A 288,358-nucleotide genomic window follows, 5' to 3' on the forward strand; every position below is an offset into this window, starting at 1 on the left:
CCAGCCCCACGGCACGCGCCAGCGCTGGTGTGCGGCACGGCTCGGTGGGCGGCTCTGTACGGGCACAGGGGAAGGCTAAGGAGAGAGCCAAATTTCAAGGTTATGGAAGGCTCCCAGGATCAGCGTGAAGGAATGAATTTCAAGCATGTCCTTTTGTATTTTGAAAAGCTGAAATCTTGAAATAAAGCGCCTCTTACCATGGCTCTGTGCCTATCGCTGCACCCATGGGCAGCCCCTCCGGGCAGCAGGGACACAGGGCACCAGTGCCTGCCAACAGCAAGCACCAGCTCCCTCCGCAGAGCCTCCAGTCCCACAATGCTAATACATGTTCAGTTTAGGAATACACACCCCACCCGATACAATCCCCTGCTTACGTTTCAGCTCCCTCACAAACTAGAGAGCACCCCAAATTAAGGGGTGGGGGCTGCTTACTCTCTGGAGAGATGCAAATTCAAAGAAATGCAGCCTCAAACCCAACATGTTGAGCTAGCAGGTCCCTGAACTAATCAAGCCACCAAACACCCAGGCCATGGTTTAGGCACGGAGCCACAGCCTTTCTCAGCTGCCCTCCTGGGCGCGGGGAAAGCCCAGCACCTACTGCAGCAGCGAGCATCAATGGCACATCTGCGTACAAGCCATTTCTGGTCCCAGCCATGGGCAACTTGCAAGGTCACTGATGGCATCTAAAGCAGATCCAGCATGAAAGACCAAAAATTGCTGCGACCTTGTGTGCAGGACACCCACTGCCTAAGACCCCAGAAAGCCATGGGCAAGAGCAGATCCAGTCCTGCCATGTGCTTATATTTGTGTTGTGTGTCTCACACATCAGTTCCCACACTGGGCTTTTGCCTTGGTAATTTCCTTTGGCCAAATCATTGCAAGAGTCCCTGGAAATGCCACATTCAGGCCTAAATGTTAAAATAATCTATTCCTTTGGTCCATTACGTTTGAGTTACCACCATGCAACACTCACTGAGCTGGCCTGTGATGAGAGCTAATTAATCCTGCTCACACCCAGAGTCTGTCTACCTCAGAGCAGGTCTTCCACCATGTGTCGTACGTATGGACTGGCTTTCCTTGCTGCCTGCTTGGCCCTGGCAAACCGTGAGCCACATATGGTGGCATAAACTATGATGACACCCCTCCCCCGCACCTTAGGAAATACGGTGTGCTTCGTCACCGCTATGGAAGACGCAAAAAATCAGCTCGTGGTGTAATGCACAGACTCCTGACATCAAGACAGCCGAAAAACCAGTGAGGTTGCACAGCCCAGTTCCACAGTGTCCACCTGCACCAGCTCCTGACTGGGAGCTGCTTGGCTCTGGGTGGCCCAGCTCCCTCCAGATGCTTGGGATAGCCCAGGGAGACCCACAGCTGGCAGGGACCATGCAGGGCTTCATGGTTTGTTGCTTTTTTATTTTGTTGTTGTTGGTGGTGGTTTTTTGTTTGGTTTTTTTTGTTTGTTTTTTTTTTTGTTTTTTACTCTTTCGTTTCTTTCTTTAGCCACACATGCCACAAATATTTAGGGAGCTTTGTGACTCAGTTTACCATTACAGTGACTACAACCCTTGTCTAACGTACATGTGATACTAGCAGGACAAATTCCTTTCATCTAGCACAGAAAATGGCCAAGAAAAGTAACCAATAAAAAAGAAGGATGTTTTCATCTCACCCAGCCCACGGTAACTGTTACCCTGCTAAGTCTGCAGCAAACCTTTGCTCTCCGAATAACAGATGCTGCTACGGAAGGACGTTAGAAGTCCAGCAGCAGAAAACACTTCACAGCACAGAAATATGGGTCCATTTAAAGCTCCCCCCCTCCCCCAGTTTGGTTTTTAACTGTGCGGTTGGCACTGTTCTGGCAGTACATGCTCCTCTCACCTATGCATCAAGGGCAAAACCTGATAACATGGCTCCAGTTTGGACCATCAGGAATTTACTGGGGGGGGGGGGGGGGGGGGGGGGGGGGAATTGCAGAAAAAGACAGCAGCATGACAAGCATGCCATACCGTGCCAGCAAGTTATGCCACAAGTGTCAGCACTGGCATGTGACAACGTGCTGTAAAGTGGAGTTGACGCTCAACAAAGCAATTTATGAAAGCTGTCTGTCAACAACAGTGTTGGTTTTTTTTTTTTTTGGTTTGTTTGCGCTCAGATAGGGTCTGGCTGATAGAGCCCCACACAATCCTTCAAGCTGTCGCAGGCCACACTTTACACCTTAAACTGTACTGATTGTGCACTGTGTTACTGCCCCAGAAAGACATCATTGCTGTACTCTCTGAGCAAAGCTGAAGCAAGTGTTGGTATAAGCGCCCCAGGCTGATCAGCGCTGGTAGAAAAAGAAGTGTGCCATCCTTCCTGGTTTCGTGCCGGCAAAGCTGTGGCATATATTATGGTAGACACACCAAAAAAAAAAAAAAAAAAAAAAAAAGTGTTTTTGAGGACTACAGTTCCTAAAAAAAAAGGAGAGTCAGAATTATCATTAGTTACAGAAAACAAAACCAACCTTTGCTAATGGGCATACACTAAAACCACCACTTTTAACATGGGGGGAACATTGCCCCCAAAACATGTCCGACAGTAGACCTCTGTTAACTGTGGCGTAGCTTAGCCCTGGTCCTAGATGGCAGGGCTCAGTTTGTATGTCATTTTGCATCAGGGGGTCGGGGGAGGGGGGGGTCGGGGAGGAGACAAGAAAAGACAAAAGTGAGTCTCTTCAGGGCCAGATTTCTCCAAAACTGGAACAAAAGCTTTAGTTGCTGCTATGGGATGACCCACTGCAAGCACATATGCATAAAAGCAAAAAAAAAAAAGAAAAAAAAAACAAACCACTGCACTTCCTCAGCCAAGCAGAGAGGTTTCCATGGCATTCACATCTTTCCTCTCCCACCACCAATGCTTCAGCCTTCAGGGTGATCGAAAGCTGTTTCCACAGAGGAAAAGGCAGCAAGGCCTCCTCACCAGCATGGAGTAAAGCTTCACTGCTCTGCTTTGACTGCTGAGCAACAGCCAGGGCATCAACCAATTTCCCCATGTTCTTCTTAGACACCTTGGTTAAGGATCAAAAAAAAAAAATCCCATAGCCAGGCTGAATCATTTTTAGCATCACATTTAAGCATATCAACATCCTAACCCTACCCAAATCTCTGTACCCACAAAGTTAAAGCTAAGTACCATTTGAGGACAGAGCATTTCTTTTCATGATACCTGCATAACTGCCGGCTGCATGCACAGAAAGTCGGACATCTTCCCAGCCTGCCTACCTCTTGGACTTCAGGCACCTTCTCTTTAGCAAAGGAGGTCTAGGTCAGCATGGCTCCAAGGCTCATTTCACCAGTGCAAACACTATGGATCAGTGTTATGGTGCAAGGAGCCCACGCAGGCTCCAGAGCATTCCCACCTGAGGCAACTGGAGGATCAGTGCAGAAAGATTTGACCTTTTCGGACTTCCGGAAAGGACAAGAACTCTGGTCAAACAGCTGCTTGGAAAGACAAAAGGGGCATTGTTTTATTCAAACCACACTCTGGTGCAGGCATGGGGATAATTAATCTTTGGGAAATGCCATTAATATTTACTGAGCAATACAAATGGATCAGGGCTCTCAAAAGAAAAAAAGGCATTACCAATTATGAAAAAAAAAGTGTCTGGGTATGGGATCTGAGGAGAAGCAGAGGATAACCCTCCCAAGAGTCTATTAAGAATGGGTTATATATTGTTCCATTTTCCATGCTCATTACAATCACTGCCCCAATAATAGCTGCATGCTGTGCCTTTTTCTATTCCAGTACAATTTTCCCCATGGGAACTAAATATCTCAGTTTAAATACTGAGCAGAGCCAATAGAAGAGGGCAGTGTGCTTCTGCTGTGCTAACCCTGTGTGTAATCTGCATCTTAGGTAGGTGGTTACTACCCTTCTTTCTCATTGCTTGATACAAAAATGAAGGGGCAGCACAGGGGAGGATGAAAATATTGGCCAGACAGTCAAGCTAAATGACATTGTGAAGGTCAAAGCACGTCAGACTTAATGTCTTTCAGAAATTAAGGTTTTGGTGAATTTTAATTCCTTGAGCTCTAAGAAAAATTGCAGGGAGAAAAGGAATCAGTGGCTCCATCTTAGTGCCAGTCCCAAAACTAGGATTTTGGTGACATTTAAGTCTCTGTACCCAGCTCCTGGCTTGGCTCCTGCAGGCAGTGACGTTTTCCTCTCTCAGGGGTCAGCATTTCCCTGGGACCTTGTCCTCACTGAGTCCTCAGGGCATCCCAGGCCAAAGAAGGCAGCGCAGTTTCTGCTTGGGCAGCAGTGGGATCCGGAGCCAAGTACTCTGCTCAAGTTTTCAGCAGATGGCCCAACCCAGAGGGGCTCCTCACAGAGTCCTCCCCACAGCCCTACATGCCTCCTCCAGACGTGCCAGGAAAGCCAAGAAAAAAAGGCTCAATGTCCTGGACAATTCTGCTTCCAAGGACCCTGATTTGTGCCGACCCCATAGCGGGAACCCCAAAATCTAGACACAGAGATGTCAGCTCTCTTGTTACGCTGTTCCTAGTCTGCACCCATGGTGCCTGAAGGCTCAAACCGCCAGCAACCAGCCCTGCCGCAGGGGTGTCGTGAGGATCACAACGTTTTGCCTTATGAAGCGGTCTGACCATATGATAACGGGCGCCTGCAAAGGCAAAGAGCTTCCGATCTCACTGTGCCTCGGAGGGGTCACTTACACGCTGTGACTCTGACACTGCCTCTTACTAATTTTATTTTCCAACTTACTGCACAACCTGGCAAGTGAAAGTCCCACTCAATTCGCCGTTAAACAAAGAGGCAAGCCAGTGCATAGAGCACAAGCTTTGCTTGACATATTAACTCAATTTGAAGATCAAAAAGAGGTGTGTTTAACTTTGCATTATCTTCATTTTTAATTTCCACTCTTTTCTATGCTTCCTGCTATCAGACAGAACAGAAAGCAGAACTAATAGGGAGCAACACACTGGGAAAACATTGACTTCTGGTGCAGAAGCAGGAAACTTTATCTCACTAATAGATGGATACTCTGGTGATTCCCAGCTCAGTAATACATCTACAAAAGTTCCTCTGGGCTTCAGATGGGTATTTTTCACGTAAGTATGCAATGAACTTTCACAAGCTCACATTTAGGGCACTGCAAGACTTGCCCTTGACCAACAAGTTAAAAGTGATTGTCCTAGCAGGGTCAATGGGCTACAATGTAGGACCTAAATCTGAATTCAAACTGTGCAGTCAGTGTGTGTAACGACAGCTTGCCAGGGAAAGCTCCCCACGGGGACTCAGAGACCTAAATTTGCCATGGAAGAAGGTCTAGTTCAAATTCACCATCTTTGGATTCCTCTTCCATATTTTTCCCTATTAAACCAAAACCAACTTCTAATTCCTATGCTCTCATCTCTTTTCTTGAATTTTTTCAAATGCAAAACCTGGACTATTTCAGAATTTTGTTCTGTCTGTAGGATTGATTGGGACTTTTATAAAGTGGTAGCATTTAAAACAAGAAAAAAGATAAGTATTGGATATATCTGATTACCATGGAGCACAGTAACGTAGCTCTAGACATGTCCAAACCTTGCAGTCCACATCCATGTAGAAATTTAACTTCAACTGTTCCAGCTTGAGCCCCTCTATTATTAATTCAGTAAAACCATTTTACTGTCCAGAAATCCATTCCCTGGGAGAAGCTTCTGCAAACACATCAGCAGGTGATGGCTTCAGAGAGAGAGCAAATGGATGCACTTCTGAAAGTCAAAGCTGGGGGTACTTTGAATAGAAAGAGAAGCTCATCAGTGAAATGAAATCTTTCCAAAGGCAGCATGAGCTGGTTCCAGGTGAAGGCTTTGCCTTGTTTTTGTAAAACAGTTGTGTGCTCCTGCAGATCTGCAGGAATAAGTTTTAAGTCATGGTAGCTTTTACTAAAAAAAAACTGGCAAACAAAACAAACAAAAAAGCCCCATCAGTTCCATATTGCTGCCTACCTGGATTTTGCTTTGTTTTGAAAACTTTAAGAAGAATCAAACTCACCCTCAGGGCAATTCCAATGAAATCAATGTGCAACCCTGGGAATTAATCTGGCCCAAGCCTCATTTTCTCTTTAACTGCAGGAGCCAAGGTCATTTTCCCATCTGGATTTTGCAGATGCTTCTGCACATACTGATGAGTTACACCTTTTATAAATCTTGACCATCATTTTCAGGGCTAGAAAATGATTGCACAGTGTCAGAGGATCACAGGAAATAGCATGACGACTCTTGGTGCTAAAATCCAGACCTTGTATTTGCTATGCACCACTTTTCCTGTGTTCCTCAAAGCCATATACAGTATCTTTCCACAGGGAAGTGCAGGACTTTGTCCTCCTTTGTCTCCAAAATCTCTCCCTTAATGCTGGATGACACTACTCATCTTCTATCTTTAGGGAAGCTCCTTTTTTCCACATCTGTAGGATTTATCTATGTGACCAACATTTTTCTGCTGGTTGAAGGACTGAGAAGGACAAACTGTAAGCCTAAGTTTTTCTTTTTGGAGGGACAGTGTGTCTGTCTATCTACCCATCTATCTGTGCCTATAGCCTTGTTCCCCTCTTACCTCCTCAGTAATACACCTTGTACTAGTACATGTGCTATCTGGATGTATCTGACCCTACAGGAACCTCTGATGACAACAGAGCACCTTGCAGTCAGGCTGCCTTAGACCTTGACTTGGCTTGAGACCTTGACTGAACTTAGCTTGAGAGTGAAATAGTGGTGAAGGGACAAGAGGTGGATTCTGTGTGTATTGTTCACTCTTGTTTGGTGTTGTGATAGTGTTGCTTTGATTCTGGTGGGGGGATTCTTTTTTCTTTTTCCTTGTTGATGTGATTAGTGTGTGTGTAGTTTTTGTGTTGAATGTATATTTTAATAATTCTTAGACCTTGACTTAGCCAGCACCTTAAAAACTGCTTTTGAGTAGTTGAGAGCAAAGACCTAATGTGAGCATGCAATTAGGGCAATTATTCCATGGTCAAAAAAAGTAGATGGGTCAAAAAATGTGGCAAGAATTGGCTGCAGACACCCTCTCTGTCACAAGGTCGTCTGTGTCAGACATTCTGGCCAAGGCTCTAGTTGATACATCCAGCAGTACCTAGCCCCATTACAGTGAAGAAGACGTGCCAAACATGGCAGTAACTATAAGTGAATATATATTGGAGAGAATGTGTCTGCAAAAGCAATTCCTGCCTGGAAGCAGACTGCACAAGGCTATCTTGTGCACCCCCTTTTACCCTAGGCTTAGTATGAGCATGTCACCTCCTCAGTCTATAGACCAGGGTGCTAAAACACACAGATGCCAGCTACAAAGTCATAACACTGGGAAATTTGTGGTTTGTGATATTTTAATATCCTGAGCAGAGGATTATTTGCCGTTCAGTGTGCTTTAAAATGTTCTCCTTCTGCGCAATTGATAGCTTTACTGCTCCTGGACAGAATAACAAACAGCTGGGCTGTTAAAATAAAAGAGATCCTTCGGATCATCTCAGGGCAGCATCTCGGCAGCCCTGGAGCCACGCTGACTTGTGGAAAAGGTGAGTGGCTGTGGGGCGGTTTTGCCAGCTGGTGCAGGCACTTGCAGCTGCTTGGAGTTCATGTAAAAAAGATCTCATCATGCATTATTAAGGGCAGAAAGGACAGTTATAAATCATAGAGTCTTACTTTTTGTATAACAGAGACTAGTAACTTCGGACCAGAAGTCATAGATGAGCTTGACCAGAGGTGCCCAGCTGGGTAATGGAAATGCTGCTGTAGGTTGCTGAAATTTCACATGCCAATGTTGTATTTACATGATGCAGCAGAGAGTTCATCCAGGGGCTGGAGACCAGGTAATCAGATTCTATACGTGTTTACTTCTTAATTGTTTATTCAATAAGGATCACATCAAAACCCCACTGGAGGCAGTGAGAGACCCCTGTTGACTTTGCAGCAGTCTGAATGAGACCTGAAGCATTCAGCGTTTTAATTTGCACAACTGGAATTTGGTACTGATGCTTCCGAAGGTCTGTATCAAATTATGTGCTCCCTTTGGAGTAATGTGTTCATCACACATCTATACTTGCCTGAGGGTAACCTCTTATAACCTGTTCCAAAAAGCTGTCCTGCCTGGATTGACGCTTCCTCGGAAGAACTATGAACCGGGATCACCTACTAACCTCCTTCCATGCAAAAACAGTTTCTTGGCCCAAGCGGAGGAAAGCACGGCTGGCAAGGCTGGCAGAAAAGATGGAGCTGCAGCTCAAGAGAGTTGGGAGCATTTGGGGCAGAGCTGTAGAGAGGCCTCCAAAAGGCTTTGTGTGAAGTTTCAGCTAATGTTGCCTGGTCCCTCTCTTCTGTCTCCCCTTCAAGACAGGACACCACAGCACTCCTTCCTCCTGCACCCCCCTGCCCTGGCAATACCTGAACACTGCCTTTTGCTGCAGCTGCTGGGGTCCCTGCAGTGCACAGCAGAGCAGAGGAACAGCTCATATTGGTGAATCCTGGGGTAAAACCTTTCTGCGTCCAGCTCCACACGAGCCAAATACAGTGAGCCCTGTAGCTGGCAACCCTTGCTACGTGTAAAGGCATCAAAGGGAATGATCTGTCAAGGTTTGGACATATCAGATGTGAAGCCAGAACTGGTTATATTATCTGTTGACTGCACGATAATGAAGATCTTTTTCCCAGTCTATATGAGATTGAAAAATCTAGATACAATTTTTTGGTGTAACTGTATTCCTCCAGTGAGAAAAAAAAAAACAGTCTCTGATTTGTATTCCACTGACTTGAAATCATTCATTTTAAATGACTGTTTGTTCTGCTAATTTAGAATCTGGGCAGGCATGGAAACAATTTATTTTGGTTTGTGAAAGGAGCTGAGCTTGAGTTTGTTAAGCGCATATATACTTTATTGCTATGGGATGCAATGCAATTCCTTGCTAGAATAAGATTTCTTAAGTGGTAGGAGCTCCATAGCGAGGTCTGTGATGATACCCTCAGCAAAGGACCTGTCCTTCAGCTTCCCTGGGCTTGGACAGACCCAGGGATAGCTGGTTTGGTATGGCTTGCCTTCAAGGAACAGCTCCACACACCCTCTGTGGAAGGTGTGAGGGTGGGACTGGGCCCTACAGCACCTCAGGGCACCTGAGGGGTGACAGGCTGTTTAAAAGCAAATGGTCGTGGTCCCCTGACTGCCACAGCGGTGGAGCAGCGCGGTATCACATGCCCTACAGGCGTTGGCCAGATGCAGTGGCAAAGGAGTGGAGGTGGCTTTGTCCTCTCCCTCCCTGACAGTTGCACGGCAAATGGCCCCACCACCTGCTGAGGCATCACATTTTGCTCTCGCCCCTCCTCAGACCAAAGCATCGGCTGGTGTCCAGTCAGAGGCTGCTTGCTGCAGGCTCTTCCCTGCAGGCTCAAGGCCTCTGATGAAGCCAGAGGCTCTTTGCAGCATTTCTCCCACCTTCCACCTTCCTGATTAACCTGCCCGAGGAAAACAGATTGAACGTCAGATCTGTCGCATCTCACTTTGTCTCCTCTACAAGAGTTAGTGTCCAACAGCCACTTAAACCTTTTTCAGATGGCCAAAGTGACTTTCACACCCATTCCCTACATGATGCAACTCAGCTGATGTTCACACAGGAGTCCGGTCCGGCTTGGACCTTCTGGCTGAACTCCTCAAATGGGGACTACTCATCTCCAAATCCCAGCGTGAGCTCTCCTCTCCACTGCAATGGAGAAGTCCTTGTGCTTCTCACAGCCTCATTGGGAACTTAGAGTCTCACTGCTGGAAACATGGAAACTCTTTCAAAAAGCCTACTTGTGCAGATGCAGATAAAACAGGATTTTGACATCTCTAACAATGCTACTATCCCAGTAAATAAATTATCAGCATTCACTTTCGTTATACTTGTGTCTGCCTCACAGCGAATTTCCCAAGACAGAGAGTTCTGCTGTCTGTTAACTCTATTTTCTCTAATGTCTAAGTAAAAACCTTTTTTTTTTTTTTTTTTGAAAAATGCTCCTTATTATTTGAAGCAGAAAAGTAATTGGTATTGAACAAAAGCTGGATAATATTGTCTTTCGTGATATGCTGAGCAATGACTTGGACTACAGCAATGTTACATGAAGCGAGGATTTGTTTAAATAGCTTTCATTCTGGTTTGCCACTAAACCTCAGTAATAGTACATTAAATACATGTATTTCAGTAGCCCAGCACAGACATTTTGTTCTGTAACTCAGAATGTTTCATCTTACCGCTCTGAGGATTCTTGCCAGTTGGCAGCTTTGCACGCGTGCTAAATTGCTAAATTTTTAGCATTTACCCACTTATCTAGTTTGACACAGCATGCTTGCATGAGGCAGAGGGACTTGGGCCTGGGAATATGGGCACTGCACTTTCAGGGTTATAGACACTTAAATTGGCACTCTGTAGTCAGATAGCACGCCAATGAGCCCCTTGCAATTAAACCGATAAACAGCAAAATATGTTAGAAGCTGGATGAATTGAAACCATAGCCACCTAACAGCAGAACGATTTGCAAGAGAGACGGCACTGTCAGGAAGAGTCATAAGCAAAACCTGCCTGATTTACTGCAGACAGCTCATCCCCTTTGAAACCAAAGAGCAAATTCACGCCGTATCTTCACACCAGCCACCCAAGGGTTTGCAGTCGGGTTTGGTCCAAAACCAGCAAAGAGTTTGTCTCCGTATCTCGGATTCTGCTAAACTGGTGCTTACTGGCAATTAGCTGCTGCCAAACTGGGGCTGGGGCTGTCCCTCATGCTCACACCACCTCTCATCTGGCCCCTGTTCAGAGCTAGTCCAAAGCACTGAACCAAAAGAAAATTATTTGCTGGTGTAGCCCCTGAATGGACTCACCCCAGGGGCAGCCAAGCACCAGCGCTGGCACAAGGGACAGGGTGGGAGCATGCGGCCAACGTGAGGACAACGGCTGGCAGAAGGTCTGCTGCTGTGGGGAGCAGGATAGCCCCTCCATCATCTTATCCCCAGTGTCAGGCCACGTCCTCAGCACCTGCTGTCCTCACCGCAGACAGGACAGCCAGATCAGGAGACTGTGGAAGATTTCTAGCCACCGTCAGATTAACGACTCACAGTCCTAGGTTGGCTTTTGCTCTGAACCAGACACTTTCCTTTCTCTGCTAACTGGTATCAGAAATGAAAATTAACAACAACCCATGAACACAAGCACATTAAAGCTATGCAGCTACTATGAATACACAGGGACAGAGTCATCTCACCACAGATGGCTGCTCTGAGTATTTCTAGCCCTGTTTCCAACTAACCCTACCAGAGGCAGCCAGGACCACAGCAGACCCCTAGATGCCCCAGCCATGTGTCCGCAGGTAGTCTGCAGAGAGAAACGCATGACGGCAGCCTGCTGACAGCCTGCCTGGTCTTCATGACAGCAAATAAACTGCCTAAACTTCGTAGCAGTGTTGTGCCAAGCTGCCAGCTGTGCTCAGCTCTGTTCTGGGTGCACCAGGAACCCTGTTCCAACCGTGCCTGTCCTGCCAGCTTGGCGTCAGAGCAGGGAGCAAGTCTGGTTTGGAGAGTGGCCCTGAGTATCCAGTGCAGGAAGCACAGACTCAGCTGTATTTCCAGGGAGGAAAAATTGGCTTCTAGGGCCCCTTGCAAAAATAAATAAATAAATGCATCTCTTTATTCAAAAGTGAGAGGGGCTTATGGCCAAAATTTCACATTTTGCAGTATTTCAGGGAGCTCTCATCTTTGTTCCGGACTGAAACTCCAGCCCAGTTGGCACAAGTCCCGCTGGTTTCAGGGCAGCTATGATTTCATTCTCTAACTTACACTGCCGAAAGCAGTGGCTTATGAAAGGTGAACAGCTTCTAAGAAATGGGTTGGAGCCAGACCTGGCCTTCCTTATCACTGTTTCCCAGGGCTTTTAGTGCTAGTGGCAGGTGACTAGCTAGCAGTGAAAAGCATCCACAGTAACCGCAGAGTGGCAAGGACTGCTGGAGGCAAAAGCTCCAGCCCATCTCCCGGGATAGCTCTGTCAGGGGCGCACAGTAACATGACAGTGAGACTGCCCATAAGATGCTTTATAGGGACAGACCTCTTCTGCTGAGCTCTTCACCTTTGTGATAATGCAGGATACTGAATTTCAAAGGATTATTTATCCTCCGCGCAAAACAGCATTGCCGTTTCTCCCCATGGTAGATAACAGCATATTAATAACGTCAAATGAAATAGCAGTTCCTCTGTTGTTTCAGGCACCTGAGCTGTACAAGGAAAAAAGATGTTGCTAACAAATCTGTTGTTCTGAATCTCCCCAACCTGCAAGGGTTTGAATACCGGAATAAATGCCCCTGGCTCTGGGAGTCTGCTTGCCGCAGCAGCGCCAGGTCTGCCTGCCCTCCCCCCCGCTCCCCACGCACCCCTGGGAGAGCGGTTGGGTCTAGTGCCCGCCGTGCTGGCTCCAGACCGAGGCAAGCTGGGCTCCATTCCCAGACCTCCCTCTGCTTCCCGATGCCACGCAGCCCAGATCCCTTCTCTGCGCCTCGAGCTCCCCGTCTGTAACAAAAGAGTGAGCCATTGGTTTCTTTTTGAAAGCTCCAGGTAAGCAATGCGACGGCAGCGGAAGGGAAGGATTGGGACTATCCAAACTGCTGCTCTGTATGCAATGGCCTGAGCTCAAGAGGCGATGAGAACCGAGCTCCGGCTACCTCCAGCTCTGGTTTTGGAAGCAAATGGCCTCATTGCTGAAGATGCGCAAATATAAATCTTCTTTCTGCCCTCCTGCCTGTTTTTCTATGGTGCCCACGAAAATTACAATTTTGTCATTTGAAAACAAAAGTGCTTAGCTGGCAAGAAAGACTCCATAAAGAAGGCAATGGAAGCTGTCACATCTGTACTGTCTGAACACCATCTGTCTCCCAAGTTTACTCTGAAAGAAAGCAAATCGCATCCAGTTCTCTTGCTATATATCAGTAAAATGCTTAGCAGTGGCACTTGGAGAAGGAATGAACACATTTCAATTAGACAATGGCATCATAAAACACCAACTCACTAAATAAAAACCTGGAGGTTAACATTTGTAGAGATTAAGCAGTCTGTTAAGTAAAGTTTACCATGGCACGTTAGGGTTTTTGTAATACATAGTTATATACATGTAGCATCCAAAACAGGCTCCTTAGCTTATTTTTCAGACTGTTATTTTTGGTTTAAGCATATGTGACTGCCTCTCAAGAGTTACCTGAGATCCAGAGATGGCTTTAGAGCTGTAGACAGCTGCAGAAACAGGAGTATCACATTTGGTAGAGAAAGGGAGGACAGCAGAGTGATGGAGAGTGACAGCCGAATCACGGAATGGTTTGGGTTGGAAGGGACCTTTAAAGATCAAACAGGCAAATCTTATCTTTGCTTAAGGTGCTGGTGCCAAATGCTGGAAACAGAAGGTAACTGCTGCAAGTAGGCTAGTTATTACGCAGAAAAACATAATTGCCAGGTTAGATGGAACGGAATGCTGGGATAACACCTTGCTGAGAGCCCTGAAGTATATACATCACCACTAATTTCCAAAACTCTGCAACCACTATGGTTACAAGGATATAACTTGCTGCTTTCCCTTCTGTAAATCTCAAAATAGCCTCACAGATGTTTGGTCCTGGAAGAATGGAGTGACAACTGTATCCACTGCAAGCCTAAGCTAAGAGGAGGATCCACTGTTTCTTGGCTGGTTTCGCAGACAGCCTTTGCATCCAAAGCAGAGTAAACCTGGGCAGGCTTCAACTTCTTCCAAACTCAGATAAACGTTTTTGTTTACGATAAAGCAGTACAAATACTTAAGAAAGGCTGCTCCTGCAGAGTGCTCCTGGGGTAGCAGGTTCCTGTGAGCACGGGCAGGTCTCACAGTGCTTTTCAGAGGAGTTGCGTCCTCTGCCTGCTTCAAGAAGTGGCTGCTCAGAGCTGCCGGCACTGTGACCCTCCGTTGACTTTATGAACAAGACTCGGAACAGAATTTGTTCAAAGCACCCTGTCAATCTTCAGTGTGAAAGTCGCCAGCACATTCACACTGCAGTGAACTGGGCCTCACCAGCAGCCAAAAACATTGGTTCCGTCATATATATGGGAAACGAGTCTCAGACATACACAGTCAGTGACGATGCATCTTCCGCTGCACTCCAGTAACCACCAGACCGGACCCACCTGGTGCAAGTACTCCAAAGAGCTGCTGAAACCTGCCCACTGCCGAAACGCCGCTGCGCTACAGCACTCGTGCTCCTGTGCTGCCAACTCTCCTTCCTCGTTGCTTTTTCCTCCTGCTTCAGCATCATTCCCTCCCCCCCTCCCCATGAGCCGAGAGATTATCTCAATTATTCCAGCTGTTGTGCTACACCACACTGAACAGAATCAAAGCTAACAAAGCATGCTTTGCTGGCTCCATTGTCATCTGGCACTGAAAGCTGAAGATCCTAAATGAACAGTGCTTAAGCTGATGTCATACTCGAGGGAGTTCGGCAGGGGAGAGGGGGAAGAAAAAAGAAATAAAGCTGTGGATTTTCCACAGCTGGGATTTTTATTATTGTTAGAAAACTTCAGAGAGGTATTGACAGGATGGGATGGGACAAAGCTGTGATTCTGGGTGTCTATCAGTCTTGATATCTTTTTGAAATGCAGCCTTCTTAGACAAATATCCCTAGGAATACCTCGGATTATGAATGCAGATTTGCCTGGGACTGTGCTCATACAAGGTCTTGGATAGCCCTGCCATTTCATTCACTTATGCTGATACAGGCGAGACCCACTTCAAACACCGTGATCAACACAGCGGCATCTTCAAGGCATCCATCTGAAACAAAACAAAAAGAAAAAGGAAGAAAGAACTGTTAAATAGAGCCCACATTATACATACTGCCAGCTCGTTTCCCTAAACAGACTCACCAGCACCAGGGTGGATGATAAATAAGGGTTATAGCCTTAGGCAAAAAGAAGTCCATCTGCTCGCCCTGCTCCACCCAAGCTTGCAGCAGTCAGTGCACAAAGGTGCTCCGAGTGGGAAAGAGGAATGGGAATAATTTGCCCAACAGTTGGTAGAGAGGGGACTGCCTCTGCCAGTGGGTTACAGGTATGTAGTCCCAGTCCACCTCTACCTTTTTGGCTGCTAAGTCTCGTCGCAAAAAAATAAGAATACACCACGTGCCCGTGAAATGGCACTCCCCTTCCGTGGCTGTTTTTTCAGGTGCTGTTGGGATCCATATCACAGCAGCTGGGAGCAGCTAAGTGAGGCACTCCGAAAGGCTGGCATCTTGGCAACCCTAAGGAGTAAGAGCGCAACAATTTCCAAAACACAAATGATCAAAACTCTTAACATCATGGCCCCACTTTTACAGAGTTCTAAGACATTTAGTCTTTTTTTAAAAAATAATGTTGACATTCCCAGATCCTCTGCCAGATGCTGGAAGGGCCAGAAACTTCGCAAGTTTTCATGTGATGCCATTTCAGCAGGCTGACAAGCATTTCTTGGCTTCTCACGATGTGAACCACAGCAAACTATTCTCTATTATCATCCTCTAGTATTGCACCCAGGGATGTACATTCCAGGGGCATTCAGAGCTTCATGGCAAGCACAGAATAATCTCCCAAAAATCTATGCTCATATTGCCCAGAACAAAAGAAGAGCCCCCCTGTGTGTTGTAGAGCTATAGCATACAACTGAAGAGGCCGATCGCCGTCTCATACAGAGCAGCATTAAACATATACAGAGCAAGTTTTGCACGAAATTCATATACCCCTCTGTAGGACATCGGGCAAAGGTGACACCCACATGCACACGCAGAGCCCTCTAACACCCAGTACCTGAAGTGTTAATACAGCACAGCAGAAACAAGGTAATCTCTGAAACGAGGACAGGGCTCCAAGAACGGATCGATCCAGGGTTGCCCTTCAGTTCCCAGTTGCTGACAGACAGCAAATTGATCACAGTGTGGTTTGAATTTCTCTCCCGACAATTCAGGCCGGCGAGGGCCAGGAGCTCTGTAAATGCATAATCTGCGCCTGGCACTCGCTTGCTACGAACGAAACAACGATAAAACCTTTGGAGCAAGCTGTTTCTCCTCCAGTCGTTTAACATTTGTATCCAGCTGAACTCCTGGGGTGATAAGTACAGCAGATCTCCTCCTCTGAGGCAGATAACTAAAACATACTGTAAAGAAAAGTACAGGGTATTGGCACGTCTCTCCCAAAGGGGCTGTCAGGAGCTGAGCGCCGCAGTCTCCACGAATGTGAGGAACAAGAAGGGTATTTTTTCCAGGGAGCCTCTGCTCTCTCTCTCTGCCTTCCTCACTGCTAACTGATCCATTTTTTCTGTTCCTCCGTCCCCCTGGCTTGGCGTTCATAGAGCCATGCCCTGACACAGGCCACAGCAGCGTCTTTGCTAATTCTCGAAGTGCCACCTACAGTCTGTGCGAGTGCATGTGTGTGAGTGCACACATCCATAGGCAGAGATAGAGACGTGCTGTGAAAGTGTGTGTGTGTGTGTGTGTATATATGAGTACTGAGACGTGATCAAACCAGCCTGTAGCTCACGCATGAAAGGATAGAAATAAGCCTGGAAATGCTTCCGTTCTGCGGAGCAGGTCCTGTGCCTGCAGGGGAAATCGGGCATTGAGCACACAAACTCTGCAGGAGCACAAGCCTTGCAGGGAATGAAACAGGGTCGTTCTGACTGCACCTCATATACTTTGTGAGTGGTCCTCAGTCCCTAGCTCAGAAGAAGTGCCACAAGCACAGAAAAGGGATCTGGTACCTATTTTCCTTCCTGATCAAATATGCCAGTGGATCTGGCAGTACCAGCTCCACAGAAGCGCCACGAAAATGACGGTAAGTGGGAGCAAGTGCTAGAGTGGAGCAGTGCAGCAACTTCAATAGTCGCAGCGATTTAGCAATCACCACCACCTCCATCCCACCCCCCCAGCAAAAGGGCCCTGCACAGTGGAGAAGCTTTTTTAGACAGTAGGGAAGGTAAACAGGGCAAAGAAAATGAATGCAACAGCTGAGAGGCTTGGGATTTAATCAGAGCTGGCTTTCTACTGCTTGCTTGCCCTCTTTTTTCACTTATTTTCAAGGGAAAATGTCCATGTCTATAGAAAAATATAGGTTTTAAAAAACCCCAAACTATTCCCTGTTCCCTCTGTATAATTGAAAAAAAAAAAGTGTTAAAAAAAATCATTTGCTTGCAGAGATATTTCAAAAGAAATAAAAGCGGACTTCAGTGGTCATATGTTGTCCTATAGCAGTCAGGTTAGCTAAGGAGCTCACAAAAAACATCCCTAGATCCACAGGAAAAACAATGGCCAAACACTGTCAGGTAGAGGCTTTTCTTGGAGAGTTGCTTCCCTCACCTGGGTATTTCTACGGCTCAGTGCAATGGCTTTGCCTTTTCCTTGGGGTTTCATCCAACCCAGAGAAGGCTGTGGTGAACTGACATCATCAGGGGATTGCACTGACCCGATTTCAGTCAGTGTATGTGCAGACCTCAAGCCCCCCCGTGTTTGAAGAGCCTGATCCTGGCAGGAAAAAACCACCCTCAGGCTTGAGCAGATGTTTGCAGGCTTGAGTGTAGTGCTCTGGAGCTACTCATCCGTCCTGCCCCTGCTCCGACCAGCCCCGGAGAACCCAACAACACACTCTGTTTGGACATGGGCACACTTGAAAATGGTTATTTACAACGATTTCACTCGGACTGACAAGAAAACAGGAGCACAGAATGGTTTTTCAATGCACCCTGTGGCTAAAAGCCCGAAAGCGGCTGGCCTCTGGCCAGGCTGGGAGAATGAACAATGATATTCTGGGGCAGAGGCAGCAGCAAGCCCAGCTTCTTCCTGCTATTATTTAACTTTTTTAAAATGTACACAAATTGAGAGGTTGTTAACTAATTGGATGTCTTTCAGTTTGACTCTTAGCTTTGGCTCATGATATAGTAGATATACAAACAACACATTCCCAATACCCCCTTCAGTCATCAGGCATTCCTCTCGCATGTCAGTTTGTTTCCTTTTTTTTTTTTATGTTTCTTTGCTGTAAATTTAAGCCTTTTGTGGGAAAGAGAAGATGGAAGAAACTTTTCTTCCTTTCTGTTCATGAGAAACACTTTTATTCTGCATGTTAACTGATTTCTTGGCTTCTGTAATAGTAAACAAAATATTAAAAAGTCAAAATCAGAGATAAAATATTGAGATTGTCCTGACTTCTTGTTTCTTTTACAAATCTGCCATCAACCATTCGAGATTTTCATTTCTGTTCCAAAACAGCAAGCAAGAAAATAATTTACAAATTCTTCAAAACTCCCACAGAAATGGGAAAAACATTCCCACTTAACCATCTGGACAACTCTTCTGTCTGCTCCAGCTCCTGATTGTTGGGATCAGACCCCAGTCTCCTCGCCGGTGAGGGCAGGAGCCAGCTCCGTCCCACAGGAGATGGGACCTCACTGCCTCCTCCAGCGGGAGGTCCCGTTCCCACGGGGCAGGTGGCTGCGGTGCCACGCGACTGGTCCTGCACCGACCTGTGCCAACAAAGGACACGATGTCACTGAACCAGGAATGGCATGGAAAGATCCTCCAGGGTGGGCCTGGCAGGATTTGGGGTTGGGTGAACATTTAAACGGCTGCTTCTGGGATAGGCTCTCAGCGCTTCTGAGCAATACAAGAATAATTAACAGGTCTTTGATTATTTTATTTTCTTTTAATCTGCAGGGGGTCAGTTCTCTGGCAGATCTTTGCCAGGCAAACTACTCTCCTGGTCTTTTTCTGCTAGAGAGAAACATTTGGTGGGGGTGGAGAAAAGGAAATTGAAAATGCAAAAGGAAAACTTGACCAGACTACTCCCACTTTTCGAAAACCCAAAATGCATGCATGCATGCATGAGCGAGCTGGCTAGATGGGAGCTTAAATCCACGCTGTAGGCAGAGTCACCCAGCAATATCCTTATTTGTACACCCTTTCCTTCTTCCTTCCACCTACTGCTGTTAATTCACAGCCTCCCAGCCACCACTGGGCCAACAGGACCCCAGAGAAAAGGGGGAACCCTTGGTCGGGGAATTGGCTGGGGATGGCCCTGCGGACCCACAGCCACACGCTTCTCTGAAGGAACCTGCTGTCGTCAGGTTTCAGAAGCTAAGCCAGCCTGTCCTGGGCCGTGCCGCAGATGAAGACAGCCACGTGTAGCTGACGGTCCCTGTATTTAACCATGAATGGGAGGGGAGAGTTTGCTCAGCCAGCTTGTTGCTGCGGCGCTGAAAGGCAGAAAGACAAAAGAACTATCTTGTGGCAAGCCTAGCTGCTCTCTTCCTGAGGAAATCGTGGCTTTGGCAATCATGCTGCAATCCTGAACCCCTCTGCTGAAGCTTGTGCCTCTTTTCAACCGAGTCTGTTGGCGTGGTAGAGGACAGAAGGGTAACTGAGTTCCTATCGATTTTCTGAAAACAGGTATCTGAGTACAAGAGACCGCAAAAGCCGTTCAAACAGGGGACAGACTGCAGAGGTGTCAGAAATGGGACACTGAGAGCCACATGAAGCTCCAACAAGACAAAAAGCCAGAGTTGGATCTTTTTTTCTTAGAGATCACAGTCAGCCAGCCATGGGAAACAAACCTGTAGGAAATTAGACTTCATTAGTTCCAACTCTCGAGCATGGACTCCTGAAGTGTTACTCTTTAGGATTCCTCTACTCAGACAGGACTGAGACACCCTAGCAAAAGAGCAAATTCAGTGGGCGAGAAGGTAGGCTGAAGCTCAGGAATAAGGTATGGGACCATCACGACAGCTTGATCGAAAGGAAAACAGTGGTCCATAGGCTTTCTTTAGCAGAGATGAGTCTCTCAATCTGCCCTTCCTGTGGAAATGGCTCTCTGTGTGCCCACATCCGAGCAGCTGGCAGGATTGGGACCTTCTCCCCTGCCTTGTAAGACACTCACCGAACATGCCCTGGGGAGCTGTGCAGATAAACAATACATTAAATGTATGTGAAGAGAAGTGTGCAAGACTGAATACGCAGGGGGAGAAGAAAGGAGAACATGAGAAACCAGACATCTAACAAAGAAGGAGGAAAAATGATCAGGCAAAGCAGTGAGATGAGAGAGCGCTGTTATTAGAGGCAAGAAGTGAAAAGAGGCAAATTAAACACCAGTTCAAACCGGAGTAAAAATAGCACAGCAGGAAAAGGAAAAAGAAAACACCTGCAAAGGAACAAAACTGATGTGTCTCAGGAGGTGCTATCACACTCACACATCTGCTCAGCCAGCTCTGCAGGGGAGCGCACCCTAAAATTAACTGCAGGGGAGGAGGGTGTCCCAGGGAATGGCCCTGGCTGCAGCCCACCCTGCCCAGCATCCACGCTGTCCTGGTGGACCAAGTGAGATAACAAACTTGGGGACTGCTGCTGGGTCATTGTACTTGGTTATTTGCATCATTATCGAACAGTCACTGCAAAAAGACTGAGCTGCTTTTTGAGACACCTGCATCTCCCCCTCATCCAAAGAAGAGGATGGGGTCTGGGTCACTGGAGCTAAATCCAGCTAAAAGCAAAAGTTAAATCCAGATACACAACTAATTGGTGCAGAATTCTTCACATAGCAGTATCAAGCAGGAGCATTTCTGTTAAGATATCTCAGAAAGTTAAGACAGACTCAAGGTCCGTGTATTTACATGTGATTTGCATCCTGGTCACAAAATTAAGGCTAGGAACGAGAACAAGATCAAAACTTCATCTTGGGACTTGACCTCCCAGCTCTGCCTCATGTCTAGCTGCATTTACAACAACAAGCTGCATTAATCCTTGGGGACAGCAAAGAAAACCGAAAGCAAAGCAAAGCAGGAATTTATGTGTAAGTAAGTACTGTATGACACAGGGTGCAAAGCAATGATAATGCACGGCTGCAGAAATCACAGCTGATTAGACGCATCTTGAGGTTGTCTCCCTAGTCCCTTCCCACAGAGGCATGCTGAAATCAGCCAGGCTGCTAATGAAAGACAGCGGTGATGGCTGTCAGTACTGCCCAAAATGTGTTGGCATTCTCTGATGCGTCCTGAGTGAAGAGGTGTCATTGCTCCAGACCAGCCAGCATCTGCCACCGGGGTTGAGATGGGTGGGAGGAGAGCAGCCTCAGGGCAGGAAACGCAAGGCAGCAGCCAGGGAGTGAGCTGGGAATAGGACCCAACGTGAGTCTTTTGTTTGACTCCAGAGATGAAGAAAAGCGGGTCTCATTTCTGCTCCCCAGCACATACCAGCATAAATGCAAAGCAAGTTCAGTGCCAAAGAGGCGGAGAATTTTCACCCCTGAGCTGTCAGTGCCACCACCGCAGCACTGGGAGCCTCTCCAACTAGCACCGAGTGAGGCTGGATGCCTCTTTCCAAAACCTTGTGCTTTCCTTCAAGAATGCCCTCTTCATCCCACCTCCCTCCTGCCCTCTCTGCTATCAATTCTCACCGTGATCCCTTTGGATCCCTCAGAAACAGCTTTGAAACGAAACCTGAGGGGATGCGTTGGCTTTGCCCTTATCCTGGGTGCGTAAACTCAAAAGCAAGTGTCACCTGTGCACGTCCCAGGAATGCAGCTGGTACCGCTGCTCCCTCTGGCTGACACGGAGACATCCTTTAGCGTTCGACAGGGTCAAAGTGAGTTACAGCTCCGTGCCTGTGTGCCGGCCCTGCTCAATCCTCATCCCCCACAGGATTACTCTGATGGGCAGGAATGTCTCTAAGGGTTTAAGAAAGTTGTTGTGCTCCCTTTTCTGCCTCCAGCTTTCCTGCCTGACCTCTGCCAGGTGACTCTGCAGTTCGGGTCCCTCTCTGCAAAATCAGGATTATAGAACCACTCTGCCCCAAGACAGCGTTGCAAGAATAAATGCATCAACAATTGTGTTAGGCGCAAGAGTAATGACAGATGGGATGAATATGAAAGATTACTGAACATTTGATTTCTAACTTTACCTCCTAGACCAGACTGAGTAACCTGACTTCACCAAAGTGCTGCTCACGCTGACAGCCTCTGGAGCGCAGACAAGTCAGCCTCCTCCGAATACTCTTCCCGGGACCCGTGTGGAAAGACCATCCCTGGCCACTCTCTGGTTCTGCTGTCACTTCACTTACAGCACTTCCCCGCATTTCCACATGTGCACACACATCTGGAGATCTGAGCAGAATGAAATATCAAGAGAAAACAAAACCCTAGAACACATAATTAGATGCAGTCATAAAAATACAGTTCTTGCTTTGATGGTATATTATTCTGACAATTTCTGGGTGTAAATACATGCTACTCCAGCTAACCTTAGGTGAATCCAAATGCTAGTGCACCAGCTATTTGCTGTAACATGACCACAGGTCTTTGGGAAAAAGACAATCTGTGTTTGCGTACCTGCGTGATAGACAAGTGAATTGGATATTTACATGGGAGATGGGAACATCTACTAAACATTTTTGTGTCATGGTTTTATAGCTATGGGCTCCTTAAAGAATACTAGTTTTACTCCAAACCTGTTTTCCTTCCCTCCCTCCACGGCAGGCTGCGTTGCTGCTCTGCTCTGCTTTGCGATCTCCGTAACGCCGTATTTCCTGATTCAGCTAACAGTTGAGGAAGGTCGAGCTGACCTTGTCGTGCACACGCTGTCTGGGTAGGGAGCCTACTGGGGACCATATATGTCTGGCTAATACGGCCTCCCCGTGTGGTAAGCCTGCTACTTCCCGGAGTTAATATTCACACCCACTCTGTGCAGGGGTTGCAAATACCCAAGGAACAATTAACTTGCCACAAATACTTGTTTCATCATTTTTAATCCAACGTGTTGACAGGCAAAATTACGTTTTTTCCTACTTGGCTTAGAATAAGAAGCAGTGAAGTCTACAGATTTACTGATGAAATGCTTCCTAAAAGAAATTCTCAAACAATGAGCCCTCCAAACAGCCTCTTTTCACCCTCTGGTTTTCACGCAGCAAGGAATTTAAATTTCCCATGACTTATACCTGCTTTTGTGAGGGAAATGCCAGTGCCTACTGGCTGATGCAGCTGCCTCGCACTTAGAAAGGAACAGTTAAAAAAAATACATTAAATCTCATGACAGAGCCAGACCTGCTGTCTCAATTCCTTTGAGTCAATCAGCACATTGTTGCTGCCGTAAATCAAAGGCAATTCTGCAGTACAACACCGTTTTATTAAGCAGGTACTACCCTGCAAAGGTAAATGCATATGCATATTAACTGTAAGAATTTATTCAGAGTTTATAACCTCCCAATGTTTGGTTTATAGTCTAAATATTCAAACATGTTATTTTAACTGACATATATAAGTGAAGTGCCAAAGACGTACATCTATAGGCGTATACTATCGATGTATAGATACATCACACATACGTATTTATTTCACTACACAAGATGATGGGATCAGTGTTATATCTCATGTAAGATTGGATGCTGTTTTCTGTAGATCATGATGACAACTTTTGTTGCAAAACTACAGGATATTAGCCTTGGATACTCTGAATAAATTCTCAGCTTTTTGAGGAGCTGCGAGAAAGTTAAAACTGCTCCTCAAGAAATATGCACATTCTGAATAATGTGTTTTTTCAGGCCAGTGTAACTAAAGATTGTGAAGCAGAGGAAATAAACGTGCAAAAGAAAAGACTGGAAAGCACCGTAAGAATATTTATATTGCTAATTACCAGATAGGAACAAAATATTAGTGTGTTTTATTATCACTGTATGCTTTGATGTCATATCGAAAATGAAACAAAGCTTACGACTGCAGAAGGCTTCTCCTTCTTCAAACCAGTAGCTTACTGTGAATTTGTCCACTGTGGTTCTTGCTCTTTAACTAGTAAAAGGAATGCTCAGCAGCAGACACGTGGCTTTAGTGCAAAGCCAGAGCATGGCTGAGGCACCTTTTCCAATTTAGGATTCCCAGTGTTTTTGAAAACTAGGTCCAGCCCAGCTGCACCTCTCACTTTTCTGCAGTACGGGCAAGTGAACACATTACTTGAAGCTCCAGTATGAGCATCAGAAACCACAGAAATGCCTTGCAAAACCCAGCAGTGAGCACAGGATGCCTTACCCACGGGGCACGTGTGTTCAACTGCTTCTTTCTTGATGCAACAGCACAATCCACACTCCATGTCAACTGGTAACTTTATCATCTACTGGATCCTTTAGGTATTGACAAACAAAAATAAGCACAGCTATAGAAATGCTGTGACCAAGAGATGGCTTTCAGAGCACCTTTCACTGGATAAAGCCGTGGAGTTCAACTATACAAGCCAAAGGCTTATGGCCTGAAGAATAAAGCAAAGGTCTTTGCCAACTTTACCTTCGATCAGTGCCTCAGGTGCTGCACTGATTCCTTATACCTATCACGGGAAGCACCTTGAATGCTGAAAACAGTGGGAGCCGAGCTAACGATAAATCTTTGTTAGAGAGGCTGTCTGAGGCACTTGGCGAGTTTGTAAGTACTGACACTTGTACGGGCTGGCTTGTACACGGTCTGTGCAACTGCACCGGGTAGGCACATAAGCAGTGAATTCCATGCTAGAGGTTTACACAGACACGTATACGTTATATATACACACGGACCCCAAAGATGTATTTTACAGTATAACCCACGGCCATCCCATGCGATCTAGATAATTCAAGGGCAGGAAAGCTACATAACATAGTATCTTTGCTGATAACAAAGCAATAATCCCCTTTCTGTGAGGAAATGACAGGTTTGAAATTGCCTTGTGTTCCCAGGCTTTAAACTTGGCAGCATGTCGGTTCTTGTAAATGTTTCACTTCAGAAGAGTCTGAAGTGAAATCCGTTATTAGCAGCTAATTCACTGTCAAGCACATGGGCAGCAACGCTTGGGCACGAGTGATGAAGCACCAGCTGCTGGCCTGCTGCAACTCCCCGTGCGTTAAAGATCAGGGGATTTTCTGACATAGGAATTTATTTCATGTATCATGGGTCACTTCTGGTGAGAACAGCAATTCAGACAAAGTCTGGACTTTGCAGGGAATCTCTTTTCCCTAAGGCAAAGTCCCGCTGTCCTCTGTCCCACAGACAGAAGCAGAGGTGGTTATTTTACAGTAAAATGACATGGTGAGAGGGGAAATGTGAGTGGTCAAAATTCACATCAACCAGAAAAATCACTGTTGCATTGGTTAAAACTACATGTCTGCTACCTAGGCAATCTTCCCTGCTAGCCAACTTGAAGGGGGCATTTTGGTTGATGTTAATTTCTGATAAACATATTGTTTTTCCATAATGCTGTCTCTTTTTTTAAACCAAGTAATTATCAGGAATAAATAATTAAAAATAGCTTTATAAATATCACCATGCTCTTAAACAGGAAATTACTAAATTCATTGTACAGCTGATCTGCCACAAAAAGATTCAGTCGGCTCTTCTATTTATAATAGCATCTCCTTAACTAATTAACAGCATTAGCATTCACAAGCTGTTCACCAGGAGGATCCAAAGACCCTCGTCTCTTGGCCTGGCCCTGGATATTTTGCACCATGTTCCCATTAGCTCACGAGGACTTTCTACCACCTGTGTCCTCAGTAAGTCAAGATTCTCTCATCTCTTGACTACTTACTTTTGTCACAGCCAACGTGTTATTCTGCCATGAAGTCACATCTCTGGACGTACGTGTGACAAAATGGCACATAGCACCAAAATTCTGGCCAAACTCGCCACCATCACAAATCTTCAGTCCTATTGGTTGTATTATCTCCAATTCCTTTGCGGAGCCGTCATAGAAGTCAAGAGCTGTTCATCAGGCATAATATTAGATCTTTGTCTACGCCTGAGTGACAGACGGAAAAGAAAAATCTTTCCAGAGTAGAGGGAGAAAGTCAAATTATTCTGAATATTTGCCAAGAGCACGAGGGATGCTTTGAAAAGAGGTTTTGATACCAGATTGAAGCAAAGGAAGGGAACCAGGAGGAATAAGTCCTAAAATATTTCCCTTTGCTGGGTTGTCTGCCCTCTAGGAAATAACAGACTGAGGCTGCCCTGGGAACCCAGCTCAGACTGTGAGGGAAAGCGTTATGGAGCGAGCAAGGTTGGCTTAGGGAGAGATCAGAAGCCATGTGGAGCTGGCAGTGATGAAGTAAAGGAGGGGTGGAAATCCCATCCCAGATTTGACACTCAGGGAACTGCAAATCTGTGCGTGGAATAGAAGTCAGGCAGCTCTTCAAAAACAGGTTGGGAAATCCAGCAAAGATACAAGCTGTGCTGGTGGTTGCTTATAAAGATAGGACCACTGAGAAGAGGGCTGCTAGCATTTGCATTGCCAGGAAGTATGCAGAAAGCATTGCACAGCGCTCAGACTATTTACATGGTGATTTTCCTGGCTTCAGGAAGCGTTCAGGCTGTCCCTCTGAGAAGCCCATTTTGTATTTATAAGGCTTTATGAACTTGCAAAATCTTTCAGAAATTCTGATCTGTGCATAATTTCCCGTGCTTTTCTTCAAGTGCTTTTCCTCTCCATAAAAATGTGTTATTAACTTTCAAAATCTGACTGCATGACTGTTAAATTCAGGGGAGGCTTCAGAGCACTGAAACTAAATGTTGGAAACTAGGCCATTGGAACTGAAGGAAGAAAATGTTCTGGGAAACAAGAGAGGGCAGTAGGACCATAACCATTCTGCATATGAGGCACAGAAAGTTGCAATTGTTTAACAAAGCAAGCACACAGCCTTGTGTTCTTCACTCACAGGAGGAAGGTACAGTGAAGCCAAAGATCAAAAAAGGGAGAAGAAATGAATTTTTGGCCTCCTCTGAATCGTTCTTCATACTGCAGACTGGCTATTGCAAAACCCATTCACGCATGTTCGCAGGACGTGTTGTTTCATGGCCAACGTTTAATCTGCAGCCAAACAAATGCACACAAGCACCCAGGCTTTCCCCAGTAGGTTGCTAGGTTCCCGGCAAGTAGATTTGTCACACATGACAAAATGCAGCCCACAAACCCATCTCCCAGCCATCCCAGGTTTCGAAGATTTGCGGATGCCAAAGGCAGAACAAAGCATTCACATTCCCTGCATAATACAGACCAGAGGATACCAATTAGCACATCTTATATCACTAAAATAATTCTGATTAGTACCAGTTTATCCTAAGCAAAGTCATCCAGTTGTAAGAAAAAAAATCATAAGCAATGGAAAAAAAAATCATAAGCAAAACATAATCTACTCTGTCTCTTGTCTGTCTGTTCCAGTACAAATTCCCTTCTTGCTGAACATTTGAACTCTGCCTTTAGATTCAACTTTTCTAGCTTTGGAAACGGTACAAGTGCCCGGGTGAGATTCTCCAACCTTTATGACAGGAAGAAATTGAGACTAGCTGATTATAACAGCATTTCTAGCTTGAACATCTCTGCATCTCTGAAAATACTATGAATTTTGACAGGTTTTCAATACATTTGTCCACCCACAGAGCTGATGTCATCTCACTTGCTGAAGGAAACTGTAAAGGAGAGATTTCCTTTGGCTCAAGAGAGATGTCTGAGCAGTGGCAGTGTCTGTCCTTCTGCAGGCATTTCAGCCAGCCGGGAATTGCCTCAGAATCCACGGGCCGTTGTATTCAGTCAGTGGCCAGAAACAATTAGAGCTCGGCTGGGTGTTTCTTCAGCCTGCCTTGCTCAGACAGCCCAGCTATTGCTGGCACTAAGAGCCAGAACTGCCTCTCTCCGAGACACGTTTTTAAAAAGCATCCTCTGTTCCCCCGACACAAGGTTATCACTGGATGTGAGCGGGATGACATACCAGACCGAGTGATATAGAGGGGACGGGAGCGCTAATAAAGTCCAGATCAGTCAAATAAGCTGGTCTCCAGCCGCTCCACCACTGTCCATAACATACCGCCGGCCAGCTCAGACGCCTTCTCCTCTCCTCGCATCTTCTCCTGTGCAATATGTTCCCCATGGAGGGGCACCCCCTGAGCAAAGCGGCTACGATGCCACGTGTGTCTGTCTGCACCACTCGGTCTCTTGCCCGTCACTTGTCACACTAGGTTTTTTGCATACTTTACATCTCGAGACAGACCCCTGCCTCCATCCCCACACTGGATCCCATCGTGCTCCCCTGCAATTAGACTTTGTCACGTACATTAAAAATGGCGATATTGGGGCATCTCACTCTGCATGACATTAGTTATGGAACAGGAGAGAAACCCCAGCACTGACCTGCGCCTTGGGCATGCCACCGGAGCTGGCCCATGCTCTAGGAGCCCCACTGATAGGTACGTTCACCGGGTCCCTCTGGTGCCACGCAGCTCGCTCTTCCAGCCCTGTTTGGGAGGGAAGGGAAGAAAGTGGGGAGGTCTGATTTTGACTCTTCCTACCTGCAGCTTGGAAATATAAGGGCTGTAAAATTAATCAATGTTTTAAATCGGTGAAATTTTCCTCTTTACAAGTCACAGCCAGTCAGATAAATGTAGAATAGGCATTAGAAAAAGATGGATGTGGCAGGTCTGATTAATCCAGGTGCTTTTCCTGAATAACGATAATTGGGGTTTAGCATGGCTATACGTATAAAATCAAATTTAATCTGTAAATGGACTGCCTCCAAACTTACTGCCAACCCACCCTCACATTTATCTAAGGCTACTGATATAATTTCATTGAAATTGGAGTTTTCACCCTGAAAATTTCTTCTTTTACCTTTGATGACATTTTAATCCTTTCCTTCGCAGAATGCAGATTTGGACTTTCACTCTAAGAAGCGGAGCTGCATGCTCATGTGCCTGGTCCTGTCAAGGGACATGAAAGATCAATGAACTTCACCTCACCTGGGGCTGCAAGACTCTGCTAATCCACAGCTTAGAAAGGGAAAACAACAGGGTAATGCCCCAACTGTCAAGTGGGACTGCTGGCAGGAAAATTTACCTGAATATTCAAACTAGAGGAATAGACTTCACCAACTCGAGGAGCAGCCCTGTGAGCTACGAACTGTAGTTGACATTGGTCTCCAGTAGCTTTCTCTGTTACAGTAGATCCAATATGACTCATTAGTGCTGCAGCACATAAGTATAATTGCAGTAATTACTTATCTCAACTATCCCAATCATGAGCACCTGGGTACCATCTCCTTGGATAGTCAGAGGACCTGAAGAGGACACCTGAAACATGTCCTGCTCTTGTGATGACATGGAAGATCATCAGAGATTCTGCAAGTGGTTGTGAGGCAACTTCGAGGCACTCAATATTACCTTGTTATTTGTTTACCTGATGTATTTACCTGTAACCTTGTGTGGGTTAATAAGCAGTCTGGTGCCCCACAAAGTCAATGCAACACAAACTGTGCTCCAAGAGAAGGATAAATCCAGCAAACCAGAGCTCAAACCTCCCTGGCCAACGGTTGGTAGCTGTGACTTGACTCCAGCCCCGATCTGCTGGAAGATCCCTGGCATCCCAGCGTGCCTGGTTTGTCTCTGGCCTTTGACTTGCTGGCAGACCCCAGATGTAGTTTCTGATCTCCAGACAGGCACTGGTTAATGGCCTGGATTGCCTGTCTGGGATCAAGGGGCTTGATCCAAGACCGACAGAAAAAGGAGCTACATAAACAGCTCCCCTCAACTGAGGAGTTTTAAATCAAGCTGCTGGTCCCACATATTGCTATGAGCATGTTCCTTGCTTTTGGATCAAGCAAATGAAGTGAGGAGGCCTGGAAGGAGATAAAACAATCATATAGGAGGTTGTGAAAAATATACATACCTTATATTCATAGATCTGTAATTCTGAATAAAATTATGGGAAAAAATAGGTCAATGTACTTATATACATTCCTCTTTACATAATGGTCATGCAATGTTTATTGCAGAATTCTCTGCTCTTGCTGTCCATACTGAAGTACATTGAGGTTTGCACACTGCATATTTTACTGAATCTATTTCACAGCAACACTTCTGTAGATTTTGATGGGTTTTTTGCGGACTTTTGAGGTTTGTCTGAGAGCAGGCTGCTGTGGTGTGACCCTGAGTACTGGGATCTGTTAGCGTTCTGGAAGGAAGCCAGTCCTACCATCTTCTGTCTAGGTATTTCCTCTGGGTTTGCATCTCTGTTCTTTTTGGGTGTTTTGTAATTAATTTGTAATTTATTATTTTATGAGAAGGTTTGTAAGTACTCTTTTTATAACAAGATGGGCAAAAGCCAGCTCTGGGGTAATAGCTCAGGAATCTCCTTGTGTTTGTATTGGGGAGAAATTTGCTGCTGGTGTTTCTTGGATGATTAAGCTCTTAATTTACAGGCAATTCTTGTTCATAAATATTAAATGACCATCCAAATAACAAACTTCCCAGTGATGATTTGATTTTTAGTTTAAATAAGCCACTAACTCTTATACCAATAAATCGCATCTAGTGTCGTAAGAAAACAAACAAAAACCCCTTACCTCACAAAAAGTGGACTCAAAGGATTTATCTGGGTCTCTTTTACTGTCTCCTGATGTTTAGTTGCTCTCTTCTGCGGGAGCTATTGAACTTGGCTCCATTCAGACCGGCATCTGGGTCAGCTGTTTCCTAGCTCAAGACACAGTTGGTCTCCTCTACCACCAGGTAACCTGGCTGGTATCATCAGTAATGATGTTTTAGACTCTCCATGAGACTCTTCTAATTGTTGCCTGCCAAGGGAAACGCTTATACATCTACATGTATATGCTTAAATACGTACATGCTGCTCCTCTCAGCTTGAATGAAGCACTAACTGGGGCCCCATGGCTAAACGACAGGCAGGGAGGTGGATGTAGTGGGAAAAATTAACGACAAGGATGGCTGGGGCAGTTTGCCTAGTCGTTTCCATCAGAAAACAGGACAAGTGCCTGCACAGTCCTGGCAAGTGGGAACCAGGCTCCTGGCTCGTAAATCAGCAGCTGCGTTACAAGGGAATTAATGGAGTTTGGTCATTGTGCATTCCTACACACGTGGTGTTACTGGGGGAGTGGAAAACAAGCTGTGTATATGTTATACACAGGCACTGGATTTTGGTGTAGCCCAGCTGTTTAAACTCAGCCTCCTTTATTCTATGACAAGGCTTGAAGTGGCCTCGCAGGTTCCATCCCTCCTCTGTGGGCTCTGCGGCTGTGAGGGCTTGGCACAAATATTTAACAAGCCAAGAGTTCGGCACCAAATGGATGAAATGTTTCCGAAAACAGGGAAAGAGGCACTGCCTCAGGGGGATAAGCTGCATGTGATGAGGATCATCAGTCCTGGTGGTGCAGGGCACACGTGCTCATCAGCCAGGATCCAAGCCAGATGCCTCTTTTCCTCTCCTCTTTCTTGCTGCCTTTTCAGGTAGGCTCTTCTTGACTGCCTGCAGGGTGAGCAAGGCCGTAGGAGAAAAAAAAAAAAAGAATCCATGGCCTGACAGCTTCTGAACATTCGCCAGTGATGTTCAGCTTCTGAGATTTGCTGATCTCTAGCCATTCCCCAGTGGAGGTGGGGAATATGATGGGAAATACAAGACTGACAGCAGGAAAATCCCTGTCCTTAGTCCCCTTTGCACATCCCTAGGACTAATCAGTCCCTTGCGGGAACCTTAGGACCTGTGGACCAAAGTTTAATGACCACCTCCCTAGAGTCACATCTCCTCTCACAGGTCTCTGCAAAACCTTTTTAGGCTCCTCTGCTTTTTACATACTTTCCAGCTTTGTGCAATGTCAGACTTTGCATTTATTTGATTGTTAGCCATAGGGAAGGGATGATTCTCTACTCTCTTGGTCCCTTTCACTGGAGTAAGTTGCTGATTTAAGGTCATGTTCGTTGACCAGCCATACAAGAGGTTTTTCTGTGTTTCACTAATTACTCTTAATTAATTTCTGTCAGTATTTGTCAAAATAGATTTAGGAAAAAAGAAAAATTACCAATGGTACTTCCACAATAGCAACTGTTCAAGTGGTATTTTTATTATTTTGCAGAATCACTTTCAAATCTCACCAAAGGTGAAATAAAAATAATCTGATTTAGTCCCTTTACTTTCAACTAGCGAAGAGCCCGAGAGCTGCTGTTGCTACATCGCTTTTTTGGGGCACACCCCAGCAGTCCTGGGGTCTGCTCCTCCCCTCTGACACTGCACTTTTATGCTTGTGCACTTGCCGGACCCACAGCAGCTGGCGCACGGGACGACGGAGCACGTCCTGCCTGGCAAGGGAGATACACTCTGTCTCGTTTTGAAAAGCTGCCTATAAAAAGCATGTGGATAGGGCTGCAGGAAACACGTTACACGTGGCAGGCAATGGGTGGTACTCCTAAATGTTTGCATATCAGAAAAGTTAATGCAAACAGATTTTTCCACAGATAAAAACTTTTTTTGCCATGCAACATGGGAGCAGTTCTGCAGCAGGTACAGTGTCACTACCATGGTAACACACATCGATGTAGCACAGCTCTACCGCTGCAGTGACACAGGAGGAACTTGGTCCAAGCTAGCATTTCTATCCTTAATCAGAAATAATATCTCTTCTATGAACTTCCCCCACCCACTCGGCCAAGATATAAAAATCCAACCTAGATAGGAAAAAAAAAAAAGCAAGCAAGGTGTTTCTCACGCTCACTGGATACTAATTGTTTGAATCAAGCACAGACTGAACACTTTTTTCCCAGGGCTTACAATATTCACAGAACCATTCCCTTGTTTTATTACGAATTGCCCTGTATAATAATGCTAAGGATGAAACCACAAAATTTACATTTCCCCTTAAGCAGATTGCATCACAATTCAGGGGCTGGAAAGCAGAGGAGAGCTGGCAGCACTAGATGGCTGTATCATTCCTGGGGCTTCTGCTGGGGGCTGCACAGCGTTCAGTGCTGTTTGTGTTGAAAGAGGTTAACTTGTGCTGACAACACCCTGCCCGGAGTGAAAAGCTGGAAGTCTGTGCTCTCCAGAGTGCTTTAACGCTACAGGTATCCTTTATCATCTGCGCTCAGGGAAAACTCCTTTATCAGGTGCTTTAGAGTCTGGGTATGTGAGAGTAGAGGTGGTGGCAGTGCCCGAGTCTGGGGTCAGATCCCACGCCAGAGAAACCACGTTGTACGAAAGACGCCCTTAGTGGAAATATTATGGCCAGTCTGATGGAAAATGTTACTTTGGGCTGGTTACCTCATCTTCTTTGCAAAGAGTGTCCTGAGCTAACCCCTGCCCATCGCCTGCCCTCGCCGCTATCGGGCAGAGACAGCCGGTCCTGGGCAGCCGGGGGACCTGTGCCCCCCCTGAGCCCTGGGGTACCAGCTCTGAGTTACGCTGTCCACCTGGTGTGGTTAAAAATTAAACTACCCCTGCTAATAGTTGATCCGCAGCTTGACAACAGACGAGGCTGCACTCTGAGAGCTGATTTCGACAACGCGCTTAACATGGCACCTCTTTGAACGAGGTCTGGCTTTTATCCCCTGCCAGAGGATTGCGCTGGACGCAGCTGGTGCCAGCGATGAAATCTCACCTCCGCGCACCGGGCACATGCCCGTGCTTCAACACGAACGGGAGACGCTCAACTCAGTCCGTTGCATCTGGCGTTTAGAATGAAGCCCTTAAGATTCAATTTATGAATTTAAATATAATAGAAACAAAAGCATCTGGTGACGGCACAAGCAGATCCTGCCAAACAGCTGAGAGAAACCTGGGTAAACTGTTACTGCTTTGGTTATTGGGACAAACTGGTCCTGCCTGAGAGGCAGCTCAGCCACGGCAGATGATACACCAGTGCCACTTGATACTACCGATAACTTTTTGAACCTCAACTATAGCTGGAAAAATAATAACCAAAGGAAGGAAGCACAGGCTTGAATGACGTATGTTCAGATGATAAAGTGCATCACAGAAGGTAACGGGCATTTCTCTCTATCACAATGCTTGTCCATTTAGATGGAAGAAATTCCTACAACTACACATAATAGCATTGCTGAAAGACTCCCCAAAAGCCATTAAATGCAGCTGAAATTTGACATGATACTTGGAGCTCAGACCACCGCTTCTTCAGAAACACTTTACAGAGCCTCCTTTTTATTAATGGCTGGAGATGCTACGCACCTCTTCCTTTTTTCTTGTAATTTTATTTTTTTTTTATATTAACAAAATCCCTGCCTTCCTAGATGAATGATGGGATGCCTGTGATTACAGCAAGAAACATGCACCCTGGTAAAGACATACATGTAACACGGAGGTCTAGAGGTACCCATCACACATTGCAGAGCCACATAAACCTGCTCAGTATCAAAAAGGGCTGCCAGTGGAGAGCTGAGAGCTTCTGGTATGGCCCCTTCTCTCCTAGGAGGAGAGACTGAGAGAAAAATCTCATACAGGCTCTGAAATTAATCTCTGAAGTTCACTTAAAATAACTAATTACCTGTGTTAAATTAGAACACTTGAAAGAGTCTAGCATTATAACCCTCCCTCAACTTGAGAATAAATATTCATTTTTCCAAGATCTACAGATCGCTTCTCCAAGGGTCCTATCCCTGTCATTCATCTTAAACTGCTGCAAAACACAGAACATTTATTTTCTATTAAAATATATATTTTTAAAAAGGGAGACCCACAGGATAAATACTTTCTTTTCTTCAACTCTGAAACAAAATTCTCCTGGGCTCAAGACAACTTCCCCAGGATTCATTTAATTCTAAACCTGGACTTGTACAAACCTTATTAATTCCACAGTGGTAAAGGATATGCGATTATACCATCTTTATTTGATTATATTAGTTTGCTCTTCAGTGCCACAACGCTTAGCCATTATACAAATAGACAGAGATAAGTTATAATTAGCGACTTCAGGAATGTTCTGAAGATCACTTGTAATTGGCAACAACAACAAAAAGAACCCTAATTCATTTAATTAGGCATGTGATGGATATTATGACTTGTAAAATGTATCTAAGCTTATTGATAAGGAATAATTATTCTGTTTACTAAAGAAGCAGTGGCAGATACACTATAAACACACAGTGTTATATCTGTAAGTCTCTGATTAGGATGGGTATTGTCATTTTTTGCTCTCTTCTGCTCTGCTGTAGTGCTTTGAAGGGTCTACAGCATGGTATTAAGGGTAACACAGTGTTTCTACAAAGAGTATGGGCTGCTTATACAAGCACTGATGACAAATTAGCTTAAGATCATGTCCAAAAGTGCTATTTTCAGACTTCTGCCACAATAATGCCTACATCCTGGAAAGATAAATTAATGTTTGTAGGCCCTCAGAAGAGAGTTACTCCAAAATGCCAGGTATGATGACCTGAGCATTTCCATTTCAGGTTACTGAAGGATATTAGCATTTGCACAAGGTCTCGAAATTGGTCTCACACTGTGCTTTTAATGACGAGGGAATATCATGATTTGGAAATCTAAGCAACTCATCAGGAGGCTGGGCTCTTAAATGACGTTTAAATTGAATGGTGGGTAAGATGTTCTCCAGAGCATCCTCTATCAGCTTTATGTTTTGAGTTTTGCCAATCTCAGGGTAAAAACTATAATTAATTTCTCCTTTTCGAACCTTTAAATTATAATTAAAGACAACATACATAATAAGAAAGCTTTCTCTTGATATTACATGCAATGTCGAGTTAATTATTGTAATTTTAGCTCGGGGTTTTTATCACTTAGAATGTTAATCTCCCTGTTACTCTGAGAGATTGAGGAAAACTGGAAAAAAAATCTGTAATTGGTTTTTCCCCCAAAAAATGCTTCTGTGCCCCACTGGAACGTAGTGTGCATCTAATTTTTACCAAAATATTTAATTTGCAATGACTGCAAAATAAACTTTGTTCTTGTTCTCAAGAGGTTTTCTCCCTGCAAGAACTACTTTTGGTAATTAAACAAAGGTGAAAGGATATCATACACAAAATTGCATGCGCTCATTAACCAGTATGCTGTAGAGATTCAGCTGGATACAGCTTTTCTGGATTTTATCCTTAACGGCTCATCTCCACAGGCATTAATGCTCCCTCCGCAGCTTTGTACAAAGGAATGGTCTTACTAAAGTTGAGGAGACTATTTGGGAGGCTCAAGTTAAATGAGTTTTCACGTTTTGCAGGATGAGAGCCACGGTTTCCCTCTGGGAGGCACTAAATCAGTGCAGTGCTGCACTGCACTCTTCTTACCTGCGCTGTTTTCTATTGCCTTCAAAACTGTTTGCTGGAGTGTTGCTAGCGTCCTGGCAGAGGCTGCCTTACCAATGAAATGATTATGTTTATTGTTACACTATCAGGGAGCTCAGGAGGGTTTGTAGTGCCACTGCTTACTGTGGGACTGGATCCAAGGGCTTGGATTCAAATCTTGACTCTGTCGTCAAGGCAATACGTGTCCACAAACAAGCTCCTGAAAGTAAACTGCCCAGCCTGCTGCTCTCTCTTCTCCTCCCACTCACACCAGACAACCTGTATTTTGGTCCAGCACTGAAGGATGCGTTACAGCATCTGCAGCAGCTCAGTCTGGCCAACGCGGGTAACAGCAGCAACTCAAGAGGAGCAGCCCAGGTTTTGCCCTGTTGGCAACCTGAGCATGGACTCCAAGTCTCTGGGGATACTTAGTGCCTGCATTTTGTTCTGTATTTCCAGAGAGGTGACGGACACAGCTGCGATGCTGATGGGGCTGGAGGGGAGATGAAACAGCCTTCTCCTGCTCTGCACTGGGAACACAAACCCCACACTGGGTGGGTGTGCAACAGCCTTTTTCTCCCCTGTAAGCCCACACACCTTGCTGATTGACCCGAATTGGCTCTGCCTGCACCAGAGGAGCCTTGAGCATGCACTGACTCTGAGTTCGCACTGGGGTAACACATCCCCACAGCTCTGGTCAGCTGCGGGCTGGCGCAGTGAACTCCTGTGTGCCAGCAAAGAGCAGGCAGAGGTATTTAGAACGGCCAGCTGTGCTCCTGTGCTTTTGTCAAATCCAGTGCTGTTCACAGAGAAAATTATAAAAGCACAGGACAGTCACAGCCCATCCTCAGAGGAACTGCTTCTTTCTCCGTTGTCTTATACACATTGCTATTCACAACCCAGGAAACCTATTGTCAAACCAGAAACAAATCCCCTGTGTGTGTGTTTTATTTTAGCATACAATATTTTTCAGTATAGCTTTTTTCCTTTTCAACATGAATATATCTTTCCCAGGAAAAAACATTGTTGCAGTATCTATGGTTGAAATGTTCACACTAATGTGGGTTGCACTGCCGCACAGTTTAAATTCACAACTTACAGATCTTTTTTTTAAGTCCTTCACATGCAGAAAAGGTAAAAGCTTCTCCAGGCAGAGGCAGAAACTTACTACCATCACGCTGGCCACATCACAAGCAGCAAGGACTTAAATCTTCACACATACTCAGGTTTGGCAAAGTCTCCTAGGACGTGAACCTGAACCAAAAGAATGGGTATCAAGCTCTGATGTGAAAACATGAGAGATAACACTCAGGAAAGAGAAAAATGACTTGAAAAGAGAACACTGAAATATTGTCTTGAACACAAGAGAACAACAACTTGCAAATCAAACCAGCCTTGATTACTTTTTCCGGCACTGAAGGTGAAATTGGCTTTGCAGACCACAGTGCTAAGAAGTTGACTGACATGGCCTAGCATTTCACTGACATAACCTGGCTCAGGATTCTCTTTTTTTTACAGCAGGTACCTATAAATCTACACAAATACACATACGTACACATAGCTCTATTTCATCCTATGAAAAAATCCTTTGACTAGAGAAGGAAAGAAGGAGCACAGAAGTTCACAGCTGCCATATATTTACTCCCTTGTTCCAGAAAAAATCCTGTCTGAACTGTATTGGGGTTTGTGCAGAAAAAAGAGGTTCTCTTACATTTTTGGGCTGAGCATGTGCTTAGCGGAAAACTTATTTGTGGGCCCTGGTCACCTGCTGAACCACTGTCTAAACTACCTGTTAACCCACCATTGCGACATCAAAACTGAGGCTGTGACACAACAAACTGCAGCACACTTGCTGATGTTGGTCAACTGCTTCAGCATTGGAGTCCCATGCTGGCTGAATTATTTCAGCTGCAACAGACTGCAAGAGTTAACCAAGACGGCAAAAATTAGCTGTGCCCCACAGCTATTTCCCACCCAAACTTTCTCCACAAATGGAGGAGTTCTCAGTTCAGATTTTGCAGCATGGCCGTACGTGATGCAGCTTGGTTCCTGGCCATCACCCTTGAAAAGCTCAGAAATACCAAGATACAGGATTTGAGCCTTTCTCTACTTTAAATCTCACAGGAATACTTCCCACCTGACCTTCCTCTGCTTACACCACAAACAGTTAGAGAGCGGCCCATCATTCGGCACAGCCGTGCACCCCATGGCAACGAATGGTCCACCAGAGGAGGGAAAGCCAGCACAGGTTTAGCAGACTGTGCCCACCACGTGGGAGCACAGAACAGCCACCTCCCAGCCCCAGGCCAGCAAAGACTGTTCCCCCCTCAAACTTTGAATATCCAAGTTTCCCTAAAACAAAAACCGCAGCCTTCCCTTCCAACCTGCTGAAGTAAACAAGCAGCTTTGGGGTCCTCCCCACCTCCTTCAGCTCCCGGGGCTGCATAACCCACTCTTGACTTAGACTTTATTTAGCGCATCCTCTGGCATATGTCCCTCTGAAGACAGAAGGGGCAATGTTTCAGACCACCACTCGGTCACTTTAGAGGACAGCCCCTCCCCATGGCACCCAGGAGTGCCTTGTCTTTCCCTGAGCTGAGCTTTCCACCTCCGCTTCCAAGCACAGCATTTACGAAGCATCCTGGTTTACCCGTCAGAGAAATAATGTTTGATGCAGTGCCTCCGAACTGAGTGATTTGTCAAGGTAACTGCAACGGGAGAACATAGCGTCGCTGGAAGCTAATGTATTACTGTCCTGATAGATTCATGTTGTTAAATTGATGGCTGACATTGCTGGACCTTTCAGTGGAGAAACTGCCTGGGCCATTGAAAATGCCATGTTAAAAATACTGGTATTTATCACTTACAGGGTGCTTTATAGCCTTGGAGCTATTTACAAAAATTAACCAGCAGATCTCCTCCAGTTTCCATGGTAGGTAGTCTGCATAACTAACATTACTCTTACAGAAGGGAAAATTTGAAGACCTCATGAACTCAATTTCCAGCGCTGGCTGAGTACCCACAGATTCAGCTGAACACTGCAAGAGTAACAAGAAAAGTGCACCTGAGATATAAACCTATAAACAATGAAAAATATTGGTCCAAACAAAATTAAATTCTGTTCTCTCCCAAAGGAATATGGAAATCTGTCCTTTGTTTTTAGAGATGTGATGCCATATCTCTATATTAGGAACAAAGGAGGAATTCTGAATTGTCGAGGTTTCACCCGGTGTCATATCCCAAATCCCATTTCTGATGCGCCATTGACCTCTCTGCTTATTAGTGTCAGATGTCACAGCGATTCAGCCAGCTTCCCAATACGAGAAAAATATAAGCAATGCAGTGTCTGGGTGTTATTTTAAGTTTACATTTTTTGGTAACTTTTGTGTCAGTCCCAAAGCTTTACAGCAGACCACAGACAATCCCTTCCTCCAGAAACGTCCCCATCAGCATCATGTTTGCAAGTACAAGTCTACTTTGAGAACAGATTACAAACAAACATCCTGGCAAAGCACGACCTCCCTTGACTGCCCAGTGATTCCTTCTATGCAGAAAAACACAAAATGAGTTCTCCCTTGTAGGCTATCAAAACACTGGCAGCACTGCGAGGGCGTTTGTAAGCATTCCCCTCCAACGCCTGATTGCAAAGCTGCGTTGTGCTCCGGGGAGCTCCCACACACCAACCCAAGTGCTGTTTGTATTACTTAGAAAAATAACGAGGTAATTTCTCCTTCTCCTTCCGGCTGACACTGCTGCACACTCCTGACTGCAGAGGCCATTCCCTCTTGCCTCTGTGGTGTTCCTCACTATTCACAGGTGCTACCAAAATAGCTCCCGGAGCCGACATTATCGCTGCCTGGCATTTTCCTCTGCTGTTTCGCATTTTCAGATCGCTGTATTCCTAACAAAGGTGAAGCTTTCAAAGCAAGCAAAGGGGACACTGTACTCCGGTCTAAGAGGTCTTCAAAATGGGAATTAAGCACCTAAAAATCCATCTGTGCTTTTGATAAACCTCTGTCCCCACCCATGAAGATGAGCAACACAGTATTTTTGACATCTGTGAAACAAACTACTGAACGGCCCGACCTTCCCTACCTATAATGTTAATACTGACTTCCCTTAATCCCTGCTTTTGAAAAATGCATCATGCATATGTCTGTGTTTGCAGAGGACAAAACCCAAACCAGCCAGCCCAGAATAGCTTTGATCTTATTTACTGAAGTTGTCTTTGTGAAATATGTTCCTTTTAAAAGTCAGTTATTAGAAGTTCAAAATAATGAGACCATTAAAATAACTTAGCACAGACTGGGATCAATTAAAATAAATGGGTAGGAATAAGGACTTTAAGAACAAGTTACTTCATCAGGGAATTCAATGCTCAGCGGTATCTACCTTGGCTTCAGTACATACCACATGTATATTCATAGTGCCTTGACTCAGAGTTATACACAGATGAATGCCATGGTTATTAAATAAACTAAAATGTGTATTAATTTTTAAGGCAGAAAGATTGTTTTTTAAAAACACAGTGTGTGCCGGTACACTGTCAATGAATCTTTAGTGGTCTCTTTCTTTTACAGCCAGATGTAATTGCCGTACCAGCTCTCCAGGTATATAAGCCCATGCTTAAGTTTATTTTGATCCAGTAAATCAGGTATTTAAGGCTAGACTATTCACAGGGATGAATGCCTTTCAGCAGGATTTGGGGAATTTAACCTCCCTTTATTGAAAATTGCAGCCAAAGTACTTAACTGAATAGGGATGAACAAGCTTAACTGGAATTTTTTAGCTCACCAAATCTGCTGCTTTCTTCCCAAACTAGAACTAAATCTAAAGATGGGGAGATGTTACTGAATACCTTGCATAAAGAGAAGTTTTTTGATAAGACATAAACCTAGATATGAAAGCAGGTATCGGCATGGAGAAAAGACCCAGACAAAAATTACAGCAGCAAGAGAAAAACCCCTTGTAACAGGAAATTAGGTGCACAGGGTTTCTCATGGCTTAAAAGTAAGTAGAAGTCCTTTCTTTCTTGTTTACATTAGCAATAGTAGAATAACTTCGTAGGAGTGTTTCGAGATCTGAATAATGCTTTCATGTCTAAGACCCAGCATATCTTTCCAATGTAGAAAAGCTATCTGGAAAAATCAGGTTAAAGCACCATGCAGGGACACAGGAGAGCCCCATCAGACTCCAGCTTAGCCACTGATTTTCAGTGCAAGGGGTCAAGCCCCCACTCTGGCCCCCAGGTTTTTTCTCTGTTTCATGTGATGTTTTTTGCCTGTTCTTTTGTGTAATCCTACCGTCCCATGGCTGCCTTTCCATACAGTAACGATGACGTACGTTATGGAAGAATGAAGTTTATTTCGTGGTGTAGCTGGTGAAAGCAAAGAGGCAGCAGGGGGAACAGATGTGCTGACTTTTAGACGGCAATTTTCCCCCAGGTTGCCTGCCCAGACCTGCAGGACAAAGGGCTGCTGGAGCAGGTCTGTCCGCACGTGCTGCAGCCTGGGCTGGTGCAGCCTTCCCGGGACAAGCCCTTCTGCTCAGGATACGGGTCTGTACTGGAGCTGGAGTCAGGCTCCAGCCATCCCAAAGAAAGGCAGAGAACGGAGGAATAAGAAAAGCCACAGTTAGTTTATCTTGATCGAGAAAAGACAAGTGGGAGGGCAAGAGCTGCCAGGAGTGGGGGAAAAATGACAAGATACAGCATTTTCCTGTGCATTTTTAAGAAGGAACATTTGTTTTAAGTGTACTTCAACTTAATCTTAGGCCATTGCTTTCTACTAGTCTCCAGTTGTCCACCTATACCAGGTTTAGTTGAAAGGGCTTCCAATGTCATTAGTTTTCCTTCAGGTTATCTTCAGTAACTCTGTCTATGCATGAACATCATCTGAGCCGGAACTTTGCATCATGAGAAATTGCATCTCAATAAAAAGCTTTCAGTAAGCAGCAGTTCTCCAAGGCAGGGAGTTATTAATGTATTTGAGCATGCTAGTTAAGCAAGGTAATTAATATATCTCTGAACATTAGGTATGCATGGCCAACTCCGATAGCTGTCAGCAAAAGATAATCTAGGTAATTTCCAGCATACAAATTGAATGTATTCTTGAAAAACAATTTCTAATTATGAAGACTAATTAATTTTAGGGAAAAGCCTGCTTTTGTTTAACTGGAACAATAAATTTAATTATGATAACAAACACCCAGTGGACAAACAGTTCTGAAGAACATCTTCTCTGTCCACAAATAATCAGTTTTCTTTTATTTAAAACCCGATCCTGTTACATTACCAAGAAAAAAATAAGTGCTTATTGCAAGCACAAACATGATTTCCTGTGTTATATTTAAGGATACGTCTGGCATTAAACACACTTGCAATGATGCCAACTGAATACGCATATGCAGCTAGGTATCACAACCTGCCTGATGCTCAAAAGCGTGGGTGAGACATTCAATACCACAGGCAATTGATAAAAAACCAAGTTGCTGGAACAGAAGGTATTTTTTTATTATCAGCTTCCAGCAGCCTGGGTAGCGAATAGAAAGCAGTGGAACAAAACCAGGGAAAAAAGTTTGAGCTGTGCCAGGCTTTCTCTTTTTCTCTTCAGGACAGTAGTCACACTTGAAAACTAGCAAGGTGTGAATCAGACCCTATCCTTCATTGTCCCTGTCACATTTAGTAATGCTGTGTTCAGATGCACCGTCTCACGGCTGGGGCAAAGCAGGTATTTTGGTGGTCCCAGTGCCAGCCCCTTGAGCAGAAGTTGCTGGGGAGCCCATTTTAAATAAAGCTGAGATTCTGTAATTGTCCACCTCTCAGCTCACCCAGCACTTCCCCATTTTACCTGTTTTCTCCACTGAGCAACAGGTGTGGACTGTTTGGTGTGGGAGATTCAGCCCTTCAACATCACAACACGCAGGCCTGCAAACAGCAAATATTCTGCTGACCATACGAATGTTGGGCTGTGCAGGCTAAGGAAGGAGCGAGCACTGATGGAGAAGGCTGGTGGACAACAACCTACCTCCATGGTTGGGGAACAAGCTATGTGAGGGTTGTGATGTCATCAAGCACCCCTTGGCAAAGCAGAAGAAACCCTGGCTCTGCGCAGGCACGCACGCTTGGTCCAAGGAAAGCAACGTGGCCAGCTGCCAGGGTCGCCCTCCACTCCTGCAGCTGCCCTGGAACTGGTGCTGCACAGCTGTGCCGTGCAGGACACTGCCGCTACCGCAGGGCAGGGACCAGGTTCTCCTGTGCCTCCCGTCGTCAGTCCTGGAGCACAGGAAGGTGGTAGGGATTTCACGCTGCCACCTCCATGCAGCTGGGTGTGCTGTCAGGGAAGGAAGATCCTACCACCCGGGTCTTTTTTGTTTCCCTCTCTCCTCCTGTCTGGAAGGTGCTCACCACACGGCAGAGTTGCACTGCGATGGCCATGAGGCAGTTTTCAAAATACAGTATCCTTCTTTTGCCCATAGTGGATAGCTGTTTTTATTTACTCTGAAGTGGTACGCTTCACCCTAATTCGCACGGGATTTGGGATTAAAAAGTGAAGTTCAAGCAGCGAGTTAAAATTGCTGAGATCTGGAAAGGGAGCAGCACAAGACGTGCCCCCTGAAGCAGGACAACAAGCCTTTGAAGTCTTTTTCCTTTGCTCAGCCATCTGACTTGCGGGCAGTTCACCGCCCCTGGGGTTAGCATTTGCATCCCAAAAGAAAGACTTGAAAAGTAGCTGGTTTGAGGCACTCACACTTACAATCCAGAGACTTCACAGGCTTCTTCGTGGGTAGCTGCATCGTTTCTCTGAGGCCTCTATAACCTTGGTGCAAAGGAGTTAGTCCTGTCAGAAACCCTGCACACAGCGCTGAGTCAGGGGAAACATCAGCAGGGAGGTGGCAAACTTGCTTACTCATTTTTCTTTATGATCATTGCCTTCCCTTGCTGAGTACCTGGCTTACCAGGGCAAGTTCTTCACGAAGGAGTGCTTTAGCAAGGAGACATGCACTCAGATGACATAGGAAAGGCCACAGAACTATTAAAATAAAGAGAAAGAGAACAGGGGACTTGGGCTGTCTGAATCTCTGCTAAAGGTAGCTCGGAATCACAGAGGGCCTTTAAAAGACTCGGGATGAAATGCAGCATTGACTTTGAAGTACTGTGTACATGAGCTAAGGATCATCCTGATGGAAAAACAAATACATCCTTCTTCCTCCCTCAAAAGCACTTTCTTCTCACGTTTGCTGTTTTGCCTCCTGCTGCATTAACCTCATCACAGCTGGAAGTTTCTGAGCTGTATTCCCAGGAGTCACCACCTGTGAACTTAAGGAGAATTGCCTGGTTTGCTGTCCTCATGCTCAGTTACAGGGATAAAGCAACAATGGGATTTGGGAAGTGCCTGTTACTCCTTCAGGCTCTCATTTGAGCTCAGACAAGTCACCACAGATGGTACTTTCAGAAATCTCCCAGAAACGTTAGAGCCCACTTAAAATAAGAAGTAAAACAGAGCTGAGCAAGCCAAGCAAAACTTGTTTGGTAAAAAGGAGAATGGGATTGCGCATGTTGAATCCCGCTGGGTAAGTCTGCTGCACCGCGGGGCTTCTGAAACAGTGGCAAGTGAACCTGGGAGGACAGGCTGAGCCATTTAAGGGAGACCTGAGAAAAGACATGCATCATCACAGAGTAGCCCTGTTGTCAGACAAACCAGAGTGTAGATAATTGCAGTATTAAGACATATCTAACAAAAAAAATGCATTTGGAAAGAACTGAGATTAAAAAAAGATAAAAAGAAAAATTCTGCAAAAGCTTAGCAGAAAACATCATCACCCTGATACCGCAAGCGAGCGCAACAGGAGCGAGCAAAATTTCCATCACTCTGCAGAACACAGTGCCCTGCAGCTACCAGCATTTCTTGTGGGAGAAGGGAATCCCTGCAGAGGCAGGAATAGCAGCATCTGGCTCTGGGTTGAATTCCCAAGGTCATTTTTAAGCAGAGCTAGAATTTGGCTACTGCTGAGGCTTGAAATGCTGCACAAAGCAGCACATGGAAGATACCCACGCAGGTCTCTTCTAGGGAGCAGCAATACAAGGGGGAGGCACGTGCCACAGCCGCGTAAGCCCACCTTCTCTCTCGCTCCTCACTGAAGCACCATGGCACTTCAAGTCCACGGCTCCAGCTGCACGGAACTGACCGCAAGGACCCCGTCCATCTAGGCAGGTACCCAAGTATGCACTGGGGGGTGGAAGCAGCTAAAGATTTTGTCATTAACACTGCAATTGCATTTAATTATTTCACATTATAACCAAAGTGACTGGCTCTCAGGTCATCTGCCCCGCAGAGGATCTGCTGTACAAGGAGTGCCAAGACTTGACTGCTTTTGACAAAAGGTCCCTGCAATTACAAGATTCCTGGAAAATGTCTGGTTTCAAGAAAGCAGCATTTTCTGGTTGGAAGCACAATACAGGGCAATTCCAGCCAGCTGTAAATGCGATCCCCTTTCTATAGAGCAGGGATCCAAAATACAGGAGACGATTTTCACTAGAGAGTTCACAGCAAAGCAAGTTGCAGAAGAAGAATCCTGACTGCAGTGTTTGCTTCAGGTACACAAGGGCAATTCTCATTAGCAAGAAAGTAATTATTTAACATGATCTTTGTCTTCTCCTTGAAGAAAGAATTGGTATGTGACCAAAAGTTTGTCTCCCCACCCATCAGCCTGGCCCCAAAGCCATCTTAAATTTTCTCATCAGCTTTCCTGCAGGACTCTCCCACCACAGGATTTGGATGCTTCATAAAAATTAATGAATTAATTTTGCCAGCAGGTCTATGATATCAGAAAGTATTACCCCCACTTTACATACTTCGAAGCTGCAGACAACACTACAGACTTGTTTTGGGTGCCCAATGTGAGACGTGTGGGTCTCGTGGGTTTCTAGGGCGCTCTGAGAGCTGCTCCCAGAAAATTCTGTTAAAGACATGATCATGAAACACTGGGAATACAGAAAAGGAAGATGTGATTTATCTTCATCCCATCCAACTTCAGGAACCAACAGAAGTGAAATTAAGACTTTATTTGCTCTAACCTTCCTCTGTGGTATCTGAAGAGAAGTAAAGCAACCCATGCCCACATGACTTTCCCTAGGTCTCTCTCCATCTACCTTCCTCTTGGGGGTGGCATACGGTTCCTCAAATGTAATAATGAACGTATTTCCAACAGATTTTGTGGTTCAACTTCCTCAGCACTGCTTTGTGGCCCTTGTGGAGTCAACTGTGTTTCCCAATGGCCTGGCTGCAATGCAGCAGTCCCCATTATTATTATAGTGCATTTGTATGCCTCTGCTTTTGATACTGCACAAGCCTACAATAAAATGCCAGTCTGTGCTCAAACGGATTGATTATTATGGAGGACCTACTTATCCTTCTAGTAAAAGAGTGATGAAGATAATCAAAAGGACTGGTCTGTGATCCTGATCATTTATCACAAAAATGTTAATTAAATTTTGTTAAATCTTTGATGGTCTGGCTATTTGCAAAGGAGGGCTGACACTGTTTCTGGCCATGAGTATAAGGTGCGGGTGTCTAGCAAGGAGGCAGAAGTACTTTTTTTCCTGAATATACATTTTTTTAAGCCACTAGATGTGCATATGCCGAGCCTTGGTTTGCAAAAGCACATGAGGGCAGCAAGTGCCTGTGTGACTGGAATCATTACCCAGGTTGCAGATGCAAGAAACACAGCATGCAAAATGAACGCATCTAACAGTACCCCTTCTTCCCTGGAAAGGCAGGCCCAAGGAGCCACTTGCAAAATACATCCTTTGCTCTTGAGTTGCAGCTGCAGTCTGCAGACTAAGGCTTTCAAAATGCAATAAAAGTATAATTTGAACAGGAGGAAAAGAGTGTGATATGTGCTTTACGGCTAAATAATTAACAAAATGAATTGAAAGTACTGAAATACTCATAGCTTTAAATATTTATAAATTAATTTTAAAAGTCACTATATAATATTGAATTATCTTTAAAAGTCTGCCAATCTAGGACCTCTCAGTTTCATTTCGGCTTGTTATTACAGTTATTAATGCTCCAAAAATGACAGGTGTTTGGCAAGAGAGATGAAATGCAGCTTCCAAAACAACAACAGCAGCTAATGCTTCTGCACCAGCGTAGGGTCAGCTATTCTGCACTGAGTCACTGGAGGAAACCCAGGCTCCTTTATTTCTCTCCCGAGTGGATGTGTTCAGAGCTAGCTGTGCCAATAACCCCTCCAAAGCTCTGATTCCCTGGCCCCGCCAGCGTTAGCAACAGCTCTGTTGCTGATTGTCTGATAACAGGGCAAGCTACAACATCCCTGTGCCTGGCATCCTTGCTGGACCACTTAACAGATATGGTGTGCCTCTGCAAAAAGCTGTTGGTGACAAGAAAGACCAGTGTGACAAGGAGTCCATTGGCTGAAGCTGTATCTGATTCCTCCTTGTCTGCAGAATCGTCTGCACATTTTAGCAGGAATTTTACCTGTCTTCATCTGTCCAAAGTTAAAAATATGAATAACGTGGTTAATGACATTCCACTCTGGCACCACGTTACCACGCAAGAGACCGGTATCTGCTCTCCCACCATCAATACCTGAAAACATTCACCATGAAACACAGTCATTTTGCTGGATATGTGATTAGACACAGATAAGCAGTTCCTTCCCATTCACAAATGCCACAGACACCAGAACACCTCGCATTGCTCGCGTGCTCCCCTTGCAAACACGAGGCAGCAATTGCACAAGAGCACTGATCCTTTTTCAATACCCCTGCATAATGTAGCTCCTTCACTTCCCTTTGATACTTATTTCTGATAAATACTCTGTATTCATGTAGCAGCAGGAGACCATTACCCTTTGACAAGAGTCTGTTTCCATTGACATTATCTATAATTATTCTCATTTGATGTGACTCAGATGGGTTACACTTAAAGAGGCTTACATGGCAGTGCTTAGAAGAACAACAGAAGTTGTCAGACTATGTTTTTATATCAGCTAAGGAAATCAAATCATTAGTTAAAGAAAAAAGGAATTTCCATATTGCAAGTGTGTGAATAGCTGAAGCTTAAATCTTTCCAGAACAACAAGAATTAAAGGTCAATTTATGACTTGCAGAACAACTAATCTAATTTTCTTAGAGGGTTTAATAGTTTAATCCAGAGCATCGCTTTAATCATGGTTTAGGACTATACCTTAAACAGACCTACCAAAATAGAGTGGATAACCACATATATGATCAGAGCACTTCCAAAATGGGACAGAATGAGATATAACCAGTGAATAGGATAGTTTTGTAAAGATACTTCTCAAGCCAGGAGATCATTCCTGTGAGCAGCTGTCGTATTTTTAATGGGTTCATTTTCTGTTCTGTGTTTGTGGAAGGTCTTCAGCTCTTGTTGCGTCTGCTCCTGAGCAGTTCTGGTCCATCACAGCCCACGCCAAGGCGAGATAAGCACTTAAGAGACGCAGATCACCGTCTGTCTGGTGATGTAGATTACCTGAACTTCTCTGTTTTTCACTCACACTTTCTGGCAATTTCCTGTCTTGACTTAATCTTTAGAAATGAATTCATTTAAATAATGATCCTTCTCTGACAGTCAATTGCTTTCTCCAAGTGAGCTGATGTAAATCGAGTAGGTGGCTTGTCATCATACCACAGAAACATCAGAGAGATGCGGCAAACTTCAGCAGGCTGCAATTAGTATTTTCAGAGCAATTCATGTGGTTCATTTGCTAATGTCTCTGCTGGTTGCTTCTACACAGTGAGGATTTCTCTTCATGATTACAGATGTTACTCAAAACAGTTTTAATACTTTTTCTTCCTTTAGAATCACTCCATTTATGGGATTCTTTATTGCACGTATGGGCAATTGAATAAATCAGAAATAATTTGGAAGGCAAAACGTACCCTTTTCCAGTTCAGGAAGTGTCTGCATACTGAACGCTATCCTCTCGAACATGCTACATGAAATTATTTGTTGACTTATTTCTAAGAATAATGACAGCCTTGCAGCTTGTTAGTGAGAAGTCTGTAGCAAGGATTTGGTATTTGAAGTCTGACCTTTGAATGGGAAACAACAGTTGGAGCGGTTATTCCTTGTCTTTGAATAGATTAAAGTAATCCTTAGAGCTATGACTGCGTTATGGATTCTCAAGAGCCCCAAAAGGCCTTTCTGCAAGTCTCCTCTTAAAGTTTTTACTGCAGCAAACGCTGGTCGAATAATTGCTGGTAGTTATTTTTTAACGTTCGTTGCAATTGAGTGGAATCAGAAGCAGGGCAGACGACCCGTATAACAAGCTGATACAGCAAACAGCCTCAGGAAAGCAGAGCAGAGGCACAGACACCCTCCCGCTCTCAGCCAGCTCATCACATCAGTGGCCGCACCGACAGCGGACACTCAGCTCAGACTCCCAGCGTGAAGCCCCAGCAAGCACTTTTCCCTCTCTCCTCCTCAAAGGCATCTTTGGGAGGATAATTTCTTCTCAGGTTATAACTGAGGAGGTTCTGATGCCAGAAGCAATCAAAAAAGATAGTTTAGATGTTGGGAGGATAATCCCCATTCTATCTGCTTTAAAAAGGGAAGTAAATAAAGTCGCTGTCTTTAAATCACAGAGGCACGTGGGTTTATTTGGCTAAAAAGCACGGAGGCACTTACTCCTTGATCTGAAGGCAGAGGGAAATGACGGTAGTAACCTAGGGGGATAATAGCTACAATAAGGACTGATGACATTAAAAACTGCAGTGCCAGCATCCTTCCCCTGCAAAACAAGCCCACACTTTAGATCCCTCCCTTTCCTCTACAGTGCTTCTCAACATTTCTATAGGTGGCTACATTTATGCTGAGGTTGAAAGACCACTGGTCAAGGTGTCAGCTGTGAATTTTTTTTACAGAGGAGAAGCTGCTCATCGGGACCATTTCCTAAGGAGCATCACATAAAATAATCACCCAACAGCATATATTAGCAAGGGGAATATGCGACCATGGGCTATTTCATTTTGCTGAATACCCAGGTAAACTAGATTTGGGGTGAGGCACCCAACTGCATAATTAAAAGTCAAAGAATAAGATCCAGTTGCTGTCACTGAAGAAAGAAAAATTCAGACTGAAATGAGATGCAGATGTTTAAGAGTTCAGGTAAATAATCATGGGAACAGAACACCCGGGGAGTCTGCAAGTGGGAACTGCATAGCTTTATAAAAAACACAAGCTAGTTCAAATAAAAGTTTAGTATAAAAAAAAGTTATGAGCTTAAGGAAAGTAAAAATAATTATAAGATTTCTCCTGCCTTTGTTCTGCACGTCAGAGTAGATAGTAAAATTGGTTGTTCCTTTCTTTGATATCTATGATAGGAACAACCATTTTTACCATCTAGTCTGACCTTGGATTGCTCTGATATCAGTGATATCCCTGCCTGGGATAAAATGTTAGAGAAGTTACGGGTCATTAGTGTGTTAGAGCTGTCTCGGAGGATGTGACCTCTGCCTTGCCTGTGGCTCTGCCCACCTCAGAGCTGGACTGGAGGCTGCTGGAGAAGAGAGGCTGAAGATCACACAGCAGCCCTGCTGCAAAAGCCTCGGCAATGAAGGAAGCAACCTGTCCACACTCCCCAGTGCACACCAGTGTCCTGATGGGACTTTGTACTAAATGGCTGCAGAGACACCAGCATCCAGCAAGCATGCTCCATCCACCACTGCCTCAAAGCACAGCCAGAACAGGTACTGCTGCAGATCATGTAAGGACACAAAGACCTGGATTTGCCACCACATCAAACCTCATTTGACGTTTTCACCTGTGCAAAATATTATGCATAAATTGCTCTCTTTCTGGTTACCTGATGCTGCACACGAGTGTGATGCTTTCTATAGCTGACAAGGAGATGACAAAGGAATGTCCTTCTAAACCAAGACATTGAAAGTGAGAAGTTCAAACCCTTCCACCAGTAAGTCCATTGAAGACAGGCCCTCAATCTTCCTCTCTTTTCTCTGGGGAGAAGGAAGAACCAATGAGTTTTATCTTGGTGAGTATGTTTACATATGCCTCTGGATTTCTGAAGTTTAAAGACAGCCATTTCTTACCATTTTGCAGAACATGAAGACAAAGCCTTCAAATGACCCAGGACATTCCTAACTCCCAATGTTTTACTGATGCTCTAAATAAATTAAGTCCTTATGAAAGTTTTGCATCCAATGTCCATCCTGCCCTCGTGAAAAGCAGATACAATATTTATTTACTTATGTAAGATCATCTCCTCTGGGCACTGGGCCCAAGTACAACAATCATCCTCTACTGAGGAGATGGCTTTGAACCAAGCCATCTTGATGAAGTATTTCTCATAGCCTCATTTACAGCTGCGTATCAGCCAAACAACCCAGCTACAAACAGAAACACCAGCAGGAATTGCTTAAGTACCCTGGTACTTTGGAACTGAGGTTTGGCAGAAGAATAAAACACAAAGAGATATCCTTTGTGCTGCTGTCTTTTGAGCTTTTTGATGAAAACGGAGGCTTGCAAGATAATTTCAAGCCATGTAACACACATACAAATAGCTATTGATAATGCAGGCAAGTCAAATTAAACAAGCTAACTAATATTAGGAACAAAGGCATCCATGGCTGTATTTCTTGTTACTCCAGCCATCTAGGCTGAATATCTAATTCATGCCAGAGCTGGAGAAGGAATCAGTATTATTGTATTTATTTATTTTTAACTCTTATACAAAAATTCTTACTAGAATGAGATAGAAACACATATTTTCTAGAGTTTTTTGTCAACATTAGTCATAGAATTTGAATAAGAACACCCTCATTTTCTTCAAGAACATTTTAAGTTTTTAAATGAAGCAAAAATCTCTTTAAAAACAACATTAAAAATTTTTCTTCCGAAACAGAAGTTTTCTCACATTTCTGTTTTAGTGAGCAGATACTGACAAAAGTTTAGATGTTCTTTTAGTTGGTCGAGGCTCTTTGGCTGCACTGCTTGGCAGATTCCTTGGAAACCTCATACCACACACAGCCTGCTGAGACCCAACAAGCATGCCTGCCATTTGGGACACAGGACTACTTTTCTCCTCGCTATATTCCACCTTCTGGCAAGCACACATCATTCCCTGTGTCAGATGGGAGGGCTTTTTTGGAAAGAAACCAGAGCCCACAGGCAGCGTTACACAGACCTGGCCAGGTACCCGATTTGGACTGACAGGAGACCAGAGCCTTACCCCTGCAGAACATCGCTTCAATAGCTCGGTTATAACCTAAAAGGCATCTGTAACTCACAATAGCAACACCCCCTCCAATGCCAAATATTTCCAGAGAGAAGCCTCAAAAGCAAAGAAAAGGAGCAATTCAGTGAGGATAAAGATGAAAAGGTTAAGAGCAAGATCACAGAGAAGAAACCTCGCATGGATACCGGGTCCCAGAGCTCCAGCTCCTCTGGCAGATGCCGCACTCATACTTCCCCAGCTGTCCCTTGCTCGTGCTCAGCCCACCGCTCTCCTTGTGCAGCAGGGACTGATCAGACCCTCTTCCCTGGGAGCCGAAAGCGCAATCCGAGCGGCATCAGGTGGTGCCCTTGTCCAGCCCCCTTTGCTGGAGCAGCCCTGCCTGGCCACAGCAGAGCAGGGAGGAGGGAGCTGGCTGCTGCCCACGTCCTCACTCCACCAAAAATCCCTCCGGTTTAAGCAGCACAGCAGCAGGTAGCACTAGCAGTGTCACCCATGATGAGAATAGATGTTGCTCATCAAGAGCTGGCGCCTGAGCAGGTACAAACCACGCTGGGTTTCTGTGAAGTGCAGTGGAGAGTTTTTAAATTGCCTTATACCTCAAGGACACCGGTCCACATTCAAAGGTCAGGAGCAGTGAAAAGCAACACATTCCTGATGCAACCAGCCTGAAAAGATGCAGAAAGGATTAAGCCACGGTGCCTGGCACTGACAGGCAGGGGAGGGGCAGGGTTGGGTAAATGTTTGCTGAGATGTGGCAAATGCAAAATTGATTTTCTTCTTCATTTAACACGTTTTTCACTCTCTTCCCCACTTCTCCTCCCCTTTATGATTAAATTTAAAGACAACACTGACTCCAAGATGCAAACACACTTAGAAGTTTAGAGGAGAGAGGCATGGGGAGAGGGGTTCAAGAGAGGAAAATCCTGCATATCCAGTACCGCAAGAAAAACTCCCGAATTAGGAAAGCTGCAGGGATGCAGAAATGGTACGAAAAGGGATTCCCTGGGGAAAGAAGGGGATTGTCTTGGTTTCAGCACACGCCATAGGATCTGAGCTGCTGACTCCTCTGAGAGGAGGATGACATGAACATGGCTGACAAGTCAGGAGGGACCATACTCATGGTTTTAACTTGCACAGGCCTTTCTCATGTTCGCTTTGCTTCAGATATAACAGACAGAGATGTTAGACATCTTCCAGAAAAGGAAAAATCCACCACGGATTTTAAGTTGTCTTTAACAGACTTTTCAACTGTCTTTCACCTGGCAAAAGGCTGGGAATATTGTCAAGATCTGCAACATTACCCTCCTTTGTTGCACAGCTGGAATGTCCTTGGGGGATGAAATGGATGGGAATATTTTAAATTGTAGCTACAAAAGTGTTTCTTCAAACATCACAAAGCACTTTCCAACCTAATTCAACCATTCGGAGCTGGTCAGACTTGCAAATCAGAATGAGAACAGTCAAACAAGGCGGACTTCAAGTTTTCAGCTTAATTTTTTATTCTTTAATTACTTACACCATTACTAATCAAAACATCTGGAGGAGAGGAGAGGAGAGGATGGAAAGCCTCATTCATCAGCAAGCCTACAAAGACGACAGACATTCTTCCTTTGCGTTCAACTACTGCACAACTGGGAACAGTATTTTTTTAAAGCTTTCCTTAAACTCATATTCCCACTCCCTTTGCCTCCTTTGCAGCAACTTTGCAACCTCATCTCTGCCAAAGCTTTTTGTTTGGAGTAGCTCTGGACGCCTTCTCTCTCATGGCACACGAGCCATGAGTGTTTATCAGTGCTTCTTTCCACGCTCAGCATCCCTAGAGATGCTTGGTTTAATCCAGCGCAGGTTTTTCCCAGCCATCCAAATTAGCCCATAGCAGACACGTTAGGTAGTGCTTATTAGTCATCTCAACACTGCTACTGCTAAGGTGAAAATCTCACCTATAAGGATGGCAGGAAACAACTTAGAGGCAAAGGGAGGTGACCCAGACTGTTATTCAGACTGAATGGCTTGTTGCAGGTCAGTTCTGACTAGCCAGGCATGCAGCAGTCTCTTAGACCCAGCTTAACACAGGTCTACCATTAGCATGTCCTCAGATAATGATTACTTATTTTAAATCACACTGGCTGGGGTAGAGTTCCCTGTTGGCTTTGGCTGTGCAAATTTTCTAACCAATGAACGTCACGGCAAGGTTTTTCATGGGAACAGCAAAGCAGAGGTGATCATTAGAAAAGCCCCGGTTCCCCCACAGTTAGCACAGTTCTGCCTGGTTTTCAACTCCAGCATAACAAACGAACTCTCAAAACTCTCATTTCCTTTGTTCAGCTGCAGCTCAGAAACAATATTTCCAAAGGCCCCTGCACCATATAAATCATGCACGAAAACGTACAGAAAGCAGAGTGCTACTGGATACGCCTGTGCCCCTGGGAGCCCCAGGACACAGCACCCTGGCAGCCACAGCAGTCCTGGTGGCTCAGTTCCTCCCCATGGTCCTCCCTCCCTTTTTCTTTTCACAAGTTTTTGAAGTCATCTGCAACCTGGCAATGGGAAAATGATGCAATTGGCTATTTGTGGGTACCATCATTCTATACTTAACATCTCAGAATGTCTTGTGTGAGAACCAAGGTAAGGTCACAACTTCTAAGCCTTTCTTACCCTGTGGGACCTAAAGGCAAAATTATGTCAGTGAAAATCTGGATATAACAAGATATCACTCCATACAATGTACTCCACGCAGCCTGGTGGGGATTATAAAGCTAATTGTGTGCTGCATCCAAATCCGGACAAAACTGAAGCAGCTTCCTATCAGTAGATGTACAGTCTGAACTGGAACTGTCCATCTCACAGGCCTGTAATGGACTAAGCTGCATTGGGTTTTCCGACTTCTGTTTTAAAAAAATACTGCATGTCGTAAAGCTTCCTGAGAAAAAGTTTTTTCCGCACTGCACGAATAGTGGCAGTGCAATTGCAAAGTTCAGACTACTCTGTTCTCCAGGTTGAATTTATGAACAAAGATCAGCTCAGAGCTTATCTTTATCTTTAGGCTTGGCTCTGCCTCAGGATCTTCCTTCAGGATCGCTCTGCCCGTATGCTCCCCCCCTCTTTTCTCTTGAGAGCAGGGTGTACAGAGGAGACAGCAACCTGCTCCAGCGAGCCAGCAAAACCCAAATCCAGCAAGAGGGTGGGATGTTTCTGGCAAAGAAGAGCCATGCCAAACCACCCTCCAATACATCCCTGCCATAAAAAGAATTTTGGTACCCCTCACCTTGCTCTGTGCTGATTTACTTCTGCAGCAAGGGAAGTTTTCTGTGTGCTTATTAACTATCTCCAGGATGTCTTTGGCAAATTACATTGCTGCCTTTCTCCTCGAATGCATCCCACTGAAATCTGTATTCCTGTCACCTGCCCCCACCTCTCTCGGTGGCAGCTACTCTGTTCAGCTGTTCTTCCACTTTGCATTTCTGTTAGACTAGCAATATCTGCATAATATCTTTGGGGGAAAAAAAGCTTTTGAAATACAGCTTTTGTTTTAATGACAGAACAGCATATGCTGTCACTCCTCCAAGCATTTTTTAAGTGGTGATAATGCTCTCAACTTATTTAAGTACAGTATTTTTCCACCAAGGCTCTCTGTGTAACGATGCTCCAGCCTCATTATCTTTCAGTAGCAGTGCTAGCAAACAAGGCACATGGAAGCCAAAACAATACAGGTTGCAACTCAGACAAGAACTAGTCAGGGATGGTAACAAACCCAAAAAGCTGGACCTGAAAATAAACCAGGAGAGTCTGACATTAGGACTCTTTGGAACAGTTACAAAGACAACGAGCACAGCCTGGACTCACTGTCCTTTTGCATTTTGTGCACAAGAAATGCCTTTGTTAAAGGACGCTGTTTGCGGCAAACCATTGAAGCTGCACAACCATATTCTGTGCCATGTGGTGGCTGGACATGAAAGTGCCTTCAGATAACGGGCAGGCTCCCATCGCCAGCTCGCCATATGCTTCCTGCCCAGCCCACAGTCAAACCAAGATGCGCTGAGCTGCAGACCTGCGCGTGGCACTCTGCCCAGTGGCTGCCTGCCTCTGCTGCCAGCGCGTGGAATTACTTCCAAAAGTCAAGCAGCAGAGGTGTCCATGGGTGAAGTTAAAGGCTGCGACACCTACCCTGCTGGTTGTCCATACAAGAAGACAGTCCTGCGCTTAGGTTTGTACCACTGACACGGGGAGCACCGTCACCCCTGCCAGCACGCCTGGCACACGCACACAGGCAGGGACAGGTACCTGTGACCTGGCCCTGGAACAAGACACGTGCAGGGCAGAAAGCGAAGGGCAGAGGGTTGGTCACAAGACAGAAAAGCTAAGAAGCCCTCTCCACACTGCTGCCCGAAGAGCTTCCCATGGCTCACTTGTGCACCTCTCCCTTTTGGCAGCATCTCTCTGCCTCTTCTAGCTGGGAGAGCAACTGTGATTCCAGATGGTATCTGCTCCCGTGTGAGTCCCACTCAGTGCGCTCGCACACATGTTTTGACTTGTTTTGTTTAGATTTGCAATATCATCCCTGGTTGGACAAATGCAAAGTGACTCATTGGCAAAGATTTTTGAAAATTATTGAATTATTTACTTACTTTAATACAGATAGGAACGTGCTCGTTAGCTTTGATTACATGTGACCACGGTTGATTTAAATAAAATTTGCCCTTCGAATTCAAAACACAAACAGAAATGACAGCAACAACAAACACAACAACATTTGTCAGTCCTAGGCCTGATGAAAGGGGCACAGGGCATTAGCAAGCTTTTCTTAGAGGAAGAGGGATTGCTTGGAGCACTCAGTGCTGCTTTCCCTTCCCACAGAGGCAGCAGATCTTTGTTCGTTTCCCCATCGATTGCAGGAGTGGACAAGTAGAGTGTGTACAACAGCTCTAGAAAACCCCATTATAACATACAGACAAAAATATCCAGCATCGGAGGATATTTCTGCAGTCTCTTAAAATGAAGCCAAGGAATCCCCATAACCTACCACGCACATTTACATTCTAAATGATGGTGGAGGACATCATTCCCAACAATCTACAAATATCCCAGCTCTGCTCCAGTATGCAGGTGACACCCCCTGTCAGACATGCAGCTGGCTCTAGGGCTTTCATTTATTCCAGAAAACAGTTGAAGTATGAAAGTGAAGACAGAGACTGGAGGAGTTCCAAAGGCCTCAAAATGTCACCCTTGTTATTAAAGTAAAAAGAGAGTATGTAGGGCACTGGCTGAGAAAAGGACAAAAGTTTTTTTATGACAGAATCGAATTGCTTTTGCTTTCTCCAGCTGTTGCCTAGAGCTTTGCTAACACTTCCACTAATAAAATGCAAAGTGAGGAACATGCTGGATGTGCCCTGAAGCAAACCTGCCTGTTGAGGAGATGGGGTTTCCTCCAGCTGATGTCCTGGTAAGGAGACTTTCCCAACCTAATGGTTGCTTTTGGATGTGCTACCCACCTGACAGAGGATGACTCAAGAATGAGGAAAGGAAGGTGTGGAGTGACGGGAGGTGGTGCTGGGATTGCCACCCCCAAGGCTCTCTTCTGCAGGCAGCTGTAGGCTGATGATAAAGCAACAGCCAGATCCATCCCCACAGGGGGATCAGAGAGGTAGTTCCTCAGCTTAGAGAAACACCCAGCTTGGATCTGACAGCCAGAAGTAGCGGTTTGTGACACTAGAAGCAATCCACGCTCTGGAAAGGATTTGGCTCACGCTGGTACTGGCAGAGCTGCGAGACCCAGAGGTGGAGCAGACAGGCAGTGCAGGGGAGCTGGCTGAACGCAGGAAAAGATGCTTTGAGTACGTGCTCGAATGGGATCGCTCAGCTAACTTTTCCCATTTGCTTGGCACATGCCCTTCTAGGGCTTGTCTCCCTCAGTGGGTTCCCAGACAGATGCCAGAGGAAGGTGTAAGGTTCGCAGAGAAACCTGACCTGTTGCCCAGACTGTCCTGAAAAAGAGGTTTAATTTTTTCTTATTTATTCACAGTACACCTCTCCCCAGGTGGTAAGTCTCTCCAGCTGAATAATGCTCAGAGAGGACTCAGAGGTGGTGTAGATGGGTTCCTTTCCTCTCCTACAAGCTCTCTCAGCCAACTGCAATGCTGACTCCCTGTGTGAGAGGCACAGCACCAGCAGGTCCTGAGATGCCACAGGTCTGTTTCAGCTCACTTCAGGGTTTCACAGCGTAGAATTAAACAAAATAAGTAAACCATGCTACAATGGAAACTAAAGCTTTCTAATGGCAGATGGAGTTTAGCTTTAATCAGATGTTAATGCCTTCAGGTGCAGTCCACCAGACCCACACTGAATTGCCCCTTTCAACCAGCCCTGCCAGGAGAGAGCTTTCTGCACCTTTAGCTGAATTGCTGAACATCCCTCAATTATATAAATATCAGAGACTATTTCTCCTATTCTTCCAGCAACACTCCCGGGCAAATCCACAGATCTGAGAACCCTCCCAGACAGCCAGACACCCCCAAGGCCAACTTCTGCATAGGTGGTTGGTACCTCACACAAGGCTGTCCCTGACATATGTCCACAGTCCAGGCCACCACACAACACCCTGAGGAAGATTATAAATACTTTATCTACTTAATTCATGTCTTGCTTCAGACCTGTTCCAGGTCCATGGTCACAAGCAATCTGCAAGCAGGAGAGGGGTGCCAGAACACCTGCCAGTTTCCAAGATACATTTTTAAACTCCATATAGGATTTTAAAATTTATCTGAAACAGATCTGCACATAAAATATTCTTGTTCCCTTGAATCTGCCCCAAACTAGACTCAGTGATTGAATCCTGGATATTATATGTAAATTATGACTCATTACCGTAACACTCAAATGCAGCCGTTTCAATTTAGGATTGCACAGTCTGAAGAGCTGAAACCAGCTGCAGTCCCTCCCTGCAGCACCAGATGCCTCAGTGACTCTGACCAGTTGCTCCTTTGTACGTGTAAAGATGTACTTGTCATGAGGACTGCGATCTTTGCTCGTCTGTGCACACTGATTCCTTCTTAACCAACAAGCTGAACTGCTTGCATGGGAGATGCTTTAGTGGTTGTAGCCATAAATCAGAGAAAATTTAATGCTTCTTTTTCAGATATTGGAATGCAATCCTTGTTTACCCAACACTGAGATCTATGGCTCTGGCCCTGCCTCTTGGGTCCCTGCTCCTTAAGCACATGTTGAAGTTGCAAGCAGGCTACAAACAGGTGAGCTGATGTGCTGCTCCGCTCAGGAGGGAACAGACCTGCAGGAGCAGCTCCTCACCGGCATCGGGTGGTAAGAGTCTGACGGGTCCCCGAGCTCTGTGTTAATAAGCAGCACAAACTTGTCTTGTGCTTGGGTTGATCCTCTGACAGAGGGAGAGCAAGTCACCTTTGTCTACTCAGCCCCTGGGAAATTGTCACCCGGGTGGGCAGCTCTTGTACCCAAGCAGGCAGCGGACAAGGGCCCCTTGTTAGAGCATTCCCATCCCCTCCTTCGAGTGGTCCTTGCTGGTTCGGAACAAAAGCAGCTGAACAAGCAGCCGCACATCCCTGCCCGAAAGCCAAAAAGATAAATGCCTCTCAACTCGATTTCATCTTGCTTTCGCAGTAGGTAAGAGCAGAAATTCCATGTGAAATTGCAATGTGACATTGTGAAGTGTGTCAGGGGAGCTCTTTTTGGTTTTAAAGTGAAAAAACAAATGCCAGACTTTAACAGCAGCTTATCCTGCACCGACAAACAAGAGGCAGAGCCTGGGTGGCTCAGAGGAGCTCACAGCCAGTCCCACACCACGAGCAGATCAAACTCCCCCGCCTCGCTGGGGCTCCCCTGCAGGGATGGGGTCTCCTTTCCCAGCTCCCACAGTGCAGACTGATTGTCCTCCATCACCCCCATCTCACAATGGGAAGCGGAGGCATGAAAAGACCAACTTTTTTTGTGGAATGAAGAGCTGACTTCTGCACCAGGATTTACTTTCCACACCTATCCCCTAGCCCAAAAAAATTTTCTTGAAAAACACCACCTCAGACCATCCCCATATCAATGGGGAGTCAGGAACTGGACTTTGCACTCCAAGCAATTTTCCTGAGGACATGGGTGGGATAAGAGTTTTAAAAGGTGAATTAGCCACCGTCCTGAATCACACCGATCTCCTTTTCCTATGGAAGGCATTTGAGCTGTTTTCCAGCCCTTTCTTTTTCTCCTTCTTGCAACTTCTGAAAAAACAGGACATATATTCAGACAGACAATTGGAGGAACAGCAAGTCCCTGCTAGGTTATGTGACAATTTGCCAGGGTCCTGAGGTCCCTAGGAAATGGTGCAGGGATGATGGATGAAGGTGTGAAACAGAATTGTCACTCCACAGCTGAGGCATTAATCAACTGTCAGGACGGCTGAGGAGCATGGCAGGCAAGCCTGGAAAACAGGGCACCACGCTGCCCGCGAGGTCCTGGCTTCTGGCACCTCCTGCAGAGGGAAAACGCTCTGGGAGCGACTTCAGCTATGCACAAGAAGCAGCAAACAGTCCTGGTAATTCCCTGGGCAGTTATTCCTAGAGAAAGTGCTCATTCTTGCATTTTAGAGAAATTTGTTCACAAATTCTCCTGTACTTCCTGGGGTCCACTAGAGGCAAGTGACTCCAGCTCCGTTTGTGGGAGAGCTCATGAGTAAGCCCAGCGCTCGCTCCACCTCCTTTATTTTTGTTAAATGTTTTTATTTCTGGTTTTCTTTAAATTTCGTTTTGAAGTAAATTCCTTTTAAAGCTTTTTTCTTTTTTTATTTAGGTAGTTTTTAAAATCAAAAAAACATGTTGCAGCATAAATGGTCTTTTTCCTCTTTAAAAATATGAATTCAATGTTTTGTCACTTGAAAAAGAACTCCTTTTACTTTACAGTGAAATTATTCGGCAAGAGCTAATTTCACAAAGAGTTTTGTTCCTTTGAAAACTCAACTGCTAATCGAGGTCCCTACATCTAAAAAATATTAGCACATATGGAACAAAACCTGTAGAAGGCAAGCTCAAGACAACTTCTGTGGCCAAGGAGGTGGCATCCCAGGTAAGTATTAAGCTGCTCTTTTCTGTTTCTGCCTCACTCCTCCCTACTGTTCATTTCCATCTTTCCCCCAAGCTCCCACATCTGTAGCTGTCCTCAGAGGAGCGGGTGTAGCATCCCACTAGCCTGTAGACTTAGATCTGTAGTACACTAAAATGACGTAGCCTGCAATGGATATAATATTTGAAAATTTTCCTAAGAGATTTACATACAAAATTCCCCTTTGAAGAATGGGAGGGACAAAACCTCAGTACCCATCAACATCAAGTTCCAGCTTCTGTTTGGAGGATTTAATGCAGATTGTTAACTCGGTTCATATCCACTGCTGCAGGCTTAACCCTGCTCCCTTGATGTTGACAGGACTTCAGTGTGTCATTTCAGCAGGACCATAGGTACAGATATCTCCCGTATAATTTTACAATATTAAGCAGACCTCTTTGCACGTACATTAATAACAAGAAATTGCCAGACCAAAAAGCCAGGGATCATATTGCTGAAGCTCTGGGTTTCACAGCACATCTGGCATCTCTGAGCTAGGAGAACAAGCTTGACATCCCCTCATCCAAAGATATTAAATTCTTCTGCCAGGCCTCGAAAGAGATTTGAAGCATCAGATCACCACATCTGACAGGTTTAAGTCATAAACATCTACTGAGCACGGCCCAGAAGGGATAGTGTCAAAAGAGAGACATTAGCAGCATCTCCTGCTCTCTGGCCTGGAGCAGTGGTTCTTTGGTACAGACACGCTGTGGTCTCAGTCACACTCTGAGGGCTACATTTTCTCTTTCTTGTGACTGCGTTTCGGAAGAGATCTGCAGCCCAGTAAATGAGTTTCAACAGCCTGACGGGAGCGAGGAAGGGCAGCTCCGGCAGACACAAGCGTGCAGTCTGCGCCTCATTTGTACCACGCTGGTCAGACACGCCTGAACTCCTCTGGACCATTCTGAAAGGCCTTTAGTTGCAGCTTTTGCAATGTCAGCGTCCAAACTTAAAGCCCGACCTGAGTGAAAAATGCGTGTGGGGAAGGTACAGAGGGTGGAAATCCTTCCCCAAAGGTTCAACACGGTCTCAAAAAAGTATTCCAAGACAAAAGTGACAGCTCGTCCTTGCTTCCCTGGTGAGCTAGGAAAACTGCTGCCAGATGGATTCAAAGCCTGTGAGCACTCCGGAGGTTCTGCTGCCATCACCCTCCCACTCTCCTGAGCGGGTCCTTCCAGAGCAGTGCTGTGCCAGGTTTTCATTGACCACGTGGGTCATGACAAACAGCAAAATCATGAAACCTGCAGACCACACTGGGAGAAAACTTCCAATTCAGAGCTCAACAAATTCCCCCAAGAAGAAACTTCAATTTTATTCCTTTTTCTTTTATGACTTCACCACTCCCCACCAAAATGCTGTGGTTTGCATTTTTTCCTTCATCGCATGGCCATGCAGGAGGTAGATCAGGATATACCTTTTCACATGTATAATGCAACCTACCAGGAATACCGCCACAGTCCTGGTTCAGTTGTCTGCAGCCCCGTCAGTGGAAGCTTCAGCATATAAGCTTCACAGCGTCAGGCTTATTCAGTAACTAGACGAGAGATGGAAAACTTATGTGCTAAATAAATGGATTGCATAGACTTGAGCCAGTCTGGAATGGTTGGAGGTAAAGGAAAGATAGTGGATATTGTAAAGCTGTCAGCAATGTTTCCTATGAGATGTATAAAATCAAAGATAAAAAATGTGGAGCAGAGAAAGTGTGAGGTACAGATACCAGCACACGGTGGGAGAGCTCAAAGATTTCCATGTGGGACATGCAAAATCTGATAGGTATGACCAGTTCTTTCTACCTCCATCTTCAGCAGTTACTTGCATACTACTCAGCGTAGAGGTCTGCTCCTCCTCTCTTTGCTCCCAGTCTTGCTATTAAATACAATTCTTAAGCTCCAGGGTGAGGAGCAGCGGAACAGAAGCTTCCCTTGCTAAGGCATCTTTCCACACCACACAGAGACAAAGGAAGTGTCTGTCTGAAGGAATTATCACAGCAAGGAAAAGACTAATGGGGCCATTCATTATCTTTAATTATATTCATCATCTTCTGGTGATTAGAACACAGTCATAAATTAAGATACATTTAAATCTGGTACATTTGAATGAACTGGATATCCTTTGAATATCTTATGGGAAGTGAATTTGTTAGGAGTAACGATGCTGTCACCTTGACAGGGCAGAGGGGATGCTTTAGTGTGTCAGGGAGCTCAGAGGGCCTTGCAGTACAATAACAGTAGAACTAGGAAAGGAAGGGATGGGATCAGCCTTTGCTTTGGTTTCTCATAGCTGAAGCTCCCAAGAGCTCGACTCCCAGTTTTCAGCAATTTCTCAAGTACTGGAACAAAAAGCACAGCACTTTGTACATCTGGACTATCTTAATTTTTGTTCTTCACAACACAGGGGGTGCAGGACAGGAGTCTTGTGTCCAAGAGGTGACGAACACATGCATAGATGTATACTTGCATAAGGATATACATTAAAAGACTTGGAGCCATTAATACACTAAACTCCTCATGTATGCTAGGATGTAGCTAATGAGAATCTGCATTAGTGCCCAGCCCTTCTAAATCCCTCGCGTCTTAGTAGTTGCACCATAAATTAATCCAGTGGGAAGGATTAAGGGTTCATGGCTTGAGCTGGACCTTGCGGGGGGGGATGAGTGGATACATTCTTCCTCAGCTTTTACTCTACTTTTATGCACCTCTAGGACTTCAGAGAAAACTTAAGCAAGTTACTTTCCAGAAAGAAAACCGTAGGCACAATTACTGTGCTTCTCCCACATTCTTACACTCCTCCAGTCATTAACTAGCAGAGCTCAGATAATGTGAGCAGAGACCTGTGGTGCCTCCTGCAACCCCACCCAGGGTGTCAGAGCACCCTCGATGCTTCCAGCACCAAGCCTATGCTGACCTCTTTTGTATGTGGCTCAGATTAATACACCTGCACCGTGGGATGCTCCATTTCACACTCTAGCATTTGAGTGAAGACCTGTGGGGGTTTTAAAAGATGACCCCATTTGCCATCAGAGAGAGCAGGTCTGCAACGTTATCAGCTGTGCATTACATGTAGAAGTTGGCCAAGTGTAAATATTGCTGGTTTTTAATGTGGATTAAGGCGTGCAGATAAGGTCCGTCAATTTAACACAACATCCTGCTACCAGCTGATCGCCAGCGATATCAGCCCGCCTGCTTGTAACTCACGTGCACCACATTACTTTGCCTTTGCTGTGGACAGGGAACGCTTGGCCAGCAAGTCCCGGTGGCTTGGTCAGTCTTGTTTTGTGGAAAAAGGGATCTGCTTCTGTCACACAGGCTGTCCCAACCAAGAAAAAACAGCCACGTGGGTAACCACTGCTCTACTGTTAACTTGGATACAATTTTCTTGTTGATCAGCCCCTGGAGACCCACAGTGCTTTACACCATAACAAGAGTTTACATCAACGTATCGTACTCCGTATGTCAACAACCAAACAAACCATTGCTGTTAAACAATCCACCTCTGCCAACACAAACACCTCATCGTTGGCAGGAAAGAAACACCCTCTTTCCAGATTCAGATTTAGCCACATGCCAGAATTCATCCATGACCAAATTATTCCGAGCTGCTTAAACCGTGTTTCCATTTTCATTGGAGAAAAAAAAAAAAAAAAGGACAGGAAAAGCTTAGCCAGTTTAAAAAAAGCTACATGAAAAGTGATAGCCGTTACATTACTTCAGAGAGATAAAATATTCGATCTGACTGGAACTTTTATCTGTGAATACATCTGCAGGGCCAGGATTACTTTGAAACAGGAGGATTTCAGAGCAGAAGCAGTGCTGAGTCTTAGCAGCTGCTAAGAAATTGTTGAGTGCCTTTAAAATCTCATTTATTCCCACCACTGGCAAGATAAGTCCAGTGTAGGTTGCACATGTAAAAGCTCATAATGCAATGAACAGAAGCTAAATAACAGCATTGAATCTGAATTTAAATTATTTCAGACAATTAAAAAGAAAAATAGAGAAGAATAAACAAAGTCAGCCTGAAGCAGAGATAAAAACCAAACCAATAAATAAATAAAATCAAGAGGTCATTCTCACTTGCTACCCAATAAAATAAAATGCTATAAAAGAAAAACAAAAGTAAAATACAACTAGAAGAATGTGTTCTTAATAAGAAAATGGCTCCAACATTTCCTAATAAAAGTATTTGCAATCAATAAATGCCTTCCGAGCAAATGCATACTGCGCTCTGCACTGCTTTACACGCTGCACATCTGGCTTTATCTGACACCTCACACCGAGGTCCCAGAGTTTCACTGCCAACCTAAGGTATGCAAGACAGAAAAAGACATTCCAGGCAGTTGTAGGTAATGGCAAAAACATTAAGTCAAGGTGATGCTTTACTCCTTCAAAAGCCCCAAACAAGGCTGTAGGCTAGGCACTCTGCAGTAGACTGTCCTGTGCTCAACACTGGGCAATAAAGAACACATTTGGTTTTAATTCCTCCTCATCACATCTTTTCTATATACTTTAGGTTTATTTCTTTAGACTGATGCTTTCTGAAAGGAGCACTTAGCAGCTTCTGATGAACAATAAAAGTAAATTTTAAGAGACGCTAGATTGCTTCTAGAGAAGGCTCTTTCTTTGTTAATCTATGCACTTTACCTTAAGTCACAGGCTGGTGTCCAGTCCACATACATTTTTATGTTTAGGTTACAGAAGGAAAGACAGCCGTTTACCTGAATAAGGTACCAAATCTAAATTCCTACCACCAACATTCAAATAGCAACGCTTTCATTTGTCAGAGACACTTGACTACTTGTCGCAATAGAGGTTGAGTAGCCACAGTAAAATGTCACTTTTCACAACAGCAGGTTTTAAAATCCACCCCTTCTCCCCTCCCCACAAAGATCTCCCACAGCGAGCGATTACACTGCTGTCTAGCCCATGTATGCTGGGTTGCCTTCTGTAACTGAACATGCCTAAGAAAGTTTGAGAAGCTATGATTATTGAGCAGCTCTAGGTAATGACTCTTTTCAAACCCACAACTAGAAAACACCACTTTATTTTCAATTCATGTAAGCAATCAATCCATAACTATGACCCAGCAGTATCTGAAGACGCAAGCGTGCAGCTGATCTAGGCAAAAACGTCCTCCATCTTTGTTAAGGATGAAAGCACACCTCTGTCTTTGTTGTTAGCTATTTGAATAAAGTCTGGGGCCATAGTTTGGATCTGAACTTGCAATTTGAGATTAACAATGCATTTATACTTCCTATTACACATCCCACATGCATTTAGCCTCTGAACATGATGGCATCCTTAATTTTCTCTGTTACATCTCATTGTTAGGCTGTTTAAATTCATTTGAAAAAGTCATTAGCTTTACATTAAGGATCGCTGTGGCATCTGGCAGATGATCTACAGAGGGAAATTGTGTTCTTACGGCACCCCATCATCAGTGCTCAGAGACAGAAACATTATTTAAGAAAAGGACTGAACTAATGGTATTTGACACACAAATACACGTCTGTGATCATCAATTAATCACGCAGTGCATTATCAATGTTAATGTTGATAAGACCCCCATGGTGTAGGTAAGTAGGATTACTGAGACTGCCGAGATTGGGAAATGAGGCAGAGGTACTTTAGAGAAGAAATTGGGTTACAAATAAATAGTACATCTAAACACATGAACAAAAAGGAAATTGACTCAAATCTCTGTTTCTCATCTACTGCTTGAAACATAAACCCATCTTGCTCATCCATCCGTCTGATACCTGAAGTGCCTGATCTCACACAGAGGGGGTAAAATTTTAGGATCCTTTCATCTCTGAGGCTTTAGCTTCACATAGGCACCCAACTAGCAAGGCATTTCAACAGGGGAAAAGAGTAACAGCCACCCTCACCAAGGCTGAGGCCAGCAGAGCCGATTCCCCTCCTCCCCCCGGCTGTAAGTCAGGAGCTAACTCGGAAGAAAAAGCGCTGCTGACAAGGAGACTATCAGCAGTGCTGGAGTGATGAGCCTTGTCATCTCCATCCATTACAGCTTTGATCAGGAAACAAAATCTGCATCCTCCAACCCCCAGACATACAGCGGGAAGACATAGATGAAGCCTGGCAAGAAAACATACACTTTTGCATTATGGGCTTTTTTATGTCTATTTCTCCATTTTTATGAGCACTAGGAAGATAATTCATGACTATTCCATTCATCCATACTTCTGTTTGTTACAAATATTTTATTAAGTCAGCAGAGCAAAGATTATAGGGAAAAATGAGACAGTTTAAATACTCCATATTACAGAGAACAATAAAAAATGTTTTAAATTTCCTGGTTTTATAAAACACAATGGACCACATCTGCCTCTGAGAACAACTTAAGCACACTGCACCCTATAAGATGTTTTACTTAATCATCCATATTAAAAGTTCTATTGGCATGATGAGGTTTGCAGAAACATTTTGCATTAATGCTCCATTTTACCTTCAGTTTGGGAAAGACACGAGTCTCTTAGAACTAGTAATACTTGTGTTAGTGGGTGTCACTGTCCCTTATCCCCAGCGTAGCTGAAACAAGTCCTCCTCTTTGGAAATACTGCCCATCTTATTCCCAAAAAATTTATTATCCAACCCACCTGTAAGGACGGGTCACCCAGTTCCAGCAATGAGCAATCTCTGGGTTGTCACTACCCCAGAGCTACACGGGCATCATTTCCCACTAGGACAGGATTTTCCCAGCAAAAAAGTCAGCAGGTTATAAGAACTTGGACCAAAGACCAGATCACAGGGATGCACACTCTGCCATGATGAAAGACTTCCCCCTGCCCCCCCCCCAGTAAAACTTCTCTCAATTTGTTCCACCATCCAGGTTTGAGATTCTTGGGAGTTAGCATTAACTTCCAAAAAATGTCAATTCTTTATAGAAAGCCTCTCCAGATGAACTATATTTGTTCACCAAATAAGCAGGAGATAACACCACTCCTCTGAACTTTCACAAATGGTTTCTGCAAAAGAAACAAATTCTCCTCCTTTTCATCAGTGCATAATGAGTCTTTGCCCACTAAAACTTCAGCTCATTGGGTTTGCAAATATTATCAACCTCATCTCCTGTGTCTGAAGGTAGAGGACGGCTCTGCATCTCTTTAGGGCCCAGTCACCAAGCCTCTGCTGGAAATTTTAGAGTGTTATGACTTAGTCTGGAAGCCATGAGCTCAATAGACCATTCTGGAAAGCTTGCGATGCTCTAAACCTAGCTTGACACTGGGAGAAGAGACTTGGAAAAGAAGTCAAAACCAGAGCATATAGGTGGTCAAACAGCAGTTCACCATACTTGAGAAGAGGTGGGATTGAGAGTGATTGCTTATCAGCATTTGGATCTGGCAGGCAAAGGCATGTCACACAGGTCATGCAAAATCCTGTTTGCATTCAGTTCAGCAGTGTGGGATCTTAGGTCACACCTGCATGAAACAAGAAGCCAGGGGAAGCTCACCCAGGATTAATATTCCCTCTAACTAATGAGGCCAGCATAAGAGAGACAAGACCTGATGGAACGTCATCGATGGCCTGACACCTTCTCCTTCCTAAAGGAGTCAAACACGACGACGCAAACCTTGGCATTGCATCACTGTCAAGTTAGCCAAAGCAAAATGAGGAGGGTGAGCGAGCTGTCAGGTTAGTAATGACTTTTGGAGGAGGAAAATAGGAGTTAAACAAGCAATAAGCAATAGTATAATAATGCAGACACCATCTCGTTATCAGGGTAAACAAAAATGAAGAGGAGTGGAAAGGAGCTGAGGCAATGAAGGCTTTTCCAATCAGTGACTTAGGGACACAGTTTATTAGCCTGGCAATAAACCTTATTTGCTGACTGTTGATGAGATTCAAATTCAAACACATGGAGAGTATACAGTGCATACTACTGCTGCTGCTGCGCTTAATACTGCAGCACATTGAATTAACCCCTTCTTTGCTTGTTGTATATCCTACAAACAATTTTACTAGCAATTATGAAACCTGATCAAACACTTGAATCCAAATTTTGGATGCACAAAATCCAAACTGCCCAACCAAGCAGTTATGTATAGCAATAAACTGGGGAGAAGCTACAGATTTTTGCTTTTCTTTAGACCAGTATTTTCATTGTATGCAGCGTGGAGATAAGGATGATGTGAACATGACCAAAAAGCTTTGTACAAGACTAAGAAGCACCAGTTTCATGCTGAAAATACTGTGCTAGGTGAGACTTGGGGGGGTACACGGCCTGAGGAGGGTCCTTCCTACCCCTTTAACTACTACTTTTGCAGGGATTTTGAGGTACATGCGCTGCCTGCCACATTGTGAGAGGGAAACATATTCTGCTGTTGTTCTGGGTCCAGGGAGAAGCCGAGATCAAGAAACACAACAAGAACAGATACCCACCACTGCATCCTTTTAACCTGGTAATATGGAAGAAGGTTACTCAGTTTTCATCCATTGCCCTGACTCCTCTGCTTCCTCTCAGACACAACACTAGACTTGAATCTTGCAGAGGGAAGACCTTGCAGAGCACCCCCAGTATAACAGCATAACAGATTATAGGACAGAGACAAAGGTTGGACAAGGCTGGTTTATGGGTGTAATCAAGGAGTTTCTGGCAAGGGTAATTTCTATGAAGGTTACTCATATAATTCACTACTGCAAAAATCAAGCAAAAATTCAAGTTCTTGGAAGTCTAAGAGATCTTTTATTCTGTAGCCTTTTTTATTTTCTTTATTTTTTTTTTTAATCACTAAAGGAGGGGAAAGAGGGTGTTTCAGCCCTGAACTATAAGGCTGACTTACAACTGGTGGCTCAGTAATTGGTATTTATGGCTCAGAACGCATCACTAACACACAGGTTGGAGTCTGATATTTTCATCACTTCTTACTTTGCTCTCGGCTCTGCAGCGATTTCATGCACTCTGAATTTGTCAATTACCTTCCCGAGCTGGGGTGGTGTGATTTGTTTTTAATGCACATACAGTGAGTTTTAATAGCCTGTTTTGTTTGGGGGTTTTTTTGGTTGGTTTTTTTTTTTGTTTTTGTTGCATTTGCAGTTTCATGGGGACAGATTCAGGGACAAACACACAGAGAAGACCAAGAGGGCACATAGTCTTGGTAAGCACCAGAAAGACTTCTTGGATCTTCATCTCACCCCAGCCTCTAAGGTATCCATTCCCAAACTGGCTCCTGAAGCCCCAGCTAGACCTATTCCCTTTGTGTTTCTGGTGTCTGGCAATCTATTACGCAGTTCTCAGGTGGTGAGCTTTGCCCTTCTGGAGGTTGGAAATGATGCTGAGGGGTAGTGCAAATGCATTGCAGTGCTGAAACCCAAAAACTGTAGGTTGGATGGAAGATGATATTACTGAAAGAGGATGAGCGTACAAAGTCAATCCAGAAAAAGATGTCTTGACAGAACCCTGCGAACATAGGATGACATCCAGGTATGAACTAGGTGTGTAAGGACAGCTGTCATGAGACACATGCTGCTAATTTTGTAGTCTGCAGCCCTGGATTTAGGATTTGTGAGGAAGTCAAATAGCATCTCATCTATAATTCAATCCTCTTTCGTTTTGTTCTGGATTCCTAGAGTCCCAATTTCCCCGAAAGATATAATACGTCCTGCCTGAGGGCATAGGTACCAATAATTGAAAATGTCACCCTTTTGTCATATTTGTCACTTTTGGCAACACCATACTCAGAATAGGAAGAGGAAATGAACGGATCAAGTGCACAACCAGCCAGAGCCCATAGCATGCACAGAGACTGGTTGGGATGATGCACACCTCTGGGTGAAATAACAATTCGCTGAGTCGTTGAAACTAGTCAGAGTCAGACAGCACAGATAAACTCTTAAATACCCAGTAAAACGTAAGAGAGAGGCCCTGTATGGATTAAATTAGCATGCCAGAAGTAGAGAAGAGGTACTGGAAAGCCAGATCAATCTGCATTCCCAGGGTTTCTCAGTATTAGAGATGGAAAAGGGAAGGACCCAGTATAGACAAGATAGGAAATAAAATATTTCAGAGAATACACACAAACTTTCCTGTAAACGGACTGCTGGAACAACCCAGGCAGAATAAGCTTCAGTTTCAACTGAAGCATGAAAGTCGATAATCTTCTCTGTAACCTTTCTAAACTCTTTGCTTTTCTCATATACAGAGGCTGAAGGGAGTCAATCTATTCAAGGTACGTGTGTGTCTATACTCATTATATGCACAAGTTCTCCTTCAAAGGGAACTAGTTACTCAGCAGTCTGTCTCATGCTCAGCACTAGTAATATTTAAGGAAAGCGTCAGTTATGTTATTGAGAATTTTACCAAAGCCAGGACACAGTTGCCCTTCCCAAGGAAATGAGAGGTTGAAGGGTGAAAGACGGTCCAAATTGCTTTTTACCTGTCAATTACTTGTCTCTAAGGACTCAAAAATTGATTTCTCATATATGTATTACAATTTCATAAACCATTTTATACCTATATGTACTGTACATTAAAAATGAAATTGGAAGTATTTCTTCCTGAAAGCTATTTCTATAGATGCCAAACTCACCCATGCCGCCTTTGTCCTTTAACTTTCTCTGCAAGTGGAAAAAGTGCCTGAGCAGAGCCGATCACCTTGCTCTCAGAGGGCTGCGTCTAGTTTCAAGTTGTGTAATTACTTCGGGTAAGTTGTTTTATCCCTGAGGAAGGAGTCGGTTGCAGTCCGTGGAGGGTGCCTTTCCATCTGGGCATCAATTAATAGATACTCCAGGCTAAGACTTGCTCTTTCAGGACTGCTCTAATTTTTACTTGACAGTAATGAGATTGTCAGAATAATTCTTATCACAGTAGAAGTAATCTCTCTCGATCAGTGCTACACGAAAGGTAAGACTGTCACTCACTGAGCTTCTCTTATGCAAGGGCCAAACTGTTACTGATAGGATCAAATAGAAAAAGCCATTAAGGGCAGGCAGGCTTGCCCCTATCAATGGAGGGCTCTTTCTTAATAAATGGTTTTCAGACTGTTATTCTTTTAGCCACTCATGACACAGGCACTTCTAGCTCTTCCTTAGAAAGGCTGCTTCAGACAGGAGTTTTCCAGGGAGCTAACAGGGCTGTCATATCCTCTCTCTCAGTGAATTAGTAGTACCCTGCTATAGAAGGCATGCAGGTTGATCTTACAAAGGCAGCATGATTATCTGTTTTGGAATAAATCAGAGCATAAGTGCCTAGTTTAAGGTCCATATATATAAAAAAGCAAAATGAACAAACAGTTGTCGTCGTCAGAGAGAATAATCAGAACAAAACCCAAATCTCCTGGTCTTCCAGATGAAGAAATTATGAAATTGGGCTTCCACTACAGAACAGGGATGTGTCCATCCTGTCTGGAATACTGTGCAGGTAAATCCTTTCACTTGTGGGAAAAGCTCAGATGTTGTGGTAATGGGCTCTACATAAAAACAGGCAAGCACATCTTGAACTTATCAAGTTTATTGCAAATTATTACTTTTAAATAGAGTAGATTTATGATAAGCAACGACTGAAGTAGAAGATTACTGTTGCAGTACAGCACATGCACCCACAAACAAGCTGCATCAGCAATAAAAAAGAGGAGAAAACCACATCTGACTAGGTCTCACTTGGAAAGGCATTTATTTATGGTTAGGCACTAGAGTATTTGAAACTACTAATGCAACGCATCAACAACACATATCAACAGCGTTCGCTAAGCTACCACTTCTTCTACCATAAGGACAGATGTTGCAAGTTAAAAGAGTTCAGGTATATGTCTGGTAATATACGAAATCAATTATTACAGGGCTTTGGGGCAGGAATAGGGAAGAAAGAGCGGGGATAAGTTGATTGCTATCGAAAAATGCTTTGCACAAGATGCAGTGATGGCAAAAGCCCAGTTTCAGTGAACTAAGCTGTGCTCTATAGATAAATATAGATAAAAAAATGCAACTGCACATACCATCAGATTTACAAATTAACAACACTGAACTTGTAAATGACAAAGTATCCATTTTTTCTTTGTTGACAAGCACAAAAATGCTGCACACAACCATGTTCAAGTCAGTGCTTTTCAAACATCAATACTACGTAGGAACAAAGAGAAAAGTTAGGGCTTCCCCCCACCCCCACAGAAATCTAGATTTTCCACTGATAACCCAGAAGAAAATAAACATAAATGTACACAGTGGAGAATGTCACGTGTGGCATACTGGCCTAAAGATCATTGCCATAACTACCTCATTATACATCTCTGCAGTGCACCACAGCTAAAAAAGGCAGGGGAGAAGCACGCTCCTGATATCCAAACCCAGCCAAGAAATACGCAATTGCCTCTTCTCTAATATGCAAAACCAGAGCACGTGAGCTCCGGAGCTGAAGCGCTGCTGGCCTGGATCTAGCTTCTCTTCCCTGAGCTCACCTCCGAAATTTATGCATAAAGGGTTTTTGATAGTTAGAGCCTGATCCAAGGATAGTTGAACTCAGTAGGAGCCCGTAGCAACGGCAGCCAGGTTGGGGACAGACCGCAAAGAGAAAAGCATTTCTGCATCCTGTGCCGTGCAGCCCAAACCCAGGCAGTTTCCCAGCGCTGCCGGCGTGTGTACAGCACGTGCAGAGGGAAGATCATTTGTGCAGGGTCTATGCCAAATTCTCTGCTCTATAACACCGATATAATTGCCAGTGCAATACCTATATGGCACAGCAGAGAGCCAGAGCCCTCAAAATGACAAATAAACTTAAAAGTGATAACTCTGTCACACAGCTTCAATTGCTCAACCACTTTTTTTTTTTTTTTTTAATTCTCTGCTTACCGGTAAATTGCTCATCAGGCTGTTCTTGCTGGGGTTTTGCCTGATTCAGTTTCCTCTGGTAAGGAGGCAAAATAAACCAAGCAGAAACTGAAAACAACGGAAAATGCTCCCCCGGTGTCCTATCTGATGACTTTCAACCCTGTTTTACCAAGTACATTGTAGATGATGACATATTAATTGCACCACATACAGGACAACACAAAGCAATCAACACTTCTCATGTGCTTCATGGCTGCTCTCTGTGCTGTTTCCAGGGGGAGTTATGATGTGACGTCTCATGACTACCATGAAACCAACTGTAATCATCACTGAATTTATATTTTTCCACGTCTGCCTAACACCCTGTTCAGTGCCTGCTGGGCTTTCTCTTATAGGCAATCTGGCAGCCTGAAACAGCAGATCTAATTTCTACAGACATGGCATAAGACCAAAGTTACCCAGCTTCTGGCAGAACTGGGGATATAGAGGAAACCCGAAAATGTTCGGTAACCTACCGAAACAAGGGGGAAGGAAGGAGTTCTAGTCTTGATTCCTGGCTTTGAACAACTCATTTCACCTCTCCCAAACCAGGAATAACCACGCATCTGTCTCCCATGCTGTCTCCAACCCTTCACTTCTGTGGTCTCCGTACCTTTTGATTATAGGATCTGTTTCCACATCCACCATGCATCCAGCCTGCCCTCTACCAGCGTGTTAAACTGCCCGTGTCGCTGCCGTGTCCCTGTAAAACTTGCTAGCAGCATATACAGCATCTAACACAACAGCATCCCGAGCGTCATTCAGGTGTGCAGCATTACTGGAATGCAAATAATAGAGCATTCTTAGCACAAAAGATATATTTGTGAGTTAAAGCATAAAAACCACAAGGAGGGCTGAACTTTTCTCAGATCTCCAAACCTGGAGCTCTCAGCACTACTAAGAATTTGATTTTATTAACACCAATAAATATAGGCATTAAATCACAGCCTTAGCTGTAACTTGCCATCAGCATTAAGCAGAATCCCCCACTAGAATTGCTTAAAACTGCAGAAATGACCTTGATCCCATAATTAATCCTATCATTGTTAAGGTTTTTGTTTTAGATATCACAGCTCTTCCCCCAGGTCTACTTTCAGCCTGTTCTTTGCTACCTCTTACTCCTCCCTAACAGGCTGGCACCAGGACTGCAGGGTCCAGCCACAGGCAGACGTGATGTCAATTAACCGGCTGATGGGGTTCATTTCATTCATGCACCAAGGTCCATGGTCACCATGCTCTGCTTCCAACCGTTCACAATGCCTGTGTGGTGCTAACCAAACTCCTTTCAGCTACCCTGGACTATTTGTTGCAGATGCTTGTTCTTCTGCTTTCAAGGTGGGAAAGATGAAGTAAGATGCGTATGCTAGTCTGGGGCTTTGCTTGTAATTTGGGCACTACCAAAGTCCTGGGTAATCCCAATGAAAGTAAAAGGTAACTCCATTTAAGTTTGACAAATATTTAGCAAACACGGGCACTGTTCCCAACCTCACCACGTGGCTCTTAGCAAGCCAGGGACCTGCAGGTAACCTGGGATGTTTAAAACAGTGCTTAGAGAACCACCCTAATAGCCAGCCATAAGGCTGGGTCACGAAAGGTTGCAGCCAGGATGACTGCAAGGTGGTGAACTTCCTCAGGAGGGACAGACACACAGCCAACCTGGCCTGCCGCACATGCCTAAATCAGTGAGGATTGCATCATTGCTTGTGTAGGCGTATCCTTTACTTAGCATCCTAAATCTGTAGAAAACAAGTTACCTTGGCACTGTGATTCTGATTGGTGAGACTTGTGAAATTATAAGAAGGGACCAAAATCTCAGGGTCTTTCCCTTCCAAGATGCGTTTCAGTTCTAGAAACCGCAAAGTTTTATGTGTTAAAAGCAAGACCCAGAAATGTATCTTTTTGTCTCTGGTTTTGATGCTCTGCTTCACTCTAAGTTAATTGGCAAAATCCTTTTATTTGCATATCTCACTGGGCTTTTATAATTCTCTGCAAAAAATTTGATTTAGAAAGGAAAGCCTGAGAGCCTTTTAAGCTGAGCAGTTGGCAGACACATAGGACTGTATATAATGTAAGCCTATACCATAAAGGCATACATCAGTAGTGGGTGGACTGTATATCTCCCTATGCACTTATTTCTATTTTATGGTATTTTAAAATAAGAAATACCGTTTAAAGGGGCTGATTGCCTCAGGCTGGCAAAAATTTACAAGGCTCACTTGAAATGTTTTTGCTTAACAGCAGAAAAAAAAATCATGCATTTGAAAGTGATAATTTCAATCATCCCAATCCTGGTGACCTCTTCTGGGTGTTAAGATGCTATTGGCAGACAGCTCTCTCCAAGATAAATCTTGGCTTCCCGCAGCAGCGGAATAGCATTTGTTTTCACATTAGGAGTAACAGCATTTCTGAGGGACATATTGATTTCATACAGATTTTGGAGAAAATAACAGCTGGCCACGTACATCAGTGATGCCAGAACACCCGAGTACAAGTGCCCTGAAGGGGAGTGAAGCCAGTGTGAGTCTCAGGGCTATGTCTTAGGCCTGGGGACAGAAGGCATCCTGGGTCCAAGGGCCAGAGAGCAGCGAGCTGTAGCCATACCGAGATGTTACAGGAGATATTGTGACTAGTCTTCGAGGGTCGTCCGAGTTCTGACACACGGAGAAGGGCCAGCACAAAGCCCTGACACTTAGAGCAGGGCTGCAAGGTAGAAGCTGAACATCTGCATCCCTCCCTCCACCCAGGCAGGTCCTTTGTTTTGGAATCATGGGAGAGGCAAGTTTTACCCCAGGAACCTGAAAAGAAATACTTTCTTGGAGGCTGACAACCAGTTCTAGGAATGCAAAGTCAACCGGCTAGGAGGAGAGAGACTAATATCTTCCTATCTGTTCTCTTGAGACCAGAGCTGGCTTTGAGAATCTTTAAGAATGAAGAAATATAGAAGAAAATATCATCGTATCTCCAGGCCATAGAACTAGCCACTACGAAGCTGTAGACAGAGGAAAAAAATCCATTAAATTAAGATTTGAACAGTGCCCTGAGCACCAATTCACAAATATGTCTACATTCTTTATTAGAAACAAACCTCGCTCAAACCCTAAATAATGCTATGAGCCTCCTGGGTTTGGTAGTACAGCTCAGAGCCCCAGACCACAAAGCCCCAGAAGTCCCAGAGCTGGTAAGGCCAGGTATCACCCCACCTCAGCAGGTCATCTTGGGTACGGCCTAGTAGCTGCTGTGGCAGAAGGATGAGCGAAGGCTCTGGTGGACACAGCAAGATGCTCATGGGAGAGCAGCTGGTTTCAGCTCCTGTTCTGCGGTCCTGCATTTATATACAGAGTGGTTTTGTGATATTAAAACAGATGGGCTTTCCAAGCATGACTGCTTCTTTTGGGGATAATAATGCCATTAATAGCATCCAGGAAGGAGGCACAGCTCGCCAGCACTGAGGGGCCCACTTCAGGATGAAACAGACTTCATGCAGAAACAACCCCAAACCTACTTGTAATGTCTTCTAGGGTTTTGGCATCATCCCCTTCCCAATCCAATTTTATTAACAAATATAATGACTGGGCAAATATTGAAATTAGTTTGCCAGCTGGTTTGAGTATCTGTTTCTGAAAACATCTTAATCTTCTGGAAAATCTCATAATTTTTAATGCGGTTGGCGACAATCTTTTAGAAATTGGTACAAACACAGGCTTAAGGGGTTTTTAATACTATTCTTCTCTTTCATTTCAGATCAGAGTGCTAGAATTACTGAGGTTTTTAAACATGACATGTATTTGCTTTTATAGAATGAAACTAAAACAGGACAAAAAGGCTTAAATATTAATTAATGCTTTTTTTTTTTTTCCAGATTGCAAATGGTGCAGTCATGACAAAACATCCAGGACTTCACTGCATTCCAGATGAAGTCATTAGCTGGGAGCCCTATGTCATACTTTGGAGGCATTTTGACTGATAAAATGTTTTCTTCAAGTTTACAAATCTTGGACGAGAAAATAAACGTTTGTGGCATACTTTGGTGAGAGCATGTTACCGATAACACCATTCATATCGCATTCTCAGTCACACTGTTTCACCAAACCTACAAATTCCACAGCTTCGCTACTGATGAAAGGAGCCCTTCATTTTAAGAAACAGCAGTCACAGTAGTTGTTTGGGCCCTTGACTGTAGGAGTGTTTTATTAAGCTCAGGTAGGAGCAGCCGAAGGGAGAGAGTTTCGCCATCAACCTGAAACACGCACACACACGTGGAGGCCCGAAAGCGTTCACAAAGCCATAGAAATTCCCAAGGACTTGCTCTGGGGCAAAATGAGCAAGGAGTCCCCTTTTCAGGCACTCAGTACAGAAACCACCATCTCCACATATCCCAACCACTGGTTTTAAGCTGGGACCAATCCTCTTCACTCAAGTGAATTTAACTCCTGTTGTCAGGGTCAAGAGGATACTCCAGTCTCATTTACTGATATTAATGCAGTCTCCAGTTAAGACCTCGCTAAGCCTGTTTGGCAGCTTTAGATGGGAATGCTTAGGACTGATTTAATATCTGTGCAATCTCAAAATAAACACACTGCTGGCCTTTCTGCTCCTGATCTCCTGCAGGACAGAGCTGGCATCAGGAAAGCAATTGCTATGACCCACACTTCCCTTACCACTCTTATCTCATGCACTTGAAACATATCTCCCAGTGACAGAGGAAATAGCAGAGCTGGCTCAAAATGTTGCTGTTTTTAAAGCAGGGGAGAAAAACAACAGCAAAAAAGGGAATGCCAATTTTTCTGTCATTCATTAAAATGTCCCCAAAACCTTTAATACAAGATTCTTTTTTTTTTTTTTTGAAGCAAAACTAGAAAACAGACTTCCAAAACAGTCTGTAAGAGCAAATATGATAGTTTCATTAAAAAATAATTTTCTCAGACAGCTTGCACTCTATATTCAGCCTTGGATAAATCACAGTCCAGGGCTTCTGGCATCCCAGAGAAAGCTCCCCAGCTTCATGGCAAGCCTCAGCGATACCCAAAGGGCTCCAAACCCAGAATATTTATTTCATCTTACTTTCATGGAAGCTAAACCCAAGTCAAGTCCCATTGAAATAAAGCAGGTTGTAGGGAGATCAGTGAAGACAATCCTGAGGTTTCATCCCCCTCTGCATCACGTGCAGCCTAGGAGAGACTTCAGAGTCCTGCTCCAGAGCTGGATGCTCTGCTATTACTGCCTATCAATATTGTAGCATTGCCTCTGTGTCAGAGCATAAAAAAAGGCCATGTAAAAGAACCAATTTAGGATGAGAATTAATATAATTTGACTTCAAGGTATGGAACCAAGATGTTCTTCACTCATCACCAAACAGCAAAAGTTTTTCCAGCTTCTGAAACAGCCCCGGGCTGCTGATCTACAAATTATACTGCAAGGCTCAGCTTTTTGTGTGTGGTGACTGGAAAAGGTGAGGAACTGCTTGGTTACACACAACAGAGCTTTGTCTGTAGTGGTGGGGTTAGGTTAGACTGACACTTTGCAGAGGAGGAGGACGATGCCTGGGGCAAGGAGCCACAATTCGCTTCTGCTTTTCTGAATTCCTGTTAGTAGCACTGAGATTGGGCCCAGCAGCCTGACTGTTGGTCAGGACTTCACTGTGCCCAGCAGTGTGCAAACACAAAATAAAATTGCATTCTCTCAAGAGTTGTTTTCATGCTTTTAAATAAAGTCACAGAAGTCATAGCTGGATTCCTTTGAATCTCATTTATAAATCAAAACAATTATTTTAGCAAGTGATGACAGGTAACAAGCGTCACAGTCTCTTATCTTTTTCACTGCAAGATGAACCACTTTTCCTGGATTACGGGATGATTTCCCTATTACTCCATCCCATACTCTTCCCTCTAGCTCTTAAGATGCATTGTTCCTCTTCCCCTCCTCCCACATCTAGCACTGGGGACACCAGCTGAGTACTGGACCAAAGAACTCGTCAAGGCGAGGATTATGGTATCTGCAGAGCAGTGAAGAGTCTCCTTGCTGTCTATACACTAGTGAAAAAAAAATAAAAATCATCTCATTTGCTGCAGCTCACAGCTTCAGCCTTTACAGATAGGGCCTAAGTATCTGCTTGCGCACGCTTCACGGCAAGGCATCCCACCAGCCAAATCCATAATCCTTGCGTTTTAAAACCACCCACGGAGGAAGCAACTGCACTGAATCATTTTGGGGGCTGGCGCAGGAGATCTGCGTCTTGCTGGTTTCATTACCTTGAATAATAGCACAACAGATTCGTAAGTCACATTTAAATCGATTTTAAATGAATCTAAACCCTGGATGTAAACACAACCAAAATATTGGACAGGAGTCTGTGGTTTAACCCATTTTTAGATCTCCTATGTTTCCGGAGGACTGAAAGCGCTGATCTCAAGCGAAGCTCAGATGCTAAAGCTCTCCTACCACCACTGTCTGAATTAGAGGCATGGTCCAGCCCTGAGTAAGAGAGAAGAGACAAAATCCTGGATACAAACATCCAGGCACGGGGCACAGACCCTCCTTGGCATTTAAACCCAGACTGTGTTTTAGGACTCCTTAACACAACATACGTACACAAAGCCACTAAAGCTGTGCTAATATAGGGACTGTGCCCCGGCTGGTGTTGGATTAGTGCACCTGGTCATGTCCATTGTCACAGCTATAACAATATGGAACAATTATTTCCTTGGTCCTGCTTTCTATATATCAGAGGGGCATAGAATGCAACGCATTCTTGTCACTGGCAGAGAAACAAGGTTTAGAATAATATCAATGATGTCCAACAGTGATATCAGCTGCAACAGCTCTGCAAAGGGGCTGTGGTGGGGCATGGGAAGAAAAAAGTGTCACCAGTATAGAAGAAAATAGACTGCCCTTTCTACAACTCATCAACAGGCTGGAATAGAAGCAGGTTCCCCACAGCAGACAGAATGGCTCAGGGTTAAAAGTGTCTTTCCAAGGAGGTTAGAGCTGCATTTGACCAATATTCCTAATATCAAGTACTGAGCTACAGTTATTTCTCAACTTTCTGAGCATCCTGCACACACAAAGTTTAAAAAAAACACCACAAAACCAAAAAAATCCAGACACAGTAAATAAATATTTTGTTAAAGAGATCTCTTTCAACAGTCCTCCATGACATTAATACCAGCTGATAGAAACAATGAGGAAAGTCTAAACTTCAGGCTCTTAAAAAAAAAAATCTGAATTATTAATGATTTTTTTTTTGCCAAGCAATATATTCTCCTGCCTTCCAAGATCAAACTCTTATGTGAAATGGCAGAGAAAACAGGTACAAGGCATAAGCTGGAAACAGCACTTTTCCAGGTGCAGTGAAAGCCTCATATTCCTGAGAAATCCAAGTTTCCACATCTCAAACTCGACCGATCCCACCCCTCCACCCTGACTGAGCACTGCAGACCAGCAGCAGCCATCAACAGATGGTACCCGAGGAGTTCCTGCCCTGCTGCCTGCATCCAGAAAGCGGGCATGGGAGGGGGATTTCCTCAAAACACGTTTAAAAGCCTTAGCGCTACAGATGACACAACGCTTGGAAGACACATCCTCAGCGTCACTCCGGAGCTACCTACTTCCAGTAAAGCACGGGGCTGTCTCACCACAGACGCTTGCTGTGCTGCTGGCTAGCGCCTGCACCACAAAGTAATACTCCTAAAGCTGGGGCGGGGGGGGAAGAGGGAAAAATAATCAGGTTTCAGCTGGCTCTGTGCTGGTCTGGGAGCAAAGGACTCACTAATGAGCTCCATGAGCCAGGGACCCCTCCTCCTGCCTGCCTCCCCTCTCTCAGGGGAACCCAGTTGCAATTATTTATAAGAACTAAAGGTAGGATGTTACTTCAATTTGTGGGGTTCCCCTCCCATGCAAGACAAAAGAGAAGCAAACAAGATTTAAGGAGGTGATCTCCACAGCTCAGGGGAATCATTGCAAAGATTAAATCGGTGCTCTGCCATCAGCTGAGCATAGCACATTTCAGCTGGCGCAGTCATTTAACTCCGTGGCTGCCACGGCCCGAGCGCTGGGATGACAGGCGCTTCCCAAACTGCCACCGCCCAGCCTGGCTTTCTGAACAGCACAGCCCTTCAGAGAGCACCCCCAACGCTGTCTGCAACATAAGCAAGCGCTAGGATGTCCCCTGTCACGTTTGCAGGCAATGCTGCACAAGATGCAGCGCATCGGAGAAGTGGGAGAGGCTCAGGGAGGAGCGAGGGTAACCCAGGGCCAGGCTGGACACAGGATGCAGAGCACGTAGTGCAAGTGCTGGGGGCTTTGCAGGACTGGCGATCGGGGTGCCTATGCAGGAAGAGACCGGGAGCCATCCTGCCTGCTGCTACAAACTGCAGGTAGACACTGGCATCTGCCCGCTCACACCAGGGCCAAGCAAAACACACCCAGAAAGATGGAAGCGGTTAACGGGGCTGGGGAGCTATCGCAGGTGTTGCAAAGCACAGCTGTGAGGAGAAGCCGCTGCAGTTTAACCGTGCTAGTTCACCATCGTGGCACTAAGTCACCAGTTTTGAACATTACTATGCCATGAAAGCAGAGTTCGAATCTCTACCCTTTAGTTAGATTTGGGACCGCACATCTTCATACTTTTAGCAACAAAGTCTGTGGTGTTTGGGTGTTTTTACAGGATTTTTTTTTTTGCCTCTTTGTTTGCTTTTAAATGCCTGAGTAGCTGAAGGTGTGTGCAAAACCTCTTGTAGGCTGTCCTCCCACTAATAAACTCTCAGGCTTGGATGTTTAGGCTAGAATTTTCTTGCAAGTTCAGTCAGTTCTATTGAGTTTTGGGTGTTTTCTTTTTTCCTTAATCTGAAAAAATACTGTAGTAGTCATGGTAATTTTTCATGTACATTCCTTCTCCACACACAAACAAGCCTTTATATAAGGTGTTGTACTTCTTTACGCCTCATTTCCTTTACTTCACAAGAAGAAAGGTTCTTTCCAATAAAATCTTCCGCTCATCCTCTCCAAAGGAGTTTTCAAATAAGTATGAACTCATTTATTTATTTTAATAGCAGCCACTTATTTCTTCAGGACAGGGCCATCCACTGAAATTGCACATTCTACCAAGATTGTAAATACATTTAGGTAGAGAAGCAAGGTAGCTCTCCCTGGAAAATAATAATAATATTATAATAATAAAATATATGTCCAAGCAAGAACAATAGACTGCCAACTGACTTGGAACATCACTGCTTGTAAAATCCAAAAGAGAAGCAAAGAAAGGAATAAAACTGTGTACTGGCCCAGGAGCTGAAGATTATCGCTCCATCTCTCTGTGTTAGTGTAGGGTCATTGCAACCTTGGGGAAGTCACCCATGTTGGTGGCACCTGTCTCCCTTGTGGGGGACAACAAAAGCTAAGAAAGGCTGCAACATATCCTTCATCTGGAGGATTTAATACACAGACAAATATTTGCATGGGAGAGCGTAAATATTCTTGATCTTGCCTTTATGACAGAAAAACGGGTCAGATGGAGCTGGGGTAGGGGGGGATTCCCATGAAGTATCTCCTGTTACTTTGTAGCTGAGACCTGTTAGCAGCTCTGCCCTGACTTCCAATCAGCAGATGAAAGTATTAATCTTTGTGAAGATCACGACGCACAGTTTTGGGAAGTAAAAGCAATTACAAAATGGGTAATGATATAAACCACTTAAGTAAGCCAAAAGACTACTTGCTTAGATGAACAATAAAATAATCTTTGGACCAAATCAAATTTAAACCATTCCTCATACAAATGCGCCACTAAATGCCTATACTTAAGAGGAGAATAATTTCCCTCAGATACTCATCCTGTTCCCATGCCAGCCTCAAGCCCGTGGCTCTGCACACCAGGAGGGCCAGAAGGCAGGACGAGATGGGTCACTGGCCGAAATTAGCCTGGCAGCCTGCGGTTCCTTCTCATCCTGGCACCCGCTGCAGCATTTAGCCTGGTGTGCGTGCAGGCAGGCTGCCAAGCAGCTTTCCATAGCGTCGCACAAGTTGGAGAGGGCTGAAACCTGTGAGACTTTTCCAGACTTTCTAGCTGCTAGTGCAGGGACAGGCACGTCTCCGTGCACAAGGGCTTTCACGTGCACGGGACACGTTGTGATCTGTGTCACAGCTGGGAGCACCAAGAGTCACTTGTCCCTCAACCCAACTGCTGCACTGACAAGGAGCTCCAAACCTGGCATATGATCTTCAAGGCAATTAACTTCATCTCGTCACTGGGCTATGCGGCCCCTCAATCACTCAAGCAAGCAGCTAAACTGAGCAGGAGCTTAGTATCAGCACAGAAAAAATATGGCTGTCTGGAAACAAGCACTTAGACTGATTTTATTATGTGGGTAAAGCAGAGATCTCTGGTAATAAGTCTGTTAAAATATTCTGAAGAACAACTGCATCGATCTTCGGAGAGCATTTGCTCTACTTGATTTGGCACTGGTCTGGGACTGAGGAGACTGGCCCTGCTCCTAGCTGCCACTGAGGTCCTGGACAGCCTTGGCTAGGTCAGGTCACATCTCCACAGCTTCCCTCCCCGGCCTCCATCCGCCTCCTATGTGCAGACTGCAAGAGCCTATAGAGGAAAACTCTGTAGGGAAGCATTTCTGTACTTCTTTAGGTGTTTATTCAGAGCTGAAATAAAACCTGTTGCCCTGAAGATAACAGTAACTTCTGACATACTCTGAACTAAACCAGGCCAAGCAATATCGGGTTATCAATTTCTGAATGTTTTATTGTGATGTCATACCTGGTTCTTCTCAAGACGCTTCTCATGTCAATTGAATTACTCCTGATTTACACCAGGGAAAACGTAATGAGAGTTCTTCATAGCAGCATTTCAATAACATGTGGAAAACAGCTTCCTCTCAACAAAATCAGGTTAAGACATGGGCACAACTATCCAGAAAGCCTTTCACTTCAATAGACACTTCAAGGACCGTGGGCTCAGGGCCAACGTTGCATTTTCCAGATTAGGTGTTCACTGTCTGCTCCCCCTACTTCTCAATAGAAAGATTTTATTTTAGATCAATACCTACAATACATTTACCACCACAGTCAGTTCCTATTTCAAACATGAAAATAATAAATAAATAGACCTCATATGCCTTTCCTGTAGGAGTTTAATACTGCCCAGAAGAAACACAAGTGGATGACAACTTTCCATTACCAGTTCACTGCCTGAATGCCTGCTGTACTTGCAGCACATGCTGTGTTTGTGGAGACAGCCTAATATTGTTTGGTTTGGGTTTTTTGTTTGTGGTGGGGTTTTTTTTGTTTTGTTTTTTAATATTGCTTGAGGCCTCTCTCAAAGATCAGGAGTCAGGTCCTGATAAGATGAATGAACACTCACAGCATTTCTTGAGCTCTAGCTATGGAAACAATACCTACGTGCAGGAGATAAATCACCCCACTTAACTCAAGGTAAGTTTTCTTAGCACAGAAAACAGGAAAAGCTACATGTATAAAAAGTGAAATAGCTGTCAAAGACTGATTAAAAGCAATCTCCAATCTCTCTGAAGAGTTAGTAAATAGAGTATGGTGCTACTTGGCTTATGTCATTTTTTCTTTCCTAAAATAAACAAGCACAGTTGCTTATTCCCATCCTATTATGCCTTCTCTTCGTAATGCAAATCTCGCCCTGTCCTTTGTGTTGAAGCACAAGCCCAGGAGCAGAGATCAGCCCCGAGCTCCTGCATGAGGGAGCACACAGCCATCAGCTCCCAGGTGCTGTGGCACAAGGTCCCTCACTTTTCTTATTTGAGAACAGCAATAAGGCTTTAGATAGAGATGACAAGTGTTGGAGCATCCAATAAGGTTTTAGGTAAACTATTCTAACACTTGACTCCTTAACAATATGTGTTTTATTTCAAGCTTAGATTTAACCACCAGCTTCCAGTCTTCTGACTAAAGAGCCTAGTTAGATCTACTACCATTTGAGTTCTCATCTATGCAGAAGTTTGTAAACTATGATCCACCCTTGATTTGCTCTTGAGCAAAGAAGAAATGGTTTCTTAAATAACTTTTGGAGACTCTTCGGCTTGGGAATCACCTGAACAGCACATTTCTGTGTTTTCCAGCTTCTCAGGATCTTTTGGAAACATGGACACCAGAAACAACAGCCTTACAGTGCCCTGCAGAGATAGTTTTGCTCAATATTCCCAAGACCACACACCCACAACCTCACACCAGAACAATAATCTTACTCAATACCTAACTGTAACTTTAAGAAAATTTTTTTCCAGTGTTACCATTTTCAAAGGCATTCTCCCACTTAGCAACATGACCTACATACCTTTTTTCCCCAAAAATATTTAGCCTTTCTTTTGGCATCTCTCACGTATGCTATTTAGATGACCATACTCTGCCAAGAAGGACAAATCCCTGTGTTTAATCTGTCAGGTCATTTAACCTCATTCTTCTAGAGCTGTAAGAGAGTTTTGCTGGTGATACTTGTTTTACCCCTCAGCCTTCCATACTTCACTTTCTTTACATACAGAACCTAACCCCCCCAGCAAGCAATCCTGCCAGGAGCAGCCACCACTGATGCACAGCTGGGCAGGACTGAAGCACTCGGGAGGATGACGCAGGGCAATGCTGATTAACTGCCCACAGCCACTTCCTTCTAGGGATCTGGGCCTTCTTTAACAAGATTTTCATCCATTCACAACGCATAGTAAAGGAAGTCACAAACTCCTTTATTATTTTGCTTCCTTGCTTTTTTTGCTTGGAAGGCTAGAAAGTTTTGCTTAGTTTTTACCCTGGGGAATAATAAATAATCAGGAGGCAATGCACTCATTTGACACATCCCTTGGTTCACATGCAGATTGGGTATCGGCAGGAACAGCAGGCTTCCCCAGAACATATGTGCAAATATTCAAGAATAGCAAACAACAAGGATAAACATAGTTGGACCAAACAGCTTTGCTGAATAGAAGTGAATGTTTGCGAATGCTGCTTTGCAGTATTTGACCTGCTCTAATGAGCCCTCTGTATTCAATAACCTGGTCTTTCATGCAAAGAAACCTTTCTGATGAAGGTCATGCATCTCTAGCTTCCCTCTCCCTCTTCCCTGCAGGGCTTAAAAAAGGGTTCTGAATGAGCATCTCAGACAGCACTAGGTTATTATACATATTGCGTATAATTCCCCAAAGCAACCAGCTTAAACGTGTATCCTTGATGAGAACTCGTATTTACTAATTATTGTCATTCATCAAATGAATCCACTGAGCCTTAGTGCTACGTTAGCATTAGAATTTGACATTGAACTATGTTTTTTTAACTTTCATAATTTGAACCTTGTCTGACTAATAACTGTTAATGATACATCCCTCGGATGATCAACTGGAATCTGTGTCGATTGAAGAATGCTAGTAGTTTTGAGGGGGACACTTACGTATTTTCCAAGAGTAGGCAAGAAAATTGAACATTAAGATTCTGAATTGAAAAAAAAAAAAATCCCCACAGCCAGCACCAGAAATTTACCTTCAGTGAAAGACTAATAATATTTATCTGGAGGAGCAGTGGCTCGGAACAGATGCTGCCAAGATGAATGATTAATGTGCATTAATTGTGGTAAGGAGTATTCAATTTCAAGTGTTTTCAAATGAAAAAATAGGAAACTTGATTTTTTTAAAAAAATCTACACTTTTCATTAAAGTGCCTTATAAATCTTTTTTTGCCTTCTGAAAAACAAAAGAATTTGCATCTAAGTGACATTTTTAGCAAAACACATGGTTAACTGAGCTGGAGTCAATTTCTGACTTTTCAATTGCCAATTTATTCCCATCCAAAAAAATTTAAAAAAAAAAGCGAGGAAAGGGAAATGGAAAGGATACAGTCTGGGAAGAAAGCTGTTTCCAACCAGCTCTAGCATACTAATAAACAGACGAAGCAACCCAGAAAGACTTTCCTCTTTGGTAACACTGGTTTGAGCAACATCAACAACAGTTGCCAAGGAATGAAAGCAACATCTGGTACAGGAAGTGTGGAACCGGGTTTCATTCATCTTCAGCTTTCAGAAATAAAAGACTAATGCTGGTCAGAAAAATGTTTTAGTTTGCATTTTCTTTTATCTGCATGTAGATTTGCAGTGGGGGAGAGGGGCTCTTTCAGTACAGAAAATAAGATCTAAATACCCAAGATCAGCCATTCTCCTCCTAGAGATTCACACAGAACACAAACACAAGCTCAAGTCCCCGCGTGCCCTGCCAGCTGTTGTGCACCTATAACCAACACGCGTCGCTGAGTACCGCTGCCTACCTGGAGGAACAATCTGGGACTTGTGCATCGCTGGTTTGTGTGCAGGGTACATCATTTCCAGAATTGTGCTGAGCACCATGACTAATATCATACACATGCTGCTAACCACCCAGCTCTCCCTGGAAGAAACCATTCACCTGGGCAGCATGTAAACACACAAAAAACCCCCAAAACAACAACAAAAAAACCCACACAAAAAACCCCAAACCACAACCAGGATGCATCCTCCTTTTCTGCCTTTCAAGAATCCTCTCAACACAGATGCAAAAAAAACCTACCTCGTTTATCCATGAGAGCACTGAAATTTTTATCTCAGCCTCTCCTTTTCTTTGATTTTACTTCAGCTCAAGTCTCTTTTAAGTGCTTCATCAGACAGTCACACAAAATGCTGCATAAGACCAGCCTAAATGCATCTTAGAGCTCCTTCAATTTGTCAACTTCCATTTTTGTTCTAACTGTTGTTTCTGAACACCCTGCTGAGATGCAGCTCGCTTGTTCGAGCAGGGAATTCCTCAGTTTCACCTGGCTCTGTGTTTGTGTGGCTGACACTGTTTCTTCCCTCAGGACAAGCGAATGCTTCCTGATACAGAATAAAATAGAACAAGAAATTTTTTTTTGGAATCTAGCTAGTGACATCCTTTTCCCTCTGCAAACAGAGCAAGAGACATTTCTGGTTTGATTTAGGCATCAGGTCCTTCACTGTGAAGGTGTTGGGGGGGGGGGGGGGGGGGGTTGGGGGGGGGAAGAGGGGGGAAGTGTGTTTGGTTGGGTTTTTTTGTTGTTTGGTTTTTGGGGGGTTTTTTTAAGTGATTGATGCCCAAAATATGAAGACAAGATCCTACCATTAAACCAACTAATCCAAAACCCCAGTTCAATGGAAAGCAGGGAACATTGGTGTAAACATGAAGTTACCAGCTCCACTCAAAATACGTAATAAGGACACTTCAGCAGGGTGCACACTTTGCTTCCACAGCCCAAACTTCAGTGAGGAGGAAGGGTGACTGTTGTCAGAGGAACCCAGATTTGTTTCACGCCCAACACACTGTCCATCGTTTCCTTAGTAAAGGGAATATTGCGTTCCTAAGGCTTTCACACCAGCTCTGTCTGCACGCTTTACCCACCCAGTCATTCACAAGGCAACGGATGAGAATCAAATGCCCGTAGAGAGAGCAATAATGCCTCAGACAAAGGAAGAATCACAATTACAAGTATCAATCTCTGTGAAAGATGCCAGGTGCCAGCATCAACAAGAACATCTCAACAACCTTGACAGGACCACAGGAAGGCAGTGTCCCCATTCTCAATGCTAAATTTAATCAAGATACAATGTACCACGCAAAGCCTGGCCAAAGAATATATACAGCTGAATCCACCAAGTTACCTGGCATGAATTGTGAACAATTAAATGAAGAAAACTTGAACTTACTTTGATATCAGTAGCAAGTATTCCCTCTATAAGGCACAAAAGCTCAAATCGCCCCAGATTTCATTTATTTTGTTTCCATAGAGACTCTTCATAGTTCTGCACAAGCCACAACGCTACTTGTTCAGCACAGACTGTGAAGCAAACTGTTGATCAACATAAAGGAACATAGGGCCCTGTTTAATTAGCATAAGTCAGGAGATCTCCCACTGATAATTGACCTATATGGTCCCCAGGCCTGAATTTTATATCTGGGGCAAAAAAAAATAAGAACAATAAAAATCAAGCACAGAGCATACAGCATCAGGAGTTTCCAGCACCTGAGTAACCCCTCCATAACACTGCAGGGAAAAAGCGTATCAGAAGGAGCAGAGAGGTGGTTTGAGGCTGGGAAAGTGAGGCAATGCTTACATAGAAGGTGAAGAAGCAGCAGCTGCCAGGTCAAAATGAAAGGGGATGGTTTGAAGCAGAAGGATAAGGTTAATACAAGGCTTAGCTCCAGTATGCACTATTTCCAGCTTGCCTAAATTTATCTCTTACTATTCAGTTTTTATCCAAAATTATATGGCTAGATATAAGGCCTGCTGAAAATAGAGGAGCCTGAAATTAGGGATCTGAACATCTACTAATTCAGAGCAGGGAACAGTTTATTACCCCGTTACCTGTACCAAGAAATCTTCTTCCAGAGTGAAAACAAATGGACACAGCCAAAAAACCCAAAACTAATCAAGTTGGGAAGTGAACCCTATTTCACATTTGTATCCAGGAAAATATTTGAGCAAACTATCTTTTCTGTCATTATTTTCCTTAGTTGTTTCCTTTCAATAACAGCAACCAAATAGCAAAGGGTATAAACAGATCAATTATTTATTTTTTATTAGAAAGACAGATCCAGAAGCCAGAAGGAAGCCAGAGAAAAATAAACCTAAAAGGCTTAGGAAAAAAACCCTTAAACTCCATTTTAATGATCAACTCTTAGTTTCAAAGCATTCTTGCTTTCTTCAGAAAGCAATGGTCATTCTTTGGACCCATATCCTACAGGAGCAGACCATAAACCTGTCACAGAACTTAACACACACACGACCCACCTCGGGACCATTTTCTAGTTCTAAAGAGGCCGGGGCCAATTCTCTCACCCTCCCCCGAGTTAGACCATACCCAGAGGGGAACATCTCGAGGGGTTGTACCAGTATGGCTGTGTGTTGGTTACCTCTGTCTATCCTTAGGACTGCACTCCTGGTATGTCATAAGAGTTTAAATGAAACTCCCCCCCCGCCCCATGTCTTAGCTAATATATTGGTTTACAGTCACAGCTTTACCAGCCCTAAATGGTATCACTGGGAAAGAAGAAAGGTAAAGATGAGTAAGGAGAAGAACCAATAACTCCCCTTTATACACCGCAGCTGAGTGAGCGCTACAGGTGCGGTAAATGTGGAAGATTAAACTGATAAAGAAATTCCCCTTTAGTGGAACATTACGAATAATTTGTGATATCCTTAAAGTCTTAGGACCCTGGGTTAAGCCTGGACTTTAACAGCTCTCTGAGCAAGAGGAATCAATACTCAATTTCACAAAGATTTCAGTCTCCCCAGGCTCTCCTCTTCCAAAGCCCCAGGGCATTGCACCTCACCCAAGCACATCAATAGTCCCGCACGCACTAACGTACAGATTTCAGGTCCAAGACACAACAGCACATCCCCGCCAGACCCCAGGCACAGCTGAACCCTGGAGTTACAGGAGTCACCCTGGAGGGATGACACACAGCAGGACCAGCCTGTGCCGATTTTCCACCCACCTTCGCACACCCGTGGGCACACCAGAGTGTTGAAGAAAGAGCCACTGGGTGCATTTAGGGTGCCAGCTGGCTTGCATCAGGTGAGAAACACACAGTGGTTCTGTTGTTACCAACTTGCCTTCACACAGAGAACAGATCAGATTCACAAAGCTAGGTGAAAGCAGATACATATTTTCATGCACTTCCCTCAAGCAGGAGACCTTCAATGCAGAGCAGCCAGCCATTCAGGGAAGTCTTTCTGACCTTCTGCATATGGGACTATTCAATTTCTGTTCTTATTTAAATATAAAGCCTCCTTTACAGAAAAGATTGCCAAGTCCAGAAAATTTTTCACCCTGGACAGAATAAGGCAGTTGAAGTGATGTTGATTTATCTGTGCTCAGAGCACACAGGTTAGGACCTGAAGAGATTAGAAAAAACAATCTCAGAAATACACTTTGCTTTGTATGACTCTTACCTTGATATCTTTTTTAAAAGGTGTGAATAAAAACAATTATACTGAATAAAACCTTTATTATTCAAATTATAGGTTTTTAATCAATATATTGTTGGATACCAAGGAGAAAAGAACATTGTAAAGACAGCCTGGCCATGCAGAGCACATGGGAGGGGTAATGAATGGTAGAGGGGATGCAAAAAAATTACCACAGCTAAAATGACTGTTAAAAAAAAAGAAAATCCTAATATTCTAATGTCATAGGACATCCATCCCTCCTGAAAGCAGTGGCAGAAAAAGATGCAGATCTTATAATAACTTTCAATAGTTTCTGAGTTTGCAGACGTAACCTTAGCGCTGTAGAAGAGAGTCTGTATTTAAGAAACAAAGAGGAAAGCCAGGCTAATCTATGCAGGAAGAGAACTACTAGTCTAACTTGAACAGCCTTCAAGCCTTTAGAAAAGGTTTTGAAGCAAAGTATATTATAAGTGAAAGGAGACCAGGCTGAAACACAATGTCTGTTAACTACAGGGAGTTTGAATTTGACTGACCCAACACCCTTCGCTGTCAGGAGATGCAAAGGAGATCTGGGCACTATAACCTTTACTAAAGCAGGAGGTTGCATTTGCAAGGATTCCTTCCCAACCTAACTTCACAATTCCTTCCTAACACAGAGGATAGCAATACATGGATGACATTTGCAAATGACACCAACTGTGTTGGCTGTAACAGGAGAGCAGAGGACTGGAGTATCATGCAGGTACAGATGCCACTGACAACTCAATTAACAGGAGTAGTAGTTAAATTTAAAACCAGTACAAAAATAGAGATTAATTTTGGGATAAAAATCAAATTTCCATTAAAAGCTACATGCTTGTAGTTGAAAATATTTGAAGAGGAAGAGATATGGATTCTATGATAACTGAATCACCATAATGAAGCCACAAAAAAGATGTTATTGTGATCCCAGAATGCTTCAGAGGACATCCAGGACCTGGAAGTGTGGTAATCCTAGATACCACATACAAAGCACCTGAGAGGTATTTATCCAAGATATATGTAGTTCAAGTACAATGTAGAAAAGATGAACTCATTCTAGAGGAGGGTAGGAGGAGGACTCTTAGCATGGTTTGATTAATAGAAAGACTGCTTTATGAGAACTAAACGAGCTGGGTCCATTTAGTCTGTCAAAATGAAGGCTAAGAGGGGATGCAATCCCTTTGCTTCAAGTTTAAACAGCAAGAAGAGAAGAACTATTGGAGCTAAGAGACAATGCTGTATGAAACAGCCACTGAATACACGTGGGCTGGCAGTCAGAAGGCAGGTTTTTTTCCCCCCTCTCAGAGGAACAAGCTCCTAATAGGTCAACTGCGGATGGAAAATTCAACCTGCCTGGCAAAAGGGCTTGTATCGCTTGTCTGCACTGGTGGGGAAACCTGCTCACAGACCTCAGTTCCCAAAAACCTCTTAAAGAAAATATTTGGAGAGCGCACTAAACTTTAAGAGGACTACAAGATAGCTACTGAATTCCCCAGATAGCAACTGGCATCACAGTCCTGCAGCCAGTGTGGGCAGCTTTAGAAGTAATTTTCTTTTTTTTTTTTTTGCAGCTTGCCTAAACATCCCATAAAAAGAGGAATTACTACAGTGAAAGAGAGAAATTGATTATGCAGATAGCACTGTCAAATGCAGGAGGAAAACAAACCAGAAAAAATAGAGGAGAATAAATTGTTTCTGCAATCTCACAGTGAGTTACATTTAAAAAAAAATAAAATCCCAGGAGATAAGTGAGAGAAAGGTAAGGTGCTTTTAGAAGTTTCCACTGTCCTTTTATATCAAAAGACACATTTATATGATTGTATTTTTTCTCCCTGCACAAAACATGAATGTCCTGGGAAACCATAGGCAAAATTACCCAAATAAAAAGAAAGCCGGAAAGACTGTTTAGATGAAGAACCAATCAATAAAACTTCTCAGAAGAAATACTTATCTGCATCCTGTTTGAGACTGACATGGGAGGTATTAATATTGTATGTGCTTGTCTACTGGATAAGATAATCGAGCATCATCAAAATGCAAAGCAGCTCCTGCAACTTCTCCAGCAGTTAAAAAAAAAATAAAAAAACCCTACTTTTCCCTCTGAATTCCCTTTCTCCTGCAACGCCATCTAGAGGAAACCAGACAGATGAAAGGGAGGGCAGAGACAGAGGGATGAGAAGGCAGCAGGTAACTGGTGAAGCCCAAGCTCCCCCCAGACCTAGCTAATGAAATAAATTAGGCTTTCCGATTTATGAAGCCATCAGAGGAACAGCAAGCCTTAGCTCCGACGCCCCGCTGGTACTTGCATAACAAATCTCATCTGGGCGGCGGATGACTCGGCAAGAGGATTTCCCACAACACCTTTTAAGAAAGGCGCCGTCTCCGTATTATGGGTGTCTGGCTGCTGAAGAAATCCGCGTGAATTGCATCCCTTCTCCCGCGATTTAAGTCCACAAATATATGAAAGAAAAATCCTTAAACATCCCAGATTTGACAGGGGGAATAAAGTAAAAAGAAAAATCAGGAACTAAAATTTGCAGTGAGTTGCAGGCACCTCAAGGCAAACCAGAACAGAGCCAGGAATTTGGTTAGGGAAAAGATTAGACCCCGGTTTTCTCCCTCATCCATGCAGTCTCCTTCTCGCTGGGACCTTGGCTACTCACTTAAACTCTCCGTAATTCAGCTCCCTAATAATTTCTTGTCAGAGGGGTTCTGTTTGTGAAAGACAAAGACTTTGAGACACTCTGAAAACAGGCACTTCCGCACACTCAGGGTTACGTTTTTCACCATCAGCTTTAGCCTTGTTTTGTACAGCAGCAGGGAGTGTAGTCACCGGCTCTTAATTCCACAAGGACTAACACAACATCAAGCAGCGTTAAAACTTCAGCAATAGGTTTGCCACATGCAATACAGAGTACTGTTGGAAACACATCACTTTTTACCCTACACAGAATTTAAATCATTCCTCTCAGATCACAGCTCCCAAATACCGCTAATGTAGATATTTCCATCTGAGGGCTCAAGCTTTCTCCTCAGAGTTCCTCTGGCCTTTAAAAATTAATCACAGTCAAACTGGAGGGGAGAGGAAAGAAAAAAAGAAAAGAAGAAACCTTCAAAGGTTTCAGGAATAGAACAGTTCAGAATATTTTGTTTTGACAACCACTGGCTGTTTTTTTCCTGAATATTTAGAAGCAGTTTTTAAGCCATAATCTTGATGAAACTAGCAATAAATAAGGCCATGTTAACAAATCTTGATGCTTTTATTAAAAGGCCTGAGTAAAAAAAAAATATTATGTTATTATTACATGTCTGGACACTGCCTGATTTAACAGCTTTAAAGGACCTTTTAAGCAGCACACATTTAAGTGAATTTTCTTTTCCAGCAAGAAGTTAAAGAAATATAACTTCATCCGGTAAAGGGAAAGGAAGAGAGCAAGGGCTCTGAACACACTACTCACAGATTCTTGTGACTGACAGAAATCTCAATTCTGTATGAAATCTATTGTTTGAGGCTGGCTTGCAGACAGTTAGCTTAAAAGCAGGAAAGTTTTACCTTGTGTTCAAGGGCAAACGTTACCCAGACATCAAGAACTGAGGGAATGAACGGCCTCGGTACAGCACATCCAGAGTACTGCAGGCTGCCTGGGTCTGTGGATGGCTATCAATTTTAAGATGTGTTGGATCCATTTTTACAAGGATTTTCAGCACTTTTACAAAAATAATTTATGTTTTGTACTAGTTAATATATTTTTACATTTTTTTGTGTGGAATGCATCCATTGCCTACAAAGACCATTATAAACAAGATCTTAGATAGCCTGTTGGGAAGTCCTGGTCTCTGCCAAAGGTGTGACAAACCAATTCCCAAGGCTCTACTTCGGAAAGACTGGTTTGTATTTCAGAAGGTAAATGGAAAGTCTGAGTCATTCCAAGTCTGCCCTACTTTTCAAGAACAGTGTCCTGATCAATATTTTTTACTAACAGTCACCAAAATAAAAGTCCCTTGTTTCTCTTCTTCCAGGTAAAACTGTAAACAGTTTAATTTATCAGTGTTGAGGAGGACTTCTGCTGATTAGGAGCACAAACAAATACTATTTCCAAATCTTTCTTACAACAGCCTCCAGAAATCTTTCCTTCTCCTAACATGGAATTTCTGCAGTTCTTGCAGAAATGACCATCAGGAATTTGAAAAATATAGGAAGTGAGAAAGACTAGTCAACACCCTGTAATTTCTAAACTCGCAGAACAGTCCCTGGGTCACTTCCAGTTGCCCACCAAGCACACAACAGGAGCCCTTCGGTGCCTCTCCCTCAGCATTCACCTTTCATGGACCAAGGTGCTGTCAGGAGATGCCCACATGCCAACCCCGCACCAGCCCACCAACCTCCAGCAGGACAAACCCCATTGCGCCCTGGACGCGGCGGCAGCGATGATGCTGCAGTTGCCCTGCATTGCCACAGTGCTTAAGAGCACACGTTCCCTCTTCCTGCAGGGTTAGTCATGTCATGTTTCTTTTCTCACACAGGCACCTCTATCTCCTCATTTGTTTTTAGTGGGCAAAAATCCCAAGGAATTCAAACAGACTTTCTAGGCATTGGCTACTTTGGTACTCCTTGCTAGTTTGCAGGATGGTCATTCCCTCTGCTCTCAGCTTGGCAGCACCCATGTCCCTTAACTCCCCATCAAAAAAACCAAGTCTTTTTTGAACAAGTCCTTGCAGCCTCTGCCTTGATATCAGTTTGAACGAGTGGCACAGGAACAGGCACCAGGACATCTCTAAGCGCAGTGTAAAGGCAGATACACCTTCTTTGATGAAGCAGCTACTCTGCTGCACGGGCCGGAGCTCTCCCAGCAAAGCCACCCCTACACAGAAGAAGTCATCTCCTCGGCTTGCTACCCCAGGTACAGCAAAGGCTAGTTTCTACAGCTACTCTCCGAAACCAACAGATTTTTTTTATTTTTTAAAAAGCAAAACCAGGTAATCAGTTTACAAAGGGAAATAGATGATGCCTCATTCCTAAATAGCCTGAGGTCTCCCAAGCTCACGGAGGAAAACAGCCCATTCGCTGTCCGCACACGAGTGACTGTGACCTACAGCTGCACATGGGCTAGGGGATTTTAAGTCTACTGCGGCCTGATCGTGTAGCTGCAGTTCATTCAAGTATGCACTACGAACTACTGCTGACAGCACTGTGGAGCACTAAATATTCAGTAACACCAGTACATCGTAGTGCACCATCCTCAGAATGAGCTGAGGTACTGTTTTAATTTGTTCTGTCACAAAACAAGGAAAGTGAAAACCAGAAATTATTATAATGAGAACACATCAGAGCCACTGCTTAAAGTGGGTAAAATTCCGTCTGATTTTTATCCTTTGTAGAGTGGTTCTCAGAGAATTTCAGATTTTAGACTATACATGCCACAGTTTTAAGATCTGTTCTAGAAACATGTGAATAAATATCAGAGAGTTCCAGCAAAATACAACAGTTGGGTCAATGAAAGAGTGGAACTGCTACAAAGCAGTGACTATCCCCTAAGTATTGCAGGGAGGTTAATTTGCCAAAATGCTTAGCAAAAGTAACGCCAGCCGCTAAGCCGGGGGAGGGTGGGCTCTGTGAGCACCAAGGCTCTGAGATGGATTCCAAAGAAACTGATTCTCCAGGAGGAGAAAGCAGGGTCCAGCTGCAAGGGCTGGGAGCAGGTTTGCCACCAGTTCCGAATCAGATGGGGCACTGGCACCAGGAATGAGAAGCATGGCCACACTGGTGGGCACCCACCTCCTCCTGGGTGGAACAAGGTTGGAGAGATGCCTTAACTGCAGGGATGCTGTATTTTTTTTTTTAATAATTCTTCATCTACTAGCAAAAGAGAAGGTTGTATTCCTTCACTGGGAATGAGAGAGCAAAGAAACGTGAGATAAATCATATCTGACACTACTCAATGTATTGCTCTAAAAAGATGGCTAGACCAAAAGATGTCTATGTACTAACCTTGATTGAGGGGTTATTTGTGCCAAATATACTAAAAAAAAAAATCAAGAACAGATCATCCTTAAAAAAAATATTACTTCTGTTAGGCTGCCAACGTCGGAGTGTTCTTTGCCTTTTGGCTGAGTGAGGACAGAGGCAAGAAGGTGGTTTAAGTCATTCATAGCACAACTTCCTTTAGCAAAGTTACTTTAGAAATCAAAGGTCACAGTATCATCCGAAGAAAAAGGTTTCCTTTAACTTGAGCTCCATTTTTATTCCATGAGCCTTTAGGCATGAGCCTTCTCTGATGGCTTAGACCATGTGTGGTACATCTCCAAACTTTCTAAGCAGTTCCCAAAGTAAGCTGAGGGGAAATATTAACTTTGAAGGATGCTGGCACCCAGCTTTCAGAAACTGCTGGAGAAGAGGTGATTTACAGGGCACAAGCCTCTCTGCAAATCTTTGCCTAAGTGATCCTTGATGGCAAAAAGTATCAAACAAGACTCTGAAAAGTGACTATAAAAGAGGACAGGGTATGACAAGTCATGGGTTTAGGGACTTTTTTGCCTGGTATAAGCACCCTATTGTAATGTCCCCTGGGAAAGTCTTAGCATGTTTTACAAACATTTCCATTTTGTCTTGAAAATGCTTTCCTCTCCTCACACTACATTAGGATAAAAAAAACCCCACAAAAACAACACAACAAAAACCCCCCAAACAACCAAAACATTGACACTTGCATTTTAGCACTGGAGAAAATGGAGCAAAGTGAGAAGAGCCACTTACTTAAGAGCTGCCCTAAAAATAAAAATCCTAGGCAGTTTTCTCTTGAAGGATGACGAGTCAGTAACAGTGTCCTCAGCAGATATCACTGTAAATCTTCCTCAGGGCTGCTCTTTATACCAGCCCATACGCCAGTACCAAGGAACAGCAGCTGATGTAGACGTACTATTAAATTACTGGGGTTCACAGTGATGTGACTGGGTAGCAGCAGAGGAAGTCATGGTTTGGTCACGTTGGTGCACAGGGCTTTGTGCCTATGCTTAGGGAACGGGAGTCAGTACAAGTATACCAGATCCTGGCCACCAGCTACTTCAGAGGAGCCACATAGCATACAGGTAAGGTAGGATGCTGAGGAATTTCTTAGATCATTCATCAGTATTAAAAAAAAACCCAAAACCAAACCACAAACTAACGAACACCACAAACAAAAAACCCACCACACCACAAACCACCCCCATGAGCACTGAAGAATGAGGTTTAGTGCAATGCCAGCTTCTCCAGCCCAGTATCAACCCTGGAGCAACAGATCAGATCCGGTCCTCATAAATTTTGTTATTTTTTTGAGATTATAAACACAGAAAAAACAAGACAGGGTGTTTGTATTCCATAGGTGCAAAATTCAAATGCAAGTAGCTAGAAAAATGTCATAGACTGTAATGCCTTTGCAAACAGTCCCCAAGGCTGAGTTGTTGCACATTCCTGGTCTAAAAGCAAGCTCTATTCATAAGAGCTATTCCTTAGGGATTGTAAGAAAATTTTTTAGCCATCTCTGATTCAGTGCGTTTTTAATCCCATGGGAATGGCTGTCATTTCAGGAACTGGTAATGGATGAGAGGAGTGCCTGTGCCCCATCCTTATGGGGAGGGGGGAACCCAACCAAAACCCAGGACTGTAATTCACTCAAGACAGTTTATACTCTAACATTCTACTTCACTGCACTTCATTATCATTGAGAAGAAGGTTTTGAACATTTCCCTTGAACACCTCCTTCTAATAGTGATTGTTCTGGAAACAAAATACATTTTCTTGTGGTTGTAACATAGCAAACCATTTCATCTCCAGTCCCTCAAAACTCCCAAGCCATCCTGGGCATTCGGTTACAAGGAAGGGCAGCATGTCCTTGAGCACAAAGAATAGGCAGCATGCAAATAAATAAAGCAGATGCAATATAGCTCCTATCCAGGTAAAAGGTAGCAGCTGGTCATGTACACAGGGGATTTGTTTTCATTTTGGGGCTGCCTGAAACATCTGAAGACATAATTGATGCTTCTACATTAGCGTTTTAATGCAGAGAAGGAGTGTGCTTTGGAAGCAAATCCCCCACCCATTTTTCCTTATCACACTTTGGTCTGTCATGAAGCAGCCTAAGTCCAAGAACTGGTTTCTTTCCAAATGAAACCAGACTGCACGATGCTCTTCAGGTGTGCACCAGTGTGCTTCACCTGCTTATGGGTGTTCAGTCCCTGGGACCAGGCCAGAGATAGCACAGAGCAACTGCTGTACACATGCTATGAAATGCGCGCAGTGTAGACATCAGTTCCTCAGCACCATGCTGCTCCACAGATCTGTTCCCATTGCAGTGCCTGCTAGACAGAGGGCAAAGAGTAAATGTGATCAAGTTGAGCTCCTGCGAGGTTGGATACTGCACCATGGAAACTCCCTTTAGCAAGCAGCTGAAATCCCACCTGGATGTAATCACTTGGAGATCAGTGGAGATTATTCCCCCCAAACAACCCCAACAGAGTTAAATTCTGTTCAAGATTCTTAAAGACTTAGAATAAATTAAAAATGCACTTGTATTATACATGTGCATCAGGACATCTTGTGAAACACAAATCTCGCAGGTTCAGAGCTCATGCCAGTAACTTTAAAAGCTTTCAGTCAACGTCTGTCTGGCAGCTCTATATTGGGGTTGATTTCAGTAAGAAGTAGCTTTATAAATGAAGTCATGAGAGTTAACATCTTCTAACTAGAGGCAACAGGACAAAACCCTTAAAATTACTGTTTATTCTCAGCAATCTCTACTATCAGAACAAATTGCCTATTGAAAGAGTCAGACACACAGAGTTCTATCATTTACTAACGTTGCACTCGGAGGCTGTAGTGTTTTTGCCCTTATTAATTGGATATAACAGAGCTTTAGGGCACGTCCTGCTGTTCAGACAAAAGAATTAGCAGTTTGCAATACGCTCCCATTACGAGAAGCTCTAGCCTTTCTCTGCAGGACATCTCTCAATGAGGCTATATCTAGGCTGAGCCCAAGAACTTCCCTGTGGGTAAGTGATCTTAAACCTGCTGACTGCAGGGAAAGCTGGGGACATTCAGTGTCCCCAGGTGTCTCGTCTTTGCCAGTTCCCAAGATGACTTCACTTGTCTGACGGGTGTGATTGTGCTGAAAGTCCCTGGTTGCATTCTCCATGCCAAGCCTTTCAAACCTGGCCATTTCATGCCTGATCAAAAAACAGATCAGCAACAGATTCACCAACTGAACAGGCAGGGACGTGGGGGAAGAGGACACAGCACAGCACCAGCGCTTGGCGAAGGGTGCACCGTACCTTTCACTGCAAGGGCAGAAGCAGCCTGACTCCCCAGGGCTGACAACTGCAAGAGCCACACACTATTGCCAGCTCCCAGTCGTTTCACGTGGACTTGGCACCTAAGTCAAACTACTCAAGGTGGCACCAACCTAAAGCTCAGAAGGAAGAAAACAGACTCTTGTCTTTGCCTATGCAATGATATTTTCTTGGTTTGCTTGGCTCAGGAAAGGACATTCACATTATCTCTGAAGCATTCAGAAAAAAATTAGTGGAGTACAAAAAGCTCAAGTAACCACCCTCAGCTGAGCTATGAAAGGAGCAATTTAGCTCAGCCTAAGGGTAGCATATATAATAAAAAGCAGACTTTTTCCTGTGATATAATTCAGATAGCCTTAATGTTTTTTTTTTTCCCTTTTTAAACAGCTACAGCAAAGTAACTTACAATTATCATATCTTCAATTAAACACACTGTAGGTCTTTTGGGGGATCTAGCATGAAAATGTTGTCTAGAAAAAAATTGCAAGCTGCTAAAAGTTAGCAGTAAGTTAATTAAGTGAAGATTGCCAGATTGCCACAAACTGGCATGGGATCCCTAGATCCTCTTCTCCAGATAAAATGCTCTAGCTGATGAAGAAGGTAATGCAAAGGAGAAAGAATTAAAGGCTGCTGTACGTGGAGAGCTTGTGTCACATCAGGAACTCTGTCAGGTGTGTTGGTGCTCTTGATCTCCTGTTACATTTAGTGAAGGGAGAGTTAGGTCTTGAACAAACAGCATATGATGAAAAAGAAAATAAAATGGAGGAATCCTGTGCAACTATAAATGAGTTCCTGACCAATTCCTGTCCCCACTGTGGCGAGACTGGTGTCATTGCTTAAGTAGTTTTCCAAAATTACTGTAATGATCAGTCTCTACAAGATCCTCTTTCTATACACCACTTCAGCTTGGCTAACCCAAAGAAAATGGTTGAATGCATTACAGTAGACTGCACTCAGTGATCACACCCTTTCAAGCCATAGCTGTCTTCTGAAGGCAGCAGTTTATGAATAAATAAAGCAGCAAAGTGCTCATGAAACCTACACATAAAGAAACCACCCTGCTTAAGACTGAGCTATTTCTGTGTCAGTAATAACCACTGAGAATCCAAATATGAAGAATCCCAGCTCTGCCATCTCTTAGCTTCTCAATTTTTACTTTCTTTTCCCTCCTCCCACTCAATCAAAAAGTATATTCTTCTCATTTAATTCAGTTTTAGGTTCCTTCTTACATTCCTGAGCTTGCAAGGCAGGGGTTCCCTATATGTCCTGCACAGACAAGTCCCCTCCACCCTGGGCACCCAATGGCAAAAACATTCTCCAGCACCTCCTCCTGCCCTCCTCCTCTTCCCAGAGCTACCCGCAGGGAGTCCACGCAGCAGGAAGGGCTCCTAGTTAGCACCTGATACACACAGAGGTTATGTAGCTTGCCTTCTGCCTTTGAGCACACACACACCCCCTTTAGAGGATGTGTGGGGATAGATTTTGTGCCAATGAAAGCCAGTCCCCAAGGCAGTGCCCCACCTCCCCATTCGCCTTGAAAGCTCTGGAGAGATTTCTTGAACACTGCAGTTGCTCAGCAAAAGTGTTTGGCTTTAATGAAAAACTAAGGGGGAAAAAGGTATAAACCTGTCAAACAAACAAACTAGCTATCTAAGGGATCTAGCCAAAAGGAACAAGCCTATTAAAGGAATCATTTTCTGCACCAATATGTCACTGCACTATACTCTGTGCATAATTATTACTTAAATCCAGCCATCCTATGCATTATTAATAGGATCAGCCAACCTCAAGTCCCCATGCAGCCTTACAGCAGATATATTAAATATTCCCAACAGGAAACATGCAACCATCCGTTATCAGCAATGGACTACACAGTTAAGTCAATGCCTCTTTCAAGCAGTCTTTGTTCTGGTGTGATCAGCAAGGCTGCTCTCCCCTATCCTCCAAACTGCCTTTACTGTCAAATCTGAGCATTATGTCCTCATTTTTCCATGAAGCATGCAAGTTTACCCTTTGTCAGGAGCAACAAAGTCTTGGATAGATGCTAAAATGCCCTGGGAAGGGAGAGGAACCTAAGCAAATTGACAGCAGAAAAACAAGAGGTAGTAGGGAGTCAGGGCTAAAGGATTAAAGATGGGAGAACGGGGAGGAAGAACAATGCTCTTATTGCTGCTGAGAGTAATGGAGACGTTTGTATCCTGATCATGCATCTGCCATGGCTATAAGCTTGTTATCAAATACAGACGTATACCAATTTACCTGTTTAGAATTCAGCGTTATTCAGATCTGGGCAACCATGTTTCTTGCCCCTCCTAAATCCACTCTCCACTCCTCTAGTCAGCATTTCTAACTGCTTGTGCTCGGTTGTAGAGTAGTGGTTTTGTACAAGGCCACACCACTAGCAAAATCCATAAATGAAATGCTGTTTTTCCACAAGTGGGATGGTCTTTTCTCATGCAGGGGCATGGGCCAGAGCTAACATGCTCCAATTGTGGGGAAGGGAATTTCTTCCTCAAAAGAGGATCTAGATCCAAACCCTCCCTTCAGAAAACACGCATGTTTTACATAAATACATGGCAGTAGGTAGTGCCAATTGTAGCACTTCTTGCATACTCCTGTGCCCTGTCCCCTTTACGATTTCCCTGTATTATGAAATGATTCGGTTGCATCCCACGTGAGGTGTGATTAGGGAGTGATTCAAAGTAGCAGGCCTGGAAATTTAATTGCTTCAGCAACAAGCCAAGGAAATGCCCACAAATTATATGTTAGGAGAGTATTTGCTATGAAAACGTTTGGCTAGAGATTTACAGGGGCAAGCAGTAATAGAAATGTGAATATGACTTGCTAAAAAAAGTGAGGAAAGGCAAAAAAGTCTAAATAATAATTCCATGATATTTAAAAGTGTATTTTTTTTCTCACTATAAAGAGCAGAGAGAACAAGAAACACAGAAGAGACGCCTGTGCTGGAGAGCACCAGGAAGTTTACAGCCTTGCTCGACTGCTGTCAGAGGAGCAATATGGTACATTAGATGTGCACTAGGGTTTTTGTCTAACAGATACAATGCATCTGAAAGACAAAGATATCGAGCCAGCTGGTTGTGAAGGTAGCCCCTTGGGCTCCTGCTTGTTGCTGGGAAGCCTGGAGTGTTTGACATTTCTTATCAGTATAAATGAGCCCAAAATTGTTCCTGCTCATTGGAGGAGGCATGGCAAGTAGACGAGTAGATTCTCGTAGAGATGCTCTGTAACATGTGGTTTGTTGGAGGAGTGAGATACTTAATGTAATAGTTATCAATACCTGCATGTGTACTTAAAATAAGATAAAAGTTAATTAGTTCCAGCTTCAGTCCTTCCCTTCTGTTGATAATCCTTTTTTTTTTTTTTTTTAAATCAGAATGTAAATGACTGGCAAAAATCTAGCCCTAAAGTCAGACTGTTTGAGAACCTGAAGTAAGTCCCTTAGTGGCACCATCCACAAAATAGCTGTCTTGAGCTCCTACTATCATGGTGTTAATTTACAGCATGAAATACAGTTTTCTGATTTCCTCTCCCACAGCGTGACAAATACCCCATTGCAATATTATAAGGGGAGCAGAGGAGGTGGGGGAAATGATTCAAAACAGGCTGTTTCCAGTATCAAAAATCTAAGGATACTATTAGCAGATTACCTGAACAATATATTTTTGCTGAACCAAGATGTGCTAGAAAACACTGAGTCATGCCACTGAATTAATGAAATTAGTTTGAAATTATAAATTTTCCAACTAAACTCCAGCACAGTTTGGGTTCTTTGTCAGTTGCTGTAATCTTCCATACCCATAGCCCACGTTACTCACATTTTCACCTTGTTCCTTGCATGAACAAGGGGTAAAACCTGAAAATTGGGGGTCACAAGTTTTGTAAAAGTAAAAAACCAGCAAGTATCACAGTAACATTAAAAGCTACACTTCCCTTACCCTGGATGATTCCTGTTCAAAGATTGGCTTTTTGAGCTCTTAGTTCAAATTGTCACCAATGGCAGGGACTTAACCTGCAGAGGCTTTAGAAGGTTGCTTGCTAGGACGTGTAGTAAAATGGGCAAAATCAAACATCTCAAGGCAACAGCTACTTGTACTACTGAAACGAGCCGGTTTGGAGGCATCTTGAGGTTTACTGCAGGGATCTTAAATCTTGAGAGTTAACCTTACTTTTCAAAGTGTGTTTTTAAACCCAAGAGTGTTAGACAAAAGGGAAGAAAAAAAAAAAAGAGAGGCTATTTTGGTTCTGCTTTTATTTCTGTGGTTTGTTAGACATTGTGGGAGTGTAGAGAGATAAGATAAGCTAGTCTCAAAGCCTTCTCTTTCTTATGTTTATATCCAGCCAGACCTGCTGCTTATCACTCCGCCATTTAACTCCCTCTCTATTAAGTAAGAAGAAAAGATGAGGGAAGAATTAGTCTGGCTGACCCCCAAACTCCTTCTTGAGAGGGACGTGGTGCAAACAGCAAGAAGGGTTGTTTGAGGGAGCACGGTGAGCTGAGCTACTTATCTGAGGTAGCCAAACCTGTGGAGGCTGAGGAGCTGCCTGCCTTTGTCTCTCCTTAGTTTAGCTTGCATCTGAGATCTGTCAGAGCACTTGCCAATACTCAAAGGATGGTGCACATTTTTGTTTTGATGATTATGATGATGCTGTCTCAACACGAGGAAAAGGCATTTCCATCTCTGCATCTCTCTAGGTTGTCTGGTATTTTGGTCCAAGAGCGAGGTCTTGAACTCATGGGATGCCCGTGCCCAGAAGAAACCACTCCTCTGGGAATATTTCTCTGTATTTTGCTGTCCCAACAGCCTCTTGGCTACATCTCAGAAATTTCAGGAAAGATGGAAAAGCTTTTCTGCACAAAGGCAGAGGCTGTTCTAAGAACGGCTTTGTCCTGAAATGCATCAACAACTTGTAGCACAGCTCAGTCCTTGCATAGCGAATTAACGTCCATCTCCTCACCCCCTGTCCCTACTCAAACAGAAAGGGAGATGACCTTAGTAACACAGGAGCGCGGTCTCTGACCTGGAGCTATACACTGAAATTTCAGCCATGCTGTAAAACGGGTAGCAAGCAGCAGGGAGGATGGTGGGCTAGATACAGGACATGGGAAAGACTGACCAAATACTTTGGTGAGTCCCAGTCAGGAATTCTGTTTCCAAGAGATATATTTAAGATAAAAATCCTGCTCATTTGTCATGAGCACTGCACAAATAAACAAAAATAAAACTTAGTGAATGGAACATGAGTGCAGAGGAGTGGAAATTGGACAGATACAGTAATAACTATTAACCCCGGTGCAGCTATGATTATTGCCCCCCAGACCTGCAATGCACTCTGCTCCTCTCAGCATCTGTGGATGGGCACGGATAAGGAACATGAGATTAGGGCTACCCTTTGGCTCAGTGGCAAAGAATGGATTTTTTCCAACATGGATCATAGAATGGTTTGGGTCAGAAGCAATCTTAAAGATCATCTGTTTCCAACCCTCCTGCCATGGGCAGGGACACCCTCTGCTAGATCAGGTTGCCCAAAGCCTTATCACTGAGGCTTAAGAGCATCATTGCTCTGAAAGCATTCATGACAGCCACAGAAGCAGCAGCTTGCTGCAAATGTGCTCTAGAGCTTCAGGTCTGATCCAGAGCCACACTGGGGTGCAGAAGTTATGAGTGCAGACTTGATTCCCGTTTTCTCAAATGGGCAGAATAATGAAGCCATCCTTTTTAGGCACTAACACCAACTGTCTCTCTAGTAGGCCTGCTGGATTTTGCCAGCATTTCTTCTTTCCCTGCTTTAGATTTTATTCCACCCACAGTTCTTTGGCTTCTGCACGAACCAAATCCCTGCTGGCAATGCTGTGTTAGATTGGATCCCTTTCAGGAAGAGGCATGCTAGCATGGTAGACTGCATGTCTTGAAAAAGGGAGTTCTGGTAGTCTAGGGTCATTGCAACCAATTACACCATCCAATTCTTCACTGATCCTGCCCTTGACATTGAAACAGTGGCTGGTTTCACCCTCCTACACAGTCTGTCTATTCCACTTGTTTTTTCAGAGGCAAGAATGCATACAGCATCCCTGTATTATAAAAATCTTTTTCATGTTGTGCACACTGAGCTGCTCTAAGTTATTGTTGTGGGTTTCCACCTAATCCAAATCACTGAGGCACAGTCTGGGAAATGGTAAATGAGGCTGACAAAGAATTAAGAAAAATGCGGTTCAGGGGAAACATCGGCTCCAGCTTAACACTTCTAATTTCTCTTTTCATCTTCATGGAAGCAGTGGGCAAAAAGGAGGTTCTCATTTCCCACAACCTCTCCAATTATAATGATTTTCACATAGCACCCGAGAAAGTCTCAGGCTGTACTATTAGAAAGAAATCAAGCAAGGATGAGTACAACAGTTCCTAAAGTACTTATCTCAGGTGAAGGTTGGTATTGTAGCAGCAGACAATAAAGCAACAAAGGAGAAGACATTTTAACCACCATGTCCAACACATACTTTCTCATTAAATAACTGTCCAGAAATCACAAGTGCCAACTGAAAAAAAGCTCAGGACAACTGCCCACAGGCATGAAAACACATGGTAAACCCTGACTACATCACAGCAGAAGAAAGCATTAAGTCAACGGTGCCAGGACTCGCAGGCTGGGACCAGAGGCCGTGAGGATTTCAGGCTGAAGGCGTCAATCCCTACATCTGCTTCGGGAGCACACTCCCACCCCTCTCCTGCCCTCACGCTTCTCACAGTGGTGGAGAAGGTGGCCTGTGTCAACATGCCAGGCAACTCATAGCTCTTGCACACTGCAAACAACCTCCCGTGATCAGAGAGAAAAAATATTTAACTCTGGGGCACATTAAGGTGAAGAAACGAATCAGTAGCAGGCTACACTTTCAAGAATCTGACTGAGCTTTCTGCCCTTCTCAAGGAACCTCTTTAGATTTCTATTGACCAGCAGCCAGCCCATCTGCCTCACTTACTCTGGATCAAACAGCTTGCCACAGAGTTTTACTTAGAAGGCAGCTTGAGGTAGAAGCATTTAGCATCTACTACACCTGCTGAGTAAGGCTGGTTGCGGGCTATTTCTACTACACACTTCCAAGTGCAAGGCACCGCAGAGCCACATGCCCTACCCATCCTAGCATTAAAGATTGTTCATCACTCACACAGAAACCTCCCTGCAATTCCCAGGCTAAACATATTCACAGTTTTATACTAACACTGTCCCTCAGAGCAAAACACTTTTTTTTATTCTTCCTTCCTCAGTGTTTCCCCCACCAAATGCAATCACCATCTCTTTTACCCCTTTTTTTTTTGACAGTCTCTCTACCTCCCAGCCTCCTTCATCCTTCTCTGTCCCACTCCCTTTTGAACAACTGGCAGAAGATAAAGGAGGCTGTTGGGGTTTTGTTGGTTTTTGGTTTTGGTTTTTGGTTTGTTTTTTTTTTTTTTTTGCACACAACATCCTAGAGAGCACCTCTGAGGATTGCCTCTTACCTTCAGATGTCTCAGTTCAGCTACAGAGCTCCCAGTTGTGCGGGGACACGACCAGGCTGGATCACAGAGGACAAATCCTGCCAGCGGAGTCATAGCACGTTGCAAAGATCTCAGGAAAACATCCCCACCAACCAAGTTCAAAACATAGAGGAGAAGCAGAGCAGCACAACCACCTTTTGTGCAAGGAAAACAAGCTGCTTCCGAGGGCTTTAAGACTCCCAGCACTGCAAATGTGATTGCAAGCAGCTGAGGAGGCACAGCCAGGTGTGTTAACGAGGCACAGCCAGGTGTGTTAACGAGGCACAGCCAGGTGTGTTAACAAGCCCACACTCCACTCTAAAAGGGACGTGATTCTACTTTTCTCTTCTTACAAGGGCCCCCGGCCTTTCAGTGAATGTTTTTCAATGAAATGAAGCATTTGCATAAGTTGCAGTTTGCAGATCTGCTGGATTGTATTCGAAAGGTCTGAAAGCACGGCAAGGATGGTACAGGTTGCAGGCAGTTGTTGCGATTGCATCGTGCAGGGTTAACATAGGCAGAGGGAAGAGGTTAGCATGCAGGGATGTATAGAGAAGAAAGCATGCAAACTTGTTCAGCAGCTGCATTGACTCTTGACGCTAACTTGGCTATTTACCTTCAACTTAAGGAAGTCAGCAATCCGTGCTTGCTGCCACTGCAGACAGATGAGTGGGGGGGTTCCTAATTCTTTTAGGAACAACTTTAAGTCATTCTAAGCTTGTTTTAAAAGCGGTCTAGGAAAGTCAAAGGTGAGAAATAAAGAAAGTCTGCAAGAGCTTGAAATTCAACACCTTAACCTTGGTTATTTTCAAAAAGTTTTAACTACTACACTCATGGCACTCAACCAGCCCATGCACTCTTTGACCAGAAAAGCTACATTTTAGTCCCTCTTCTGATATTTTAAACATCAAGTCATATTTCAAGGGATCAGCCCCCAGCCTCAGCTGAAATAAAGCCCAGCGTGTTAGCATTAGTACAGTGCCCCAGGCGCCTGCTATTTAACCATGTGCACCTGGAATGCTCCATCCCCTGACCAGCAGAAATTCTTCATGCTACAATGAACATTAAAATCGACCTACTGATTTTATTTTATTTTCTAAACTGAATCATATGCCAGATTTTCTAAAGACATTTTGACATTTTTATTTTAAAAAGTATTTACAGAAAGGTAGTTCTTTTCCTCTCCCACTGTTTACCAGATCAGCTCCTAACATTTACTAGTTACAGATATCTCACATAACTGTTCCACTGTACCAGGATTTTTAATTCAGTTGTCCTTCTGCCTCTCTACCTTTTTGTGTAATACAAGAAATTTTGGCTGATTTTTCCTCCACAATACAGAGGTATTGTTGCGAAGGAACTCTGCAGTGGAATTGCTCTGGATTTACACCACTGTGAAGCAGGATTAATGTTGGGAAGCAAATACCACCCATTATCATTAAAATGGGGCAGAGTAGAGTGAACCAAGTCAGGTATACTATCAGTCGATAAAGCATTTTAACAAGATCTCCTTGTCTGTAAGGCCAGAAAAAAAGAAAAAACGTGCACGTAGGCTGAATTTGCAAATAATCCTTTCCCATTGATGTACAGTTACTGGAATTTGTTTGGTTAATTGATAAATTAGCTTCATATTGGAGTTTTGTGAGTGATTTAGGTGTATGATAAATGTCTGGCAATGACTTAAGATAATGTTTTGATGATGTTCTGCTGACATGAAGAAAAAAGTCCTACCTAAAAAAGAAAAAGTGACAGTCATCATCAGAGATTACATAAAGAAATTGGAGAATAGTCTACAAATCTGGTCCAAATTAGTATCCACACCGACACAGGGTGAGGTTGTATGTATTGCACAGGCCCTTTTGCTTGCCTCAGCTGGCTGGATACTCACTGTCGTACCATTTGCATTTTATGCTCCGCTTCTCAATACAAAAGGAGAGAAGTTTTCAATTCCTGCAATAATGCTCAGGCTTTTACTACATCAGGAAGGAAAGCAGTTTCAGATCTAGTAGGAGAGAAATGAACAATGTTCTTAAACAGAAAGCAGCTGTGCTCATGATGCCGTGGCCTCAGCATTGCCCCATGTAACGCAGCGCCCTGGGAGTGCTCTGCGGTCAGGACTTCACCTGCTCCCAAATATTGTGCTGCTGACATACCTACACTCGGGTGAGGATGGGAGTGCTTTTTCATTTGGACTCAGTAGTCCTAGATGCGATACGTAATCCTATTTTTCTACAATGTTGCCCCTGTTTGGCCAACATGAACAGTCCCACAGATAAGTTATGCTGCGGATACACCCACTGTGCCTGGTTCCCCACCTGCACTGCTCGGCGCTGTCGGCACTCCCATCAGCACGGGTTTGCACGGACCTGGGCCAAGCAGAAATCTCCCAGCCCTGGACCTACAAACTAGAGGGACGGTTTTGCCCCATCGTCACTAGTGGATGTCAGAGCATCCCTCTGAGCCCATCAGGAGGCATAACAGCCTGAGGGACGCTGGTTTCCAGACCTGCTCCGGAGGTTACTTTCCAAAATGCAGCTTCTGCTGATTCATCCCCTACCACCAGCGCTGGCTTCCTGTAAATGCCTAACCCAGGAACATAAATTACCATTAAGGCTGACAAGGATATACCCTCCACAACAATAACTCACACGGCTGCAGTTTCCTAGCACAAAAGAACATCCCTTTTGCCTTGGCACAGTGAGTACATCATTTGGGATTATTAATGCGAGCATCTCTCGCTGACATTAATGAGGCTGGTGCACTCTGGACATAGGAGGACAGCCATACTCACACCACGGGGCTCAGACAGCGCAGTCCCCACCATTCTCTGGGGGAAGAGTGATTTGTGGCAAAGGACTCATTTCTTAATGTCTTCATTCTCAGCACAAACCTCTAAACCGCATTACTCATCCCTCATGATACACGAGATATCCTAGAAAACGGCCACTCCTGCTGGGCAGGATGGAAATTTTAAGGGCTATCAAATCCCAAGGCTTCAGGGCTGGAGCTGATCACCAAGTGGAAGCGGGAAGGAATCTCTCCTCAGTGATAGCGTTACTGCAAAAGGGTATGGATTGAAGTGATCTTGGAGCTGGGAAGGCAAGGAGGGAAGTTGGTTTTCAAACGTGCAGTGGGGCCATGGCTAAAAAGGAGCGATTGCCCCGAACTGTTACAGGAGCCCCTGTGAAGACAAGCAAAGTGCGGTGTCTTCACCCTTCCTAGAGTAAATTTCCACAATGCTCCACCTATCATAAAGCAATCATATAATTCAAGGTTAATGCTTCAAGACTCTCTTAAAGGTACAAATTTGTTATAATGTGGACTATGTTAATTACAGCTAAAATTGTTCCCAGCATTTTTACTTTGGCACTGAAACATCTGTTTGCATCTGCAACGAGCCTCTCTTATCCCACAGCAAATTGCATAATGTTTTCATTAGCAGCATCTAGCAAATGACGAGACAATATTCCAGTAATGTTTCTCCCACTAACAGATGTGATCTTGTTGAAATCTCTCCCTTTGGCTCCCTTTACCTTCTTGCTCCCCTGGAATAAGAGGATATAGAAGAAGAGGAGAATAAAACATTACGATAAAGGGAAAGTTAAGCAACCTCATTAAAAACAACCTAGAACAACAAATCACTTGAGGCTTGAAGAAAGGGAGCTTGTATGTTATTTGCACTTGTTCTTGTAGATGTAATGACCAACAATATGCCTCAACCCAAAAACTTTATTTTAAATGAGGTAAATGTAGCTGTCACTTTTAAGTAAGATGACTGGCTGCTTCATGAAGCTGTTCGCTGTGTAGACTCAATCACATTGCTAAGTACATTTCTTCTTTCAGTATGATTTCTGGGTTGAGGATGGGATCTCACAATTTTCTGTCTCTGAACTGTTTAAGCCTTCGGTACCTCACCAGGAGCTGCATCCAGACATGTCACTCTGTTGTTTCTGGATGCGGTGAGAGTGCTGCTCAGTGACCAGAAAGCTCTTATAAATTCAAAGTATTTCAGGGCAAAAGAGATCCAACAACGAGCATACAGGATACTAACACGCTTTGTTCACTAGATATCAAACAATTTCTCAGTAGGAGTCCTGACGCAACTGAGCTCCTCATGGTCCCTCTGAAACTTTTAAGGTCCAGTACAGCCCACATTTCCCCACACAGATAATTTCTGAACCTTTCTTGTTTTGGGAGAGTCTCCTTAAAACCTTCTTAGTTTTTTTGATCATGCTGCCCCCAGGGAGTTTTCATGCTACCTTGTGACCCAACTGTCACTTGAGCCTGAACTCCAGCAACCTCCTCTGAAGTTTCTGTAATGGCCCAGCATCCTGACTCAGGTTTGGAGCCAGATAACTAGCTTGCAAGTAGGGAAATGTGAACATGGGTGGAAGACATTGGCTCAACCTACACCTTGTCCCTAAGGGCAGCATGACTGTCCTGATCACTGTCTTGCCTGAATATGCCTCACCTACAGTATTCCTCCTCCAGGAGTATCTCAGAGAGCCTGGGGAGCTCAGCCACGCTCCCATGTCCGCTTGTCCTGTTCCCATGCTGCCCACCCCCAATGGCTTTTCATAAAACTCCTGCGTGTAGCAAAGGCACTTCGGGGGAAATGCCAGAGTGGATGAAAGGTAGGGAATGAAGGCAAATTCAAGCTTGTCTCTACTCATGCATCATGGAGATGTAACTGGAGTAAGCCCCAGATGAACTGCGAGAGTACAGAGTACTGAGGGCTGGGGTAGGCAGTCTCAGTGTAAGTACGCAGAGGTGCTGCTGTCAAAAGCAGTAGGAAAATATTTCTTCAGACCAAGGCACTGTCTTACATTGTTTATAGCCTATTATCTGTCAGTACTCAGAGTTATTGGAATAAATCTTGCAACTTGTTTTCAACAAAATTATGTTTGGTGTCTGGATCCTTCCTGTTGCTTTCTTCCCCTCTCCCTTATTAAGCAAAGGCAATTAATCTGCACAAGAAACTCTGATGATGGATGCAGTAAAGAGTAATTTTATGCTGCCCATCAAACACTTACAGTATTCTTAAAATTACTGCGCAGCCGTTCCCTAGCTGTAAGAAATCCTTTTTTATTCTTCTCACTTAGTCTGGAGTATATCAGGACTTCATTTTCCAAAATCAATAAGTGAGAGGAAAGTCAGATTTAGCGCATGAAAGCAGCAATAAAGTGCAAGTGCCTCTTACTCTGCTCTTCCTGTGTCTCGGTATTGTCCTTTAGGGATCACTCCTAGAGGATTTACCATCCCATCCTCAGGTTCTGATCAGAGTCTGAACAAGGTCTCTTGGGTGAGTTGATGGTTCTAGTGAAGCCACTAGCGATTCACAGATCGCTGGACTGAAGCCGAAATGAACTTCTGTACTACAAAGATTTACTTCAGCTCTTGCAAAGGTTGCCTACCCCAAAATATCCCAAATGTATGCTTTAGTGTACATGAAGTTTGGTTGAAAAATTATGAAACTGCCACAACAGTGAACACTTAGTTCATTTTAATTTTTTCCTGGCTTTTTAGACTTTAGAACTCTCTTTTAAAAAATTCTCTCCCCAATCTTGAAGGCTACAAAATAAACAAAAGCCTAAATTCTCCCTTAGTCAAGTGGAAAATTAAAGAAAAAGTACTCTTGCAATGGGCGGCAATACTATATTCTCACACACCATCAATAGCCATCTAGTAAACAACTCAGATCTCCAGCCAAAATTATTCTTCCTGGCTTATGTTTATTTCTGGAAATTCCTTAAGCAAATAAAAATCAGCTTGGGTTACCCACCCTGCATGTGCTGATCTGCTCTTTGGATGTGTCCTTGCTGCAGTCCTCCTTTAGAAGGTGTTGCTATGACTCCTCACTCCCTGACTGCTTGATTTGAACCTACTCAGTGTCTTCCTTTGCAGTCCAGATCCTTCCAGACTCATGGCTCATGCAATGTATTATCACTGTGTTTCTACAGGACATGCTGCTAAACTTCTAAGTGCTTTGCATCACTGCAGAATTAGCCAGAAAACAACAGATTTGTGCCAGGATTTATATAAAGTTACGTGAACCATATTTGCATTATGGTTCAAAGACACCAGCCAAATTATAAAATTCTTGAAAGAAGACTTGAAACAGATACGATATAAACACAAATTATAATTATTTCAGTTTCAAATTGGGCAACTGAGGCACAGCAGCGTTGAGAGTCATTGTTATACTGAAAACCTGCAATAGATATAAGGTTTGAATCTGGCACGTTGCTTTTCAGACATTACTTGGACTCTCTCATCCTTTTGGCTGATTATTCACTCTCAGAGTGGTCTACACTCTGCTTCTGAATCGAGACTCACTGCCCATCTTTATTTTCTTTCCCTTTTCTTATAACCTAGGCATCTGATTGATTAACCATTCTTTATTTCATGAATGTTGCCAAACTTTCTATTCGCCTATAACTGTGTTCTTGTGTTTCTGGATCATTAAGCATGTAAATTAAATTCAATTGCAAATTGAATATATAATTGTGCATATGCAGGGTCTTGAAGAATAGGGAGGACTTTAATGAGAGAAGATATTCCCACATCTGTAATTCTGACCTACTCAGTCTTTCAGAAAGGAATTGCTCAACAGATTTGAAATTGCATCATTTCAAATCATTTTGGCAGCTTTTATAGTCAATTATTTTTCTCTCATTGAAGTTTTCCTGAAAAAGAAAGGCAACCCTTTCATCCCAAGTAGACTTGGGAACAAGTCTACTGCTAGATTGACTTAAATTTAGATATTTAAACTTAGGGATCTGTACTAAATAGATAATATACCTTGTTTTTCAGCGGAAAGAAAAGCAAGCATTTGGATCCCAGAATCCAGGCAAGGATTGGGCTTTGCCACTCCTGGTCCTGGATTGAGGGGGCCCTGCCACTGGGTTACCTCAGTGTAGTGGCTTCACAGATGCCAGTTTTCCCTGAGAATCACTAGAAAAACCAGGACAGGTCAGACAATCCAGTTAACCTTTTCCTCTCTGATGTAGGATATCCCTTCCGACAGAATTGAAACCTATGTCCGTTCATGGGGGGGTGGGAAAGTCACAAAAACTCAGCTGGTTGACTTTTGTATTTTCTTTTCCTCAAACACAAAGGAAAAAACCCCATCCAGTTATGAAGATTTTTCTCTCAGAATTAATTGTCTTTAATTTTGGATCATTTGTGAGGCAACAACATAGGGCTTTGCCAGGGATATTTCCTTGTCAGACCAGATTTGCATACATTGCTCATTTCTGACACCATACTTCACGTGTCCTTCCCTAAATATCAGCTGAACTCTGTGAGTATGGAAGGAAATGGGAAAAAGCGATCATAGTCAGCTGCTTTGGGATTAGTGGTCAATAAGGGCTTACGGGCACTTTTGCAAAGGAAAGAGGTTTTATCCTTCTAACCTCCTGGATGCAATGCATCGCTCGCTTTGTACATTTTTTGCATTATCGCTATGCCATTGTAAATACCGAAGATTAAGTTTGATAAAGCAGCAGTTAATTAAGAGGACCAAGTTACTCCAGTGTCAAAGCCATAATCATCATCGCAACTCTTCTGATAAACAAATAAATCTATCATGTCTTGGCCAAATTCCAGCCACATTAATCATTCATGAGCTGAATAAATAACTTGCAATAATGAGTTTATAGCATGACTTTTGCTACTTTTCTTTCTCAAGGGTTATTTGTGATCTGATATTGATTGTTTCATATATATTTACTATTCAATTCTATTCACTGAATCCTCTAAAATATTTTCTCGATGTGCGGTTTATGGTTGACTTGCAAGCAGGTAACCGTGAGGTTTAAAATCCATGAGACTCTGATATGCTGCTTTATAGCAACTAGACAGAACTGCCTACAATATGGTTTCTGTGTCTTAGGGAAAGAGAATGACAATTATCCTCATGGAAATTTTAATTTCAGTTTAGTAGTTTGTGTGACTCTAAAATTTACTTTACTCAGAATTTTATGTCAGTAAAACTTTATTGCCAGTAAAGCAGAATATGAGCATGAAAGGTTCATAAGAATTGCTACAGTAATTGCATTTTTAAATTAAAGAATGATAATAGACATTTTTCGTTTGCAACATTTGTCCAGTAATTATGCTGTGCTTGCCTAAAATTACAGTCTGCAAGGCAGTGAGTGAAGTTATTCTTGACACCTTATCTAAACTTCATGTAATTCCTCAGTACTACAGACATCTGCTTATTTCACTGCGGCATAGTGCTTCTTCATTATCTGCCAAAAGATTTGTGAGCATGTGGTCTGCAGAGTGCTCTGGGGGTACTGGTACTTGTGAAAGGCAGCAGCAGCAGCCACTTTCTGCTCCCTCCTTTTCCTCAGAAGATTTTGAAATAAGCATCATATTTGACTCTGTTCAGATTACTTTTCAAGAAAAAATATGCAAATAGCCTAGAATTAATCTGCACAGGGGATACGTATGTCTTGTCTTTTAAAGATATCGGTTAGCTCAGCTTGCAAACACTCCGTTTCCAGCTGTCAATTCTGAAGCATTAAAATCAACAGCCTTAATTATTTATTGTTCTCTATACCTACTAAGAGCCTCCTAATTGTTTTTTGGATAGGATATTTTTAGAGGGAACCATTAAGTTTTCCTACTCTGGCATTGTCCCAGCCTAGAGGATTAATGAGAGGCTTTTAATTTAGCCATAAACATCTGACTTTATTTAAAACATTCCAGTTTCTGATATTCATTTGAATACTCTAATCTTCACGTCCTGTCCTGACATACTGCTGCTGCTGGCTGTGAGGTGTTTGCTGTATCTCCCTAGGGATGGATATCCACGGTCCTGCTGCTCCCTGGATTTCCAGAGGAGCGGTGAGGTAGCCCAGGGTGCAGTGCTGAGGATGCCAACAGTGGGATTTGAGGAATGGTGCCGTACTATTGCTGTCTGTCCTCATTGCCTCACTCTGCTTTAGTCCTTTGCTTTCCCCACCAGCTACCGCTTTCAGCTAAGCCTTGACCTCCTCCCCTAAACCTTCCTGAGTTTCTCTGCCAGTTGTTTTTTTTGTTTTTTTTGACTCTTGTATCTTATTTTAAAATGGCCAGTATCACCGTCACTAAATGTAGCTTCTAATTTTCTTCTTCTAATCCCTCCTGGTATAGACTTTTCACCCCCAAAAGAAAAAAAAAAAAAAAAACAAACAAAAACCAAACCAAACAAAACCCCCCCAAAACCCCAGAAAAACAAGTGAAGTCGCATTCTGGGGGCTGCAGAATAGCTGCTTTCCAGTCCTATGCCTTTTCCCTGGGATTTTCTTTATTTAAAAATAAACAGGATGGGTTTGAAATCAGAAGGTGCCAAATGAAGGAAATAACACATCCTCAAGGGAATTGGTACCGGCATTTCCCTGCAGAGAGCCACTGCTCCAACAAGGCTTTAAGACATTTTTAAAGAACCAGCTCTTCATGGCTCTGCTGGTTCAAGCAGTACACCTTCTCTCATCAGGAAGGGAGAAGAGTTTGGGACCAGAGGCCACATCTTGCACTTCCCTACCTTTGTTGTATTCAGTGCCTATTCCCTTCCTTCAGACCACAAAAATCACTCAGCAGATGAGAACTGAACTGAACCACATTCAGTAGAAAAGAGAAGTGGTTGGTCAAGAGTAGAAGAGACAAGTAAGGACCTCTCCAGAGATCACTAACCTATTTTTCTGCAGTAAGGAGCAGCTAGAATGAAATTCCTTGCCTTTACACCATGCATTTCTAACAACAACAACAACAAAAAGGTATTAAATTATTAATTTAGTACTAGATGTAAGGACTGGATTGAGATCTCAGGAGAAAAAGGCATTGTCCTTACCCCAAACACCAATGTGATCCAGTAAAACACGGAGAAATCCCCATTTCACTGCTGCTACAGGGTGTATCAGCCCTGTCCTGGGCTGACCTCTGTTGGAGGTTAAAGCAGCCCTCATCTTCACAGTGCTATTGATCCTAAACCTGGGCAGGAATGCCTCACCACTGATTAATTAAACCAGTTCCCCACATGACAGCTGGTGGAATCTCCCTCCTGTCAGCATACCTATGTCCATTTGGCTGACATATTTTGATATCAGATAGAGCATGTGATTTTTTTTCATGCCCTTAATTGATAGTGCTAGACTGGCAAACATGGTCACCAGGTACTAGCTGCTACTTTTCATCTACTATGTCAGGTACCATCCGTTTATTCTGGGTGTTGCACGCTTGAGGTGCTGCGATGGACTCGTACAAAGCCACTTGCCTCTCAGCCACCCAGACTCCCACACAAACAAGGAGGAAGCTGAAATGTTGTATTTGCAAGCACATGGCAGAATCAGAGCAAGAAAGAGCTTTGAAAACCATTTGATAGTGGTGAAAGAATGCGTTCAAGACTGGTTATTTCCCTCACACACACTTTTATAACTCCCTTGGTGCTTTCTAAGAATAAAGTGGTTGTGAATAGGAAAATCCTTGCTAAGACTTTGACTCCTTGTTGGATTTTCAAGTTGCGCATGGGAACTAAGACTACAAACCCAATGTTCCCAAAGAGGGAGGTGTTCATCTCACCACGTAGGCACCAGAGAGGAAGGTGACACATTGTCTATATGGAAAATTTCCATGCTGGGAAAAATGGTGTATTTGCAAGTATAATTCAGATGTTGGGAGAGAGATACAGAAAACCAGTATGGCCCTGGCTCAAGGGTCAAAGCAAGATGGAGAGGGTCCAAAGCATACATTCGGGTATGTTTTTATAGAGGAGGTAGGTGCCATGACTGATGTGAAGTCCAAGAACAAAGTAAAATCCTAAGAAAGGATGGAAGTTTTTAATGATAAGAAGTTTTCTAATGGTTGCTGTGAAACAAGCATTTTAGAAAGCATAAACCTGCTTGCCTCAGGATTTAGATCATCATTGAGATGACACCTTCTGAGGAGCACATACTATCTCATATCAGAGGGTCTTGAACCCTTCTCAGTTGTGTAGGTCAGTGCCAAACTGTCAGTTTGTTGTGACTCCTTTGACAGCCTGGAGTCTTGCTGTCCTCACATGAGCCACACCGACCCCATCTGCTTCAATGTGATTCTCACAAGGTTATCCTCCCTTGCCCAAACGTGACACCACAACCCAATCCCCTTTTAATGATATTCCGAATCAGCTGACAGCTCCCCCCCGGTCTCCCTGGAAGTCACAAATCCAATAGCTTGTCTGGCTGATTTGTGGGGTAATGCAAAGCTTCCAGCTCAGAAGCACGAAATAAGGAAATCTGTATTCCATCCTCTGCCTTTCCCCCCACCATTTTCATCAAGCTGGTTTTCACCGAGTGAAGCAGGCATTTAAGCACCGCGTTACAGGCGCTCAGAAATAGAAGAGCAAAGGTCCCAGGTCCCCTCCTGGCGTGGCTGGCTCACAGGCTTTCCCCAAGGTGAGGAGAATAGGGCAATCTGATTAACTTCAGATAATGGTGTGACACATTTGTCCTCTCTCCATCTATTCTTGCAATCTTTAAGATGAATAACAAATAAAAACCAAAGGAAGACTTTGTAGGCTTTGTTGGCAAATGTTTCCCCTTCAGCTAATGGCAATATATCTTTACATCTACTCAGTCAATTTTTAATCAAAAGTAAAAATACCCTCTTTAACTTTTTGTTCGGAATATCAAAGGCAATTTTCAAAGATCTTAATATCAGTTAAGCACCCAGACTCTGCTGAAAATTCATGTACATTACCTCTTGAATTGCTTCTATGTATGTCTTCAAAAATCTCATCGTACACCCAGATATATTGTATGATGCAGTGAATTAGCTGGATATAAGCAGGAATGTAATGTTAGTTCAGTGCTTCACCAGGGCTCATTTATCCTGTTTAGAAATATGCTTGTCTGCTTCTGGTGTTCCACCTAGTTTGAATATGATATTACTCACTGAAAATATGCCCTGCAGATAACAGGAAACACACACAAAGCAATTTCACTATAATTGATTCTTCTGTCAAAATGATATAAAAACAAAGTAACTTCATAACCATCTGTAGAGTAAATCCATACTTAGTCACTAAGATCAGAATTAGATCTCTTGAATGTGTTACTGAAGATTTATGCTAATATATATGAAAAATCAGAATCCAAAGATCAGAATATGAGTGTCTATTCACGAATGCAGGTTGATTATGCGCATACACACATTACGTCTTACATGTTAATCACTGAAGGTATCACTGTGTGCAATGTACTGTTCCACAGGACAGCAAATGTCCAAATTCCATCACAAAGATGCTCCAGATGAAAACACAGTAATTATGTTTCAGGTTTTCTGAGTTCACCCCACATCATAGATAAGCATGACAGCATACCTAGATATACTTTCTCCATCGTGCATGGACACTGGTGACATGGCCTGCCTCAGGAGCTGCTGTTCTGGGAAGTGAAAGACTCTGCAAGACTCTTTCAGCTCTGCTTTTTTTTATTATTATTTTTATTTTATTTTATTTTTAAGATCCATTCCCTTAAATATGGATCAGGAATCTCCCATCTCACTGGACTTACAGTAGCATCTTCACTATAACCAGTAGCCCAACTGAGTAAATGATTCCCAGCAACAACAAAGTGAACAAAGTGTTGCCAATTTTCTTTCTTTGAGGCCAATTGTTTGGTTCTTTAATGGAAGGTATTTAGAATTGACCACAAATTCTGGGCAATCAGGCCTTACTCTCAGAAGCTCTTTCATCCACCATTCATGTTCATCAAGAATTATTTAATTTCTTGAAAAGACTTCAGGGGAGCTTTTTTAGGAGAAAAATGTAACTGCTTCTACACTTACTTTTATTCGTTAAGCCACCAGTACACAAGAGGCATCCTGGCTCTACCAAACATGTAAACCAGAACTTTTCAGAGCTTGGGGTTTACAGGTTTTCTAGCAAGTCTCCTGCAATTCTAAACCAGCTTTTCTAAACTTCCATTTTGATCACTCTGCATGAGAAGTTTCCAAATTCTTTACATCTGTGAACTCCTAAAAATGTTCAGATGGAAATGTGGCCCCCTGGGGTCACAAATTTCAGTCTACAGATGGGATGCCTTTGTTTTTCCAAGTTATTTTCCATGGGCTTGTAAAACCTAATCCTTAGATCGACAGGGTTCCATGGACCACAGCTTGAAAACCTCCAAAGCAATTCACATAAAGATTACTCTCTCCTGGCATGCAGGAACAGGTGGTGCTCTGCAGAAGAAGTAGGCTCAGTAAATTACATTCTCACTGTAAAACTGTATAAATGATACACAGGGTCATAAAAAATTTCAGGACCACAAATCCATGGAAAAGGCAACAGAGATCAAACTTGTGCCAGTTAACAGACTTTAATGTCTCAGCCTTGCAGTTATTCCTACAGGAAACTGAAGGGTTAGGATTTCCTTGGCACCTGCGTACATCATTGTATGGAGTCCTCAGAGAGGAAAAGGTTATTTCCATGAAAGAATATCACATAGGAATATTTTTACAAATGTGACATCCATGCAGTGGAAATTTAGGAATGCCTAGAACTGGCTCAAAAGGGAACAAAATGGGAAATTCCAGAAGAAAAATGTCCCTTCTCTACTGAAAATTTCAAATTTCAACTATTTAAAAGGTGCTGATCTTGACCATCTCTACGGTTGCTTGAAAACAGAGATTTCCTTAGAGATCTAAAATTTCAGAGGCCATGACATATGGGAAAGAAAGAGAGAGAGAAAGAGAGAAAGGAAGAGAGAGAGAGAGAGAGAAAGAAAGAAAGAAAGAAAGAAAGAAAGAAAGAAAGAAAGAAAGCAAACAAGCCTGTTATCCTACCCTGCTTGTCAGTGATGAGCCATATGATCCCGACAGAAGAAAAGTAATAAACTAGTGATGCCCAAAAGGTCCAAAAAGCACACCTGAAACTAGCAGAAATTCCCATTTCTCAAAACTCAATAGTATCACCTGGTTGGATTACCTAGGTTCTAACTCGCAGCTCAGAAAACCATCAGCTGGATGACATGGAGCAAGCCACTTATCCTACCTGTGCCACAGCACCCCACCCAAGTCCCCAAGATGACACCAGCCTCTCCAGGAAGGTGCGGGAAGGATAAACACAGGATGACTTTTGAGGTCCTCAGAGCCTACAGCTAATGGGGTCATGAAAGTTAGATTCATATACTGGCCCAGTTTCTTCAAAATATCGTCGTATATATTCTGCATCCCCACATTTTCCTCTCTCCTGCGTTCCCTCACAGCCTAACCCCACACTTAACCACATCTTGCTTCCCAAGAACAGGTCCTCCCGCAAGCACTCAAGCCTGTCTTGGGGTGGTTCTCATGGCTCCTTCTCAAAGAACCCTCACAACTCTGGATTCATCGCTCAAGGTTGTCACATGTCTGAAGGAAAAGCCCAACATGTCTGGGCTACAAATGACATCTAACAGCTCTGAAAGCTTTTTCTGATTTCCTCCATCCCTGTTCATTATTTGGAACACATTGTTTGTTCCCTTTCAGAATTAACCTATGTTAATCTGTCGGTCATCTCCCATCCTGTCCTGTGTTGTATCTCCGTTCCAACATTTCCTTTAATCAATATTCCCTCCAGACACACTAAGTGCAGTTCTTATTTATAAATAAATTGGCTGCTTTCACCAGGAGATCTGACATTCAGACAAAATAAACGTCCCTTTTCATCTAAATAATTTAAGGGATCTGCATCCCTTATCAAAGACTAATACATCAGGCACTGCCAACAAGACACCTTCATTGTTCTTCAGCGCATATTTAAAGTACATTCTCTGCTTGGCAGAAGTACTCTGCCGAGAGCCATGGAGACTCAAAGATCTCTCCACAGAGCTGTTGCGCTATGAACAATACCAGCACAAGACTCCCAGGACAGAAGTAGCTGTTGTGATCATCTGCCCCAACCTGCAGCCCAACAAAAAGGCAAAATCACCCAGAATACTCATGAACAGCCAGTGTCTCATAACTGAGCTCATGTAAAACTTCCGAGAAAAACTTAAGACTCCACTCATCTTCAGAGAAATTTTGAATTATCCTCCCTGATAAGCTTACTTTTTTCATTTAACCAGGAATTTATGCCTTCAGCTTCCAAATATTACATCTTCTCAGTGAGACATGCCTTTTTTCTCAAAAATCTCTTTACCATTTCAATTCTAAGCAAGTCACCTCTGACCTCTTTTTGGGAAAAAAAAAAAAAATTAAGCTTGAGGCAGGTTTTTCTCACTTGTATTTCTGTACAAGCTGTCTTTGGAATAGTGTTTCTAAATGCTGGATATCAGAGTGAGAACAAACTCCACCTACACAGACACTCCCAACAGAGCTTTTCTGATGTCTTTGCCCCTTTCCTGCAAATGTCACCTCCAGGGCACAGCCCTTTGATCCTCCGTCCCTTTCTCCAGTTGTGGATGGACACCAGCTGTGCACGACTGCTGCGTCAGGGGAAGCTGAGATCTGCAGCAGCGTCTGAAGCCAAACTTTGAGGCTGGTGCACTGAGGATAAGAAACAAAGCCAGAACTTATGACCCAGACAGCAGACTTTAGATCCAAACTTTGCAGGCTGGATTGATGTCCATGGCCTCATCTTTAGAGTGAGGTTTCCAGGAAGGAGAACCCATTAGTGCTGATCAGAGCTGTTTTCTGTACACAGTGCTACTAGGGAAGAAAAATGAAACCATTTCTCCTTTTAGATGCTGGTATCCAGGGTAATACCTCTTACTTACACAAACAACTTACGAAGTGCTGGGAAAATCTTCCTGTCTCCTCATCGCTCCCCCTGCCTGGGTGCACCACACCTGCCATAACAGTATTGAAAAAGATAACCACAAAACAGTATCCGGTCTTCAACAACAACCAATGTAAGTGTTGAGGAAGGTAGTACCAATAAGTTCAGAAGAAACTTCAGGAGACATTAATGTAATGAGCTGCACAGAAAGAAAGCTTTTTCTTCATACCTACTACATGATTTGCTGAAGCCCTGGAGCGACAGGGTTTACTTTCTTACAGAACTACAGGACTCAAGCGAAGTACCTTCCAGAGATAGAACAGCTGAACTAGACAAGTGAGAAAATTTTGCTGCATCTTCAGTTCCCTAGTCATCCTGTCCCACTCGAGGCCTTTTACTTCGTATTTCTTTCACCAAAACTGAAGCTCTCCCAAGCAATGTCTTGGAAGCAGAGACAGGAGAACAAATCACCCCACTAGATGCAACTTGCATCCTTCTCTCTGCTAGGAACTGGGGCCAGGGAGTGGCTGATGATCCTGACATGTGGAAATGTGGCTTTTTATGAAATTGCCAGCTCTTAATTAAGACGGAGACCTTCCTTCATGACCAGGCAGTGCAAGGACTGTACAACTAATTTCAATCCATTACCGTTAGTGAAAGAGAACTGTTGCCATCTAAACTAATAAGGGAATTTTTCACTGTGTCATCTATATAGTAGAAGGAATTGTAAAATAGCTCGATGACAGATAGCTGTACTACTGGAGTTTCCTTAGTTTGTCATTGCACACAGAAGGATCTCAGCCACCATAAAATTAAATTTCTCCACATTGCAGTTGTTCAGCAATGAGACAAACCAAATTTTCTGCTAATTGAATGCGCTGAGCTACTTATATATTCAAAGCGAGCTGGTGCTTTCAGCATCATCGTGCTCTGGCTCTGTGGGAGATTTCCAAACAGCAGCATCAAAGGAGCAGAGCCGGTGTGGGGCTGGCACAGCCACCGAATCATCCACAGAGCCTTTGGCACGGGCTGGGAGCCCAAGGTGCAACCTTGGTGGTGGTAGGGGCATGGATCTCCTTCCCCTCCTTGGCAAGCACAGATGTGCTCTCCAGCCCCAGCCTGTTCTCTGGGGCATGTTTTCTGGAGACTGCTCTTACTGCTTTGCAGAAATAGGACTAGATGGCTGAAGACAACCCCTGATTCCTCCAGTTCACCAGTGGCTTAAGCTTACTTTTTCCTATGCCATTACCCTCCTGCACTTCAGAGTGTAACTCTTCAGAAACCAGTAACAGACTTGGAGGTTTCTAAATGCAATTCCCTATCACCTAGCACCAAAAAATGTCCTGTTTCAAGGTAAGACACATTTCATGAATCCCTGTGCTCTGGTTTCCTTGCTGCAGTGGGGACACTCTCTGGGTTGTTGTGAGCATCCTGCAGAGCACCGGGGTCCTCTCCCACCAGTCAGAGTCATGAGGCAAATGCCCCCTAAATGCCAAATCTGAGTCTCTCTCTGCATGCTTGATTAGCTTTTCCAATGTTTGTTAGCCTCTGATATTAATCCCAGACATCCTCGCTTTGTAATCCTATCCCTCTCCCTGAGTCCTGTGACCTACATTTGTCCAGGTTTCCTAGATCTGCATTCTCCTAAAGGGCTGCTATAACACTTGCTCTCTTCAGCCAGACCCCAGTGAGATATCAGTGCTCTGGTCCTGTTTCATTCCAGGCTATCCTGGTTTGTTTATCAGTGAATTACCCTTGCAGACGTGTCTCTCAAAAGCAGAAAACGTGACACCTTTCATCTCTTCCATTACACAAGAACTAGGAGATAATAAACAGAGTAAGACAGAGACATAAGAAATACAGCCAGCTTGTAGCTGTACAGGAATTTGTATACTGCCAGCCGACAGGTGACCAGGATCACACAACTGCATTCTGCAAATCTATTTCATATTCACCCTTGTCAGATTTGCCACGTCAGTATAAGTTCCAAAACTTCTTAATATGCCACTTACAGCCCCAGCTACTAGAATTATCCTGTTTAAAAATTTCTGAATTTCGTTTTCTTAAAGTACTTTTCTCATCTCCATGGTTGCATAGAGCAGCTTGAAGCAAACATACATTCAACTCAAAATAACATATGTTTAAAATACCCTTCTAATTTCAATCCTCTTATGATCTTTGAGTAATAGATTTGATATTTTTTAAAACTTACATTTGACCAGATTGGATTTTATATGTGCATCTGTGAATTTGATATACGTGTGTGTACATACGTGTGCACATGCCCATCTTTTAGACATAATTTATCCAAAAGGACATAGAAGAAAATGAAGAAAAAAGCTAGCAGTGATTTCAAGGATTAATTTGGGAAGACAGCCATCCCACTTCTATGTATTGCATTGTTAAGAATAGAAGCATTTTACAAATGCCTGAAAGGCCCATAAAAACAGGCTGCTAAGAAAGTATGTGCTGTCAGAAACAAGCAGAGCAATCTCCAGTCGATTTACTGTGTGAGGAATGAAAAAGCCAGGGTTAAAGGCTGTTAGAGGCCAAAGCATGAGGTTTCTATCCTCTAACTATTTTGGACAGAATGTTTGAGCTAGGTATCTACAGGTACTAAGGTATCTAAACTTGTCCTGATGTCAAATTCCCCAGAAAGATTAATATTGCTGTGGATCTACCTCTACCCTATGCATATCGAGAGAACAAGTACCGATACAATGCAGTTCCAGTTTCCCTCTTCTGTTTCTTTCTGGAAGCTACACTTAGTCAATGGGTCCCCTGTAGATGAGTTGAGTTCATCAGAATGGAAAATGTGGGTCATTTATTAATGATGGAATTGATTGTATGCACAATATTTCAGGGAAGTGCATTTGGACATTTTGCAGCCCTCCATATCAAGGTCAGTTTTATTCTTAATGTACAACGGTGAGCTCTGCTGGGATTTGCGTGGGCTGCCACAACAGCTCTGTTCACCCTGGTCATGCATTAATCCACTGATTAGTCACAACATTTTCTTTCCCCTGCATACCTTTGCTATTATCTTTTATACTTCCTGTATTTCAGGAGTATTATGGGAATCTTTTATTAACACATATACACAGGGATGAGATTTAATCATCTCTTTAATTTATTATCTATTGTATTTCTAGTAAACCTTTCTTTGTAATATCCAGGCAGCACCCTGATGGTAAATCTCCTCTGCCTAAAGACATTACAGAACTGCAAATTATTCTTTGTTAAATGTTTTATTTTAGTACCAAAACTCTTCAAATGTCCTTAATATATTTTTCAAGCAGTTTTCATTTGGCAGTGAAATGACTGATCCCTGCAAAGCTTTTGTCTTAGTGCTTAACCAAGTGAAATCTGTATTCACTCCCACGTACAGAATGTCCAATGGTTTCCAATAACAGAGATTATCCACATTTTCACTGGTTGCTGTGGAGAGGGCCACTGAAACCCATTTGATTGTCTAGGATTTGAACATGCCCAAAGGACCTCATGAAGAATGGCTGGGTCTTGCAAAAAGGGTTCAAGCTTTGGCCAAGATCTCACCTAGCACAGCTTTCCATGGAGGAAGCTGCATCTTCCAAAGGTAAGCAGCAAATGAAGCAAGGAGTTTTGCAGAAAGTCGCACATTACTTGAGCAGTGAAAGGTGAGCCACCAAAGCCAGTGGGGTCTTTTGGCTCCAAGACACCAGAGGCAGCTTTACTCACTGCAAGCCTGGCTCAGCATGAAGCTTTTCTCCAGGGCGTAAAGCAATGCACAGGAGGGCCTCCAGCTGCAGAAGTACAACTTCACTATGGCCTGACCTACCATGAGGTGTTATACTGTGCAATCCCACAGCTGTTTGTGGTGTGCAACTCCTCAAGCCCAGTTTTTACAGACCCACCTCAGAAGCCCTTTGAAAACTGGAGCCAGAGCCAAGCTGCAAGCCTGCTAATTGATGAGTTGTTCCCCAGAGAAACTGCTAAGAGAAATTATCTGTGGGGAAAGACCACACCAGATGTAAGAGTATCAGCTAGGCTCAGCATATTTCTTATCCCATCTGATGATTCCGACTGTCACTTTGCCACAGTGCAGTATATTACTGATGTGTTTCTGTAAAGGAAGCTGAAAAATACTGGCATTATTCTATGCTGTTCTTGGATAGCGGAGTGCAATTGTCTACCAAACTGCCCAGATCTTTTAGTTGTATATAGCACCATTTAGCAAACCTAAGGATTAACCACCTCACAAAGCCTCCTGTATCAATGTCTCTAGTTTTAATAAGCTTTTTGGGCCAGGATTTTTTTTTTATATTTGGCCAGTATTTATCACATGATACCTGCACTGCCAGATCAAGTCTCTCTAGCCTCTTCGACCTTCAGTTTTCTAGATGAACTGTTTATTTATTAGCCAACATCATCATTTCTCCTAGATCTTCTACCACTTTCATAAGTTACATATTTTATTTTTAAGTAGTAAAAATATATTAAATTACTCTTATGAGGCCTACATGGAGCCAGGCATTTACAGGATGTAAACCCAGGAGTTCTAGGTCTCATTCTGTGGCTTAAGCTCTGAGACCACAGCAGACAAACCCAAAGGACTCCTTGGCTGTCAGCCTCCTCATGAAGCTGGCAGCTGTTCTATGATGCCACATTTTTAGCAAGTTTTCTTGCTGGTGTGCTGTCCTTGAGGTTTCAGAAAGAGAGCTTAGGCAACACACTGAGTGAAGGGCTCATCTGCCGCCTCCCAGGGGGATCCGTACGGTCCCTGCTTCTCTGCATGTCCCTGCAAGCAGTGAGCGAGAGCAAGCTGCCAACACTGCGCCTATGAAATTCAGCAACAAGCCTCACTTCCAAGTGATGCAACCACTTCTAAAATGTCAGAACAACCCAGGAAATTAGCTTTTGGATGAAGAATAGCTGCTGAGGTTGAACCCCTGCGAGGCTGAAGTGATGGTGCTCAGGAGTAGGTCATACTCTAGAGACGTGGCTCAGAGAGTTTCTCCTTTTTTCCCTACGAAGCTCATAGCCCACACAGGTCATAGCACCAAGAAGCACTGGGGTCCAGCAGGACTCCCTGCTGAGGACAATGAGCAGAAAGCCTTGATTCCTCACTTGTGCTTTTTCACCCCCATCGTCCTCTCCTCTTAGACGAGGATCTAAGAAAACATTCATTCCCGGGAGAGGATTCACCAAGGAGCCTGGGGCATACTAAGGAGACCTTTGCTTTCCCCCATTTTTAAGCTCTGGTCTCCCATTTCTTTTCTATGCCCTGGCACCCCTGGTACTCCCCACTGCAGCACCACGGCTTCGGTCCAGCCATACCCCACCAGCAAGCAGGGAAGTGGGAGACCGGTACCCGTCATGGGAAGCATAAGGTCAAATCGCAGGTCCAGCCCTGCCATGTGTCCTGGCATAAGGAGATGCAGGCACGAATGAGTGATGGCAATTGAACACCCCTTTTCCCATCAGGGCTCTGTCTGCTGGTTGTCCCTTGCAAGCCAGGCTACTGCAGCAATCTCTTACAGGCTGTAGCTGCAGCCCAAAGCGACTGTGACACACAGGCACCAGCTGGTGAGAAGCATAGCTGTCTGCCCACCCATGAACTGGGCAGCCCGGAGCACACCAGAGCTGGGAAGAGGGCCCCTCCCCTGCCACCACTCTGAAATGGAGGTCCTTGCTTTCCAAAAAATCCATAGATCAAGCCCTGGCTATATCAGTGCCTGCTCTTCCCCCTGTGAAACACACTGTGCACTCACCAGGGCTCTGCTGCCCTAGGACGGTGCAGACCCCAAGGCCCCCAACAACCCGTGGGAGCTGGGGAGAGGGGCTTATCCAGCCACAGGGCCAGGTGGGGATTGAACCCCGAGAGAAGACCAGCTCCCCTGGATGGCTTTCCCCTGTGTGAAAAACCTCTTCCCTGAAAAGTGTCACTTACTTACAATCCAAACACGGTCTCTGTCTTTTCTCCTTTCTCCTCACCAGAAAAGCCCTGCTTTTAACAAAGCTTTGAAAAGAGAGAGGGAAAAGGGCTGGACATGTCAAAGGCTACTATTATTACCGCCTTTATGTGAGAGGCACAGGGAAAGGTGGCTGTTTAAATTTCTAAGACAGACAGACAATGATAGGTAGCAGATGGATGGACAGGCTCCCGCTGGGAACAGACAATGAATTTCATTTTCTTACAGCACTGTCTACTGCAGCACAGGGATGATACTGCAGTACGTGTGCCAAGTTCCCTTCACTGGAATGGATCCTGCACAAACCGGACTCTCGCACAAAGCATAGATCTTTATATACTAAACAGGAGAGAAAAAGGGCTGACTTACAGCTTTTGTCTTCAAAATCCATTCACAGTAAAAATCTAACAGGAAAAGGAAGACTGTCCCACTTTTTGCAGCGCCAGGAGATGCTTCGAAATAACCAGTCCCTCAAGACACTTCATGGGTTTGTACAGAAATTGCTTTTCTCATCACTGAAGCACAAGCTCTCATTGAGAGAAAGTTAGCGAGCACCGAGCAGTGCACGCAGCCGCAGCTTACGGCTGACAGTGCAGGAGGCATCACCCGAAAGGGGACACCCCCGCAGCTCCCTTCCCCAACCTCCCCTCCCAGTGCAGGGGCTGGGGTTCCCACAGCCGATCCCAGTCCTCTTAGCTGGGGAGAGCTGACGAGAAGCACCGGGGCTGCAGCTCTGCCGTTTGCCAGCGATCCCCTTGCTGTCACAGCAGCCATCCCCCGCTGTCCCCTTCCTCCCTGCGCAGCCACATCCACCCACCTGCGGTCAAGGTGAGATGTGAGAGACACAGGGAAAGGGGGGAGGGAGGAGGTTTGCTTGAGTCATCCCAGGGACTGCGAGGCCTTTTAAATGATGTTGCCAGTTTGAAAATGGGTTTAGAGCCTTTCAATGGTAAATTTTAGTCTAAGCACGCTGCTCTCGCTCTCTCTGAAATAATGCACGAACATACACGTAAATATCTCCAGGCTGCAGCCAACCCCATCCGTCCCCATCCCGGAGCTCTCTATCAGCTCCAATATCCTGGCATGCAGCCTAAGACCTTTCAAGTGATGCATTTGGGAATGATCAGTTGGTTTACTACAAGAAAAATAATTCCCTGGGCTGGGGGAGACAACTCAGCAATGAAGACTAACACAACCCACCTTTGCCTGCATTTCAGCTTCAGGTTGTTTCCTAAATGAAATACTTGCAGAGTACAGAGATGATGAGTGCTCCTGACCAGTGCCTGGTCTGGAAAGCACATCATCCTCATCATGGCCAACTAGACTGTCCTGCTGAGGCCCTGCCTTCTCACATAAAAGCCCTTAAAGCGCTAGGGTTTCTTTCCCATGTATTTTGTGGTGTTAGGATTCAAATCACCTGTCTCACCTCAAACCTGAGAATCAAATCCGTCTCCCACTGTGGTCCCTGCAATGCCACTGACTGCCCCAGCACTTGGAGGCATCCTAAGTTTCAGTACTCAGGACCAGCTAAGTATCAGCTCTGTGATTCTCAGGGTACTCCCTGCCATTTAAAAAATTAAAAAAGAAAAGAAAAAACGAGAGCGCTGTCCTCGATGTAAGCAATGTAACTCCTTCAGCTCTGGAAAGTATTTTGATAATAAGGCAACTGATTCTAATAAACCTGGAAATGCAAAAGTGTGTGAGGCTGAAGGCAAGGTGTGGGAAGGTACAGAGGTGAGGGAATGAACATGTAGCCCCACCTGAACTCTTTTGCCACCTGTTCCAAGCATGACACTTCTGATTGATCTCTTTCTTTCTCACGAGAGTTCCAGCCCTTCCCTTCAAGCCCCCAGATCCACACACACTGCAGTATTTGAAATCTGCACGCCAGCCATCTCACCTGGCCAGCCTGGCAATGGGAGCTCTTACTCATGATTCACATCGGTGAAGTTAAGAGGATGCTCTCTATAGAGAGTACTTACAGGGAGTGAGCAAATCTGAAACTGGACATGTAGTTACAACACCGTCATCCCACAGTATGAGACACTAGAGATTGAGAATTCACTTGAAAATCTCCTACCACGTCACAGTGATCTCTGAGCAGCCCAAAGCTGAACCCTTGAGCTCTGGGCTTGTCCTGTTTGCTGGGAGAATGGTGCAGGTCTCTGCTTTGTGCACTCAGCTTCCTGTAGACACATTGCAGGGTACACCTGCAGAGACAGTCTTAGCTAGGACGGATCTGGTGTCTCACCACTGTGAGATACTCCGCTCCAGTGAGAACTTACACACACCACAGTTTAATTACCAACAGACATATTGTTCCTTAGAAATTAAAGCCAGCTGCTAAGCTGCTAATGGTAGGGACTGTTTGGTTTGCAATGGAGCTGAGTAATCCATGTGTACATCCTTTGAGCACATGTCCTACTTTCCACGCCTTTGTCCACATTCCCATAGACACCTTCCAACAATCACCGAATATCAATATCCAAAACAAAATAAAGTCCATAGCTGCTCAAAAATATTTGTGCTTCTTTCCCTTCACACATCCCCTGATCATTTCCTCCCACTTTTGCTTTGCAATAAAGAGAATGAGGACAAGGTTAAAGAAATGAGATGTGAAGAGTGACCTTCCCAATAAACTCTATAGGCAGAAAATGAGGCTGAGCAGTAAATTAGAAAGTACGTGCCAGAGCTGCCCTCCCAGGTCACCTGGAACCACAAGGGAGGAATTGCAGTTATTGCCATGGTAATTCTGCAGACTCTATTTTATACTGACCTCAAGGTACTAGTGAGTGTATAGTGCTAGAAGTGAAAATGGGCATGAATGAAGTGGAACCATATGTACTGTTGCTGATTATCCTTCCTAAAGAGACTTCGAGTTTGAGTGGAAAAAAATCTGCATGCTTTGAGTGGCAGTGACCCCGAAGGGGGGGAGCCCCTGGATCCTCCCAGGAGCTCTCATTCTCACTAGAATGGCAGAGGATTTTGATGTAACCCTGCACCTAAATTCCTCTACAATACATCCACCACCAGCCTGTTCTAGGTGTCAAATTAGGACTGATACCTCACATTTTCATGCACAGCAACTATTTTCATAAAGGAATTGGAAAGCATTAACTGAAGTTGCAAATACTGTTTGACTTCTGGAGGGTTTTTTTAATTTTCTTGCTTAGTACAAAGAAGATCTATAAACTTGCAAGTTGAAGTCATTTGTCTTCATGATGCCAGCTGCTGACCACAGGGAAAAGGTCACTGCTATTACCAATGACAGCATCCCAGCAGATCATCCTCTCTTAGCATTTTTCCTCCTTCAACAGAAGGTCAAGCATCACCTCTCCTCCAGGGAGGAGAGATTACTAACATTTCCTCTTTGCATTAGGAACAGTTAATGGAAATGGCAGTAAATGACCCTTCACGTTCTCATACGGACAGTTACAGAGAGCAAAGACCACCTGCTTGTCTGGACTCCCATGAGGAGCCATAATATAAGGGAAAGAAGTTTTCTTCTTCACATAAACCTCAATTTTGAATTCACAGTACTACCAAAAGTCATGGTTCAAGGCACTTTCATTCCTAGCTTGGAGAAGACGCTGCTGGAGTCCTTCGCGTGGTGTTGTGAACAATGTCATACCAGCATTTAACTGCTCTGGACAAAACCACTGCACTAGACACTCTCACAGACCCTAACAAGAACTTATGGTCTCAATGTACAGGACAAAATACGAGCAGCAAACCCCAAGTCAAACGGTTGACTGAGATCGCATGGCAAGGCTGTGCCACAGCTGGACACAGTCCTACTGACTCACCAGCCGCATTGCTAGCTATCCCTAGGATGCACTGCCACCTCCCAGACTTGCAAAGCTTGTCACCTTTTCTGCAGTTAGACCTATAACAGGGCGGGGGTGGGACTGAGCAGTCCCTGCCTGTGCAAAGAGATGCAGAATAGGATTGTCCCGTTAGTCTACACAAGGATGGTACAGAAGTGTGGGGCCAGAAAATGGGAAGTGATTAAGATGACCTATATCCTGTCCCTTTTTCCTTTTTCAGACACATTCTGAAGTCAATAGATAGTACAGAAGACAAATTCAGGAACATTGTGAAATGAAGGGGAGGTGCAAAAGTTTTAAATTCTCTGACAAAGAGCAGTGATGGTAGTGCAGTATAGGTGCCAGCTGTGGAGCTATGAATTTCCTTCTCTCTGGCATTAATGTATGCCACAGACTGGTAATACAATGTCATGTCACTGTTCATTACATTTTTTAAGCAAAGCTGATGCTTCTTCTCATATTTGATCACCTCATTTTTGTTATTATAAGGCATTTCATTTTCAAGGTATGTGGCATGAAACAAAATCCACATGGACTTAGATGAAGGCATATTTAAATAGGTTATGTTTAAATAGCATCTAAGTAGGTGACAGGTTGTGTTTAACATGTTTAAATAGGCTATTTACTTTTTATCAAGTTTAGTACTTAATCAAATGGTTTGCTTGGCAGGTGTAGAACGAGCATCCCCAAGGCAATAGGAGTTAGACAGAAGGTAGAAAGATTGCCTCTTCTATTGCTTCTGTGGTGATAAAATTGCACACAGACTTTTCACACACATATTGGTCGTTCAGGCAAATCAGGAACCTCATCTGTCCCAACATGCTTTATTGATTTATTATTTTTTTGTGGCAAGCCATTTGGAAAGTCAGCTTCTAGCCATGTCAGCTGGCCACTGGAGATGTCCCTCAGCCCTACCGCTGATGCCTGCTCATGCCCCAAGCGCAACGCAGCCTTACTGAGTGTTACCTGTCTTCTCAGCTTCATCACTGCTCTACTACATATAGGAATGTAGAGCGAAAAGTAAGTATTGCTTCTGCTTTTCTAATTTTAATGTTTTTCTGATGGAGAAACTGTTTTGCGAGGCAGTTGCAAATTGCCTTTAGTTGGAAAGCGTAGACTCAGATATCGAAAAGTGACAAGACTATTACGATCTGTGTATGTCCCATCATACATGACTCCCCCAGATTTCAGCTCATCAGGAATTACACTGCCATTCATTAATGCAACCTACCCCTTGTTTTACCAGAAGTGTTTGCAGACTTAACTACTTTCACGTTTATCTACCAGCACACCAAACAGTGTAGGACTTAAGAAAATTAGTTTCTGAGCAACACCAGCAAGTGAACAGTGAATCTAGCCTTAAAGAGATGGCTCATTTGTAGGGTGAAAACTCTAAGTGATCACTGACAAGCAAAAAAATACACATTTCTTTCCTCTACTTTTCCTGACCCTTCTCAGAATTCTTTGAGACAGGACTGTCACATGAAGAGTAAATGAGAGTGGGGAAGACTAATATAGATCTGCCTTTCAGAAATACTAGAATTAAAGGTTATTGAACATTGGTACATGCTCAAGTCTCCTGAGAAGATGTTTATTAGCTATTCCATCACCTTCACCTGTCTAAGATTAGATGACCTTGTGAAGTTACAGTTCCTCATTCTGTTCTTTTCTAATATTTATTTCTCTCTTTAGGTAGAGGAGTAGGGTGCTGTGGGAAAATAAAAAAAACTCTCTAGGTGTTTTTCAGTATGTACCATGAAAATAAAGAGAACTTGTTGGCTGATACGGCAGAGTTTGATATTGCCTCTTCTTTTTCCTCTTTTCTTCCAGGCTCCTTATGCCATACTGAGAAGGGGCTGTTGCCTTCTCATCAGTTCCCAATCCTTTATTTCCCTGACATCACATGTTCAATGACACAGCTGTGACCTCTGGGCTGAGGAAGAGGTAGGAGGCAGGATATTTTGACTCACTAACCAGAGGTAAATTTTCTGTGAACAACCTAATTTCTTTTTCTTTGTCTCTAAGAAACCAACGAGTAGCCTGTCGCGTTTGCTTCCATCAAGCTTTGAGAGTTGACGTAGGTTTCTTCTTGCTTTCCTTGAGATTGCTTTGAGAGCTTATACTAAAATAATGAGGCATTTAAAAAAACTTTCAACCTACCTGAACTCATCCATTTCAGACACTTAGCTAACTGTGTCCCTTTGATCCCCTCTCACTGGGAGGGAAGGTGGATCTGAAAGACAATGTAACTGGTTTTAAAAAAAAAAAAGTTCTCCAAGGCCAACTCTTTGTGTTACACTTTGTGGAGAAACAGCCTCTAAAATGGCAGATGGGAGCCTGAGCTTCCTGCCTCACTCAGAGAATTCTGGTTTTATAGTTGCCTTACAAATACTTTTTCTTATTTTAAAACATGTGAAAGACACCAAAGAGACACAGCCAGTCACAGTCCTTGTGACAGAAATACAATTAGTAAACCAAATCTTTCCATGGACTAAAACAAGAGCTCCAGGGCACCTTGGTCACTCAGGGCACTAGTAGGGACCCAGACCCTGTCTCAGCACCTCCATGCCACATGGCCCTGGGCGAGCCATTCCCCTTTCCGAAACTCGGTTTTATCTGCTTAATCCAGATTACTATAACTCTCCATTTCAGGGAGCTAACTATACAGCAAACTTATAGAAAGGGTTGGCAATAACCTCTGCCATCGAGGGACCTTCACGCAGGGCAAACATCCTCTCTGCAGAATCTGGCTCTGTAACTTTTCTTTGTGTTTGGGCAGCTCCCTTGGGAAGTTGACCCCTGCTCTTGCTTGCAGGCTTTGATCCCACCATCATTCCTCCTCTCCAGGCTTTGCCTTTCCTCCTTCTCACACAGTAAGGGCTTAGAAAAAGAGACAGCACCTCTCACAAAGCTGCAATTCAGCCTGAAGATCTCTCTGAAGCAAGAGGCTGACTGAAAGCTGCTGAGGTCCCCTGGCCAAGGTCCCCATGCAAGAGGGATGTCAGATGCCATCACCTTCCTCTTGCTCCCATCTCTAGCTCACACTACCCATTACACCACGAAACATCCCTGCAGGTGGTGACACACCATTCTCCTGGCATGGGGGCAGGTGACGCTGTGCCACAAGACGAGAGCAGTGCATTGCTTTGTTTGCTTTATTGCTCAGAACTTGCAGCACCTTGGAAATAGAGTTTGTAGAGCTGCCCTTGGAAGGTGAATCAGGCAGAGCTGCTGTTTGCCAGTACCTGTTGTGAGGCATCTCCCTTAGTCTAAATCTTTAGACAGTTTAAGAGCTATTGGACATCAGGCCAGGTTTTGGCAGGATTGCTGCTGCTCAGGCCATAATCTCTCTGCCTCTCATTTGTTCTCATTTGCTCCGGCAAGCAGCGCTCCACGACAGCTCTGTGGCAGCACATCCTTCAAAGGCCAGCCGCCAGATAAACAAACTGGACTACCAGATATTTTAGCAGCAGGTCTCGGCCAAGGAAGGAAAGCGCTTGAGTCCTTAAAACTGCCTGTTTAGTCCCCAGAGAGGGGAAGGGAAGGTAAAACTAGCTCCCTCCTTGCAAAGCTTCAACCCTTGGAGGTAGTTGCTATCTCAGAGAGGAGTCAAGACGTTTGGGACTGCCTAGGGAGGAAGGAGTGGAGCAGGGTAAGCAAGGGTGAGTACTAGGGGAATGGAGACATTGCAGGAGAAGGCGGGGGGGGGGGGGAAGAAAGAGTGAAGTAACAGGGGAAATTCCCTTTTCCAGCCCAGCTGTTAGATCAGGGTGAGGCAAGGAGAGAAGCAGCAGAACCACCAGAGAATTGTGCAAAGAAGCACTGGACTCCAGGCTGCTGGGGAGGCACGTCCAAACACATCTCAGAATTTATTTTAGCTGCAAGTTCTGCAATTAAAGTGTGAGGCTTCCCCGGTGAAAACTACCGCCCCCTTCTACCGTGATTTAAACTACAGAAACCTCTTCAAGAGGGCGTGATCAGCGACTGAGGAAAGTCTTTGCAGAGTTATCTCACTGCATTCGCGCTTGCTGCTGCAGGATTCCTCTCTTCCCTAGCTGGGCTATTTGTGGTCTTAATATTATAGCGCACAAATGAGAAGATATTATGGTTTTGCAATATAACCTGTACCTGATTACCAAGCAAATCTGGCCTTTGTATTAAGGTAACCAAAGCACTATAAATTCCTAGATGAAGAATAAGTCCTTCTTACAGCAAAGCAAGGATAATCAAAGACATTTGTGCCAGTTTAATTAGATTTCAAAAGCGGGTTTAAATGAGCTTTAAGCCTCCAAACTGGTGGGAAAGCCCAATATTTTACCTCTGTGCCATGTGACAATAAATAACCTTAATACCTATTATTCCACACAGTTCCCACCTTCCCAGGGCCAAGCGAGCACTGTATTTATGTTATTGATTGAAACAACAGTTTAGCCTGCCACTTGGTTCTACAGGATCTGCCTGAGAGCGATCAATCCCGTTCAGGTCCATCTCCCAGCCCACACGTGAGTGCCACCGTCCCTGACAGCTACACCTCCCTCCCGGGAGAGACGGAGACCTTTAAGACAGCAATGCAGATTTAGGAAGTTGTCGAGACCACTCCATTACTCTCTCCAGACCACAGGGGAGCTCTACGTGATCTTCATTACACACTGGGGAGAAATGATGATAAACGAGAAGCAAAGGAGTTGTTCCTTCCCTTCAGAAGTAGCTGCCGTGCAGGCGGAGCCCAGCTCACAGGTATCTCCCGACGCCGAGGCGGAGAGCTGCAGAGCTGCACACCTGTACTTCCAGGCACGTCTCAGAAGTGGGATTTTGATGGGGTGGGGGAATACCTCTGAACAAGCCCATTATTCTCCCCATTTCATTATCTAATGGTCCCTGGCTGTGCAGCAATGGCATAAAGAGTTTGGGGGCTGACGTAATTTGCGTGAGATTTCATCTGGGTAGCAGCAAGAACAGAGCTGTGATTTCTGTTACGTGACACAGCAGCAGCTGCTCAGCCCCAGCTCTGAGATGGCTGTAGCCCAAAAGAAATACAAGGCACTCGTTTACATCAGATGCATTTTTGCTTTGGAAAGGAAAAAAAAAAAATCAACTGCTATAGCAGGACAAATCCCCCTGACATGTACATAGAAACAGCTGCCTATGAAAAAAGGGAAATTGTACAGTATTGTGAAGGAATAGGAAATATTCGCATGGATTGGCAAGATTAGTCTGCCACCCCTTAAAAGCAAGACAAATTAAGTAATTCTATTATAAAATCCTAATATTCCAGGTAACCAAAGCACCGTGGCTGTATATTACCATTCTGACCTTCAAGAGACTCCCAGAGATGTGTGTGCGCACATGTGCACCTTTGGGGTCTATTTCTGACCAAGTTACACCAGCCTAGTTTAAGTGCTGGTTCGTGCAGCACCTGCAAACAGTGAAAGACAAGCGAGTTAATTCCTTCTCTTGAACCTGAAAGGCAGCTACCTGCCAACCTCGGAGACACATGTCTGAGCACAAGTGTCATCCCAACGGTCTGAATTGGGCAATGCAGGTAAATTGTCCCTGGTCCTCAGGCTGTAACCTCCACTGAGACCAAGGGTGCCGAATCCCTGGCTCTCCTTACTGCTAGGTCACAAAACTCTTTGCAGAAGTCTTCAGGATCATGCATTTCACTTTAAAAGAGGGGGAAACTGAGGCACAGAAGTAATGTACCCACAGATATGCCACAGTAAGGAAAGGAGCACTGATCTCAGTTAATAGTCTTCAGCAAACTATGCAAGACCTGCTCAAGAAGATGAGCTCAGAGTGCCAGGCATTAATTCAACCCTGCTGACTTTTCTGTTCTTATTCCTCTGCCCTCCCTGAATCCCTCAGCCAAGCCCTTATCACTCCTCCCTCAGCTCCTTCTTAGCCTGGAGTAGGTCAGAAAGAAAAAAAGATTTATTTCTTTGGGGGGGAAAAAAGACAAGAGGTCTTACTGTGTTTGGAACTCTTCAGCCTTTCCTTATTTATTTGAAATTATTTTTTTCATCTGTTTCCAGTTTCCGGGGAAGTCAGCTCTCATGAGAATATCCTCAAGTGAATCAGCACAGGGTGAAGTGTCACCCCCAGGACTGGGGTGGATACAGGAGGGTCCAGCTCTTTGCACAGGGCAGAGCAGAGAGCTCAGGCTTCTGAGAGGGGTAAAGGAGGAGCTGTGGTGTTAGGCACCAGCCAGCTTCCACCAGACCCACTAAAAATTACAGAGCAATAGGAGATGGGTAACTCCCTACACTGCTTTGTCGAAACTGATTCACATCATACCATTCTAATTTCTTTTTAATGGAATAATAATAAGTCTTGTGGGTAAAGAAGCACAAATACCAATGAATCCTGACTTTCAGAGATGTCTGTCGCTGTCCCATTGCTGTTACTGTAGGCAAGCTATGGAAACATGAACAGGTAGAGCTGTGATGGGGCAGAAGAGGCTGGAAAAAGCAGAGTCCAGGAGTCATTTCCAATGGCTTGCTGACAAATTGAAAGGCAGTATCTGCAGATGGCAGTCCTGGTCCTCTACCGTTGGAGATTTCCAATACAGAAGGGGATAAAGAAGGGACAAACGTGCTTACTTAATCTGCAGGTACTGCTAAGCTGGGAAAAGCTGTGAGCATGTTGTGGGACAGAAACAATTCAAAAGTCATGACAAACTACTGAAAGATTTAAACAACGTAATTCAATAAGGGACAAGTAAACACTGTCTGAATTTCATTGGGAATAATTCACTGGCATCAAGGCAAACCAGAGAGCCACGGGGCAGGCAGCAGAGCTGAAGCAGGTAGGATCACAAGCTAGGGAGGTTAGACATCTGCTGTAAAGCCAAAAGGCAGACACTGTCCAGGGCTGCAGAAACCCCCATGCAGCCCAGGAGACACACTTAGAAAGTCTTCCTCTGTACCTAGTTTTGCCAGAGTCTTGCATCCAGTTCTGGAACCCCAGCTCAGAAATGCATGGATGAACTGCAGACAAAAATGGTCAGAGGTATAGAAAGTTCAGTGTGCTAGGAAAGGATGAAGCAGGAGTTGTTCAGCTTAGAAAAAAGGGAGGGGAAGCACTTAATGCTCTGCCAATAAAAGGTTACTACAGAAAAGAAGTTATCGGTTCTTCTGTGGTGATCTGGGCAGGAAGCAATGGACTTGTACTGCAGTAGAGGAAATTCAGAAACTATTCTTAATATTTAACCAATAAAAATGGACAGAGAAGAACTGGAATTGCTTGTGCATGAGAGATCTGGATTCTCCAGCCATAAAAGTCTTCCAAGAATGGTTTAGAAAAGCATCCGTCAGGGGCACAGCAAGGTGAGTCAATCCTGCCTTTAAACAGGAAGAAAGGCATAAACTCATGGCCTTTCCAACCCAATTTTCTGCAACTCCTGTGACTTCTATTGTTAGTACTTGCCTCACTAAAATGGAACAGTTTCTCATCTTCCTTGAACATACTTTGCCAAAGACAGAGCAAAGAAAAAAGGCATTTTAATTGGAATCTTCTCCATTCACCTCCTGTTCATCTCCCACAAAACAGAGAAACAGTCAAGTCATCTCTTCCTATCCACATTCTCCCGTGAGGTTTTTGCAGAGAGGAAAAAACCCAAATCCATTAAAAAAGCAATATTGCTTTTTTATTGAAATGAAAATAACTAAAAAAGTTCTTTTCCCCACTGAAAAATAAAGAGGTGAAGGGAGGAGCAGCAGACAGGCTTTATGGAGACATTTATCTCTGAATTCATCAAGATAACAGTGATGCCAACTTTGGGGAAGGACACGGTCCTGTGTACTTAACAGCCCAGAGCAATGCTGCAAATTGGTGAAGGCTTTGCAGTATAGCAGACTCCTGTAACCAGTGGAAACTCGGATGTGGATGTGAGGTGGATTTAGGTAAGTGGAAAGTAATTTCCTTCTCAGGTAAATTCAGCTCAGGTATTTCTGAAGGCTGCAAAATCGCCTTCAGAAAAATCTCATGTGTAGCAGCTTCAGATGGATTATTCAAGCAGTTTACATTTATACTACAGTTTGCAACAAGCAAGGGTTTTTAATAATGTATTTCTTTATTCCAAGAAGAGAGTTGCCAAATTCAAATTGGGGGCCAGATTTTCCTAAAGGAAGCTGAGAACTGAGGCTTTTCTTTGGGACCATACTGAATTAATTCTGAAATCTAATCATAAAAACTCTTTGCAGACATTGACTTCGTGTCTCCATTCTGCAGCTGGTCAAGAAGAATGCTCTTAAACTTTTATATACATATACACACAAAACAATTGTGCATTTGTTTCTAGCTGATTCCACATAAAATCCTTTTTGCAAATATTGATCTGAGAATTCTGGCGAGAACCAAAAGCACTAAATGAGGCAAACTGAACTATAACAGGAAAAAATATAGGAGTAGGTCTAGAACCAAAGCCACATGAAAGTTTGTCTGCCATCACTCTTTTAAACGACTCCCAACAAAATTCATGAGTCTGGAGGATACTGAAAACTCACATGCAAGCACAGTCCACAGTCATCAATCTCATTATTTTCTGGGCTAGGCAGAGGCTTGGGCTGGAACGTTTTTCTCCTCCCACTCATGTTTTGGATGACTGGTGAAGCTGTCAGACTTCACCTGGTCTTCTCCCCGCTTGGCAAAGCCCAGAAAACAGCTCCAGCTATCAGGGACGTCAATCACAAAATAGAATCTGCCTTTGTGCAGACAAATTCTGAGGATTTTGCATCACACCTCGCTCGCCAAGTCCCTCTTTCAAAAGGTTATTGGTACAAGTGATCAATAGACCTTTACACCGGTGCTTTGAAGACACACGCACACGTAGCCCTTAGTAGTACAGTCAGGATCTCGCAGCACCGAGGAGAACTCCAAGGACCAGAGCACACTAATTACTATTCTGTTTCTCCCTCATTATTTTCTAATAAAGACCACAGAAAAAAATTGCTACCACTTAAGAAATAAGCCATTAAGAGCCAAGACCCCAAGAAATCCATGTGCAGGTTCTCCTGAGGACTCTGTGCTGTTATAGCTGCCTGAGATGAATGACATCCTGCAGAAAGAGATGAGAGTCCTCAATACAGCACTAGAGTAGCTTTATTCAAGAGAATTGAATAATCTGTCTGATACAGTAAATTTTATAATGAACTGATGAATCACAAGGAAGGAGTCTGAAATATTATAGGAGAAAGGGACGGGCAGCAGCTGACTTACAGCTGGCCAACAATGTGCATCTTCTCAGGCAATGCTTATTCTGTTTGCAACTATCTCAAGAGGTTTTTAATTCAACTTTTTATCCTTTTCACCAGACACATTCCCAGCTGGAGCAAAACGAATTATCCTTAGCTATCAAAGTGAAAATTAAAAAGCACCAGTGAGACTTGCCTAACATCTTAACATGTTCCACATCTCTTCCAAACCCATATTATCATCCTGAACAGAGCAGCATAATCAATCCTCCTACATTCTTTTCAGTGCTCTAAGAAGTAGCCTTTTCATTTACTTCTCATAGCTGTGATGTTACACGCTTGCAATCTACCAGAAAGATCTTAAAACAGGAAAATGCTTTGGGCTCTTTTTCCCCATACTCATCTATCACAAAAACAGCACCAAAAAAAATAGTCCTGCAAAGTCACCATGTTCACAGGCCCTCAGACTGGTCTGAATTGTCCAAATACCTGTTACCTGAAGCTCCATTTTCTGAGAATGGCACTGATTTCAGTAAACCTGTTCCCACAAGTTAAGGACAAGCTAGTGAGTTTATTTGAATGGCAGTTCCACATACTCATATCTTCATCCTGAGGTAGCTGTCAAAGATAGTAGAAATGGTTCCAGTCTAACTAGATTAGGTTTCTTCAATCCTGAAAAGAGACAGCTAAGGGAATTATAAAAATATCCATAAAATCAGAGAGAGAAAGGGAACAGGTACAGACTGCACATGCACGCTCTCCAAACCAGAACTAAGGGCTATCAGACAAAACCGTAAAAACAGGTTCAAAACAATCTAAAGGAGGTGGTTCTTCATAAATATGTACCACAGCCAAAGAAATCCTTGTTCTAGATGTTGTGGATGACAGAAGTTGAGACAGGCTAAAAACTGGAAAATTGCACTGAAGAAAAATGTACGAAGACAGACACTGCCGTTGTTTTATGAAAGCCCTGCACTACAAACTGCTGGAAGCAAGAATATTTGGAAAACTAACACTATGCTTGCCTGTATGCTGCTGTAAATGAGACACTGGGCTAGATTCAGCATATTTATTCTTACATTCTTATAAGATTTTTTTTTTTTTTTAATAAGACAAAAGATTGTCAGGAGGAAAAACAAGGTTAGGAAATAGTGTTACTGAATGCTTTCAGTATTCTGATAAAAACGGAAGAGAAAGAAATACTGCTGTTCCAAAAACTTCAATTAAAAACAGTGTTTACAATGTCCTTCCCAAAATGTAGTCATACTTCTTGTTCCAGTAGTTACTTTGGTGTCATGCCATGTACTCCTCATTACACTTTTGAGTGAAGCTTGCTCTGAAGTGTTATTAAGCCATACAATATGTGCTTGTTCTTTATGTGTGTCCTCAAACAAATCCGCTGGCTTGAGCAACAGAACACATTTCTGCTCCTCTTAACTCCCTCTTGCCCTGAAAAATGAAAAGCTTTGCCCTCTCCAGTGTGCCACCAAGAAAACTGATTGCAAAGACTCAGTCAAGTATCTGAGGAAAGCTTTCCTGAAGGCGTCAGGGGTTGCATGAGGAGTTTGTACTCAGCTTGCAAGAATTTTCTTGATACAGCTAAGTCAAGGGAAGGAGGAGACCCAGAGAGGCTCTCAAAGCCCTGATACCTCTTTGGGATAACAAGCTAACACCTAGCTTGTAAGGAAACATATTTCTAGTTAAAAGATCAGGCATCGCTAAGAGCTTGTTTGTGCATGGAAAGCTCTTACTAATCTAAAAGCACAGCAATCAAATGAACATACATTCAGACTTGCGGTGGCAAGCACAAATCCTGTTAAAACCGAAGTGCTCCTGCTCCTGTTGTTCCTACAACAACTGGTCTCTGCGGGGTGAGCAGGAAGGACCACCTTTCCATCCCTCACCATTCAGCATTGACGAATTACTCATCACTTCTTACGTACAAGGAGTGAGCTATTCACAGGACAGTAAAACAAAGGGAAATAAAACACACCTGACTTTTGAGAACAAAACTTGGGAGAAAAAATCTCTCAATTTCATATGGAGGAAAGGACCAGTTATGTTTGGAGCTGCCTCTTGTCAACAAGTCAGAATTCTGGCCCACTGTTTCTCCAAGGTATAGGAAGATAGAAAAGGTGAAATAATCCAAAAAACTTCAAACAATAATAATTTTTTATAAATACAATGGGATTTGGAGGGCTTAACCCAAATCATGCTTTATTTCTAGCCACATTTCCACAACGTAAATGACACTCACAACCGTGTAAAAATTCTCAACTCTTCATCTTCTTACAGATTTATTCCTAGGAAAACACTTCAGTTATCACTGAGCTGTGATTGCCTCTTGGGTGGCAGGCAGCACTTGTTTAACTGCTTAGTGCTTGAGGATGCAACAAGAAGAGAATTATACCTGGGCAAACCAGCCCAAATCCTCAGGGGTACTTTGGCTCTAACTCTCACTGACACCCATGGCAGTTCAGCCCTAAATAACTGCAGGGAGCTGTGACAATGCAGTTAATCCAGACAGAGTTTGGTCAGCATATGGCAGTAAATGCCCTGTCCTCACCAAGAGTGATGGTCTGTAATGGGAAGTTGAGACACACTCAGTTTTACCCCTCCTGCCAACGACAGCCTCCGGGCAGAGCTACCGAGACAACCAGAGCACAGTCACTAGTCTCATTGCTGCTTTGCTGGGTGCATTATAATGCAGAAGGCTACCCAGTGTCCACAGCAAGTCCAAGCGTCAGCATTGACATGTCCGTATCGGCACACTCCAGATCTGAGTAATTCACAGCAAGGTGACAGCCCACAGAGCACCGAGCTTCTCCAAGTCTGAAAAATTAAACTAACAGAACAAAGTGTATAGGCAGACATTATGGAAAGTAAATTATCAGGATTACTATGGTAACAACACGGAGTGAATGATGACTTCAAGGCCATGACAACATATGCATTTTATAGGAACAGCTAATTGTCTGACTCTGCTCACTGACACCACAACATATTTTTCACTAAATACCTTGGTATTTGAATTTTGCTGCCTCCAGCTACTATTAGCATATTTTGCATTCATGCTTTGTATAAATCCCCAGTAATGTTTCTAGTTAAAACTCCCAAACATACATTCATTTTATATTTAATGACACAGTGTGAGTTAAGTAAATGAGTGCTAATTAATTAAAGCATATGTATAGTGGGCTGTGAGGATTAATTAGTTAATGTTTGCAGAGAGCTTTGAAAAATGTAAAGAACCATATAAACATGAACGGTGCTTTGGGAGAAAGAAGGAGAGTGAGGAAATGAAGAGATACAGTACATTATAGCTAACCTTTAATGAACACCTGTTTAATATCACACATGGTTTGTCATAGTGTTAACTGCAACAAGAAAGCAACTATACATTAGTTAAAATCTGGTTTATCAGCTGTTATTCTTCTGTTAAAAGTAAGTGGGCCAAATTCTCCAGATCTGTCTCTATTGGGACTCTGTCACATAACACAAGTAGCCAAAGTTATCCAGAGTTACTGGATAAGCACCAAGAGACGACAGCATGGGCCAAGGGGAGGAACAGTGTTTGAAGAGTCCCCAGCACTGACTTGCTGAGTCCCAGTGGTCTCCAGCTAGATGCAGCAACCAAACTTTTCTAATGCTCCCACCCATTTCAAGCAGCTCCATCCCCAGGTTCAGCACCCAGCGTCTCACAGCCAGAGCTGCTGAGTCCTCAGGGGCTGTGTGGAGAAGGACAAGCCCACGCTGGCACAGCCTGGCCAGGGCCAGTGGCATGCACAGCTCGACACGGGACGAGTATTCAGCAGAGTCTCCTGTGAGGTTTGTAGTCACCACAAAGGTCACTGCTGCCATAGCTGGGGGCTGCGGTACCTGAACACGGCCGAGAGGGTGACTGCATGGTTGGCCTGCCTGGGAGAGGGATGTCTGCGTGCATGGGGCCATCTAGCAAAGCAGCCACTGTGTAAAGGGCTTCAGCAGTATTGCATCTCTGCTCCTCTGTAGGGAACAGGGGCATTTCCATCTGCTCAGCTTTGTGGTGGAACTTTACCAGTTTCCTTCAAACAGAAAAGTTTCATTAATTGATGCTCTGGCTTTGTTAATATATGAGGGGGAATCAGACTGGAAGAAGCTACCTGGGTTACCAAGTCCTGCCTGCTCCACTCAGACAGCAACACAGCAGGTCTTTAACGCAGGGTACCTGCAGAGCACCTACTGCAGCCCAGGCCGCTTCCCTCCTCCTGTGGGGAACTGCAGGTTGCCATGCCACCGTTCTCGCAGGCGGCTCCAGACTACTCACGAGACCTCACCTTGTCCCCACCTGACAAGTACACCCAACTCTTACGTGCCAAATCCCAGTACTCCCAGAATAAACCAACTTTTCCTACCACTTAGGTTCTCTGTTTGCTTTGAGTAAAGATCTGAGTGGCCTGAAGAAAAAATTCACAGATGGACTTGAGGGCAAAAGCCAGCAGAGGAACAGCATAGCTTTCAGCCTCCGGACAGCAGCACTGGAGGAGGTCAGATGTCTCAGACACTTTAAGGCACAGGTAGCTTTAGGCTGGGATTTGTCTTCTGAACACATCACTGCATGAAAACAGCGAGGCAGGTAGGCTTCAAGCCCTCTCTGGGAGCTCCCATTTCCCATGGCATCCAGCAAGTCCCTGAGCTCAGCATGGGAACTGCCACCTCCTCTCTGGCCTCAGGTGGAAATCTCCAACACTCACATCTTGCTGCTGCAACCCATAAACACAGCTTCCCTCTCCTCCCTCCTTCTCTTAATTATTTCAATTCCTCTTGGGCCCTGTCTGTCTACTTGGAGACCTGCCTGGCAGCATGAAGAACAAGAGCGCTAAGAGCTTTCTAGCACAGTCTGCCACTGGCAATGAGAAGCCAGCTTGGTCGGTGTTAACTCCATTGCTCCCTGGACTGCCTGCTACAAGGGCTCACTCCCTGCAGCCTGGGAAACCACCACTCGCACAACCCCACAGCTGAGAGCACCGCTCCGTGGGCAGCATCTCACCGGGGTGCTGGACCCTTGAGCCAGACATAGCCAAAGCTACCCCACATGCTTTCGCTAGCCCGTCCCAACACTCAAGGGATAACTAGGGAGTGTTTGTGGGCAGACAGCCAGGAAGATTTCAGTGTGTTTCTTTGACTTTTGCCAAGGTAGTTTGTTTTATACAGAGCTGGAGACAAGGGGCAGAACAAAATAAGCCACCCAGGAAAGATTTCTTTAGACAGTATAATTGATGTAGGCTGCATATTAGCAGAGCTTTCCAGGACAACACACTGGTAAACCTTATGCTCCTGGAAAACAGCCCTAGAAATAAATTTGGCTATCTGCAAATGTAGAGTAAGACAGCCTGCCTGACCTTAGGGTGAGTCTTTCAGCCAAAAAGGGATAAGGAATGTGCTTTCACCTTCACCTCCTGAAAACCTATTAAAATAGGCTGAAGCAAGCGACCCTACATGTGATAGGCTGCACACCACCTCAGCTGCGCTGTGTCCTCAGCAGACCCAAGGATTGAGTGTGCGGGAGATCGAAGTTCTTCCCACCTCCACATGAGGCACTGAATAAGGGGAAAAAACCGCACAGCATCTGTGAGGGCTCCTGCCCTGGTGGGTGCTGCTGGGGCTTGGGTGGCACGCCTGGTGCCATGGGAGGTTAGGGACATTCTAGGTTGGCCCACAAGGGGTTGTATCTGTATCGTGCCGTACATCCTTAGGATACAATACCAGCTGCTAGGATGTCCCCATCCTCATTATGTTGTGGCAAGAAACATGGCCAAGGAGTAACGACATGCCTTTGTGAAATGAGATGTGAAGGGACTGTCAGTAGGCAGGAGTCCAAGCAGAGAAGTGCTGGGATTTTACTCATGACAATAGGGTCTGCTGCCCTTATCCCAGGGCTGGATGAGAGGACACAGGTGACTGAGTAGACCCTAGTCTCATCTGAGCCCCAAAACTCTTCCAAGCACCCTTCAAACAGCTCCTAAAATTGCAGCTGAACACCAGCACTTGTGGGAGGCACCACATCAGTAAAACATTTAAAGCTGTATTCAAGGAGCTTTCGTACGGGTTTCCTAGAGCCTGGTGGGTGGAGGATACCCATGCTGGTGTCCCCAGTGTCCTCACACGCTGGGTGATGTGCACTACCAGTGTTGCAGTGCCACCAGGCAGCATCCCACCAGCTGCCAGCCTCTGCTGACCCTCCATCTCCTGCCTGACGCTCAACCAGCCTGTGTCAGTCGCCAGCAGAAAGTGACTGAGAACCCACCTGGTAGCCTGTGCTCTGAGCCACCAGCGCAGTCGTCACCCACTTCATTTTCAGCCAATTTCCCCAACAGAGATGAAGGGTTACCAGCGACAGGGCCAACGCTGAGTGTGGATGGGTTTCCACAGCTGCCAGTAGCGTGGACAGATCTATCTGTCCCAGCAGTCAGTGGCTGCAGCCTGCACATGTTCCTTGCAGGGTGAGCTCCACGACCAGCACCCAAAATCCTGAACCAAAGACAAGCATGGACCTATTTACCCCCAAAGTCAGTGGGAACCTCCCAGCTCTAACCCCTACAAGAGGGGACAGCCTATTAAAACAGGCTCTGGGCTGCTGGGATCCACCTTGAAAGCCCAGATACAAAGCAACACAACCCTGAAAGGATTTGGTTAGTTATAAACTCCAACTTATGACAGCCCTGTGGCACTTGCACTTAAATCCCATTTCCATAGTTGCTACCTGACTGCTGCAGAGAAAGGCAGCTTAGTGCAGTCCTCTTAGGGAGAGGTCCTGGCTGCTGCCCCAGGCACAGCTCCCCGCACGTTAGGATGCTTCTGCAGTTTGTCTGGATAGTGTTCTGCAGCAGTGCCAAGAAAGAGGAAAGCACTTGGGTGGCAGGGGCAGAGAAAGCAGAAAGTCTAATAGCCAGATGCCAGGATGCACAGGGAGCAAACCAGCACAGGACAGCTTAGTTTCCAGAAGCGTCTGCTACTGGGCTTCATTGTTCCCCCAAAGGGGACAGTGACCTGCTTGTACGATGTTTCTGTTAGCCCATCAGCCACGGTGTTAACTTGCAGGGCTATCTGGGCAGCAATCCCTGAGAAAAACCTCAGCTACTCACATGCCTCTCAGCAGCTGCTGCCAGTGTGCCTGGTGTGCTGCTCAGAGGAGAAGCACCTTTCCTTTCAGGAAAATAATCTTCATTTGTACAATGTACTTAGCAGGGTCCTATTGGTAAGGAATGCTTGATGATTTATTCAGCAGTGCCTTTCTCCTGGAAGGACATAAGCCATTCCCTTAGGAGACCTACAAAAAAAAAAAATCACATTAACACTAACGTGTTCTTTGATGATTAGAGACTTTTCCTGGCAACGCTCCATCAGTGCAGGCTGGCAAAATATATTGCCATAATTGGAGATAGACTTTTCTCCCCTTTGCATTATAAAGTAATCCATCCAAAGGGCTCCAAGTGGATTCTTTTGCATATGGTGCCATGGTATCAATTAAAACTATCATCTCCTTTGAGACGATGGAAGGAATAAATTTTCAGGAATTTTCCCATACTGGCAATTGTGTGCTCATGTGGTTTCATTTAACACAAAGCAAGAACTGGATCCCCCATCTGTTGCTCTGTAGCTTATGCAACATTTAGCTGAGTGTTTTGTATTAATGATGATCACTTAATAAAACAGTTTGTAGATTAGGAATTTATCCCACCTTTTATGCTTAATAGGCAGCTCTTGCTAATCTCTTATGGTACTTTCTGACCTAAATTCTCAAAGCACTTTTCCTTCCTATCTAGATCTCCCTGTCAGGCCATAACCTCCCACGGACAACTGCCTCAGTTCCTAATTGGAAAATTTCCTCCTAATTGGGGAAAAATGGAGACATGGCAGAGCACCAGCTGCTTCAGCTATTGCAAGAATCACAACTATCAGACTTACTGAAAGAGACTGCAGCAACTATTAGAGTAGCCGTTGCATCGAACATCAGTCAAGCTTCTTTATTCTTCAGTAGATAAGAGCAGAAAAGACCTCTAACATTTGCTAGAAGTATTAAGTTTGCAAGTGCCAGGACCCACTTGGGGAAGCCAACCTGGCCATACTTGTCTGTGTAACTAAGTCTCAACAAACACTTCCCTGGGAAAAGAGAAGAGACCTTAGGAATTGATACCTGCCAAGACCTATTCCATATTCCCCAGTCTGACTCCTGGGGAAGTTCAAGCAGCTTCTAGCCTCAGAGATAACTCTTGAAGTAATCACTGGTGAAAAGACAAAGCCTTGATCTCTCCCCAGAAGTTAGGCTTGAAGTCTAATAAAGGATCTTGAAGAAAAATGAAGCATAAATTATTTCTGTTAAAAGTACAGAATTAAAGTTATGTTAATAGAAGTCATTTGGCCATCTGAGCAGTCTCCTAGCAATTGCATAAATTACTGACTGAACAAGGAGTTTCAACCAGAACATCATCTCATAGCCAGACCCTGACTGATTTCCAGGCAAGGAATAACAAGCATTCTGGAGGGAGCTGCTCTATCCTCAGATGAATTGAATTAATAAGTCACAGAAAACTGTTTCATAAACAAATTCCCCCTTTTTCTCTTGCGAACTGTACAGGCACAGAGTATGTGAAGACAGAAGCCTTTGCTATTTCTGTCTATCTCCCAGACCATTTCCTCAAGTCCTTGCCCCTCACTTTAAGCCCATCACTTCTGAGCCCCAAGCTGCTTTGATGTGCAGCGCAGACCCCACGGCGCTGCTGCCATTTCCTGAGAGGGCTTGTTGTCACCTCTGTAAATCCATATGCTCCACTCAAAGGCAGTTAGCTTTTCCACTGGTCTCTGCCTCCAGAGGCAGAGTGGCAGAGTTTTGGTTCAGATCTGTTATTCCCCTCTAAGACTCAGCCATTTGTAGCTCATAAATTGCAGCTTAGCAGATAGATTGAGACGTTTCAAGTTTATCTTCCCACACAAGTAACAGCAAATTGTAGCGTGAGCCTTGTGTGCAATTTTGCTCAAGTGCCCTGAGGCTGGGAAGCTGCTCAGGGAAGCTGTTTTGCTGGAGATGCACACTTCCCCAGTCACCATCTGCCCAACACAAAGCTCTCCTCCCTCTGAAGTGGCTCCGGAAAAGGTGATGGATACGCTGCAGGCAGAAGCTTTATAAAAGGTCCAAACTGAAAACCCATGCAGTGAGCTAAAACTGCTTGAGACAAACCGTAGCAGAACTTTTTATTGGGTTGGAAAAAAGGTCATTCAACTTCTTTTAATTATACCTGATTTATATATGGCTCTGTACATTCCTAGGGAACAGCAACAGTCCTGCTGAATCACCATGAGAAAAAGCCTGTATCTAGGCAGATCTGGGTTTGCAGACACAAGATTTCAAATTCTTTAGGACTAGAAGGATTGGAAAGAAAATCTAACTGTGCACATGCATAGCATTTAGCAGAGGAGAGCTGGATCCTCCAGCTACTATAGCAGTGAAGTTTAGCACCACCAGCAGAAATTACTATGGGAAACTTTTCCTGAGGCATTTCCATGTGCAACTGTGGCTGTAATCACATCCAGTTTACCTGTACTGTGCTCAAAGTAATCTCAGCCCAAATCATCTCTCCACAATCTAAGGCACAGAGATATCACAGTCTGGTTCCAGCAAAATCTAGATTTTCATCATGCATAAACCAAAGATTTGTGGTAAATGCTATCTTTAGGATTGTGATGGTGCCAGACTGGAAGGAGCATCTCTGTCCCATCTGAATCCGCAGCCTGTGTCTGAGTGTCACAGGGTGATCAGTCTCAGAGGACAGCCTGGCACACCTACAACGCCACGGGAACACCCCAGATCTCCTTACGACCCATCCCACACAGAGCTGGGTTTCATGTTTTTGGCAGCACATGGCAATTCCCCCGTGTGAGACCCCACCAGGCAATGGTGCATTTTGGTCTGATATTTGCTAAGCCTCATCTTCCCCTACACGGAGACACCACAACAGTGTGGCATCTTGGCCCCTGCCTGCCGTTGGATTTTGCCCAGTGGCGAAGCAGGCAGGGCTGTGGACTGGCCAGGACCCCTCGTCTCACACTGCTGTGGCATGTTTTATACCTGCAGCACTGATGGGTGCAGATCCTCAGCAGCTCCCTTTGGAAGCTGGTTACCCAAATCTTCCTGGCTTTCCAATTCGTTTGAAAATATGAAGCTCATTAAAAGAAACAAGCAGGGAAGGGGAATTGGCATGCTGCTATATCAAACCTCATCTCTGAGGAGCAAGACTATCACCACGGCTGCTTCCAGCCAGCTCCAGTTCCAGCTTGACCTCTATTTACCACCGCTCTCCACAACCCAGAGAGACATCAAGTGGCTAAATAGTCTAATTGCACATATACAGAGACTGCAGGTTTTGCGGAGGAAGGTTTGAGAGGACAGTGGGGCATCTCAGCTTAGGCAAAGTTGAGCCATTCACAGCTCAGCAAGTTTTCTCTCCGTGTTTTTTACTGAACGTTACTTCATTTCATTCTTCCTTTCCCTCTTTTGATTATAAGCCTAGCAAAAAACAAGACAAAAAAATTACTAACAGAAAAGGAACTAGATGACCCCTGAAGACTGAGTGGCTTGTACATATCCCCCCAAACCACTCCACACAGACACTGTCCCTGCAGAGAAGTGTGTGACTAAGCCCCCCAACACCACAGTCCGCTAAAGGAGACCCAGGCACTAGAGCCTGTGCTTGGGCAAGAGAGACCTCAAAGTAAATAAACAGGTTGTGCAACTTTTATTTCCTTGATTTTACCCTTTCTCTCCTTCTCCCTGTATAAAGTAAATAAGCATTGTTTGGGTTTCTCTCAAACCCCTGCTGTAAGGTTATCAGCAACACAAAGCAGAATGGAAGAGTGCCTGGAAAAGCTGAAAATAATTTGCTATTGTCAGTAGGTGGGGACAAGTCTTTCTCTCAGAGAGCTGAAAAAACATTTCAAAGCTAATCCTAGCCCTAAGCTCCCATCAGCTGCTCATTCTTCCCACACCTTCCCCTCTGATAATGAGGGACTGTTGCTGGGCAGCTCGGCAGCAAGCCCAGGAGCCCCAGAGGTGCTGGCAGGTACCATCCCGATGATAATGCTGCCAGGAGCCTGGCAGTACCTCACGGGAATCAACTCTCTAAATCTTGTATTAAATAAGTTGATTCAGAGGGGTTTTCTCTCACACCAAAGGCTAAGAAGGTGAGGAACTATAGGACAAGTGTTGTGTGCAGGTGTAAGAGGTGAAGGACACTTACAGCTTTTGCAAGCCAGGCTTACAGGTTAAACACTGCAGCAGGGAGCAGTCCCAAACCTCACTGCTCCCTGCAGTGCTGCTCCAGAAGAGACCTTTGCTTTCCCACTCCCAAGCACTTCCCATCACAGTCTGCACAAGAGCTGAGACAATGCCCAGAGGGTGGCAGGTAGGTGTGAAGACAAGACCCCATGCCTCCAAGTCTGCAATTTCCTCAGGTATCATCTTAATTAGACACATGATCAGCCCCTCCTACTTGGAGCAAATAACTCTCTTCAAGTTTTCCATTTCCTAGAAGGAACAAGAAGGAAGAGTTCTGGGACAGACTATGGACACCTGGATGAAGAATCCAGGCTGAAGGCATGAAGAAATCTTGCCCCAGCCACAGTGTAGAGGACGGGCTGGGCACCAGGAGCCACCGAGCACGTGGCTAACAGCTCTCAGTCACCCTGCTATAAGTTTGCCACTACAAAAGGACAGCACGTGTGATGGGATACAGACAGGGATTGTTACAGAAAGCCTGTATTAAACCTGCCAGGAGACCAATGTTTCACAGTGAGGTTCAGGCACCCACTTGAACCAGCAGCCCTTGCACTCCTGAACCATTGAATCATGCCAAATTTCCTCCTGACACCCAGCTTCTCCTCTTTTCCTTCTCCCAGCATCCCAGTGCTGCCTGTGGAGGTTCAATACCCAACTCAAATTCAGCATGCTTCATACCGCACCTTGGGAGATCACCTGCCTGGCTCCTGGGGAGAATCAAATACAAGTTGCTTCCTGAGAAGCAGAACACGCAAAGCCCATTTTCCTTCAGCAACCACCAGTGCTGATTCTCTAGAGGCTAATTAGTTGAGCACCCACTGCAATACCTAGGATGCCTGTGGCTAATTTCACAAAAATTCACCTGTAGGTTCAAAGGTTAGAGAAGCACTGTCAGAGTTTCAGCTCAAACCACATGAAGCCAGGCAAGGAAAATGGGATATCCCAAAAGAATTTCCACCTGGAAGAGTTTCTCCAGCTCAAACCAACACCTCCTCAGTAGCTAGACAATAACTATGTGTTAGAGAGAGCAAAGCTTGTTTTACTACATTTCAGAAATCCTCCCTGGGGAGAGCTGAGCTCCCCAGGGCTCTGACAAGTGCCCTTTCATACACATTTGAAAATAACATCACGATAAAGTCTTCCAGCTAGCTTTGTCTTTCCAATGCAGGTTTATAAGCTGCGCAGACTATACAGCACTGACACTGCTGCAGTCAGAACTGCATAAGGAAATTCCACTTTTCAAATCCAAAGTTTGTTTGCTGTTACTCTCGGTCCAGCACAGGAACCAGGAGTGCACCTAGCACGGATGTCACCTGTGGTCGTTCCCTTTGTCAGCAGCACCTCTCTGAAACTGCCTTCCTCATATCAGCCTGAAGGCAGGACAAAACCGCATATAGCTGCTCTAGCTCTGTGAATATCAAAGAGACAGCTCTATTAAACCCAAAGGACAATTGTCCGCTCTGTATTTCAGATTGGTCTAAAACTGTGCTACAGGGGACAATTAATCTTCAAAATCAATTTTTTGTCAGGAGGCTAAATTTCAATTGTCTCGGGAATGGTGGTGCTGGGCTGGTAATTACTGTCCGATGAGACAACCTCTGAATTCACTGCCCAAGAGAACACTTTATTAATAACTTTTGTCACAAACCCCAGGTCCTTTTTTTGACTTTGAAAATACATGTTGCCTTATTTACTGTGTTACAAACCTCGAGCTGTCAGGAGTCAGATGATTTGCTTTGGGTTTTCATTGCATAACAAGACAGGGAGTAGATATTCCCTTTTCCCCAGGAAGGCAAAGCAAAACCCCCAGTTTGTTCTTGAAGAAACACAATAAAAATGCTAATTTGCTTTCCTTTGCATTTGTGTCCCTTTCCCTTATGCCCCGCTCCACAATAATCCTGATTCCCCTACATCTCCCTCCAATTATTTTCCACACAGCTGCTTGTCTGGCTGCTGCATGTACCTTAGTTAATTGGTGGCATTTGGTAGCCATCTCAGGCTCGCTGCTTGCCATCACCCAGCAGGACACAGTGCCCAGAAGAGCCTCTGAGCACGCCCAGCAGCAAGCCTTGGAAGCCACAGAAACACCAACTCCATCCACCTACTCAAGGTGGGGCTGCCCCAGGACTGTGCACCCTGCAAGTGCCAAGCTCGGCTCCCTACAGCCAGGATATTTCAGGATCTAATCCAATGACAGTGTCAAATGCCTAAATCACTGCAGAAACAGGACTGATCCAGGGCTCCCATCTTTGAGGGACACCTAAGGCTCCCCCTCGCATTGTTCTCTTGGCCCTAGGAGCTCAGTTCATCACAGAGCAGCAGAGCTTGAGCACCAGGGACTGGAGAGCACAGTTTAATCAGACTAAACTTGTGTAGCCAGCACACTCTCCTGGCACAGCAGAGACATGGCTTTGTATCTCAGCGAGCAGATGGACTAAAACATGGGGTTTCAACTTGCTAACCATCTACATTTTGGATGCAGAAAACTGATACGCTAGTGCAGTGGATGCTGTCTGGAGGGTATCTAAGTCTCCTCACACCATGAAAGCAGATGTCAGCCTGAGCCAGGCACACCCCACACACAGCGCAATTCCTGGTGAACAGCCCAAAGTGGGTCAATATACTCATCTTCTAAATCATACTTCTAAAATACCAGCTTTCCCCAGGAGAAGTCTGGTGCTGGCAAAGCATTTCATATTCCTTGCTAGGCACCAGGCAGCTCCTGCTGCAGAGCTCAGGTCCTTTGCTGGTACCTTCAACCCTGCCAACACTTCACTGGGAGTTTGCATTGAACTGGAAGATGAGTCCAGCTCTCCTGACTCCCAGTTTTGCATTTTCTGCCACGACTGTCCCTCACACTGGAGGAATCCCCAGTGTTGTGAGAAATTGGGCTCTGCAGGAGCTACTTTTTTACTAGCAAAGGGATTCTATTGAATTGAATCTCCTTTAAGTCCCTGCATGCTCTTTATTTTCCAGCTCACCCAGCTAAAGCTAATTTGATTTTAAAGATAATCCAATAAGCATCAATTAATAAAATTAACTTTGCAAGGATTGAATTTCCCTAGTGCATGAGACAGTGAGATTAAGGGACAGGCTAAAAGGGAAACAGAGCTGACGTTTCTGTTATAAAAACACATTTCTGTCAAATCCTGGATATTTTCCTTTGTGCAAATGGAGGTTCAAAAAACTCCTGCGCTGCAGAAGGCCAGACCAGCACTGTGTGTAGGTGACTAAATCCCTCCCAGGCATTGAAACAGGCACTGCAAAGGTCTTGGAAAACAAGCCTTGTCCAGGCTGGTCCTGCACGCCATGGGAAGCAGGAATGCCGCTGCAAGGGCGTTACAAGCAACACAGATGTGCCAGGGCTCAGTTCACTATTGCAGGCTTTGCTGTCCCCAGATTCACTCTGAGCCCTGTCCAGTCTGCACAGGCTGGGGCTTCTCCATCACAGAAACACGTAGTGATTTTCCTGACGAATGAAACAAATAGAAGGAAAAGTCCAGAACAGAAAGGAATATGTGTGACACACTTGGAAATGAGGACAGTAGTGTCTAAAAGACCTATTGCAGTGTTTCTTTACATCCTGTAATGTTTGCATGATTTACATTAGCTGGTCACAGCTGGAATAATTCACTCTCTGTTACTGAAGACCAAATTAAGCTTGCTAAAAGCCCTGCAACCAAAAAGTTTGGTAAAAGCTCTCTGCTGTCTAAGTATTCTGTGGAATGGTTAGCACCAAATTAAGTTCTTTCAGACTTAACCACAGAACCATTCTCTCAGCTCAGACCTGTATGCTTGTGAGACAGCTCACATGTACATGGCTAAAGGCAAAACATCTCCTGAGCTGCAGGTGTGTTTTCTGAACAGGTTTGCTTCCTAGCACTGAAATGAGAGTGGCCCATTTCGTGACCTCAATTACATTCTCGAGCACAAAACACACTTTGACACCTCAATTCATATATCATGAAACCACCACGTATGTCAACAACAACAACAAAAAAAGAATGGTACTCTGTTACAAGGAAATGCCATTAACCAACAGCCTAGGGTTGCTGTAAGACACAGTTCAGCCCATGAAAAATTAAAGGCAACATAGACCTCTAATGCATCCATGTATCAGGAGAACCATTAAGTAATCAGTCAGCATTCAGTTTTATAGGGCATTTTGGGCATAATTCAATCTCCATTCATTTTAGATCATTTCTTTAATGAAGTAATGCACTGGACATAAATATTTCAGTGCAACTCTCTAATGCTCTTTGAGTAGCAATCAGCCTTCAGTAACATAGAGCTCAGAACATAAAAGGGAAAAAGGACAAGATACAAGAATAGTGATGTGCTTAAAGTCCATGGGATTCAGGCAAATAGATACAGCTGTGTCTTTGGAGCCAAAAAATTAAAGAGACAGGAACAGCAGCAAGAGCCAGTACTAGTGAGCTGCTACCCCTGTAGCTGGACTGCCTCTCCCTTACACATGCACCTTGAAAAATTTGGGGCAAGGGTTGTTTTTCTGTTTCAGGTTTGTACAGCACCAACATAGTGGCATGCAGGTAAATCCTGCAATGGAGGTTCCCCATATTCTTCACAGCAGTGATGCTTGTTCTGCCTTCATGTACAACGAAAGGGGGGATGGTTTAGCAGGAGGAAGGTTTCCTTAAGTGCTGTTGCTGCTCTTTCACAGCACTAAGTGATAGTTTTGCTACAGAACAACTCTCTTCCACAGGTTATGATGGCTCAAAAGGAAGTTTAAAGTAGTTACTGGCAGTTTGCTACAGCAGCTTGGCTGCAGGACCAGCGCTCTGTACCAGCCTGTAACACATCCAGACCCTCCTGTAGAAGCCACCCACACCCGTTCCCTTTGGAGGGAAGGTTGCAAGGCTAAGCTTTTAGAAAGATGATTTCACATACTGGCATCCAGTATAGATTCCTAAAAGCACTACACAAAGAGCACTGCAAGCTTCTTTGCAAAGCAGTAACCACAGGTTTCACTGGGGTTTTGTTCATATGACAGTAAGAAGAGATTTGCCAAAATACAACAAAGCACCACAAGCTAGAGAAAACAATTTGCTCTTTTTGAACCACAGACTGAAATATTTTACACCAATAGTTAAAACAAATATGGGGGGACAAGCTAGGAAATTCATTTTAGCATTAAGACTCTACTTCTACTGAAGTAATTTTTTTTTGCAGAGAAGAAAAAAAAGTAAACCAAAATACTCACAACAAAAGCAGAGAAAAATTTAAATCCCTCAGAAGGATGGGGAAAAGCCTCTTTTCAAGTGTGAAAGTGCCTGTTCCCAGGAGAGCAAGCTGGGAAAGGCTGGCTATAAAGGGAGGTGCCACTTTCTTCAGGGCGTTAAGAGCTTATAAGAGAAGGTGGTGGAGACTGGCCCTGGCTGGAGCTGTGGGTGGTTGGTTATTTGTCAACAAGCAGACCTCTCTGTTCTTTGGGGAGCTTTGGTTTTATTTAATGCTTTAAAACTTGTTTGGCTTCCCCTCCTCCCCTTTTATGTCCTAGTAGCTGGTGTGTTGTATTGTTAGTGAACAGCATTCCTGTGGCTGCTACCCAAAGTTTGGCAGTAAGGAGCACTAGTCACAGCTCATCACTCGGCCAGCTTGCCCTGGGGCTGAGGTGAGAATCCAGGGAAAAATACTGACCCTGGTCTTATCTGGCTTACACTGTGTACTGGCAAAGGGGCTAAATTAGTGTTATCTCTACTGTTTCAATTCTGCTCTTTCCTAATTTTTGAGTGTTTGGCTTTGCCACATAATTGATGTGGTTTAAATCCATGCTTTTGGCACACAATTTCTATAATGAAATTAATACAAGATGTGTAATATTGTCAATAAGAAAATTGCCCAAATATTATCCTGCAAGCAATCAATAGCTTAGGCGTCAATGGCTATTACCAACTATGCTGCCAAATGATACCAAAAAAAAAAAAAAAAAAAAAAATAGAGGCCTCCAAAGACTGACGGCCAACCCAGAGGAGGAATTCTCTCTCTGTCTTCAGTTCCCAGCTGCAGCGTGCTGAAAGGGGCAAGGCAACGGTACAGCTCTGAAACTGTGAAATCTGTCTGTAGCCAATATGATATAACTATAATGTGAATTAACCGACCCCATCTAGTTGTGTAAAGTGATGCTCAATCCATCAGGTGTTTTGACTTCTGGAGGGCTTCAAATGGCTTCCTCCAACACAGCCCACTTGCCCTTTTTCACCCTGAGGGCTTTGCAGGACTGAAGCACCATCAGTGCATCTGTCTCAGGTTTGATTCCTCCCTTGGCACACCTCGTAGGTAGGATTACAGGCTGCTCCTATGGCCTGAGCAGTCCATGCAGGAGGCACATCTGAGAGAGGGGAGCCTACAGCTTCGCTGCTCTCTGCTGTGGGGTGTCAGCACCACGAACCCCAGCTCCCTCGGTGCAGCTACACGTGTCTGTCTTGAGATACAGCTGTAGCTCTACCACCGAGCAGCTGAACAGTCTTTTTCTTTTCCGTGGTCTGGCCACTAGAGAGAGCCATGGTATAAAGTGTGCTGCTCAGAGTCCCTGGGCCCCGCACGCAACACTCAAACTGTCACTGGGGCAAAAAAATTACTTTAAAGGAAAATAAAGCAGTTTTCTGCCACCCCCCTCAACCCCCAAGATTATAGAATCACGGAATGGTTTGGGTTGGAAGGGACCTTAAGGACCATCTAGCTCCAACCCCTTGCCATGGGCAGGGACACCCTCCACTAGAGCAGGTTGCCCAAAGCCCCATCCAACCTGGCCTTGAACACTTCCAGGGATGGGGCATCCACAGCTTCTCTGGGCAATTATAATTTTATTATGTTTTTAAATATATTGTAATTTCTTCATATATTATAATTTTATTATAATTTATCTGTATTAATCCAAGTTTATTTTCAAGCCTGTGTTTTGTTTTTAATTTGCTCTTCATTTCCCAAGGGAGAGGTGGGTTAGGAGGACAAGGGGTAGGCAAACCGGTAAGTATTTCTCCCATCTCTTGTTAATGATATTGGGGCAAAAGATTTCTCACCAGAAGGGACTGGATTGCACACCATGGCTGGCACCAAAACTGAATTAAGTTCACTCATGTGAGGAACATGAAGAAAGCTGATAATACACCCAGTAAATGTGGGGTAGAGGTATTAAAACACCTCCATAAGAGCTGGGAGCCCATTTCCATAGTGCAGAGGTATCAGTGTCTGCTGTAACGGAGTTTTGCCTGAAAGTAAGAGCAGTTTAGTGCAACACAATATTTGAACGCGTTTACCTTGCTGACAGGCTGGGTTGCATCGCTCCAGCCCCGAGCCATGCTCACACAGCTGAATCACTTTGGGGACTGACCCAAAACCTGCACAGAGTTGTGCTTTGCACACATTGACATCACAGGGTGGTCAGTCTTGTGCCATGTGGTACCCAGGGAATAAGATTCAAGGAATAAGCCCCTTCCGATGCTCCCCTTCTTGCCCAGGTTTGTACTGCCTTTATGAATACCCCACTAAACCAGCTACAAAGGTGATCATTCGTATCTAGATTATTTGTTGGTTTATTTCTGCAAGGACTTCCAATCCTCTGATTTTTAGGGTTAGCAGTTCATTTTGAGTGTTTTCTGTTCAAAATTCAAGTCAGTTGGACTGGGTCACGGAGTTTGGTAGCCCACACAGTGAAATCTTCCCTTGTTCCTGGGGATTTTATCTCATTCTCTCCTAGGAAATACTTGTGCTATTTGCACACCTGTAACTCAGCAAATTGGAAGAATATTTAGAGAAGACAAAGCGTTTTCAGCTGAGCAGAAAGTGATTCCTAAATTACAGTGACTGGTCCTGAGGCCCTGGCAAGCAGTACATCCTGGTTTCAAGCAGACATCTTCCCAAGACCAGCCACCAGTATCTGTCCCACAGAGAAGAAAAGACATCCCTTCTTGGCCTACCTGCTTCTGATGGGAGCCGTTGCTGTCAGCCAGGGCCCACAAGAGCACTGGTCTCTTCCCAGCTAAAAGCACAGGAGACCAAGGACAGCAGGGCTAGGAGGGACCAGCTGTTTCAGCGTCCTTAGGGATGAGGTAAGCTGGCACGGACTTGTACTTTTGCACAGCTGAATTAAGTCCTGGCATCAGGAGAGCCAGCTTAGAAGGAGCAAGCACCAGGAGGACCTGGACTTCTGCTGTTGTTGGAGCATTACGGTTCTCCCTGGCAAACAGAGACGTGCCCATCCCGGTTAACTGTACTGCTGCCTTTGGTCCCTCTCATCCCACGGGGATGTCAACAGGACACAGCTGCTGTCAGATCTGCAGTCATGGCCAAACTCTGAGCAGCTGTGGGTGCTCTCTGCCTCAGGTGCTGGAATGATGCATCCCGTTCTCCTGTGGGATGCTCTGTACTGGCTCCTTGTGGTAACAGGGGCAGTCCTGTCTGTGCACAGGACTTGTTTCCTCCACTTGAGGACTTTTCCAGTAGGATGAGCTGGCTGGGTTTGCCAGCAGACTAGAAAATTCACTGAGAAACCCTTGTTCTTGATGCCTCCCTTTGCCTTTGGAGAGGACACTGCCAGCAAGCTCTTCCTTCAGACCTGCCTGCACACTTTACGGTGGGCGTGTTCCCGCATGTTAACATGTACCCTCAGGCTGGCCTTCAGTGGTTCATCAGTTGTGAGTAATTAACAAGTAAATAAAAGCACACAAGTGGAGTGCTCGAGTGGGGGGTGTGTGTCCCTTGACAGGCTGAGCACAACTTCCTGAGACAGTGTCCAGAGTGACAACTGACAGCCAGTACGGGGAGTAAACCTTGTGTACCAGACATCTCATCCTCTCCCCAGACACCACCTTCCCTTGGTAAACCTCCAGTTGTGTGAGTAACTGTTAAAAGTACAAATCAGCGCTTTTCCAGCCTCGCTGGGACAAAGCTCACGCTCCCCAGGTACCCTCTGGTGACATGCACGCGCATGGCCTTACACTGCCTGTACCTGGGGAGGACGAAGAGGGGAGGAAGGCCACAGCACGGAGCACACTGTGGTTAAGTGCCCGTCCCAGCTCCATGTTCAGTCCAGGGAAGGGGACACTGGTGTGCTTCTGCACCGCTCACCTGGGCATAAACCCTCTCAGCGAGACACGCATGTGTTCCTCTGGCTCATAATTAGGTGCTGCACATGTCAACCGTGTTTTAATAAAATTGAAACTGCATCCAAATCTAAAATAGCCAGAAAATAATTGTCCTGTGATGTGGCGTTACGCTGTTTATAAATAGAAATCACGTGGTGGTCCTGGAGCCCCAGCACCAGCTAGGGGGTAGTTGTGTCTGTGTTTGAAGCCTGGCCTCGAAGGGCCATGAGGTGAGTGACCACGGTGGTCAGGATGTCTGGTGTGGGGGAAAGGGCAGGACAGGGGAGACATTACTAAGGCAAAAGCAGTGCCAGGGGAAAGGAGACTTTGTGAAAAGCGAGGTGTCAGTGCTCAGAGCTGCTGCACACCACCACCGCCATGAAACAGGAGCAGGTTTTGGCACTGCCGCTTGGGTGCTCTGGGGTCAGGGAAGCACAGACATCCAACAAATACCCAGCTGCTACACTCAAGTTCTGTGCTTGTTTTAAACTTGGTTTGCAGTCTGATCCGGGGTCTCATTTACTAAATCTCTGTTTTACCATTAACCGCGTCAGGAAGTCTTGCCAGGGTGAAGCAGGATACAGCTGATGGACTCAGCGTGCTGTTCAAGGATCACTGTCTCTGAAAGCACAAATCATGGTGATGGACACATGTACCTCTGAGCTGAGACAACTGCTGGTGCCAGACGTCACTTGTTTTCTAGCAGGATTGCACGAAGGATTGGGATGTAAGGCCTGGTTTTGCTCGTTATTGAGATTGAGAGGAATAGCCTCAGGCATAACCCAAGGTCTCACAAAGCAGAGCGATGCTCTCCACCTCCAGGCAAACTGTAACCCACCAGGCGTCCGGGAAACAAACTGAGAATGGCACATACGTACCACCTGTAGCACAAGTCATTTGCATCTCAGCTACCCCAGTCTGTTTAGGCTTTGGGTTGCTCTGCAGCCATGGTTTGCCTTGTGAACAAGAGGAGCATCAGTTCCAGATAAGAGAATCACGTTTTCCCACCAGCATCTGCTCCCCATGCAAAGTGTGAGCCAACACATGACATGGCTTTGGCTGACCAGGTGGACATGAAAAGCCATTTACCTGCTGTGTGTGAGCACCCCCAGCCTGCAGTTCCTTCCACAGGCAGCCTCTAAGCAGGGCTGAGCCCTCCTAAGCCATGAGCAACACACACGAAAGTCTTTCTGGGCAAGAGTTCCCCATTACACAGCATGGACTTGGGTGGAAGATGAGCACCTGGACATGTGCACAGGTGGGAGATGGCAGCTGCCACCCACAACTCCCACCTTGCAGTGCAGGATGGAGCAGCCCAGTGGGCGGTTAGGCTGGCGGGTACTGAGCAACGCTGACTTCGAGCAGTCTCTGCTGGCTTACCTTCTCTCACGGTTGGAGGATACCTGGGAAACCTGGATCCATCACTAATGGTACAATGGATCACCACCCTTATCTGTACAGTTTGAGAGCTGCATGTGACTTGGAAACCCAGAGATCAGCAGTTCCTCTGATACATCAAAAAAAGAAGGAAAAAAGGCCCCAGGGACTCTTCAATGTCCCTTTTGTGGTTCCCACATACAGCCTTTGTGTGCACATCCCTGCAGCAGGTGAAAGATGCTACTCAGGGCTCCAGCTGGCCCCCCTCCCACCACAGCCTAATGCTGAACCAAGTGCCAAGGCTGGCATGAAAGAAGCCTTTCAAAGAAAACAGACCAACCCAGTCACTTCAGACAAGAGGCTGCAATAAATTGTAAGTTGGCAGGGCTCTTGGCTCTTCCGAGTGCCCTGTTTTTACAACCAGGCTCTTCCACTGCTGGCCTGTCCTAGCATTTTTAATTTTCTGTTTTGCTGGTCCCCACCCCCACTCCCTGCTAATACCTGAGGGACTCCGAGATGGAGTTGCCAGGAGGTACAGAAGATGTCAAGGCATTTGAAAGCACTGGGGTAGTGCTGTGACGCAGCCCCTAACCAAGCCCAAACTGCACTCGGCTGGAGTCAGAGCGCTCCTGCGCCAACCCAGCCCCTGGCCCACGCAGGACAGCCTCGTGCACCCAGCAGCGGCGTGTGAAAGGGCGCTCTGCTCCCCCGCACAATGGTTATACTGGGCAAGCAGAGGGAAATGAGTAAGCAAACATTTAAGAAAGGTTTGAAGTTTGGACTCAAGATCTGGCGTTTGTATTTAGTAACCTCCCGTTTCTTTTAGTGTGTTCTGTCACCAACTGAATTTGTGACATGGAAATGGCTTCGTGTGTGCTCACGTTTGAGCTGCATGTGGCTCCATCCTCAGCTGATGCCTTTGAAGACGTCAGTCCCAGGGCATTCACAGTGCTTCCTTTTTGCCTTCCATCCCCCCAACTGTAGGTGTGAGTTGTTCTTGGGAAGCTTCAAGCAGGCTTTTTGCAAACTAAAAAGCCATGTTAACAAAAAAGAAAAAAAAAAGTATCCTACCCTTGCAAATAATTACATTGCTTTATTTTTCAGTATCACACTCTCAGGAAATGAAACAGTCCAGATCCTTTCCAAGATATTACACAGCTTTTTTTCCATCTCTGGCCACAAACTAATCAAGTTAAATATAAATTTGTTGTTTTGCTACATCTATTACAGTGGAAGAAAACAATTATTGGTAGAAGCAGCTAAGCTCCAGCAGCCAAGGGTGGAACGAAGCGTTGTTTTCTCCTGCTCTTGTGCAACCCACTTCAGTGTTCCCAGAAAAGCACGCGGAGGGACAGAAGGATGTGGTGGATAACAAAATACAGCGTTTATTGAACAAAATGGGGCAAGGCAATGTTCCCTTTACATTCAATGAGAATTCATGAAAATGAAGCAAAACATGCTATACACACACAGACATGATACTTTGGTTAAATGTCATTCAGAAGTTATGCCAAACCTGATAAAATTATAGAGTGAACAGTCAAAAATAAGATAAAAAACTAGGCTTGCATAGACAGATTATTGTCAGTGCGCACTTTATATTTAAGGATTAGCTGTTGCAATGCAGTGTATGCTTGCGGCTCTGAAGAATTTAAGCCTTCTGACTAATCCATCTCATCACATGGCTAATATTTAGATTCAACAGGCTGACAGTTTATCCTGGAGAGCTAAATGAGACAATTGCAGTTATTTCTGAGGCAGTTAACTATATGGCAGTGCACAGATGCAGGTGGAGACACACCGTGGAGTCTACTTAGAGTGAACACTGATACAGTGGAACTTGTTTACTGTAAAGTAGAAAAATACTCATTTGCGTGTGCCACTGTCCTCTCTGGGACTCTCCTGGAAGAGCCCAAACTGCACAGCTAAGCCTTGCCCTGTGTTACTCACGGGGAAGAGGTGGCTGATGATATCTCCAGCCCAGAAGCTGAGGGCAGTGCAGCTTCTCAACACAAAACCTGCGTCCTGCAGCCTGTCCTGGGCATAGCAGTCCAAGCGGCACTTGCGGGCAGCACAGCCAGAGCAGATTTACACGGCCAGAAGTGTGCTGCGGCACGTATTTTAAAGAGTATAGTAAACTGGGATCTCTGTAGGTTTATGCCTGTCCTCCGAAACAAAAAAAAGACACAAGGTGGCCGTGCTATACTTCATGCGAGGGGCACTGGTGTGCCTCTGCGCTCTATCCCACACCCACCTGCCAAAACTAAGCACTGAGCATCTTGAGAGAGTGGGGCAAAACCAACACTGTCCGTCAGCTGGGGATGGATACAGGGCAGAGTAACCCTCAACGTCAGCCCCAGACAGTGACGCCCTCCCTGACATCGCTGCCAGGAGCAGGACAGCAGAGAGCTCGGTCGCCCATCAGTCCCTGCTATGAGCTGTGCTTCATTTCCTCTTGCATCCCTCACAGCCTTGCAGCATCAGCGCTGCCCGGAGGAACGGCAGGAGCAATCTGCTTGGGGTGACAGACACCCAGGAGATCATTCCGTGTAAGAAGCGATGAGTTTCATGGACTGGCTGCACTAGATTACAAGAGTGTAAACTAAGTAGGGGAATCCTCACACTGTCTCCAAGTACTCCCCTTTATATATAAATTAGCAATCCACAGTTAGTTTGCATACAGGTTAATATGAATTAAAATAAAATCCTTGATAATAAAAATATATAATATACACATTGATCAATAGCAATAAACTGAATGAAAACACCAGAATGTAACAGTGGCTGTAATTTGGCACAAAAAATGCACAAAGGTCTAGCACTGTAAAAATCCCTTTATTTTCGCCCCTAAGAGAATGTTATTAATCCTGATTCAAATCCTGACAGGTGGGAATGCAGAGATATAAAAATACTGTACATACAAGATCCCTTTTACAGAGTGAAGCAGACTGCAGCATTTGTAGCTTCTGTCCTTCCTCCCCAAGGGGAGAAATTCAATGATGAGACTTCATCTATCCCCTAACAGCTGCTGTTTTCCCACCCCCACTAAGTTCAAATCCATGAAGTTCTTTTAAAAAAAGATGAGATTAGCCTGTCGGGTCTATCCACGTGACCACCACCGCTTCGCACTGCAGGAAGCTGTACAGTCCACATTAAGACAGTGTTTCATAGCAAGGTGACTCAGATCAGCCTGAAGACATCGAGTATCCCTGCATGTAAGGCACGATCACTCGGGTTCGCCCAACCTCTCTTCTGCAGACCATTGTGCTTCGGACGGAGACGAGGAGGTGGCGAGAGCTCTTGCTGGTGAGGTGTGCCTACTACGGAGATTAGGAAGTGCCAGGATTTCATGGTGATGAATTTTCCACATGGTGCCTGTTGCCTTGTTTATGCACAGAGTCAGAAAGGGACGCAAGACCTGAATGACCTGGGCAAGGGTCTCAGCAAGGGCTCCGACATGCTATTAAATCCAGAGCAAAACTACAGGCAAAGCTACTGAAACTTGGCAAGAGAAGACAAGGAAAAAATAAAGTTACTTCAACATTTTTCTGTCATAGAAAGGAAATACTGCTCTGATTGTTTCTTTTTAAAAGATCAACTTCATTGTGCCTCTTTCCAGGGACACACAAGCAAGGTGCTGATTTTGCATCTCGCCTACACAGCTGCATCTTCTTGACTCTCAGCAGAACGGTGGCTGCTGAGCCCGAAGATGAATTGGTTGCTTGTTCATCCATGATCTTAACTCTTGTTGACTTCAATGGGACCATGGAATCCCTTTCCAAAAGTGGTTAGCAAACATACAAGTCCGGTTGCAACCTTTGCCTCAGGAAGTCTCTAACCTGCTGACTGCATGAGGCCCACACAGGATATTAGAAGAACAACCGCTCTGTTTATACCTCATTTATTACATGCTTTCCTCGGCTACCATTTGTAGCATTTCCCCCCTCTCTGGAGACAGCTGTCAGCCCCTTCTAACAAAATCTCAGGGCTCCCTTTTCACAAGGGCTACAGAAAAATAAAACGGGAGGAGAAACACTTGCAAGGGACAGCAAGTGAATAAAAAGGTAAGGACTAGAGCAAAGCAGCCCATAAAGCATTCAGTGCTCCCTGAAGGCATGCAAGGAAGCAGCAGATGCTCCTGGGATCCTTCCCTTGGGCTCTCATCTCTTGGTGCCATGGCTGGAGAGCTTGGCTGGCTTGAGGAGGCCATTAAGGAGATCCTGCAGCTCCACAGAATAGGTACTGAGGTGTTCACACACTTTACCCAGCTTCCAGACAAAATCAACCGGAGTTTTCTCCCATATAATTTCCACTCGCTCCCATTGAAGTCAAGAACTTGGATACTACTAAGCATGCCTCCTGAATTAACAGGTTCTTCAAATGTCAGCAGGCTCAGGGCCTTCGTGACTTTTCTGATTAAAGACAGACAGAAGCCGCATCAGCCAGCTGCAGCACAGGAAAGCCCATCGCAGCCAGCTACAGAGGCCCAGGGAGCACTGAATGCCCCGCCGGCGATCTCCCCTTGCCTTGTGCAGAGGGTGACCATTTTTCCCCATGCACAGCGAGAACAAAGCACAACCACTTTCTGATTTGGCAGGGTTTTCCCCCACCCGGTTTTCACAAGTGCACCAGATGATACAAGCAGCCGGGCCTGGACTAGGGTATTTGTAGAAAGTATTAGTTCATAAAACCCCACCAGGCATCCATTTCACAATAAATACTCTGATGGCAACAGAGGGGAAAAACCCATGGAAAAAAATGGCATTTTTAGCAGTAGAAATTTTGACTGTTACATGAAATACAAAAATAAATCTTTACAAAATAAAATAATTGCAGACGAGGTTGCCACATTGGCCCAAGTTATCAAATAAAAAAAAAAATACAGTCTATGTTGTTTTTTTCCAGATCCTTTAAAACAACATTAACACTTCTGAATGGACAGAGATGGAACTAGAAGAGGGAACAAGGCAAGGACAATAAAATCTAGCCGCTGGCTGGGATATTTCCTGAGAAGCAGCAGCAAGCAAGAGCTCGCGAGTCACTTAAGGGTTCATGCAGGTGAGCAAGCTCACGGTCTGGAAGCAAGGGTAGGCAGCTAACGGGATGCTGCCAATGCACAAAGTCCTATGTTACAGAACTTTTGGCTAGTGTTTGCCTGGAGCAGAGGTCTGTCAGGGGTTAACTGGTTCTTCACAGGTAGTGAAGGTAGGAAGAACAGCCAACAGCCAGTGGGGGTAGGAGATGGGTTTCTTGAGTTGCTGGTCAAGGCAAGGCAAGGGATTATGCTGTGATATTAAAGATGTCCTTGCAACTTAGGTGACGAAGGTGCCCTGTCTTCCTAGTGATTTGCCTCAGTAACTATCCTGACCAAGGACAACAGCCAAGGGTAAAGCCTTACAGCTGCCTTGGAGCTTGAATTGTGCATCAGCACAAGAGCAGAGAGCCAAAATCTCTTCCGATTTCCTATCGGTGCTCTATACCAGCATGTGCTCTCCACAGAGCTCTACAGAGCTGTCCGGCCACTTGCCCAGGCAGACTGGTGATGAGGGTGAGTCACAGATCTGCCTCCCTCCTCAGCAGAGCTGCAGCTGCCAGCAGAAGGCGAAGGACAGACTCGGGGTCGGGCAATAAGGAAGCTGGGCTGCAGCGGCAATGCAGCCACGCTTTGCTGCTGTGAACTAGACTGCCAAATGAATAACCAGCCTGGACTGGATGAACAAAGTCCGAGCCAGTGTCCAGATGCTTGGTTCTGCAGTTTAAAAATGCACTTGAAAAAATGGAAAAAAATATTAACAAGATAAAAGAACTGAAATGAGAGGAGGCCAAGGGAAATGGCTACTTGTTTGTGCAAGAGAAGAATGGTTTTTAAATAGCAGAGGAAAAACAAGCCATCAAATGGAAAAAAAAAAATCACTGCATGGGCAAATCTATACAGACAACTTATTCTCACAGACCCTCCTATGCTCTAGAGAGCAATAGTTTTATCCTGACTGGAGTCTGCCTGGGGTGCTGGACAGGAGCAGCGTAGAGGGGAGGCAGTCAGCACAGACACTGTGTGGACTGTTCGGCATTCTGCGTCTAGCTCAGAGTTGTCTGTAACAGTAGATGTAGGATTCAGCGCTCAATGCCCATATGGCCCTCCTTCAGTCCCACGTCTCCAAGACATATGCAGGTTCACACACAAGCTACTGTACTCAAGTGCATCAGCAACAGAGCTAGGAGTTACTGTAGTTCCTACTTGGCTTCAGTGAAATTCCTTGGCTTCTACCACACCAAAGCTCAAAGCAGGTGACCACAGAGATCCCTTCAGGCATTTAAATCTGCTTGTGTGATTCTTCCCAATCCACAACTCACAGCTTCATCAACTCCCTGGCATGTCTTAAAAGTCATGCACGCAAGGTCTAATTTCAGCTGAAATTGTATTTCCTCTTAACTGTTCTATCCTATATCTTGGAGCTGAATGCCTTCTTACACACTCTACCCAAATTGCTGGAAACCCTAGTAAGAAATACAGCGGTTAAGAAATTTTGTTCTATTAGCAATTTCTTCCTCACTATTCCCAGGTTCTGGCTTTCGCTGGTGTACATTACGAAGACAGTCTCTCCTTTCTGCAAGCTAGCTTGACTCTGTCAGGTTGGCTCAGCTGTCTTATCCAGCACAGGAAGAAACACATTTCCTCTTGTAACTCTCTTTGCTAAGTCATCCTAACAGGGAAAGGACTTGTACTTCTGATGTTCTGCTGCATTGCCATAATCCAACTCATTTCTTGGATTTTCCTCCCTGTTGTATGTGCATGCCTATTTGTCAAAGCTCCCAGCCAAAGCTTAAAAATAAGAGGAAAGACTCAAAACAATCTAAGAGGGAGCTGTTAAATCAGCTAGTGGATTCACACAGCTCAGTGGCGGCTAGATTATACTGCACTGCTGAAGTGATCACACAGGAGTAAGAAATTGAAACAAGTGTTCCTTATTAATATGATGACACTTAAAGAGGAGATCCTGGGAGTGGAGGGTGTACCTCCCATTGGGTAAAGAATCAAGAAAATTGCCTGGCAAATCCAGTAATGTTTGCTACAGAACAGTCAGTACCAAAGCAAAGGCTAGCACAGTTTACTGCTTCCTACGGGAACCTGGAAAGCAAAACAGAAAGAAAAAAAATCTGTAAGGACAGATCCTGATGAGGAAAATACTACCTGCAGTCATCTTTGATTTGTCCTGCCCTCTTGGATGTCCGTGTGACTTCCAGGGTACTGGTAAAGTCAGATGGCAAAAGGGGAACTGCCCGTCACTTTATGCAAGCAAAAGGAAGGACAGGTCCACAAGACAGGCAGGCATTTGCATTTCTTCTAGGCTGTGAACAGCACTGCAACCACATTTCACAATCTCACTGAAGAAAATGTGACAAAACTGTCCACGTTTAAGTCACAATCAGTGGAGTTGGAAGAAATCTGAGCAACTGAGTCAAACTCCGGCTGCCCCCTTCCCCCTGCAGAGACTCTATACAGATAACTCAGACAACTGGCACTTGGATTTAAAAAAATGGGGAGGGTGACCCTAACCACACTGCTCTTGTGCCTAGCGATTTCAGGAAACGAGCCAACAAAGCAGTGTGGAGATGCTACAGGAACAAAACAAGCCTGTTCTCAGGACAAGCTCTGCCTGATCATCCCATCCACCAGCCAGACAGGTGAAACTGTGAGGTTTTGTCTTGTATTGGATTGTTTGATACTAGTGAGTCACCTGAAATCCATCATGTCATTGTCTTCATGTTATTTCTCCTTCATTTGCTGCCTGGATTTACAGTCATTCATCATTAAGAAATCACAGAGGACAAGCAGGGAGCAGTTTGACAAACTCAAGGCAAACCTGTTCAGTTTTTTAATCTCTCAGCCCGCTCAGCAAATAGAACTTGAACACTGAATAGCATCACCTGCCTGCTGGGGCAATAATAGCCATTCCTCCTCTCTATTAGCACCCCTCTTTCGAACATCCTGTCCTGCAGGCTGGTTATTTGAGGAAAACAGCCCACAATAACCCAAGTGCTGGAGCAACCATGGGCTTGATCCTACCTTTAGGAGAGTGCTCAGGTCTGGGGGTCTGGCGCAAGGGGCTGGGCTGGCTTGTGTAATATCGAGCATGTTCAAAGTCATCGAGGACAGGCTGTGACCTGCTAAGCACAGTGAGAAAAAAAGTGTTGGGGAAAAAACCTCAATGGCATAACAGCGTGGCAAAAGCAACATTTCAGCTGCCTGGTCTGTCCCTGTCAGTTTGATACAAACTGTGGTTGGCCCAGACTTCCCACCTGCAGACCACCTCCTCTGCACACTGCCTGTTGCTACTTCCACGGTGAGAAATGCGCAGTATTTACTACTACTCCTTATGGACCACTTTCATTTAACAATGGTTTCACATCGTCAGGAAACAAAGAATTTCCATTATGAAGCTTGATGCAAACCCCGCTCAAAAGAGTGACATTTTGAAGTGTTTAATGCTTGCACAGTTTTAACTCCAGAATATTTTCACAGGATCTCTCTCAGTCTCCATCTGCACATCTCATTTGTTGTTTCTTTCACAAATTCAACAAGAATTTCTAGGCTTATACCTGGATTAGAAATCAAAGCCACTGGGGTTGCTTCCAGGGATCGTTCCCTCATGAGGAGCATCAGGCCAGGGTACCAAGTGACTCAAGAGCAGCACTGGGCTACAGCACGTTCCCATCAGCTCTGGAGTGAGGTACCCCAAAGCACAACATACTTGGTTGCAGAGAGGTGTCCACACACAGCAGCAGGAGCAGTGTACAGGGCTTAACTGGGGAGCAGGAACCCAAGGGAGCAGCTGTGTAAATGCATCATGATTACTCCTTCCTGCCCAGAGATGACATTTGGTTTCACATCCCCAGAAGCTCTTTAACCCTCTCAATGCTCCTCTGTCATTTAACAAATGTCACTGCACAAGCTCATCAATCTCCGTCAGCACCAAGCAGAGACACCGATAGGACAAATGCCACGAGCACAGCGAGTGACGCACGTCACTGAACACCTCACGAGCTCTATGCCCTCCATCTCTTCTCAGTGCTAACACCTCTGCTCTCTACCAAGCCCCTTGTGGGTGGGTCAGGCTGGTCACCCCCCAACTCCTCCTTAGGACTCAGCTCCCGAGTAGCTTCCTGACTGCATTTCCCCATTTTTAATAGCCAGTTCAAGCTCACCTTGAAGACCTGTCGCCTTTGTGTCGCTGAGTTTCAGGCCCTTCTTTTGACCTTGAGCGTGTGGACTCGCTTGCATCATGCTGATAGGAAGAAAGGAAAGCAGTTCATCTGCATGCCTTGCAAGACACCAGCCAGCACGTTGAGGCTGCCACAGCTCCATGCAGTCCTTTCGTGCATCAGTTTATACACACAACTAGCTACAGCCAGACACGTGCAAACGGCAGCATCCGAACTAGTTTTCAGTAAATGAAAGTCAGCCTTGCTGAGCCAAACTCAATTTTTGTTCTAAATATGAGACAGTGCTGGGGGACTCGTCCCAATGCTGGGGTCGAACGCAGTCAGTGTGTAATGACTGTGCGCATGGCTGGGCGGAGCACGAGGGACCAGCTGCATGCAGCTGTGCTCCTGCAACCGCTCAAACACAGTAAGAGGGCTGAAAACATCAGAGCTACCTCCAACTGGCCCCAAGATTAACACAACACCCCCTTTAGCGCCTTACCAGTGCAGACCCTGAAATCTGTTTCCTATCACCCTCCACATCGGCTAGGCAAGCCTCTCTAGTATTACTAATAGAAAAACCTAGGCTTGATACACTCCATACTTTCACTATAGAGCCAATTTTATCATGAAGCAGAATGACAACTCAACAGCTGCATTGTCCTTATACCTGCAGCACACAAACAGAACCAACTACTGCTTTTATTGCTACAGTCAGGATTTCAGCAGAGGGAACGTTGGGCACCAGGAGGACTGAAAGCGCCTGAGGGTGGCCACAAGGCGCTGTGACATCTAGCACCAATCTCCAAGGCTTACCTTGCTTGGCACTGAAGCCAAAGAGCATCTAACCAAGGAGGTAGCTCCAAAGGCTTGGGAAGCAGCTGAATAACAGGCAGCAAGACCCTTCAGATGCAAGGGTCCGCATCATTCCTTTTGCTCTCACCACACCCCCTCACTTCCCTCTGGAAATGGGAATAACATTATAGCACTTCATTTGTGGCACCTCCTGAAGCTTGACATACCTTCCAGTCTTGATCATGCCTCCTCTTTTCAAAGGAAGACTTTTCTCTCTCCTTCCCTTTCTTGAAAGCCTTTTTCTCCTCAGCCATCAAGAGTCGGGCAATTTCCTAGAAGGGAAAACACAGAGAGTGTGTCAGACTGTATTACTGCTCTTCTGGGTTTGAGTTTGTTTAAACACTTTCCTACAGACAGCTGCTGAATGGGAAGGGTGCAAAGCCAGGATTCCACCCATCTGCAATCAGAAATCAAGTGACAGAGCAGAATTAAGACTGACTACACGCAGCATGCCCAGTGGATCCCCGATTTGCCAGAACTGCATCTGCAGAGCCTTTCTGCCCTTTATCCCTTTTCCTTCAATGGGGAGGGAGGGTGTGTTCATCTCACAGCATCTCTGATCGTCTCCCGTGGGGCTCGGTTACAAGAGATGCTCATACACAGCCATGAACTTCCTTCCTCTGCCACGGTTGCAACAGAGCAACTCCTTGCTTGGCCAGCCCGAGCACGCACGTGAGAACCAGCTAGGTGCAAACCCCACTGGAGCCCTGCGCTTCCCCTACAAGGGGGGGAACTAACAACTACAGGGTCAGAGGAGACAAGTGGGGTTTAGCAGTTTCCACAAGTAAAGGAATACCACAAATGTCTGACTTCATGCTCACCTCGTCTTGGGCTACTTGAGCTGCCTTTTGATCTGCCTCGTTAGCCTGGAAAAAAAAAGGGGGGGGGGGGGGGCGGCACGTGGTAAAAAACAGAGACAAGAGTAACACTTCTGAATTATTCATACCTGTTAACCTACTGGGCAGGGCAAGTAGGTGCCCATACAAATACACTACCGTCCTCCCCAAATATACTTAGCTAGCTCAATACTTGCCTCACAACCCAACACCAAACTGTCGTTGCAGCTTTTCAGCTGAGCTTTGCCCTCCTGTATTTGCCATTGCCCACCCAGCTGCCCTCTCTCTCAAAGATGGGCACTGGCCTGTCTTACTTCTGGGCTGATCACACTGACTACACACCATCTTTACCTGCCTGGAAACCTTCATTTAATATCACTCTGCTTCGATCATTTAATTTTTGGGTGTTATTTCAGAAAAATAGAGCTCCACTGGCTGGATGCCAGCTATCGCTCTGTGTGCGTATGTATGGGAGACAAAGGTAATTACCAGAATGCAGTTACAAGATCTTAGGTCTTAAAGTCACTATCACATATATAAAAGCTTTGCAAATTAAAGTTGTCATTGCTGGCTACCTTGGCTCCTTCGAGTTGACTAACGCACCCTCTCTACTTACCAGGAGCTCTTCCTCCTGCAGCTTCCGAGCAATCTCTGCATCAGACAACTCCTGTTCCCTTCGGGGTGTATCATACATGGCTTGGTTCGTCCCCCTCAGCTTAGTGCCTAAAGAATTGTGGGAGAAAACAATCAACTCAACCATCTTCCAAATGCTTTTGTAAGGAAATCCTCACCATCTCCCCACTCAAGGCAAGCAGAGACCACGACTGCGTACCTGCCAGACTGCTGGTCTGAGAGCACCTTCAGCTGAGGTGCAGCACACACCTTAGATATTTCTATATGCATAGAGAAACCTCCCTGATACATCACATCTTATATGACAAATGCAACTATATGGCTGAAGAGGCCATGTCCCCTGAAGCAGTCTTTGCTGACACAGCAATGCTAACAAAGGAATTGTAATTTTTCATACTCTGCATCGATACAGCCACACTGACAAAACAGCCCAACATCTGCTACGAGCACAGCAGAGTCTGCGAACACACCGCTGGAGCGGCACAGGCTGCGAAGGTTGCCTGGGACAGGCTCACACGAGGTTTCAGACCATTGCTTCCTTGGGCTGACCCATGAACTCATGGTGAGAAAACAGCCAAGTAAACATTTTTGAAGTTCATACAAGGTTCAGTTCTTGCTTTGAGTACAGGCTCCTGTACAGTATTACCTCTATGGGGAATAAAAGTAAATTTCCAGGAATTGTTTGCTGGCCAGCCCGAGGCTGAGCTTTCTTCACACGCTGATCAGTGCCAGGCTTCATTTGCTCAGAAGACAACAAACGTTCCTTCCACGTCACTTCTGCCCAGCCTCAGGGGAGCACAGAGCCCACCATGACCACGGCCCACAGGAACAGGATGTGAGCTTCTGGCTATTTTGACTCAATATGATGGGATACTGAGTCACTTGGATCCACATTGTATCAGAACAAATCACAACCTACTGATTATATATATTATACAGAGATCTGATGAACATCTACTTCCCCAGAGAAAATTTCTGCAAGATGAAGACGAAGTATAATTCTCCCAGCATCTCCAGAGACAGACACGCATTACCACCCCCACCTCACCCACGTGAAGACCAGCTAGATGGCTTAAAGCACAAGTTCCCCATGCTGTGACAGACAGAGCCAAGGCTCTAAACTCCTCCTTTCACTAAGAGACAGGTCACTCCCACCCCCAGTGTGGTTTTAAAAGCAGAAATATGGATAAGGATCTTTAAAGTCCACCAGTCCCCAAGTACTATTGAACAAGAAGAACTACACAGGTACGCGTTTCCCAGAAAAATCCACTTGTACAGAATTTGACAAGAACCCCATCTTACAAACGGAGCCCAGTTGGACACCTAGTGCCACTACTGAACTTCGCCCAAAGTGAACTGATTATGTTGCCAGCAGGGTTTTCAATAAGAAGTGGATGGAAATTACTGGCTTGTTAGTGTTTAAGCAAGCCGTCCTCACAGCCCAGCATCCCAAATCAACAAAATACAAGTGTAATCATAACATCTGGGGTTTTGTTCATTTGTTTCTTCTGCTGTGCGAGGAGATCACAACACAAAATATATCATGAAAACAAAAGCTGGTTGTTTGGTTTTGAGGTTTTTTGTGCATGTGTGTTTGTTTTTTTAAAAAAAAATATCAAACACAGGATACCAAGGGCACCATTTGCAACAGTATCTTCTTACTCACCCTCTCTGATGCCACAGAACACAGAACACAATGGGTAAGAAGAATCTCACTAAATAAGGGAGAAACCTGGGCAGGATTCACCACGCACACATTGCAGGCTTATCGGAGATAAGCATTTTCAAAGAAAACAACACAGATTTCAGACACCAGGATGTGGCACACAAAGGTCCATCCCCACGTGTACATACACCTTCCCCATCACTTGGTTACCTGAGTCTCGCTGGCAATCTCCAACCTTCCCCTGGGTCACAGCGTGTGGGGAGGGGGAGCGTCTCCTGCGTCCTGCCCTTTTGCAGTCTCTCTCCTCACCCCTCCTATGATCACCTCTAGATTCAACATCATGGAGATTCTCGTCACGCACCATCCTGCGCGATGAGTGGCCCTGATGACGAGATTTGTGTTTTTCACGGTGCACCAGCTGACTGCCACCCCGATGCCAGGTCTCCTGCTCAGCCTCCAGTTCCATCTCAAGAAGAGGAAGGTGCTTTTCTCTGTCTTGCCTTATTGGCTTTCTGCTGTGCCGTGCCTGGTCTGCAAGTCCACGCTCTGACTCCAGATCAAGACTGAGAGGTCTCCGAGCCTTCTCCCTGCCAGCCGCTCTCCTCTCCCGCAGCTCCCAGCTATTGCTGTGGTCACAGGCGCCATGCTCAGCTTCTCTTTCCAGGTCAAGGCTGGGATGTCTCCTGGACCTTCCCTGGCTGGCTGATTTCCACTCCTGCTGATGGCCACTGCTGGCCCCACTCAGTTGAGGAGACCTCCGATGATCCCCCGAGGTGGAATGCTCGTGTTCGGAAGCACCGGACAAAGGTGAGGGTGCTTCTTGGTGCTCTCTCTGCCGGTGCGCGCGCCTGTCACCACTGCGTGCCCTGCGAGGCTCAGAAACCTGCTCTCTGGGGTCACCCCAGGGGTGCTCTGAGCAATGGGGGGACAAACAGTGAGCGGGTTAGTGGTGCGGGGGTTAACGGTGGCTCAGCAAGGCCAGACTCACAGCGTGCGGATGAGGGAGCTTGATGCAAGGAGAAGCTGGAAATGCAGGCAAAGCACGACGGGAGCAGAAAGAGGACTAAGAGGGATACAATGCCTGCAGGATGTAGCGGTGGACAGAGCGAAATGGCAGCCTGGCTAGCAGCAGGGCAGCACAGGAGGCAGCGGGGCTGGAGCCGAAAGCACAGGTCCAGCCCAAAAGTGTGTCCGAGCACCTCCTAAGACAAGGACAAGCCAATATGGAGTTGAAGGACTTTTAATGTGATGTTATTGGGGCTGAAAATCAGCCTGAGCTGCAGCTTGTCTCCTGGTGACATGTCACCGCCGCAGGATACTGCAACCATCAGAGAAGGGCTTGCAAAGAAGGGTGCAAAATGCAGGTGAGGCTGAGAGGCAACGGGGAGGGCATAAAGCCAGGAGGGGCTGAGCAGAGGGTCAGACTGCATCCTGGCTTACGAGTACCTGTGCCTTGCCCTTGCTTCAGCACAAGGTTTTTCCATCAGAAAAAACAGCCTCACCTAACAGGGGAAAGACCCACATAAAGCAGAAGAAAGAGACACAAGTGGGATGGGATTTTTTTTTTTTTTTAAAAAGCAAGAACAAGATGATGGATAGCTGCAGCATCCAAATATCTTCCACCAGACTGTCACGTATCCCTTGCAGACTCAGAAGTTTCACGGCCCGCACTTATTCATTGTCTAAATAAAAGTTTAGGCTTTGACTGCAAGAGAGGGCTACAGAAATTTAAGGACAGGATAAGACTTCACAAAACCCAGGCTCCTGACCTCAGCACTGTAGCTGGAAAAGCCGCTTACTCAGCAGCTTGGCGGGGTTGTTTCCCCCGTGCTTTCCAGAAAGCAGGTGGAAATTTTCTTTGCTTTTCGTTTCAGTAATAAACCTGCCACAGCTATGAGGATGCAGCAGTCTGCCTGCATACAATCTGCTGATCAATTTATTTGCCAATCAACCTATTTGCTAAGAAAAATCATTGCACTGACTGAACTATTATATCTCTACAGCAGATTTTCAGAATGACGGCATATTTCTGAAGAAAAAAAAAAAATTGCCTTGAAGCAGAGGCTGATTTGAAACAGAGCTACACAAAAAAAAACCCCAACCCAGCAGCATAAGACTTTCCTTCTCCACTGTTGAGAGGTTTTTTTTACGGTATCTAAAAATATTTAAAATAGATTTCACTGCACATGAACTGCATTCTGTTTTAATAAATAGCTCTGCCTTCTTTACAATCATCTAGGTTTTGGGGGGATGGGGTGGGGTGGGAGGAGGGTGTGACGATACACACACAAAAACCCCTCCACTAACACACCAAAACTGAATGTTCCCTTCAAGTCATTCTATTCAGAAAAAACTTTTTCAGAGCCAGCAAAAATACAGCCTACAGAAAATCCACCTTGTGTGACTTTTATCCAGAACAGGTATATTTTTAAAAATCCAAGAACTGTAAGAGTAACCACAGCAGTTCCTGTTAACTGGTTTTCGGTTCAGTTTTAGATCATTTACATGATTTACAGAAAACAATATCCAATAGAACAATCTAGAGTGACTTACTGAACATGGGAGACTAGAGCCTGAAAGCAAGAGTCAGTTTCTGAGCAATATTAACAAGAGTCTAAGAATTAATTGGATTTTGTCATTAAGGAATGCTCAATAAATACAGCAGCAGAGAGCAGAAGATCACGAAAGAGCAGAGCGTGGCCATGCTGGGAAAGCATCGCTGCAGGTAACACAACCATGCCAGACAGAAGATTTGCTTTTGGGGTATCTCTGGGCGATTAACTCCTCAGCAGGCGCTGGTTCCTGCGGCACCTTCTGCAGGGGCCATGTAAATACGTCCTGGCATTCCTCTCTCAAGCAGCAAGTGACTGAGCGAACACAGAAATGTTTTTCATGGCACAGACACTTCTGGGAGGAACTCTGCCTTTTTTCATGTTTATTTTTCCACTTTTTAAGAGCTCAGATTGCTTTGGAGCAATAGCCCTAATCCACATTCTTCCTGGATGTGGATAAATTTTTATTCAGTCTCACGACAGACTAAATCCCAAACAAAGCAAAGGCTTTTTTTTTTCCCCCCGTTTAAGTTCACAAGTAATGAGGAAAATACAAACTGAGGATGCTGATGCCTATTCAAATGGCGCTGAAGTATTTAAGAGACTCCAGATCAATGGACTGGATGATCCAGGCATCAAAATCCACTCCAGTCCTTTCTGGTTTTTAAGAAGTGCGGATCAAGAGCAGCACAACTATGAATGGTCAGGCAAAACACCTTCTACCTCACCTCTGAGACTACAGGTTATTGCAGGAAGAAAAGTTAGACCCACAAGACATCCTGCTTTCCAAATCCACACCACAGTCAGCTCAGAATCACAGGCTTTTGTCAGCTGACTTCTGTTACAAAGAAATCCACCCCGTCCTACCATCTCTGCATCATAATGCTATTACCTATACAGTATTTTTTCAGGGACTTGCCCTATTTAATTCTGAAATATTGAAGTGGGTTGGCCATAAGACTCCAAGATCAAAGTCTCTGCCAGCTCTGTACATGTAGCAGAACTTGGGGTCATGAAGTTTCCACTTGGTTACTGTTTTGCACTTTGTGGGTTTTTTGGCTATCTTGAACTTCTTCCCAACTGAAACTGAAATACTTTGTGTAAGTTCAAATAAAAGACATTTAAAATTGCCAATGGCATTGATGTTAAGAGAAATAAGAGGTTTGATCTTCATCTTCACAATCTGTTAATCAAAAGCATCCCATCTCTTACCCACCACATTTTTTTTTTCGAAGAAAGAACACAAGAACCACCACCAGTGCACAGCAAAGCCATCCCCAGATTGCTCCGTAATTAAACACACCCCAATTCTCTCTTCCTGATTTAAAGAAGGTCTGTATTCAATCATAAAAGCAGACCAAGAGAAAGCAATACAGCGCTGTGGGTCATATGTTTTCCACAATGTACAGTCCCAGATGATAATCACAGCAGAGACATTCTGTAGAGATGACTTTGTTATTCAGTAAGTCATTCAAAGCGGTTGTGCTAATTTTAATGCTTGGATACATACCTGCAAGGAGTTATTTTTGAAAGGCTGTTCCATGAACCAGCATTTATTCCTTTATGCACGTAGCTGTATCAGCATTGCAGATGAGCACATGGAAATGTTTCTCTTTGAATGCAAGTGTGGAATTGCATTTGCATTTCTCCCCCCACACGCTTGTGGTGTTACACAGAAGTAACCGTGGCTTATCTGTACCATCAGCTACTGTTTTTTTCCACAAGCTCTTTCAAAGCACACATGCATGGGTGTGCTTGCACATACACACACCCTACCCCTGTCCTTTAGGCCATCTTCTAGGACATCAAAAATTATAAAATTGTCTTCTCCACTTTTTTTTTAAATATTTCCTGATTCTAGAATAAAGTCTGACCCTGGAAACTGATGCAATGCTACAGTGCTGAATGCAGGACTGTAGGACAAGGGAAATCTAAACGGAGTTGCCAGATCACCAGGTTCACCTATGCTGCCGTGATCTTGATCCTGTATCTAGCAGAAACATACCTCCATTTTCTGCATAATAGCTATCTTCATAGCCTGCGTGTCCATGGGATTCTGGGTAGTGCTTCTTGCGCTTTTTTTCTTCCTGCAGTTCTTTCTGTTGTAGGAGACGGGCAATGTCCTGTAGAGGTGGAAGAAAATAAAAGTTACCTATCCCTTCTAAAAAATATCTCCAGATTAATTTTATTCAAATTCTTTATTCAATTATAAAAATCCTGATAGTTTAACTTTTCAGACGTGGCAATGACAGCGTTACTCTCAAATTCAGTCCCTGGGCTGGATGGGGCTTCTAACTTAGTGGCTGACACAAGGGACCACCTCAGCAACCAGCATCCAGTCTCACCCAGGGCCACCACTGAGCTTCCAACCCCGCAGCAGACTTGCGGGTTCCTGTTCCAACCTGCACGCAAGCCAGCAAAGCCCTAATGGCCAAAGCAATGCAGAAAGGACTGTGCGTGCAACCTTGGGCTTTCAGCAAGGATTTGAAAGTCACACAAGCACACAGCCGCTCACACGAGTGGGCTGGACCTCCCCACTGGACTCCACCAGGGAAAGAAAAACAGAGGCAAAGACTGTCTCCAGCTGAAGGCACTTCTGACTGGAAGGAGTTCCTAGAACAAGTCATGAACTCACTTCAAACTAGCTGTAATTTACAGGGACTGTAGGATGCCAGGCAGGGAAATGCATCAATCTGACAGGCAGAGGCTGAAGGACAAGAAAATCGAAAGGGACGTTAGGAAGAGAGGACTCGGCACAAGGCAGGAGCACTGCAGGGACTGCAGCCGTCCATCTTCTGTCGCAGTTTTGGTAGACAGACCAAAGGGAACGGCACTCCATTTTCCTAATTGGTTTTCCTTCGAGATGACTAATGGATCAACAAGGCCTAGAAACAGCAAACAGCTCCCTGGGCCTTGCTCATTTGGGGCTCAGAAGCGAGTCAGTGGAGCCAGTCCAAAGCTAGGAAGAGAAGCTGGAAGATACCAGCAGGGCATGCTAGCCCTGTGGATGATATTTATTTAAGCCTCAGGACCTTTACAGAGCCATGCACATAAAGTGTACACTGCAGGCAGGAAAGGCATTGCTGAAATGTGGACTAAGAGCCAGCGCTCTCCAGAGCAAAGCCAGCACTGGAGGACATTGGATGGGTGTTCAAGTACAAACTATTATTTCAGGATTCAGATCAGATCTGCTCAGTAACCAGCTTTGTGGAGGACCTGGGGATGCCACAGACTCTTAAAAGAAAAAAATTCCTTCCCCTGACAAGGTTAACCTCTTCTAGCAAGTACAGTAAATCTATAAATATATGGGCTTAAGCACATTATCTCCAGGACTGAGACAGCTTAGGACTCATAAATCCACACATACCATTTCTTACAGACTGGACTTGTAAGCAGGTAGGCTTAGCACTTCATTTAAAAACCCTGCGCACCAGACTGGATCCGCCTCAAGCGGAGCACTGGCATAGCGCTGCTAGTTATTGATACCAGAGCGCTATCACATACACTCGGCAGCTACTACACCCTCACGTGTGACAGATACAAGACTAGTCCGGCGTGTGGCCAGTACCGATGTAATACAGAATGCCCTGCAGGGTACGTGTAGAGATGCTGTGCCGAGGGCTACAGAAGGGGCTCTGCCGTTTGTCCCTCTGCCAGCTGACAAACCTCTGGGGCACCGTGCAGCAACTCACGTTGCTCAGGTTCTGCATCAGCACAGGAGCCCATCCAAAAGAAATAATGCTGGAGGGGACCCTGGAAGGGAAGCAGGATCAATTCAAGCTCTCCAGAAGTCCTGTTGCAAGGATGGGCAGTAGTGCCACACCTTGGTAACCAGCTGCAGCCTACCTCAGCCCAGTTACACTTCAGCCACTCTTGGAACTTCCCACGTACCAGCAGGAAGAGAAAGAATACTTATGACTTCTCCTCATTGCTTTGAGACATTTATTTGAAGATTGCTCCCAACAGCACAAAACGGTCAGCACGCTGGTTTGACAGGTTGCAGGGACCTGTTGTCAGACTGCTGACAGCCCAGCAGCTCGCTACAGAAAGCGGGAAGGAAAGGTGCAATTCTCACAGCCAACACGAGTAGTATTGCACCCCCTTTGCCTTCCTGATAAAAGTAAGACAGATTGCCACATTTATAGCATGAATTCTTTAGCCAGAGTGTTCCTCCCACCCCTGTTAACACAAGCTCCTTTTGGAAGCCCTTCCATATCCTGGGTAGCCTTTAAGTACTTGCTTGGAATTAATGATATAAGAAGAAAATGAGGTCTTGCAAAAGCTAACTGATGCATCTGTCAGGCAAGGACAGATTCTTATTTCAGGCTCTTCCAGGAAACACAGCCTTGTGTTCAAACTTCCTATAGAGAAAACGCCACCAGGTGTCTCTTGAGCATCTTAAGGCTACTCAGACTTCTCAGGAAATTATCTGTAATTAAAAATGGGGCCACATTCCAGGCTCACACAGGTATTCCTCCACTCAGTGGCTTTCTTGAACCCCCAATCTAACACAATCAAGTGATCAACAAGCCAAACCCTTTGAACACCATGGACAAACTGCATTGCCCACTCTCAACCAACAGCACCAGAGCAATATTCTGAAATCACAAAAGAAACCTGCCAGCAAGAAACTGCAACAGGGTGTTCAGGCTGTGAAAGACTAAATTGAAGGAAGGTAATGGAGAAGCCAGAGATGGATGGATGGTTGGTCTAAGGGTCCTGCTGAAGTCTTTGCACCAAAGACGAAGAAATCATGACTGAGGATTCTCCCAGAAGTAGTACCTGTCTTCTTGCATTTGAGAAAGCAAGCAGATCTCAGAGTGCACAGCCAATTACAACTTCCTACACCAGGGTAACAAACACCTCAACAAGACTCACTTGTTACTCGCCCTCTATCAGCAAGGCCACTGGAATCAACAACCCTCGTGACCCTTGAGTGTGAGGACTATAACTGTATCTTATTCCTGTAACAGGACTCCCCAAAAATCTCTGTGCATACCGAGATCTGTGAGGACCAGGACTGACACCATGCAAGCCAACTCCTGTGGCTAATGACCGAGAAATGCCTGCACTGAAAGGGCTGCTACAAATAGCCCTGCCATCCCCGCAGCTTTAAAGGTTACCTCGTCTTTTTCCTCTTGCCTGCGGCGCTGCTCCGCTTCAAATACCAGCTTCACTTGGATTTCCTGAGCGATCTCGCAGTCCTGTCGTTCTCTAGAAGGCAAGGAAACAGGGATTATAGGCAGCTAAAGTCACAGGCATCAGTCAGCCCGGAGAAAGGCATAAAAGAGCTAAAGAACCATCTGATTTACACAGAAGAATTATTACTTAGTATTAGTGCAGAGCCTATGAATCCTCACCAGGGACCAGGACTCCCCATACTTACTGCTGGCCAAATTTAGAAAATAGGTCCCAAAACATTCACAATCAGAGTATAAAGCAAGAGAAAACAGATTCATAGGCAGTTTGGTAAGAAAGGAGGTAGGTCCCACAGGACAGGGCAGGCCAAGGTAGCGCGTAGGAGCCTCTGCACACAGTCTAGTTCTGTTGAGGAGTTTTTTGTACGCGTGGTGCCAAAGGAGCGTTTGGGGGCCAGGTTAATGCAGGCATTTCTGGGAAGTGGTTTTCATGCGAAAGCCAAGGAGAAAGCACAGAAATGCTGACAGCAAGATGCGGTACGCAGGCCAGGCGGAGGCTGGAGATGGCAGTTCAGTAATGAACAAGAAATGCTGCTGAGGTGAGACACAAAAGCAGAACCAGTGCCAAGAGAGCGACATGCGTCAGAACGGGGGGGTGAGGGAGCCATCATCGCGGTGCCAGCGCGGATGTGGGAACAACACAAGATTGCATTAACTGGGGACAGAGAGATACCAGAGTAATTGAGACATGAAAGGGAAGGCCTATTTCAGAGACATCATACAGAAACCATCTGCGAGAGTTGTGCTCTACTCAGCCGCGGCCTCTGATGCCCTGCAAACAGGCTGGAACAATGGCCAGGGGTTCCCTAGGGCAACCCAGAAAAGTGCTGGGGGATTTAAGAAGAAAGGTTAAGAGTTCTCTCTTTGAGGACTGTTGAAATTGAGCCAAATACTAGCTCTAAGAAGGTCAGGAAAAAAAAAAAATCTCTGCAATTGAGACTACTGAAAGGCAAGGCATAGAAGGAGGTGAGAACAGAACAGCAACAGGCAGAGCTTGCTTTATCAGAATACAATCTTTTGAAGAATACACTGACAACGATCAGATAGGTAATGGAAGTATATTATGGAAGTCAAGCAAATATTTCAAGAGAAGCAGGTTCAGCTATGTCAAAGTTGTGCTGGGTGGGCTGGAGCAACTAGTTGTTGGCTTGAGCAAGGATCAGAGCATAAATGACCCAGCAAACTTGGAGGCAAAGGACTGGAAGAGAGTCTAGGACACGAGCAGAGGAAATTACAACAGTAAGTGCAGACAAGTATTTTCAGTGGCAAAACAGAAAAGTGGCATGGCTGGAGCAGGCAGTGGTACTGCAGAGCCTTCTTTTATAGAAGGGGAAGAAGAATGAAAGAAGCGGAAAGAGTGCACACGTGGTTTAGGGTGGGGAGGAAGGACACTGCAACAATAAGAGGGTTTAGAGGACAAATGCCACCAAGAAACAACTCGTCTGTCATAGGGAACGAAAAGGAACAAGCAGCAGGAGGGGAAAGAAGGTTCGTTATTTCTGTCAACTCCTCCTTGGAAGCAGACCTGCAATTGGGTACCGCATGTTATTTATATCCCCTTCCCCAAACACACACGAACCCAAGTCAACGTCGCAACACGAAATTTCCTACCCTTTCGCAGACCACCACACTCACGTATCCGTAAATTGACCCACATCTAGAGACACCCTGGAAGGCACTCATGATTTTCAGTGTTTGTAGGGCTGGAGTTATCAATAGGTCAAACACCTTCGGACATCAGTTTCTTTCATCCAGGTAATAAAATCTGGCATTCTGTGTGCACGTCTGTGTGCATTTCACTTGACTCCAGGGAGAGACCTGTTCAAAGGTACACGAGCTCACACGGCAGCAAGTCTAGCTCTTGAACCTGCCATATAAAAAAGGACCTTGGCAAACCTGGCACCAGCAGGGAACCACAGTCCCCAGCAAAACAATAGCTGAACATGCACATCCCGGGGAGCAGGCTGTCAGTGGGCCAGAGACAGTGGATCCCTTACGACCCCAGCCTCAGAGGACACGAATCCAGGTAGAAAATAAGTTTGAAAGGTCAGACATATCAAGGCATTGCACGTCTCCAGTTCCCCCGGCACCTGTGAACAGAGCTAAGGTGCCAAGTTCATCAGCACCAACTGACTTGCTAAATGCTTAATATACATCTTATTACAGACAAACAGGAGACAGAAACAGCTAATCGTCTTTCAGACCCAAGGCAACAAGGTCATTGCCTCTCCATTCGCAGCAAAGAACATTAGAAGAAATACGAAAGTAGAAGCATTTTCTTATCGCTGATGACACATACCTTGGAATACACCGTATCAATCTCGAAGAACCACTGAACAGCAACAGAGCACTAGATTTTGGGTTTTATTACTCAGTGATAATTAAATACTGAGATTTGATTAGTTAATCAACACAAGGTAGCGTTTCAACTTGACTGAGCATAAGGTTAAAGAACTTTGACAGCTCTTCTTGTTCTTCAGTTTCTTTAGCATGAGTTCAAGTGCCCATCAGTCCCCAGAAATCAGCCAGAGCAACACAAATGTCACCATCCCTGAACATCACACCTGTGTGTCCTTCATTCCTGGGCAACCAGGAGTGTCAGGGAAACTCTACATTAGTTTAGGAAAAAGAAAAAAAGTCAGTGTGATCATCAGAAAGCTCCCATTCACACTGGCTGTAGCAACTAATTGTTGCCAGATGAGGAAAAAGAAAGAAAAAAGAAAAAAGAGTTTAAGGGAACCATTCAAAGGAACTGTTCACATTAGCGTAACAGAACCATCACAGCACGGGGAGCAAAACACAGAAAAAGCATATTTTCACAGTATTTCTGACAGTTATTTTAGCAACCGTGCTACTACGCTCGGCAGCATGCAGGCTGCTCAGCTAGATGCGAGAGATGCTTTTAAAGAAGCACGAAAATAAGGTTTGATGCTTCCCTGAATTCTTAAAGAGAAAATTTTTTTTCTATTCTCTCATTTATCTTCACAAAGTCTTTCTGCAAGAATCTAGGATTTGAAAGACAGAAGCAAGCCCATAAATTTGAAAAGCTTTTTTTTTTTTTTTACATTCTATGTTTCTAAAGGCCACCCAGTTCTGCCCCTGTACTCCTCCCATCACCTGGCAGTGTCAAACTGCCCTAGACCATACAGAAAGCAACAACATCAAGGATCATTTTGTTGCCAGAACACGCTGATCTTGCACAAGGAGGAGACAGTGGGAACGTACAAAGAATTAAGGAAGAAAAAGATCCAATTACAAAAGGATGCCTCCAACTTTTTTTTAGTATTCTTGCAGAAGAGCTCACGCTTTCAGGAGCTGAACTGCTGCTGACACAACATTTTGCATCAGCAGTTCTGCCTGTAACTGAGCTCACAAAGTTTGTAAATCCCATTTTACACAGTCCCACCACAAGAAATTTGTTTGCAGTTCCCAGCAAGTAACAAAAAGGAGTCATCTCTGACATACAAAATTAATTTTATGTTGTCATTTACATGCTCACATCTCTAATCATGAAGACAAAACTACTGAAAGAAAGGAGAGACTTGAGAGATACACGTGTCTACCCAGTGCAGCCCGAGTGCGCTGGGAACATTGGAAACAGTGGCTGATGTGTCACACCCCGGCTTTAAATCTTTTACAAGCAGCTCCTTTGAAGCCAGTCCCGTATCTCGCACATCTGCGGCACAGAGCTCTTCCACTCCATCGCTGTCTCGGCCAGATGAGCCACCCAGGGTCTGTGATCCACCACCAACTGTACCTGGTGGGTGGCATCACAGAGCACGACGCAAGCCGGGAGGCAGCACAGCCGTCGGGAGATGCATCCTGCCTTGCAGACCCTGCATTTGCAGGGAGCCCCAGCCTCCGGCTCCTGTCCTTGGGATCTGACTGAGCCCTGTCACACAACCTGTTTGTTACATCTCATGCATTGCAACAGAGTAAGGATGGGGGAACAAAACAAACAAACAAAGAAAAGCACCAGTGTCAGCTCTGGATTGGAGAGTACAGTTTGTTTTGCCCCACACTGCCGTGTTTCATTTTCACACCAGCTGTGAGCCATGGCGCACAGAAAGCCAAACCACAGGCCACAGGGTTAGATCTGGCCTGCGGGACCTGAACAAACCTACAGAGCAAACCGGATCACTCATTAAACATCCTCCCACAGCTGCTGCAAAAGTCAGTGACTGCAAGAGAAGGCCTGTCCCCCAACACCCATCTCCACCGAGTGACCCCGGGGCAGCAGCTCCTCTTCCCAGGGCACTTCACGCTGCCGTATCTGCGAGCACAAGCAGCGGCTTTCAGCTGTTCAGTGCAGCAGGACAGCAAAAAGCATTGTGCCCAGCTCTTCAAAAGCACTCATCAGGCACAATGCAAACACATTAATATCTGCAATTTCCACAAGAGAGAGAATTCACTGTAACACCGTATTTCTGTGGCGTGGTTTCTCCTTTCTCAAACTTTAGCCAGGGACAAGGTCAATGCAGGTGGCCAAGTCACCCCACTTTGCCAACAGGCAGCAGAACAGAAAAGCTCCTTCCCATGGTCAAGCAACAGAATCTAAGCCAGGACGGGCCCCAGGACCACCTACTCCCTCCCTGTCCTCAATGGTCTGTGCCAGAGCCTAGCATCAATATTTTACAACAGCTAGCCAAAGGAGAAAAGACACAAAAGCAAAAGGCTGATCAACCTAAAGCCCATGTACTGTCAATCAACCTAAAGCAGCCGATTTCAGTGCTCTGACCAAATGGAACAACCGTTTCAACAGCTCCATCCCAAACTCACAAGTCTTTTCGGTGTTTCTGGATTTGAGCACGTGCTTTCAGATCCTCCTCCTCTTGCAGTTGCTTGGCCACCTGCAAGTCATGTTGTACCAGACGATTACGCTGAACATTTGTTGCCAAGTGATGCTCGACTGGAAATAAACACAGATAAGAACCCCAAATCAGCCTGCAGAACTTCACGGTGTGAACAAGACAAAGCAAGTGGGAGGGAGATTCCAGGACAGAAAGGAAGACAGTTCTTGGCAGGGAAACATCATGTAATATCTCTATAGGTGGGGAAGCCCTGAACTGAAATTACACTAGCAGCTTGAGACTGCCTCGGTTCAGCACTGAGGGGGCTGTGTTTGTGTGTGTTACCAAAACAAGATCTGCATATCTTAATTGCATCCAGGTTTATAGGGAACACTTTTTAGACTTCGAATTTCATTTTCTGGCCATGGGAAATTACCCTAGATTAATAAAGTGGGTCTGGAAGGCACCACCAAAGGCCAGTGAGGATGAGGTGAACCTAGACCACTTCTGATGGATGCTTCCCTCATTTGTTCTTAAAAACCTCTAGAGGAAACTCCTCTTGCTCTCAACATAATCAGTTCCAGAATCTCACTACCTTTATATTTAGCAACAGAGCAACCCAGTACTACAGCAAGTCCTTTACCATACATGGATATTGCCTGCAAGAAAAGATGGCTACGTGAGCTGCAGCCGAGCGCCAGCTTTAATTCAGTGGTCTCAGGTTCCAGCAGCAAGGGCACAACTTCAGCACAAGCTGCATACTTGGTGGAGTAACTAGAACAGTGTTAACACCAAGTACTGGTGGATACCAATGGTCTTGGCACCCAGCAAAGCAGATTAGAGAGGCCACCACACCTGAAACTGCAATGCAAACATACCCAAAGCAACAGATAAGCATGTTAAAAAAAAAAAAAAAGAAAACCCCCACCTGTCACTTTGAAGTTCCTGGCTGTACTTTTTTTTTTCCTTTTCTTTTCTTTCTCCTTTTTAAACTCTTGGTAGTACCCAGCTGCCCTACCTCAAAATGTCTTAGAAGGAAGCCTCCTCTCAAAAGGCAGGCACTAGCAATTCTGAAATAAGTAAACAAACAGACCTCTTCTGGTTGCAGCTCAGGTCAGCCTATAAAACTTGAAGCTTCCAAAATTGCTAGTCATTTCTAAAATCCTTGCACAGCAACAAAACCTCAAGTGCACTCCCACATATAATTTTATCATAAATGGCACAAACTCACTCAACTTTAAAGGAAAGCACAAAATTGAAACATGAAATGCAACTATCTCTAGGGTACAATGTGAGCTGGGCAGAACACAGAGTAATGTTGCAGGACAGTGAAGGCAGTAAGAATAATCGGTATTCCATTAAAAAGAATAAAAATGAAATAAAAGCAGGGAGGATTTTTCCTCAGCAAAATCAAAGCCAGATATCTGTTGGGACAAATTTGCTTCACTTTGTTCCAAAGATCGTTGGTACTTACTCTCTTGCTCCTGTAAGTTATGGGCCAAGGTATGATCTTCCAGTACAGCAAAGTCTCGACACACTGGACAGGGAAACAAAGACAAGAGAATTAGCATCAGGAGCAAAACAAAAAGCATTACAAGAGCTATGGTGGTCGGGGGAACATAACGCACACAGAGACTTCAGACATACTTTCTACCAGCCAAGGTCTGGACTTGTGGGTTTCTTCCCCCTCCTGCCCCTGTGGCTATTTTTTCCACACATTTACTACTTTGTCCCTGTTTGCATAACAAGCCGCCTCCACTCTCCCCTCCACCTCTGCTTCTTTAGTTTAAGATCAGAATTGCCCGCACTATCACTGGATCAGACCTTGTGCACAAAACCCTGTATTCCACCCAGATTTATACCAACGCCCATGCTGAGTGTGTACAACTAAAACCAAGGTGAAGTGTTTATGCTTACTATGACTTTCTTTGCCACGTTAAAGACAGAGCAGTATTTTCTCCGCAAAAAGACACACACACTCTGTCACCTCTGCAGAGCTGAGCAGACTGAGCTCCACAGCTCTTGCTGCAAGGCATTTCTACCAGCTCAGGAATCATTTTACAGCTGTCTCCAGTAAGCTTCATTGACTTTTTCCAAGTGCAGATGCTGGCTATGTACCTAGAACCCAGGCATGGGATCAACCACAGCATCACCAGCAGGGATAAGCACAGCTTCTTAAAAAGACACTGAAAATGACCCGGAGACAAGCTAAACGGGAAGAGGACGAGTTCCCTTTGGCACCAGTCTGAAAGCAGCAGATTTTTGCCAATGCCTATCACTTTCGCACTTGAACTTTCAAAAGAACACTCTACCCACACTGTAGAAAAACACCAAGGTTTATTTTTAACTTGTTATGATAGGCAGCAGGGCAACAAAACACAAGGCACGTACAGATTGGGACAGGGACGGACACACACACAGCATCAGGTTCAGGCTTTTGGTGACAGGTACGCATCAGCTTCTTGGTGAACCAAGGACAAAGTGATCTGTGCCCTCAAACCACAGGATGGGGCCCCGCTCCACACATCTGCCGTACACGGGGTTCCCGTCTGCTTCAAGGGGAGTTTAAGGCACAGGCACTGAAAAATTGGTACTAGGGAGGTCTGTAACTTGTTTTTCCTGAACGTGAGAAGCTAAGAAGCTCAACTGGACCCGAGAGGGGAATCTCTCCCATTTGAAACGCACAGCATAAAGAGAACTACAAGGTGCTTCTGAAGCTGCAGAGGGAGGTAAGAGCCACTGCCGCTGTGCTCCGTAGGAGAAACCCTGGAGAAGACCACGGTTTCTCTTTAGCAGAGCACAGCAACAGCCTAGAAGAGAAAGTGAAAATAACCCCAAAACCTCCAGAATGTACCAAAACTACAAGGGGACTTTATGAGGAACCCATTTATGAAAGTGCTCAGAGTCAGAGAAGATAAAACATTTCCATCACCACAAAGGGTGGAAAATACTACAAAGAAACAAGAAGGCAGCTATGTCTTCCCAAGCCACAGCCCCTTGCGTCTTCCCTCTTCTTGCATTAATGCATATGTTCTGATAGAGAAGCACTGAGATGTTCCTTTGCACCCACGTATCTTCACAAAATACCTAGAAGAGTTTCTAGTTTGTGTGCTAGGAGGTCAAATAAATACTTTATCCTTTATTGCATTCAACAGAATTTTTGGTTGAGTCTTGCTACATTGGAGGATGTTTTACAGATGACAAAAGCACCTAACAACTACAGCAGTGCTTCAGGAAAGGAGAGTGACAAGCAGCAGGGTGGAGATGAGGACAGAGATTACAGTTATACCATCCCATAGTGACTCACTTTAAGCATGTACAATTCTAGATGGTGCAATTAAGGTTTTGTTGTTGCTTTTTTTTATTGCAACTTCTTTTAAAAAAGGAAAGAGAATACAAAACACTAAATAGCACTAAAACGCTTCCAATGGGTATTTGTGTACGTATAAATAAAGAAACACTGCTTTCGGCCACAGAACTGGGAGAGCCACAGCTGAGCAGCAGGCAGCAGTGCTGCTCACAGGTGACATACCCAGGGTGCCCGGTGGTCACAAGCACATTTTTATGGGATGAGGCACGGGGATCTTGCCCAGAGAGACTTCATTTCTGTGGTCCCTAATTCTATTCGGGTTTACAGCATGATGACGGGAACAACTGCCTTCTACTTACAACAAGCGTCATCTGGCCTGCTGGAAGCACACCTCCAACTCAGGGGTTTGAGTCCTACTGTCAGTTCAGAGCTAAGCAAAGCCACCTCAATACAAAGCCACAAACAGCTTACGCGAATCTAGGGCTGTGCTTTTACTACCACACATTCAAGCAGCAGCACTTGGTCCTGACAGTTTTAAAAAAAAAAAAAAGAAAAAAGGGGAGGGAAGTGTTATTTTTAACTGCAATAGGTCTCAGCAAGTCCACTGCACAGCTGCCTGAACAGCTGTACTAGCAAGACAAGGCAGGCAGCACGAGAGCTAGGATGAACATTTCAGAGCTGCATATTTTTTGCTGTAAGAAATGTTTATGAAACTGCATCCCAGCCCTTCCCAACTCCTTTCTGCACAGGCTTATATGCTGCTCTGATCCCCGTGGTACTCAAGAGCTCTGCCTTGTTGGTCATGGTGCTGGCAGACCTTTGCTCCATCCTCCCCAGAGAGGTACATGTGCAGAGGAGGACTTTAGGGTTTTTTTTACTCCATTCTACCCACACAGACACACTTCTCTGGGAAGAGATATGCTTGGCCTACACGTGACAGTGGGAGGGCCGCGGTAGAACATTGCTGTACTTCTCTTGACAGTCTTGCACCAGTCCCAAAGAAATCTCATCTCCCTGGTGAGCTTCATTCCTACAATGTAGCAATGATTGTTTAATCCTTTTTGATTAATGGGCTATTAAAACATCCTAAAGAAAGCATGGACTCCTTAAATAAAAAGGCCAAGTGCATATACTGTTGTATAAGTGGGCCTGCTTCTTCTAGCTGCTCCTCCAGAGATCCTCTAGAAGTAGTTCATGGGTCTCCAAAGTCAAATAAACAGGGACAAAGCAAGTGGAGACAATGCCCTGGGACAAGCCATCAAGTTCCAGGGCTTAGACGTGAATACAGGGGCTGCGCCTTAAAACTGTGCTGATTATCCCGTCAAGATACAGTACAGAGAGAGGGAAACTGGATGGCAATTCATGATGTGCACATGGGAAGCTCCCAAATGTCTGGGCTCCTCGGTGCCCCCAGCTCACAGAGGAGGCTGGCAGGGCAGCAGCAAGCCTTGGGTTTGCTCATGTGTTTGGATTCATTCATGCACCGCTGAAGAAGCCACTTGGCTGTGCATACACTCCTTTAAACCACTCTTACAAACCCACGAACAGACAGCTCGAGCGCACAGCCCTCGCTTTGTGCTGCTGAAGTTGCTGGCAGGGCAGACGGCACAAGAAGACCTTTCGTCACTGTCAGAAACTTGGCTGGGCTGGCTGCCTCTAACTCATCAGAGCACGTTATTCCCAAGTGCCATCAGCCCGAGAACAATGTGCAAAGGAAGATGAGAACATCCCATTACAAACACAACGAAGCACTGTCAGCCAGCCAGGTGGCAAGAGATGGGGACACCTGCAACTCCCTAGCAAGTCCAGGGGTGATGGCAAGCACAGAGCACTCCCTCAATACTAGACTCAGCGCCCATGGCACGGAGTCAGCGTGACCACAGCTGCAAGCGAGGCCAAGGAAACCAATCCTCCATCCTTGAAGACACGCATCCAGCAATGAGGCAGTTACAGAATAACTGGAGATGTGGACCAGCCAGGCACGGTCTGTTCATCGGTGTGAGTCCTCGTCCCCTGCCCAGTCTCAGCATGGCCCCAGCACGCTCATTACTAGGTATTACGTCCACTGAGTTTGTGCTGAGAAATAGGATGGCCTCAATGACAATGGAGAGACTCACAATTCCTCCTCTCCAAGAGGCTTTGTATTTAAGGGAAAAGAAATCTATTTCCTTATCCCATAACTGTATAGCTAAAAAATGAAAGGTAAGATTAATGTTATGTTCACTGCTGCAAATCAACTTGATTTCCCATCTCCAGGCCCTGGCTGTGAGCCGTCAGACAGTTAAACAAGCAGCAGAGGTGCAATCACAGCAGCTACAATTGGCAAGTCCAGTGAAGCATGAAACATTAACACCAGGTTTACCATAGTCTGATTAAGCCAATCTGCCTTGGCACAGATGGGAGCAGGCCTGGGATACACGCTTCTGGCACAGCTGTGAATGAAAGCAAAGCCAGCCCAGGAATCCCAGCTGCTGCCACAGCCAGCAGAAGCACCACCAGGGGAGGATGAGGGCAGAAGCACGGCTAGAAGCATCATCCTTTGCAGCAGTGGCAGGCTGCAAAAGCCATGCAGCAGCATGAAAGAGGGAGCTCGCTTGCTTGAGGGATCCTAGAGAGCCTCTCTGCAAGCTCCAATGAAGAAGACCCATGCTTGGTAGGAGTTCACCCCAAAAATGTTCCTTTCTAAGCATCAGGGGCTCTTGCAAGCATGGTTGCAAGCCATGTCTCTAGGTACAACTTGGCAAAATTTCATTAAATACCTTTTCCTTTTTACATTCTGCCATCTGCCTCACTAGCTTTCTCCAGAATTACCTCAGCTCCATAGCTCAGCATTTCTAACACCGAACTGCTTCAAAGATAGCAAGGTAACCCCAACAGAGAAGCAAAGGCAGCATTACACGTTGCTACCAATACTTAGGTGTGTGACAAAGAGGTAGATAACATCCAGGAACGGGCAGCGTGAACGTGCCTCTGCAAGAGGTCGAACCCCACTGGCTTCTCGAGCAAGGGTTAGAGCAAAACACACCCTTCACCTGCCTGAAGTCTTAGACCACGTTTTGACATCCACTGAAGGGCCCACGGGTCCCCCTCGGTTCACGGGGCCCATTATGACATGCCCTGGGACACCAGCCAGTTCAATGACCCAGGGACCGCACACGGACGCCCCAAGCATTTCCTTTTCGGTCTTAAAAACCATCTCTTGCTCCCTACCCCCTCCACTCCCAACATTTTCCCGTCAGCATCATGTGCTGGATAATTCACAAAATAAACTAGAAGGTGTGAGTCATGCTTAGTTTCGAGCATCTGCAGTTTTTGAATCGTGAACTAAAGGACAGGAGGGAGAGGAAAGGCAGAAGTAACACAGGAAAAAACAGTTGCATCAGCTAAAAATCTCTTTTTAGGGCCTACAGAGCTGACAAATTAAGTGGCAAGCAACAAGAGCAGCCTGTTACAAAACAGCAGTCTCAGAAAGATGCTGAGGTATGAAAATCCCTGCAGATTATAAAGCAAGGTGGGATAGAGACTCTTACCAGCAGAGACTGGCCAGGCCACTCCAAGCCCTCCAAAGTCTGCAGATCATTTCCTTGAAACGAAGCCAACATGGCCAAGCAGCCACCCAACTGGAGGCGAGAGGCCACCCAGAGGGTACCTTGCAACAGAACCACGCAAGTGGGACATTTCCTTCTCACCCTCATCAAAGCTGCTCTACAAGATACATGGCCTGACCTCAGCGCTTCTCATTTCCGTCCTGCCTCTCCCATCGCACCAGGAGATTCCTGAGCTCCTGCTACCACACATGGGTGCCAACAGAGACTGGCCAGGACATGTCTCAGCTGCTACAGCTGCAGTTACACAGACGGCATTCCTAGGACCTTGTTCACCAGACACTGTCAGTGCCAAGGACATTGGAAAACTGGTGCAGGGGGAAGGTGGCTCCCAGGCAGAGGACAGAGCTAGGCAGCCTGGGGAAGGGAATGATTTCTGCTTCTCAGCCACAGCACCAGAGCATCTCACGTAGCTGGGAGCTACAAGGCAGCACAAAGAGACTGGGCAGCCTCACAGGGAATCAAACTGGGGAGTTTCAGCCTAATTCTTAAAAGCATAAACATGCAAAATAAAAAAAAATATCACCAAAGAACCATGGTTTTTTTATTCGTAGTCTTGGCCTGGAAGCTATGAACAGCTTGGGATTTGGGAAGGAGGTTATCCTCTCTGCTCTAAACTAATGCCTTGAGGTCAAGGCCATGAGAGGTTTGTGCTCTGTCTGCACTGTTCTCCAACAATAAGCTCTCACCTGCCCAACAATGCTTTAAAAAGGAAGACTATATATGTTTTGGAACCAAATCCTCAGAGCATAAGTCTATTTTTTAACCTGCCTTGAAATAGAAATGAGCAGCATTCACAAAATGCCTTCTCTGAGGCTATTGGTTTGGCATTCTCACTTCTGCAAACTGTACCATAGAGCAGTCCTCAAGCTGAGAGAGCATCTGCTGAACACCTCAAAGCAGAAGGTGCTTACACAGTATAAACAGGAAGCTGGATATACCCAAGATGGCAAAAGAATAGCACAAGTGACTTCAAATGGTCATCCTAGAGTATGCCCCAGCCACAGAGTTCGATAAAGTTATCATTCTGTCTTTATTACAGAAGGCTGCCATCTTTTTCATTATTGGATAATTACACTCTACATCACTTCATCTGCAATCTTTCTAAATAAGAGGAAGTCTTCTCATCTCCCAAGCTTAAACCACAACGCATAGGTCAAGAACGTCAAAGACCACGTCTTTGACTTCCAGATGAAAATGCTGAATTGAAGCACTTCAAGCTTAGACGTACTTGAAAATGGTGTTGAACCTTAAGGACTACTGGCAACCGGCATCCATATTTTGAAAATTCAGCCTTTTCAGCCAGGTCCTGCTGGGTCCCCAGGTATGAAGTACTCCGAGTCACAAGAACTTTCAAAAACCCCTCGGTCCTATAGCCAACATTGCTGCTACAGCTGCTGCCTGCTATTCCAGAAATGTCTGTGCATTGAGAGGCTGAATACATACAGTATTCTGTCACTTTAAAGCAGACAGCAGATATATAAGCCATGATATGTTAATGCCTGTGAGCCATTACCTGCCAGGTTCAGAACACTATGCCCACAGCTCTTTCTTGAGTGCTCCAGTGTCCATCAGCCTGTACAAAGCTGCCTAGACCCAAGAAGGTCACCAGTGAGCTCAGGTATCGCACTGGACCCATCAGTAACATCCAGGTGGACAGGTATAAAAAACACAAGGTAGATATATTGGTCAGGGATGGGTTGGCTAGTCTGACACCACAGCCAAGTAGCAGACCCCAAGCAGCCAAACACAAACTTCGCGCACAATATTTGAGACATAACTGGGTCTGCTTGTAGTGAAAGTTAATCTCAATCATTGATGAGAACAAAAATTGCTTCGGTAGTCATCCTTTCCAGCATCTGACACAGCTTCAGTTGACTCAGCTAACATCACATGTGCAAAATGAACAACCAACATAAAGACATAGAGAGGTTTTCCTAGCACTCAACTTTCACCACTGCCTCCCAACTATGGATCACAGCAAACCAAACAACACTGCCTCCAACAGCTGTGTTTTACTCTCACTTTGCCCAAGGGCAAACCACCATGCACACCCCCTCTTTGGACAGCAGGACAGGAGTTACCTGCACCAGGAGAGGTCAAAATCCCTGGCTCACACAGATGTCCCCATGAGCACTGCTGTAGCTGTAAAACTTGCCTTCGGCAGTGTCCCATGGATCATATGGCACTGCTCTTTTCTGGAGGTTTTTTTGTTTCTTTTGCAGACAGGATATCATGGCAGTTTTAGTTTTAAGCCCAACACCACTCACTAAAACTGGCGTAAGGGAGGGGGAAAAGAAAAAGAGTCTCCTTTCATGCATAACTCCAAACACCCACCCACTCAGAAAACCGCTCAAGCGTGGAGTTTGCATCTCAAGATATTTGCACTATACAAGCTCCCTTCCCCCACACCCATCTAAACGGTGATCGCTGAATTTTGCTTTGATCTGTTTATTTCAGCTTTTATTTCAGCATTTTAGGCAATTTTACACTACACAAAATACTTAGAAGGACACACTGAATTTCCCAGATAGGCAAAACTTCTGTTCTCTGCTAAATGCAAACCTAAATCCCTTGCTCAGTTCAGCAGTTTCTCTGCAGAGAGCTGGCAGGTCCACTTTGTGGTTCAGGGTGCCTTTCAGGAACCGTGGCACCCTGGACCTCAGATGCTTCACTAGCATTTCTAAGCTCTCGGTTTCAGGCTGCAGTGAATAAGCTCACACAGCAGCTCCAGAGAGGCAGGCAGGCAGGCAGCTGGGAGCGGAGATAATTCGAAGTGTCAGCTCTCCCAGGCTTCTCCTCCAGCTTAATCCTAAAAGATAATGTAGCAAAGTACAAGGGAGACAGGATTCAGAAAGGGAGCTCTCAATGCCCCTCTGGTAGAAGTTTACGCACTGACTCCGGCAACTGTTTACGCAAGGCTGACTGCTAGAAGCCTGACACCCACGCAGAAGGTGCCAAGTGCCAAAAAAAGGTTCCAGTTCCTCTCAAAACCCTACAGTGCGGTTTTACACCACAGGGACCCGCAGTCATATGGAAGAACAAGTATCTCTGGAGAGAACAAGTAGCAGAAAGACTCCCTCAGAGATGCCACTTGCTTTTCAGCCTTCGGGTGACTACAGCCAAGCCTGAGACTGCTCTGAGGTTTGTAGCTAAACCAGAGCTGCAGTAGGAAGGATGGACCACAGCATCAGCGTGCATGAGAACAAACCAGGTTTTATTCACCCAGATCAAATACCATGAGAAGCAAAGCTCCAGCAGGGTGGGCCTCAAGGCAGCCTCCCAGGCTTGCTGGAAACCTGGCCAGCCGCTGCATTCAATGCTGGAGGTGTCTGAACTGATCCTGCAATCGGCTCTGATTCTTGCACAGATTCCTATCAGCTTCCTTTTTCCTAGAAAGGCGGCTGCTATGCTGTGAGGACTTCTGTCTGCCACCCGTTCAGCTGCTGCCAGCACTGCAAATTGCGCCGGGAGAACAACCTTCCTCTACCTAACCAACCGAGGATGCTCTGCTTCGTTTCAAAACCCCTTTTCTTTGCTCTACCAGCATTTCACTGGTACTCTCTCCTCTCCCCCCTCACTTCCCCCGTTTAAGTTCTCCACGTTTATTAGTCAGCTCTGAAGAACACAAAGTACCAAAGCTGGCCCCAGATCAGTCAAACCCTCACATCCATCTACAAAAGAGTCACAAATCAGTAAAGTTACAGCACTAAAAATACATGTCCCCTTTCCTGTCACAACCTTGCGTTGGCACACTGCCCTTAGAGCAACTACGCATTTAGAACAGTGGCATAAGAGGGTAAGAGTAAGTCCCTGGCTTCTGGGGTGAGATGGGCAGGGAGGCAGAACTCCCAACATCAACCTGGAGCATATCGCTTTGTGGCATCTGTGCCCACAGCTCACGTGCATTGCAAAGCACGAGGAAGCAGCAGGCTGGCAGCTTTTTAAATGCCTCCTCTCCGAGAGCACGAAATGAGCTCCAAGTCAGCCAGAAGTAAAGTTTTTGCTTTAGGACCTAAATCACTTTTAGGTGACACTGTACAATCAGTTTAAAAAAAAAAAAAAGACAACTAAAATAAGGACCTAACAAGTTCACCTGTTACATGGCCAGTGCTGATGCTCTCAGCAATGCCAGCTGCCTGGAGTACCAGGTAACTGAGCACTGTAATCAGACCTGGAGGCAAACCTTTTCCACCTCATATCAGAGATGTGAGGAATGCAGGCAGGGTTATGCAGCCCTAGCCAGTCCCTCCAGTGCTGCAAATAAGATCAGGAGAGCCCTGCCTCTTCCCAACACCAATTTCCTTTGGAAACCTGGCACCAACTGAACGGCCCGCAGGAGAGCGCAGCCCTGCAAACAGTAGCGCTGTCTGCGTGCCACGGAAACAGCCCACACCCTTGGAAAATTCTCAGGTCTTTCCCTGCTGTCCTCCACTGCTTCACCCCAGCAGCACTACTGAAGGCTCCAAGAGGCACTTGTGAATTTAGGACAAAAGCCCCCCCATCCCACCAGCTGGCATCCCATAATAAAACTAAATTCAGAACAGAGGGAGAATCCCACCAGGATTACCCAAGTAATGTTTGCCTTATCCGTAACAGATATATACGATAAGCTCAGATGCTTTTGCAATGCAAAGGTGTTCTGCTGTGTGGACAGGGAGGAGTTTTCCATCCATGCCGGGAAAGGCTGCCCCGAGCCAGCACTTCCCCAGCCCACCTGCCAGGTCGGTGGTGACAGTCCCTCTGCGAGGAACATTTCCTGCCAGGGCACACTCCAGCCTCTTGTCCTGTCCAGTTGGGAAGGGCCAGAGCTATATGCACCATGTCTTTTGGAGAAGTTTCTGCAGAAAGGAAAAAAATACACCTCACTGCCAGGAAATATTCCTGTTTGCATAAACTTCCTTCCTCCCTTTTGTCCCATTACTTCTCAGGTCAGCCCTGTCAGTGTCTTTAAGGCATGCCTGTCTCTCAGTGCCTGCAAATATTTGCTCATTTATATCCTATTCCCCTTTGTCATCACTTACTGAACACCACGTATTGAGCCCACATAACATATCCTCTTAAGTCAATTCCTCCAGTCACTAAGTCCTGGTTCAGCAGAAGGGCTAGGAAAAGAACAAATCACACCTGTATGCGCATAGGAACCCAAAGTTTTACTGCACGCAGCTTTTTACACCTCCTTTGTAAAGAGACGTGGAGTGACTCACTTGCAAACCACTTCAACTTTCTGTCCTGAAGAGCACTCGCCACAGGCAGGGCTGTCAAGGGGCATGGACCAAACCACTGCCAACCCAGGCCCCAGTCAAAGGGATCTCACTATTTTTATTCGGCTGACAGAGCACCGTGGCAGTGGCACCATGGGTTAGCGTGCAATTAAAGTAATCATCAGTTGAGCTTCCGGAGCCTGACACAAAATCCGTGGGTAGAGGCAGAAGGGCTGCGCCAGGCTTTCATCCACACCTTTCTCCTCAGGGAAAATAACACTTCTGGCAAGCCTAATGCACAGCGTGCCCAGGGTTAGAGAGTAGATTTTATGAGCACCCAGGCCTAACTGGGCTCCTTTGCTCAATGCAAGGTTCACAACAGCCCTGCCTTGCACCTCTTACAGGTGCGGCGTGATGCCGCACTCTCCTGCTGTCTTTCCAGCCCTGCTAAAAGTCTCTCCCAGCTGCCCTACAGCGGCAAGGCCAGATAGCACTCACTCAGCACGCTGTGTGGTATCTTTTCATGTATCGAGAAAGAAAACAGTAGGAAGGCTCCAATTTCTGTTTTTAAAAAGGAAGCATAAATGGAGTGTCAAGGGACTTCCACAAGGTCCCATCATGTGTCCCGTGGAAAAGCCAGCACTGTAAGGTGAACACAGAGCATCCCTGACACACAGCAGCCTCGGGGCAGACGGCAGCCCTGCCTTACCGGTGGAAATGCCCAGCAAATGCCCTTTGCTCCCTGCAACGCAAACCACCAGCAGCAGAACGACAAATATCTTCATCACCTTTTTGGAGAAAGGCAAAAGGACCAACTGTTCCCAAAAGCGTCCCACAGCAGCGAGTGCCACGCCAGAAACTGGACCTAACCTTCTCAAGTTTTAAGGCAGTTTTACCAACAGACCAGCCTCAGTCCTTCAGCCTTCAAACCAGCACTACGCAGAGGAACGGCAGCGAGCGAGCGGGAAGCCAGCCAGCCAGGAACAAGGAAGCAGGGAGGAAACATGTCACTTTGTCCTATAAATCACCACATTCACGTGAACTCGATGTCTCTGAGCAAGAAAAAGAAAGCTTATTCCAGCAAAACAGAGAAGTTTCACACAGCCCCAAGGCACATCCCATTGCTTCTCCAAGCAGGGTTTTCCTTGTGCCCACAGCTGGCCTCTCCTGCTCCTTGCAGCAGCCATCTCCAACGCCCGCCTGGCACGCTCGCACCCTCTGACATTGCTCATGGCCACAGGAAATTAAAGATTAAACAGAGGCCCGTGGTCACAGCAAACACCACCACCTGCACCACACTGCTCAGCTGGGATCACTACTCAGAGAGCAGCGATGGGTGATGGCCAATGTCCTAGTATCACAAATGGCGGAAGCTCCCCCCACCCCCAGGAATCAGGGCAAAACAGACTGTGCCCCCTCTTATCCCAGTCCAAAAGCTTGTCAGTAACTAGGAAACATCTCCACAGAAGGCATCAACGTGACTCTGGAAGATCCTCTCTGCCAAAGATTGCTTTTTGAGCAATCTTTTTGCCTCGGTACAACCTCCATGGCAGCTCGCAGAGGACAATGCTACGGATTTAAGGGATAGGAGGAGGCAGACCTGCTTGCTCAGTTGCATTTTGGAGCCAAGAGCATGAAATATGCTAATCCTGCCCATCTCCTCTGCCAAGCGCTGCAGACCCAGAACAACTGAATGCATAATAAAACTTTCACCCAGCTTTAACCAGAAGTGAAATGAGTACCACAGCCTCAGCTACTGAATTCATGCATGGTGGAAAAACAGACCTCCTATTACTCACAAGAGCTGGACATGAACCAGTGACCTAGAAAGAAAAGCCTGTGTCTGTCCCATCACTCTCCACCTCCTTGTTGCCCTCAAGCCATCCAGCTCGCCTGAATTTTTCAGAGCCCTTCTCTGAGGAAGTCACAAAGCAGAAAACCATGACACTGCACATTATGCTGCAAGCAAAAATCTCAGCTGGAGCCAGAGGGCATGGGGCAGGTGGCTTCACAGTGACCTGGCCGACCCTCAGCTGCTCTCAAAATTGTTGCCCTGAGTATACTAATCCAGTTAAAGGCCAACCCTTCCTTCACATGAGTACAGCTGACATTTCATCCCTCAACACCAGCCCCCTGAAAAATCTCAACGCAGAATCCCTCCTCACTAGACACCATGCCAGCCATCAACACTTTCTGAACCCACTTCCACCTTTGACAGACATCAAGTTCCTCTCCTTCACCATCGTGTTGCTGAGTGCACGCAGGCACCAAAAGCCCCAATATAAGCCAGTAACATCAGTCTGTTCCATGGGAGCCTGAGACACTGCACCTCGAAGCTGACCCCCTTCCCCGGACATTTGGGGAGCCGGCAGCCAGGAGCTTTTTATTGCAGGAGTCTCAGCGAAGGTCACGTTAAGCTACAGTGGTCAGAGGGAAGGTGCTGTGGTTAGGAGGAAGACTGATGCTTACAGTAAACTTTTATTCAATTTATGTTAAGGTAAAAGAGAGCCAGCCAGGCTGCCTGTCCCAGAGAACACCTTGCCAAGATGGAAAATAAAGCCCTTCCTGCTTCCCCGAGGTCACAGTCAGAGGTGTATCTTTTACTACCACGTTTGGGAAATTGGACTCTCTGGCAGCAGACTACAATTAGCAGCAGTTGAATCTACAGCTCAGGAGCTTCGGAAAGTCAAATCCGATGCTTAATGAAGAGCAGAAACCATAGTGCGAACATTGTTGCCACGTCTCTCCGAGCATGGGTGGCACAATCAGCCTTTGTCAAGGCTGGAGCTCATGAGACAGCAGCGTGGCAGGGCCGGTTCTAATGACTGACACAGACATACTGCCCTTATACTTCTTCATAGCACTACTAAAAATAAAATTAAATAAAAAAAGCAGAAGCCATTGCCATAGACCTCAGCCCTTCGGCAAAGGCAGTAACGGCAGATGGGACGACAGGTACATCCCTCCGGAGAGGGGTAAGGTCTGCACAGCTCCAAAATACCTCCCCAGAAACATCCCCTATGCAGCTCTGCCTGCATGCAAGCAGCAATGCGTCCCAGGTCCAAGAGGCAACCCTTTTTGCCTTTGAGGCGGCACGGGGAGCTGCACTGAAGCGCTCATTTAAAACAGGCAGCCAAAGAGAGTGTAGTCCTTCCCAATTTTAGCTGCTAGTAATGCATCAGAGCACAAGAGATGAGAGACAGAGATCAAGCAGCGCCCAAGCCAGGTTCTTTTATTTGCTTTATAAGTAACTAATTAAAATAATATTTCCAGGATGCTTTTGTTCCCAAAAGGGTCACAAATGAGACCTCTAGTAAAAAAAAAAAAAAAAAAAAAATCTACACACAGAGCTGAGCAATCCCCTGGGGTGGGTCAAAAGAGCACACAGCAAAAGCTGCTTTGTGAAAAGAAAAAATGTCACAGACACTTGAGAGGCAAGCAGAAATAAAGGCAGAGAAACTCAGCCCACAGATTGCAACTAACACCAAAACCTTCAGCAAATAACTTACAAGAGCTTTACTGACCACAGTGGTCAGAACATCCACTTTACTGCCCATGGAAAAATGGCTCTGTAACACCAGGCTGCAGCACCAAGGTCTAGTTTATGCTAGAAAAAGTGTTTTGAGAGTGTATTTTATAGCAGTAAACCCCTGCCCACAAAATAAACTGGACCAGCTGAAGCAGTTTTCACCAGCAAAATGCCATCTGTATCAGGCCTTCAGCTAATATAAATGCCTTTAAAGATAAAAAAGAAAGTAAACAAGAAGCAAGGCTTACTGCAGCACCTAGCTACAGTTATCAGATTTTCACTGCTATCAACGCACAGAAGTGACCTCGCACGTAGGGGAGCTTTTGAGACCACAAGAGAAGACGAGGGTGACGCTGTCTGGCAGCAGCAGCCCCGGCTATACCTGCAGCCAGGGAGAAGCTGGGCACAGCACCCCCCCAAAGGGGAGCTGGTGAAGAACAAAGTACTCAAACCAAAACAATGTTCTTCATTTCGGGTAAAGGTCAACTTAGTCATTCATTAACAATGAAGAAAGGGAATATTTTTCCAGAAGGATCAACAGTGATTTCTGTATCAGAGACAATAAACATTTCCCTAGGTATGGAAGGCGATACATTTCTTTCCTTGGTTGGCATTAATGTGGAGCATGAAAAGGTCTAATTCAAAGCATAGCTCAGTTTCAACACTTTCCACAATAAAAACAAATGATGTCACTAAGCTAAAATCGTGAAACATGCCTGAGGCTTTGCAAAACATGGCTCAGGCCTCATCTACTTTGCACGTTGGAGCTGCTCTGGGACACCACTTTAATCCAATTGCTATCAGGTAACAACAGATCATCGCATGAGGACACTCTTGAAACATAATCCACGTTAACCATAGGTGCAAATTTACCGAGGACTGGTTGAGCTGCATTGCAACCCTGTAAACATACTTTCATTCAGCATGTAAACGACCTTAACTCAAGTCCAGTTAGCTCACTTCAAAAATGAATCAAGCTAAATCAAATCAAGGCTACTTAAATTCTGAGTAAGAGCATCTACACAGGGATTTAATTCACTTTAATCAACCCACTGGAAAGGTTAATTGGATTAATTTTCTTGAGTAACCATGCGTGGACAGACTCTAAGGATGAGATCTTGGCCACAGTAAAATGACCAATAACAATTTTGCTAATGACTTAATAGGACCAACATTAACCCCTAAAACTTCAGCACATGGATATTACTTTTCTTCCAGCAGCAACGAGAAGTGAAGTATTAAAGGATGACAAGAGGTCAAAAGGAATCTCCAGCTCCCTGCACAGACATATGCCTTCTACTCTTGACTAGCTGAATCATCCAATTCACACTTGCTATTTTGTAAGAATTAAAATTTAAAAAAGAAAAAGAAACAGCCAATGGCAAGGAAAACAAGTTTAAGGAATTTTGGTTGTATTTAGACAGGCACACAGTGCTCTCAATTACTACAGTCTAAATCTAAAATAACTTGATTTTGACAGAGCTTCTACAGATTGGTATCACTGACAGAAAGAACAGACTTCAACTCATACAAAGCTTTTTAAAACCAAAGCAGCTCCCAGGGCACCTTTAACCAAGCTTAAAGGCACACAGGCGAGGCAGAAACTCTGCTGACAGGGAAGCCGAGGCCAGTCTGGCCCAACCGAAGGTGAACCTGTGTACCGAGCACCGGCTAAACCAGCAGCCGCAAGCAGCCGGACACCCAGAAAGCGAGCGGGACCGCTCACAGCCCCCCGCTTCCCCTGCGCTCAGGATGGACAGGGGTTCTGCAGGGTGGAGGAAGCTGCTTGGTGCTCCAAAGCTCAACGCAGGGCAAAGTCTTCACACAAAAAACCCCGTAGGCTCAAGTATTTTTAACCGGGACCTCAACATCACCAGTCCCCCCCAAATCACCACATCTGTGGATAATCACAGTTCTGCTCCCATTTTCCAATGCCCCGAGCGGAGCCTCCAAACGCAGCCGAGCCGTGGCTGCAAGGAACATATTTGCATGCCAATACCCCGAAGGGTCTCCCGGCTGTTTCACAGCAAGGCTCATCTCCCGGGGGAGCGCACCCCGGCCGCGCTCGCAGCCCTGCCCCGGCGCGGCGGGGGGCGGGGGGAGCGGAGCAGAAGCGCCGGCCTCGGCCCCGGCGCAGACAAAGGGCTGGCCCCCTCCCCCAGCGCCGCTCCTCGCCTTCTCCCAGGGAGAAGCGGCAATGCCCGGCCCGGCCCCGCCGCACGCCCCGGGGAGGGGAGCCGTGAGCCGGGCACGGAGGGCGGCCGCGGTCCTCCACCAAGCTAACGCTGCTTGTTCCCCGCCGGCCCCCCGCCTTCCCTCCCTCCGACCCGCACAACCGCTGAAGACAACGCACGGAAAAGCGGGACGGCTCCCGCAGACCCCGGGGGGCCCCACGCAGCCCGCCCGCCCCGCTCGTCCGTGTCGCGGCCGGAGCACGGAGCCCCCCCCCGCTGACCCGGCTCCACGGGGAGCGCCGCGAACCGCCCCCACGGCCGGAAAATTTAAAACAATAACATATTTTTCCAAAAATTGTAGTTTCTTCCCTTCCTTCCCCCAAGTCTCCCCAAATCGCTCCGTCCCGTCCAGCTCCCGGGGCCGGGCTCCGCGCGCCCCCCCCCCCCCCAGCCGGTCTGCTCCCCCCGGGGTGACCCCTACCTTCTTTGACTCCGGGCAGCTTGGAGTGGTCGATGCCGATGCCGGCCATGGCGGGGAGGGCTCGCCGGCCCGGGACCGGAGGGGTCGGCCCTCACCCCCCGGGTGAGCGCAAAGCAGCGGCGGCGCCGCCCGCGCCCCGCGCTACAAAGTTGCCAGCGGATGGAGCCGGCGCGCCCGGCCGTACGGCGCGGGAGAGGGGACAGAAAGCGGCGGGGCGGGGCTGCTGCTCACCGCCCCTCTCCTCACCCGGGCGGTGGGCGGGGGGGACGAGGTTTTTTTCCCCCCTCCCCTTCTCCAGCGCCTAAGTCGGAGTTCAGCGGCACAGGCAGCCTCCGGGGGCGTTTATTTATAGTTAATTTTACTTTCTTTTTTTTTTTTTGGGGGGGGGCGGGACTGGAGACTCCCTACTACCGCCGGAGCGGCTTTTGAAACCGCTCGGACAGCTCGACTTCCCCGGCGCTTTCCCGTGCCAGATGGGGATGCCTCTGCCCCCGCTCCCCGTTCCCGAGCCATCCGGCCCCGGCGCTCCATGTGTCCCGGGGAACGGAAACTCGCCCAGGTGGAGCCCAAACGAGTCAGCTGCTGGGCGGCTGTCACAGGCACCGCACGGTGCGCCTTGTCCTTCGCGGGGGAGGTCAGCGGGCTGCGATGGGTTTGTCTGTTGGGACGGGCACATCTGGAGGAGGGCAGTGCTGACGGGAGGCTTCTGGCCAAGCAGCGCCTTGAGAAGCCTTTGAACCCCAGTAGCATTCTGCCACGGACAGGTTAGAGCCAGCCTTCGGCAGAGACCGGAGCACTTACAGCTGCGGTCCGCCTTTGTTTTCCAGCAGCAAAGAAACGGCACGAGATGATGTCCTCAGGGCAAAGGGGAGGAGACAAAATGAAGAGGATTTGGGATTGTTCAGCCTCGAGAAGAGAAGGCTCCCGGGAGACCTTACAGCAGCCTTCCAGTACCTGAAGGGGCTACAGGAAAGCTGGCGAGGGACTGTTTGCAAGGGCATGGAGTGACAGGACAAGGGGGAACGGCCTTAAGCTGAAGGAGGGTAGATTTACATTAGATATTAGGAAGAAATTCTTCACTGTGAGCATGGTGAGGCACTGGAACAGGTTGCCCAGAGAGGCTGTGGATGCCCCATCCCTGGAAGTGTTCAAGGCCAGGTTGGATGGGGCTTTGGGCAACCTGGTCTAGTGGAGGGTGTCCCTGCCCATGGCAGGGGGTTGGAGCTAGATGGTCCTTAAAGTCCCTTCCAGCCCAAACCATTCTGTGATTCAGGGATGTCAGAGCTCCCCCACTCTGTGCTCAGCACAGCCAGTCACTCATGTAGACCATTTAGTGTTTGGCCACAAAAAAGCACGTATCTCAGAAATATGCAAGCAGCAGATAAAATCAATACTACATTTGAAATAAGGGGCCTCCAGCTTCTATTCTAATGTCCCACAGCCCCTGTACCACTGGTGGGTACAGGGAAGTGTGGTGAGACCGGGGCTGAGCCCATCTCCTGCTCCCACTCTCCAACAGGCTCCAGGGAGCTCTGTGCCCTGCGTGCCTGGAACGGGAGCTCAGATGGAGACATAGTAGGATGTGAGATCTCAGAAATAAATGGCAAAGGGAATAATATCTCAATTTTATGAAAAAATAAAAACATTAAAAACTGTGAAAAGAGAATTGATTTCCAGAGGGTTAGCTGTGTGCTACTCCAGAGTTTTCCAGTCCTGTTTTCTGAAACTCAGGAACAGTCTGTCCTTAATTCTGCTCCTTTCAAATGATGCTTCATATGCATAGATGCAGGTATGCATAGACTTTGTCTTTAATCTGACTGCCTTTACCTCTCCTTCAACTGCTCAGCCTTCTCCACAGAAAAAGTCACTGAACTGTCTATATTTTTGATGCCTTCTCACTCAAATGTACCTAACTCTTCTCCTGTGTGCTGACATGTGCTGGGACCTGATGAGCCTTCTGCCTAGAAGGCCATTGTGCCCTTTTACCAAGAGGTGAGCGGTGCACAGGATGACCCCCACTACATAGGTACTCCATATGATCATACAGATGGGGATTAGACAGAGGGTCTTGTCCCTCCAAAGGGCAGCTGACGCAGATTATCTCCTGCCACAGCCCCAGCTCCCCCCTCTAATCCCCCTGCCATTCACACAAGCGATACAACTCAACTGCTCACAAGTAATCCTGGGGGTTACAACCAGCTCCATGCTAAGGAAGGGTCTAAAAGTCTGTTTCCAAATTCTCCTAAATTTGAGGGTTTTCTGAACTCAGTGTATTCCTCTGGACATCCTTCACCATTTACTAATCAAGCTTTTTGAATGCTGAATAAGCATTTATTATTGGACAAAAGTAAGGACAAAAGAAGAGTCCAACCAACCAGGAAAATACAGAAGTGGCACAGGATATACAGATCTGACTTTCTAAAACCAGAATATGGTTTTCTTCTGCCCTTCTCTCATTATAAGGTATTCAGTATAAAACAGCAAAAATTGAAAGCCTGAAGCATTCACATTTACACAGCAGCTTTAATGCAACAGTGCCAATTTTATGACACAACTTTTAATCGGTCCATCCCGATGATCCTGCATTTTACTCCATGCACACAGCTTTTTGCTCCAGTCTTCAGTAATGAATTTATATCATATTAAGTTGTCTGGCAAGGGCCAAAACCAACAACATGAGTCATAGTCTGCACTGCACTCAAGAGATACTGTGTTGGACCGATGTGACTTTGGGTGCTGTTAAGGGCCTGGCTGTGTGTAGCATCACTAAAGCAAGATCTGGTACCCGATGCTCAGAGTCACAGCAGGGTAGTTCCTGAGGTTCCTGTGTTGAGGTTTCTACTACATCAATTATGTGACTCCTTATGCCTCCCTGTGGCTCCCTTAATCATGCAAATGTATTTGTTCCTGCAAGATCTACTGAGTGGTAGCAGTTGGATGGTGAGCTCTGCTAGGACCCAAGGGAACTTCAGGCAGACAGTTTAAGTGACATTATTTTCTCAGTGCTGCAAACAAAGGGAACATTTCTAGGTGTCAGAGCACAGAAAGGCTGGAACAGGCTCCTGGGAGGGGGAACATGAGCAAAACTAGCGAACAGCTTTTGTCAACACTGTTCCTTAAGGCAGGGTCCTACACACCTTTTTCTTTGCATCAGACTTCCTTCTTATCTTAGCTTGATTTTTAAAGAGGTGTATTCAGATATAATCTCTGAGACTGGAAGATGGCATAAATCACTTGGAGACTATAGAAAGTTTCAAAGACAGCTACGAAAAAAACATGAGACTAGCTACAGGGGGACTGGAAATGACCTAGGAACCAAGTTACTGACGATGCTAGCGCTGCAGCAGCATCACATCTTATGCTCCCAAAGGGCTTGTTGTTGTAGTGGATCTCAAATCACCCTCCCAGCTCTCACTTGTGTATACAAGCTGCTGCTTCTAGGCAAGAAGCATGGAAGAGGTTTGTCTGTTCCTCTAGACTGACATCGGCTTTTCCTATGCAAATTGTACAGCCTGTAGTTTGACAAATAGTCAATGCTGCACTGGGTAGATTAATCCCAATAAAGCCGAGAAGACTAACCACTTTCTTTTATTTAAGATAATAAGATGACACATCAATCTTTTATAAAAGTGGGAACTTAATCTCACAAGAGCTTCTGTTGGAAGACAAGCCCGTCTTATTTCCCAGGACAAAAGCAACCGGGAAACTGATGCGGAATTTGAGCTGAAGTGCAGGGCACACACCTTTAACTCCTCTTTCATGGAGTAACTTCACTTGGAAGGGAATTTACAGGGCTCTAGTCCAACCGTCTGCTCAAAGCAGGACTAGCTTCAAAATGAGGTTGCTCAGGGCCTTGTCCAGATGAGTTTTGAACATTTCCAAGGCTGGAGATTACAGCACCTGAGCCCCTGTTCCATTGTTTGCTCATTGTGATTTTTCTCCTTATACCCAGGTGGACTTCCTCTTGCAACCTGCAACCCCATCCGCTTGTCCTTGTTGGGCTCTGTGCTTTCCAGCAGACACTTTCCATGGCAGACCCCATGTACCAGGCACACCTTGATCAGTGAGGAGTGTGCTCCAGCAGACAGCTGTGGGCAGGGCTCAGAGATGAAACTGCAGCTGGGACCATGCCACCAGATAAGCCCCAGGGAGCCCCAGGACTGGGCACTTTCCTTACCTGCACCCAGGCATCTGATCTTGTCCCCAAACACTTCACCACTGGGGTATACCCAGATTGTCACACTGGTACACCACACAGCACTTTCCCAGCTCTGCCAGCACTGAAAACATTCCTGAGAGAATGTGCAAAGCAGAGGCTGGAACTGTTAAAAACAGATAAAACCAACATGATCTGGACTGGCCCTCAGAAAAGCCACAGTGAGCTTTTAGGGCAGGACCTGCCAGGCAGAGCGTTGGGATCAGGAGCTCGGCGTGCCTTGTGCTGCTAAGCTCTTCTGCAGGCGGGGAGAGACAGTTTTGTGCTTGTGTCTTAAATAAACTAGGCACCTCTCCAAGCGTCCTGCTGTCATTTTAGGTCAACGGGATAACAACAACTGTGAAATAAATTAGGCTTCATCAAGATGTTCACTTTCAATAGCACAGTCTTTGTTAAAGTTTCCTTAATGATGGCAAGGCTAACTTCCAACTGATGAGGCTGCTGTGGGAACAGACACAGAGGATAACGATCCTACAGGCAGGAATGTGTGCATCAGTTAATGGCCAATGCAAAGGGATGGAAAAAATGGTTCTAGGTGTCTCATGATATCAGGTGCCGCAGAAACCCATATCTAAAACGTGTGGGTCAGTGGTGACTGATGCCAGGGGACTGACTTTCCTTCTCACCTGAGCTGGGGACGCACACTTTTGTTTTTCTCCTCTTTGACCCACTTCAGTCATTAACCTCCCTGCATTTCTACGCTAAGATGCACTCTAAGAGAGGTTTGAAGTCCTGTGCCAGAAGGGGCCAATGAGAGGAAACAAACATTACAGCATTGGCAAGGAGCACCAAGAAGCAGGTGTGCAATTTCCACAGGTAGCTGAATGGTGCCTGTGGGAATTCGGGCTCCCTGAAGGAGAACAGGAGCCTGCAAAGATCGACTTCTTATAAAGCGCACCAGGAGTAATGAATCGGGTGATTGTAAAGAATGAACAAGTACAAACCTAAACTTGTGCTTACGTGTAATATAATGAGGGGCACTAGGAAAATCATGAGCTGTGCATTTACAGAACAAGGGCTTTTGTTGACTTTCAAGTTGGAGAGAGAACTCATGCAATCTAAAGTCAGGTATGATGCTGCTCACAGCTCAGCTACATGCACAGATCAGATGTTTGTACAGGCTACCCTGGAAACTGCAAGGTGCAAATTAGCTCTGCATCTCTGCCCACAGTTTTATATATACATTTGCAAGGCTTGTAGTTTTGGTGATTTTTTTTTCCCCCCATGTGAAACAGTGTTAAGTTTCACATCAGCAAAAGAGACCAAAAGCCTTCCAAAAAACCTCCTTTACCACTGAAAGTGAGAAGTAATACTAAAAAGTGATACATTTGCCACTTTCCTCTTCCCTTATCTGCTGTGCATCTTTCCTTTACTCTTTCTTACGGGTCAGAACAGAAATCCCCAGAACAGATATTTGTTATTCACTTAGTGCTCTGCAGGGAGCTGCCTGCAAACCTGCACAATGGAGGGGCCTAAGAAACAAATGAGAAGCCTAATAAAAGCGGCAGGTAGTGGTGAAGCACCTTGGCCGGTTCCCAGCTATTCAGAACCACTATTGCCTGGATGAAATTTCAACACACTGATGTTGTTAGAGGCCATTTGGTAGGGGCTGAAGTCAGTGCAGTTCTCACCTAGCGGCAAGTTTGCTATATTCCACTCTGAAAAATTATTAAATCTACCTAAAAAAAATCATCTCTTTGATTTCCGCCTGCCCATCCTTTTCTGGTAAAAGATTTCCTGTGTCATCCCTTCTGCCAGCCTTGTTTACCAAGCTGCAGGGTGGCATGCAGGCCAAAAGGTAAAGGATGGATATGTCCTACAGTCTCAGTTGGATCCTTCATTTTTAGTCACAATTTTATATATGCAAGTTTACATCCACAAAGCATTGGTGTCGATGCAATGAAACACTATTTTGCATGTGCAGAAGCCAACAGGGTCTCAGCAGCCCTGAGTTCAAAGCTAGGTAAGGAAACAGGGAATGCAAGGATTATGCTTGTCTGTGCAAGTTTCCTCAAAACAAAACAGATCTGTGTACCCTCAAGCCCTCCCTTGGGTGACCTGTTGCGAGAGTTTTCAAAAAAAATGGGTAAAATTTCTTGATAAATCAAAAGGCCAGATGGTGAGAACTGAGAGGAAGAGGAGGAGAAAGGGGAACAACAGCATCAAAGTTGGCACTGCTAGTAAACAGGGTTGACCTCTACAACCCTAAAAGTGCCCCAACCAGCATTTTTAGCAGGAAATCACCCAGCCTTGTCTATATGGCCATGTTACCCAAAGTAGTACATGTACAAGCTACATTCAATTTAGACTTGGTGAGAGTGGCTGATTGAAGCAGAAGTGTACAAAATTCAGGGGAAACATTCAGAGACAGGTGGATGCACACACTCATTCCCATATGATGGTTGCTGACCACACCAAAGGATCCTTGCAGAGGTCCTTGATGCAGGTAGCATTGAGCATATTCAGCCCAACATCCGCAACAAGAAAAATCAAGAGGCAGCTTATTCCTCTGCTGTCACACTGGGAGCTGCCAAGTCCACGTCAGCCTGTACAGCAGCCAGCAAATGGTGGCTGCAGCATGGCCTGGAGGACACGGTGTCTCACCACCAGCAGCCTTGGAAGTGCTGGAGGACTAGGGCTTTCTGAAGACACAACTCCGTGCAGGCAGGCAGGGCCCCGTGATGATGTGCTACCTTGGCAATTTCACCCAAAATCCAGGCTAATTAGCCCATCCGAGTGCCACAATAACATGCACATATGGCTTTTTGGTAGCCAAGCTAGGGTCTCCACCCCGCTGGGGAGATGCATCAGCTCCCTGGGGGAAAGCTCAGGCAGCCTAGCACAGCCTGCTGCTACTCAGTAGAGACAACACATCTCCTGCTTGCTTTTCCTCACCTTCCCTCTCCATCCAGGTAGTGGCAAGCTCCATCAGAAGCCACATGCCAGACCACCACTTTGGGTCCTCCTGGCTTTGTGTGCTCCCAGGATAAGTGATAATGACCACCGATACCCATTCTCTAGAAACAATGAGCCAAGGACTGCAGCTATTGCCAGGGTGATGGGACTGTAACCACATTTGTGGAGGGCAAGTCCCAGCTCTAGAATTCACCTCTTGTTCGCCATGTACTATTTTGTTACCTCAGTTACCATTTCCACAAGTGGCTGTTCTCTAATATCCTACAAGTGGAAAGGGAAGAGCTGCTCCAGAAAACCAGGCAGGCTCCTGCTCCAAATCATTCTCAGCCTTCCTACTACCACTGCCTTTACTAGGGGACTAGCTTCTGTAGGGTGATGACACATTTGCAAAGACACCTCAGAACATCACTTACTCAGCACTCTGTCCCTGCTGAGTTCAGGGGCGCTGCTCACCCTCATCATCCAGGATGAACTCAGGGCTTGCAGAAGGAAAGTCAGAACAGAGGGGGATCAAGCTCAGGGTAAATCTGATGGTATAACCAGGTCACTCCAGATCATGCCTCTTCAGGACACTGTCCTGGCACAGGGGTCAGATTAGTCCCTACACAGCCAATATTTACCATTCAGGAGCATCACTGGAAAGTACTCTGAGACCAGCATGTCACAGCACATTTCAAAGCAGAAAAGGTTTCTGTATTGCCTTCATCTCCCCACCAGGAACCCCAGCTAAGTAACCCTGGTCAGTAGGGATGAGAGACTGAGTCTGGAGGAGGTGCTCAAGCTCAGGATTAAGAGGCAGAGGTGAGAATGATACAACTGCCTCTGCTCCCTGCTTTCTCTCCATGGGCTGCCTCATCCTACATCCCATGCTTTCACATTCCTGGATTAGTCTTTCAGCCCCTGGCTCTAGGATGATACTTTGGAGCTGGCTTGTTCTCCGAGAAGTTGAATGGTTTACTGACAGCCCCCAGAGTGGATGTGAAAGGCAGGCAGGCAGCCCATCTGCACTTCTTACCCTCCGCTACCATAATCATGAGGAACCGCTTCTCTTTAGTACAATGCCCATCTGATGGGAGCTGGTGATGCTTCTCTGTGTCCTCCCTTGGTTGCTTGCAGTGAGGTGGAGACTTGAGCTGCTTTACACTCTGCCTTGGACCTTTCCCTTTTCTTTCTCTAAGCAAGGATACAGTTAAAACATAGCACCTAATTTTATGGCAGTAACAGGCCAAGCAACAGCTGAGTCCCAAAGACAAGCACATAGAAGGGGGAACAAATTGCATGAGTCAGACTAAAAGCTTCATAAATATTGACTGGTTTTAACAATCCCCTTAGGAACAGAGAATCTCATTTTGTAACTACATCTCCCTCCCCATTATGCACTCCCTCCTCTCAGGGAGCTGTGAGGGGGGTTGCTTTCCTGGCTTATGTGCACATTATTTTAATTCCTTTCTGCAGCCAAGCTGCTCTCTCAGGGGCTTTGCACCACACATCAGCAGAGTATCTGAGCACCTTCCACTGGTACTTCAAATAACAGGACCAGTGGGTTTTGTTCTCAGGGCAGGATTGACACAAGCAGAGGAGAAATCAGATATTAAACATGTAAGGGATGAAGGCTGAAGAGGACAGGATGGTTTTCAGTACCTGCTACTTTGATTCCTACCAGATGAAGCACAGTTGGCAAGACAGGGGAGCAGATAGATGCAATAGGAATGCAGACAGAAGAGACAAATAGCATCAGGTCTACAATGGTGATATAGGCAAGAGAAACAGGCACTATGGAAGAGAGAAGAGACTTGTCTACAGAAGACGGAAACAGTTTGTCGGGCACATAAGTTCATAAAGGGGATAGAGGCGCATGGTGGGATGAGGGAGCAAGATAACTCCTGCCTTTCTGACACTATGTGTGTCCCCTTTCTTGCATGCTAAAAGCTCACCTACTCCCCACTTTGTCAGGGGGTTCAGGCCCCCACTCTGCCTTTCCCTCTACAAGGTGTGTCCCCAACTCATTTCCAAATTTGTTTGTCATGCCCTACCCTCATCTTATTCTTACAAACATTCTAGGCAAGAGAACATTGAGACATGAGTCTCCTCATATGTACCACACAATATAAAGTCTTATCTCTACCATCTGAGACTACCTGGTTGCAGCCAAGTCCCATCCTTGGTGCAGAGGTTGCAGGACAGGTCATGTGCCCTTTCTCCCAACCTTAAGTAAAGGTTCTTCCCTGACAGTTACTCCCACAGCAGGTTGTTTGCTTTGGGACCAGGCAAACTATGGTTAAGTGGAGACCATAAGACCACAGCAAAGTCTGTGGATGCTGTTGAGGCTCACCTGATGTTTTCATGTGTTCTCAGGCAGCTCTGGAAAAGAAAAAATATTCTCCCTCTCTCCAAACCCCAAATGTACAGTATACAAAGTGGTCTGGAAACCTGCCACTCCAAGCTGGCTCTGAAAAGTAGCCCTTTCATGTTCGCCTCCTTTCAGCAGCTCAACACTGCCTCCTGCATCTTACAAGTCACCCAAAACCCACAATGATTGCCCCTTGTCTGAGGCTTACTCTGAAACAGTAAGGCTTCCTCCTTTGGGGTTAAACTAAGGTTAGGTTATTTGGGGACTGTACCTCTTCTAGAAGTAGTCCTAATTTCATGAGAGTTAACAACAAAGCCCAGAGTGACTTCAGAGAAATTGAGATTTTATATAACATACCTGAAAGCCTTTACTACTCCAAGATCTAGTAGTCTACTTGGCAGAGAAGAGGGAGTCAGTGCACAGAAAGAAGCCAAACATCTTGAAGAAGATTATGTTCAAGAGCAGCAAGGGCCAGCTGCTCCCTAGGGAGCAAGGAGCCAAGTGCATCCCAAGAGGTGCAAGCAGGGCAGGTCCAGAGACAGCAGCCAGGTTCAGTCAAGAGCCCCAGTGATGAAGGAAGCCCACGATGGGCAGATCCACGGTCGAGCTGGAAATCAATCCACTAGTCAGAATCAGTCCTGATAGTAGCAACCAGGGTCAAACACAGCCCAGTGAACACCAGACAAGTCCACACTGATGAAACACATCTGAGGTCAAGCCAGGAAGTCAACCTGCAGGTCTGTGTCCAGATCAGTAGTGTGCATGGCCAAGAAAGGCAAAGACATAGCTGAGCTGCAGACTAGCATCCCTCCAACATACCTCAGGCAGAAACAGAGGTGGCCCAGGGTTCAGCTTAAATGGGTCTTCTTGGCCTATAGGCAGAGATGGTGGGTGGAGGTGCCAGCTGAGGCTGCTCAGGACTGTTAACACCCTCAGGGCCCTGGTATGCATACTCACCTCTCACATTCAGAGCTGGTGCAGCTGAGGTTAGTAGCAACTCAGCTGCCTGGGCCAAGACTTCTCCCTTCCTGCCCTCTGGACTAGTTGGCTTTGTCCACCCTTGTCAAATTTCCAGTGTGATTGTGTTTGATTACCTGAAGTCTGTATAGCTTTATGAAAAGAGAAACTTCTCCATAAAGAGGCTTAGAGTAGGACCATGGGAGGTGGAGATGGAGCTCACATCTTCGTGTTCTCACCATCTTTGAGCTCTAGGCACAAGTGCTCCGTGGATGATGTAGAAATTACCACTGAGTGAAGTAATAGGAAGAATATGGAGACTATGTTGTTTTTCTATTGAGAATAAAATACATAAGAACAATAAAATGCAATAGTATTTCCAGCACCTGGACAAATGGGCTAAAAGCAAGGGAATTTTCCAGGTGGGAGTCTTACAGAATCCCAACACTGCAAATCAACCATCTCATAACTGCAACAAAAGCAAAAAGTCCATTAGTGTCTGGCAGTGGCTGTCAGGTATCTACCCACCCACCCGCTGAGAGCGTCCACCCGCTCACAGCATCCAGTAATCTCCCTTCTAGTATGTAAACGTAGACTGGCAGTCCCTCACCTCACCAGGGCTCTCACTTGAAAGGACTAGCACCCTCTATACGTGAGTTGCTTTGGGGGCTGAACAGTTGCAGTGACCCAGAACTGAAATTTCTTCTCAGTGAAAGAGAAGTATTCCTTAATGGAAGCATCACATTAATTTTCACAGGCAATTCTTGCAAAAAATCTAAGCCTCTCCCCTCCACTTTCACTAAAAAGTAAATATTAAAAGGGATATTAAAAGGCTATTTATTCTACATCTATCTAAGGTACACAGCAAGTTGTAGGGAGAGCTGGGGACCAGAAGCCAAAAGCCCAAACATGGAAATTATATTGTCTTTTAGTTAAGATGAAGTGCAGGTACCACCAGATGAAACTATGTTGGGTAATCTGGCATGATGCGGTGTCAAAAAAGCACACAAAGTGAGTCACTAGGAGTGTATGTACAAGTCAGAGCTTGGCCAAACTGTGGTACAGATGATTCAGTTCTGCAGAAGAAGCAGAAGTGAAGAACAACATTTAGTACTGTTACTATTACAACACTTTTCTTGGTAAATTTGTAATAGAAAACTAGTAGCAGGTCCCTGATCAATAGTGATCAAATCAAATAGAAGCCAAACCAAGATGTAGTCACGACCTGAGATGACATGGAATATGTGCAATGTGCCTCAATATTTTGCCCTAAACTAATAAAATTTGACTGTGCAGCCAGAACGAGCATCTGACCTTCCACTCTGTTCTTTCCCCCAGAAAAAAACTGAAGACAGTTGCCCATCCTTGATGTATTCCATATCTGCTGCCAAATCTGCACTCCCCCACTCAGACACAATCCCAAAATAGGGTGTGATGCCTTTCCCGTTGACAAAGCCATAAGTCACGGTGAGCGAAACACACTCAACATCCTCCAATCAGTTAAATGAAAAGAGCTCTCCCCCTCTGTTTCCCACCACTTCAGCACTCATTATATCTCACATTAATTAATATAGGTACTAGGAAGTGAGATGATAAATTACAAAAACCCATTAACCTGATTCTGTCCAAACTGGTGACATATGGCAACCTATATGCTAGACAAATCTTCCTTGCTAATGTGGGAGTCCTCAGGTCTGAACTCCATTAAAGCAGCAGCCCCGAAAAAATATTTTTAATGTATGTACGTATGGAATGTATATTGGCGTGCGTGGACGGTGCATGCCTGTGGGAACATCAGAATTCATTAAATCAGTCTGATATGAGATATATTGAACAGGTTCCATCTGACGTCTGTTACTGGGTTGTTCTGTCCACTCCCAAAGGAGTGAATCATATTGACAGGTTGAATTATATCTCAAGAGATATTTTTCTCCCCTCCTCCAAAGGCCATTTGCAATCGCAGCACATCCACTGCCTCTTAAAAGTGAGCTCATCTGGCACTGGGTTGCATTGAAGTCCTCCACTGTGCCTGAAGGAAGAATGCTTTTGGGTGGTGGGAACGTGGAGAAGATGTGGTCTGTCCAGCTGTCCCTTGGAGTGCTAACCATCTTGATCTTGATGGTGTGCATCCCATCTACACATGGAGAGCCTTTTTTACTACAAGGTAAGCTGGAATAAAGACTAGATGACACAGGTAGGTGGTTATCTTTTTGCTTTGCTTTGCTGCTTGTCATGGCCATGCAACACTTGCTTATCTGGGAAAAAAAATTAAAATGAACCTTGAGCTGTACTAAACCATCAGTTAACACGGGTACTACCCAGAGACTTGTTCACATTAGCGTGAGCTAAAGCTGTCCTTCTAGTCTGCAGCTGGTCGTATGACACATTCTGCTAATCAGTAAAAATATCAAATCTGGTGAAATCAGGTAAGGGTAGCTCTTTCTTTCCTAAAAGAAAATTTCCAAGGAAAAACATTAAAATATCAGAGTAGCAATTCCAATATGCATCATATGAGATTTGGCAGCTCATAAATGTCAGTAGTAGGGTGCCGCTGAACTTTTTTTATTCGCAAAACTTCTTTTTATATGTTCTTCTCCCATAATTTAAATTAATCTTAGCTTGAACTTATTCTGCAGGGAAATGTCAATCATTAATCTTCTTTCTTAAAGAGACTTGGCAGTAGGAAAAAAAAAAGAGCAGCTAAATATAGGCTTGAAAATAACATTGTTTTTCAAATGATTTTTCCTCTTATATCACCTATTTATTTTTGTAATGACAACCAAAACATTCCTGAGGCCACTCTATCTAAATATTGCTTCGGTTTAGTTTTTACTAGAGTGTTTATAGGGGCTTTTTCCTGTAGCAAATCCCCCAAATGACTAAAAGTAGCTATTTTAAAATCATAACTGTCTTTCAGACTTAGGAAGGAGGCTTATAGCACTCCACGCTAACTGCAAGTTTTACACAGCGTGTAGCTTGCCCAGCTGCCTCGGGTTTATTTCTAGAGATCACAACCAGAACCAGCAGCTTCAGCTGCAGCATGAGGCAGGGTTGAGTCCGGCCAAATACTTGGAGCATCCCTTTGGCCAGGGCCCCTCAGCTTCTGCAGATTTATGTGACTTTAGTTAGTGGAGCTGATTCCCACATACTCTTGAGCATCCTTTAAGGCTCATCTGGTACAATGTTTTGTCTCGTGTATCAAAAATAGTTGCGTTCATCCCCCCACAGCTATGTAGGGCTAATGGCTATGTGAGACCATTTTCTCCTTTCTCGCCTCCTTGAGGGAGTGAGTGGAAGTCCTAAAGATCTTGGAAGAAGAGAAAATAAGCCTTTCTGCATAATTTCTTAGTATTTTCCATGGATTCTGTGGGCATCTTCTAGGGCTTTGTAGGGCCTGAGTTTGGGGCAGGGATGTTCAGACCAAAGATTTGGGGAATGGCCACTCTCCCTGTAAAATCTGGCTCCCGCTCTGTCATTCTCAAAACTGAATGCAACATTCAAGTTTCAGATGATTCTGGAAATCTGTTCAGCAGAACTGGGAGGGTCTCAGAGCCTTCAGAGCTCTGATTAGTCCCATCCCCTGCTTCCGTTGGTTTCTGCTGAACCCTTGTCCTTCACAACCATTCATTTGAGGGCAGAGCCACAACCACTAAAGCGAAACCACTGTGAAATCTCCCTTAAGGGGCCTCATAGAAACGTCCAAATTGCTTTAGGAGAGCAGCCTGGGGAGGTTTTTCCTGGAAAACAGAAAAATTCTGCGTGGCCTACAGCTACTGTAAGAGGCTTCCTTGGGGATAGAGAGGCTTGCTTCAAGCTCCTCCACGCTTTGGCTCTGTGCTTTAATACCACCGGCAATCAGACAGAGCAGCCCCAAGGCTGAGTGAGCGCAAGGACAGACTGCGGGGCTGCAGGGCTTCTCAGCCCCGGCACCCACACGGCAGCCTGCATGAGGAGCGAGTTCCCACATCTGTTGGCCCTGGGAAGGTGGATGGTGTGAGTGGGGGGAACAACCGCGGTTTTGAGAGGAGAGGATCTCGTGGGTTGCTGTCTGGCTTTGCAGAGGCATCCGCTACACCCGCCTTGCAGAAAAGGTCAGGACTGCCTAAATCAAGGTGATGTCTCTGGCTCTCTGCAGCCAGCCATGCTGACGAGGCTGCAGTGAGACTGGCCAGCAGCCCGGAGCTGGCAGGGAGGGGTCCCCCATCCTGCACCCTTTCGCTGCACAGCCCTCGCTGCCTGGACATTTCATACTGTGCTCACACACCTTCCTCTTCCTCTGAGCTCCTTCCACCCTGATGAAGTGCTGACAGGATACATTTTCCTCATGTATTTTCCTTAGCCGCCTTAATTTTTGTTTTAGTGTTGGGGGGGTGGGGGTCCATCTTTTTGTCATTAGAAATAGAGAAAGGTGTGTTTTATGTGCTGCAGAGAATCGAGTGCTTCCGGAGAGAGAAGACACAAATCACAAGGACACACTGCTGACTCTGCTTCTTAATAAGAAACTCGCATGGCGGAGACCAGAAAATATTGGTAAGCGAAGGGGGTGGGAGATCTCAGCATGTTGAATCTGTGTTTGCATGAATGTAAGGAACCCGCTCCTCAGGTTCCTCAGAAATACCAACTGCTCAGAAAGTGGAAGCACCCAGCATGGTGCCTACACGTGATTAATGTCAGCGGTTCTCCATCGTGGGGCTCCTGGTCCTGCTTTTGCAATGCGAGGTAAAGCTGCCCAAAACCACACACCCGAGATCCTCAGACATTCAACGCTGAGCTGGCAAGGAAAAATGTGTGTGTGCATAAGTAGTAACAAGAAGAGATGCAGCTGAGTCCCCGTGCCCTTGCTATCCCTGAGACTTGCGTACTATGCCTGGGGCATGGGCGAGGCTTGGGAGTCACCTCTCCACCAAACCCCGTACAGCCCCGTGTGCTTTTGAGATACAGCTCAGTGTCTTGCTGGTATGCTAAAACCAGCAGCATCTTGTGAGCACACGGGGCGGTGGGGTGGCATCAAGATTTTGCAGAGAGCGTACAGCTGAGATCCCTTGGGTCAGGTGTAGGTTGGGACAAGGGTAGTGGGAGCTCCTGTCTGAGCCTGAGCCCCTGCTGCTGCTGGAAGAGGTTAAGACAACAGGCTTTTCCCACACAGTGGCGAGACCAGACAGACCATGTGGAGGCTTTTCCTGTCTCTGTGCTCTGTGAACAGACAACAAACTTAAAGCCACCCGCATGTGGCTAAACTCAGACCTGCTGAAGAGACACTTGGGCTTTCCATGACACTACGCGCAGCGCTCTCCAGCGCCATAGGGGTTACAGGGGTCAGCTATTCCCAGGCCACCGCAGCCAGAGGAGGGTTTGGGCTGTATGTGGTGGTCTCAGAGCAGGAAGCTGCCCTTCCCTGTGAAAACAGCTGAGAACGGGGCCCAGCAAAAATTTTGTTATGAAAATCCATTTGTCAAAATCACTCAGTGCTCTTCCCCAGCCCCTTGTTAACGCAGTGAGGCAGTGGTTAAACAATCCTGGGACAAATAAATAAACATAAATAAATCAAGTCCTTATACTAACAAAGGCATTCTTCTTGCAAAGGGGATGCATTCAAGAAATAACATTTTTATGATTGGTTTATGGATTATTGCACTTATTACTCCTAGAGGAGGAAAGGCTGCATTTTATGCCAGACAATTGAATATAATGAATCTCTGAGCAGAGCACAGACAGAGGATTTACAGCAGGCAGTTTCTCAAGGCTTCATCCATAAATTAACTTCCTTCCCCCTGCCTGAGATAATCTGTTCCAAATTTCGACCGCTGTTCATTTTCTATTCATAGCAGTCATTGACCAAGCTTATGGTTTGTGGAAAGTTGAGCAAAAATAGGCACTTGAAACTCTGAAAGAGGTAAAAATGTGAAGAATAATAATAATAACAACAACAACAACAACATTAATAATGATGTAATCTCTTAAACGGCACTTTTGATTTGTAGCTATGCAGACCTGGCTGTCTCTACCTTATGGGTATGTAAAGACATGCTTAAGAGGAATCTGCCTGAGGTCATCGCTGGCAGTGCCAGGAACAGAGCCCCCACCTCCCAACTCCCAGCCCATCCCCGTCCCCGGACCGTCTCTCAAACTGAGCCCTGATGTAATGGATTTGCTTAGGAACTGCTGCTTTTTCTGTTGGATGAATATCTGTCAGAAAATATTCAGGATTTTTCATCTGAATTGTTTCCTTCTCCACGGAGAGAAGGAGAAGGCAGTCAGCTTTTTCTTGGCACCTTCCTGCTCAGTTTCAAATGCTTAAAAAATAGCCCAAGTCTGGCAATGTGTCTGTGTGCTGAAGTCTTATCTGACATCGGGGGGGAATTATGTCCTAAATCCCCTTGGAGATGCAGACCAACGCCTGCTGCCACGTTAGGAGCTGACAAAGGCGGCAGCTCCAGGGCTGGTTTTTGGCTGTCTCGTGGGGCCCAGCAGAGACATTCTTTAGCTCTTTCCTTGCTCTTCTGCTTATTTTAGTGCATTTTATCCCAAACTGGCACTTAAAACCAGCTGATCACTTTGCATTCCCCTCCTAGGAGAATTGCTGTAGTCCAGCCACTCATCTGTGAGCTCATTTTGTCATGGTGCTTTCCATCATTTCATCTATCTTACTAAAAAAAATTAACCGTTTTTGACATCAGTTTGAATCTGGAATAAGGTACCTCGGTCCTCAAGAGGGTTGAGAGTGAAATGGCCCATCCTGCAGCTTTTCCTATTGCCAGTCCAGGCCCTTCCCAATTCAGCTGGAGGTTTTAGATCCCATTCACAGGCACCTATCTCCCCTTGTCCTGGATGGGATATTAGCGCAGTTCATTCATCCCTCTACATAGCTTTTTGACAGTCTAGTACAGTACTGCTCAGCCTCAACATCTGTAAGTCTGATCTACGAAGTTGGTCCCCAGGTCCCTGTGCTCCCCTGACATTTAAAGCGTGGAATCTGTGCACTCACTGCTACGTTACTTTTCCTGTTGCTCCACTCTGCCAACCCTGATGTTTGCTGACTTAAAAAGCCATAAGCTATGCTAGGCTAAATCTGTGTCTTCTGACTTCTGCCTGCATGGGTGATGTGAGGATAAACAAGTCTTAAAGGAAGCAATGGGAGTTCATGTAAAAGGCCAGTGACAGAAAAGCCAGCATTAGAGATTGCTGTTAACAGGATAAAAATTAAAAAGCAGCAAAGAGGTTCACTTAAGTTGGTATCACACAGTATGTGACCTTGTTGGGCCAATTCCCCTAGAGCCTGGTGATCGATAAAGAAGCCTCCCTCATAATGGAGAATTAGGGTAAAGTCCCATAGAGTTCAGCAGAGAAATCCTGCTTTTCTGTCACTGTTTCTGCTACCACAGATTTGAAGATCACTAACAGGAATGAAATGATAACTAGGTCTTTTCTTGTCAATCCTTGAAGAGGTTAAATGAAGAAACTGCTTTTGATTTGAGCTTTGGGAAGCAATGCAGATACTGATCTTACTCTCTCCCTTCTTGCAGACTGGGAGCTGGCAAAGAAATTTGAAGAGCTTGAACAGGTGAGAGGAGCAAATGCATGGAAACATATATGCATATTGTTGTATGAATAGCTAAACAATTGTGCATGCTGTCTGTATGCCCTATTCTTCTACCTTTGCATCCTGCTACTCTTAATTCTGCTCCTATAATGTAAGCATATATCGCACAAAGAGAAAAGCAGAACCTGGGCTAAGTAGCTGCATGAGCTGGAAAAGATAAAAAGAGAGCAAGAGAGCTATAACTAGTGCAATAAAAGCTGATGCGGCTCTTGCCTCTGCTACCAGTGAAAAGCCAGCAAAGGCCAAGCCAGGAAAAAAATAAATGTGAAAGGAAATCTCCATGGAAGAAAAGGGAGGGAGAAGAGGAGGTCATGCTGTCTTCCTAGGCATTGTGTCAGCTGGCTGCATTAGATAATGGGTTGAAGTTAGAGGGATAGCCACTGCACGCCTAATTCAGAATGGTTTTTGTCTGGGCTCTTTACGAGTAAGGGAGGCAGAGCCCTGCTGTGCTGAGCAGAGTGCACACACACGCAGACAGCAAGAGGAAGCTCCATCCTACACCCAGTGCCCAGGAACAGGGAAAGGTGTGCAGCAACCTTGACGCGGCTCCCACTGTGCCCCAAACCCTGCAAGCAGTGGAAGCCCTTTTTCTTCTTTCTCAGGCCAGGTCCAGATGTTCATGTGGATCCTGGAGGTCCTGCCGGGTTCCACTTGGCTCTTTTCACTTCAGACTGAAAAATTACAGTGCAGCATGCCAGACGGGAGGCTGTCAGCTCCTACCCTAGCTCCTCGCTCCAGTGCTGAGGGACATTAAGCTCTGGCTTCCTGGGAACACGCTGCCAGAGCAGAAGTCTAGATGTTGGCCGTAGATGTTCCTAGTCTACTAGGAAAGAGTAGCTACAGATTCAGAAGAAATACCATGGACTTTCCACATTATAACCAAGGGAAGTTAGCAAGAACTGGGGGGAAGGGAGGGGAGGGACAACCCAGAGCAATGGAGAAGTGATGCTCTCTGCTGCAGTGGGTAGATGCCTGGAGACGTGATGGGCCTGGAGACATGATGGGGCATTTGTTTACTGATGTGTTTGTTTTTAAACAGCTGGAGAAGTTGAAGGATCAGCTCTCAACTGAGGAAGGCTCAGAGGTGGCCTATGCCTTGGAAAGCCTCTCAGCATCCCAGCCCAAAAAACGCGGTAGGTTTTGAGTTAGAGCCCTCAGCCATCCTGTCCAGCCCTCATCTCCAGGGCTTCCTTTGTGCAACAGAAACAGTGACAATAAACATGCCCCAAATATGCTGAAAAACAGGTTGGCAGCTTTTCTAGCAGTCCTGGCCCTCTCTTGTTAATGGCTGGCTGGTTTAGCAGCTGGTGAGAAGGACTGCGTACCCGACCCTGTCTGCTGTCGGGGCAGATACGTCGGGTCTGCATACCAAGGACCTCACTGGAGGCAGTCAGTGTTGCATCCCGCTTTTCACAGAGGAACGTGGGGTTATGTGGGCAACGAGTGCCTGTCCTGGAGGAGGTGAATTCTGTACGAACACGTCCCCGCTGCGCACCCCTCGCTTTGCTCTGGGCACAAAGCTAGTGCTGAAGGCATAATGAGGCATGTGGACTGCATGCGTTCCCCTCTGCCAAGGTCACTGCCTCCCTACAGAGAAAAAAGGAGCACTTGTTTGTGCTGCTGAAAAGCAGCTAAAAAGGATGTGGAAATCAATGAAGAACGCAGGGAGCTAAGATCTGGTAGGTCCCCCAGTTGGTCTCCAAGCTTCGTACAGTCCATATCCAGCGACTGAGGAGTATATTGCACCAGCGCTCCTGCAAGGCTGCCCCTGACAAGCACACGGACAATGCCGTTCACGCTGGCTTTCAGCGGATTCCTCTGCAAAGCAGTGGCAGCTGTAAACCAGAAGTCACTGATGACAGATCTGGCCTAAAAACAAAAAAGCTAGTTCTGCCCTTACGCCACATGCTCTGTGCATGTGCAAGTTGACAACTTGCCAAACAGCCAAGAGAAAATCCCTTTGTGCAAAGCTTGCTTAAGTGCTTAGGTGATCCTTAGACAATCTGCAATTTATAAGCAACCCTGGAGGCTGTCATTAATTTGGCTAATCTAATTCATGCCCCCACCAGTCTGGAAGGTTCAAATGTAGATAAAATTACTTCCCCTTGCCAGATTTAAATCAAATTCTGCCAGAAATCAAAGCAGAGAATCTTTGCCTTCATCTAATGCCCTTCCAGTCTGGATGGAGCCCGTGTCTCAGCATGAGCCTGCTGATTCAGTAGAAGCTTTCTCCCAAGATCCTGCTTTCAAAAACCAGGTAGAAATCTCTTCTCATATTTGACAATAGGAGACCCACACAGGATTCAAAGAACAGGGCATGCTGGTGGTACAGCTATTTTTTCCAACACCAAAATGTGCATCCTTCCCTAATCTATTTTTCTTAGAAGATCCCACAGAGATCAATTGCATTTGGAGGACAGTTAGCAACAGAGTGCTAGAGTGCCTAGATTTTAAAAAAAAATGTAATGACCAGATCCAGTCTGTCCAAGTCAGTATCTTGCTCTTCCAGTCAGCCACAGGTGAAAAACCCTGCACATACCTGTGAGGCAGCAAAACTGCTGGCTAGTAGACAGGAAAGAAAAAGCTGATTCCTGATATTGCTGAAGTAGAGCAAAAGGAAAAGCAAAGCCTTATAAATCAAGCAACATGGAAACAACTTTTAGACCTCTTAACCCTATAAGCAGCTAAAAGAAACACGTAGAACTGTTATATGAAGCCAAAGCTGGTTATTGAGATGTGCCTGGAAACCACAGTGCTGGCTTCACACCCCAAGTCTCTCAAGACATGGGTCTTTTGAAACTCGCTCCAGGGCTAGAGTAGGAAGCTGGAAAAAGTCACTTGGGTGCTAACATCTTTCTCTTGTATACCTTCCCAGCCTGCTTTTGGAAATACTGCATCTGAAGGCTTGCCAGGACTGGAGGATGAAGATGAGCCCTTCCCCAAACTGCCTTGCTGGGTATAAATGTGTTATGAGTTTGTTCTGTCCTCTCATCGTGCTAACTCGGATGCCATCCTCCACGACCACACCACAGCCAAGTATAACAGGGACCGTGACAGGAGCTGGTAGCCCACTACCACTCTCCACTGTTCCTTCCTTCCAGGTTAACCTACGGTCATCTTCTACTTGGAAGATGCTTCCCGATGTTCCTTGCTGTCCTGTGTGTGCCATTCAGTCTGCTGCCACTGTACACTCTTCCCTTTCTTACCAGGTCTCCCAAATACTGATTCAGTTCCCTTGAGCTTGGGCCTCTGCCCACATCTGCAGACGTTGCTCACGGTGGTGTCTGGGTTTCCCATCACCTCCTACGAGCAGGTCTGTGATGACCTAACACCCGCTGTTGGGACAGGAAGGCAGACTGGGTGTAATGTGAAGGGCTCAGGGCTGCCTGCCTCGGCTTGCTGAGCCAGAGCTGTTCCTCATCGTGTCTTGTCAGCATACACAGTAGGTTTGGGGGAGGACAGGCATGGAAGTCTGGATCCTTTGGATATCATTCCAATAAAGATTTTCTGTTGCACAGAAGCATGTGCTGTTTTCTTTCTCACCTCTTGCAGAGACCCAAGGGGCAGCACGTTTCCCTTGATGTAGGCCCTTGTTACCAAATGGTTCATGGGAAGTTTAGAATGGAAAAAAGGGTCCCATTAAACACCTAGCTGTCACAACACAGGCCTGTTTTAATGTGCCTGAGGAAGACGACCTTCCTTTTGACCAGAACTAGGAATGAAAGTTGGGTCTTCCTCATGGATATGTGTGGGCTGCTGTCCTCTGATTTCTACCTACTCACCCCAAAGAGAAGTTTTGAGAAGACATTTTTGGCTCATCTGGCTGCTCAGTGCAGATACTATCTGGCTTTTTCTACTGCAGAATTATGTCCAAAAGGAAGAGATCACAATCCATCAGTGGTTCCTACCTATAGTCATCTTAAGTCATGTTACCTACATTTATTTGCAAAAACAATGGACCATGTTCCCAGAGGTGTAAATTCAGAGTAAATCTTAAGGCCACTGATGTGAACTTTGAGGTTTCCAGAGGTGTGAATGAGAGCAGAATCTGGTAGCCACCCTGAACGTGTGGACTGATTTTAACTAGAATTGAACTGTCTCTCCAGCCCTGTTGAGCCATGCTATTGAACTGTAGCTTTCATATCACATGTTCTTTAAAACTTTACTCCCAAAGCTGTAATTAGCATGCTACATTCATTGCCTTGGGCTCTGGCAAGATGTGCACGCTTACCGCAGCCATACCTTGTATGTACTTCATTAACAGGAGATCTTTTCATCCTATTACAGACCAAAGCTGGCACCTATGGAATAAAACCAGCTTGATTATATCAGTGAGGTCTAATGACATGCAAAATACAGTTTGCTGTTAACATTAATTCTTTGTAATTTCCTTGGTAGTGATTCAGAACACATTTCCCATTTCCTGTTGCTTTTGTGCAAGTGAAAAGGTATGTGAGAGCACACTTTCACACACCGTCTCAACAACACCAAATCCAGGAAAAATTATAGCCTATTGCCAAGAGAAGGGTCTCTCTTTCTTTAAGATTTTGGTGCTTCAGCTGAAAGGCAGGTGTATTACAAGAGCTGCACCAAGTGCCCCAAGCTGGTGTTCAGCTCAGATGCTTTCAGCTTGCAGGAAATCCCAGTGCAATGAGAGGCTGGAGCAGTAGACTCCATCTGTTACCCACTAGCTGTAGCCATGCCTTCCCAACCTGGTGTGACAACTCAGGGAAAGGAATACCGGGTCTGTGGCTATTTAACAGCTTGCTCTGATCCTAGATATGGGAATTCCCTGGAGTGCGATGCACCGTGCAGCTTAGCAGTGATTAGCACTTAGCACACCACCACATGGTGTGCTACATCCTATCAGCAGTTATTTAAGTGCTTATGCTACCCAAACTACCTTACTATTTCCTCACAGGCACTATATGCTGTTGCGTTAGCTGCTTCTGCTGGAGTGATGAATAAGTGTTGAATACAATTCATTTATTAATTCAGAGCAAAGGAGGTGATGCTCTCCCTAGCCTCACCCTCAGCATGTCACTGTGGGGGGGTCCTGTCCTTTCTCCTAAACATGCAGAACAAAACCTCTTCTTTTCCTCAGGTGCCACCTCCCCATCATGGCTGCTCACACCTTACCCATGCTTGGGCAGTCACTCTTGCTAAAGTTAATGACCCACAGGCAATAATTAAAGGGATTTCCCTTAGACATTCTAGTAGACTGTGCTGATTTATTAGCAGAAAATCCTCACGGACAACTGAATGGATTTGCAAAGAGGCAGCACAGGGCAAATCTAGCGTGCAATGGATGCTGTAGTATATCTTCATTTCATATTTGCTGACCTCCATGGTATGCATGCTGACTGAAGCTATCCAATATTGTCTGTGAAAACAAATTGTGGTGGTCAGCCTTTCAATCATCATCATATTTTAAACAGCACCTGCCAATTTATGGATTTAAAAGAGTGCTTTTGGAGCCATAGGAGGTCTCAGTGTGCTCTGTGGTGGACAGGGCAGGGAACAGAAAAGCTGCTGCTTTCTCCCAAGTAATCCATGCAGTGAGGTGGGACTCAAGAGCAGGACTGAGGCTTCCAGCTCCCAGTTCCAAGCAACATCAGCACAGACACCTCTGTCCTGCTTTGCTTTCACATCACCCTTCAGATAGAGGGCATTTCTGCACACAACTACAGGCTTTAAAATCCATCTTCATTTGGAAGCCCAGGCTAATACCTGCCAACTGTTACAATACTTTTGTGATCAGCAGCGTCTCTGCAAAGCCGCTGAGTTAGCATTGGATTCCTCTGATCTGAGTCTCCTAAAATATGTCACGCAATGACTCTGTCCATGCTGCTTTTGACAGACAGCTGTATAGTCGGTCAGGAGTACATCACTTCCATAATCTGCCCATGCCCCATACATATGGCTGCCTTGCAAGCAGATTATCTTCAGACTGTCTGGATGAGCTCAGTGCAATAAGGTAACTGTTTGCTAAACCACAGGGCTGGCTCAGGATAGGTGGTGGCAGTGCACTGCAGAGGACAGGGTCTGGGCTTGTCTGGCTCTGCATTTGCAGATTTGCTTCTAGCATGGACAGAAAATCTTGTCTCAGATCAGCCAGTCTACATGCATCCACCAATCCAGCTCTCGAAGCCTTCACCTACGAGCTCAAAGGCAGAAAACGAGCAATGGGACCAGGGGAAAAACAGGGAGCAAAAAACCAAGATGACCGTGGACTTACAGCCCTTCTTTCTTTCTATGACTTTCAAGATCTTGGTCTGGAAAGCATCTGCAATGCTTGATCTCACATGCAAGCACTGATAACTCACCCACAGAAGTAGAAATGATCACCTAACTCAGCTAGAGAGTGCTCTACTTGATGGGAAAGATGGGGGCACCTCTTGATGTGATTGACTGGTTTGTGCAGCTGCTCTCAGCAGCGTTAGTCTATATTGGAGATGTCAGGAAAAGCAAAGTTTCTTGCAAATTTTCTGTGGCTGGGCCAGTCCTGGTCTCAGGGAAGGGCTGTAAGCAAGAAGGAAAATGGGAAAAGCCCCTGCTATGGCTGAGCACTGCCCCTCTCAGACGTTTACTGGATGCTACCTGCCCTTCTGAGTAGCACCCTCATCTCCCACCGCAGCCTGAATCAGGACAATTGTCCCAAAATCCCAATCCTCAGAGCAGCTTTAACTTCAAAGACTCATTCACTTCCCAACTCCTTTCCTGTAGCTGACTGAGAAGCTGACTGCATTTTTCCCCATTTTGCTAGCTGATGGCTGTCTTCACATAAGATCAGGAAATTAACTCTTAGTTCCTATCTCCAACCTTACTCTCTGCCTAACACAGAGTGTGTGGTAAGAATAATTTTTTTCTTAGTCCTGCTTAATCCCTTTCTCAGTGGATCTTCTTTGGCAATTCTAAAGATGATTTATACCCAAGAATAGCAATCCAAGGAATTTAGCTGACATGGACTCAAGTCCAGGAAGGAATATGTGAGATTTAGAAAACGTCAGCTAGGAATCTGAGCATTGAGATGTCAGCAAACAGCTCTTTTCAGCTATATTTTATAATCTGGAAAGAAGTGGAAAGCATGAAACAGGATTTAAGATAACCTGTTTTACTCTGAAATGGAGAGGAGATGTTTACATTTTACCAGAGTGAGAAATTCTTGTACTTTTAGAATTGGATGTCTATCTGATTATGCCCCATGCACTCATCAAGAGGCTAAAATAAGGCATATGATGCAGATGGCCTAGGAAGTAATGACTTCATCTTTGGATGCTTTCCTATGTTATGCATAGGGAGGAGTGAAATGTATTCATCAGCTTAAAGGAGGAAACTAGAAGTCTCACCACATTTCAGGATCTCCCATACAATGAAAACATGTCTAAATATGGTGCAGAGATAAGAGAAAGATTACTAAAAACATCAGGACAAATACTAAGGTATCATCATAGTTCTTATTCAGACTAACTCCTAGTGAAGTCAGTAGACATCTTCTCCCAGACAGCAGTTCAAATAAATTCTGGGCTTGTCCCATAACTGTTAAATCCTCCCTTCATCTACCAAACACACACCCTCTTGAAAGAAATGTGCAAAGCAAACTGTCTGCTTTTCATGGACTGCTGTTGGCATCTCTGGAAGTTTTATTTTCAATCCGAAAAATCTGACAGTCCTTGCTAGGATAATGAACTTCTGCGAGTCTAAGAAATAAATGCCATGCAATTAAACTATATACATATTTTCTGTTCCCTCCTATCAGTGGCACTGTGCACAACTGTGAGAGCGTTCTGACCCGATGAATTGAATTTGTTGTTATTTGTAAATGCAACATTTGTAAAATGCAACGTGAAACAGATTTTGCAGGAGATCAGTTCCTTGAGTGTTGAATCATTAGTCAATGACAGTCCTGTCATGCTGTGATGCATCTTCTGTATTTCTGTAATGTTTCCAATACAGCATCAGTCATTCAGAACAGAAGCACCTGTAGGCAGAAAAGCAGTACACATTACTTTCTCCCATGTCAGAAAGGCAAGGCTTGGATAGGCACACTGTAGGGTGATCTGCAGGAGATGGAAAACGTTAGAAATACTTGTTTTCTTGTAGGGGGGGTACTAAGTTCTAATTTAGGGCATTGAAGCTAAATTGACAGTCACAACCCACATTTTAAGAAGCCATTATTCCCCCAGCCACCCTTTCCAAGCCTGCTGGCATGACTTGAGTACCTCCATGTAACTGAGAACAGGGGGTGCAGGGTGGGGGGGTGTTCTCTGAGCCTGCCAACACCCAGAGTACTTCGGCTTACTTGCAGGAGCTGCTAACCCTTGGTGTTGCCGAGACGGCTCACTCCAATCCGGTCGAGAGGAACTCCAAACCGTCTCTTAGGCAGCTCAACCACTTTCCTGCATGGGGAAAAAAGCAAAGGAGGAAGGAAAGAATTGGGGAAAGACATCATAGGAATAATCAAAATGTTACTACATCTGTGATTCCTCCATTCATCCCACTAACAACTTTATTGTTGAGGCAGAACAACTGTGCAGGAGCAGCCAAAGATGTAAGCGTTTAAAAATAAGATGCTTTACTTGTCTTACAAAAGAATAGGCAGGAGTTGCACCTGTTTTACAGACTGGCTCACATTGATCCACTATCCCTGATTTTATTTTAGCAAACAAATAATTCTCAGGTTAACTGTTATTCATAAAAGAAAGGAGATACACTGCGTGTATAAAGAGGAATTGTTTCATGCATAGTAACATATACCTCAGATGATCCATTAGCCTGGATCTTTGAAATCTCCAGGGCCAAGTGGGGCTAAGGTAAGTAAGGAGGTAGAAAGTGTTGCACAGTAACAGGGGAGACAAGTCAGAGGAGCCCTAGAAGGATTTTCCTATGGGGTCTCCTGTAATTCATGGTTCTCAAAATTGTATAGTAGCAACCCTTTGATGAGGTTGAAAATGGGACTTTTTTGTTTTGGCCTTTTCCTCCATATGATACATTTCTTGATGACTTAATGAACGAGGGCATGAATAAAGTGTGAAAGAAGTTCTATGCGGGAATATTTTATTATGATATTTTTTAATATAAAAAAGTTTTCCCATCTTAATTCAGCATTTTTTGAGCATTTTTTCTATCAGCAGAAGTTTTATTTTAATTAATTGTGAAAATGGTGAGATTTTTTGCAGCTAAGAATCACCTCAACTTTTACCCTTGGAAATACTTGCCAGAAAAATGCAGGTCTAAAAGAAACCCTGGAAAATTAACTCTCTTCTTTACCAGTCCTTGTCAAGAAAAATAAATAAGAAATTTTGTTCTTTAAGTTTACAATTGCGAAGTAACTACCAGGAGAAAATGCTATGGTGCACTTGAGTCCAACTTTAATTGGTAGCACTCCCATGCTCCCTCAGCCTGTGGCTTTGGGGGGGTCTGCACACCCTCCCAGGACTATCTGTCTAGTCCATGGTCTCCTCTGAGCAGTCTCCTTTCCTCCACGTGCTCCTTTCCTCTGGGCTGAAGCCCTGACGCATCCTTCCAGCATCAGCAGCCCATTTCACGCTGCCTCTTTTCTAGCTACTTTTCAGATGAGGTCAAGAAACAGGAATTGACAGTGTACCACGTATGCAGGGAGCACCCCGTAGCTCACGCTGGAGCTGCTACAGAACACCGCAAATGAAGGGAAGCCGTTCGTGCAGCCCTCACTGTCCCTTCCTCAGACACCTGCGTATCCAGCACCGTTGCACTAAGCCACGGGGAAGGCAAAGGGAAAGCAAGCCAGGGGCTGATGCTCAGCCTGTCGCCTCAAGGGCAGCCCTCTTTTCCCCCAGGTGTAAGCCCAGGCTGGTGGGGGGCAGGTGGGAGACTTGGGCTGCTGGACTCATATTGAGTCTGACTTGATAAAAAGGGGAATTAATTTCCCAGATTGGATTATGGGGGCGTTTCTGCACCATCAGTTGTAACACCGTCATGCTCTGTAGTTAAACAGAGAAGGAAATCGTAACCTCATGCCAAGGGAAAGGCAGAGCAGGCAGCGCAGCTTCCCCTCTTGTGGCCATCCCCAGCCACGACAGGACAGTCACCGCTCCCCCCAGCATCCCGCGCCGTTTCCATCTTCCAAACCAGACTGTGCCTATTTCAGCACTTACTAGGGACAAAGTGATGTTTTCTATTTAAAGCAGCCTTTTCTAAGATTCCCGGAGTTTCTTTCTCTCCATCTGTCTATGGATCTTTCTACCTCTTCTAAAGCCTCATGTCTTCTTGCATGCTTTTCCCTTGCTTTCAAAGCTTTATAAATTGATGTTGATGAGTAAGATTAGGATCTGGGTCCTCCCGTACCTGGTGGGTGCCACAACAATGTGTTACATTGACTTAGATTTGAACTGCTCTTTCCCAAAAGTTTCTGTTGTGTTGCCAGGCGCTACACACACTATATTAATTCAGGGGGCTGAATCTATTTAACAGCTTTCACACTTCAAAAGTTATTATCTGGTCTCTAAAGGTAACCCTCTCAGCTGGTACAGGAATGGGCTGTTATTTACTGTGTGCACAGCAGCGACAGGGTGCTCAGTCCTTCACTTTACTCCTCTAAGCGCAGCAGCCTCTGCCCGTTTCCACCTTTCTGCTGTTTCGTAGCCCGCATCTGATCTGCGGTCCATGCTGACGGTAGCACCCGACTATCAATGCAGTGATCAAGGCAGCTCGGATGGTTCTAATAAATGAGTCAATCCCAAACTCAAAAGCTAATCAGCTCCCCCAGAGTGATAATCTCAACGCAAAACTGCAAACTGCGCTGATGATGCTGGGAAAGGAGGAATTTTGTACAATGTGTCACTCATTTGCATGAGCGCATTATTCAGAGACAAGCTGTTAGAAAACTTGGACAATTTTAACCACAATTTCTCTTTTTCATGTGTTTTTTCCCTTGTACTGCACATAGAATGAAACAACATTTCCACCCAAGAAGCATGAGACAAATTGGGAATACCGCGTATTTTTGCAAAAAAGGCACAGCAGCTTCAAAAATGATCTTGTATTTCTTCCCTTGAAAAGGGAAAACATGCTAAAGAGCAAATAAAGAATGAGTTGATTTTGATCTCTTGAAGAGATATACATAACAGTTCTACTCAAGATTTTAAGAATTTCATATTTTATCACTTTTGGCTGCAGTCAAAAAGTCCTAGTAGCAGACTGACTGGATAAATGGAAAAAGAAGAAAATATTGCAAAACTCTGAAAAAAAAATACTTGTAATGTTGACTGGCTCTTGTGAATACTTTCCATTTCCAGATTAAGCTTTAAGCATGTTACTAAATACTTTGTGGCACTGGGGAGCCCATCCAAAAGAAGACAGTTACCAGACGAAGGGAACAAGACAGTTAAGCTCTTTCAGATACAGCAAACAGCCCCTCGAGCTTTGCCCCAAACTCACTGGCTCTCCCGACTCATATCAAGCATCACTGCTTAGCCCCATTATAAACATGTTTATCTTCAAACGTGTACTGTGAAAGTATTGCTGTACTGCTGTATTGATTAAACCCTGGCTTATCATAAATTGATCAAGATCTTGAAGCCCATTCTATTAACTGTCTGCCCATTTTCACGATGTGTTCTTCATCTTGCTATTTAAGACACACACACCACCGTACCTTCTCTTCACTCCAGCCTCGGGAACACCTAGCCCTGCCCCTCTGCTTTTGAACCTCAGGCATATTTTTACTTGAAATAATCTCATGATCCAAAAGCCTGTTTTAAACCGAATGCTAGTTCACATCAGTGGGAAGACATGTACTAAAAAAAAGCATATGCTTGAATGGTGGGGATAAATGAACTAGTGCACCTATTATTCATCACAGCTGAAGGATTACACACCATGAAACCAGAATGGTTTCTGTAGAGATTCTGGTACCCTGACCAGAGGCACCTCACAGCAACAGTAAACCTGCTGGTGGCTAAAGCTAACCCATCTGTATCCAGGACACCTACCAACAGCCTTCTTCCAACTTTATCACTGGTAGGAACATCTAAGAATTTACCTCTGTTTGCCTTTAGCGTCCACAGAGGTCGAAGAAATCCTGTCAATCGGTGAGCCAAATCCTGGGAAACTTCTCTTCTTCTTGGTCTCGCTCACCTCATTCTCCAGAGACACCAGCTCATCAAGAAGGAGCAGTTTGGCTGCCAGGTCGGTGGCTGACTTCTCTTCACTGGCAATGGGATGTACTCCCATGCCCAGAGCAGGGGAAGGCTCCAAAGGCTGCAAAAGAAAGGGAGGATGTTTGCTTGCTGCTCAAGTTCCAGAAAAAACCATTTGAACCAGTGTCACAGCAGCAGTCCTGTAAATACATAATCACTCGGATACGAAACCTGGGCCAATGCTTTAAAACAAATTTCCTTTGACAAAATGTGGCCATTTTCCACGCAGATGAGTTTGCCATAAAAGGTTGGGATATTTTTTTGATAGAATTGAACTCGCCTTCATTATTATTGCAAGAATTATCAAAATTTATTACTTCGCAAAGCCTGTTTTTGTAGGCCAGCCCGCTATCCCTATCTCAGCAGCGTGATTAGTATCACTTATAGCATGAGCTGAGTAATTCTATCCTTTTTAAAAATGCAGTCACCTTTACCGGACTCCAATATCCATCCTCATATTTTTCAGAACACTGATTTTCATTTTTAAAATGAAAGTTAATAAACAGTAATGAAAACTTATACAGAACTTTCCATGCAAAGCTGACAAATTAATTAATTGTTATGCAAAAAATATCCCAAGATAGATTTGCTCAGCATTGACATTTAAAGAATTGATGCATTAACACTATGTGGGAAGGAGGAAGGGAAAGAACGGTATGTTGACTTGACACAGAATTTTGAACCTTATTTATGACGTTACGCTTAACACCTTTCCAAAACCAAACTCTACTTCGCTATCCCGAATAGCTGAGAATATTGGGGTCTCTCTAGAGAGAAATAAAACAAATCAAAGTGAAATATTTGCTTTGAAAATAATGGAAAAATATAGGGCAGCAGCTTGTCTACGAAAGCAGGTGTCAAGCTCAAATCATTCTCTCTTCAGATTAAATGTTTGCCTTCTTGCTCCACTTGATCTTCATGGAATTAGATAAAAATTTCTAACCAAAACTTTTATTATCTGCCTCGAAGCAGGTTTTCCTCTGTCTTTAGAAGCATACCACTGTCTTATTCATACACAGTGGGGTTAGTACAAATGTAAGGAAGGCATCCCACGGATGATGTAATATGCTTGTATCTACTGCGGTCCACTCCATAGTTGTGGTGATGACATTTCCCCATTACTGATGAGTGGCATAACCAGTGATGGAGTGTATAAAACTGTGACCTTTATATAAGGAGGAGCACATGACCACAATGAACACGCAAATGATGTAGCACTGTTAATACTTTTGTAAAGGATCTCATACTGTCCTCTGACTTTACTTTCTATGAGCCTCGAGTGCACTCAGCAATCCTTTCTGTTCTCTTTCAGGGTTATAAAACTTTCATAGAGGTTTGCAACAAATTTATGCCTTTAAAAAAGACTGAAGTCTCCCCCTGGTTAGTGAGGATAAATATCTACAATAACATTTGAAACTAGAAGGTAAAAAACAGCCTCTGCTCTTGAGTACTTTGTGCAGTTCTACTTATTTTATCTTAAAAAGGATATAATAGAATCATAAAAAGGAAAGAGACAGCTAAAATGATAACCAGAAGTAGACAACAGTTTTCCTATGGTGAACCACTGAACAAAGTACAACTTCACAAATAAATAGAGGTAAGTGTGGGGTACAGGGGGTACAGTGGAGGGTTTATAAACTTATGAACAGCAAAGAGGTGAATAAAGACTAGTAATTTTTTTTGTCAAGAAAAAGAGCTCCTCAGTCCACCCAGTGAAGTCACCAGATGGTAGATTTAAAATAAATATAAGGAGCTACTTTTTAAACACAGCACACAGATGAAGTAGAATGTATTGCCAAAGGATGTCATGGATACCAAGATTTTAAACTGTTGCAAAGACAAATTCAGGCCCATCAGCAGCTAAAACATGCCCTGGTCCAGTGCGAGTCTCTGGATCAGAAACTCTCTGAAGATGTTCTGTTCTTACATTCTTTTCACAAAAATCTGTCATTGATAGAGACAGAATACCAGGTCTCTGCGGCATCAGAACAGCAGCTGCTGCAGCGCTGATGTAGGGACTGGTTCCCTCAAGCCCTATTTTCTGTAACAAATATTATTTTGTATAATCAGGGCACGCTCATTTGAAGACAGAGAGCAAGGTAGAAGGATCCATCAATATTCTTCAGTATGCATCTAACTTCTAAGCTGATCTTAGAAACCTATGTAAAGATCCCACAGCCAAACAGTGCTACTTTGATTAAACTTTAAATCCTTGATTTTTTTATGCCATTAAACCATTACATAAATACCTTTCCTGCCAAATCTGTTTTATGTCAAGATGACATAAAAAAAAAAAAGAAAGAATGCAGTAGAATTATTTTCAGGTGCAAACCCTGCATATCGTACTAGATGAAATGCAAGATGGTTCTCCCATTTCGTCCACTGCTTTCCTTTGCAAGCTTCGGCAAGTTACTTTGCTCCTTCCCTCTCCTGGTCTCTCTGTCTCTAATTTGTAACTTTTGTGCAGGTGGTCTTCTCTCAGGGATCTCCTTATGGCTTCTCAAAGCTGCAGACTTCTCATGCTATTATTTGTCTTTAAGAAGAAGAAACAAACCTTCCCTTCAGTGTTAGAGGAGTTTGCTCCCCCATCACCTCCTTCCTCTCTTCAAGAAGTTCTCTCTCTGTCTAAAGTCACTGGACAGTGTTTTAACCCACAGAAATCCCACGGTGTTTCAGGAGAGGTTGTGTGAATCTGGGTGAGACCTCATTCTGTCTGTCCTTCCAGAGCCATGCCATTTGCATCACTCCTTTCACTGGGGAAGTTGTCCTGCTTTGCCCTCGCAGAGTCAATACCGACCGTTCACCTACCAACACAGTCTGGAGACCGTGGCATCTCCCACACCCTGTAGCCAAGAGCAACCCGAGGAAGATCAGGGTTATGTGACAACCACCAGAAACATTCACCTACCTCTGGAGCTGCCTCCACGAGGAGCACTGAGCTAGAGTGCCGCTGCAGCAGGGTAATCACAAGGGCCAAATGCACCACTACAAGCTGGAACTGCAGCATCTGCAAAGGAGAACAATCTGTTGATGACTTCACAGCTGCATTCCCAGGTGAACCTTGCTCCAAAGGTCTTAAAGAAGTGAAAGCAAAGGGAGATTCTGTTCCCATAGCTGTTAATAGGTTTTATCTTACAGAGTCACTGCATAAAACCCAGCGACCAAGTAGTGCCAGCTGAATGCTCTTCACCTTTGCATGCAGAATCAGCTCCCTCCTCTTTGCTCCTTTACAGGCCTGCAAATCTTTCAATTCCTTTCTGCACAACGGCCCGGTCCTTGCAGTGGCAGCAGTAATGAATGCAAACTTGTGCTAAAACCAGATGAACTAGACACTGACATGTAAGCAGGGAGACTTTGGCTCATAGCCACCCAGGTTGACCCAGACCCTCCCCACATGCTGGATAGGTGCTTAAAGCTGTTACAGAAATCACGTACCTCTCCAGCAGCGTTTTGAAAGCAAGGCTGCATTTCACCAGTTCTCAGCACGTGATAGTGGTAGCCACAACTCCCAGGATCTTCTTGGGATCCTGGAATAAAGTTATCCAACTCCCACACCTGGGAAAAGCTTACATTGGAACCCATCACTCAGACTGGTGCTGATCTGACCGTGTGCCACAGCTGCAGAACTGCAGAGCTGGCAGAACAAAGCCTTAAAGTAATGCAGGGAGGGTCAAGTTTTGGGAGGATCAGGAAGCTGCTTGCTGCAGGGGTTTCTTTGGCCATGGGTTTAGGTTACATTGTTGAAGCCCTTATTTGGATCTAGCTCTTAAAAGTTGATGCACCTCCAACTCACCCAGGTGGGAATATTTCAGCTGATGTTAATAAGAACTAGGCTGGGGTCTCTAGTGCCAAAGGTATCAACTAATTTGCTGATTACTCTGTCGGAGTAATTCAGAGTATAATTCAAGCCTGATTGTGCCATTCTTTGCTGACTCTGCTTGGCCAAAGCAGAAATAGAAGGGATGTATAAATACATTTCTATGATGTATGATAGCTGTTTTATCCTCTGCATAGAAAAATTCCCATTAGATCGGGCAGAAAACACATGGTAAAAAACCATTTGGCTTTGTACTTTTTCCTCCACGCTACAAAAGACAAAAAGCCACAAAAGTGTTTGGAGTCTAGTTTTAAGAAGTAGAGATGCATTTGTAGTGTTGTTTCTTGAAACTCTGTTTCTTGCTTGGCTTTTTCAATACATTTTACATGTGCTTCTGTTATTTTGTTACCCCATTATATATATATTATTTTATATTGTTCATGAGGGATCAGTTATGAGAAAGAAAGCTGCTGGCTGTTCTGTAGGGGTGAAGCAGACGTAGTTCACTGGAATCAAAGGACAAAGTCAAAGCAGTAAGCCAGGTGGTACCACTGTCCCTCAGTCTGATGGCAACAGCCATTAGAGTCAGACAAGGGTCTGTCTGGGTGTTTTTAAAGCTGTAACCCTCTACAATGTATATTTTTGTATGTGGGCGTGCATTGAAATTTGAAGTAGTAGTCTACTACCTTCACAGGTAACCACATCCTGATTATTTGGATACAGAGACATAAAAATAAATGGCAAGGTTAAAAACACATGTTTATTATGATTTAAGGTCTATGCTGGTATTCATTCAACCCAAAGACCAAAGAGCTAAAAATAGCAACTGGTACACTAATCAAAATAAACATTAAGGCACCTGCAACACAAAAGACATTTGATTAGCTGGTCAGAACTTGACGCCAGTGAAATTAGAAACGGAGGAAGTTGTAAGGACTTAAAACTTGGATCTAGTTCCCATGGAAATGAGTAGCTAAGAAGCCATCTCACTGGTTTAAAAGGGAGCAAAGGGTTATTCTGGTGGAGCGGTTTAGCTCTAGAAAAGCATTTGCAAAACTAAGGGTGCAATGAAGACGATGTAAACGTAAATCACACTGTCCTCTGTCCACCTTCAGCCACGTCATAGGATCTTAGGTGTTAAAAGCAGTTGTTGCTTTTTCTCCTTGAGCTCATCTGTTGCAATTGGGTAAGCAGAACCCTCCTGCCAAAAGGGGTTTTCCCAGCCATGTGCTGGTTATTGCTTCTCCCCTTGCACATTTTACCTTGACCCATTCCAAGAGAGACATAAACTGAGGCTTGACGGCATTTGTTACTGAAGGAGAATAAGCAAAGCTCTGACGACCACATGGACCTTTGCAAGACACACCCTTACCAATTGCATTGAATGTCCATCCTCCTCCTGGCAAACTCTTTACCACCAATTTCACCGAGATAGGTCAAGGGATTGGGGTATAATTCCCTGTCTTTAGTATCTCAGGGTCTGGTCTGGTGTTATCTGACATAAAATATAGTTTACCCTTCACTAAATGTAATTGCAAGTCTGAAATTCAAACATAGACATGTGTTTTAGTGATATTTTAGCCTGAAATGTGTCAAAACTAAAATTCCTCATATAATCAGGTATCTTTATTGCAGGTCCAATTAAAATAAAATCAAAGATAAAAGAGAGAACATTATTCTACCTTATCAAAGCAGGATAAACATTTAAAACTTTTTCTTAGGAATCTGTGTGGAGACATTTTCCAAGAAAAAGAGCACAAGAAAGCAAAATTCTTTACCAAACAGAAACTCTTAAGTCTCCAACATCAAACCAAAGGACTTAAAAGATGTTTTTCTTTTAAAGAAAAAAACAAAAAACAAAATGACATCCTGAAGATAAGTGGGCTGAACAAACCCCAGACAGCATGCAATTCATCACCAAGCTCCAAAACCATTGCCTGTCAAAAATAGTAACAGCTGTCATTGTTCTTACCCATTTGAACTATCATATTTCACATTACTGTAGAGATTACTCCACAAGTATAAATCACAAGAGCTTTATTTTTCTTGCTGGCCTGTTAGCAAGAGAACTGAGGCAAGACATCATGCCTTGCACTGCAATCTTTCACTTCAGCTGCCACTATACATTGATGACTGTGCTCTGCTTGTTGTTGTAACACCAACACGGGACATGCCCGAGCTCACCTGCAAACGAGGATCTTGCTCTCGCAATGAGAACGTTGTGGCTGAGCCCAGAAGCCTTGGGGTTTCGTGCTGTGTGCTCCCAAGCTGACCTGATGCAGAGCCAAGGCACGACTGCCCCATAGGCACTGGGAAGCTCTGAGCGGCGTCCATTAGGACTCCAGACCTTCTGCTATATGAGCACTGGGATGGTACTGGTGAGCCTCCGTCACCTGTTAGCCATGAGGAATTCTCATACCATGCAGATTCCAACCAGCTGGGGAAAATCACATCTGTGTCTGTGAGCCAGTTACCGATGTATTTTGTTGCTGGTCCAAAGCCAAAAAATAGAAAATTAACTGCTGCTACCTATCTTAATCAAATGTACCATTGAGTCTTAACATTGGCCTCACCAGCCTTGGATTGGACACCTGATGGGAATCTACCTTATGGCCAATAAAATTATGGTGGATGAGTGTCTTACCAAAAGAACAGCTTATAAATAGCTTGCGTGAAGCTCTAAGAATAAGTCTGCTCTTGCTGAAACAAATTTGCCCTACTTTCAAAAGTTGTAGGATGGAGCATACTCATTACCACAAAGCCAAAAATATGCCCGCAGCAGCAGTCCTAGTGATTTCAGAAACTCCTAAGAGACCGCGTATATCTCAAGTGTAATTTTCTAGTTATGTAAATATCAAAGGAAAGGGAGAAAAATCAAAACAAATCCCACCCTCAGAAAAAAAAGCAGAGTCCAAAAATAGGTTAGAGTGGTGGTTTTGCTCTCATCCCACAGATGAGATATGGAGCACTTCTTACGTACTGCTTTCTAAAAAGATACTGAAGCAAGACATTGAACCATGGGACTTTGTGGCAAAATGAAATGTAAACAGTGTCAGGCACTTTATGTTATTAATAATGTGTTTCCTGGAATAGGTGTAGATTTTTAAACAATGCCATATATTTTATTAGATATATGGTACAGACACTGTCAACTTTTGCAATGTAAATTTCCCTCTATTTTCAGTTTCCCAACTATGCAGATAAGTAGATGCAGGTTGGTTTCATGTGATGTAACCCAGAGAGAACGAGAACTTAACATTCATGAACTGATGCAATAAGCTTAAGACTAGTGGCTTTGAGAAAACACCTAGGTATTTCTGTGTCCCAAATGAAACATTTTATCTGACAGTATTTCAAGGTCAAGGTGGTTCCACTTTCTGAAAATGATGTTCCTTAAAGGTTTTTCAAGACGCCTCTTCAGATTAGTCATTGCTTTTTAAAGTCTTCATTTCAATAATTGCATTCATTGTAACAATAAAATTTCCAGTGTTTGGTCCTAACATGTTTCCCTATCATCATGACAGTCATCTCTGCCCAGATTTTACCGAGTATCTATTACAAATGCTGGCTCAGCTATTGATAGCTGCATTTTTGATAGACGCACATGTGGTCAGAGGATACTCGAGTATGCAACTGTTCCTACAATCTGTACTCAGATAAAACAGATTCAGTGATGGCTTAGTCTCTGCAGGGCTTGACTAGACTCTGCACTGACCCTGCCCATGGAAGGCGCAACGTTTGTGGGAGCAGCACAGGAATCGTACGGCTCGTGTGAAGAAAAGCTGAAAATGTCACGCTCTGGTTCCCACGAGGAGTATGGAAACTACGAATGAACGCAGCCCTGCTGGGGGACGTTCGCTTAACAGACAGAAGCATGAATCTGGAAAAAATTAACTGACACAGGTGGACAAACGCTTGTGGAAGAGTAGTCAGTCATGGTCCTCATCTCTTATTTGAATAAAGAACATGAAACCAAATGTCCACGCAGAACAAATAAGGACGCTTCCCTTTAGAATGGGCAGGAAGTAGACAAGTTGGACATCTTGCAAAACTGACTACACTGTGTAATAAAACCATTTTTATCAACAGATTTTCAGAAATTTAAAATGCCAAACTCACTTCAATACCATAAAAGTAGGAGACCATGAAGCAGGAGGCACAAACAGAAGTGAAAAAGCCCATCTAGAAGCCTATTAAATAGGCCCCTTAAATAAGGGACTATTAAATAAGAAGGATGATATGAAGTGTAAGAAAATATCTCTTAATGAGAAGAACCTATTTCTACCTTTCCTAAGTGAGATAATTGAGCAAGCTGCAGTGTTCTTGGTATGCACAATGGAAAACAAAACATTATTAGACTATTCTTCATTGCCAACAAACTCTCAACCCTATGCTATATATATATATATGTACTGACTGAACATGCCAACTTCTCTTAATGTCTCTAACAACTTTACATTTAGCTTTCTTCCTTCATCTTTAGCATAAGAACTACAAACTGTTTGTTGTTAGAGTGCCATCTTCAGCATTTGAAGTAAAAATAAGAAACCTTTCTATCAATAAAAATCAAGACATATACTGTGGTTTATTTACATTCAGAAAAATCATCTCCTTTCCTAACAGCACTGGAGTGATAAGCAGAAGTTCTACATATTTGGTATGAGGAGCAAGTTATCAGAATATGTTATCAATAAAAAGACATAGGCGATTTAAAGTCCAGTAAATACAGCCTTCAAGATAAGCTCTTAAGAAACAAGAATGGCATTGCTATTTATTAACAAGAGAATCAAACACAGATGCTGATTTACTGGATAAACACTTTTCAATGTTCTGATCAAGGATATTAACTGAAGAAGAAAAGTCAATCGCTTGGTGAAGATGCATTGCAAATGGAAATCAGAGAGTAATCTGTTTCTCTGGGTTGAATGGGAAAGCTGCAATCACTTGCAATCTTTTTCAGGGTCAATCAAGACAGTTCTTGCAACTGTTGTATGGTTCAAGTTTTTAATTTGCCAGGTAAGAAGCCCAGAGAGGTACACTTATCATTCATCCAAAGAGTGAAAATGAAGCCCTAATCTGCTGAAATAAGTGTGGCAGGTCTTTGTAAATACTGAAGAACACCTGGTCCAGCCAGATACATTTTGCAGTTTTCCCATCATTTACACCATAGATTCGCTTGGTTTGGTGTTGGGGTTTTTTGCCTCTTATTCCTCATGATATTCAAAGTGTTTTACAAGAAAAGTAGGTTGAGCTGCACTTTGAATACAGGTGAGCAGAGACAGATAAATATAATATTTTGCCCCAGGCTTCCCGAGTGAATCAGTGGGCAGGGGCACAAAATGTTCCCGCAGTTCCTCAGCTTTCAGCTCTGCACTCTCCATAAGAGGACAGTCGTTCCGAATTGGAAAGCCAAGTAAGGAAAGCTAAAGGCACTGTGTGCTTATGCTTCAAAAATTAGTGGATTCTGAACTTTACTGTAGCCTCTGGACATCTAAATCAAAGGTTATTCACATGTATTTACTTGTACCACTCCAGTCTGGGAGGCAAAAAGAAACAGTGAAATAGTTTTGAAGCCAGAATGGAGAAATTACAATGACTATCACTGAATCAGAGTCTGCCTTCATTTACAGTGGTACAAAGCTGAAGCAATCAGATCACTGGATAATGATAATTACCCTGGTACTGTAGGAATGTTTGTGTAGGGTTATTCTACTATTGCAGAAATGTGGCAGAATCTGGATCAACATTTATCTAATATAGGATATATAAAAAAAACCCCAACACTTTTGCAGATCCATAAATTAAAGAAAAGAATTTCCCCTAAATCATTTATCTTTGTATTACATGCAGCAAACTTATCTACCACATATGGTATTTAGAAATGCAAAGAAACTACTCTATCATAGCTCTTTGGCTTGTTTTAAGAAGTAATATGCATTTGACAATAACAGAGGAAAATCCATAACAACATAAACAGACAGCAGTTTACTGCAAAGTACTGCAAAAGCATGAAAGTAACGAGTCACTGTTGTAAAATGCAGACACATCTTGTTTAAATATTGGCTGATTAACTGAAAGAAATAAGTTTCCACTGAATATTACAAGTTCCATTTTGGTAGCAAAACTACTGAGTGATAAGGATCTTACTATCTTAATCTCAAACTAGAAAAAGAAGCTGTGCTTTTCCCATCAGACATGAGCATGTGTATACCTTCTGCATGCCTGTTAACACAAAAAAAGTTACCAAAAAAAAAAAAAAAAAAGGAAGAAAGCACAGAAGGGAAGAAAGCTTCTGTAAACAGAGCAGAAGACACAAAAAGTCCCCAACCCATCTCTGTCCTCGCTTATCTTACCTTGCCTTGGATACAAGCAATTCCAACCTTAATGGTCCTGCTATGTTCTTCACCCTAACTTATCCCTAATGTTCAGCTTGCTTTCAGAGTTTTTATAGTCTCTGCTGTAGGCTACAAACTCCAATCCCTGCCTCTGTTTTCTCTTACATCATTTCTAAAGATTTTCCACTGATCCTTGCCCTAAACCTTTCTCTGTCCTGCACTCTCACACACATACTTGCCTCACATTTGTTGCATTTATTGCTCTGATCAAGATGATTAGGTTATAATTAAAGGTCTAGGGTTTTGTTGTTTTTTTTCTCTTCTTCTGTCAAGATTCAGACAATCATGGGAGTGGAAAGATTTTCAGCAGCATCACTATTTCTCTAACCTCTCACTTTTGCAAACTGCAGTACAGAAACCTGAAGTCCTGAATTTTTATTTATTATTTTTACTGTATTTCTCAGGGACAACAGGAATAACTTTAGAAGGACTGCATTAACTTCAGGAAGAAATTAATTAGTGCATTTTTAGTAGACAAACACTATTGTAAGATAAGCATTAGGAAAGGGGTGTGTTTTGTAAAGCAAATTACAAGAACTGAAGTCTTTCAGACACTTCATTTGTTATTGAAATGATTGTAAAGTGTGAGATATGAAGCTGCCTATCTGCCCTAGGCAGTACCAGAGGACCTATTTCTCTCCCTGTTTGCCTCACTAGAATAAGTCTATCTTCTCTTTTGCCCCCCCTTTTTTTAAATCTCAGTTTTTAATTGATTCACAGCAATTGTAGACCTCTTTTTGGGTCTAAAATTCCAACCTGTGCAGACTCCCTAACAATTCATAGTGACTTTATTCTCTAAACAGATAGGCATAGTGTTTTCAAAATTGTTTTTACTCTGACTTGCCAAAAGCTCTTCCTACGAGCAACAGACAATAAAAGGAAATTTCAAATGCAGCTTTAAAATAGGTAGGAAAAATTTGCCAGCCAGGGAGCAAAACCTTTGATTTCATCATCTGTCTTGATCAGAATGATTAGAGAAAGACAAGAGTTTAATCATACTGCAACACAGCTCATTTCCCAGACGAAGATGGCAGCAGAATTCTGCAGAGCTGACGTAAAGTGCCAAACCAGGATAGTTCATTGCAAGGCATGTCTTTGCCACACTCCCTGGCTGAGGAATAAGGGGAAAAACAAGTAAATCGAGAACAAGAGGCTGGTTTTGGTCCCGAGCACAACGGAAATGTACAGTCCCAGAAATTAAGGAGAGGCAAAGCCAAGTATTACTATAGCATCTCTCAGTACAGGCAGATATGGGAATACGGCCCAGCACAGTGCTGCAAGAATATGCATCGGCCGCACGAGCACCCACGCCGACGTCAGGCTGGAGCAGGCAGGTTGGACTGTTTTCCGTCACAGAGCAGTGATGGCAGCTGCAGAGGTCCAGACGGGCTCTGTGGACACTAGAGCTGCAGCAGAACCAAAAGGGCAGAGCCAAACAACGCCAGACTGCTGAAACACAGCTGGAAACGCTGCCACTGGAGGAGAACTGGAACTGTGCTCCGTTTTAAAGTACTACCTGCATTTAGATGGAGGCTTCTTGCTAGAAGTGCAAGGACACAGCAGTACTTTACTGATGTGTATAAAACATGTGAGCAGGATCTCAGGAAAAAGATAACCAGGATCTAACCACAAGATATTATTATATTTAATGTTACCGTTGCTACATATGACCATGAGGTGTTGCTGACCAGCTACTGCAGTCCTAGGCACTCAGTTCCCGTCTCTTTTTTTCTGTTGGAAAGACACAAGGCGGCACCCACAGGCATTTACTCTTGCTGGGAGTTTTTACAGGTCCTATCTCAAGCTCTTTAAAGCAGGACCTCCGTAGGGCTCCATTCTGCCACCACAGTTGGTGCGGATGAGGCTGGTAGGAGGCATGGGCTGTGCCGCTGGAAGCTGACGACAGACAACTCGATGCCTGTAACGTAGGCACTGCAGTATTTCACGGCGCGGGGTGAAGCCTGGAGGATGGCCGAGACTCAGCCAGCTGAGGCTTGGCACCTCACAAGAGAGAGTGGGATGGCGGGCTGCCGAAAAAGCAGGAGCAGAAACACAGCCATACTGTCATCTCCTTTGACTCTAAAAGGATGTCTAAGACTTGGTACTAAAATTTGCTTTTAGGCCCATCACTGATTGGTGATCCCGTAACAAAGGTCCAGCCACTTTTGTACCACCTGGACCTACTGTGAGGATGTAGGTCTTCCTTCTAGATAAGTAATACGCACTTCTTTCTGTTTCAAAATAAATTTATCACTGTGCTTTTCCTACAAAAGCATACAATCTAAAAGATTTCAGAAATGGATACTGATAGACACAACTAACACAATCTCTGAATAGGTGTGAAAGACTCAAGTCTGAGTATTTAGCATCTTCATGGGCTGCTACTGACCTTAGGATAGGACATATGTTACCAGCACATAGTGGTTTTTTTCTGAGAAAAAATGATTTTAAAAAATAAAAGATAAAGTGTTAGAATATTAACATTTAATTTCCTGCTCTGAATTGACTTAGACCTAGCAACAACTTACAGGTACTTTTTTGACACCTTCTGGAGAAGGCTGATAAGGAAGCTTCCCAGACAATGAAAAAGGTATATGGTGGTTATTTAGCTGGCAGAGTGCCCAAGGAACAGACATCCCCAACACTACTGTGGTTTAATTATACTTACAATATAATTAAGTTAGGGCAACCAACAGTTTGGAAGGAATCTTTATTGTCTTAACCGTAAATGAATAAACCAACATAATGTGATTTTCTCAACTATGAAGACAAAAACAAAGAAATTGGAGGAGGTAAGGATACAAGCCATGAAGCTCTTTTTTTACCATTCAAGAGAAAGACAAGCTTGCTTCCCTGCTGTCCTCATGCTCTTACAAATATTTTCTGTAATTCTTTCAACACTAGTTTGCAAATCAATTGAGCTGGCTCAGTGTTTTCCTTAATTCCTTTAGGAGACAAGTTCTTATTCAGAGAGCAGGAGTTAGCAAGGGTTCACTTCTCTAGGTGTTGAGCAATCTTGCTCTTCATCAGCCTTGCCTGTGGAAACTGTATTGGGGTTTGTCTGACCTCGTCTTTAAAATCTTAGGAACGACACGTGAAAATGGTGACACATGCTTGCTAGTTTTACTGTATCATACTCTTAATCTTTTTCTTCTCCCACTAAAACCATGTACCAGTACTGTTAGATCGCTGTGGTCTAAGTCACAGAAGTCTCCCCCCTTCTGTCATTAGGTTGTCCCACGGGAACTCTACCTTCCAGCCTCTTCAAGTTATGTCACCCTTTCCACTGATCACCGATTGCTCACACGAGGTTGCACATTCGTCATTTGTAAATCAACACAAACAGCGCGTGGTCCCGAAGGCGTGATGGCCAAAGCAGTAGGCCTGTCCTCACAAATTTTTGCTTGAGCTGGCGTGGAGTAAAGGCATGTGACTGGATACATTCTGCCTGCTAGGATTACTCACATTTTCACTAAACAGTGTGTCATTAGAAATAGTCTAGTTCAGGGCTTAGCACGGGATATAAGGACAACATTGAAGTTAGAAAAAGTGGAAATTTTCTTTTGAGTTTTAAAGGTTTGCCCCAAAATTCTAAGAAATAATTTTCTAAGAAAATTCTAAGAAAGAACTTTTTTCGTTTCAAATAACTACTTTTTTTTTCCTAATAAAGAGCTGATCTCCACAAATCAGGTGCTCAGCTGATACTGATTCATATGGCTCTGAGATAAACAACTGAGATATTCCAAATTATGGTGCTTTCAATGTATTGTTATTTCTTGAGGCAATAAACTCTTCTGATAAAATTGGCCCAATTCTGACCATCCTGAAAGTGAATTAGATTAACCAAACATCCAGCATTTTATGGCTACATCACTGGTTTGGGACGAACATCCGAGGTTACTTTTATTGCACTTATGTTCGTATCTTGTCTAGAGAAGGGGAAACATTTTCAAAAAGCCACCACAGCTTTTTCAGTCAATACATGCGGGAATTTCAGAAACGAAGCTGATTCCCACCTATTTTCCTGTAGGTATACAGAGCCAGAGAGCAGATGACTCACTGTAAGACAAAAATATGGAAAAGAGACCTTGCATTAACAATGTGCACATATGTTTTCCAATTAAAGGTACATTCTACCTTGGAAGGAAAAACTATGTTAAGACAGCTATTTTTAAATCTGTAAGCTATCAAAGTAGCTTTTGCTGTGTCACTGCCATTTAAGATGACTCCTTGCAGCTAGTTAGATGTTGAGAAGCAAAAACCCACAACGTGAAAGTAGGGTATAAAACTGAAGACAGTAACATTCTTCAGGAATGTTAAACTTCCTCCTAGCAGTTTCTATATACGTACTTTTAAAAAGTCCTTTGTGCTAGAATTAAGTGCTTGTGATATGAGCTGGGCCATGACATCTAAGAATCCATAAAAAGCACTCTCAAAACAAAGCCAAAAGCCCAAACAAGGACAGTTTGTTGAAATGCAAACTTTTTCTGTAACAGTCATGCTACGATGCAGCAGGATGTCTTTGGAAATGAAAAAGACACTTTATCTTTTGTGCCCATGCCACTGGCTCCCAGCCCAAGATGGCCAGGAGGAGTGAGGATGGCCAGGAAGACTGACAGGCTCTTTTGTGCTATGGCCACAGTGGTCCACAGGCAGGTGGACGAGAGGCAACAAAACCCTACAAAGAGGTCTCAAAGTACTAAGAAAATCGTAATAATTCTGGGCCAATATCAGCCTGGTCCTAACTCAAAGTGGCAACGCAGAAATGAAAATGAGTAGATTGTGTTTCCATCCCCTCTAGCTACGCTACTTGGAGTCAACGCTAAATATAAAGATGGCAAACTGAGAACCAGCCCCATCTTTCTGTGCTAAGAAAGAGGGAAAGAGAGGGAGCAGTGCTGATGTTTTTACACTGCCTCCCTTGTCAAAGACACGTGTGCTGATGTCACCTGTCACTGAAATAAGCTTTTTTTGACCCATGAACCCTTGTGGCATGGTACACAAAGTACAGAGCAGCAAAGTGTGTATCTTAGCTGCAGAGCACATACTTTAGCTCCAGAGCTAATTACAAACGTGGCAACGTAGCACAGTACTGAACGCACAGCAGTAGCTTAAATTCAAAGACATGCTCACGATAAGAAAAAATATGTCTGCTCTGAAACCCTGTCCTGATCTCACACTTTTTTTTTTTTTCACGCAACTGATCACCATTTTCTGTGCAGAGCTGAGAAGTAAAGAGGAGTTTTGTTCATTGGCAGCAGGAGAAAGGGTACAGAAGAATTAAAGAAAGCAGCTAAGCAGCAAAATGATGACAATGGTCTGGGGGAAAAGGGAAAGGTGAGAAACATTCTTCAGACAGAAAACAGTGGTGTGGGAGCTGGGCAGGGCCACATGTGGACCACTCACATCACCACAGGATGCTGCAGGAGATGTTGTCACTAGTTTCTTACCTGACATGCAGGTAGAGGAAGACGAAGCCGTGCGAAACGTGGGGCTGGGCAGCTGTTTCTCCCTGGAAGCAACTCCTGCACCAAGTGACATTTATAAGGCAGGTACTGTCCCCCTGTTCCTGGGTAAGCCCATCCTGGGACGGTGGCTTGCACAGCAGGACCATTCTGTTCTGGAAGCCAACTGGAGCAAGCTGTTAGTGTAAACCGGGGAGTTTAGAGCAATGGATGCTGACTGATTGATTTCCTTCCTTGTTTTGCTCTGGTTCCAATGCACTGACAGTTAGCTCCTGCAAGGAACCTCACAAACACTGTTCTAGAAATGTAGGTCTCTGGTATTTCTAAGAATTAAAGATCTCACAACAGTTTGTAAACTCATCCTAACCTTCGGGCCAAATTCTGCTACGTTACTTGGCCGTTTCCTCTATCACTTCAACTGGACCAGAGACCTTTCCTTGTCAGACTCGCTGCATCTTTCTGCAGTGAAGCTGTAATTTGCTAAACAGCTGCAGCATCGCAACTGGATTAATCCAGGATAAGCCGGTAATCATCTTCAATTACAGCACAAACATTAATCAGTCAATCACCGCCCTCTAGAGGTGGCCACATTGCGGGGAGAGCTGATTGGGGTTTGCTGCAAGAGAGTTATCTGACAGACAGAGTACTTCTGTATGCAGCAGGAGGAAGGTATTTGCTGATTAAAGTAGATCCATGTACCGTTACAGGAACAAATAACTGAGCACTGATTGTCAGCTCCTCGATTATTCCTTCCCTATCCTGCCTGGGAGGTCACCCAACTTGCAATATTTTGCATTCATGTATTTTGCAGTCATGGCACTGTGGCGATGAGTGAAACAGATAGATAGATAGATGACATAGCTATAACAAAAAGCAGTGAAAATAACACCCAGACTAAACTCTCTTTTGTTACAGCTTATTTTTCACAAGCAATGTGCATAAACTAAACCAGTGGCACGCTGTACAAATTAATTGTGTTCACACAAGCTGGATGTGTTGGTGTAACAAAAGCAGCAAGCCTTTATGTATAAACACAACTACATATTCTCATTTCTTTCCCTTAACTGGGATAGCCAAGAAGTTTTAAAGGGAAGAATACAAAGTAACCCACCAGATAATCAGATGATGAATATACTGTTTCTGGTGTGCAAGGGCTTTTCTTGAATAGGTGAGTATTTATTTAAGGAGAAACTGTTCTGTGCAGAGACTTAGCACAAGCTCCTGGAGGCAGGAATAGCTCATGGCCAGGTTTCCCCAGACACGTCTTCTTTTTTCCAGCTGGAAATTCTGTCTAGGTGGAATTCAGCAATTTTTCACATTTTCTTCTGGCAGGCTGGCCGGATGCGCTGGCTTGCCTGCGTATGGAGGGAATCTCCAGGTATCCACACATATGTACAGACCATCTGCACATATGCAGCCCCGTACCTGAACATATATTTCTGTTGGCAACGTTTAATCAAAAAACAGCAGATGTCCAGGATCCCAGTAACCATTTCATTGCGAACACTGCCCTGGGATTCAGAACCGTGTTCTGTTATGGAACTGCAGCACAGTGGAGGTTGGAAGGGAACTCTGCAGATTGCCTAGTCCAACACCCTTGCTCAAAGCAGGGTCAACTAAAGCAGCTTGGTCAGGGCTGTGCCCAGTCAAGCTTTGAATACCTCTAAGGATGGAGACTCCACAACCTCTCTAGGCAGCCTGTTCATTGTTCAGCCACTGCCATGGTTTTAAAAAAAAAATAAAAATAAATAAATTCTGATGTTTAACTGGAATTCCCTGCATTCAGTTTGTGCCCATTGCCTCTTGTACTTTTATTGGGCACCACTGAAAAAAATCTGGTTCTGTCTTCTTTACTCCCTCACAGGTATTTATATGCATTGATAAGGTCAGCCCTGCTATACAACCCCAGTGCTCTCACCCTCTGCATTCTTCATAGGTAACTATCTTGTCATCCTCTGTCAACGTGTAGCCGCTCATGCCGACAACATTCACTTCCACGTGGGCTTTTATAGCAGTCACTGTCCTGCTGCCCAGGAGGCTCAGATTTTATTTTATTTACCTTCTCTGCTGCAGTGTCCTTTCTTTAGGAGCTTACACACACATACATACACGCACGCTATTCTGCTACACTACAGGTCTAGAAACTGAGACAGAATCCTGAGCACTGAACAGTATCCTGTAGCCAGCGGCTATAAAGTCCTCTTCAGAGCATAATGACATAGAAAATACCCTTTGATCTCACCAGCTTCTTTTCCCTCTGTGGCGGCTGTATCCTAGCCTCAGCCAAGAAGCCAGGAGGAACCCCCGATTTTGTTCCCATAGGGAGTGCAGGGCAGTGAACGTTATCCTGTCCCTTCCGCATGGAACTGAACAATTTGTGCTTGATTAAAGTTGAGAGACTGCCAGCTTGAGAAAACTCAAGGCCCTGACGCTGCCTGCTTATTCTTGCTGTGTGTTTCTTCATCCTTCTCTGCATCATGCCAGCCACGCGGCCGGATCCTTCCCCTCTGCAGGCCAAGGTTTGTCGTTCACGAGTGTTTTCATGAGGATCTCTGCTCTGAGCAAACTGGATTCCTTCACGGGTTTTTCTATCCCGTTTGAAGTTATAGTGTCCAAGCACTTTGGAAATAAAGAATGATTCATATATTTTCACAACATCTTCAGGGGCAAAGTAGTACAATTATCCCCTGCCAAATTTCAGAGCCTAGCTCTAAAAGTGCACGTTTGTCACAGCTTCTCCATATAACTCTTTCCCTAGTCATGCGCAGCAGAAAGCAGACTTGTATTAAGTCACTGTAACTATAGGCATTGCTGCTGCCATACCAATGAAGCTGTATAAATCACTATTGATTCATGCGAGCAATGTAATCCTCTGGGCTTCGGTTACTCACACCATGCTGGGCTACGTCCAAAACCCACACGCTGCCCTCTCTGAGACGTGGCTGCTCTCCAGAGCCTGTTCAATGCCTCTCCTTACCTGTCCCCTTGTGTCCACCTCCGCAGAGGGCCTCCACACCTTACACGAGGACCTTAGAAGAAGGGACAAACCCATTTTCCTTCCACTTGGTTGGCCCGTTTATCCCAGGTGCGAATCAACTGGATCGCACGTGGGAGGGGGTTGGCCCTCCACCTCCGTAAGGGCAGACGTACTGGATTTGTGCTTACTTTACAATTAGACTTGGAACCCAGGAGCAAGGACGTAATATAGTTTCTTATGTAACCATATATTTATTTTGGTTACGTGCGGCTTCAAGACGAATCTAAAATGGTGCTGGACCGTGCTGCTGCCCTCAAAAGAAGTTTGTCAGCAGAGTAACAATAATGTTCTGCTTCTGAAAATGATGTGCTGGGCTTTATGGTCAGCTTTTAGGTTTGAATGCTTTTTTTCCACTTTGATATTTGAGTCCTCCCCTCAAAGCAAATCCTTCGAGTGTGTACATGGCTCTCCAAGCAATGGTCACGGGAGGACATAGACAAGCACAAAAAAAAAGATGCTGACGGCATCTGAAAGTGATTTGCAATCTCTTAGCCGCATGAGCTCAGTCACATTAACATAGTGATTTAAATACTGTGGATCGCTTTTCTGATGTTCTTTTAGAAATTTCTTATTGGAATTATTAGGCATCCAAAATATATTTAAAACCAACGAACCGACCAGTGGAATGAAGCAGAGCAGATAATACTGACTAAGCACTCTGAGCCCAATCTTGCAGCCCCAAATCAAGCACGTTGCCGCCAAGCACACTACTCCAGTGACCAGATGGGACAGGATCCGGAACTGAGTTAGTGAACCGCATCACGTCACAGAAGTTGGGACTTTGTGTCACAAGATGATCCTTCATGGCTCTGAAGCACCTACACTCCCCACAGCCCAGCCTTGCCATAGCAAAGCCTCGTTGTCTTTGAGAAAAAAAATGGCATTTTGAGGTTTTTGGTGCCTTGCACATCAGATATGCTTAAGGTAAACACAGAAGGAGTGGATGACATTTTGTAAATGCTGCGATAAAATTACAAATAATAACAGTATGTGATAAATAACACAAGGAGCATTTTGAACACAAAAAAGAGGTGGGCTGCCAAGGCTGCCGCTGAAAAAGGAACAGACCCTGCACGCCTGGATACCCTGGCTCTGCTCACCCAGCGGGGAGAAACCCTGCCCGCAGCGGTGCCATGCCACGTCTCCACGGGGCTGGGGGATGCCAGCCTGCTGAGCAGGACGAGGCTGCTCGCACGCAGACATTGCTGGACACATAATGATGCCGCTGATGTTAAGTCCTGCTCCTACAAAATGCTCCTCGGAGATCTCCAACGCTGTCAGGAGCAGGGAGAGCCCGTTTGATTGAGAGATTAATTTGGTTCTCACTGGATCAAATAGAAAGCCAACAACTGGAAAATACAGTCAGTTCTGGTCTTCCCATGCCAGATACAGGACAGGCTTCTATTCAGCCAGGCAATAAGTGGAATAACTGCTCTCAGGTCAATAGCCCTGATAGCAGAGAGTGCTGTCATTGCACTGAAGCCCATGGAGCTATCTATGATTTTCACAAGTATGAACGAAACCAAAGCCTAGCTGCATAGACTGAACAGAGAGAAAAATCAGACCCTTCTTCTTCAAGGCATTTACCACACACAACCACTACCTGAAGCACCTCAGCCCTGCCCTTCTTCCATCCCTTTTCCCACCTGGTCCTGTAAGTTCCTCAGACCAAAGGCTGTCTTTTATTATTCAGTGATTTTTCTCCCCTTCATCTCAAGCGGGACCCTCGCTCTGCTGCCAACAGCGCAATGTCACCAGCATCGCCCGCAGGGAGCGGCCAGGGTTGATGCACAGCATTTGACACTGAACTGTAAACCTCTCCCTTTGCCTGTGTCTGCACAGGCTCTCGAGGCTTCAGGTAGCTGAGCACAGCAACCAGAGACTCTCCAGGTTGTTCTCCGGGGGCTATGGGAAATACCCAGTGTCAGGAAAAAAAAAAAAAAAAAAAAAAAGAGTTTAAGCTAAGTGTGCAGCCACATGTTAGAAAGCAGAGAAACCTCAGCCCAGAGCTGACAGTGACTGATGACTGTAGGTGCTGTGAGTATTCCCTGCTCCTCTTGTTACCCAGATGTCAGGGTTTTAAAGTGATGTTATTAAAGCACCACAGGAGTGCAAAGATCTGTGTAAACTGAGAGGATAATCACCACGCAAGCAGAGCATGAGCTGTTTGACTGTGTTGAAATTATGTTATTTGGTATCCCTCTAATTTGTCACATGACTTGATACACTAAAAAAACCCCCCGTATTGTGTTTTTATGCTCTGAGTCCGTGACAATTGCTTTTCCTGCAGCGGACAAGGATTTGTAAAGTGACTTTTCTTATTTCCAAGCCACCCAAAATTTTGCAAATTTGTTTCCACGAATTAGAAGTGGTTTAGAAATAACCTTGGCTGAGGGACTGGCTCTGTTATGGGGTTTTTGCTGCCATAACAGCTAGCTGGGGGAAGACAGTTATTTCTAAATTACTCTATTTTTACTTCTTTTCGAGCAAAACAGCAGTAGAAGCAGTATTATTTCCGTTGCTTGCTCTGAAACAGGACTGGTTCCTAGGAACCACTTTTTGTCATCCGATCATAGGCATCCCTGGTCATTTCATGTGGAAGTATATCCACTGCTTCCCCAGCCGCAAGCCCTGGGCTCACCGTGGGGGTGCAGGGAGCAACCCCTTTTCTCCTCTGTGCTATATCACACTTTACGTCAGACAGTCTTGTGTGGCCAAAACCCTACATCCCAGTATCACAGAGTCATAGAATGGTTTGGGTTGGAAGGGACCTTAAAGTTCATCTAGTTCCAACTCCCCTGCCACGGGCAGAGGAAAGGGGTGAACCCATTCCTGGGTGGGCTCAAAGCACCAACTTTTTGGTTAACAGCCGAACATGCTAAGCGATTGCTCCACAGAAACTCCCTAGTTACAATTATCTTCGTAACGGAAAAATAATTTTCTTTCATAAAATAAAACTACCTTCCTAAAACCATTGATTCCAAGTAGCAGAGATCTCACATAGACCAAGGCGGCCTTTTTCATGGCATTAACACTGGTTCAAAAAGACAGGGCTAGGAGTTATCACTTCCCAGGAACCCATGAGCTGGCTCTGAAATGGTGATCACTGCTGTTCACCATAGCGAGGGGCTAGATTTGAATCCACAACACAGAATTTCAAATTACAATACTTGACTCACATACCTAAGTCAGGAGCACTGATACTCAAAACCAGAGGTGTTCAAGCTCGGAGGGGCTGAAGAGCATCTTTGTACGAAGCTCTACAATACAAATTGACCCAGAGCTGTCCTGTCCCTGTCCAGTTCTGTAAGAATCGTATTGGGTTTTGAAGGGTAGAGAAACCCTGAACAGAAGCGACTGAAGGAAGGTCCTCTTGGCCACTATCATGGTTCCTTTGCTCTTGTTTTTACCTTTTGGCTGTTCTTTGCCTCCTACAATCGGGGCTTGATTTTGCAGCAACAGAGAAAGCAGGGAGGTGCTACCCATCCTATACCGATACAGGGTGAGACATCGCACAAGATGCCGAGCACTTCCCCAATGCACAATTTTAATGTTTTCAGAGAAATTGCAAAAGTGATTTAATGGCTCACTTAAAAAAAAATATTTATCATGAAAAGAGGAATCCAACAGCTTACTAGGGGACACAGGAAGAGGGGAAGGGAAAAGGTAAACAAATCAGGAGAGGCACAAGACCAGACTGTATTCCAAGCACACAAGTGGAAAATGCACGCCAGTGCCAGCAGCCCGATAATCCAAATTCTCTTTCTATGCACCGACCTCTTCTGAGAAAAGGAAAGAATTTAAAGGAGCATAAATGATAACTGTACACATTCTGGAAGCAAACCTAAAAGCACTGCCAGGAAAAATCGCCCTTCTCATTACAGAGCCATTAACACATTCCCTTCCCCTTCCACCCGGGCAGCAGAGCTGACACCTACAGAGGGAGGGGGCAGAGAGGGAACGCTTCTTGCCCTGCAATGCGCAGTCAGTCCTCGGCACAGCAGAAGGACGGACGTTAAATCTGAGTGGCAAACGTGGCTTACAGGATTGGCAGGATAGACGTGCATTACTGGGAAAAGCCACTGTAACACGCTGAAAGTTGGCACCCAGGTAGGCACAGAGCAGGTGAACAGAGCAAGCATGACACCCGTGGGAGTTCCCAGCAGACAAGGTGCAGGTCACTTGCTCCTTCCCCTCCCACAATAAACAACGAACCCTGCTTTAGGTACTGCCATCCAAAGAGCTGGGAACTAAGGTTAATTTAAAAATCATAAGCTTCACCCCTTTTGCACGCTACAGATGGCTGTAGTAACAACAGATTCACCAAAATACCAGCAGTTAGATCCACAGATAACATAAATCTGTGCAGGGTGTATTTTCCCTTGTTCTTCACACAGCTATATCCCCACACAGGTACTCTGCATTATACTTCTCCTTGCATGCCATCCCATACCTGCCCTCAGCCCCAGTGAAATGGAAGTCATATTCATTTTGCACACCTACTTTATGCCAATTTTGTTTAGACATTTTTTCTGGCCAGCTTACACACTGATTAGCTCTGATTTGCACAGATTATCAAGGTTGCAAGATCTGTCCCCAAACTTTCCAGTGGAGGACATTCTTGCCTACCCCAACTTCATATTTGGCCCATCTGCCATAGTCCTTGCATGGTCAAGGTAGCATCACAGTATTATGAGCAATGAACTAAATGTTCTTTAGTGCTGATGAGAATCGCAAGAAATTCACTAAAATCAATTGAGATAATCCAGATGAGAGACGTGTATGGCTCAACAAAAAAAAAAAAAAAGGAACAAAAAACACCCACAGATGCAGGAGAAGATTTTGTCCAGATGGTTAAGCTAGCCTGGTGTCTGTCATGAACACATCCCTTAACACCCATGCAAAAACCTTTTGCGCTGCAGCTTTAGCCCATGACACTTATCTTCCTGTCACTGGCCCAAACCTGCTGACTTTGTTGGCTCATGCTGACTTTCACTGGGTGAAAGTTTAACCACTGATATTACCTAGATAACATGTTTGGGGGGATGTTCAGCAGGGGTACCCTGAGCACCACTGCTAGCGAGCTCCAGAGCGAACCCCACCGGCAGGTCAGGGGGCTGACTGCAGAGGGGAGGCTTGGGGCAGGGAAACTGGGGCTCATCCTGCTGCACTGGGACAGGGTGAAGGACACACGAGGACACATAAGCACAGGGTGAAGGATAAGCTAGCAAAATAAGTAAAAGGTTTCTTTTATCTCATAGTATTATTTTGGTTTTATGGCTTCTCTGTCCTCAGCAGCATTTGCTTTGGTGTAACTGAAATGAAGATGTGGTCCAGGAGAACTGCAGAACTCCGTGACCAGCTGAAATCAGAGCAAACACCCCTTTACTCCACCAGCTTAGGCAAGTTTCCAGTGGGGCGAGTCAGCACAAATACCCTGAAAGTAGAAACAAATCACAGTACAGAGCTGCACAGATTTTCACAATTATTTTAAATCAACTAAACTTTCCAGCAGCTGAGGATTGGGCCAATAACCTTGGCTGGAGCTGAGCCAACCTATGTCAGGCTGGGATCCTGCCTTACAACAGGCCCTCTGCAAGTCCCGAACACAGCGCTAGACCCACCTGCGCTAGTGTGACAGGTAAGCTGCTGATGGGGTGGAGTCTGAAGTCAGGCCAATAGCTCCAAACAGAAAACAGAGATTTGGCTGCAGCCGCAAAAGAAAAGATACACTGAATTAGTTATTTAATCATCAGCCCTCTTTGGACAGGTGCACCTGGACCAGAGAGGTTAGCTGGTGGGCTCTCACATTTCCTCAGAGAACAAATATTTGCATTTAATCTGCACGCTTTGCTCAGATTTGTCTGTCAGAATATTAACCCAGCACAACAAAAAAAAAAAAACAAACAAACCCGCACCAAAAACCAGCCAAGTCACCAGCCGTGGGAATGCTGAAACCAGGCGCTTTGGCTACTTTAGGGAGTTTACTAGGTGTGTGTAAATAAACATGGAATACTCCAATATTGCAGCAGTTTACCAAAGTGCTAGAATCCCTTCTGAAATGTTTATAAGGTGAAAATAAATAAGTGACCTCCCATTTGCCTCTGCAAAACTAACTGACATTTTTCAATTTATGAGGCTTCCCAACTCACAATGTCTATTATTTTACATGAAGATTTTAATTTAAAAATTGCCTTTTTGAGCTATGCTGAGATGGGAAGGCTGCTGGGATTCTGGGCTGACATCCCAGGAACTGAGTAGATTGCCTGGTATTCACAGTTGAGTTTTCTAATAAGGCGGTGCACATTTCTAAAATGTCACTGCACAAGTGGCCATTGGTGGAGTTATTTTAGGGCAGTGGTTCAGGAAGGCACTTAGACTCGTTGTGCCTGTTTCTGAATTGACAGACATACATTCCTTGAACTTTCTTAAGACCCTGCTGTGAAGAGAGACTTTAATGGCAAAGACAGCTCCAGGATCACTTACTGGAAGAGATTTTTATCACTTTGTTTTCTCCTCTTTGTGCTGGTGTCAATTAGAAAAAAAAATAATATTGAAATTCAAGGAGTTAGTCCTGGATAAAAGCAGACCGGAGCCCAACTGAGCCATATAAAGCAGCTTCTGCCTTACAGCAGTGGTATTTTCCACTGATAATCTGCAGTAGAATAGAGGGAAACAACCAGGTGGACCACCCCTGTCTGTGAAAGCTCCTTCATCTCCCTTTCAGACATCAGGTACTCAGGGACAGCTCTGAGGCGTTACGGGTGCAGCCAGCCAGGTCGGTGGGTGTCGTGAACAGTGATAACAGTGCCGGGCACTGATCTGAAAGGCATTTCCAAAGAGTCTCTTCTGCTTCTTACTTCAAGGCTCTGAAAGGCACGTACCGTCCACCATCCCTCGGTCGCTCCCTCCAGGAATCTGGCTCATTTCCTTGTTTTTTTAGCCTTCATTTCTCCTCCCTGAACACTTTTAAAGTTAGACATAATGCTCAATGGAAGTTGCTACTGTGGGGCATTGATTCCCTTTTCCCTACCAGAGCTGTGCAAGATCCTTCACTCACTGCTGCTAAGTCTTTGTCAAAAACATGCTCATGAAGGTCAAAACGTTTATGTTCCCTATGTGTGAGGTAGAAAATCCAAGGAACCTCCTTTTATCTTCACATCTCTGGCTACATAGATGGTCACGCTGCTGCTGCCTGCATTTCTTTACGCCCAAACTGGATACCAGTGCTGAGCAACTCGGGGCAGAAATGAAAATGGTATGTCCTTGGTCACACGTAGCTTTGTGATTTGGGGGACAGCTAAAGCCCCAAGTGTAGTGAAAGCATCACTCAGGTCCTGGAGTTTGCAGGCAGGAATCACATGCACTGAGGCATAGAAGAAAGCAAAATACTCTAATGGTTGTAACCAAGGGATGTTCAGAGGGTAGTACGGTGCAGAAGGCAAGAACCAACCAGACAAAAAATGTTTCTGAAGGGGAACTTGCCCACATGTTAATTCACTTCAGACAGTTACGTGAGCATGCTCTGAACCTGTGCTGGCGGTGGTTCAAACAGTACAGCTGCCTCTCCTGAATCTCCACCCAATCTCACCAGTGAGACCATGGCTGCTACACACAGGGTGGCTGTGCAAGGAGTGTGCATGGTGCCAGCATGAACCTGGCCGTCAGGAACATTATGGTTACTGCAAAAGGGATTTCTTGGACCTCAGAGGGCTCTGTGAAGAAAGCCTAATCTTCTGAGACTCATATTCCTAAGTGACTCAAGAGAGCTTAGAACAACATTGCCCAGCAAAGATCCTGCACGTGTTGGTATGTCATGAGTTACTACCTACACACAGGGCTGAGGAATTTTTTTTTCTCGCAACTAAATCTTCTCCAATTATTTCCACTGCTTATTTTTTGCATTACTTGGTACTTCAGAACCTTGTCCTGAACTGAGACCTCATTGAGTTGGACCCCTCTGAAATTAGTCGTAGTTTTCTTCAGCCATGACTAACCCAGATAAAATAAAGTTAAATCTGCAAAAGTCTGTGAGCTTCTTATTTGTCCAGTCTTCCAGGAACTTAATATGCTAAATTTTAGTACTGAGCCTTGGGGTATCTGCTGTTGTCCCTTAAGAGACATTGAAAATAATTTGATTTTTTTTTTTGTCTATTACTCAGTATTTTATCATTCCTTCCTGACTATTCAACTTCTGTAAAAACATTTTGTGACCGACTTTGTCATAGGACTAAGGGTGCTATAAACAAATCAGATCAGCTAGGCCTCCTTTAATTATTGTTTTCCAACAAAGAAAAGGCAATTCATTATCATTTATGGAAGAAAGTGCTTTAAAATTTTCTCTGATGCCTTTCTCATCTGCGTAAACGTAAACCTTGACTGTCCTCTACTATGGAAAACAAAAAGTCAGAAACAGTGAAATCGCAGCTGTTACATATTCTTCGTGCTCACGGAAATGACTAGAGGAGACGTGTGCTCTGGAGAATGAAGACCTATGTCCCACCTACACTCAAATACTACGCTTGCAGAGTCGCAATTGGTACTGAAAGGACGCGGCAGCAGCGGAGGAGCAGAACCCTTTCAAGATCTCACTCACACCCCCCACCTGTGCCTTGCCACCCCACACATTTCTTCTTGGATAATTTATATTCTACTTTTTTATCCCATGTAAAATGAGCTTCCTGTCTCCCCTTACCCGTTTCTACTGCACTTCAGTGAAATTGGTCTTTCTTCTTCCTCCCAAGAAATTTAGCGGAAAGAGACTGGAGAGTGGACAGCAAAAACGACACACTGAAAGGTGAAACAATAGCTGCAGGGAGCGTGTAAAGGGAGACATTAGGACTGTTTTCATTCCTTTTCTGCTAACTGGAATCTCCTACTTCTGTTATTTTATTTTTTTTCTTTTCTGTTGGGGAAAAATTAATCATCTGAAGGAACAATGCCTCCTGGCACACTTCAAAATTCCCTCTTACTGGCAGGCTAGGATTGAAATGTCCCGGTGAAAGCTGCTGAGAGCTGACAGCTGCCTCTTAGGAACTTCTGAGAATCCCATCTCTAACAAAGACATCCACTACCTTTACAGCTGGAAAAGTTAAACTGACTCAGCAAAGGAGCTATTATTCTGGGGCAGATTTAACAAAGGATGGGAGAAGAGGAGGCTCGGTTATCATCGCTGGGGCAGAGGGTGCTTTACCTGGCGGCAAGGTGGTGGGCGTGCTGCCGTAGAGTCCCTCCTCCTCCTCCTCCTCCTCCTCCCAGGCGTTGCCACCTCTGCCTGACCATCCTACGCAGGCAAGCCAAGTGCCACAGAAGCCACTGGGTGCCTCTCACGTAGAACTATCTGGAAAAAGGAATTTCTGATCTGTGAGAAATTCCAACATTTTGAAATTTGTTTTTCTTCCAAATATAAATGAGAAGCCAAAATTCCATGGGCCCTGTGGAACGGATCTCCTGGAGAGGAACAGGGGGAAGGAACACAGAAGATTATGAAACTTTATTTTGAAATAAAAAAAGGAAAAAAATTCCTGCTGATACTTTTTTAATGAACTTTGCCACTTACTAACTTCAGTGGGGACCAAACCAGACCCCAGAGAAGACCCACAAAGTCTGTAGCTCACTGGGAATCTGGGAGTGATGTATGAAAAAGCAGCAAACAACTAATGATCAGTCAAGGTTGTTCGTCAGAAGCACACTGATAAATAGGATATTTTCAAACTGGTCATACATTTCAAACAATTCATGTATATTCAATATTTATAGACAGCTATACAACTCCTCAAGGGGTCCAGCGCAGCATTTAAGTATGGTTTTCAATTTCAGAATATGTATCCCCACTGAAAATATTTACTCAAGCATGTACAGTTAGATATTCACTTAATTGCTTTCCTGGACTAGTTCCTATTCATTCTTGACCTGGGAACATTATTTTTACATCCGATACAACACCCTACTGATTTCTAAGCAAGTCTCACTCTCAATTTCAGTCAGTGTTGGGTCTGCTATTTAATTCTTTAGCCAAAACCTGTTGAACCTTGGTATCCAAAGTCAGCCCTTTAAAGTTACATAAATAAAAGGTACTCATATTTCAGTGAAACGGAACATCTCCAGTTTCCTTAATCATTGCTGTTGAGCATCTGCTGCATTCCCTTTCACAAGACCCACGAAATTTTGGGATGCTCATGGGCATCATGGGCAATATGCATGTTCCTGACAATCCTGACTCTTATTTCTTCTTTTCTATCACATGAAGTGGCTAGAGCTGCTCAAAGAAAACTGTTAACATTTCTAACTAAATAAGCTTTATGCAATGATCTAGAAAAGAAAAACAACAGTGAGAAGACAATTTGCTACTGATAATTGAGCATTCAAGGTATTACGGAATGATTATGGAAAATTTCAGATGAAGGTGACAAGACAGGGTGTCCAGCCAGAAAAAGGGCAGATGACATCGAGTGTCGATAAACGTGAAGTGATGCACATAGGAAGAAATAATCTTAAATACTTCAACTTTGCCTACATAGCAAAGGGCTCTGAGCTGACTGTTTCTACTCCAAAGTGAGGACCAAGACGGGGTTTGGCAGAATTTGGCCTTTGAAATGATTGCTTCCAGTATAACAGTGTGGGATCTTCAACTGAAAATGACAGGAAACAGGCTCAAAACCCAGAAAGGACCACTTTTCAACCAGTGTGTATTTAAACAGTGGAACTCCTCACCAAATTATATTCTAGATGCCAAAAGCTTACACAGATTCAAAAACAGTCACCAAAGGAAAATCCCTCAAGGACTATTAAGTACAAAATATTGTGTCTGGTTCTAAAATCCCTCAGCCACAAATTGTTGGAGGCTGAGAGAATATTTGAAGGAAGTGTCAAATTTGCTTGCAGTACTGGCCACTGTCAGAGTGCGTATACTGAGCTAGACAGACGGCTAGTCTGACCTGGTATGACTGTTCTTGCACTTTTATATCACATTTTCCTGTTTCCTTATTCTCAGAAAAGTCTGAAAAAATTCACTGAAATGATTGTAACATTTACATACACATACCATATTGTGCCCGACAGACAGAGTTGGCACAGAAAATTTCAACCCAAAGACTTAAAGCTTAGTAAATTTATAAGCAACCAAAGATAGGTAAAAGCTAAATATTTACAACTTGTATTAAAGACAGAGCTATCATCCCTACCTTTAATTCAAAAACATATCTGAAGTTCAAGTAGACAGTACATATCAGCAATTTAGGGTAATATACTATACAGCAATTATATAACTATCCCTGAATTGAACTTCGCATATTCAAGAAATTCAGAGCTAATCTTAAAGTTCAAAGAAACCCAAAATATGCTGAGATACAAAAACACATACATATTATGCATCCAGACATAGTGTGGTAACATTTGCAACGTTTCCCACAATCTAAAAGACTCTAGTGGTTTTAGAGATATTCTTTACAGTTAAAATACAGAATCCTAGTAAACCTGATAATATTCATCAGTTTGGTTGGAATTTCTCGTGTGCACCCATACATGCAATATCTTTGTTTGAGGGGTTGACATCGATTAAATTTAACTGCTTCCCCTGTGGACTTAAATCAAGGCTGGATACTAAACTAATATCTTGCTATATATAGTCTGTTTACACGTCATTCTTGTTTAGCAGTTGCACCTTTTCCACGTAGTTTAGAATAGAAGCTGCCCTTGTTCTCTAGCACAACCTCTACCATGAAAGCATTAGAAGAAAGTAATTACATCTAACAGGCGCCACCCTTGTTTAATGGTGTATAAATATCCTGGTGCCAGTCCTATGCTTGGCATACAAGGAAAGGTTAAATACATTAAACACCTGCAGCTCAACTAAACACCAGTGAAATGCAGGAGGGGAAATGATAACCATAGACAAATACAAAAGAAATGGAAATACTAATGATGGAAGAGCATTATTTAGGATAATATCTAGTCATAGAACAATGTTTTAAAAGTAAGCACAGGGAAAATGATGTTGGAAACATTTCCTAATGGGGAGACCTCATAGGCTGTGGAATAATCACCCAAGGGAGATGGAGGAAGTCCTTTTGACTGAGTCATTTCTTTCTGGACTGGGCAAAGTGTTAAGCACACTACAGGGAAAAAAAAATGTACTGACAGATGGAAAGACTCCCAGGTCTACTGCTCAGAAGCCTAAGACATTTCTGTTCTCAACAGTAGCAGTTTTGTTCACAACAAAACCAAATTCACCAAAAACCTTTTGAATTGTGCGTGAAGAGATGAGTGACTTCTGTAGTCTCTGCCATCTCTTTCTCAAATTTAATACATTTGCACGTATTTATAACTCCTCCTTAAATTGCATTTCCAGAACAGAGTTTTCCCCCGTGTGTGTTCCCAGATCTGCAGTCACGTATTGCCTTTGTCCATCCGATGCTGTGTGGCAAGAACGGATGCAGCTTTATCGGAAACTTGTCCTGATCAGGCTCTTGCCAAGCGTGACTAGTTTAACGTGACAGATTATAAAATGAAATGAGAGTGAAAAGGAAGGAATAACAAGTGCCAGGGAAAGATTAGATTCTCCACACACTTCTGCATTTATTGACCTTTTCTTCTTCGATATACCATTAGTTACCCAGATTTACAGCTCGAGATGGCAGGCAAGCTGTCAGGTGCAGTATTTAGGTCATTGATGATGTTATGAACTCTACTGGAAACCAATTTCATTAAATGAAAGTATGTGACTTGACAGTTGATACAGCAAATATCTAACTGACATTTTTAATTGCTCCTTGTACAATTCCTTTGTAATTACTGAGATGTTTTTAATAACTTCTTAGGACTTAAAACTAAAACATCTCTGAGAAAATTGCATGTAGGGTACCAACAGCCAGTATACAGCATCTGTGCTGAGAAGTCATTATACACGAGTGCAGTTTGGCATCGGTGTACATAAATGTATAGATCAATCTGCAGAGAAACAATGTTTTACCCTGAAGTTTCTTGAAGGCTAACTTGAATAGTTTTCTTTCAGCAACGTCTACAGCAAGGTTTTAGTCATAAATTTGACTTAAGTTGCAATTTATTCATTAATAAAATACCACCTCTTGGACTTGATCCAGAGGGAAAGTAGAGAACCTATCTACGGCTGGCCAGCAGAAACACAGTTCAACACACAGGACACCAGTCTGAGCAAGCTCTGCTTTGGGCTCTGATCAGTTCATAAACACTATGATCTGATGTGATTGTCTACAGTATCATGAGCAAGACCAGTAACACAGACCTGAAGTTCAAAAGGCAAAAGCTATACTATTACTTAAAGTAATGGAGAAATGGAGGTCTGTATTTTTTTTTTTTTTTTTTAAGGTCTGAACCCAGGCTCTCACTGTGCATTCACTTTACTCATCACATTAGTTGAAACGATGCAAGTCCAATGATACACAAGCTCTCCACCATTGGAACTAGGGTGAGAGTTTGATCATAGTTCAACTATAGCATGTTGGAGCCATCAAAACATTTATCTTTTTAAAACACTTTCAGGCTACAGCAGCTGTCTCCTAAGAAACTGCTTGCCACCTGGGAATGCTTTACAAACACAAGCACTCGGAGGAAAACAATTGTTACGCTTGCTCATGACATAAATCCAGCACGCAGCATCCTGACCTCAGTGCAAATGGAATAACATCATGAGAATCAATACAGCAAGTCTGACTGAGGTAAAGCTGATCTGAACGAGATCAGACTGGCCTGGTTTATGTCCCTTCTGTCAGCTAGACGCAAAGACTTCGGAAGGCATAAAATCCAGCCTGGTCCCTGATACCACACGACCAGGGACTCATCCCATGGGAAAGCAGGTTGTGGAAGGCTGCCCCTCTTTGCACTGAGTTAGTGGCTCAGTGCAGCTACAGCTGGAGAGGCACCTCATCCATCAGGGCTGCAGAAGGGACCCTCTGCACCAGCCACACCTCTCATACAATCATAGAATGGTTTGGGTTGGAAGGGACCTTAAAGATCACGTACTTCCAACCCCCTGCCTGTCCCTGAAAGTGATTCCTTGTTGGTGTCTTCTAGACTCTAGCAAGAAGGGTGCAAGTGTCATTTACGATCTTCAAAGAGTTAAATGCAATGACCAGCCACTAGCTCTGCACTCAAGTCTGTTGAACTTCAATCTCTATGGCTGCATAATGTGGCCTGTCATCTATTTTAGCACAGCAAGAAGAGCTGAGTGTAAACTCCAGGACTCTTGTTGCTGATGACAGTTCTATGCAACTCTTGTTTTCCTCACGCTGCTTTGGCACACCCTGCCTAACTGCTGCTGAGTGATGAGGAAATATTTGCCTTGAGCTGGAGCACTAAACACCTCCTCTGTGGTTAGGAGAGATGTAGCTTTCTCCACGGTGGGGTGGTGATTAGATTGAACCGTTACCTCCATTTTCCACCTTTGCTGCAGTAATTGCTTTCCCTTGTGCCCCTCACCGGACAAACGAGCTAAGGAAATATTCTGGGAACAGCAAGGACTTTTGAACACTGTGTAACGTGAGCACACTCGCTTTTGGAAAAGGAGTTGGCTCTGCATACGTGTGAGTGGAAGTCTGCTATTCCACCCTGAGGCGAGAAATTAATTGCTATGACTGTGCCCCCTCTTTGCCATATATGCAGCTGGCAAGCCCTAGCCCATGGCCACCATGTTGGGTCAACATCTGGTTCTGGCCTTTTTTATGCCCTATACTTTACAGTAGTGCTTCCGTGCTTCATAGGAGTATTACTTGAAGGGCAGAATAGGTCCCTCTGCCTCCACTAAAGGGCAAGGGCTTTAATGGGCAGCGTAGATTTAACTTCTCTGTGCAGAAAGCTGAAGGTGACAAGCCACTCTTGCTTGCATGGCAGATGCAGAAAGAGCAGTGAGGTGTTCATTAGGCGCTTTGTTCCACCCCTGTGGCACGGGAATTAAGACGGTTTGTTGCACCTGTTTGTCGGTCTGTGTTTGTCCATGGCCATGTGCACCTTGGGAAAGCTTTAGTATCTGAAGTGATGTACCAGCAAGGTAGGAAGCCCCATGTAATCAGGCTTGCAGGGACTCATGAAATCCAAGGAAATTGGATCATGAGATATTTTATAATCCCTAGTTTCTGAGCCTCAGAGAATTACTGCACCTGAGCTGAGATGGGATGCAGTTTTAAGCAAAATACAGGATTAGATTATCACTCACTGTGGTCCCAAACACAGGTCAGAGCCTTGCCATTTCAGAAGCTGTGTAAACAGAGCAGAAAGACCCTCTCCTGTCCCACAGCCTTACAGTCAAAGGATTTGGGCTTAGTCCAGTTAACCGTACATTAAGCCGGTATTTCTTGTTTGTGCATTCTTAGTTTATAATGAGATAACCTGACTCAGTTTAACCTTCCTCCATCACAGACTAATCTGAGCTGTGTTACATCCCCGCAGCCCCAGGCTTGGAGTGCACTGGGCAGACAGCAAGTGGGATCGTGTTAAATTCTGGAAGGCAAATGCATGTCTGGGTACCTACGCGTAGAGACAGACAATAATACATACAGGATGTGAGTGTTGCATTAGAGACATCGCCCATGTGGCAGAAAGCAAGCAGAAAGCCAGGGGAGTGTCTGAACTGGCATGCTGGCCGCCACCTCGTTCAGGAGCAGCAAAGGCATGACTTACGTGCTTCCTGGTTTACCAGAGCCTGAGCCTCACCAGTTCCAGGACTGGTTCCAGGCCGAAAAGCTGATGTGGCTTGCCTTTTCTGCCTGGCAGAAGGACAGTATTTCCTTGCTGGTGATGAAGGAGACAAGGCCCCTGAGGAAAGGAAGGAAACGCTGCATTCTCCTTTAGGGACAGAGGCAGCCGGTCTGCCTGACTCACCTGGATCCAGAAGACATGGCATGGCATTCGAGTTAGGAGTTCTGGTGACCACAGCACCCACAAGACAGAGGACCCGATCGGCACTTATCTTTTTACAATACCGCGTGTGCCTTCCAATGGATAACCCTCTTGCCATACCCACACGTTACAGATGGAAAAGACCTTGGATTTAAGGTTCCCGCTCCAACTCTGAATGCCACGTGACTTTGAATTTGCTCAGATCTGCAGTCGGTGTGAATCAGCATAGGTCTACTGAAGCCTGACTCATCAACAGGGGGTCTGTTATCTTCACAGAAGAAAGTTGATACTTAGTCCATCCTGATGCCAGCGGAAGAAAAAGACATACTTTTAAAGAGAGTTACTACGTATCGTAGGTGGCACAAATCCTTCAAGTATGGCACTCCCTCAGTGACACACTCTAAAGTGTTTAAATGAGATGGTGTTATACAAAGAAATGCTGCAATCTCAGGATAAACTGGGGTTGATAGAAACGTAAAGTCTGAAAGAACAAGTCCAAGAATGAAGGAATGCTTAAAGCAACTAAAGGGAAAAAGTAACTTGGAAGTTAAAGTTGGAATCTGCTGTGGCAGGCAAATATCCCTATCATTGAAAAGGCTCACAGGATTTTTACTACCCTAATAATTTTAATAATGTCCTCAAAATGTGGTTATTTTTGATGGAAAAAAAATGCAAGTTCCAAATTTTGGAAATAATGCAAAGTTTTCTGCAACAATTTAAAATACTCTTTCTCCTCCTCTGTGATAACAAACTTACTTATTTTCACATCAGTTTTAAGATTTGAAAAATTTAACCTAGCTCTTACTGTATTTATTTTTCATACACCACCCAAAGAATCAAACTAAACCCAACAAGTTATGTCTATGGAAACCTCACAATGGCATCTGCTTGGATGCCAATAAGAAACTGCTTGTACATTACTTCAGGTGGAAATAAACTTCTGAAGACTTAATAGACTCCTATAATATCAAACCATCAGATCCCAAGTCGATCTCCACAGATAATGTTTACATTTTGCTAAGACAGCATCCGTTAACTTGTGTTAGGCTAAAGCAGAGGCATCCATTTCAAATATGTAAACCAAAACAGCCAGAATCCAGCACTTCCTTGCTAGGAAATCAAGGAAATTATAAGAAATCTATTTGTGCAGCTGTAATATCAATCTCACATAAGAGTCAATTATTCTGTGATTTACACAACTTGCACATTTGCCTTTTTATAACCAGATGGCAAGAAAGAGCTCATTTTCCAGCAACCTGCAGTGGAAGACAGAAGGTTTAGTTTCTGGTTTTCAGCGTTCCTTCCTTCCCTGTGAGAAGTCTCACCCAAGGACCTAACCAAGAGAGGATTTGTATCGGATTCTCCATGACTTTAGATGACCCATGGATGGAAAAACCTTCATCTCGATTAACATTAGCTCTGTAGTCTAAGCTTGTACAGGTTCTAAGGGCAGCTCACTCCAGGGGGACACTGGAGTGCGCATTGTGCATCACTGATGAAGAGCGACATTTTCTGGGGGAAGGTGGGAATGGGAGAGAGGTAAGCAACAAATCCACACAGTGGAAAAATCTCACCTTTTTTTTTTTTTTTTTTTTTTTGAAGCTGATGGGGAAAAGAGAGGAAACAGCATATCACATTTACAGAGGGAATTAATACAGTCAAGAGGGAGTGTAAACTGCCCTAGGACTTGACCAATGTCACCAGACAGTTGCCTACTTATTTGGAGAAAGAGACCTGCTGCCAGCTGTGGGGGAAGTAGATGTAGATGGCAGAAACAGTGGGAAGCAGAGAGAGAGGAGGGACTTTTGAGTCTTAAGGCTGGGCAGTGGCAGTGGTTAATAGCCGTGGTGCCACACTCCATAATTCTGTTAGTCTCTGTCGTATCGCCACATTCAGTGTCTCTTTCCCAGGCTAAAGGGTCCCAGTCTGTCCCATCAGCCCTCACAAAGGAACCACTCTGGTCATCTGCTCATCTTCAGTACTCTTCTCTAAAGCTGATGGTGGCTGTACCACCACACACACCGGACTCTGAGTTGCAGGGGTGCCTCCATCAGGCCACCGAAGGGTGACACAACTGTTTTATGGTCGTAGTGTTGCTGTCAGGCACGTGGGAAGGTTCTGTGGGAGAGGTGGTATCCACAAGTATACCCTGTGAGTGTAATGGAGGCACCATAAAGACTTCCAGCACAGACAGATGGAGTGTGTTACCCCACGTCGTAGCTGAGCTATGCGTACAGTGCCTTGCTTGCCTGCAGAGATCTTCAGAGCAGAAATATCTCCTTACTAAAACGGCCACAGCACACTTCTTGAATGGGGATGGAAGAGAGGAATGTAACGCCTCCCACCACACACACACAAAAAGCCCTTTCAATCATCAAAGCATTCTGTTAGAATGAGAGGGAGGAAGCTCCAAATGTAGGTAACATCAGGATTCCTTTCTAGGCAGAGTTCAGGTTTGTTTAAGATTGTTTTTGCCTGGATATCACTGAACTTTCAAGAAATCTGCCAGAGCTGTAAAGAGAAAATACAACTTACAGTACCAGAGGAGTATCATTCTCTGTGCTGTCTTCCAGAAGCCGAAGGGCTGTGATTTTATTAGAATACTGTAGTTGCAAGACCACAGAGTAATATGCTGACATTTTGAGCTGCATTTAAACCCAATATGTATTTTTAAAACTACATTTATATTCCATCATAAACTGACATTGGACAGAACAAGTCACTGTTGCCACCATGACTGCACTTGAACTTAAAATGGAAAAACCTCTACTACATGGAGCATTGCAAAAAGCCCTTATTCTACGTCAGGGTCTACCTAGGGTTTTGCAGCAGCGCCAATCTCTCTAGTTTCTGACCACCTTCCTCTAAATTAGACTACAAAACAAGTTGCCAGTAGGGCTTCTGGAAGCTTCAGCTTCTTTCCTTTCTCCTGTTACAGGGACCAGTGAATTCTTTAGTTACAGAGAGAGGACATGCAACATTAGGGACTGCAGTGCAGGGAGAAACCCAACCCTTGTTCCGATGCCTTGTCAAAAAAGGAAGCTCCTGCTGCATTTCATAAGGAGGGTAAGACTCTATTGGCCTCGTATACAGTTCTCCTGTCCCAGGAGTACTTTAACTGTTTTCTTTGCTCTGTCTCATCTGCCCTGTCTACAGCTGCCAGAGCAGTCTGGTGGTGTGGTACCCAATGGGAGCTCACGTGGTCAGAATAAGAAGAAAGAACAGAAAAAAGTTTGTTAGAAATGAGATTGTGCAGAACTGAGAAGACTTTGTATTTCTGGTACTGAACAGCCACAGAGAGACGTCTTTTTTTCCCTTCTGCATATTTCAGGGTGCCCTCTACATGCCTCCTTACACATGGATTTCAAGGTGCATATTCTTAGAGATATTACTTATTCATCCCACATTAAAAGCATGAGAACTAAGCCAGGAATCGCACTCACTCTAAGTTCTCTACAGATACATACAAAAAAATTGGTTGATGCCCAAAGCAGCCTGCACTGCTGCATGCACTCACTTTGGGGAACTACACAGTTCAGGCCAGGATGGGTCCTCCTTCCTTTTATGTAGAGTCAAGGAGGTACATGATCTCCTGGATCAGAAACTGTCTTCTGGTTGTCCAACTATACAATGAGATCTTGACTGACAAGTAGGGTGCTGGGACAACACAGCAATTTAAGCACGAAAATAAATATATACTAGATGCTCAAGCCACCGTTAACAATTATGTATACAATTTTTTAAAAAATATGCTTAGTCATTCATCCTGAAATGATAAAGTAGATGTTCCTAGTTGAGACGTAAAAGTAATATAAAATGCAATATCATGGCCACTTTCATCATATGCAGAAAGGAACACCACCACAAACTCAGGAGAGGACTAAAAACCAGATCCAAGTACTATTTTTAAATAAATTGGAGATGTTCTCAGGATTGCTGTCATTCCTATTAATATTTTCTGACATTCATATTTCAGTACTCCCAACAATTTCAGCCAGGGAACAGGATTGCACTGAACAATGTGTACAGACACCTATCAAAGCGAGATAGTCCCTGGACATCAATCTTATCCTTTTGACAGAGTATTTATTGCTGCTAATTGTTTCCTGACTTTACCTGCCAAATGATACAAATAATCATACTGTCCATCACAAAAGCCAAAAAGATGACAAGAAATTTTTTTTTCAGAAATATATATCTTATAGCATAAGCCTGGAAAAGAAAGAAACTTCTCAAGGGACAAAAGAACCGTACAGCAGATACATGACCTAGCAGAAGAACAGACTTGTCACATGAATAAATATGGTGTGTTCCCAAAAACCCCAATCTAATACTTCAGAAAAGAGCAATATCCTTTTCATGGCTCGCTGGTAGTCCCTAAGGAATTTTTGAAAACATTCTAGTAAGACATGCTTTGGCTGATCATATCATCAGATTGCTGGGATTTGATTTGATGTTTTCATTCTTTTTTTCTTTTTGGTTTCTTGTTGTTTTGATTTGTGAGAATGAACACTTGTCTCAAAAACAGGATCTTGGTTACTGAGGAATCTGTTTATTTCAGGCCCTTTTTCCTAACTTGGTATCAGTTGGAACCATTCACTGCTCTTGGTATTTTAGGGACCTAATTTTAGCCCCCGGTTTTTCAAATGTTGGCCAGAGGCCCCGCTCAGCGTCTCTGCACAGAAAAAGTATATTGGAAGATTTGCTTTTGTCACTGGTGAGGATCCAAAGCTTCTGAAGCCATACAGATTTTTTTTTTTTTTTTTTCCATTGAGTTCAGTAGCTCTGGGTCTGGCCTCCTGCTTGTGACACCTGTTGGTTTGAGCATCTGTGAAAGACACGAGATGGACATTTGATCCTGAATTCACTTCACTTGGGGCACTTGTTAAGTGACGAGTGGCCTCTAGTTAGCTGCAATAAACCCAGTGTCCGTGGCCGCACAAGCTGGGACAAGACAATTCCACTGCCATCAGGACCCAGCATCTCAGCACCTACACAATGCAAAGAAAAGCCAGCACAACAAAAAGAGAAGACAAGAGACTGAACTCCATCCTCTCCTGACAGACTTGGTGCAAAGTCCGTGCAAGTTCTCTGCATCCTGATTTAGCTCCATACCACCACTGGTACCAGCATAGCAATAAACTTCCCAGGGATTAGCCTTGCATAAAAAGGTCTCCTTTTTGACAAGAGCCACGAAACTTTCCCATAATAAGCAGACATCATCATAGGTATGAGTGGCAAGTTTTACTCTCAGGAAAAAGATATCAGGGCTGGCTTCTCATCCAAAAGCCCAATCTTTAAACAACCATATTTCCCCAAGGCACTGATATTCTGCTGGGACTTCTCTACTGCTTCATCCTCCACAGTGTCTCTCAAGCTACACAGCAGCACAGGTCAGCCTCCCCAGGACGTGGCCGTGCTCTGTCCTCTCACCAGAACACCCAAACGTTTCACAGGCTGGAAGATCCCATGGGGCAAGCTGTGTTTCTCTGGGCCGTCCCCGTGCACCAGCAGCACTCACTGGTGAGGGCTGGGCTTGGTTTGTGCTTGCCACACAGCAGCTGAGAGCTGGCGACAAGCACAGCCACCTGCTCGAGGGTGCTCGCTCAGGGGCACGCACATGCTAAATACGGGATTACGCTAAGGCAGGAAGAAAAGAGGCACTTTTGGAGCGCAACTCTATTTTAACTAATTTACCTGCTGCTGTTTTCCTTTGTTATTTGCAGCCACCATGTCTCAGAAACATCGTCTGTCAGGTTGCTTATATGCCACAACTACCTTTCCCCCCCGCCCCCCCAAACAAGAGGCATGTGGGTCACAGATAACTAACAAGTGCTGGGAAGGAAAACACTGAAGGCCCCACTTATACCCAGAGGAGAAGGGGTGGTAGAGAGGATTATTTGCACAGAATTCAGCTTTGGTTTTCAAACCAGTGTTTATAGGTTTGGAAAGAGCCAAGAACAAAAACTTTAAAATAGTTATTAGGGGTTTTATGGAAACTGGATGAATGGATGGTTTCAATGGGAAGCCAAATAAATATAAAAAACATAATTTAAGCCTGGCAGGAGACCTTAGGATCTTGAAATAATAAAGCTAAAAAAAAAAAAGAAAGAAAATAAAGCTTTTCAAAAGTGACACAAAGCCTCTGGAGTCCAGAGCAAACCCATCTACCTTAACAGTAAACATGCTGTGCTTGAATCATGGGACAAAGGGACAGCAATTGCTACAGTACTGCCCTCTTATTAATTATTATTATTAACACAAACTATGCTGTCCTATGCATAGCACTCTAACCACAGCAATACGGTCAGATAAACCATCCACTAAGTACAAAGATGGCATTTGAGAGAGAAGACGAAATCATCCAAAAATAACACCAAGTTTATCCACCGAGTGGCTTCTCCCACTTTACTTTATCTAGAAAGGCCTGCATATGCATTTAAGTCCTTAGATGGTCACAGTGGTGCCTGTACTAACCACAGTAACATCCCTGCAGTGGTGACCCCGCGTCACTTGGAGCTGCGTCGGCAGAGCTTCTGTAGCTGGACACCTCTCAAAACCAACCTACAATCCATGGGGGGAATGGAAAGCTCCTTGCTCTCATCCCTTTTCTAGAAAAATCGGATACATATTCAAAGCAGAGACTGTGGTTTCTTCATACCTGGACACCTAGAGTTTAAATGATGCCACGGTCTTTTTGTAAGCACAACTGTAATGAATGAGCAGAGAGCCAGACTCATGGACAGAGCTGATAATCCTTATGATACAGTTTTTATGCCAGCAAAAGCGCACCTCTAGTGAAGTTTCAAAAACCTCTTACAAAAACAGTAGTAAATGTAAGGTGAGTTTTATTAACTTAATAATTGAAACATCCTCAGTCTATTATGCACTGATAAAATAGGGGAAACTGAGGCAGACAGCAGTGAAGAAATTGGCCAAAAAATGGGAACAGCAGGAATCAACCCAGAACATCTGACTCATGTGCTTGTGCTCATTTGGCTAATGGTCCTCTCATGTAAGCCAAATCCTGGTTCTGGTTTCATTGAAGCCAATGGTAAAACTTCCATATATGCGAACAGAGCAAAGATTTGAGACTTCAGTCTGTCATCTGTACTTTATAGATGGGGCAGATATTCGTTCTGCTCTGTGGTTCAGCCAGCTGGACAGTGCTATGTATATTTAGGGCACAATGAGAAAAATAAATAGCAATTAAAAACAAAAAAACCCCCCTCTTTCTTCCATATGGAAGATTTTAGTATTTTTAATGGCAAAATTACTCTTCTTCGTTTATGGCACTTCCACAGAGAGATCAGTTGCTTGTAACCATAAGCAGCAACAAAGGCTGAAGGCGTTCTCCCAGAGGTCTGCTACAGCAGCCTGGCAGCTCCCCACGGCCACGGGAGACAACGGCTCCCGCCCATCTGTACCATCCACAAGAGACGCTGCTGGTTCAGTTATCTCTAAGCAGGGCTCAGGGCAGGAGGCAGAGCGAGGTTTTCAGCAGTAGGATGGCTGCCACGGCAGGCAGATTAAAGACCCGCTCATCTCGTCCCCACGTGGTGCTGAAGCGAGCATCACAAGGGAAATACTCTCTCTGTGCGAGAGACAACTCTAATCCTGACATTTGGTAGTACGCTGGCTGACTTCCAGTCCGTACGCTGGGGTTCCCCATGTGCATCTCTGCTGCCTGTTCCACGACCTGCTCCAAGGTTGATCCAGATGTCAGCACTGTGTAACATCTAAGGCAACGGTCTGTGAGCTGTATGTCACTGGAGCAGGGAGCATAGTCTCTCTGCAGGAAGGGGTACAGCTACCGACGCTCCTCCCTGCCCTTTGACATCCGAGTATTGCTCCCAGAAAACAAGACTGCAGCTTTGGCCATCTCCCCTTCAGGGAGCTCAGACTCTACCTATATTCCCTGAGACCTAGCCTTACTTAGGCTTTGGTCAGCCATTACATGCTGTAAGGCTTTTCTAAACTATCGGCAGGTGACAACTTTTATCATTGAAAAAAGAGCAGCAAGAAAGTTTTAAACTCATACCAAAAAAAAAAAAATAAAAAAAAAAAATTAAGGAATTGAAGATCTGGTCCCATCTATTCATCATCTGCAATGGAGGAAAGAAAGAGGAACTGCCTATTTGATAAAACATACCTCTTCTCCAGTCCTCTCACTCCATCAGTGCAGAAACACAGTCGGGTTAGCTGCACCATCCCAGTGAATGCTCAACTATTTTATTCTGGCATATACACCAGTGAGCACCACCACCACTTGGCCACGGGACATGGAGAATAAAGAGCTTATTGCGAGCAAACTCTGATAAGAGTGAAAAGCAACATCCATTGTAATAATCCTGCTTTCTGATGCTCATTTCTGAAGCTTTCCCTTTTAGGGTAGAAATTTTCTGTACTTTGTCCCTCCTCAGAGATGGTTTGTATCTCCTTTCTTTTGAAAAGAGTCCTTTGAAAATTCTCCTTAGTCAGTTCGGGGGGATGAGGCTTCAGCCAGTGATAAAGTTTTCTCCCAAATTTGTAACAAATGCTATCATAAATGATACATTTTAAGAAAACTGTCTTAACTGATACTTTCTAATTAGCTAGTTATAAACTGTCAGATACACTGAATCCACATCAGTCAGCAGCTACATCAGTTGAATTAGTTCAAAAGAATTTGTTCAAAAGAATTAGCTGCATCTGCTCTACTCCCAAGCACCTTTCCAAAGACAGAACTGCTGAACTAGACATCTTCTTCCTGAATGAGGTATGCAGAGGAGGGCTGGCAGGCTGCTGCCAGGGAAGACTAGATTTTGAATACTTTGTCTGAAATCAACGTTAGAGAAGTCCGTAACTACACAAAAGAAAGGAATTCTCTCCTTGCCATAGGATGGAGGGGAATATGGTTTTTGTCCTGTATCATAATTTTAATTTCTGCATAATTAAATTGCACAGTCCTAAATTCTAATCAGCTAGGGTTGTAATGAGCAGCCTTCAACTCAACCACTTTGGAGTCATTCTTCTCGAAATAAATACAACAATCACAACAGCAGAGAGAGCTCAAAGCAGCACATTTTACTGTTTGGGCAGTCCTGCACCCCCAGACACAGAGAAGGGATGCATCTGCTACTTGCTTGGACAGTCCATTCAGACTCCAACCGGGTGCATACGTGCACACACACTCACACAACACTAAACTCCAAATACTCCCAAATCCAAATGACATCAAGATTTTCTTTAATTATTGTATTTCTAAACCCTTGATATTTTTTTTTTTTTTTTTTTTTTTTTGGTGGTGGTGGGGGCCTCAGAACCATTGGAGACCTTGGGGGGTGGAGGGATGCCAAAGACAATTGTGGCCTGGGAATATTTGCCAGCTGGACTATGAGATTTATTTTTGGTTCTCAATATTTTTTTCTTTTTTCTGTTCTTGCAGATCCCGCTTTCTGGCTCGCTGGGATCTGCAAGTGCCCAGGCTTACGAACTGCAGACCTAGACTGTGCTGGGGTGTCAGTCCCTGAAACCAAAAGGACTAATGCGACAGCGAACAGCAATTTGATCTGCCAGGGAGCCTGCCTTTTCACAAACTGCACTCACTAGCCACAATTCTTATTGAACTTTGAAGGCCCAGTTTTGCTCCTGTTTACACCCATTCAGCTTTAACAGCTACTGCTGATTTATATGAGGAATACTGTTTGGAATCTGGGATTCATTTCCTATTCTAAAGAAAGAGAAAAAGAAAAACACACTTTGAATCCAGCTATCTTGCAGGCTGACATTCTGTTCTGCATTTTTTCCTTTCAATGCCGCAGCCTCCTCTGCTCTTTCTGCCTACTTCCAATTTTCAGATGAATTGCTGAGATACTGAAATTCAAACTACATGAATACGCATCACATAGAACAGTCTCAAAGACTGTGCTGGTTCAATATCTTACTTACCCTTCCTACATCAAAGGAAAATCCTCTGGTTGCCTGACACAGCAAAGAATACCTTGCAAGTGCAACTGGAATTCTACCCAGAAGCGGGTATGTGCTGCAGGAGCTGGTCCCTGAGGCTGCTGCCCATTATGGAGATGTGCAAGAGCGTCTTGAACTCAATCCCTAGCTGAAGTTCCAGCACAAAGCACCAAGAACCATCCTTTGAAAACAGCTGAGAATACGGGACATGATGCGAAAGGCACCGATCCGCACCCCCTGGCAAAGAGGCAGCACTATCTACCAGCTGCATACAGAAAGGGGAGTCGGGAGAGTATTTTGAATCACACAGACCTCCACCATGGAGAAGGGCAGAGAACAAAACCCTTTCATGTATTAATCACGAGGCACTGTCAGTAGCAGAGGTCTGAGAGGAATGGCTAAAGCAGGAGGAGGACATTACGGACGCTAATAGGTAGTAATCACACAAAGGTTCAGGAGAAACTGCGGCTGAAGGAGACGAGCTCCTACATGTAATCTCATTAACATGAGCTGTCTCACAAGGGACTGAAAGGAAACACAGCCCTCACGCTTACAGAACAAGACACGAGATGGCACAGGAGGACAGTCTGGAAATTCCCATATCCTGCAATTCTTGCAAAAGACTCACTGTGGCCACTTTGTAATCAATTACCTGCCGTGTCCTCCTTAACTCTTTCATCTTTTCCTCATGAGTCAGCTCCTGCAGTACCCAAAGCAAAATAGATCCACAGTTCAGATAACAGAGATCTTGTCCTACACGCTGGTTTTATCTTTAGTAACCAGAGCTGGCCAGCTAGCTAAAAACCAGATGGGTTTTCACAATCCTGTTAGGGAGCAGGAAGGTAAAGACTTACGGGAAGGCAAAGTCTAGACAAGCATTGCATAGCACAGCAATGACTCTTACCCCCACCCCAAGTTTTCCCCAATGACTTTTCAAAGCCTGGTCTATTAACAGGACACAGTATGCAAAGTACTTGGAACCCGTGGTCATCTTTGAAGACTTTGCCGTATTCTTCATCCAAATTAACGTGTTCTTCTGTAAGCCTTACTGACAGTATCCCAGTTTCACAATGCTCCAGTCATTCCTTTCAGAAAGAAGGAAAATATCTGGACATGCCACAAACAAGGAACAGCTTGCACGAACAAAAGCAGAAGCAGGCTACATGTATGTTTGTCCAAATTATTTGGCAAACAGCAAGTATACTAGGAAAGAACAGTTAGATGAGGAAAAAAAATAGAGAAGTTATTTCCTCACAAACATTATTTTAATAAATGACTCACTTTGCTAAGAATAATTTGACTGGAACATAGAACTTAAACTGTTTAAAACTTTTATTTTTCAGTTGTTCTTCATACACAGCTTTTATCAGAATTTAATTTGTTTTACCGGATTGGGGGACCAGAACTAGACTTTGCACTAGTAAGCAGCAAACTTCCCATTTGCTCACTGTTTATCTTGTGTGCCTCCTCTTTGTTTTAGACTTCTTCACTGGTACATAACATATTTCTTTCCACACTGAAATCCCAAACTGCAACTCTAGGGTAAGAGACATAATGTCCTACACGGACTATCAGGAGATCCAACCATAGCAGAAGTTGCTTGCTAGCCTCCTACCACTCCACATGAGAACTAAACTCTAAGGACAGCTTCCCCTCATTTTTCCTTTTCCTCCACTCTATATAGCTTCAACACACACAGTTTGATTTGCAGAAGATTTTAGCTCATCCATCTGGCTGACACATCTATGGATGATATCAGTACAGCATTAAATACCCTAGCAAGAATCAGGGGGTTTGCACTGCACGCCTCTTCACAGCAAAGCACCTAATGGCAAGGCTAAGATTAAGCACACGAGCAGGATTTGGAGGCGCAGGCTCCATCAGCAGCCAGTACACCCTACGTATCGCTGCTGCTTAGAAAGCAGACTTCCCTACCACCTTCTGGGTCATCTTCTTTTCCTCCCCCAAGATCTGTTGTCAGAGGAAGGGAGTTCAGAGTCTCTGACTCTCTACCAGCGGGTCGGTTTCACTCCGTTACGTTAATGGGAATTGCAGTGCACTTCAGCCCAAATGTTAATTTCTTCAAACAGCAGAGAAAAGGCTACGTGCACTTGGGGAGGAAGAATATACATCCGTTTGTGCAATCTTAGCTTTCAAGGGGAAACGCACAGTGGAAAAAGAAGGAATTACAGGGGAAATTAAATTAAAATGCAGGAAAAAGAATATTAGTAACAGAAGGGAACTTTTACCTGTGGTGCTGGCCAAAATGCTTTCAAGATACTCAGTGAGAATACACGGGTGTACAGGAAGCCCAGCAGACTATCCAAATACGATGCTGAGTTGAAGGGTTCTGGGGAAATGGTCCTGTTTCTGCAGTCTAAGAGAACTTAGCTGCTCAGCCCACCTCTGACCTCGGCGCGTCTCTCGTCCCTTGTTTCTCTGGGTTGGCAGGAGCTCATCACAGAGCCTGGCAGGACAGCCCTTCAGGCATTCCTGCAGTATCTCTCAGCTCTCCTGCCATATGGTCTGGGCCACGTTCAAAGGCACCGCGAGCGAAGAGGGGAAGCAGGGCAGCACTTTGAACAACATGGCACGAGTGCGTTCTGGTAAGATTTTCCTAGGTACTGTGGGAGAAAGAACATGGGAGGTTGTTTCCACTTGCAACCCAAGCTGTTTGCTCAGACCTACAGAAGCGACCTCCCCGAGCCCAAACAGCCCTCCATCAGCCTCACAGCGGGCAGTCACTCTGTACAGGCTGTTCTCTCCAGAGCAGGCTGGCTGAGAACTGCGCATCTCCTGTTTTCATCCTCAGCTTCTCATGCTTCTTGCCCCATCCAGGCTGACTTCCCACTTTGGTCAAGGCAATAGTATTTATCATAGCACCAGAGAACACAGGACAGAGACACCCAACCTGGTAAATGCCTTTTGGGACTAATAGAGTTATTAATCGTCAATCACAGGGATCTCAAACATGCTTCCACTCCTCCTGCCCTTGTAATGACGCTCTTCTATGCCCTCTCGGAGTCTTACCTTTACCTTGGCTCTGGCCCAAGCCCTGTTCTTCAAGCTCTTCACCACAGGGTTAGTCTTCTCACCCAGCCCACCCTGCCCTGCTCTCCACTCTGCCTATTCAGTCTCTCAAGAAGAAAGATTACATTGTGTAGGAGCTCATCGCTGTTGTCCCAACTGGCTCTTCACTCCAGTGTACCCAGCCAGCATCAGTTCTCACTCTGCCCTGGGTTCCTTCTCAGATCTATCTTCTTTCATTATCCTTTTTTGTCCCACTGATTCCCCATCCCAAACAGTGCCAGCCTGCACTCCAATAATTTCCAGAGACTTTCTGCTGCACACTGCAGCTCCATTTCCAGATATCTTACCAGTACCTTGCACAGTAGCATTAAAACATCCCTATCTCCACAGGCCACCTGCCTAATACACCTGGGCTGTATCTGCATTGGCAGAGTACAGCCATCCTACGACCACTAATGTTTGACCATCCAAGGCTGCGCCCCTGATGTTTCAGTTCAGTTAAAAAATGAGCATTTGCTAAAAATCCAACCAAACATAAATTATTTTATTAAAAAAAAAAAAAACTTTTCCTACTCCTTTTTCACTCCTTCCCAAGTTCACTGGGGTGGCAAGGTTTCTGATATAGACACCAGCCCTTTGAATAAAACTTGGCAGGTTTCACACCATTCGTTTCTCTGAGGCCAGCGCAGGGCTGCATGACGTTAGCAGCTTCCAGCCAGACCACTGACAGGAGGAAAATAATTCCTTCTGTTAGCGATGACCTTCCAAGCTAGTGTGCTTGCAAAGCATACTAAGTGCTAACAGCCTTTCTTTACTTCATTGATCTTCCCAAATCGTCAGAATTTCTGTAATAGGTTCATTAGTCTCACAACAAAGAGATGATGAACATATCCACCAACAAGAAGCCACGAGGGACTGCAAAGAACTCACAGGACATGAAGACGGTGTGATGCA

The 288,358-nt window shown here is 44.7% G+C and overlaps 3 protein-coding genes and 1 long non-coding RNA gene across 11 annotated transcripts; 1 reads left to right on the plus strand and 3 right to left on the minus strand.

The window, feature by feature from the left end:
* Nucleotides 1–14,455: 14,455 nt before the first annotated feature.
* Nucleotides 14,456–131,340, minus strand: LOC129210147 (uncharacterized). Its single transcript, XR_008578330.1, has 3 exons — nt 131,147–131,340; nt 28,223–28,326; nt 14,456–14,854 (listed from the first exon to the last, which is right to left on the minus strand). It is a non-coding gene; the product is annotated as an uncharacterized LOC129210147 (long non-coding RNA).
* A 35,607-nt stretch (nt 131,341–166,947) lies between these two features.
* CCDC50 (coiled-coil domain containing 50) lies at nt 166,948–209,935 on the minus strand. 3 transcript variants are annotated; one of them, XM_054835040.1, is made up of 12 exons: nt 209,625–209,935; nt 192,796–192,858; nt 191,311–191,440; nt 186,457–186,547; nt 183,339–183,456; nt 178,992–179,693; nt 177,099–177,205; nt 176,468–176,512; nt 175,814–175,918; nt 174,795–174,874; nt 173,656–173,756; nt 166,948–172,716 (listed from the first exon to the last, which is right to left on the minus strand). In XM_054835040.1, the coding sequence occupies exons 1-12, from the start codon at nt 209,671–209,673 to the stop codon at nt 172,697–172,699; spliced, it is 1,611 nt and encodes a 536-aa protein (XP_054691015.1). In that variant the 5' UTR covers nt 209,674–209,935; the 3' UTR covers nt 166,948–172,696. The 3 variants fall into 3 exon arrangements, with proteins under 3 accessions (XP_054691015.1, XP_054691016.1, XP_054691017.1); XM_054835041.1 differs by having other exon boundaries at nt 173,656–173,753; nt 209,625–209,929; XM_054835042.1 differs by lacking the exon at nt 178,992–179,693 and having other exon boundaries at nt 173,656–173,753; nt 209,625–209,925.
* A 12,168-nt stretch (nt 209,936–222,103) lies between these two features.
* UTS2B (urotensin 2B) lies at nt 222,104–231,095 on the plus strand. Its single transcript, XM_054835476.1, has 5 exons — nt 222,104–222,227; nt 224,492–224,593; nt 227,587–227,624; nt 228,703–228,796; nt 230,539–231,095. Exons 1-5 carry the CDS (start codon nt 222,104–222,106, stop codon nt 230,562–230,564), a joined length of 384 nt encoding a protein of 127 aa, XP_054691451.1. The 3' UTR covers nt 230,565–231,095.
* A 3,693-nt stretch (nt 231,096–234,788) lies between these two features.
* OSTN (osteocrin) lies at nt 234,789–286,790 on the minus strand. Of its 6 annotated transcripts, none has more exons than XM_054835470.1 (6): nt 286,624–286,790; nt 264,181–264,263; nt 242,751–242,849; nt 239,686–239,903; nt 235,966–236,062; nt 234,789–235,644 (listed from the first exon to the last, which is right to left on the minus strand). In XM_054835470.1, exons 3-5 carry the CDS (start codon nt 242,847–242,849, stop codon nt 235,978–235,980), a joined length of 402 nt encoding a protein of 133 aa, XP_054691445.1. In that variant the 5' UTR covers nt 264,181–264,263; nt 286,624–286,790; the 3' UTR covers nt 234,789–235,644; nt 235,966–235,977. The 6 variants fall into 6 exon arrangements, with proteins under 6 accessions (XP_054691445.1, XP_054691446.1, XP_054691443.1 ...); XM_054835471.1 differs by lacking the exon at nt 286,624–286,790 and adding an exon at nt 267,750–267,785; XM_054835468.1 differs by lacking the exon at nt 264,181–264,263.
* Between the last annotated feature and the right edge of the window lie 1,568 nt (nt 286,791–288,358).

Source organism: Grus americana, chromosome 9 (assembly GCF_028858705.1).
Source record: "Grus americana isolate bGruAme1 chromosome 9, bGruAme1.mat, whole genome shotgun sequence".
Taxonomy (NCBI): Eukaryota; Metazoa; Chordata; class Aves; order Gruiformes; family Gruidae; genus Grus; species Grus americana.

Bases quoted from the DNA above. Each gene is read 5' to 3' on its own strand.
- CCDC50 (XM_054835040.1), bottom strand. From the start codon at position 209,673: ATGGCCGGCATCGGCATCGACCACTCCAAGCTGCCCGGAGTCAAAGAA. The intron at 191,441-192,795 runs GTAAGTACCAAC...GTTTATTTCCAG, and splicing joins TAACTTACAGGAGCAAGAGA to TCGAGCATCACTTGGCAACA. The intron at 174,875-175,813 runs GTATGTCAAGCT...TCTTCCTATCAG, and splicing joins GGCATGATCAAGACTGGAAG to CATGATGCAAGCGAGTCCAC.
- UTS2B (XM_054835476.1), top strand. From the start codon at position 222,104: ATGCTTTTGGGTGGTGGGAACGTGGAGAAGATGTGGTCTGTCCAGCTG. The intron at 224,594-227,586 runs GTAAGCGAAGGG...CCCTTCTTGCAG, and splicing joins GCGGAGACCAGAAAATATTG to ACTGGGAGCTGGCAAAGAAA. The intron at 228,797-230,538 runs GTAGGTTTTGAG...ATACCTTCCCAG, and splicing joins ATCCCAGCCCAAAAAACGCG to CCTGCTTTTGGAAATACTGC.
- OSTN (XM_054835467.1), bottom strand. The intron at 239,904-242,750 runs GTAGGTGAATGT...TTTCTTTTGCAG, and splicing joins TCGTGGAGGCAGCTCCAGAG to CCTTTGGAGCCTTCCCCTGC. The intron at 236,063-239,685 runs GTAAATTCTTAG...TTCCCCATGCAG, and splicing joins GACGCTAAAGGCAAACAGAG to GAAAGTGGTTGAGCTGCCTA.